Source organism: Anomaloglossus baeobatrachus, chromosome 2 (assembly GCF_048569485.1).
Source record: "Anomaloglossus baeobatrachus isolate aAnoBae1 chromosome 2, aAnoBae1.hap1, whole genome shotgun sequence".
Classification (NCBI taxonomy): Eukaryota; Metazoa; Chordata; class Amphibia; order Anura; family Aromobatidae; genus Anomaloglossus; species Anomaloglossus baeobatrachus.
The window spans coordinates 334,646,842-334,935,199 of NC_134354.1; the positions used below are offsets into that span (position 1 = coordinate 334,646,842).

The following is a 288,358-nucleotide window of genomic DNA, read 5'->3' on the forward strand; positions in this document are numbered from 1 at the left end:
CCGTATTTTTTGTCTGCTTTTCTGGTATGTGTGACATCCGTATGATTGTGTATGCAAGCTGTGTGTGTGTGGAATGTCCGTGTGTGCATGAGATACGTAAGTGTAATGTCCGTGTGTTGCCCGTGTGAAATGTTCCGTGTGTGATGCACAATGTCGTTGCTATATGCCCGCTGACAGCAGACAGCGTCGCGCAATGAGAATGAACTCGGGTGAACTTTACCCGACTTCATTGTCATCCCGTGGCTCTGTCTGTGTCGCATACTGATTAGCGGTCACCCGTGAAGGACTCACCGGTGACCGGTAATCTGAGTGACTGAAGTGAGCAGCGCGATTAGCGCTGCCATCACTCAGGTTACCTGCGGCTAGCTAGAGTCCTCCACCCGAGACCGCAACTCACCTGTGACTTCATCGCTGTCACTCGGGCGACTTGCTGTCACTGTTGGAGGATCTAGCGGTGGCCGCGAGTTACCTGAGTGACATCATCGCTGATCGCGCTCTACTCACCTCAGTTTCTGCGTGGAGCTGACAGGAGCGGCGGTGTTCTACTGCAGCTCCTGTCACCTTCATGTAACAGAGCTGAGAGCGTCGCGGGTCCTTCGTGGATTACGTCGGACATGGATGGGTTTTTGGGGGCTTAATAAAGTGGTGAACGAGGGTGTTTGTTATTGTTTATTATTTCAAATAAAGGATTTTTGAACTGTGTGAGTTTATTTACTTTAACTCACAGGTTATTCATTGGGGGTGTCTCATAGATGCCTGCAATGATTAACCTAGGACTTAGTGGCAGCTATGGGCTGCTGCCATTAACTCCTTATTACCTTGATTGCCACCGCACGAGGGCAAATCATGATGGCCGGGTACAGTCCCGGGACTGTCGCATCAAAAGGATGCGGCAATTCTGGGTGGCAGCTGGCTGATATTGTTAGGCTGGGGGGTTCCCCATAACGTGGGGCTCCCCATCCTGAGAATTCCAGCCTTCAGCCGTTTGGCTTTACCCTGGCTGGTATCAAAATTGGGGGGGACCGCAAGTCGTTTTTTTTTAATTATTTATTTTTTTCTGCTCGATATTGACACTCCCACCGGCGGCTGTGATTGGTTGAAGTGAAACAGCTGTCACTCAGCGTGGGGGCGTGTCTGACTGCAACCAATCATAGGTGCCGGTGGGCGGGGAAAGCAGAGAATACGAGATTGAATAATGAGCGTCCGGCTTTTTCAAAATAGTAAAAGCCGCCAGAGTTTTTTTAACAGCTGTGCAGCGCCGTGCCGGTGATCGGGGAACGCTGAGTATGAGAGAGGGGGGAGACTAACCGACAGACTGAGAGAGGGACAGACAAGAGAGAGACCGACCGACGGACTGAGGGAGATTGACTGACATACACAGAAATAAAAGAATGACCGACATCGCTTCAAAAAAGCACAAAACGTACAAGGACCATACGGAGATGCATCTGTGTCACGTACGTGTGCTCACGGACCAATAGACTTTCATTGGGTGCGTGTGTGCGTGTTCCGTGCAGAAAACAGACATGCATCCGTGTGTTACGGACAAAAAAAGTATCACGCACATGGACACACGCACCTTATGGAAAAACGCACGTGTAACTACAAACATTGAATTACATTGGAGTACGTGTGTCCATGTCTCCGGTACATACAGAAATGGACCAAACACGCACGTGTTTCACGGACGTGAGAAGGGGGCCTCAGACAGTTAAACACAGACCAAGGGACAAGTGAGGCATGGGGAGAAAATGGTCGTTGGGGAGAGAGCTGCGCCATAGCTCCCTCAGGACCGAGCTCAAAAAGCAGGGTGCAGAGCCCTAGGCTGGTGGATTTGTGGAGCCCCTCAGGTGCGGTGTAGCGGTGCATTACCTTCAGGGACTCCACGTGGTGGGACGGTTCTGGTCACAGGTAAGATGTCTTCTTTTAGGATTGTCGTGACACCACTCTCGGAATTGTGGTCAGTGGGGACCGCCACTGCAGATTAAGGGGGTGCCTGGGGCTGATGGTGGGTGCAGTTGGATGTAGTGGCCTCCCGAGAGTGAGGCAAGCCCCAGGGCCCTGTGTAGGAGTGTGGAACCACAAGGCGCAGAATAACTCAACACAAGCAGAATGTCTTTCAAGGGTTTTACTCACTGTTGAAGGCAGGGTGAGTAACCCGGGCGTAGCTGGGATGAACCAGGCCCAAACCAGGCGTCCTTCAGGCTGACTTGAGAGGGTGGCTACTGACTCGCCTTCCTTAGCCCTTTTGTTGTTTGTGATGACCCCGACTTGCAGTCCCTATGGGGATCACCCAGGAAGTTACTGCTCCCCTCGTTTCGGCCCATTTGCTTGTAACCTGGACCAGGTCACTCCGGCTGCTTGCCTCCTGTGAACTATGGGCCCTCACTTTGCTATGTGGCTGCGGACTCTGTGGTGTCGTCTTGGGGGTTTGAAGTGCCCCCTCAGGCAGGTTTGGCAGAAGAAAGCTGGATCTATCTCTGCACTGGGACCTGTTACCCGTTTGGGCCTGGTTACTCCCTGGCAGTCCCCTTACTTTGCCACCCTGTTGCTCTCTCTAGCCTTGGGTGGATTTCGGGCGGCACTACCAGGTGACCGATCTCCCCCGTCAGTAGTCACTGCGCGGATGCTGTTAGGCTGCAACAGCTCCAGGGTCTGCTTCTGCTCTCCCTGAGCTGCACACTAAACCGGCTCACTTGTGGGTCCTCCACTTCTGCTCTGTCCGAGCTCCACTTCCACACTCCTCTCTCTTCAACTCCCTGCTCCAGACTGCTACTCCCTCCTTCTTCCTCTTTCCCCTTTGTGCCTGCCTATGCCACCTAGCAACCAGGCTCTCTACCACACCCCTTGAGTGGACATGGAGGCCACACCCCCTCCTGGAAGTTCTCAGGAGTCCTCCCAAAGGTACATGTGTGAGACCTGATTACTATGCGCCTGTGTAGTCACACCTTGGTCAGCCTTCTAGATTACCTGTATTGTACTGCCCCCAGCATGGGTGCAGTACTCAGTGGTGCCTGACCAGGTCAGGGGCGCTACAGATACTTCAAGTCCCACCAGCAGAATCCGCCGGGCAGAGGATTTCAAGTCTTCTGGCCCACACAAAGTGCCCAGGGCACAGCAGCATACTAGAATCAGGAGCCATGACAAAAGAGCGGCACCAGTAAAGGACTCGTGCTGCCTGCCATTCGGGACAGGAATGGAGCCAATACAAGGACTCGGGTCCCAGTGTAGCTTCAAGCTGCGGGGACTCACACAACACAGCGAGGAAGGCCTTACAGAGAAAAGCACCGGCTCTGACCTCCGAACTATCCGGGATCGGCTGGAGCCCATGATGGTGGGACCTGGCACTCCACAGGCGGTGACATCTCAGTGAGTAAAGAACTTTAACTGCAAGCTCTGTGTCGTCCAATCCTTCCCGCGCCCTACCCTCGATATAGCTGCACAGCAATAGGAGACTACTACTCCCAACATACCTGGGGCTTGAGCTCTACCTGTGAAGAGCTGCACCAACCCAGCTGAGCTACCATCTGCCCCAAAAGACATCTCCCGTGACCCCTATGTTAGCTGCAAAGCATAAGTGGCGTCACGAATACAAACTCTATCCTCCCCTGTAAATAACCACTCTGTCTTTATTGACACCGCCGGGGTCACGGAACCGGGCCTGGCTGCTGTGACATCCCAAACCCCATACACCTGCCCAGTGAGAAGTCATCCCCCGTAGGCTGCGCTCACACGGCTGTGGAATCTCATATGCGGGTCAATTATGCTAATGAATTGGCTCAAACACTGATCAGAGTTTGAGCCAAGTGTCATTTACTGTGATCCAATTCACTTCCATGAGAGAATCGTATCACAGGTATGGAGAAGACAGAGAGATTAATCTCTCCATCTTCTCCATTGTCTTTGTCAGCATATATCACACTGCACTCCGAGTGCAGTCCAATATTTTGCATGCACCCATAGACTTGTATGGGTGCACGTGATCTGAGTTACCCCGCCATTCGCAGCATGCTGTGATTTTTTTCTCATGCCACATCAGCATGAAAAATAAAGCAGTGATTGGCACTGCTCCATAGTATAACATTTGTCAAAGAGCTATCTGATAAAATCTAGTCTAGTAGAATAAAGTCTGTTTTATACAGTACACTCATGTGAGCAAGCCCTTAAAGGGAATCTGCCAGATTCAATACACACTATATACTGCATACATTTTATAGAGCAGGAAGAGCTGAGAAGATTGATGTTTTTTCGAGATTCTTTAATACTTAGCATTTATTGATTGAAATCTCCGTTCATTATGGGCTTATACAGTAGGTAGTCCAATCAGTGAGTGTCAGCTATCCATGTATGAGCATGCAAGTGTCAGTAAAGGATAGGTCCACCCATTTGACTACTAAGCCCAGAATGAGCAGAGGTTTCAATTAATAACTTATAAGCTACATCATATTAGTTATACTATACCAATCTGCTCAGGTCTATACCAGCTGCTCTGTATCATACTTCCTACACATCAGACATGATGGACAATATTATTGGTTCCATTTAGTATGCATATTGACTCTTTAGAGAGAAATTGGACTTGAACTATTGTCCTCTTCCTCTCTGAAGAGGCAATTTGCATATTTAATTCCCAGAGGAGCAGCAAACAATGTATAAGTCTACTTACGCACTATGAGAGATGTGAACAAAACTTTTAAAGAAACATAGGTTAAGATTAGATACTCATTTATGAGCTTTAGGCATAAAAACATTAACATTTAAAGGAACCTGCTGCATTCTAAACATCTGTTTAAGGAAAAAGTCACACTGGTGTATGACTCGCATTGCACTCGGCCCCATGTAAGTGTCGCCGGCGGAGGGGACGCGCTCACCACGCTCGGGTCCGGGGCTTCTGCTGCTGCTCGGTGGCTCGAGCGGTGGGGCCTGGACCCAGGGACTCGAGCAGCACTCCTCGTCCACGAGTGAAAATGGGTGGTTTGCTTGGGGAGATAGTTCGTGACGCCACCCACAGGTCGTGGTGATTATGGGCACCACCGCTGCTGGTGACAGGGATCCCGGGAGGGATGGTAGGGAGCAGCTAGGATGTTGTCCCCTCTGTGGGTAGGGTTGGTGATCCCGGGGCCCGGTTGGCAATACGGGGAGGCTGGATGGCCGGGCTGCAGGGTTGCAGGGGCAGCGCGGCGAGGTGCCGGATGGCACTGGTGTACTCACTCAGGAAGTCAATGACAGAGTCTCTGGTAAACCAAACGGCCGGATGGACGGGTCTCGCAGCCGGCTGCAGTGTTTGTGCTCTCCCCGGACAGGGTGATGGTGGCTGTCTTTCCCTGCACCTTGTTAGAATGTTCTGACTCCTGTGGTTGCCCACCGGTAGTCCGCTCCCCGGCGTATAGGTACTGAAGGAGCCCGTTTTGCTTGCAGGTTCTGGCCCTTGGATCTCTAGCCTATGGCGGTGGTTGTGTATCCTCACGGTGTGGACTGTTGCCTTCTGTCGGGTCGTGGTTGTTAGGAAACCCCTGGGGTTCCGGTCACACTTGGATTTGACCTTTGTCGGTGGCTCCAAGCCTAGTCGGGGTCCGATGGCCCTGCCTGTGTGCTTAGGTTCACTCCGCTCCCCAGCTCGGTACCGGTGGGCCGCTGCTCGACCCCAGTCCTACGGTTCCACAGAGATCCACTAACTCCTGCAGTTGGCCACCACCGTCTGCCAACATTGCTGACAGTGCCTGGGCTCCTACCCAGACACTAACAGGTTCTGTCCTCTCACTTTCACCTACAAACTTAATCTGTCACTTTTCCCGCCTCCAGGCTTGTGAACTCCTCGGTGGGCGGGGCCAACCGCCTGGCTCCACCTCACCTGGTGTGGACATCAGACCCTGGAGGGAGGCAACAAGGGTTTTTGTTTGACTGGTGTGAACTGTCCAGGGAAGGGGTGTGTGTGGTGTTATGTCTGTGACTACCTGGCTAGTCCAGGGTGTCACATTCCCCCTTGCTGAAATGCAGACCGTCCGCGGGCTGCCCGTCCATCACCGGTTTTATTTTTCTGCAAAATATAATTTAACATTTAAAACATTTAACACAAGCATATTTTTAGTTTTTCCCTTACAGGAGGCATGGCACTTTAACGTTGCAAAACATATAAAAAACATTTTTAATAATAATGGACGGGTTCATGTTCATCCGCTTCCCCACCCAAGTAACCTAAACCTTGATGCTGCCCCTAAGAAACGGGCAGCACCCCTCTTCCCCAGTCCGGAAGCAGGAACTCGGTTCCAGGTCGCCCAAGCGGGAACGGGTACGGTATCTCGCACCCGGCTGTCACTTCAGGGGACCCCACGTCCAAGGGGGCCCCTGACCCCTGGAGGATGGCCACCGGTCCTGGTGGTGGCCGGACCCCAGCCTACTCTGCTGCGGGTCCTCCCTCCAATCTGCCTCTCCGGAGGCGGCAACGGAATACAGCCCACAAACTATTTACAAGGCCACAAGTTCGTGGTTGGCCTGCAAGTTCTCGGACGTGTTCATGAGCAGTTTCTCATGTGGGCTGAAACATACTGATGGTCCCAACGGGGACAACTTTCTCCTTCACGGACGGTAATCAGGTTACAAACTCAGATGATTAATATTCATTCATTCATTCAACTGAAACAAAGTGCTGGGGGTCCCAGCGGGGACAACTGTAGTGCAACGGAGGGCCGCTGCCATTATTTGAGGTCGCCGTCGTCGTATGTTTCCTCCGGATCCATCTTGGGACTGTACGGCAGAGGAGGTGACCGGGGCTGCTCGGGATCACTGCGGCTCACCCTTCTCTGAACATCCAGGGCGAACCATCCTCTCTCTCCGAGGTGGCAGGTGTAGGTAACCAACTCACCCGCACGTAGCTCACGCTCCGGATGTCCCAGGGGCAGCTGGCTGTGCACATCTCGCCGGGAGAAGAACGCCTCGACCCCCAGGCTTGGCACATAAATAAACCCCCATCCACCCCGGGGGCAGAACTGCCGGACTTGGACTTCGAAGGTCGGGCCCCGTGCTTCGGGAGGGGCTTTTCGGAGAGCGGCCTTTGCCTCGATAGTGCGTGCCAACGTAGCAGCCTTTTCCTTCTCCCGGGCCTCTATCTCACGGCCCATCGGGTTCAGCTGCCGCTCCCAACATGGCGGCTCCTTTAGCGCGGGGGTCGGGCCCAGCAGGCACCCCCCGATGCGGGCCATGACCGGCATCATCTGGGTTGGGGAGCATCACTGTGTCGCGGCCTGCATCGCTGCCCTGCAGCGGCAACCCTCCGCAGCCTCAGCCGAGGCCTGGAGCTTGGGGGCGGATAGTGTCACCTTTCGGGTCTGGGACGGGCCATCGTCCACTTCTGTGCTGGCCGGGTGGACTGCCGGGGTTTCTTCAGGTGTGGCCGCCTCTGAGTCGGATGGCTCCCTTCGGGGAGCGGGCACCTTCCAAGGAAGCAGAGTCGGTGCTGGCCGTGCAAGCTGTTGTTCGCGGGCAGCGCCTGCGGGTGGATCTTCGCGGGCGGGGATGATGTCATCTCTTGCCGGGTTCGGGAGCAACGGGCTGACCGGCGGGGTGGCGACGACCAATGCGGGCAGCGGGGGACGTAGCAGGCTGAGCGAGGGCAGACCGGGCCCCTCAGCCGCAGCGACCAGTCCCTCCGGGACACAGGGGCGTGGGTCACTCACCCGTTCCTCCAACTCTGCTTCCACCTCACGGGCCCGCACGGCCACCACCACTTCCACCATTCCAGCCTCCCATTCTTGTACGAGGAGCTGGAGCCGGGTCTGCAACCTGCGGCTTAACTGCGCCACCCGGGTTTCCACCCACGCCACTGTACCGGGCATGGGCCTGCTGTACGGGACGGACATCCTGCTTGCTCGGCCTCCAGGAACGGGAAGGTTTCAGGGTCCTGGCGTCCCCGCTTCTTATGCCCTCGGTTACATGAGGCAGGCTTTCACCCGACCCCTCTTGGTTCTTTCTAGCACTTCCTCCTTCTGGGGGTGGGGCTTCACTTTCACGCCCTCCCTGCTCGGGGAAGCCGCTCGAGCAGGAAATCTTCGCGCCCAAGATGGCGGAACTTCAAATTTTTCGGCCGAACGCCGCCGGCGGGGACTGTAAGGCGCACTTCTACCGGTAGGTAGATTGGTTTTAATCCTGTTCGCAGACGTCAAGTTGTCGCGGGCGGAAGGGACGTGCTCACCACGCTCAGGTCCGGGGCTTCTGCTGCTGCTCGGTGGCTTGAGCGGTGGGGCCGGACCCGGGGACTCGAGCAGCGCTCCTCATCCACGAGTGAAAAGGGGTGGTTTGTTTGGGGAGATAGTTCATGATGCCACCCACAGGTCGTGGTGATTATGGGCACCACCGCTGCTGGTGACGGGGATCCCGGGAGGGATGGTAGGGAGCAGCTAGGATGTTGTCCCCTCCGTGGGTAGGGTTGGTGATCCCGGGGCCCAGTTGGCAATACGGGGAGGCTGGATGGCCTGGGTGCAGGGTTGCAGGGGCAGCGTGGCGCGGTACCGGATGGCACTGGTGTACTCACTCAGGTAGTCAATGACATAGTCTCTGGTAAACCAAACGGCCGGATGGACGGGTCTCGCAGCCGGCTGCAGTGTTTGTGCTCTCCCCGGACAGGGTGATGGTGGCTGTCTTGCCCTGCACCTTGTTAGAATGTTCTGACTCCTGTGGTTGCCCACCGGTAGTCCGCTCCCCGGCGTATAGGTACCGAAGGAGCCCGTTTTGCCCGCAGTCTCTGGCCCTTGGATCTCTAGCCTATGGCGGTGGCTGTGTATCCTCACGGTGTGGACTGTTGCCTTCTGTCGGGTCTTGGTTGTTAGGAAACCCCTGGGGTTCCGGTCACACTCGGATTTGACCTTTGTCGGCGGCTCCAAGCCTAGTCGGGGTCCGATGGCCCTGCCTGTGTGCTTAGGTTCACTCCGCTCCCCAGCTCGGTACCGGTGGGCCGCTGCTCGACCCCAGTCCTACAGTTCCACAGAGATCCACTAACTCCTGCAGACGGCCACCACCGTCTGCCAACCTTACTGACAGTGCCTGGGCTCCTACCCAGACACAAACAGGTTCTGTCCTCTCACTTTCACCTACAAACTTAATCTGTCACTTTTCCCGCCTCCAGGCCTGTGAATTCCTCGGTGGGCGGGGCCAACCGCCTGGCTCCGCCCCACCTGGTGTGGACATCAGACCCTGGAGGGAGGCAACAAGGGTTTTTGTTTGACTGGTGTGAACTGTCCAGGGAAGGGGTGTGTGTGGTGTTATGTCTGTGATTACCTGGCTAGTCCAGGGTGTCACATAAGACAATGCTGCAGCTCACATCTGGGAGTTTTTCCTCAGCCCTAATTGGACTCAGGAAAAAAAATCACAGCATGCTGCAATTGTCAGCAAGAGATGTGTCACTTGCACCCATACAAGTCTACGGGAACAAGGGAAACATCAAAGTGCAGTGTGAAGCTGACTCGCCACCAGACTATGGGGTACTCAGTCTCGGGCCGTATATTTATAGGGACAGTTCACTGGGTGGCCATTGCCTGGTTCTATGACCCTGGGGGTCGCTTGAAAGGGGTTATATACAGGGGAATACTAATAAAGATTTTTTTGTCCATCTATGTAGATGGAGCTGCCGCTGCACAATCTCTCACCGCTGGGGCTGATGTTAATGGTAGCCTTGATGTTGGGCCCCCCTGCAAGTAGGGCCGGGCCCCAGGGGGTAGGTGATGGCGTTAGGAGCGGAAAGAAGGTAGGCCATACAAAAGATTGCAGTGTAACTGGTTTCTTTATTCACAGTGTTGTTATAGCTTTCAACCCAAAGAAGGCTGGTCCTCACCACTGGTCCCCTTAGTCCTAGTGCAGGTATGGTCACCTGGTGGCTTATTTCCCCTGCACCTGTCTCTAGTTGGTGGGTCCCCGTGGTTTGGAGCGTCTGGGGGTCCCCTCCTGGTAGTCTTTCAGTCTTTAGTCCGTACGGTGGGCAGTTTGAACCCTGTAGGGTCAGTGTTCTGTTTCAGTTCCTGGTTCTCCCGTCACTGCTGGTGCCCCCGGACTTTATGGTCAGTGAGGTTCTGGATGGTAATCTCACTGTACAGATTTTATCAGGTCTGCCTAGAGCGTTTGCCTGACCTAGGTGTTATGATCCAGTAACCGTGGAAGATTACAAAAAACTGCCATTGGTGAAAAAGCACCAAGAAACAGGAGAAGTTGTAACCTGGGCTGACTGCAATCCCCTAACTATCAGTCCACACTAGAAGTAGCCGTGGAGCGCTCCTAAAAACCTAGATACCTCGTCACAGCATGAGAAGCTAGCTACGCCTCACAGAAAGAAATGAGGAAATCTACCTTGCCTCAGAAAAGTCCCCAAAGGAGTAGATAGCCCCCGACATAAAAAGATTACGGTGATGTAGGAAAACACAATACTCAGATAGGAAAAATAGTTTTAGCAAAGGCGAGGCCCAACTAACTTGATACAAAGGAAAGGAAACTGATTGTGGTCAGTACAAAATCCCTGTAGAAAAATACCAATCTCCTGAAAAATGGCCCTGGAGGTCTGACAACCTCACCCCCACTATATCAAGTACTCCTGTAAATAAAGGGAGAACAAAATTACAAAAAAAACACAAAAATACAAAAGTGCAAATAATCAAGTTAGACAGGGAGAACCTCCCTTATCCTGCAGGATAACTAGCAAAGGGGGAACCCACATGCTCACGCACAAAAGAACCAAATTCCACCTGCAAGAAAACAAATACAAAATAAAGCAAAGCAAAACAAACACCCTAAGGTGTAAATCAGGAAGCAAGGAAAAAACTGACATCTTATCTGCAGAAGTCTTGCTCAGGGAAACAGGGAAGGTCAGAACTCCAAGCCAGGAACAGAGACTAAGGAAAATGCAATTATAACCGGCACCAGCAAGGCAAAAAGTGATCTCCTAGATAGACAAGATTTGTCTGCAATAGGACTTCCCTAATTCCCAATTAATGCTGACACCTGTCTGAGTCACAGGCCCAGACTCAGCTCCACCACCATTCCTGGCCACCAGAGGGAGCTCCAAAACAGCACACAGAAGACATTCACAACACCTAGGGTTCTGTACCCAGTCAGCGCTATGGTTGCAAGAGTACTTCACCGTACTCCTTTGGCAACCACACGCCTGCGCCTCACAGGTCACTGTTACACACTCCCGTCAGTACGGTTACGTCCGTCTCCTTTCACTTCCACTTACTGACTGTCTGACCCCCTCCTCCCTGGTTATCGTCTAGTGGACTGGATCGGCTCTACCCCTAGGTGGCCATCGATTGGGACCAACCCTAGTCTGTCACCAGTCCTTAGGGAAGGGAAAAACAGCGAATATATATGTGTTTTGGTGTTACCGGCACTGGTCTTCCAGGTCCCTGGGGGTAGGCCCTGCATCTTTGACAGGATGCAGTTCCTTGTAGCTCCTGATGGCTTAAAGGGTGCTACAATATACGCACAGGCTGACAATGGAGGAAATGGAATCCCTTCCTCTCCTCCGCAGCTGTGATCTGGTCGCAAGAACGGATCATAGTATATTGACATTTGGATCACACTTGCAGCAGAGCAGGAGCCAAGGGTCATTAGCATATTGTATCTGATGCTCTCGCATTGCATGCCATGTGCTAATGTGACTCCAGCCTTACTCTGAAATGCTGCAGTGTTTAAAAAAAAACAAAAAACAAAACATAGTTGAAAATACTGCAGGGGATTATGGGGACAGGTCCGAAGAGATGTCTCCGCCAGAATCGCCCTGTGTGCTTACCAAAACTAAAGATTCTCCCTATAACACCTAGGTGTGTGAGTCCGGAGAATGGTGGGGGCATGTCTTTTGGATAAATTTCCACCAAAATCTTCAATTATGAAAGGTTGCGTCATTTGTAGATATTTAGAATGAAAGAGGTCGCTGATTCCTACATGGTGGACACTGTGACAAGTATTACTTGCTCATTACTGCCTATACTATTATACTGCCATTGCAAATACATGGTTTGTACTGGTATTTTATAAATACTCTGACATGAGTGTCGTGGTTCTATCTTATGTCCATTGATATACTGTAGCTTGTACCAATACATGGGAATTCTATTTTGTGCGATATATACCAATATAATACATGCATTTTCTGCCCTGTATGGCAAATGTTTGTGAATGAGCAAGGCACAGAGGTTTAGTGATCCGTTCAGAGGAAATGTATAACTTGTACCTGATGTGACAATTATCAATTTGAATTGTAATTTGCATTGATTTATTTATTTCGTGATATTTTTTTCCATTGATCACATTTTAAGTTCTGATGTCATGAAATGTTTTGAAATGACGTGTCCAGTGTTTGTGAACTTCTATAGCACTAGTGCCCCATGTACATGTGGTTTGCTGTGTTTGGAAGTGTGTATCCCATGGAACCAGCTGTCACGGCTCACCCCCTCCGCCTGTGTCCGGCCCAAAGTCCTTGGTACTATTTTTAATGTGAGACACACCCCCTCATTGGCACTAGGAAAGACAAGCTTGTATACACTTAGCACAACTACATAGACACACAGAGACACACTCCACACAACACAAAGTGTATACAAAACTGATCAGATACGTGTTAATCACTATACAAAAACTTGTCAGTAGAAGCCAACCCCACGTCACCTGTGCATAGTATAACAAACACTGCCAGTGTGGCACACACCTAGGTTGGGGCTTCTTCTATACAAGACACATGGGGTCAGAAGAGGATCTACTGAAAATTGGCAGGAGGCTGGAGAAGCGGATCAGTGAGCAGAACAAAGTGAGTATTTTGGAGTCTATTACTAAGTTTCTTGATTGCAGATTTGAAATAATGTTATTGTCACTGAGTGCTAGCTCTTCAATTTAGTAACATACTGTGCATTAAAGCCCTACCCTTATTTTGAAGAACTGATGGAATCCATAAAAATGTAGCTTCACATTCCATCTAGATTCACCAAAAATGTGCCCTTGTAGTATGCTCACTGGAATCAATGTGGAAAAGAAGGCAAAACATAAACGTCAACTCAGGGAATACACAGCAAACTAGTCACTCATTACATGCCATGTGTGCCTAAGGTTGGGCTAACTTCTAGGAAATGGGCCAAGAGATAGTGCTCAGAAAGAAGCAAGCTACAAAGGGGGGGCTTCACACAAGTGTACTGGAACAATCCATGCATGACATGAGTAATTTGGAAATATTACAATATAAAGGGTTAGGAATAAATGTTTTCTAAGAGAGAAGTGAGTGGGCAAAGCCCTGAGAAAGAGGGAGTATAGCTTTCTCTGAAACATGAGAAGTAAAAGGGGGGTGGGGGGTGTAAGATATGAATAGAGCGCATAGAAAACAACTGAACAGGTGAATAAGATGCGTGATAGGGGGTGTGATAGGAGAAAACTGAGAATAAAGGGTATTATAAGCAGATTAATAGATTGGCACCGTACACAAACAAGCCATGCAATGTGCTTCACCGCTCGCTTCTAAATTGCTCCCATTGTTCAGATTTGTGGCAGAACAATGCAGAGAAATGTTTGGAATAAGTTGTTTCATAAATGAGAGCTCATAAAACAGAAAGAAACTGAATAGACTGAATGCAGAAGAACAACAGCAATGTGAGTAGTAGGTGTGTAGCTTGAACTAGTAGGCAAGGATGGAAATATGGAGCTGAGTATTGCTTTGTGACATTATTATCTAGAATATATGTTATTTTTCATTATTATAATTCCCTGCTTCTAGTATTCACCTTCTGCTGTGTGTTTAGTATGTTAGAAATGTTAATGGGCTGCTATTCATATACAATTGTTCCTCTATGTAAAGGGCCATTTACACGCTGCGACATCACTAACGATATATCGTCGGGGTCACGGTGTTTGTGACACACATCCGGCGTCGTTAGCGACATCTCAGCGTGTGGCACCTAGGAGCGACCTTAAACGATCGCAAAAGAATAAAACTTCGTTGGTGTGTGAGACGTTGTTCAAAAAACAAAAATCGTTGCCTGGTCAGTAGCGAGGTTGTTCGCCATTCCTGCTGCACCACACATCGCTATGTGTGACACCGCAGAAACGACGAAGATCTCCTTACCTGCGTCCACCGGCAATGAGGAAGGAAGGAGGTGGGCGGCATGTTCCTGCCGCTCATCTCAGCATCCTCTGCTATTGGTTGGCCGCTTAGTAGTGACGCCTCACTGACGTCGTTATGACGCCGAACGCACCTCCCCCTTGAAGGAGGGAATGTTCGGCGGTCACAGCGACGCCGCTGAAAAGGCATGTGCGTGTGACGCTGCCGTAGCGATAATGTTCGCTACGGCAGCGATCACCAAATGTCGCACTAACGACGGGGGCGGGTGCTATCGCGCACGACATTGCTAGCTATCGCTGGCAATGTCGCAGCGTGTAAAGCACCCTTAAGAAGTCAGAAAATGTACAGGTGCCATTATTTCTGAGCCAATCAGGATTGTAAATTCAAATATAAAATTAGACACTGAGCGGTCTGAAATAACCTAGATTTGTCCATACTAGTGATAAGCCACTGGCAGGGGTGTGGCAGAGGCTTATTTCCATCTGCCTAGTAAAATAAACATGCATGCTTGGTGGCGGCATAATTTTTCTTTTAACTTAGTGTAGATGTATGTATTTTGTACTAAAAATTAACTAGGTCTAATAAAACATTGTTTTACTTTTAAGGTTCTTAGCTTTCTTGCACTTTGCAGCAGATTTACATTAGGCCGGTTACAGACGTCCGTGTTTCAGGTACGTGTGACATCTGTTTTTAACACGGATGCCACACGTACCCATGTCATTCTATGGTGTTACTCACATGGCCATGTTTCCACATGGACCGTATGACCCCGTGTGGTCCCGCACACACACAGAGACAAGTCCATTTTTTCGCCGGTAGCACGGGTGTCACATGGATCGCACACTGATCGATATCGTGTGACATCAGTGTGACACGTACTGGAGAAAGCACAGGTGTTTTAAATAAAAAGATTTTCTATATTTACCTGTATCCAGCTCTGTTTTCTTCATCTCTGCTGCCTCCCACTTCTGACCGCCGCTCATTATACTCACTGAATATTCACTGCACTGTGGAGCTGGAACCCGGAGCATCGATGGGGACTTCAGTGCAGGGGACCGCATCGCTGGGGACAGGTGAGTATCCAGGTGTGTGTGTGTGTGTGTGTTTGTGTGTGTGAAGACATATGTGTGTGTATACTGTGTATATATATGTGTGTTCAGTGTATACTGTACATGCATGTGCGCTATGTGTGTTCATGTGATCGGTGTACCATGTATGTGTGTATACATATGTATGTATATGTGTAGCACCCCACGGGACCTGCAGGGCATAACTCGTCATCAGGGCAGTGGTTTTGTAGGGTTGCTGTGAATGGCCTGACCTGGCTCTGTGGCCCTGTCAGCTACAGGCAAAAAGAGAGTCAAAAAGAGGGGAATGGGGGTTTGCTTTGCAGCGCTACCCATGTTGCGCGGCCAGGGATTAGCCGCCGCTGTGAGATGTCGCTCTCCTCCGGGGCTGATGTCACCGCAGCTCAGATAGTCCAGCTCCCCACAGGTGGAGTGAGCCCCAGGGAGGACGGTGGTGATGGGGGAAGGGCCGTTAGCGCCGAAGTGCGGGACAGTGGCACCAGCAAATCAGAGTCTCACACAGGGGCTGCGGTTCAAGGTTTTTACTCACAGTTCATCTGCTGCGCCCGCAGAGTTACGGTCATCGCTGTGATGGGCCCCAGCTAATCTCAGATGAAACAGAGGTCACCGCCGGTGTTGTGAAGCGTGTGAGATCTTCTTCCTTGCGCCTTGTAGTGTGGATCCCCATGGCATGAAGCTACCTGGGGACCCCAGTGTCCTTGGCTTTAGTTGTTGTCCTGTACGCAGGCAGCGCAAAACTTGTTATGGACCCGACCTTGGCCGTGGCCTCTGTCTCTATCTGCTGCTGTGACTTTTGGTGGTGGGCAATAAGATGTGAAATCCCCTTTCCCTGCAGATGTGTTACAGGCCATGAAGGTTCCCCTAGCCGAGAGCTCTGCACCCTGACTAGCTCCTGTCCCGAAGGGGCTGTTGGGGGCTCACCCTCCAGCTACCGAGTTGCTCTTCTGTCTCACAGCTCCTCTTGCTCGTCTCCTGCTTCTCCTAATCCGTCCTGTCCAAACTCAGTGCTGTGTCATGGCCCCTGGTCCTGAGACTAATTCCTCCAGCCTCCCGTACCCAGGACCAGTCTGCTAAAAGCTACTCTCCTAAGGCTGTCTGCTCCCTTCTGTGTCCAAAACTGTTCTCAGGTTAAAACCCTTCTAAAGTTGAACTAAGTGTGATCGCTCACTTCCCAGGCAGCCCCCATCTTTTTGATGACTCATCCTACCCGGGAATTTCCCAGCCTGGCTTCCTGAGTAATGTAAATGCTGGCTCACTAACTGGGTGTTTATGTAAGTGAATTGTATAAGCTCCAAGCACCAGCGGTTAACCTCCTCTTATCCAGGATAAGCATTACACCTTAAGACAGATGCAATACTCTGTGGCGACTGAAGCCTCAGGGGCACCACATATGTGCTCAGTGTATACATGTGTGTGTGTGTGTGTGTGTGTGTGTACAGTGAGGACATGTAAGCTGTAGCATCGTGGGGACAGCATCGGCGACTCATCAGATTTCCCAATGCACTCTGATGAACCCGTGAAGTCACCGTGGTGACACCCGCTATAGCGCAGGTGTTTCGAGGGTGTCATTAGGATGTCTTCAGAGTTCATTGGGTGCAGTGACCTCCTGGACGTCACTTCACACACTGCTTGCTTTGCCTTGGCGGTGCTGTACCCAGTGCTGTCCCCTACGGCTTCAAGCTCCTCACTCCGGTGAATATTCTATGAGTATAATGAGCGGCGGTCAGGAGCAGGAGGCCGCAGAGCGGAAGAAAACAGTGCTGGATATAGGTAAATATAGAAAATCTGTTTATGTAAAAGGCCTGTGTTTTCTCCGCTACGTGTGACAAGTATACAAACACAAATGTCTCACGTGTGACACAAGCATGACACACGTGTGACACACGTATGACCATAACCATGCGTGTGAATTGTACCTGATTAAACACGGACGTCTGAAATCGGCCTTAAAGTGTGTTTTCAGGTTTCAGAAACCCCTGCTCCCCTGGCTGCAATTTGTTAAAAAAAAAAAATGCTTTACTCATCCTTTCCAGGTTGAAGGTTTCACTGACACTATTTCTAGTGTCTATTATTGTCTGTAGTGCTGAAGAAATACATACCTCCCAACTTTTAAAGAAGGGAAAGAGGGACAATTTTAGGCCACGCCCCTAACCACACCCATTATATAAACGGCCACACCCATATCCACTCCCCATCTACACCCATCCAGCAAACTGAAACTTCAGAAGCTGTCCGTGATCGCTCTGAGCCACCACAGATCAGCAATGTGCAGAACAGGCAGGGAGTTAACTACAGGGTGTGCAGGCGGCTAGGACCTAGGAGGAGAGCTGAACAGGGTGTGCAGGCAGCTAGGACCCAGGAGGAGAGCTGAACAGGGTGTGCAGGCGGCTAGGACCCAGTAGGAGAGCTGAACAGGGTGTGCAGGCAGCTAGGACCCAGGAGGAGAGCTGCACAGGGTGTGCAGGCAGCTAGGACCCAGGAGGAGAGCTGCACAGGGTGTGCAGGCAGCTAGGACCCAGGAGGAGAGCTGCACAGGGTGTGCAGGCAGCTAGGACCCAGGAGGAGAGCTGCACAGGGTGTGCAGGCAGCTAGGACCCAGGAGGAGGGCTGAGCAGGGTATGCAGGCAGCTAGGACCCAGGAGGAGAGCTGCACAGGGTGTGCAGGCAGCTAGGACCCAGGAGGAGAGCTGCACAGTGTGTGCAGGCAGCTAGGACCCAGGAGGAGGGCTGAACAGGGTGTGCAGGCAGCTAGGACCCAGGAGGAGGGCTGAACAGGGTGTGCAGGTAGCTAGGACCCAGGAAGAGGGCTGAACAGGGTGTGCAGGCAGCTAGGACCCAGGAGGAGGGCTGAGCAGGGTGTGCAGGCAGTTAGGATCCAGGAGGAGGGCTGAACAGGGTGTGCAGGCAGCTAGGACCTAGGAGGAGGGCTGAACAGGGTGTGCAGGCAGCTAGGACCTAGGAGGAGAGCTGAACAGGGTGTGCAGGTAAGGGTATGTTCACACATCAGGTTTTTGCTGTGTGGCACAATCCGGCGCCTTGCGGGAAAAACGCATCTGGGTTTTTTTTTGCCGCCGGGTGTGGTTTTTCCTCATAGACTTTTATTAGCGCCGGATTGTGCCGCATGTACTTGCGTTTGATCCGGTTTTTGCCTGATGCGGCAAAAATCGTCACTCCGGCGGTCGCACAGGACGCAGAGAGGAACGTTTTTTGCCAGCGGCAAAAAAATGCCTAGCGCCGGGTGCGGCATGGTGCATAATGAAAGTCTATGCGAGCCGGATACGGTGTCATGCTTCAAATGCCGGAAGCATGTACCGTATCCGGTTTTTACTTCTGAGCATGCCCAGAAGTGATATAAATTCATTGCTTGTCAGAAAATCAATCAATCACTCACTCTCTCTCAAACTCTCTCACTCACTGACTGACTCACTGACTCATTCACTCACTCTCACCCACTCACCGATCACCGGCGCAGGGCTGCACGGCTGTCACACTGCTCCGACGGCTTCTCCTGATTTGAAAATGCCGGCCGCTCATTATTCAATCTCGTATTCCCTGCTTTCCCCGCACACCTATGATTAGTTGCAGGCAGACACGCCCCCACGCTGAGTGACAGCTGTCTCACTGCAACCAATCACAGCCGCCGGTGGGCGGGTCTATATTGTGCAGTAAAATAAATAATTACAAGAAAAACGGCGTGCGGTTCCCCCCCAATATTGATACCAGCCAAGATAAAGCCACATGGCTGAAGGCTGGTATTCTCAGGATGGGGAGCTCTACGTTATGGGGAGCCCCCAGCCTAAAAATATCAGCCAGCAGCCGCCCGGAATTGCCGCATCCATTAGATGCGACAGTCCCGGGACTCTACCCGGCTCTTCCCGAATTGCCCTGGTGCGGTGGCAATCGGAGTAATAAGGGGTTAATCATGGAAGGTGTCTATGAGACACCCCCAATGATTAACCTGTAAGTGAAAGTAAATAAACACATACACCCAAAAAAATCCTTTATTTGGAATAAAAGACAAAAAAACACCCTCTTTCACCATTTTATTAAAATCAGCAAATACCCCTCCAGGTCCGACATAATCCACAGAGGTCCCGCGACGCTCTCAGCTCTACTACATGAAGCTGACAGGAACGGCAGTAGAACACCGCCTCTCTCTATCAGCTCCACGCAGCAACTGAAGGGAGTCGCGCTGTCAGCGGTGACGTCACTGAGGTAACGCTGGGTTGTGTGCGGTGAAGATGCGTGCAGGGTAGTGCCGGCGTGTGCGGTGATAATGCATGCGGTAGTGCAGGGGTGTGCGGTGATGATGCGTGCTGGGTAGTGCCTGCGTGTGCGGTGATGATGCGTGCAGGGTAGTGCTGGCGTGTGCGGTGATGATGCGTGCGGTAGTGCAGGGGTGTGCGGTGATGATGCGTGCTGGGTAGTGCCTGCGTGTGCGGTGATGATGCATGCTGGGTAGTGCCTGCGTGTGCGGTGATGATGTGTGCTGGGTAGTGCCGGCGTTTGCGGTGATGCATGCGGTAGTGCAGGGGTGTGCGGTGATGATGCGTGCTGGGTAGTGCCTGCGTGTGCGGTGATGATGTGTGCTGGGTAGTGCCTGCGTGTGCGGTGATGATGCGTGCTGGGTAGTGCCGGCGTGTGCGGTGATGATGCGTGCTCGGTAGTGTTGGCGTGTGCGGTGATGATGCATGCTGGGTAGTGCTCGCGTGTGCGGTGATGATGCGTGCGAGGTAGTGCCTGCGTGTGTGCGTGTGGGGTCTCTCTCAGCATAAAAAAAAAAAAAACCGATCCGTCACATCAGTTTTTTCACAATCTGAGATGGATCCGTTGCATCAGGCACAAAGCAGATTGTGCCTGATTGGGAAAAAACTGATGTGTGAACAGCAGCTCTGCCAGGCAGGGGATCAGTGGTCGGTAGCTGATAGAAGCATTGGCAATGCTTCTATCTTTGCATATTACCGGCCAGTGCTGTGCACCTGCAGGAGAGGACACAAGTCAGTGGTAAGTACACACTGTTTCCTCTCCCCAATGTCCTGATCTACCGTGGTGTGCCTGCAGCATTGAGAAGCAAACACTGTTTGATTATCAATGCTGCAGGGCAGGCACACACGATAGATAAGGACACAGTGAGTCATAGAAACAGCTTGAGGATCTCACGCTCCGGCCGGGGGGAGGGGGAGGGGAGGGGAATCAGCGCTGGGGAGATTCAGTTTTCATACCTTAGCAGCAGCAAAGAGCAGACAGAGACTAGTTTCGGGCAGAGCGCTCCGCTCTGTTATACTCACGTCACGTGTTAGGATGGTAGGAGGGAAAAGCAGCGAGGCGGGGAGAGAGTGGGTGGGTGGAGGCCGGGATACGGCCCTCCTGCCCGTGGCAACGGGACAAACAATGCAAAGCGTGATAGTCCCGCTGTATCCAGGACGGTTGGGAGGTATGGAAATATCAAGCGCTTCAGCCAGTAACTGACCTCAGTAATGGAGATAAGCAAACATTTCAAGGTTCGGATCACCGACTTTCCGACGAACATATCCGAACCCCATTAAATTCAATGGGAGGCAAAACCGAAGGCATAGACAACACCTTCGGGGGGGCCCAAAAGGTGCCAAAACAACTCAAAGCACAGTCATAAGCTTACTAGACAATTAACATAAGAAATATTGATGTGACAAGTGTAGGTCTGGTGGGCTGGGAGCCCTCATACCTCATGCTTTTCAACTCAGCCAGACTCAGGTGGCATCAATATTAGCTTCATAGAATGTTATTCATAGACAAATTTAAGGTTAGTAAGAGAGGTAGATGAGTGAAAGGTAGCTGCATGCCTGCCAGTCTGGGAAACCTACTGCTACAGGTAACACACAACAAGGAGACCCAATTAGGAGTCCCCATTACCATTTCCCAAAATTAGGGGCAGACACCAGGAAAGTGGCATCAATTGCCCCAGACTACAAATACCATAATGGTCAGGTATGGGCCATGCATGTGACAGGGTCTGGGCCAGCATTCACAGCATTCAAATTAAGAAAAAATTAAGAGTTGGGTGGATGAGTAAGCGGTGTAGGCCTGATGTGCTCTGAAATCCCTGCCACTACAAGCAACACACAATATGGAGACTCAAGTTGGAGTCTCCACATATCAAAAAATTAGGGGAAGACACCACTAAAGTGGCATGAATTGGCCCAGACTACCCGTAATATAATGACACAGCATACATGCATGGTACAGTACGTGGAACAAGGCCTGGCTCAGCATTTCTTGCTTAAGCAATGATCAGTAACAGGTGTATGAGTGACATGTGTAGGCCTGTTGCTCTGAGACCCCTGCCACTACAGGAAACACACAACATGGAGACCCAACTTGGAGTTTCCACATTTCAAAAAATTAGAGGCAGACACAACTAAAATGGCAACAATTGCCCCAGAGTACAAGTAGTATAATGGGGCAGCATGGGTACATGGGACTGGCCCTGGAAAAAAGCCTGGCCCAGCATCTCTAGTTTAAACACTGATCAGTAAGAGGCGAATGAGTGACAGGTGTAGGCCTGGTGGTCTGAGACCCCTGCCACTACAGGCAATAAACAAGGAAATCTACATTTAAAATAATTTGGCTTGGTGTGACTCAGGAGGAAGCAAAAGGAGGAGAAATACGAGGACTATTAGGTGATTCATACATACAAAAAGACAAATTGTAAAACCAACATTGGTGTACCTGTAGCACCCCAGGGGTTTGGGGGGAAATATTCATCAGCAGACAAGTGAGGGTCACGGGATGTCACGGGTGGCCCTGCCTGGTTTCATGACCCCAAGGTGTACACGGAGGTGGGTGGGTGGATAAGATTGATGGTGGATGTTGTTGTCGTGACGCCACCTGTGGTACGCGGTCAGGGATTAGCCGCCGCTCCTTTTACTGTCCTCCGGGGCGGATGGTAATAGCAGCAAAGATGGTTTTGCTACCCACAGGTGGAGTGGCCCCCGGGAAGGATGATAAGGGCTGTAGTGGTGGCGGGGGCTGTTGGCGCCGAGACACAGGGCGGCGGTGCCGGTAATAAGAGTCCGAGTCGGCTGCTGCGGTTCCAGGTTGTTTTACTCACTGTTATGCTGCGTGCCCGGGTAGTACCGGTTAGCCGCTGTGATGGGCCCTGTCGACCTCGGATAAGTTGGAAAAAGCCAGGTGCAGTACTCTGTGGCGACTGGAGCCACAGGGGCGCCACATACACAACATTAGATTTTTGTGCCACCAAGGAACTTGTTAGTAACATCAACAGCAGTAGCAACAGCAGCCACAGAAGCCATGACAAAAGTGTCACAGAATGCAATAATGCAAGATCAATGCAGCACACTGAGGACCAACGCCTAGTCTACACAGTCTGCAACTGGGGAGAAACGTCATTCGAGAGCTATGACTTGTTCACCTGTATAAAATTTAGGCAGTCTACCCTTTGAAGAGACAGCCGGATGCAATTATCCATCATGGCACCACCAGCAGCGCTGAAGACATGTTCTGAGAGAATGCTGCCAGGCATGACAAAACATCCAAGGCATGACTGTCGAGCTCAGGCCACTGTTCCATTTTTGAAGACCAAAATGCAAAATGGTCCAATACCCCCGATTTGATATTAAGCTCTAGATACTCCTGCACCATCCTCTCCAGTCGTTCAATATGTGGCAGACTTGTACTGTGTTCGGGATGGGCTAAAAAATGTGTGCCACAACTCACAGAAATTGCTTCTGCCACTTAAAACAACTGCCACTGCTGCTAATGTTTCCTCAATGACAGTAACACTCAAGCTTGCTTCCTCTGTCTCCTCCCACCAACCACAGACAACAGAGAGGGGTTTAATATTTTCTTCAGCTCCTGATTGTAGAGTACCCATCACCTCTTCCTCCTCGTCTTCCTCCATTTGTTCCTCAGCTGAGTCTCATCATGATTACCTTCTCCTCTGGGGGTTAACATTTGGTGACGAGGGTCTAGATTCTGCCCCAGATGCAACTTACATATATTTTGGCCAATGATGCAGATGCTTTCTTCCTCTTGTCTCTGTGAATCTTTGGAACAGACCTCTGATGCCCATGAAATAGAATGTGTCAACAGCTCTGCAGACTTGCCCATCTGTGGAAGAAGAGGAGGAGAATCCACTTGATGCAGCGCTTGCCATCCAATGTAGCACATGCTCTTTCTGGGCCTCATCTACTAGTCATACCGCTGTGCGGATGCCAATGAAAGGGAGTTGAGTAACTGGTCCAGTAGCAAAAGTTGTCAGTTGTCATTGGATACGACGAGGCAGTGTTTGCTCAGTAGAACTTTCAGTAACATTAGCAACTACCCCACATACACCTTGAACACCACACCTATTCCCTCTTCTACCACGACTTCAGTAATTCCCACTCATGTTTGATGTACCCATCCCCTCTTTTAACCAGACATTTTACAACTCTTAGGCCACACCTTTCAGTCACCTGTCACTAAATTAGCAATCAGTATTTACTGTGTATGCTGAAATGTCTATTTGTGGCAGGACCACAGAATTAGCATTTAGAATATATATGCTGAAATGTCTATTTGTGGCAGGACTACAGAGTTATCTATTAGTTATCTGCTGAAATGTCTATTTGTACCAGGAGCACAGAGTTATAGATTAGTATTTATCTCTAGTGATATATATGTGTTGGAGGCCCCCACACAAGTATCAAAATATTTTTATCTCTGCTGAAATAGTGTGGAAAAAACACATAATTATCAATCAGTAGTTATATGCTGAAATGTCTATTTGTAGCAGGAGCACAGAGTTATGATGTAGTATTTATCTCTAGTAATATATATGTGTTGGAGGCCCACACAAATATCAACATTTTTTTATCTCTATTGACATAGTGTCGCAGAATCACATATTTATCAACCAGTATGTATATGCTGAAATGTCTATCTGTGGCAGGCCGCAGGAGCACAGATTTAGCAATCAGAATTTATATGCTGAAAAGTCTATTTGTGGCAGGACCACAGAGGTATCTATTAATTATCTGCAGAAATGTCTATTTGTGGCAGGACCACAGAGGTATCTATTAATTATCTGCGGAAATATCTATTTGTGGCAGGACAACAGAGTTATCTATTAATTATCTGCTGAAATGTCTATTTGTGCCAGGAGCACAGAGCTATGAATCAGTATTTATCTCTACTGATACATATGTGTTGAAGACCCACACAAATATAAAAAAATCTTTTTATCTCTGCTGAGATAGTGTGGCAGGACCATATAATTATCAATCATTATCAATATGCTGAAATGTCTATTTGTGGCGGGCTGCAGGACCGGAGATTTAGCAATTAAAATTTATATGCCGTAATTTCAATTTCTGGCAGGACCACAGAATTAGTAGTCAGCATTTTGATGCTGAAATGGTTATTTGTGCCAGGAGCACAGAGGTATGAATTAGCATTTATCTGCAGGGATATATATATATATATATATATATATATATATATATATATATATATATATATATCAGCACCCTCCCCAATCTGTAGCAGTCTCAAAATGGTGTGGACACTGCATGTCCATTTGTTATATTCAGAGCGACATATCTCCCTCTCTCTCTCTCTCTTCTTTCTCTCTCTCTCTCTCTCTCTCTCTCCAATGATATACACAGTATATACAGCACAGGAGGGGCTGGGGGCTACAGTATATACAGCACAGGAGGGGCTGGGGGCTACAGTATATACAGCACAGGAGGGGCTGGGGGCCACAGTATATAGAGCACAGGAGGGGCTGGGGTTATAGTATATACATCACAGGAGGGTCTTGGGGCATAGACAGTACTTGAGGGGGCATACATATTAGGCTTATTTCAGATGTCAGTGATTCTGGTATGTATGTGCTAGTTTTTATACGTACCAGAATCACTGACCTATGCAGACCCATCATAATCAATGGATCTGCACACACATCAGTGATTTTTCACTGACAGTGTCTCCGTGCGGCGTACATGCGTATCCGTGATTGCCGCACAGAAACATGTCCGTTTTTTTTCTGGCATCACTGATATCCTACGGACCACACTACAGTGTGATCCGTGAAACATGTACCAGAAAAACACGGACATTTAAAATAAAAAGCTTTTTCAACTCACCTTCTCCGGCGATGCTGAGTTCGGCAGCTGCTCTCTGCTTTTTCCTGCCTGGTTCATTATGGCATGCATATTCATTTATGCAGCCATAGCCGACCCGGAAGTAGCTGCAGAGGTGAGAGAGTGGTGGCTGGATGCTGAATCGCGGGACTCTTCAGCACCACGGAGAGCAGGAGCAGGGGCAGGTGAGTATATGTCCATGTGCAATCACGGAGTACGGATCACGTATCATGGATTGCACATAGACAACCACTGTGTGCCGTGAATCATGGAGTATGAAGGGACATATGCATGTTTAAGACATCAGTGAAGAACGTCTGTGTTTTTCACTGAGGGGCATACACGTTACTAAGGGGTATACACATTACTGGGGCAAATACACTTTACTGTGGGGCATACAAATTACTGGTAGCATAGATATTACTAAGGGGCATATAGCTCTGGTGTTGGGGCTTATACAGCTCTGGGGAGCACATACAGCTCCGATGGGGGGGATAGGGGCATACGAATCTGGTGTGGGGGCTGGGGTCACACAGATCTGGTGAGGGGGGGTGGCTGGAGGCATATAGCTCTGGTGAGGAGAGAGCTGCTGGGGCATACAGCTCTGGTGAGGGGGGCTGGGATACATATCTGTTGGGGGGGGCTGGAGGCATACAGAGCTGGGGGGTGCTGGGGGGCATATAGATCTGGTGGGGGGCTGGGGGGCATACAAATCTGGTGTGGGGGCTAAGGGGCATACAAATCTGGTGTGGGGGCTGGGGGATATACAAATCTGGTGTGGGGGCTGGGGGGCATACAGATCTGGTGAGGGGGGTGGCTGGAGGCATATAGCTCTGGTGAGGAGAGGGCTGTTGGGGCATACAGATCTGGTGAGGGTGGACTGGGGGGATACATATTTGGTGGGAGGGGGCTGGAGGCATACAGAGCTGGGGGGTGCTGGGGAGCATATAGATCTGGTGGGGGGGCTGGGGGGCATACAAATCTGGTGTGGGGGCTGGGGGGCATACAAATTTGGTGAGGGGGCCATACAGATGTGGTGAGGGGGGTGACTGGAGGCATATAGCTCTGGTGAGGAGGGGGTTGGGGCATACAGCTCTGGGTAGGTGGGGGGGTCACATACATTGTTTCTTGGTGCTGCAGCTCCTTTCCCTCCAGTCTCTTCATCTGTGGACAGAGCTCAGCATGTTGCTTGGTAGCTCCACCCACAGATGCACATCCGTACACAAGCAGCCCAGCTGACAGCAGTTAGTGCACGCTGAGCTGCAGGTGCCGATTTAAAGTGCTGGCAGCCAAGAAAATGCTGCTGCCGCCCACCCATAACAGCGATAGCACAGAGCCAGAGCAGTGAAGGAGCGCTCGGCTCTGCTCATGTGCATTAGGAGGGGGAGAAAGTCAGACGGGGAGAGAGCGGGTGGGCGGAGCCACAGGATAAAAGCCTCACGATCGTGACATCGGGACACCTGCTCATATCCGGTACAGTCCCGCTGTATCCGGGACGATTGGGAGGTATGCTCTCAGTGTAGTTGAGACCCCGAAGCTTGAAACTTTGGGGGTCCCTCAGCTCTGTCACAGCGATCTGTCTGTTCGGCTGGCAGTGTGGACACTGCATCTGGGAACCGATACCGGGTCCCTGGCTGGCTTGGTGCAGGCTCTGAAGCTCATCCAGATGACGGGCTCTCACCCGCTGCTCCTGGGCCAGCTGCCGGATGGTGACTTGGCAGGCTCTCTCGCCTCCTCATCAACAACAGCCCTCTGTGCCTCATTAGCCATGTCACACTCCATCTCGAATCTCAGACTCCCCGAACCCGAACAGTCCACATCCGGATCACCATCAGCGGATCTCTGCTCGGTCTGGTCACCGCCGACTACTCTGTCAGTCGTCGGGTCTTCCAGCTCGGACTGGTCACCGTCGACTCCTCTGTTGGTCATTGGGTCTTCCAGGGCTGCTCCCTGCAGCCTAGCCTGGTCCGGTCCGGTCGTGGACTGAGGCGTTGCAGCCTGGTCTGGTCCTGCCGTGGATGGAGGCGTTGCGACCTGGTCTGGTCTGGCCATGGACGGCAGCTCCGTAGATACTGGCGGGTCAGCGGGCAGTGGTGGTACAGATTCCGCTGCCATGGGGACTAGTGGGGCTGAGGAGGTTGTCACACTTAACGGCTCCTGGTGCCGCTCCTCGTGCAGAGCCCATGCATCTTGGGCTCGCACAGCCACCACTACCCCCATCATTTCCGAGCATCAGTCCTCAATTTGTTGAATCATTTGCAGCTGCATCCGGAGGCACAGCCATCTCCCTGCGCCTCCCTCTTGCCAGTCCCCCTCAGTTATTTTCACCACTCTCGTGGGGACTGGGTACTCTGGAAGCTTCCGGGTCAGGTTACTGCCGGCTTCCGCCCGCGCTTACAGGACTAGTGGGCTGGACTTCTACTTGCGTGCTTTTGCAGTTTCGCGCCCTTTTTGTTACAGTGATGGCGCAGCCCGTTTTTCACAATAATCAAAGATGGCGACAGTTTTGCACAAACAGTCCATTAAATACAGTCTTTAACACTAGAAGTCCCAGAGAGGGGTCATTTGACATTTCTACCATTGGAACCCTATGGAGCTCGAAATTCCTGGGACTTCTAGTGTTAAGGCACATGTCACCTGAGTTAACGGGCCTTGTTCATTTCCTGTTGGTGAAACCAGAAAAAAGCAACTGTGTTGCCCAGAGAATGGGGTACTCGGTCCAGGGCAGTATATACAATTGGGAATGTCTGGTGGCCATTTCCCGGTCCCGTGCCCTGGTTGCTTTTTATAAAGAGAGTATTTACAGGGGAGATAAGAGTTAATGTTCATGTGACACTACCTGCGGGTTGCAGTTATGATTGTGGAACCGCCACTGCTGAAGTGGGTACTCCCAGGGCTGATGAAAATGGCAGCTGTGGTGGTAGGCCCTCCATAAGTAGGACTGAGCCTGGGAGATGTATAGGTTTGAAGATTATGCACTTTATAATGAAGGAGACCACACCGGGTTGTAATGAACAGTCCTTACTCACTTTTAACCCTTAAAAGGCTGGTTCAGGTCCCTTGTATTCCAGTGCCAGTTAAATACTCGGATTCAGATTCTTCGTACTGAATAACGAACATTATGCAAGTCAATGGGAAACTCAAATAATTTTCTAGAGGACCTTGGAAGTAGGTCTTGGAGACCTGTAAAAATGCTTAAACGTATGAAAGAGTGCTGAAACTGAATGGGGACAGTATGGGAAAGGTAACTGTTAAGGTAAAAGGTAACTATTTCTGACTCACAGTTGGTTCTAGGAACAATGTTGCCAGAGAATTCTACTTACTGAGTTTCACCTTGGCTGTCACACTGCTTCCTGGTCTGATCTTTAAAGTTCATGAATATGCACTGTTTTCCCCACCCACCCTGTGTGTCCATGTCTGTGATTGGTTGCTCTCACACAAGCTGTCTGGGTACCCAAACCGGACTGTAAAAATAAGCAGCTTATTGGAAAAAATGGCGCAGGGTCCTTTGTATTTTGATACTTAGCATAGATTAAGCAGATGGCTACAGGCTGTAGCCTCGAGCTGTGTGCATTATCTTGGCTGTGTGTTAAAATACAAGGGACCCCAGGCATTTTTAAAAAACTAAATAAATAAATAAATATTGAAATAATTTAAAAAAGGTGATGTGAGGTTCCCCACAGGTTTGATACCCACCCAAGATAAAGTGGACGGCTTTGGCCTGGTATTCTCAGCCTGGGGAGGCCCGGGGTTATTGGACCCTATACAGCCTAAAATTATCAGCCATTAGCAGCCTGCAGTCGCCCCAAAATTGGCTCATCTACTAGATGAGACAATTCCTGCGCTTTATCTGGCTCATCCTGATTGCCCTGGAGCAGTGCCAATTGGGGTAATATAAGGGGTTAACGGCAGCTGTGAATTGTCAAAAAATCACAGCTGTCACCAACTCAAGGTTTGTAATGGGGAGAAGTCTATGAGCCTGAGAATATAAGCCCCGAGCTGTCCGCTTTATCTTTGCTGGGTATCAATATTGTGGGAGACCGCACGTTGTTTTTTAATATTATTTATTTAAATAATTTTTTAAAAAAAGACACATGGGGTCCTTCTATTCTGATTCACAGTGAATATAACATGCACATTGGGGGCTGCAGCCTGTAGCTGTCTGCTTTGTCTGTCCTGGGTATCAATATACGGGTGACACTACTTAATTTTTTTCCCAATTATTTATTTATTTTTACATTCTACCAATCACAGATGCCAGTATTACATCAGTGTGACTGCAACCAATCACAGACGCTGTCACAGAGGATGGATGGAGAAAGAATATGCATGAGAGTTAATGAGCGGATTCGGAAGCAGTGTGACAGCCACAATGGAGACTCAGTAACTGTAATTCACCTGTTTTAATATTTATTTTGCATCCTTTTAACTTTCTTTTAATTTTTATCTGGGTGGCCGACCTATAACAGTAATACAGACTTCCCTGAGAAGTCCATTTTTGGGGTTTTGAATAGCCTCACAACCAAAGATGTGTTGTCTGTGTGAAATGCACCTAAAAATCTATCAGTGAGCTAGTTCTGATGAGTGTTTGTAACTAGTGATGAGTGAATATATTTGGCATTATTCATTACTCGCACATTGGGATAATATATGGAATTGATGTCAGGTGTGATTTATCAAAAATCACAGCTGTCATCAAGCCCTAGGTTGATAATGGAGAGGTTTCTATGAGACCAACCCTATAAAAAAAACATAAAATCCATTATTTGAAATAATAAAAAACCACACCCATTTGCACCAATTTATTAACTCCCAAAACACACTCGTAGGTCCAACATAATCTCTCATAACAATCCCGGCTCTGTTACATCCAGAAGCTACATAGATTAAAAATGCAACTGATCACTGCAGATCCTGGGACACACTAAAGGCAGCGGGGGATCCAGCTGTGAGACGTGATGACATTAGAGATTGCAGCCGGGTTACTATTTTACCAAGTGTGACTACTAGTGAACCCATTGCCGGACTGCCGGATTGTGGAACCGGGCGGCACAGCAGTCCAGCAATCCAACAGGCAGGTCACCAAAGTTAAGATTTTAAGCTTCCACACTGCTCTCAGTGAACTCATAAGACACCAAAAATAAAAAATAAAATTCTAACCCAAAATAATATAGATACTTTTACATTATCACTTTAGAACTACACAAAGAAATGATTAAATATGATAAAATATAATAAAAAAATACAATTTTAATTGTAAGAATATTAAAAAGTTATACTTAAAATAGTGGTAAATGCAGAAACAATAGGTTATAATTGACAAAAACAAATCTGGATAATGGCAAGATGGTGGTTTTTATTATATATTTATATATAAATAATTAATGGTGCCGTAATGTTTTAAGATAAAAAAATGTAATATATAATAATCAAAATAATTAAGTTCAGATAATAAGACGTGTAAACTTACCAATTGAAACAAAGACTTCCATCAACTGAACGCTGCAGACCCTGATACACGTTTCCCATAGAGCTTTTTCACAGGAGTTTCTCAGTGAACTCAGTTTAACCCGCTGCTGGAATATCAGACTCCTGTGCGGCTATGTCCTACAATCTGACATCCTGGCAACGGGTTCAACTGACTTCACAGAGAGAAGCGAGGGAGCCTTTAAGGTAGACTTTAAGGTTCCTGAAGTTTCTAACTGTTGGGGCATCTGGAGGCTGTGAACTCTCACTAGATGTCCCAGCAGCTGGGAACTCCGGGAACCTTAAAGGCACCAGTAAATGCTCCCTTAAAGTTACCTGGTTGCCACGAGACCTGATGGCTGTGAGCTCTGGTAAAAAGGTTACCGGAGCTCACAGCCACCAGGTCTCCCAGCAGCTGTGAGGCTTGGAAACCTTAAGGTTCCTCAAGTTCCCAGCTGCTGGGACATCTGGAGGTTGTGAACTCTAGTAAGAATTCACATCCTTCAGCTTTCCTAACAGCTGCAAACTCTAGGAACCTTAAAGTCTATCTTAAAGGATCCTTTAAGGTTTGCAGGCCTCACAGCTAACGGACTGTCAGACTGCGCTGCAGCTATGACACGCAGTCTTACAGTCCGGCACTGAGTTTATCTGAGGTCACTTCTGATGGTTCTCACAGTACACTCTGGGTGAGCCGCCAGCTGTGACCTCAGACCTGAGACCTGGGGGGGTGTTTTTGGTGCTGATAAATTCTTGAAAGAGGGTGTTTTTTTATTATTTCAAAGTAAAGATTTTTGTGTGTTTGTATTTGTTTCTTTTTACTGACAGGGCTGGTAATTGGGTAGGGGGGGGGGGTTGGTTATAGACACCTCTCCATTACCAACCCAGGGCTTGATGGCAGCTGTTATTTTTGACAAATCACAGCCAGCTGATGTCAACCCCATATATTACCATGATAGCTACATGATAGATACACTGCACTAGGGCAATCGGGATGAGCCGGGTAAAGTGCCATAATTGTGAGGCAGCTGCGGACTGCTATATATAGGCTGGGAAAGACCCAATTACCATGGACTTTCCCAGCTGGAGAATACCAATCCACAGCTAGCTGCTTTATCTGTGCTGGTTATCAAAAATGGGCAAAATCCCATGTCATTTTTGTAATAGTTTATTTAAATATTAAAAAAAAAAACCATTGTGGGGAGCTTCTATTTTTAATAATTAGCCAAGATAAAACACATAGTTGGCAGCTGCAGCGCCCAGCTGTCTAGTTTACTTGCACTGGTTATCACAAATAGGTGGGGGAACGCACGTCAAAGTGGTGTAATACTCTGACAATATTGTTTCCAGAAGCAACCTGTGTTTCGAAGATGCATCATGCATCTTCCCCATACTGTTTCCATTTAATTTCAGCACTTTCCCACTTTTCCATCCATTCAGCATTTTCACGGCCCCGCCAGAAATTCTGGGAGGGTCATCTCGAAAATTATTTGAGTTTCCCATTGAGTTGCATTAGATTTGTTATTCATGACGAGTTCACAAATAATACAAAATAGTATTATTACAGACTAATCCGAACCCGAATAGTTGACTGTTGTTCACCCATTACTATTTGTAACTCTTTTATCTGTCTTTTTCCTGCTATCCTCAGTTGATTTCTGACCACAAACCACATTAAGGGGTACTTTGCACGCTGCGACATCGCTACTGTGATATCATCGGGGTCAAATCAAAAGTGACGCACATCCGGCGCAACATGCACAGCCTAGATGCACCGATAAACGATCGCAAAAACGTCGAAAATCGGTGATCAGTGTAGCGTCGGTCATTTTCATAATGTCGCACCAATAGGAGCTACGATGTTGTTCCTCATTCCTGCGGCAGCACACATCGCTGTGTGTAAAGCCGCAGGAGCGAGGAACATCTCCTTACCTGCCTCCACCGGCTATGCGGAAGGAAGGAGGTGGGTGGGATGTTTACGTCCCGCTCATCTCCGCCCCACCGCTTCTATTGGCCGCCTGCCGTGTGACGTCGCTGTGACGCCGCACGACCCGCCCCCTTAAGAAGGAGGCGGGTCGCCGGCCAGAGCGACGGTCGCAGGGCAGGTAAGTGCGTGTGAAGCTGCCTTGGCGATAATGTTCGCTATGGCAGCTATCACAAGATATTGCATGTGCAACGGGGGCGGGTACTATCGCGCTCGGCATCATCGGTTAGCGATGTCGCAGCGTGCAAAGTAGCTCTTACTCATTGCTTCCGCAGCCCATTTTCATTTTTGCACTTTTGTTTTTTCATCCCATTCTTTCAAGATGCATGTTTTTTGTAGGATATGTTTTGAATGACAGTATCCATTTTACCATATAATCTATGTACAATAGAAAAAAAAATCCAACTGGGATGAAATGGGGAAAAATATGCAATTCCATCATGTTCTTTTTTTTCATTTTATCTTTTATGGTGTCCATTCATTGGTAGAAATTACCTAGCAATATGATTCTCCAGCTCACTACCATTGAGACTATATCAAACTTGTATAGATTAGAAGCTAGTAACAAAACAAGTAGAATTCTTTCACTATTTTGGAATCCTTTAAAGTTTTTATTTTCCATCATTATATGGCTTGTTTTTTGAATGGCAAGCTTACAGTTTTAGTGATATCAATTTGTGGTACATAAAATATTTTGATCACTTTTTATTCCTTTTTTTGGGAGTATGGTGACCAATAAATGCATATCTGGTGTTTTGCATTGCACTCGTCCATTTCATACGCTTGTGTAACCGTGGCCTTTGGGGATTAAAGGTGAGAGGACATGAATGTAGTCATAAATCAGCGCAGATCAATTCAGAAATAGACAAATAGGAGTTACAAACTCCCTGTCAGAGCCAGTTTTCTGATGGATTCGTTATGTAGCCAGCTGTGTGCAAGGAAACAAAGAGCCTATGAAAGCCAAACAAGGCAACATTTTTGCAAAAAAAAGGTCACAGAGTATAAATACTTTTTCAAGGCACTGTATCTATGTATGCACAATCATTAAGAGTCTGCCAATTACTGAGTAGGATAGCTCTCTTTAATCTTAAAGGGATGTTCCCCATCTGACTATCATCAGCCATTAGCCTTGCGGATGTTGACTATAACAAGAATAGCCATGCAATCCCTATCCTACTCATATAATGCCTTTTCGCTGCTGTTCCCACTGATTGTTTACAGGCTGCAGAAATGACACAATGACTACAGCCCACATGACGGCTGCAGCCAATTACTGGTGTTAGCGGCTATGATGATGTAGACAGCATGAGCTGTCACTGGCCAGAATTCTGATTAAACGAAGAAGATCCTTCAAATGACCCTTTGCATTTTTATATACTGTGTTATGTATAGGAAATGACTACCATATTTCTTGTTTCTTCAATTGTATTGTAATTGTATTGTTTCAACAGTAATTATTCTCTATATGAAATTATTATAGGATCGTATTCTGGATCTATTAAAGGAGCTGCAAAGATTTCAAATGACTGTGACACTCCTGAGGGTAAGAGTGGCATCTCCTCCTACTTCAGAAGCCTGCACAGACCATTAGAGAGTAAGGGGTTGTTAGAATTCAGAAGTGAGTGAGTAGCATGTAGCTTTTTAGGGGTAGTTTTCTAAGAAAAACAAAAATTTCAGTTTGTTGCCCTCCCTCTCCCAGAGCACTAGGATTGGAGTGAAGGTGAATAAGTTAAAAAAGCAAAGCAAAGATCGAGAGATTGGAGAGATTGCCAAAGTAATCATCAGGAACTGGAAAAAACTGCTGGGTAAGTAGGTTCCAAGTTCAGATGAATATAAAAATGTGCTCATCAATTGGTAAACAGTGAGAAGCATAAAAATACATTAATGTATGTTTCTGTGTGTTTCTTAGAGTCCTCGTACAAGGACAATGGAGCATCAGACGGGGGAGTTATGCCTTCTCCTACCAAGACAGAACCCGAAAAGTAAGAAAAAAATAAGGCAACAGAAATGTTGAACCACCTTTCTACCTTTCTTCACAACTACAAATATTACTTTTCTCTAAATTTTTCTTTTCCCCTTTTTTCTCTACTTGAATGAAAATTTTAGAAAGCAGAAAGAAGAAAAGAAGTTGCATTTGAAAAAGTAAGTATTATGAAGACAGGGCTCTGTTCTCAGTAGTGTCATGTCATCCAGTCGTAATCTAGCAGTGAGTCCTTTAACTTACAATGGTCAGGTTTCATCAAGGATAGTGCTGCAGACTACACTGTCCTTGGCATCAAAAGCACCTGACCATCAATGTGAGCACTGTCTTATTGTTCACCGCAAACTAGATCCTGTCCCTGTTTCTTTCCGATTGCTGTTCAGGCTATGTTCACACCTGCATTTCCCATTCCATTTGTCTGTTACATTTTTATGAACAAATGGATTGATCTGAAAAACATTGTACAACTGATTGCATAGGACCGAATTTATGATACAAAAAATTCTGTGTGATACACGTTATCTAAAATGGACATACATTATAACAGAAACCAAATAATAAGTAGTGCCGTCCCTATGCTTCGGTTCACATTAGCTAGCCAATTAATCTCTTTTTTTCTACATTAATTCTGTTTGTGTGTTCCTATAAATGGTCAAGGGTATGTCACTCTTGACAGACAGTGCTGTAGTTTCCGGCTGTAGAAGGTCGCAGTGTTTGGCTACACAAGCTGCTCTCTGACTTCCCCTTTTTCCTTGCTTTAAGTTTATCCTTTTCTCCATAGGACCCTACAGATTTCCTCATCTTTTCAGTTGTTAATCTTCAGCACTTGCCTTTGTGTCTTTATATAACCTCATTCCCTGTTACTTTGTGCTGGTGATAAGTCTAATTCATTTAACAAGTCTTCAGTGCAAGCAGTTAGCTTGTATTCATCTGGAGAAACTTTGTTGTTGTTGCAGTTCCTCTTCCTGAGTCATCTGGAGATAAGTTCTTAGTTTACTTCCCCCTGTGTGTATTCCCTGTATGTTCTATTAGAGCTTAGTGGAGTTGACTTACGGCTCATCCCATCCATTCCATAACTAGGGCCTATTTCAGAGTCAGCCAGGGTCAGATCCTAAATAGTGTAGTGAGGGAAGCCAGGGGCCAGTGGCAGGTTTGATCAGGGGTCACCATCACACCCTTCCCTTTTCGCTGTTTATTTCGTAATTTCCTGTACTTAGCGTGATACAAATGGAATGTTAAAACGCAACTGTGAATAGAGCCTTATTAGGTTCTCACAATCCTACATCACTCATATTTACCAAGGCATTGAAATGTAAAAATACAATGTAGATTAGGTCTATCCCGTGTTATTTCCTTAGTACAGGTAAAATGGTTCTTATGGCCTAGTGTACAAAAACTACACCAAGCACAGGATGGTTTGGTGGTTGGCATTTCATGTTATGGCAGGACTTGGTTGGTTTTGCCTGTTTCATCTAAACCCATATTATTTTCATACAATGTGATTCTTTTGAACAATTCTGTAAATTTAAAAGTACAATCGAAATATAAAAATGTGATGTTCTTAAAGGGGACATGATCTTCTGACTTACAGGATAATAGTAGGTCATCTGATTGGCGTATATTTCATGGAACACCAGATTGTTTTACTTTATTCAGTTTTGGGCTCACACTGGCAATGATTTTCTCATGTGAGAGTACTGGATGCGATATACTAATAACACTCAGCTCAAACTCTGCTGTGATCTGATCCTCTCACATGTGAGACTTGGTGCACAGATGAGGAGAAGATGGAGAGATTAATTTCTATATGTTTTCCATTGTCTGTCTCAGCATATATTGGACTGATGATAACCAAGTCCAGTCTAATGTTTTGCATGCACCCTTTGAATTAAATGGGTGCATGCCATGCGATATATGTTGGCAAATGCAGTATGCAATTAACTTTTTCTTATGCTGAATTAAAATAGTATAACACTGTGCTGAGTATTATACAATAAAGCATCATCTGTGTTATTTGCCCACGGGAGCGAACCCTTAAGGCCAATCGCACCCGCCCCCGTTGTTTGTGCGTCATGGGCAAATCACCGCCCGTGGCGCACAATATCGCTAGTACCCGTCACATGGACTTACCTTCCCAGCGACGTCGCTGTGGCCGACGAACAACCTCTTTTCTAAGGGGACGGTTCATGCGGCATCACAGTGACGTCACATGGCAGGCGTCCAATAGAAGCGGAGGGGCGGAGAGCAGTCCCATGAAAGACACGCCCACCTCGTTGCCAGAGGACGCAGGTATGGCGCTGTTCGTCGTTCCTGGGGTGTCACACGTAGCGATGTGTGCTGCCTCAGGAACGACGAACAACCTGCGTCTTGCGCCAGGAACGACATTTGGGAAATGGACGACGTGTCAACAATCAACGATTTGATGAGTATTTTACATAGTTACAGGTCACTTGTACGTGTCACACGCAATGACGTCGCTAAAGAGGCCGGATGTGTATCACGAATTCTGTGACCCTAACAACATCTCGTTAGCGATGTCGTTGCGTGTAAAGCAACGTGTGTTTATACACTTGAGAATTTTTTTTCTACTACTCAGATACTAAGATTATGCTCTCTGTCATTCACAGGCTTCCCTCTGCTTTTTGTAAGAACCCACACAATGAAAAAGGAAGGTATATGATTTTTCTTTAACCTTATAGTATTTATTTGTTTTATTTTAAAATTGAAGGTCTATCAATAAAGGCAAGTTAGGCTTTTTCATGGCATCCACCATGACAGTAGTGCTATTTTTGGTTCAAAGTTCAACTTTTCTAAATTATTGGTCATTGACTTCTCAACCTACATTGTCCAAAAAAATAATGTCATGAATAATGCAACTAATAGAACAAAAAATCTTTAAATTATGCTAGAGGAAAAAATTGATTTCAAGATGAATTATGCATATTAATTTCTGAGAAGTCATTACTTCTCACAATGGGATAGCAATGATATTGAATTAAAAGCAATTTATTCAAAACTTCATGTGATTATCTTCCTGCTAGAAAACCCACAAAGACATGTGGTATAATTACATCTGAAGTGTCCCGTTATTGATCCTCAGGACCACACTGCCAAATGGAAATTTCTTAGCAAGGCTTTTACTACCAGACGGAAATGAAACTTGAGCATCACCTAAACCACTAATTATATTGCATATATATGGATGGTACTTATGCAAAATGTGCATCCATTATAAACACAAAGTAAAGAGGCCTTTTTAATGTATAAAATATTATTTTTCTAATTGACAACCTTTGTAGCTAGGAAATCAATGCTAATCTACTGTAGTCAAATCACTGAATGTTAGCAATTAACAGGGAGACTGTACAATAGCACAGGCTTTGTAGTGAGCCATATAAAATGTACACTTACATGCATAGACGCTATTAGTTGGAAAGTGCTTGATTACTATGGTCATTTAAGTGCTGGAAAGTGCATAATTAACTTCAGTTGTAGCTTACGTATGAGGTCACTGTATGGATTACCAATGGAAAAAGTAGAATAGAATGCTAAATAGCCAATGATCTGAGCACTTGGCTAAAATTATAGATATTAATGACACCACAATATTGTCAAAATGGTAGCAAAAGTCCTTAACAGACCAACTGATCATCCGTGGGCCACTCTTCAGACCAAAATCAGTGTACACAGCAGCATGAAGGAATATAATACCAAGAACAAGCTGTGAAATAGCTGATACTAATGCAGGTCACACTGATAAAAGAATTTATTAATCAAAACAATCCTCATAGGTCTTATAAACTGCTGCATTACAGCAACTGTACTGACAAGTGATCAGGGTTGCCAACTGTCCAGAAAAAAAACTGGAAGCCGTCCGTAATTTTTTGAAAGCTAAATAAATTTATACGGAATTTTTATTTGCTAGAATTCTCATCATTTTACAGTTTACAGTGAATGCAGCTGATGTCTTCCTATGAGAATTATGGGCTGCAGATATGTATCACCTATAATCATGATTATTTATTATAGTTTTACAATATGTTCGCAAAAAATGTTGTCTGTAACTGATTGATTTTTTTTATAAGCAGTCCAGAAAAAAATAAAAAGTCATGTTGGCAACCCTGGAAGTGATGGCTGGCTGGTAAAATGGCTGGTATAGAGATTAGTAAATATAAATGATATCAGCAGCTTGTGGTTCTGTAACTAGAGCTTCTCTAAGCTCTGTGTGCTTTATGGAGCTATTTGTTTACTATGGTATTGATGCTCACTCAGCGTAAAGGCCCCATTACACGCAGCGACGTATCTAACGATATACTGCCGGGATCACGGATTCTGTGACGCACATCCGGCTTCGTTAGCGACACCGTTGCGTGTTACACCAACGAGCGTCCATTAACGATGGAAAATACTCACCATATCGTCCATCGTTGACACGTCGTTCATTTTCAAAAAATCGTTGAGTGTTGAGGACGCAGGTTGTTCATCGTTCCCGAGGCAGCACACATCGCTATGTGTGACACCTCGGGAATGACGAACTACAGGTTACCTTTGGCCGCCGGCAATGAGGAAGGAAGGAGGTGGGCGGGATGTTACGGCCGCTCATCTCCGCCCCTCCGCTTCTATTGGGCGGCCACTTAGTGACGCCGCTGTGACGCCGCACGAACCGCCCCCTTAGAAAGGAGGCGGTTCACCGGCCAGAACGACGTTGCTAGGCAGGTAAGTCCGTGTGACGGCTCCTAACAACATTGTGCGCCACAGGCAGCGATTTGCCAGTGACGCACCAGCAACGAGGGCGGGTGCTTTCACCAGCGACATCGCTAACGATGTCGCTGCGTGTAAAGCTCCCATTACTCAGCTTGATAGAGCAGGATTCAATCCACTAACACCAGTTTTACTCTGTTCCCATATAGGATACTTACTTCAGCTGTATTTTGGAAATATTGTAAAAGATATGTGACACAGTCATACTTAATGGGCTAACTTGAAGCACCATTAGCATCTAGAGCCTCTGCACCTTTGGTTACACTGACTGGGTTACAATTGCTTTAATGTAGACCTGTCTCCAATAGTATACACAGCTAACTTTGTTTGATGGTTTCATTTTCATGCCAACATAGACTCTTTTTTTTTTTATCATTTTTCATGCAGTCCATGTTCTGAGAGCTCCCAGTCTCTTGGCCAGCAACCTGCCACCAAGGAGCCAAAGGTCAAACGGTAAAGAAATAAAGTCCATTATCACTTCATGTAGACTCTAGTGCACATATACTAAGGCCTCATGCTCAGTAACCTGGAGAAATATCATCCGTACATGCTGCAGCATTCTACAAATATAGTATATTAATGAAGCCAGTCTGTACGGCAAAAGCTATGCACATTGTGTTCACCTAGGGTAACAAGAAAATGACATATCATACAACGGCTATTCTTTATGAAGTGCAGTGCATTAGTTTACAAGCTCTACCAGATAACTATTTGTGTTGTCCCTTCCACTAAATTTCTGTACTGAGAAAAATGCCATACATGCTAGGCACCACTTTTACTATATACAGTGCCTACAAGTAGTATTCAATCCCCTGCAGATTTAGCAGGTTTGATAAGATGCAAATAAGTTAGAGCCTGCAAACTTCAAACAAGAGCAGGATTTATTAACAGATGCATAAATCTTACAAACCAACAAGTTATGTTGCTCAGTTAAATTTTAATACATTTTCAACATAAAAGTGTGGGTCAATTATTATTCAACCCCTAGGTTTAATATTTTGTGGAATAACCCTTGTTTGCAATAACAGCTAATAATCGTCTTTTATAAGACCTGATCAGGCCGGCACAGGTCTCTGGAGTTATCTTGGCCCACTCCTCCATGCAGATCTTCTCCAAGTTATCTAGGTTCTTTGGGTGTCTCATGTGGACCTTAATCTTGAGCTCCTTCCACAAGTTTTCAATTGGGTTAAGGTCAGGAGACTGACTAGGCCACTGCAACACCTTGATTTTTTCCCTCTTGAACCAGGACTTGGTTTTCTTGGCTGTGTGCTTTGGGTCATTGTCTTGTTGGAAGATGAAATGACGACCCATCCTAAGATCCTTGATGGAGGAGCGGAGGTTCTTGGCCAAAATCTCCAGGTAGGCCGTGCTATCCATCTTCCCATGAATGCGGACCAGATGGCCAGGCCCCTTGGCTGAGAAACAGCCCCACAGCATGATGCTGCCACCACCATGCTTGACTGTAGGGATGGTATTCTTGGGGTCGTATGCAGTGCCATCCAGTCTCCAAACGTCACGTGTGTGGTTGGCACCAAAGATCTCGATCTTGGTCTCATCAGACCAGAGAACCTTGAACCAGTCTGTCTCAGAGTCCTCCAAGTGATCATGAGCAAACTGTAGACGAGCCTTGACATGACGCTTTGAAAGTAAAGGTACCTTACGGGCTCGTCTGGAACAGAGACCATTGCGGTGGAGTACGTTACTTATGGTATTGACTGAAACCAATGTCCCCACTGCCATGAGATCTTCCCGGAGCTCCTTCCTTGTTGTCCTTGGGTTAGCCTTGACTCTTTGGACAAGCCTGGCCTTGGCACGGGTGGAAACTTTCAAAGGCTGTCCAGGCCGTGGAAGGCTAACAGTAGTTCCATAAGCCTTCCACTTCCGGATGATGCTCCCAACAGTGGAGACAGGTAGGTCCAACTCCTTGGAAAGGGTTTTGTACCCCTTGCCAGCCTTGTGACCCTCCACGATCTTGTCTCTGATGGCCTTGGAATGCTCCTTTGTCTTTCCCATGTTGACCAAGTATGAGTGCTGTTCACAAGTTTGGGGAGGGTCTTAGGGTGGTGTCACACATAACGACGACGACAACGACGTCGCTGCTACGTCACCATTTTCTGTGACGTTGCAGCGACGTCCCGTCGCTGTCGCTGTGTGTGACATCCAGCAACGACCTGGCCCCTGCTGTGAGGTCGCCGGTCGTTGCTGAATGTCCAGCTTCATTTTTTGGTCGTCACTCTCCCGCTGTGACACACACATCGCTGTGTGTGACAGCGAGAGAGCGACGAAATGAAGCGATCAGGGAGCAGGAGCCGGCGTCTGGCAGCTGCGGTAAGCTGTAACCAGCGTAAACATCGGGTAACCAAGGGAAGACCTTTCCCTGGTTACCCGATGTTTACGCTGGTTACCAGCCTCCGCTCTTGCTGCCAGACGCCGGCTCCTGCTCTGTGCACATGTGGCTGCAGTATGCATCGGGTAATTAACCCGATGTATACTGTAGCAAGGAGAGCAAGGAGCCAGCGCTAAGCAGTGCGCGCGGCTCCTTGCTCTCTGCACTGTGACATGTAGCTGCAGCACACATCGGGTTAATTAACCCGATGTGTACTGCACCTAGGAGAGCAAGGAGCCAGCGCTAAGCGCGGCTCCCTGCTCTCTGCACATGTAGCACAGTGACGTTATGATCGCTGCTTCTGCTGTGTTTGACAGCTAAGCAGCGATCATAACAGCGACTTACAAGGTCGCTGTTACGTCACCGAAAATGGTGACGTAACAGCGACGTCGTTGTCGCTGTCGCTTAGTGTGACACCAGCTTTAATTAGTCAGAAAAGGCTGAAAAAAGAGATAATTAATCCAAACATGTGAAGCTCATTGTTCTTTGTGCCTGAAATACTTCTTAATACTTTAGGGGAACCAAACAGAATTCTGGTGGTTTGAGGGGTTGAATAATAAATGACCCTCTGAATAAACTTTTCACAATTTAAAAAAAAAAAAAAAAAAAAGAAATAACATTCTTTTTCACACTTCCAGGCTGATCTACAGTCCAAATGTAACAATGCCAAGTTAATTCCGAATGTGTAAACCTGCTAAATCTGCAGGGGGTTGAATACTACTTGTAGGCACTGTATTTTAGACACTGAAATGCAATACTGTATACATTGTGTACACATTTTTAGAAAAGTTTATCTGCAGACAGCACAGGAATTAACCCTTTCAATTGCATCCTTGGATTGTTTTTTCTTCTTATGGGTCTGCAGCAGCCTAAATCTAAGTGCTTTCAGGGTTGTGTTAAAATAACCTGGACAGGTAAGCATATCCCTGTATTATTGTCACTATTGATTTGTGACAATAGGTGATTGAGAGGCAAGGATGCCACTAGGAATTTCAGGGCCCCATACTGGCAAAATTTTGGGGCCCCCCTTGAGACTACGCCCAGGCGCCACCCCAGCTCTGCCTCCACCCCTCAAACCTTCCACAGTCCGCCACCACTCTTGGAAAAACATACACACATATTATATAGAGGAGTATACACAGTGCAGTCAAGCAATGACTGCTTCTCGGAAAGTCAAATGTTATGGGGAGGAGCTAACTTTTATGAGGCGGTAAAATTTGAGTCAGTCAGAAAAGGATGGTGATGTGAGACTCTGATAGGAGACAGGTCTCTACAGAGATCTGAGGAGCCCTGCCACAGGGAGATAGACGAGAAGGCATCTGTCATCTCTGGGGAAATATCTATGTATAGTCAGTCGGCTCATAGCATTTTTTTGAGTTTGTCACCCCCATTGAACTAACCTTTCTCTACTGTTTGATCTGATTTAAAGGAGAAAAATGCCCCAACAGTGTATCAATCATCCAAACAGATTCTGCTATGTGTGTGGTTCTTTTACACCAAAAAGCCAAGTACGTTGAATCACTCATGATATTAAAAAGTTGCACCAGATGTACTTTAAGTGTCTACTTGGTGATCAAGACAAAAGCTGAGCCCCTCATGTGATATGCTCAAGTTGTTGAAATGGTCTTCGTGACTGGTTGAATATGAGTTAAGTGGCTATGTTATTTGCTGTTCCCATGATTTGGAGAGAACCCAAAAATCATAGTGATGACTTCTACTTTTGGTTTGTCAAACTGAAGGGCTTTTCTACAAAGAACAAACATAGGATAATTACTCTGTACTTGAATCTGCGATTAGGCCAGTTCCACATGATGGTACATTGCCAGTTCCTGTACCAGCATTATCTGGATTGGATGAAAATGAAGTAGAATATGAAGACTATGGAGATGAAGCTACTGGTGAAGACATGGACACCTCAAGTCAAGATGAATATGTACCTGAAGGAGCACTCGAGCAGCCAGAACACTTTACTCAACATGAATTAAATGATCTCATCAGAGACCTTTCATTGTCAAAAGATAAAGCTGAACTTCGTGCAACTAGGTTAAAACAGAAGAATCTTCCTCATGAGGATGTCCAAGTGTGTTATTACCACAACAGAAGTAACACTTTAACACAATTTTTAACAGTTGATGGACCAATGGTGTACTGTAACAATGTGAATGGCCTCTTTGAAGAACTGAATCAAGAGTATTTTGTTGCAAATTAGTGATTGTTTATTGATTCATCCCAGAGAAGTTTGAAAGCAGTGTTGCTTCACAATGGAAATCTGAAACTATCAATTCTTATTGCTCACTCATGTTATCTAATGGAAAGTTATGGAAATCTGTCAGTTGTTTTGGATGCTATAAAATATAAGTCATCAATGGAATATCTGTCAAGATTTGAAAGTGTCTGCTAATGGGAATGCAAGGATATTTCACAAAATATTGTTGCTTCTTGTGTTTATTGGACAGTAGAAATATAATAGAGCAGGGGTCTCAAACTCGGCTGAGTATAAAGGGTGCACATAGAAAAAAAAATATTTGGGGGATCACATTCTTTGCTGGACCTAGTGACATTTTTAGTGATCGCATATTTTTTTTTATACAACTTTGGATCACATTTTATTTAAACTTTTTTCACTCGTTTATTATAACAAATGTCCACTTTTTTATTTCAGTTTATATATTAAAAGTATTTTTTAATGGGGAAAATAAAATGATTCTTTATTTTGAATTTTTTTTACATTTTATCCCCTTCTTCTAAGTAATATTGTTTTTCAATTACCACCATATAGTAATTTTGGCCAATATTTTAGAGTAATATTTCCATCCTGGTCCTCATCTTTTAGTAATGTTCCACATCCTGTAGTAATGTGCCCATATTGTCCCCTGTGGTAATAATGTGCCCATATTGTCCCCTGTGGTAATGTGGCCATATTGTTTCTTTATAGTAATGTCCCATATTGCCCCCTTGTAGTAATGTCCCATATTGTCCCCTTGTAGTAATGTGCCTATATTGTCCCCTGTTGTAATGTCCCATATTGTCCCATTGCAGTAATGTCCCATATTGCCCCCTTGTAGTAATGTTCCATATTGTCCCCTTATAGAAATGTGCCATCCTGTAGTAATATCCCGTTATGACATTGTTCACATACAAAAAAAAAATATTCTTCTCACCTCTCTTCTTGCAGTGCACAGGCACCTAGACCCCGTGAGGACCATGACAATCGCTGTCCGGTACACAGGGTCGCCGCCATGAGCGCTTTCCTTCTGGGGAATGATTTACAGCACTGCTGCTCTCCTCACATCATTACTAATGGCAGCCGCGCCGGCTAATTAGAATATGCCCACGTTAGCTGCTGGCCTCTGATTGGCCGGTGGCAGCTGCCATTAGTAAAGCTGTGTAGAGACGTGCTGCTCTGGGTGGTGCCGCAAGTTATATTCACTTGAAGGAAAGTGCTGACGGCGCCGTGTATGTATCGGGCGCAATGGTCATGGGGCCTAGGTGTCTTCGGGGCGCAAGAAACAGCCTTATGGGCCGCATGTGGCCCGCGGGCCAGTGTTTGTGAACTCTGCAATAGAGCATTATGTTTGTCGTGATTTGGGACAGAGAAACAACTATGCTCCAGGTAGAGACAATGTCCAGCATAATCCTTTAGTTACTCTAACAAAAATCTTTCATCCTCCACTACATATAAAGACAAATTCACAAGGGTTCCAGTAAATTTCACAGAAATTCTTCAGCATTTCACAGCAAAACTGAAGGAAGGGGTATTTGTTGGTCCTCAGATCAGAGAGCTTATGAGAGATGATGTGTTTGAAGGAACTCTAAATGATAAGGAATTGAGATCTTGGAAAAGCATTAAGTGGGTCTGTGAAAACATCTTAATAAAAAATAAATCTCCAGAATATGTTGAAGGTGTTGAGGAACTGCGAAATGCACACCAGTGTCTTGGATGTCGCATGTCTCTGAAATGCACTTTTTGCATTCACATTTAGATTTCTTCCCTCAAAATCTTGGGGATGTAAGCAATAAACAAGGTGAGCGGTTTCACCAGGACATTAAAGTAATGGAACACCGCCACCTGGGATTTTGGAAAGCATCAATGATGGCAGATTATTGTTGGATGTTATATAGGGACAACCCTGAAAAATCGTATCAGCGACAGTCTAATGTCAAGCACTTTTAATTTCTGCTCATATTTTGGTTTCTATTTTGCATGTGAAATTATTTTGGTTCAATTAAATCTGTTTTGTAAGGGGAAGCATTTTTTTCTGACGTGTAGATTACTGTTTGCTTAATGTCGCCAGTATATTTCCTATATTTTATAATAATGATGGTGCTCAACGGAAACTATACGTGATACAGAAAAACTATATACATTTTTACATACGTTTTTGAAATCAGGACAAAAAGATGATTCAGAAAAATACAAAGTCACGTGCGATCATTACAAAAAATATTTTTTTGTAGAAATGTGTAATAAAACGGGAAAATATGTAATTAAGGACGGTGCTTTACATAGTGAGTACATCAAATACTACTGGACGGTGCTATACATAATAAGGCTACATTCCTGCATCTGTGGGCAGTGTCAATGTGCTGCCTGACTTTTTTTTCTCGGACAGCGCAACAGACCCATGGAGTATGTCCTATTTCTTATCAGTTTTGTGACAGCATATACCCAATAATTGATAAAACTTACATTTTATAAATATATATTAAAAACTCAACTCAAACAAAACACACATAAAAATTTTTTTCACGTTGTTGCCACTATATTAATGAAACTCTTATAAACTCTATGGAGTCACCAACAAAATGAGGGAGGAGAGAGCTCATCCATTAAATATCTCATACAAGTACTACAATATAGGGAAAAGTTTTTTCCGTTGAAAATGATCCATATATTTAATCTCTAATGAGATCTGTTCCTACCTATCAATGGAATACATCCTTATTTTAGCAATGCCCCCATTCCTCGGCGGCTTTCCCTTCTCTCACCCTCTTTCCTTCCTCAGTTTAATTAGTATTGTGAGGTTAACAGGGTAAAGTGAAAAATACTCTTAATCCCATAACCGTATTAACAACCCTGACATACCTGTAGCCAGCGGTAATCAAGTGGAGCCCCTGTGGCCTCCCAGAAGGTGGAGTGACGTCCCTGAGGCGACCGCTACAGGTGGGCGACACACTACACTCTAGGTCGCTGGTCCCAAAAGATGAGTTACTCTGCACACTTGACCACCTTCTTTCTCTCAAGCATGGCCCCAGTCCTAACTTGGTACTGTACATTTTTACAGAACACGATGGCTCACAAACAGTCTTCTGCAACGGCCTAGTTGTCTCTCTTGCTCCCAGCTCTGACCCCCGTCGGATTGGGTCTTCTATTGAATCTGTAACAATAGTCCTGGGAGTGGGCCCACTGGACCGTGCACTGGACTCCCCTGTGGCGTCTTCCAAAACCAAATCAAAAAATCCTTTCAAAAATACAATAAGTGTCAATGTTAAAAAAGCCAAAAAGGGGGGGGGAGGGAATCTGACCCTCACAATGCCCTATATTCACCCCTTCCTTGCCGCGGAGGTCGACGCCCTAAGAGCCTGCACAGTTGGTGCCCCCGCTCTACGTCAACTCTCCCTCCTGGCCCTATACTGGCCCTAGGAGCTGTGAGGTGATGGTACTGTGAAGGATTCACACATTCAAATGAACCAATTTTTAAGATCAAATATAAATAATATCAATAACCTATGTCCAATGTAATTAATTGGAAACATATACGGGCACAATGACCCAGAGCCCACTCAATAAACTCCAGCGGTCCCTAAACGAAACCACCCGATGCGTTTCCCCTCATCAGTCTGAGGTTCTTCAGGAGTGGAAGGAAAAATAGTTCATAGAACAAAAAGGTTAATGAATGTAGGTGGTCCCAAAGAAGCAACGATAGAATCAAAGTAATGCTAGAGTCTGTATTAAGAACAAACGGTGGGGCTGTACTTTATAATTCAATAAGCCTCTAACCGTGTAATAAAGATCCCCTGACTGTTACCAGGTGGCAGGGATTAAGCACACATGCAAATGCATACACTTGTAAATACAGACTCCAACCACACAAGGCCTGGTTAGAACCAAGGCTTTAACCACTTATCTCATAGGCCTCGGTGTCCACCAGAAGAGGGACCTTCCTCAAGGGATTCCCCAAATATAACACGGACCCAGCGTCTCCAGAGAAGCGATAATCAACTCCCTCCGGTCCTCATCCTATAGCCCAGATATGGCCCGCAACAATGAGGATGTAGGTTCAAGGGGCAGAGAATATAAATAAATATGAATTATAAAGTACAGCCCCACCATTTGTTCTTAATACAGACTCTAGATTTTTTGATTTGGTTTTGGAAGATTCCCTTCCCTTTTAATCGGATTATATTTTAAAATTGAATCTTAGGAGTTTTTTCTTTTGTTTTTCCATAACTGCACTTCTAATTATTGATTTATGAATACTCCCCTGTGGCGCCGTCTCGAGCAAACCCCTATACAGGGACTGTGGGGCGTAGCCCTAGAGGGCCTAGTTGTACTGAAGCCGGGATCAGCAGGATTCACAGGATAGTCTTATAGAGTCTGTGGTAGATACAGGACCAGATTTGGGCCAGGTGCAGGTTAGCGGAATCAGGCTGAAGTCCAGAACCGAAGACTGGTGTAGGTTAACGGGATCAGGCTGAACTCCAGAACCAAAGACTGGTGCGGGTTAACGGGATCAGGCTGGGAAGCGTGCTCAGGTAGGTACTCAGGATCTGCAAGCAGAGAATAGTTACTCCAAGCACATGGCATGGAGGGACCTAAACAACTGGTACAAGAGACAAGCTACATGTTGAACAGCAGCAGCCATGGGGAATGGGAAGTCTTAAATACCGATAGCTAATTAGCAGTCATATCCCGAACAGCTGTACTGGCCCTTAAAGTCTAGGTGAGTGCATGCGCACGCCCTCTAGTGTGCATGTGTGACAACCGCAACCCGGAGGTCCGAGCTGAGACCACAGGAGGAGAGGCAGGGCACTGGAGCGCAGGTGGCTGCAGTGAGTGCAGCGTGGTGCCGGGACCGACGAGGGAAAAGTTATGGACGAGGTAGCAGGAGAGCGAGCTCGGTGGGGAGCGGGGAACCCACGGGGTAGAGCGACAGGTGGTAGGTGGTGCGGTCGGACCGGGAGAGTGACAGAATCTGGTCTCTGATCTTCTCTCGGATCTGGTGTGAGATTTTCTCTCGCATATGGTTTCCCACAGATCTGATGGTTGTAAGCCGACTCCACTGCTCACATGACCATCCTGCTGCAGGTCCAGGAAACAATTTAGTGTCTTCTCAGCCCTGTTGAACCTTTTAAAATTAGTACCTGCACTAGAGCTGTTACCTGACCTAGCGTCTTCTCCAATCTGTCCCTTGAGAAACATGCAATTCAGTCCTAAGTTCCTGATTGTCCTTTCTCCATAATTTTTGATCATCGTAGGGTGATGCTCGCTTGCGAACACTCTTTGAGACATTAACTGTGTACGTCTTTTTCTCTAGTCCACTTCTTTACCTTGCTTCCCTCGTTAAACTCGCCAGACCTCAGATGAGAAGAGTCACTTTGAACCTTGATGCTCTTCAGAGGCGACCCCAATGTTGCCAGTATTCAAGCACACGCTTGTGTTTCCTGCATAATAAACTGCCAGATGAAGTTATCTTCTGCAAACCTTGTTGGTGGGACACCAGCAATAATACATTGATTTCTCGAGTCCCCTCTTGGTTTGTCTCCTTAGCAACACTCAGGCCTTCTATTAATTTCTTTGGGAGTTCAGCCTCTGACCTAGTTTCTGAATCACCCTGAAGTGGAGTTGTTGCTTCTCTGGGTATTGCTGGTTCCAGCCACCATTTATCCTCATTATCCACAATTCTCCTTGACACAGCATATTCCGTTGTTCTTTTAGGGGTTCATCCACTCTCTCCCCTTCAGACACACAGGGACAGAGCATGTTGTGGTGTAGCACCCATCATGGTGCCTCTTTTTCCTTCTCAGATCGAACCTCATATGTTGCTGATGTATGTAACGCTCTATGGAATTAATGGCGCTATATAAGTGAATAAATATTATTATTGTTATTATTATTATTATTATTATAATATGATATGATACACCGGATACTCAAGGTGAATCCTCTTCATTACCCAAATTACCTCCCATCTGTAATCCAAGTTACTCTTAGAATATTTTGCTCGTATCAGCACTCAATTTCCTGGTTGTAGGGGTACATCCTGTTTCAGGGTCACATTGGGATGACTTATCTCTTGGAATCCAAGGTGGACATGTTAATTCTGGAGCAGTTTTCTTCTAGGTCAAGCCCCAGCTCAGAGAGATCACTGCTGTTACAGCCAAGCAGGAACATGTAGGGCATGTACCCAGTTGTGGAGTGAGCTCGGTTTTTATACCCCCACACTAGTTCCATAACAAATTCAGACCACTTCATCTTCCGATTATCTTCCAATGTTCTCAGCATCTGTAGCTATGTTCTATTAAAGTGTTCACAGGAAAAAAAAATTCCTGAGGGTGGTAGGGCATTGTCCTCTATGAGTCAATGTAGTTTTTCCATGACTCTCCCCTGAAAGCATGTCCCTTGATCAGAGTGGATTCTCTTCAAATACCCAGATGAAGTCTCGACAGGTGGCTTGGGACACTGACTTGGCCATCTGATCCTGGGTTGGTGGTTACGACTGCGAACTTTGTGAAATGGTCCATCATAACCAGACAATATTCACAACTGTTATGGAATGGGCCAATTACAAGTGGCTCAGGCATCCTTATGACCTGGGTGGGTGCCCTCTGTTTCAGAGGCTTGGTCAATTCACACTGTCGTCACTTCTGACGAACGTTTTTCACCATCTGTCATAGTTTGGGCCAATACACAAGCCACTGCAGCCATTGAAAGGTCCTTTATGTCCGAAATGTGCACCACTCTCATGGGCCTCCTTTACAGAAGCATTCCTATTATCCCAATGTCTAAAAGGCACCTATGGACAAGGAAGCTTTCTCTTCTCTGCTGGGTTTCTGGTCTAGTGTCACCCATATTCATAACTTTAATTCTTCTCCTGGTGTTTGCTGTTACATTCATGGGGCTGCTGCAGCTGTCATTTTGGTAATTTCAAGTTGGTTTATGACTCACACAACCTGCCAAGGTGAGCATTTTTAACATTTTTTAATCATCTTCCTCGGATAAAACCCCAGATCGCAATTTTCTCCTCCAGCTCACTGCATCTTCGTAACTTTGACAGTTTAGGTTCTGTCTGTTGTAGTTGTACCCATTCATCTCTTAGGTGGTCCAACACTCTACTTGGTCGGTATTCCCCTCCTGAAGAGACCACAAGGGCCATCGCAGAGCACCTGAAATATGGTGTCTCATCTCCCACCAACTGTTTGTCCACATCCTTGAACGGTTCTTCATGGGTCACTCTGGGCAGAGCATCTGCAAAGGTATTTTCAGCCTTTATCAGATAGGCTATCTTATACCAATACTTGGACATCCTCCATTTTTCCAGTGCCAGCAGTTTTGCATTCTCCAGATGTGCAAGTGGGTTATTGTCAGTCTGCACATTAACTTTGGACCCTGATGCGGGCATTACACGGTACGATCTATCGTGCGATCGCACAAGTGATCGTACCTGCCCCCGTCATTTGTGCGTCACAGGCAAATCGCTGCCTGTGTCGCACAAAGTCATTAAACCGCCGTCACACGCACTTACCTACTGAGCGACCTTACTGTGGGCGGTGAATATCCTCTTCCTGAAGGGGGAGGGACGTTCGCCGTCACAGCGACATCACACAGCCGCCGGCCAATAGAAGCGGAGGGGCGGAGATGAGCGGGACGTAAACATCCCGCCCACCTCCATCCTTCCGCATAGACGGCGGGTGCCGCGGGACACAGGTAAGCTGTATTCATTGTTCCCGGGGTGTCACACGGAGCGATGTGTGCTGCCCTGGGTACGATGAACAACTGGCGCCATGAAAAATAAACGAGTTTTTAAAATTAAGCAACATGTACACGACTCACGATTTGTGACCGATTCAGCGTCGCTCATAAGTGTCACACGAAACGACGTCACAAACGATGCCGGATGTGCGTCACAAAAACCGTGACCCCGACGATGCATTGCACGATAGATCGTCTCATGTGACGCCCGCATGACAGATGATATTCCGCAAATTTCTCAGTCATGGCCCACACCAAGGCTAGCAGTTCCAGTTTGAATGAGCTGTAGTGTTTGAGATTTCTATCCGTGTCCCGTAGAGATTGACTCTAGTCAATAACCCACTCTTGCCCTTCCTGGACCTTTGCCAGCACAGAATCTAAACCATAGAGATTCTAATTGACATGTAACAAGTATGATTGAGAGAATTATGCATAGGTAAAGATAGAATGTGTCAAAGTGAGCTTTAGTGCTTGGAAGGATTCTTCCTGCGCCAGCCCCAACTGGATCTTGGTACCCTCAGCTGTCCCCCTTAGGAGTTCATGCAGTGATGCAGCAGTCTTTGCAAAATCATTGATGAACCTTCCATACTACCCTGATAGGCCCAGAAATGCTCTTAGCTCTCTCAATGTCTTGGGTGTAGACCTCTTCTGCACATCTGCCACTTTCTCCTTCTTTAGGTACACCCTTTCACTAGAGACTGCATGCCCTAGGTATTCTATTTCCTTCTGTAACTGAGAGCATTTTCAAGGCTTTATCTTCAGTCCCTGCCTCTGAAGCTGCTGTATCACCTGCCCGCACTTAGCAAGATGCTGCTCCTCAAACATGGTGGAGTATATTGTAATGTCATCAAGGTATATCAGTGTTGCCTCAAAGTTCAAGTCTCCAACACACCTCTCAATCAATTGTTGGAACATCCCCAGGGCATTAATTAGTCCGAACATCATCCAGTTAAACTCAAACAATGCTATAGGGAGATTTCAAGCTGTTTTTGGTCGATCTTGCTCCGCCATGAGGACCTCTCAGTAACCACTGGCCAAATTGAAACAGGGAAAGTATCTAGCCTCCCCTAGTGCCATTAGGAATTCTTCTATCCTCAGTAGGGGATGCAAATCACAAACCATGCAGGCGTTCAATCTCTGGTAGTCCACACAGAACCTCAAAGTCCCATCATTCTTTCAGAACAACATGATGGTCACAGCCCAGGGGCTCTGGCTTTCTCTTATCAATCCATTTTGTAGCATGAGTGACAAAAGATCCTTTACTTCTTGATACATCTGAGAAGGAATCTGGTGATATCTTTCTAGTATGGGTGCCTTATTTCTCATAGGGATCTCATGTTGAATGGATTTTGTGCACCCAAAATTGTCATTGTGTATGGGGAAAACCTCCTGATACTGCCCCAACAGATTTTCCCCTTGTCCTTCTTGTCAGAGGGAAAAATCAGATAAATTTCCCTCCATTTGCTCCAAAATAACATGGCCATCCCTTGTCTTGTATTCTCTTTTCTTCCAATCTATAGACATCAACAGTATCCACAGGTCTCCATCTACAGGGGACAAGCTCACCACATCAGATCTTGTAGATTCTTCCCAATGGCTTCCTGGGATTAAAGCTCAGGCTTATTCTGCTGAAGTTAAGACATTTCACCAATACTCGTCCTTGGAGCACTGTCATCAGGGTGTGGGTGACTAGTAGTCCAGGCATCACTATTCCTGTCCCCAAAGGTATACATACATTGAGACCATAACGAATACCCACATAAATAGTAACCATATATTATGTTATAATTAATCCCATATCCAATGGGATACTATATAATGGATTATGTGGGTTATCTGAACCATCAGGGACAATCGCAATATCAAGAGAGAAGGCAAAAGGAAAAAAAGCGATCAAACAGTCCAATAAGTGTGCAAAATTTTATTGATCAAGTGAAAGTAAAAACACCATAAAAACATCATAAGTATCCGGACACATTCCTGATTATGGTAAGTCATAATTGTGGTATATAGATAAAGAGGAAAAACTGCCACATGCAGTGACCATATTGACAAGGTAACATATATCAAATATTTGCCATGTGATATAATAGGTAAAGGATGGAGTCACAAATCACAGATCAATAAATATAACCAGCAGGATTTATGGAAATATGCAATAATTCAATATGATAATATGCCATTTATATTCCACAAACCCAACCAGATGACCAAAAAGACCCAAATTAGGCACAATAGTGATTATGGGGCTCCAAACCCATAATTGTCACAACCTGCCGGTATGAATTAATAACATCAGGATCACCGCCGAGGAAACCAATCACCGTCAAATCAAAATTGGGCTGCAAGACCCAATTAGGTCATCATATAGATATAATACACTGAATATAATTTACCATAAATATACAGTCACCATTTGATTGGACAAGCAGCCGATAACGCAGCGGTATAGGATGTTATCATTAAAGGCAATCTGTTACAGAGGCGGTCTATTATAATAATAAATTATGGACATCATTCAATCAAATTGGCTGCATAGGTCTACTATTGGGACAAAATACATCCATACAGTACTCCAATAGCCCACAAAGTGTGAGTATTTATGAAAATACGTTGTTATATACAGAATGCTGGTATAGGGGCAAAATATATTATAGAAACAAGCCAGCAGTCAAGAGAATTAATGTAACATAATAGTAGAATATGCAGTCACCATTAGATTGAGCAAGTCAGATATGGTTATAAATACAGCATTTTATTAGCGCCAATGTAAAAGAGCACAAGAATATTGCAAGGGCAGGCCAGACAATATGGGATTTAATACAGCGTAATGATACACATTATATAGGAATAGCAGTTACCATTGGATCGACCGGATCACCAGCAATTTGTACTAACCATACTATAAATATGGCAATGTGATGCCTAGGATGTAGCTTATCACAAGGACATAAAGCAGGCTAGTGGGTCGCCAACCGGAGGCAGAATACCAACATTACCTGAGATGCTTTGTAAATCAACAATCCAGAGTGTGGCCGGATACACAGGACGCCCTACACGTGTTTCGGCACACGCCTTCGTCCAGGGGCGGTGTATAGGTGGTAACAGTCGGTATTTAATCAGACATGCAGCCAATCAGCGTGTAGTGACCTAGGTAATGACGCATGCGTAACCACAACAACCAACATCAACAATCGACCGCCGCGTCATGGAGGAGGAGAGCCGGCCACATCACATGATCGGTCAACACCTACACCATAAGGATACGGAGGCCGAGTGGAGACGGAGGGAGAGTGGTGCCCCTGGACGAAGGCGTGTGCCGAAACACGTGTAGGGCGTCCTGTGTATCCGGCCACACTCTGGATTGTTGATTTACAAAGCATCTCAGGTAATGTTGGTATTCTGCCTCCGGTTGGCGACCCACTAGCCTGCTTTATGTCCTTGTGATAAGCTACATCCTAGGCATCACATTGCCATATTTATAGTATGGTTAGTACAAATTGCTGGTGATCCGGTCGATCCAATGGTAACTGCTATTCCTATATAATGTGTATCATTACGCTGTATTAAATCCCATATTGTCTGGCCTGCCCTTGCAATATTCTTGTGCTCTTTTACATTGGCGCTAATAAAATGCTGTATTTATAACCATATCTGACTTGCTCAATCTAATGGTGACTGCATATTCTACTATTATGTTACATTAATTCTCTTGACTGCTGGCTTGTTTCTATAATATATTTTGCCCCTATACCAGCATTCTGTATATAACAACGTATTTTCATAAATACTCACACTTTGTGGGCTATTGGAGTACTGTATGGATGTATTTTGTCCCAATAGTAGACCTATGCAGCCAATTTGATTGAATGATGTCCATAATTTATTATTATAATAGACCGCCTCTGTAACAGATTGCCTTTAATGATAACATCCTATACCGCTGCGTTATCGGCTGCTTGTCCAATCAAATGGTGACTGTATATTTATGGTAAATTATATTCAGTGTATTATATCTATATGATGACCTAATTGGGTCTTGCAGCCCAATTTTGATTTGACGGTGATTGGTTTCCTCGGCGGTGATCCTGATGTTATTAATTCATACCGGCAGGTTGTGACAATTATGGGTTTGGAGCCCCATAATCACTATTGTGCCTAATTTGGGTCTTTTTGGTCATCTGGTTGGGTTTGTGGAATATAAATGGCATATTATCATATTGAATTATTGCATATTTCCATAAATCCTGCTGGTTATATTTATTGATCTGTGATTTGTGACTCCATCCTTTACCTATTATATCACATGGCAAATATTTGATATATGTTACCTTGTCAATATGGTCACTGCATGTGGCAGTTTTTCCTCTTTATCTATATACCACAATTATGACTTACCATAATCAGGAATGTGTCCGGATACTTATGATGTTTTTATGGTGTTTTTACTTTCACTTGATCAATAAAATTTTGCACACTTATTGGACTGTTTGATCGCTTTTTTTTCCTTTTGCCTTCTGTCCCCAAAGGTTCAGCCTGCACTTCCACTCATTCTAAGGGCATCCGGGCCAAGATCGGCATAGTGAGTGCTGATTGTCCATGTGCAAAGTCAGAGCTGTAATAGCAGGTACCACCACTTTTCCCAGGGCCCGGAATGTGAGTGACAACTTGTAAATTTGACTTGCCCATACTAGCTGTTGGAATGTTCTTCTATTAGGGTGGTGCCATGTCAAGAGCTTCCAGTCATTTCCTCAATGGCTGGTCACCAGAAACTGTCTTACTTCCTTCGAAACATCCATCAGCAATGTCAAGATGGGTCCACTCCCAATAGGGCCCTTCACTAGAACAACTCCCTTCTTTCCTAAGCTTCATCTGCAGACCCGTATCTCCATCCACACAACCCCCGCTACTGGGATGTGTAACTGATTGGCTACCATCTGCTAAATGGTTGGATCTCCTCTTGATTCTTGTGACTTTTGGGCAGTATTGATAGAAATAGACGTCTGGCTTAAGGTCACCTGAGGCTTAAGGCTGCTTTACATGGTACGACCGATTGTGCGATTTCACAATCGATCGTACCCGCCCCCGTCCTTTTTGCGTCACGGGCAAATCGCTGCCCGTGGCGCACAAAGTCGGTAACCCCCGTCAAACGTACTTACCTCTCATGCGATCATGCTGTGGGCGGCGAACGTCCACTTCCTGGAGTGGGAGGGACGTTCGGCGTCACAGCGACGTCACACGGCCGCCGGCCAATAGAAGCGGAGGGGCGGAGATGAGCAGGATGTAAACATCCCGCCCACCTCTTTCCTTCCACATAGAGCCGGCGGCTGACGCGGGAGGCAGGTACGCGATGTTCATCGCTCCCGTGGTGTCACACGGAGCGACGTGTGATGCAACGGGAACGATGAACAACCGGCGCCCGTTTTCAGAACCGATATTATGGAACCTAGCGACCAGTACACGACTCACGATTTGTGAGCGATACTACGTTGCTAGGAGGTGTCACACAGGCCGGCATCGCCAGTGATGCCGGATGTGCGTCACAAAAACCGTGACCCCCGACGATCTATCGCACGATAGATTGTCTGGTGTAAAGTAGCCTTTAGTTTCAGTTAGGCAGAGGATTTTATGTCCGTTCAACTCAGCCCACGTAGTTGGACTTTAGAAAGAGAGATCAAGCCTATTAAGGTATTTCTAGATAGTGATTCTGAGGCAAACATAATCGATGAACAGTTCTCTCACTTCTCCAGGTTAAGAGTGAACACGTTATCTAATCCAGTCCGGATTTTTGACATTGACGCGTCACCTCTTTCCCAAGGGTTCCTTATGGATTGTGTACAAGGATTGGAACTCTGCATAACGGTACTCCATTCGAAGTGCATTTTATGCTATGTGCTCAAAGATATCTCTGCACAAATTGTGTTAGGCTTCCCTTGGTTTACATTACATAACCCTGTTGTTGACTGTTAGACTCAGGACATAATTAAATGGAGCTCTTACTGTAACGAACACTGTTAAGAGACCTGTATCTCAGTCATAACCACAAGTATTCTGCATCTTTTCTCAGAGTTTGATGAAGTATTTTCTGAGAAGGGTTATCAGGAGCTGCCACCGAACAGACATTTTGGCCACACCTAAAGATTAAAGCTATGTTGCCCAAGTGGCCAAGCTGCCCAAGTGAAAACTGTATAATTTGTTTGGTCCTGAGAGACAAGATTTCAAGGAATGCATAATGGAGAGTTTGGCTAATGGTCACATTAGGCTACTTTCATCCCCTGTGGCTGTGGGTTTCTTCTTTATGAAAAAGGATAGTGGACTGCATCCGTGCCTGGATTTCTGTGAGTTTAACCAGATTACTGGAAAGATTAAGGCTCTTCAGCTTTGAAAATCTGTGAAGATCATCGAGAGTTCCTTCAATGGCAGGGTCTGGATTAAGTCTTAGTGCATTCTGCTGTAGGTTGAGATGTGTAAGATCTTGACTGTAGAAAAGGTTCTCGGGGAGGTGCTCCAGGTTACAACAGGACAGGTCTACAGAGCTGATCCGCTGAGATGCAATCTTGGACCCTTGTCGGAGCCACCTTAAGTAGTCTGTGAATGTATCAAAGCAAACGTAGTACGTCTGACTCTGGGGTCCCGATGAGCTGAACGCCAAGCAGTGCTGATGTTTTTTCACTTCTTCAACTTTTCCACCGATCAGAGGGAGAACGTGCATCTTTCCGGACTGGCTTTCCTTGACGGATGACACAATCAGACAGGTCCCACAAAGGATCACTTGCCGTCTGGTCCACCTGTTTACAGGTAACTGGATCTTCCCTTTCCGTACATTGTAGGTTCCAGATAGCTGAGTCCTATCAGACATGCCAGCTCAATTAGGCTTTCCTGCATAGAAGCGGATGAGGCAGCCGATCTCGGGCTCCATGCCCTCCTCCTGCACCCGACACAGGTCCCGGAAGCCCAGCTGGAAGAGGTAATCGTTCTGCAGCCGCAACGGCTTCTCGTGCGGCTCCAGCCTGCAACCGCTGTCCCCGTGCAGCTGCACATACAGGGAGCCGGGCTCGTACAGGGAGCCGTGCACATGGCCCAGTGGCCGGACGGTGACAGCGGGCGGCAGCTCCGCACTCAGCTCCTCCACCGAGGAGGAGGAAGAGGAAGAGGACGAGGCGGCTCCGCAGTGGAAGAGCTCCAGGCCCTGGCACACCGCGTCCTCCGGGGGTGCCCCAGTCCCGTCCTCGAGGTCCCAGCAGTCTGGGCGGCCCACCCAAGTCCCGGAGCCGTCTGCTGCATCAGGGGCCCGGCCCAGCACCCTCAGCACGGCGGACGAGTCTCCTCCTGGCCGGATTACGGTTCAGGATCCGAATCCTATCGTACTCATTCCAGACCTATTCAATCAGATTACTGCTGCCAAATGGTTCTCAATCTCAAGGGGGCCTAAAGTCTGATTTGGGTTCAACAGGGTGATGAGTGGAAAACGGCATTTAACACCAGCGGGTCACTTTGAAAATCTGATGACACCGTTTGGCCTGACCAATGCGGCTGAGCTTTTTCAACATGTTGTTAATGACTTATTTGCTCACCTGTTAGGGAAATTTTACTCTGATGACATTCATATTTATTCGGAGGATTTTCGATCACATTTGAAATGTTAAACCAGTTTTGCAAATTATCAAAGAGAACAAGTTATATGCTAAATTAGAAAAGAGTGTATTCCCTTTTCAAGAACTTCCATTTTTGGGTTATATAATTTTTACCACTGGTTTTAGGATTGATCCCTCTAAGTTGCGGGCTATATTAAAATGGCACTGTTCTGAAAATCTTAAAGCTTTGCAACGTTTTTTGGGATTCTCTAATTATTACAGGAACTTTATTAAAAAAAATGTTGCCATTGCAAGACCCCTAACTGACATGATGATAAAAGGTATGGACATTTCTTATTTGAGTGAGAGAGCCTTGTTTGCATTTAACTGTCTAAAAAAAATGCTTTGCGTCAGCACCCATATTAACACAACCTGATGTGTCTTTACCCTCACAGTGGAGGTTGATGTATCAGAGGTGAGGGTGGGAGCTGTTTTGTCTAAGATCCGTCTGTTAGTAAACTGCACCCATGTGTCTTCTTTTCCAGGAAGCTATTTCCATCCGGCCGCAATTATGACATTGGTAATATAAAACTAATCACTATCAAATTAGCTTTCAAGGAGTAGCAACACTTTTTTCCAGGGAGCTATTTATTGTGTTACTGTTATTACTGAACATGAAAATCTCCTGTAGCTCAAGTTGGCTAATTGTCTTGCACAAACTCAGTGGTCATTATTTTTCAACAGGTTTAACATTTTTGTAACTTATCATCCAGGGTCTAAGTAAAATATATCTTTGTACCGTGTTAGCCAGTAGAGATAAAAAAAATTGTTTAAAAGAACAGAGTCCTCAGTGGTTGATACCTTTTAATGGCTAACTGAAAAGATGGTAATAATTGCAAGCTTTCGAAACTACTCAGGTCTCTTCATCAGGCATGGTATAACACAAAATCTGAAGAGTCACATATTTATACACAACAGGACTTAGAATAGTGCAGTAAAAAAAAAAAACAAAAAAAAAAACAAGTTATATGAAACAGAACTATCACTATGGCAGGGGGGCAAACTGTTGTGGGGCCATAAATACTGCTGCAGTTCAGTGTGAAAGTTTTATTGTCTTCTGATTAGGATCTGGTCCAGGGCTGTGACACGCTCGGATGGTCAGAGGAGCACATCTTTTCACTGATGTAAAAAGACATGAATCCATGAGACACATTCATTCCTGCTCTGAATGTGTCAAAGGTCATCATAAGTTTGTACTCCCATAGTCTCCTATCTCTCTGGGACTTGAAGTTTCCTTTCAATACCAGCAATTTCATGTCCATGATGCTGTGGTCTGGGTTACAAAAATGTTTGGCCACAGGTAGATCCATCCTTTTTTCTCTAATTGTGTGGCGGTGAGAATTCATCCTTGTCCTGAGCTGTTGTCCTGTCTCCCCTACATACAGACCCCCAGTTGGACATTTGGTACATATAATTAAGTATACCACATTGGTTGTAGTGCAGCTGAAGGTACCTGGGATCTTGTAGTCCTGATGTGATCTGGGAATCTCTATCTTGTCCGTGTTGTCAATATTAATGGACAGGTCTTACATTTTTTCTGGTTGCAGGGAAATGTTCCTGTTGGTGTTGGAGAGGACAGGGAGCTTCTGACAATGATGCTTCTTAGATTTGGGGGCTGTCTAAAACACAGAAGTGGGGGGTCTGGAAAAATAGATTTTAACCGGGCATCTTTTTGCAGTAATGGTTGTAGTTTCCGTGCAGCTCCTCTAAACACCTCCAGATGTGGATTGTAGGTGACTACAAGAGGGACTCGGTTGTTCTCTTCTTTGGTTTTATAATGTAGAAGATGGTTTCTTGATATTCTGGTGGCTCTTATAATCTGGTTTTCAATTGTTCTTGGGTGGTAGCCTTGATTCAGAAAGGTTTTTCTGAAGGTCCAGTCACACATAACGAGATCGTGAACGAGATCGCTACTACGTCACACTTTCTGGATCGTTTATGAGTCGTTGTTGAAATCGCATGTTGGGTGTCACACATAACGAGTTTATGAACGAGCATGCGTCCCGTATAACGATCTTTGAAATCGCTGGGACCCTGTCACACAGCTACTATGTTAACGATTCCAATCCCATTAGGGGCGTAGTAAAATGCAGTGAGTCACGTAGGCGTGCATTTGTGTCGCCTTTTCCGCTTTCATTGGCGGCCAATACTGCGTTCTGATTGGGCGGCCGGGCGGGCGTCGCCTTTTCCACCCCCTCCGCTCTGATTGATAAGGACCCTGTCACATAGCTACTATGTTAACGATTCCAATCCCATTATGCAGTGAGTCACGTAGGCGTGCATTTGCGTCGCCTTTTCCATACCCTCCTCCGCTTTCTTTGGCGGCCAATACTGCGTTCTGATTGGGCGGCCGGGCGGGCGTCGCCTTTTCCACCCCCTCCGCTCTGATTGATAAGGACCCTGTCACACAGCTACTATGTTAACGATTCCAATCCCATTATGCAGTGAGTCACATTTGCGTCGCCTTTTCCATACCCCCCTCCGCTTTCATTGGCGGCCAATACTGCGTTCTGATTGGGCATGCAGGGGGCGTATCTAGCGGTTAAATTTTGGATCGCGTCCACCCTTTGTCACTTCTTTTGCGCTTTGCTTTGAGATAGAACCTGCGTCTCCACCCTGATTCCTTCGTCCATTGTACCCGGTCGCTTTGTTGGTGTGTTTTTCGGATCGAAGCCGCAGTTGCACCTGGAGTATCCTTGCAGTGCTGTCGAGTGTCGGTGAGATCGTATTTGCGATTCCGCTTTGATTCTACATTGATATACACTTCTTTGAAAAGGTAGGTCTTTTTTCTTGTTGGGGGGGTGGGCTTTTTTTTGAATAATGTTCTTGCTGTTAAGATATATGTTAATATTTATTATGTGAGTTGATTGCTGTTAGATATATGTTAATAGTTATTATGTGAGTTAATTAAAGTTGCTGGCTTTTATCTGTGCGTGTATAATGCCTTTTAAAGAGGGGTCTCTCCATAGTGCTGTTTGTAATGTGTCCTATCCTAGCATTGCTGGCTCTTTTGTCTCTCATTAAATAAAATATAGAAATGTGGCACTCCTTCTATAGTCGCTGGTGCTTGGATAGGGTCCCACCCCAGATCAAAAAATGAAAAAAATCCAGCACTCAAAGCATTTAACTGAAATTGTTTTATATTTTATTCATGGATCTCTGTAATTATTAAAGACGTTTCCGTCATCCGACCTTCATCAGTTTACGCATAAAAGGTTCTGTAGAAATATATGAAAAAGCTGGACCAGAGGAAAAAGCTGCCCGTCCCGGTCTGCAGTCAATGTCACATACTGTCTACAGAACCTTTTCTGTGTAAACTGATGAAGGTCGGATGACCGAAACGTCTTTAATAATTACACAGATCCATGAATAAAATATAAAACAATTTCAGTTGAATGCTTTGAGTGCTGGATTTTTTTCATCTTTTGTCTCTCAGCTACAGCCGCCATTTTGTGTTTCTGCCACACATAGGGGCGGCCATTTTAGTCTCTGCCACACCATAACCAAAAATTGTGATCGGTTTATTGCAACTTCTTTTATGTTTACATATAAATTTTTCATTCTTTATTTCAGATGGCTTATTATAACAAAGAAGACTTTGTGCGTGAGCTGTTGGATTTGTATCAATCACTGCCCTGCTTGTGGAGAATCAAATCCACAGAATATTCAGACAGAATAAAAAAACAAGCCGCCTATGCCCAACTGGTGGATCTTTTTAAAAAACACAGTGGAGGCGAGGCGGTGGATGTCAAAGTAGTAAAAAAGAAGATCCAAGGCTTGAGGACTGTATATAAGAAAGAAGCAAATAAGGTGGACAAATCAAAAAAGTCAGGGGCCGGCACTGACCAGGTATATGTTTCTCCCTTGTGGTATTTCAATCTCCTGGAATTCACAAGGGACCAGGAGCTACCACGAATGATGGAAAGCTCCTACCAAAGAAACGTAGACCTGGAAGCAGACATTGAAAACGATGACATCCCGATCGATGACAACACCTCCGCTGTTGTAGATGTAAGTACCTTATTTGCTTCACGTTACATAGTATTCAAACTTTTTATGTACATGCCATTGAGGAACACAAAATAGTAACTTATTGTTGCCATGATTTATTGTGCAGTTTGGAAATGTTATCCCTTCCAGTTCAGATAAGTACACTCCAATACAATTTTGTCACACTTTAATTAAATTTACTAACTATTAATGTATGACTTTTAATTAACATTTATTTTTCTGTTCCCGCAGAACCCTCAGACAGATATGGTGAGGCCCCAATTGAATGAGAACCCCACCACATCGAGCGAGCCTATTGTGGAGGATAATGAGGCACCTGCACCCTCTGGTGAAATGCGGCGAAGACAGTTACGCAAAAAGAAGGCCAACACCCCTGTGACATCGGCTGAATTTTATTCTTTGGCAACCCAACTGCTATCACAGCCAAAAAGCACCCCAGTCGATAGCTTTGCCGCATTTGCATCGGACAGACTCTGCAAATTGGATTCCACACAGAGGGAGCAAGCCGAAAGACTGATGTTGGAAGTCCTAAGAAAGGCAGGCCGAGGAGAACTGGATGACAATGACACGATATGCAAGAAGAACCAGTCCCATGATTCTAATACATGGATTCCTCGCCAGCCCCTGCAAAGTACACCGAACAGGATGCATCCACCACGCTTGCAGCTTGACCACCCCCCACAGTATCCCCCCCCACAGTATCCCCCCCCACAGTTTCCCCCCCCACATTATCCCAGGTATTCAAATGATTCATTTTTAAGCCAACTGTCATCTCCCACCCGGCCTGAATATGTCCACCAATATGAAGACGGCCACTAAATTTTGTTATTGTTGTTGTTTTGTTATTTGAAATTAATTTCAATTGATTGTTATATTTTCATTGTAATAATAAATTTATGTTGTTTCAATCTTGCTGCCTGCGTTACTTAATTCAGCATATGGTTGTGATGCCCTGGCAAAACACGGTAGTTACAGAGATTGTACCATACTCCACCCTCATTGGCATACCACCACACAACCCACACACTCATGTACAGCAAACAACCAGTAAAGCCTAGTCACCCCCCTCGTGGATAATGGGATTGGTGCATCTATACAGATGCCTACATGTAATATGATGTTTGTGAGTGGTGAGTTTGTGAGTGGTGATAGCTGTTAACTTGCTTTATGCAATGAGACATACCAAACAGCAGATATCAATTTCAAATTTTTTATAACACATGAATATGGATACAATAACAAAAAAAAAAAAACGTTAGTTGCTGCTGCCCTCCCCTTGTCCAGCCACATAACGGGCCAGCAGCGCCGCATGCCGCTCCACTCTGGCCATCAGCCTCCTGTGGGCCGACAAAATCCTTCTTTGGGAGGACATGATTTCGGCCAAAGTGGGTATGCCTATGGAGGGAATGGTAAAATTAATAAATCATAATTTTTATTTCTGCTTATTATTACAAAGTAGGAGATTCATGACTTACGGTTATCCCCCTCGTCCGATACAGACTCACTTATGGAGCCTGGACTAGCATCTATGATAACAAAAAACACTTTATAGTACTCAACAGCTTTTTGTTTTGTACTTTATATGGCGTTAATGTTATATTAAAAAATTACCGGGGGGCGATCCGGCCGGTGGCCCCTGTGGGTGGTACTCCTCCTCCTCCTCCTCCTCCTCCTCTGGTGGCTGTAGATCCACCGGGGGCTCGGGCACATGCTCTCCCTCCTCTGCGGCCCCTTGCTCCTCTGGGGGTTCTTAAGAAAATATAAAGTTTAATGTGGTTGCGTTATGATACATATAGGACTGTGGGGGGTACATTGAAATATATGGCGGACTACGTAGCCTACCTTATACAAGGACTATGGGGGTGAATTTGAACACATTGTGGAATATGTGGTGCAGTATAATATATGGAGAACTCTGGGGTGAATGAAACTTCATGGAGAACTCTAGGAAATTCATTACAGTTCATGGAGGACTATGGGATGCATTCTAATATCTGAAGGGTTATGTGGAACCCTTTATACTATATGGAAGGCTATGTGGGGGCCAATATTGTATTTGGAGAACTAGATATGAGGGGGTACAAAAATACAAGCAGGAGATGGAATTTTTTTGTGCTGAGGGAAAAAGACCCACTACCCACAGCACCCGGCTTTGCCATGCTCTCTCTGATATGGGAAAAGCTGGGTGGTGAGGGAATGATGTTTTGCCAAGCATGGCGAAGCTGGGTGCCAAGGACAAGAGGTATATCAGAACATATGAAAACTGTGTGCTGATAGAGGGTTGTCAGTTCATGGGAAATATATATATATATATATATATATATATATAATAAATATATATACATTAAAATATATATATTTATTATTTAAATATTATCTGTATATATTTATTTTTATAATTATATATATATATAATTAATATATTATATATTTTTATAATTATATATATATATAATTAATATATGATATATTTTTATAATTATATATAGATATATATTATGTATATTTTTTTTTATTATTATATATATCTAAATATATTTTTCGAATTGTATCTATATATCTATATATATATATATATATATATATATTTTATATGTTTTATATATATATATATATAATCTATCGATCTATAAAATAGATTATATATATATAATTTTAATTAAGTAAAAGGATATATATATCATAAATATATACATTTAAATCAATATATTTATTACTTATTATATATGTATATTTTCTTATATTTATATTTATATATAATTAATATGAATTATATATATATTTAATTTAAAAATATATGTATAGACTTATATATATATGATATATATATATATATTATTTATATATGTATTATATATTTATATATTTATTTTTAGAATAAATATATATATATACATATATATATATAGATAGATAGATAGATAGAGATATATATATATATATATATATATATATATATATATATATATATATAAAAATAAATAGATATATATTTAAGAACACCATTATACGTTGCCAAGGCACACTCATCTGCGCCTACCTTGGTTTTGTAACTCTGCTTGTATGGCAGAGATCCGGGCACTGGAGCGGTACCGCAGATCCGCTAATTTTTTTCGGATCTGGGCGCAGGTGCGCTCCAAATGAAATCTCCTCCTCAACCCACGTTGGATCCTGCGCAATACCGCTTTCTTATGGAGAAGTGGATGCTCTTGCGCCTCACGGCAATCATAATCGCGAGCATCCACTTCTCTAATTAGGTAACGGACCTCCGCCTCTCCCCAAGCTGTTGCCCTCCTGCGTGCCGCCATTGTTCGCTGGTGTGTCTACGTAGCAAACGCAGTTGCGTCACCCGCGGTAACGCCTCTTCACATCTGATTCGACCGATAGCGTCACGTGAACGCTAGCTCCAATCAGATTGGGGTGGACGTTGTTGATCCTGCTCCAGCCAATGGCCGCCGTCGGCCATGGCGGGATTGTTGATTTGTGAAATATTACAATGCTATGTTTGAAGGTGAAAGTGCGACGCACTTTTAACAAATCAGAATGATCTTTGCTGCAGAAATGAGATCGCGCCATGACGCAAATGCTGTGTCAAGGGGTCGTGGTATCACACACTGCGAGCGCACATACAATTATAAGAAATCGAAAAAGAGATGTCGTTTGAAGGTTTCGGGGACGCACAAACGTCCCCGTTTAAAAACCCCAAATGAAAATATATAAGGCTTCATATTCATAATTTGGGGCCTCCGGGGGTGATGTAACGGCAGCAATGGTGGTACTGCTCCCCACAGTAGCCCTTAATAGTGAATGAATGACAAACAAATCTTGTGGAAAGTTAAAACAACTGTTTATTAAAGTAATCATTTTGCAAAAATGACATTTTATTATAAATGTGATGAACATAACAATACAAGTAACCATATATTTTAAAATTAGTATAAATGTGATGAACATAATACAAGTAACCATATATTTTTTAAAATTAAGAAGGGAAGTTTCTAAAACCAATCAATACAAGAAAATAAAACTCAGCATAATAAATGTGCTCAATACAAGTTTATCTAATGCTGCCACGTAATTGCACCAGGACCATTAAAATATTGGCAGTACTTTTCTCGACAGGCCTTCGCATCATCGGTATTTCTGCCGGGCGCCAATGGTTGAAGTCCTGCGATTGCGGGATCTTCAGAATGCCATTCGCCAAGCACCACTTCGCCATTTAAGTCATCAGAGTCTACAAAGCCTGTTGGACAGTACGTAATAGCATCTCGCCGTCGAAGAAAGTTGTGAAGGGCGCAACAGGCCAAAACAACTGCGTCTATTGATGGTAGACTCAGGTTAATTGGTGTGTGGAAAACGCGGAAGCGATTTGCCATTATCCCAAAGGCATTTTCCACAACCCTGCGTGCCCTTGATAATCTATAATTGAACCTTTGTCTTTCCGCCGTTAGACTTTTCTGTGGGAATGGTTTCATGAGATTGGGATGAAGTGGGAAGGCTTCATCGCCCACAAATACAAAGTTAAGGTTTGCGGTAGTGTCAGAGTTGGGGGGCAAATGCAGTTCACCATTTTGCAAACGTTCACCAAAGCCTGTGTGTTCTAAAACCCCACCGTCAGAAACCCGGCCATTCATGCCAACATCAACAGCAATAAATTCGTAATTGGCATTCACAAGGGCCATTAGGATGATGCTGAAATAGCCCTTATAGTTATAAAAATAGGAGCCGCTGTTCAGTGGTTGAGTGATCCGCACATGTTTCCCGTCCAAAGCACCACCACAGTTTGGGAACTGCCAAAGGTGTTCAAAATCGGTGGCAATCTTCTGCCATTCCTCCACAGTTTTGGGGAACTCAATGTAGTTACGCAGACTGTGGAAAATTGCTCTACATGTCTCCGGAATAAGAATGCTGAGCAGGGACCTTGAAATTGCAGAAGAAAAATGTAAGTCTTGCAGGGAGCGTCCGGTGGCCAGGAAACGCAGCGTGACTGCCAATCTTTCATCTGCCGGGATGGCAGCACGCATCGCTGTATTCTTGCGCTGAATAATTGGCGTAACTCTTTCGAGTAAAAGGCTAAATGATTCTTCTGACATCCGCAGAAAATTGCGGAAATCCTGAGGATTATTTTCCTGGAGCTCTCTTAGCAGTTGCATGTGGGAGTATTTGTACCTCTTCTGCAGCCACTCTCTGGTCCACATGCGGCGCTTTCGTTTGGAACGCCTCTGTTCCACTTCACGTAGCCGACCGGCCTCAAACATCAATGCAGCACCCAGCACAACACGCTGCATGTCGTTCATGTTGTCCACACTGCAAAAAAACATGTAAAGATGAGAAAAGTTGCTATAAACCAATCACATTTTTTGGGGGGTGTAAAAGAGACACTAAAATGGCCGCCCCCATAGAAGTGCACCACTTCTAACTGTGTCAGAGAAACAAATGGCGGCTGTAACTGTGTCAGAGAAACAAAATGGCGGCTGTAACTGTGTCAGAGAAACAAAATGGCGGCTGTAACTGTGTCAGAGAAACAAAATGGCGGCTGTAACTGTGTCAGAGAAACAAAATGGCGGCTGTAACTGTGTCAGAGAAACAAAATGGCGGCTGTAACTGTGTCAGAGAAACAAAATGGCGGCTGTATCAGAGAGACAAAATAACCAGCAATACTACATAAGGACACATAAAAGGACGATGGACGCACAAAAGGACATATGTGTACAGATAACAACCAACCACTTTGATGATCCGCAAAAATAATTACTATCTATAAACACAAATACTTTCCATACTATAACAAAAACATGGAACAAGTAACATAGACTTTACGAAAATGACTTACCACGTCCAGAAAATGCAGCCGTCTATGCTATCTATTAATAATCGCAGTTTCGATCCTCCCAGCGACACGCTCGGGAACGAATGAGGGATATACAAGTGCAGATGCGGCTTTGATCCGAAAACCAAGCAAGCGGGAACAAAGCACGAATGAATCTGTAATACAGCGACACGCTCGGGAATGAATGAGGGAAGATGCAGCTTTGATCCGAAAACCAAGCAAGCGGGAACAAAGCACGAATGAATCTGGGTGTAGTCACCGGTTTGCTCCTAGAAGACTCAAAAGGGAACAAAGCATGAAGTGATACCCAATCAGAGCGCAATAGTGTTCTCATTGCTAACCAATCGTTGCAGAGAGGGGGCGCGGAAATGGCGACGTAACTAAACACTATTGTTCTCAGCGCCAACCAATGGGCGCAGAAGGGGCGTGGAAACGGGGACGCAACAACACGCCTTCGTGCATCTCATCTAGGTCGTCAACGAAATCGTAAATAGGGTGTCAAACATACAGATTCATGCAGCCCAGCAGGACTCCAACGAGCCAAAAATGGCCCAAGCTGTTCGGCATCGATCAGCGATTTCGCAGCAGGGGGTGAATCGTTGGTACGTGTCAAACATGACGAGATCGCAATTGAAGTCGTTCTTGCGTCACAGAAACTGTGACGTAGTAACGATCTCGTTGTACGATCTCGTTATGTGTGAAGTGGCCTTGAGGCTCTCAAGGTGATTGTCTCTATCTGTACTGTTGGAACATATCTGATTGTACCTGATAGCCTGGCTGTATACAATAGAGTTTTTTTATGTGTTTGGATGAAAACTTTCCCATTTCAGGTATACCTGAAATGGGACAGTTTTCATCCAAAACACATAAAAAACTCTATTGTACAATCAAGAAACCATCTTCTACATTATAAAACCAAAGAAGAGAACAACCGAGTCCCTCTTGTAGTCACCTACAATCCACATCTGGAGGTGTTTAGAGGAGCTGCACGGAAACTACAACCATTACTGCAAAAAGATGCCCGGTTAAAATCTATTTTTCCAGACCCCCCACTTCTGTGTTTTAGACAGCCCCCAAATCTAAGAAGCATCATTGTCAGAAGCTCCCTGTCCTCTCCAACACCAACAGGAACATTTCCCTGCAACCAGAAAAAATGTAAGACCTGTCCATTAATATTGACAACACGAACAAGATAAAGATTCCCAGATCACATCAGGACTACAAGATCCCAGGTACCTTCAGCTGCACTACAACCAATGTGGTGTACTTGATTATATGTACCAAATGTCCAACTGGGGGTCTGTATGTAGGGGAGACAGGACAACAGCTCAGGACAAGGATGAATTCTCACCGCCACACAATTAGAGAAAAAAGGATGGATCTACCTGTGGCCAAACATTTTTGTAACCCAGACCACAGCATCATGGACATGAAATTGCTGGTATTGAAAGGAAACTTCAAGTCCCAGAGAGATAGGAGACTATGGGAGTACAAACTTATGATGACCTTTGACACATTCAGAGCAGGAATGAATGTGTCTCATGGATTCATGTCTTTTTACATCAGTGAAAAGATGTGCTCCTCTGACCATCCGAGCGTGTCACAGCCCTGGACCAGACCCTTATCAAAGGACAATAAAACTTTCACACTGAACTGCAGCAGTATTTATGGCCCCACAACAGTTTGCCCCCCTGCCATAGTGATAGTTCTGTTTCATATAACTTGTTGTTTTTTTTTTGTTTTTTTTTTACTGCACTATTCTAAGTCCTGTTGTGTATAAATATGTGACTCTTCAGATTTTGTGTTATACCATGCCTGATGAAGAGACCTGAGTAGTCTCGAAAGCTTGCAATTATTACCATCTTTTCAGTTAGCCATTAAAAGGTATCAACCACTGAGGACTTTCTGTTCTTTTAAACAATTTTTTCATCCAGGGTCTAAAACATACCTCCCAACCGTCCCGGATACAGCGGGACAGCCCCGATTTTATAGTCCAATCCCGTTCTCACGCCCGTAGCTCCGTAATCCCGCAGTGTAGTGAGAGGCAGCTGCCACGCCCCCGCACTCTGCCGACCACGCCCCCTCCGGATGCAGGCCACAATCTCTGGATGCCTTCCATGGCATCTATGCTGGTGGGCACGCCCCTTTGCTGTCGTCCACGCCCTCTCTGAATGCTGGACACATACACTCCTCGGGATGTCTTCCTTGTCCCCTCCTGCTGCTCGCTCTATGCTGGCCACGCCCCCTTTGCCTGCCTCATCTGCCCAGGATCCTCACATCTGACCGGCTCTCCACAGCGGCTGCTTCGTTTGTTCTGCAACTGAGGTAAGAGCAGCAGCAGGGAGAGAGCAGAGTCAGTGCAGGAGGACAGAGCAGAGTCAGTGCAGGAGGACAGTGCAGAGTCAGTGCAGGAGGACAGAGCAGAGTCAGTGCAGGAGGACAGAGCAGAGTCAGTGCAGGAGGACAGTGCAGAGTCAGTGCAGGAGGACAGTGCAGAGTCAGTGTAGGAGGACAGAGCAGAGTCAGTGCAGGAGGACAGAGCAGAGTCAGTGCAGGAGGACAGAGCAGAGTCAGTGCAGGAGGACAGAGCAGAGTCAGTGCAGGAGGACAGAGCAGAGTCAGTGCAGGAGGACAGAGCAGAGTCAGTGCAGGAGGGGAGTGCAGAGTCAGTGCAGGAGGACAGAGCAGAGTGAGTGCAGGAGGACAGAGCAGAGTGAGTGCAGGAGGACAGTGCAGAGTCAGTGCAGGAGGACAGAGCAGAGTCAGTGCAGGAGGACAGTGCAGAGTCAGTGCAGGAGGACAGAGCAGAGTCAGTGCAGGAGGACAGTGCAGAGTCAGTGCAGGAGGACAGAGCAGAGTCAGTGCAGGAGGACAGTGCAGAGTGAGTGCAGGAGGACAGTGCAGAGTGAGTGCAGGAGGACAGTGCAGAGTGAGTGCAGGAGGACAGTGCAGAGTGAGTGCAGGAGGGGAGAGCAGAGTGAGTGCAGGAGGGGAGTGAAGAGTGAGTGCAGGAGGGGAGAGCAGAGTGAGTGCAGGAGGGGAGAGCAGAGTGAGTGCAGGAGGGGAGAGCAGAGTGAGTGCAGGAGGGGAGAGCAGAGTGAGTGCAGGAGGGGAGTGCAGAGTGAGTGCAGGAGGACAGTGCAGAGTGAGTGCAGGAGGACAGTGCAGAGTGAGTGCAGGAGGACAGTGCAGAGTGAGTGCAGGAGGACAGTGCAGAGTGAGTGCAGGAGGGGGAGCAGTGTGAGTGCAGGAGGACAGTGCAGAGTGAGTGCACAGTGTGCCTGCAGGAGGACAGTGCAGAGTGAGTGCAGGAGGAGGGAGCAGTGTGCCTGCAGGAGGACAGTGCAGAGTGAGTGCAGAAAGGGGGAGCAGTGTGCCTGCAGGAGGACAGTGTAGAGTGAGTGCAGGAGGGGGGAGCAGTGTGCCTGCAGGAGCACAGTGCAGATTGAGTGCAGGAGGGGGAGCAGTGTGAGTGCAGGAGGACAGTGCAGAGTGAGTGCAGGAGGGGGAGCAGTGTGCCTGCAGGAGGACAGTGCAGAGTGAGTGCAGCAGGAGGGAGCAGTGTGCCTGCAGGAGGACAGTGCAGAGTGAGTGCAGGAGGAGGGAGCAGTGTGCCTGCAGGAGGACAGTGCAGAGTGAGTGCAGAAGGGGGGGAGCAGGGGAGAGTACAGCACTTGTCTTCTCAGGTCCCCCTGTACCTGCAATAGAAAAAAGCAGAAACAGAGGGGACTCAGAGAAAGCAGCTTCAGTGCCCCCCCAGTGCTGCCATCCTGTGCCTTCAGTGCTGCCATCCTGTGCCCTCAGTTCCCCCCAGTATTGCCAGCCTGTGCCCTCAGCGCCCCGCCGCAGTGCTGCCAGCCTGTGCCCTCAGCGCCCCCGCCGCAGTGCTGCCAGCCTGTGCCCTCAGCGCCCCCCCCGCAGTGCTGCCAGCTTGGGCCCTGAGCGTCTTCCACCGCTGCCAGCCTGTGCTCCAAGCATCCCTAGGGCCAGTATGTATGCCCCACAGGCCACCACTGTCAGTATGTAGGCTCCACAGGCCCTAGTAATGTGTATGCCCCCCCCCACGGACCCCAGTAATGTGTATGCCCCCTCCACTGACCCCAGTAATGTTTATTCCCCTAGTAATGTGTATGGCCCCTCCCACAGACCCCAGTAATGTGTATGCCCCCCCCCACTGACCCCAGTAATGTGTATGCCACCCGAGTAACATGGATGCCCCCAGTGATGTCTATGCACCCCCAGTAATATGTATACCCCCTGGTGACCCCAGTAACATATATGCCCCACCCAATGCTGTCTATGCCCCCTGTGCTGTATTTGCCCCCAGCCATCACGCAGTGCGGCCTGAACAGCCACATACCCTGGAGGAGCTGAACAAAGACAAGCGGGGGAGGTGAGTGAGGCTGCTGCCGACTTCCCCATATTAATACCTCTAATGTGTCTGTGTGTATGACTGTGTGTAGATTTACGTCTGTTTATGTGAATTTTGTGAATTTTTCTTCAAATATATGTGTGTACTAGCTGTACTATCGTCGGTCGGTCTCCCCCCCTCTCTCATACTCACAGCTCACTGGCATCTCGCTGCACAGCGTTCACACTGCTCCGGCGGCTTTTCCTCTTTTGAGGCATATTCCCTGCTTTCCCCGCCCACCAGCACCTATGATTGGTTACAGTCAGACACGCCCCCACGCTGAGTGACAGCTGTCTCACTGCAACACGGCTCAAGGCTGGAATTCTCAGGATGGGGAGCTCCACGTTATGGGGAGCCCCCCAGCCTAACTATCAGCCAGCAGCCGCGCGGAATTGCCAAATCCATTAGATGTGCCAGTCCTGGGACTCTACCCGGCTCATCCCGAATTGACCTGGTGCGATGGTAATCGGGGTAATAAGGAGTTAATGGCAGCCCATAGCTGCCACCAAGTCCTAGGTTAATCATGGCAGGCGTCTCCCTGAGATACCTTCCATGATTAACCTGTAAATTAAAGAAAATAAACACACACATCCAAAAAATCCTTTTATTTGGAATAAAAGACAAAAAAAACCCACCCTCACCACTTTATTAATCCCCAAATACCCCTCCAGGTCCGACGTAATCCACATGAGGTTCCGCGACGCATCCAGCTCTGCTGCATGAAGCTGACAGGAGCGGTCACAGACCAGACCGCTCTCTATCAGCTCCACGCAGCAACTGAAGTGAACCGCACGATCAGCGATGACGTCACTCAGGTTACCCGCGGCCACCGCTGGATCCTCCAACTGTTACAGCAAGTTGCCTGAGTGACTGAAGTGAGCAGCGCGATCAGCGATGACATCACGGGTGAGTTGCGGTCTCAGATGGAGGACTCCAGCTGGCCGCGGGTAACTTGAGTGATGGCACCGCTGATCGCGCTGCTCACTTCAGTCACTCAAGGGATTTGCGGTCACCGGTGAGTCCTTCACCGGTTGACCGCTAACCAGGAGGCGACAGACAGAGCCGCGGGGTGACAATGAAGTCGGGTGAAGTTCATCCGAGTTCATTCTCATCGCGCGACTCTGTCTATCTCTGCTGTCAGCGGGCATGTAGCAGAGTTGAATTGACGGGGGAACGCACTGCCAAAAATGCATGCAAAACACATAGAAAATACATCCAAAATGCATGCGTTTTGGATGCATTTTTTTTTTTTACAAACACAGTGTTTACATTTGTCCAGTCTGCTAGAGGGTGCGTTCTTTTCCGCACTGCACAGAACGCAACATGCGCACATACCAAGCTGAGGTCACACTGGCATATCACATGTGATGCAATATGCTAATGCCCCTCGGCTCCTGCTGTGCTATGAGCGTGAGCCATTACACTGTGATCTGATCCTGCGATCGGATCACAGCTGAGGAGGAGAGGGAGGGATTAAGGATGTCAGGCGTTCAGTTGGGATGAGCCCTGGGCCACGCTGTCTTTTTAAAGGCGACTGAATCAGCGGATGAGAGCACCCACTAACCCCTGTGTCTCTACAATTGGAACAATCAGAATAGCAAGTCGCCCATATTCACTAATTCCTCCCATTAACCAAAAGCACAGTATTACAGATATTTTATCTAATAGAGCGGATCTGTCATGAAGTCTGCAGTTTTGTACATGGGGCAGATTTAGGAGAAAGATCTGCTTTAAAACAGAATTTTGTGGTCTAAAATATTCTAGTTTACATTTAACACGGCCAAGTTTGCATTTATATTTTAATTTACTACTTAGAAATAAATCTCTGTATATTTTTTTAATTATTGTTTCTAAAACAATGATTGTCATTGCTGACTGGGTGTGGTTATAGGCGTGGGCATGGGCGTGGCCCAAAAATTTGCTCCGCTCCGCGCGCCGCATACTTCGTCCCTCGTTCCATTCTTTCAAAGCTGGGAGGTATGGTCTAAAACCCTAAGGTTTATGTATTGTCCAGTATTTTTCTAAGAGGGGAACCTTGTGAGGAACTTGCGCCCATCCTCCCATCCTGCAGAAGGGAGTGATAGTGTCGGCACTCAGTACTGAGTTTGAAACTGTGATTGCAGAGGCCCAGGGTGAGATACCTTCAGGGGGGCCCCAGCTAACAAGTCATTTGTTGCCCTTAAGGTTTTGGGGGAACATCATGATTCTGTACTGACTGGAGATCCTGGGGTAAAAGGTACTCTGGATCTCTTATTGTGTTGTTTCTGGTGGCCCAAAATCCAGAGGGTTGTGGTGTCTTATGTGCCACCTGTACATGCCATGCTCTAAGCCATCACACTTTCATCTGTTAGGTTGTCTGCAGCCATTTAGGGTCCCCAGCAAGCCTTGCATAGACATTTCCATGGACTTTATTATGGATCTTCCTCCTTCTGCTGGTAGTACAGTCATTTTTGTAGTGGTTTATTGGTTTTCCAAAATGACACATTTTATTGCATTACCACCATTACCCAATGCTAAAATCTTAGCTCAGGTATTTATATGTGAAATCGCCAGACTCCATGGAGTCCTATTTGATATTGTTTCTGATAGAGGTACTCAATTTATTGTAAATTTTTGGAGCTCTTTCTGCTGTTGCTTAGGGATTAACTGTCTCACTCGATGACGTTCTATCTGCAGTTCCGAATGCACATGAATTAGAACTTGGAGCGATATTTGCGCTGTTTTGTCTTGGATAATCAGGAGGAATGGTCCTTGTTCCTTCCTCTTGCAGAGGTTGCTATCAATACTTGGCCCCATGAGTCCTCTGTAATATCCCCATTCTTTTATGTCTAGGGTTATCATCCCACGATCTGTACTTTTCCCAAGGGGCACGTTTCTGTGGTACCTGAGGAGGATCAATTTGGCTCAGCATTATTGTCTTCACGGGAAATGCTTCAGCAGTTGCTTAACATGGACTCTAATTATATGCGTGTGACTGACAGTAGACGTGAACCTGGTCCGGACCTGCATGCGGGTGATCTGATGTAGTTGTCCACTAAAAGCATCAAGCTTATAGTACCATCTGTTAAGTTAGGACCTCAGTTCATTGGTCCATTCAAAATTACTGCTGTCATCAATCCGTTGTTTTTTTGTCTGGCCTTGTTAGTTTCCTATAAACTCCATAATGTGTTCCACAAATCTCTATTAAAGACATTTGTGGGTTTGGGAGCTCCTCTTCCAGCCTCTCCACCTCCAGTCTTAGGGTACTTTCACACTTGCATTCAGCGGAGTCCGTCACTATGGAGAATAGCGCAGACAGTTAACACACTGCGCTATTCTCCATAGACTTGTATGGACAACGCACTGTAACGCAAGTGTCAGTGTGGCGCCCCAGGACCTGGTCGCCACAACAGCATTGCCCTCCCAAAAGGGTTAATGCTGAGCCTGGAGGTAATTGGGAGATCTATTGGCCAGTAAGTTAACACTCAACACAGTTCTCCCTCCGGCCAGCAGGGGGAGCTCTGAACCTGGAACTTCAGGGAGCATTCCTTAAGTCTGGCTGGAAGGAGGAAGTGGTGGTTAGTCTGGAGACAGGAGTGAAAGAGTGCAGACGCAGAGTAGTGCTGCCTTGTAAACTGGGGCCTAGAGCTGGGATAGCTTGGCCCAGTGAAGCAAGGGGAGCAGAGAGGCACAGCAGGGACTCGGACATCGGAGCCTGTAGTTGCCAGGGCATAAAATCCATCCCTGGTAGCTGAATCCGGAGGGCAGGAGAGCTGTAAGCCCCCTGTCCCAGAAGCAATCTGAAGGTACAGCTGCATCCCAAGGGCCCGGTGTAGACTCCAGCAGAGAAGCACCAGAGAGGGCCTGCGCAGTCTACCACACAGAAAAGGGGACGAACAACAAGTCCCAGCAGCAAGAGGGCAATTGCAAACCCAAAGTGCAGTGTCCTAACACAGCAGAGAAAGATTAAGGAGTAGGCCTCATACTCAACTGGCCAAAGATCACCCCAGGCACTTCCAGGCCGGCCGGATCATCTTTACCATCTGTGACGGTCTCCCTGGACTAAGTTTCTGCCGAGTAAAAGAGGAAAAGGTAAAGAGACTACTGTTTGTGCCTGTTTCTTTCATTGCTGGTCGGCCCTGCACCGTGTTAGTCACGCAGCACCATAGACTTCCACAAACACCAACCGTGCCCCGGGCATTGCTCCACCTGTGGGGAGCAGTACTACCATTGCTGCCATAACATCATCCCGGAGGCCTCACACAGCAGCGGCGGCTTAGTAGCCGCATACCACAGGTGGCGTCACGAACACAAACTTTAACTCAAGCCACATATTCAACTGACACCCACCAGGGCCACGGAGCCGGGCCCAGCCACCACTGACTACCACCGGACTAGTCCGGTCCGGCACCGGGTGTCCCATAGCCCTGGGGTGGGCGAGTCAACTTTGGCGTCACGAACAGGATTTCGTGCCCGGTCACACCGGGTACTGTGCGCCTGAAGAACTGTGTAAAAGACTGTGTACTGGTTGTAAATTGCCGCCGCCATTAGCCGCGCCGAGCGCAGGAAGAAGGGGGGCGTGCCTGACAAAGAGCGCGAAGGGAGCGCGCCATCAGAGCAGAGCGCTGTTAACCCCACGCGACCCGGAAGAAAATTTGAAAAGTGAACGGAGCCTGGTAAGGTTCACTAAGGGGGAGGAAGATGTCCGACTCCGAGGGAGAGCAGGTGGCTGCCATCGCCCAGGGCGCCGCAGCACCGGCCGAAGTAGTCCCAGTCGCCGTCGCCCCAGCCCCCACTGTAGCGCCGGTAATGCCGATCACCATGCCGTACATACCAGGAGCAGAATGGCTGCCGCAGTACTCCGGGGAGTCCCATACCTTGAGTGACTTCAGAGAAAGCCTGCACAGCTTGTTCCGGGTGTATCCTCTGACTGAGAGCCAGAAGGTGGGCATAGTAATGGGACAGCTAGCCGGCGCAGCCCAGCGTGAAGCGAAGTCCTGGCCTGATACAGATAAAGGGACAGCAGCCCAGATACTGGCCAAGCTAAAGAGTACTTTTGACACCCGCACCGCAGCAGAGATAAAGATGAGATTCTTTGGGTGCAAGCAACGGGCCACGGACAGCATAAGGGACTATGCCTTAAACTTGCAGGAGGCCCTGAAAGCAGTTAAACAGGTGGACCCAGAGAGTGTACGTGAAGAAGACAAACTCCTAACTGAGCAGTTCATAGAGGGGCTCCTGTCAGATGCCCACAGGACCCAGCTGCGTATCCTGGTCCTGCAGAACCCTGCTCTGGACTTTGCCAAGTTTAAGGACCAGGCCATCAGGGTACTGAGAGAATCTACACCGAATGACCCAGTACCCCTCCGGCCTCTTGCTATCACGTACCCCGGGGTGGTGCCTGCAACGCGAGCCACTGCAGGGGCTGAGGCGCAGTCCCTGGATAAGGATCCCACTGCAGAGCTCAGACAGCAGTTCCAGGAGCTGACCAAGACTGTGGCTGCCCTTGCCAAGACCGTGCAGTCTCTACAAATGACCCCCTCGCCTGCAAAAATCGAGTTGGCCTCCAGCCCAGAAGACGTCCCATGGATGCGACAGAGGAGGATTCCGCCGACCCGAGGCAGAGACACAGACCGGTATGATTTAACAGGACAACCGATCTGCCGCCACTGCAACCAGGCGGGCCACATTGCACGACGCTGTCCTTTAAACGGGCCGAGCCTGGGGCCAGGAGCCAACCCCCAGGTGTGAGGAAGCCCGGCTCAAACCCCAGCCGCAGCAAGTATGTGGGAGGACGCCCGGTCCTTCCCATTGTGCTGGATGGGATCCCTTTGAATGCCCTCCTGGATACGGGGTCCCAGGTAACAACCATCCCCCACAAACTGTACAAAAGATATTGGGCTGATTCAGACATTGACCATGGCCCAGATGATGATTTAACGATTGTGGCCAGTAATGGTCAGCCCTTACCTCAATTTGGGTACAAAGAAGTAACCATTAAAGTGGGGCGGGTGGAATTGCCATGTCAGGGGATGATAATTGTAGATATAGATCACAAAGAATCTGACCCACTGCTAACCCTTGGTACAAATGTGATAGAAAATTGTATTGCCGAAGTGATAATTTTGTTGCAACAGGCGTCTGAAACTGCCAGCTCCGGGCAGCAGCGTGTCCTACAGAGGGAGATCAGAGCCCTGATGAGGAGGCAGCAAGTAGAGCTAGCCGGAGGAGAAATTGGCAGTGTGAGGGTAAGTGACCCCCTCCCCATTGTAATATCCCCAAGAAGTGAAATGTTGATATGGTGTCGGGCAGCAATAGGCCTCAAGGGTCAGGATTACCATGCCTTGGTAGAACCAGTGTATTCAGACAGTAGGCCTGGAGTCCTGATAGCCAGAGGGGTAGCGGACGTCCGCAAGGGGAGAGTGCCCGTCCGTGTCCTGAATTGTGGGGAGGAGGAGGCCAAATTGCCCCGGTACGCCACTGTAGCAAAACTGTACACTGTCAGTAACAATACCATTAAAGCAGTGGAACCCTTGATCCCGTCCGACCAGGCGGAAGACAATGGCTCCAAGGGGCAGCCGGAAGACTGGTGCCAAAAATTACATGTAGGCACCGACTCCACCCCCTCGCACCAAAAGCATGGGGTTTACCGGGTGGTACAGGAGTACGAGCGGGTCTTCAGCAAACACCCCCTAGATTTTGGGCAGGTGAAAGGGGTTAAACATCAAATCCCCACGGGTGATCATCATCCCATTAAAGAGAGATACCGCCCTGTACCCCCCGCACAGTATCAGTGTGCCAAGGAAATGTTACGGGAAATGAAGGAGGCTGGGGTTGTCAGAGATAGTTGTAGCCCCTGGGCAGCTCCACTAGTGCTCGTAAAGAAAAAAGATGGTACAATGAGAATGTGTGTAGATTACAGGCAAATTAACCGCATTACACATAAAGATGCTTATCCACTGCCCAGAATAGAGGAGTCACTAACAGCCTTAAAGTCAGCTAACTATTTCTCCACCTTGGATCTCACCAGTGGGTATTGGCAGGTTCCCGTGGCAGAGGCAGACAAGGAGAAGACTGCATTCACGACACCAATGGGCCTCTGTGAGTTCAATTGTATGCCATTCGGGCTCTGCAACGCCCCAGGGACATTCCAAAGGTTGATGGAGTGCTGCTTGGGCCACCACAACTTTGAAACCGTGCTGTTGTACCTGGATGACGTAATAGTCTACTCCAAGACTTATGAGGACCACCTGAAGCACTTAGCAGAAGTGTTTGAATCCTTGTCAAAATATGGCCTGAAGATCAAGCCGTCCAAATGTCACCTCTTGAAGCCAAAGGTACAGTACCTGGGTCATGTGGTCAGCGCAGAAGGTGTGGCACCTGATCCGGAGAAAGTCACTGTAATCAAGGACTGGCCAAGACCCACCACAGTGAAGGAGGTGCGGCAGTTCCTTGGACTGGTGGGCTACTACCGAAGGTTCATTGATGGTTTCACCAAGATAGCAGCGCCCCTTCAAGATCTCCTGGTGGGCCAGCCAAAGCAGGCTAAGAAGCAGAGCCCTCCATTTGAATGGAGCAGCCAACTGGAAACATCCTTTGTCCGGCTGAAAGGGGCTCTCACGGGAGAAGAAATTCTGGCCTACCCTGACTACAGCCAACCGTTTGTACTGTATACAGATGCCAGCAACGTGGGACTGGGAGCAGTTCTGTCCCAGGTACAGGGAGGCAGAGAGAGGGTGATAGCGTACGCCAGTAGGAAGCTTCGGCCCACAGAAAGGAATCCAGAAAACTACAGTTCCTTCAAGCTGGAGTTCCTCGCTATTGTTTGGGCAGTGACTGAACGCTTCAAGCACTATCTGGCATCGGCCAAGTTCACCATCTTCACGGACAACAATCCGTTGACACACCTGGCAACAGCCAAGTTAGGTGCGATGGAACAGCGATGGATGGCCCGGCTGTCTAACTTTGACTTTACCATCAAGTATCGGGCTGGCAAGAAGAATAACAATGCTGATGCGCTGTCCAGAATGCCTCACTTGCCCGAGTCTGGAGAAGACATGGATGAACTCGAAGAGATAGAGTTACCGGCTTTCCATCACCAAGGTGTGTCCCAGTGTGAGCATGCTGTGGGAGTGAAGCGCTCAAGCCAGCACGGGGTCTCGGTCAACCCCTTACTCCACCATAATTGGGAAGAAACACAGAACGGTGACCCGGCCGTGCGATTGGTCAAAGAGAAGCTAGCGCAAGCTGAGACCCATCTTGGCCCAGACGCTCCAGAGGAAGCCCAGCAGCTGTGGAAGGAGAGGGGACGACTGTTCACCTACCAAGGCAAGCTCTGCAAGAGATATGTCAACTATCGAACAAATGAACTTGTCTGGCAGATAGTGGTTCCGCAGAGAGATGCTCCAATGGTCCTAGCAGCGTATCATGATAACGCAGGACACTTCGGGTGGAAGAAGTTGGAGGCCCTACTCCGTGATCGGTTCTATTGGGTGCACATGAGAAAGATGATCGAGAAGTGGTGCCGAGACTGTGGCCCGTGTAACCTGAGGCGGAAAGACGATGCCAGCCAAAGGTCTCCCTTGCAGCCAATTGTCACAAAGCAGCCCCTGGAGTTGGTGGCCCTGGACCACGTGAAGTTAACACCAAGCCGGTCAGGCTATGTGTACGCCCTCACCATTGTGGACCATTACTCTCGTTTCCTGGTAGTAGTGCCTGTGAAGGACCAGACAGCCAGGACAGCAGCTAGAGCGTTCCAGGCATCCTTTTGCCGACCTCACGGCTATCCGGAAAGGGTACTGACTGATCAGGGTCCTGCATTCGAGGCTGAAGTGTTCCAAGAGTTCTGTAACATGTACGGTTGTAAGAAAATCCGAACCACACCGTACCACCCCCAAACCAATGGACTGTGCGAGAAAATGAACCATGTGGTTATTGATATGCTGAAGACCCTACCGCTGGAGGAAAGGAACCAATGGCCAGAAAAGTTGCCAGATCTGGTAGACCTGTACAACCACATCCCAGTGAATTCGACCAACTGCAGCCCCGCTTACCTGATGCGAGCCAGACCAGGCAAGTTGCCTGTAGACTTTGAGATGGGGACTGTGTCGCCTGAGGCGGTTCAAGAAATAGAGGATTGGGATACAGAACGGCAGCAGCGGTACCGTAAGGTCCAGGAGTGCGTAGAGAGGAGCCTGTCTCAAGCAAGAACGAGACAAGAACAGCATTACAATCAAACAGCCCCAGCAACTCCCTTAGCACCTGGAGAACAAGTCCTCAAGAAGAAGCGGAAGGCGCATAAATTGGATGATCAGTGGGAAAGCGAGCCCTACACCATTATCCCCTCCAACTTTGACAATAGTAAGGTATGCCTCATAAGCAAAGATGAAGGCAAGACCTATCAAGCAATTTCCCGAGACCGCCTGAAAGCGTGCCCTGAACGGTGCAGAATCCAAAGAGAAATGGAAGGAGTACAAGGAAGTCCCCAAAGTCAAGAGAAAGAAGGGGAGATGATTCAAACCATCCTTGGAAAGTTCCCCAAAACTTGGACCCGAATAAACAATGCCATAGTGGTACCAGTTTTGACGTTTCCGCAGTTGGTCGAGCCAGAAACGGAAAAGGTTCCGGATCCACCTAAAGAATCGTCCGCTCCAGCACGAGATGACACGCCAGCAGTGGAACAGGAGGATCAACCCCCTGTCAGTGGTGAACCTGTCATACCCTTGGCGACTCTTAGATCACAAAGGCAACCATCACGCTTACCTATGGGGGTTAGGCCCACCTGTAGTGCTGAGATAGAAGACGCACCACGTAGTCAGGGGCAAACACCAGAGCTACGTAGGTCCCAGCGCAGCACTCGGGGATAACCCCCTCTAAGGTATAGGGAGTCAACTGTATAAGGGAAAGAGTACTTATTAGAATGTAAATAGTTATGCAAAATGTCTGTCATGTTGTGTACAAAATGTTTTCTTTTTCTTTGATTGCGAAAATGGACAATTGGGCCACTGGACTATGGGTGGCCAACACCTAAATTGTTCATAGTTAGCACCAGTGTGCTCAACACCCCTGAAGAAAAACCCGTCCGGCGTGCATAGAGTGGGGTCATCAATGCTCTGACGCACGCCCAGAGCCTACGTTGGGGGTTTGAACGCGGCGGGTCCCCCATGGAGCAGTGTAATGGACACCCGGCAGGGAGCCACACTGGACTCTTATAGTAATGTTTAAGGTTGTAACGTTAAAGTATCTGCGCCTCCCATAATGGGATGAAATGTTCTAACATGTCATGTTTGTTTCTACAGTCCGGGAGTACTGAATTTAACTAAGGGGGAGTGTGGCGCCCCAGGACCTGGTCGCCACAACAGCATTGCCCTCCCAAAAGGGTTAATGCTGAGCCTGGAGGTAATTGGGAGATCTATTGGCCAGTAAGTTAACACTCAACACAGTTCTCCCTCCGGCCAGCAGGGGGAGCTCTGAACCTGGAACTTCAGGGAGCATTCCTTAAGTCTGGCTGGAAGGAGGAAGTGGTGGTTAGTCTGGAGACAGGAGTGAAAGAGTGCAGACGCAGAGTAGTGCTGCCTTGTAAACTGGGGCCTAGAGCTGGGATAGCTTGGCCCAGTGAAGCAAGGGGAGCAGAGAGGCACAACAGGGACTCGGACATCGGAGTCTGTAGTTGCCAGGGCATAAAATCCATCCCTGGTAGCTGAATCCGGAGGGCAGGAGAGCTGTAAGCCCCCTGTCCCAGAAGCAATCTGAAGGTACAGCTGCATCCCAAGGGCCCGGTGTAGACTCCAGCAGAGAAGCACCAGAGAGGGCCTGCGCAGTCTACCACACAGAAAAGGGGACGAACAACAAGTCCCAGCAGCAAGAGGGCAATTGCAAACCCAAAGTGCAGTGTCCTAACACAGCAGAGAAAGATTAAGGAGTAGGCCTCATACTCAACTGGCCAAAGATCACCCCAGGCACTTCCAGGCCGGCCGGATCATCTTTACCATCTGTGACGGTCTCCCTGGACTAAGTTTCTGCCGAGTAAAAGAGGAAAAGGTAAAGAGACTACTGTTTGTGCCTGTTTCTTTCATTGCTGGTCGGCCCTGCACCGTGTTAGTCACGCAGCACCATAGACTTCCACAAACACCAACCGTGCCCCGGGCATTGCTCCACCTGTGGGGAGCAGTACTACCATTGCTGCCATAACATCATCCCGGAGGCCTCACACAGCAGCGGCGGCTTAGTAGCCGCATACCACAGGTGGCGTCACGAACACAAACTTTAACTCAAGCCACATATTCAACTGACACCCACCAGGGCCACGGAGCCGGGCCCAGCCACCACTGACTACCACCGGACTAGTCCGGTCCGGCACCGGGTGTCCCATAGCCCTGGGGTGGGCGAGTCATCAGCGTTGCATCCGCTGGACGACGCAGCGTCGTTATTTTGACACTGCGCTGGGTGGAAGGAACGCTGCATGTAACATTTTTTTGAGCAGCGCAATCCATAGGATTTCACTGCGCATGCTCTTTTCTTTTTTTTTTTTTTTTTTTAAATCACAAACTTTATTTTGTCTCTCGGTGGCCGAACGTTCAGCTGAGCGCTTGCCCGCCGGCATGTGAGAGCACTCAGCTGAGCGCCTGGCCGCCGGCATGTGAGAGCGCTCAGCTGAGCGCCCGGCCGCCGGCTATTGGGAGCGATCAGCTGATCATTCACAATAGTCTGCTGCTGGTAAAACTGTAAAGAAGAAAAAAAAGAAAAGCTTTCCGTTCTTTTGTACGATCCGTAGCATCTGTTGTGCCACTATATGCAACGCATCCGTTGCATCCGTCACACATCGCAATGCTACGGAAGCCGTCCAACGCAAGTGTGAAAATAGCCTTAGTTGATCGCTGGAGTAACAGGTATTGAGAATTAGGTCGTTCATCGTTTTTTTACAGTACCTGGTTCACTGGCAGGGATATAGTCCTGAGAGGAGGACTTGGGTACCAGCCTTTAATATCCATGCAATGTGGTTATGGCATTTCATTGCCGGAATCCTGAGAGACCTGGTCCTGAGGGTCCAGAGCACCCCCATAGAAGGAGGGGTACTGTCACATTGTGTTTTGGTCTAAACTCACCGAGTGTCATGGCGGCATCAGATGCTTTTCAGACCACAGACTCTGACACTCCTCACTATACTTTAGTTGTACATGCAGGCTCAGGTGTCGACTTTTTGCGTGCGCATTAGTGATTGGACTAGCAGGAGTTAATTTCTGCTAGCCTGCTGGTTACCTTTAAGATCACATGTTATGGTAGACCTATCACAGGTACTCCCAGCCTTTTTAAGATTGAGGAATTTGTCTTTCTGCACCAACTATAGCTTTCTGCTAAATTGATCTTTATGCTGTTGTTTTTTAGTCTGATGATTTACGTTCATTTATGTTGTTTCATGTGCAATGCAATCCCTCCTGTCATCTGGTTATTTCACCATGCTTAGTTTTCCTCCTCCTTATCTCTTGTCTGATTTCTTTGTGCAAGTAGATTTTTTGTTTCCCCTGTTTGTCTATCACTGTTTGTGTTTACACTTTTCTGTGTACCCCCCAAACCCACCCCTCCCCGGGTAGTGATGGAGCGGCTACTAGATCAGGGCTGGGCGGAAGAAGGGCTAATAAGGTGGCCCAGATATTGTCACATTCAGATGCATCTCTCAGATCAGGGACAGATAGGTTGGGCCAGTTTAAGAGCTCCAGTCCCCTGTTATCCCCTTCCACCCTGTGACAAATATGCTCTTTAGACGTTCAACCAGTTTCACACAGATAGATTGTCATCTGTAAACTTCAGTTTGAGCATAGCTCCAAGGGGAAGACTGCTCTCTGTGGACTCATTTACCCACTGATCCTCTACTTCTGTGCTTGAATGTTGCATTCTGCTAATTACGCCAAGTGTTAAGAGGTGTGAGGATGTAGTGAGTGGCCAGGGGCGCCTCTGGCTGTGTAGTCGTGACCTCAGTTGATTCAAGGCTCACCCCTGGCTCCATCACTACTTCAATGTCGGGGACTGACTTGGTGGGGCAGAGTGTGGTCGTGTTGTCGTCGATAGTGGCACAAACAGTCTTCAGGCCAGATGTGATGCAAATAAAAGACATATTTATTGACACACTTGACACACGCAGTCTCAATCCGGCTGTTGCAGACAAGAAAAACTTCCTGGGCTGGGGGACAACCTGCCCTAACAAATCCTCCCGTGGGGCTGTGCCCTGATTACTCCGCTTCACCGGGCTCCCACTGTCGGTTACACACACACCGGACCCACACCGGTTGCTTCACTCTCGAGGATCCGTCCACACTCCCGTTCTCTCCGGCGTCCCCGCTTAATTCAGCCCCCACACTCTGCCCCTTGATCTTCGCTCTCTCACGTCCCGGATCCAACAACCTTACACACACTCACACCTTCCCCCATACTACAGCCGGCTCCTCCTCCCCGGTGGCAACAGCCGTCCCACCCGGCCACTAGGGGTGCCCTAACACAAACTACATGCATATATAGATAACACATTTTTATTAGTTACAATTCCGGGTTAACTATGCTGGTACTGGTAGGGGGTAGGCCCACCCACTACATGCCCCCCCTCTTAAAATCCGAGCCTCCCGGCAAGGCTCCAACTATAACCATACACTAAAACAATGAACATGGCATAAAAAAATACCCATCAGCCCAGTCCACAACAGGCGACTTAACAGCGCTCCCGGTCCTTTGGGGCGCCCGGAGGCTCAACAGCGCTCCCTGTCTTGTGATGGCGCCCGGAGGCTCAACAGCGCTCCCGGTCTTGTGGTGGCGCCCGGAGGCTCAACAGCGCTCCCGGTCTTTTGGTGGCGAGCAACAGGCATATCAACTCGTATCAACTGTAAACTCTTCGTAGAACTTGAACTTTTGCCGGTCGACCAACAATACCGGTCTTTTTTAACAAGACAGCTCGAGCGACCTACTCCGGAGGCCAGGACCGCTTCCATTCGGCAGCTTGGGCCTGGATGTAGGCGCCCAGGGACTGTCCAGGTTGGCGGCGGACTCTCCGGAATGAAACAGGAGCGAACGGCGGCTCCGACGGCGTGGCCTCTTCAGGTTCCGGTGGAGGCGATGGAGTCGCCACTCGGGGCGGTTGAGGTACAGGTTGTGGCACGTCCAGAACTATTACCGGTCTGTTGGTGACACTTTGGTTAACCGCCACGACCGGGGTACCCTTTTCCGGGTCAGACTTCCCCTCCGGTGGGACCGCCAGAGTACGCCGGGAATGGGAGGCATCTAACGGCGTCGGTTTCTGCTGGCTCCGGCGTCGTTCCTGGTGCTCCTCCCACTCCAGCTCCTGTTGCCACTGAGCCGCTTCACGGGCGGTCGGCGTCCGGGTCACGCCAACTGCGAACAGGCCGCGACTTCCCGCATCAGGTAAGAATTGTACCTTCTCGCCCGGGTAAAGAGTGTGGAGCCTCTTGGGTAGGCCCTCCACGTCCAGGTGGACCCGATTGTAAAAGTAACCGTCCCCGGTGCTTGCTTCGCGGATAAATCCGTAGCCCTCCTGCTGGTTGAACTTCACCACTATACCAGTGGTGAATTGCAGGGCCAGCTCCTCACCGCCGGGACCGGACATCATTTCCCGGGCGATGGTCTCTGCAAGCAACCGCTCCTGGACGGGGTCTGGCACCGGAGACGGAGCCCTTGGATAGGGAGTAGAGGCCGGGACTACAGGGTCCCAAAAGAAGCCCCGGTGATCTTGCTCCAGCCGCTCGGCATACACTTCGGCCGGTTCCCGCTCGAGGGCAGATGGTGCTGCGGCTGCGGATGCTGTGGCTGTGGCGACGTGCTGGGGTGTCTCCACAGGGGAATAGGTAATCCCCAGGGGGCGGTTCCCCACCGGTAGCTGGGCGGCATACGTTGCCCGGACCTCAGTGGTCGTGCCCCCGGTTGTCGCGTCCCAGGTGGTCAGCCAAGTCACCTTCTCCGGACGTGCTGGGTCTCCTGACCCGGTCGGGATCTCTGGCAAGAACACTCCTGCTACGGCAGCTTGTTTAGGGCGCTCCCGGCTTAGACTGGTCAGGGCCATGGCGGTGGCGAGATCCTGTTGTCGGCCGGAAGTCTCCATCTTTTTCTCCTGCTGTGTAGTATGCAATGGCGGCGAGGTCAATGCTGAGACTGGAAGAAGAAGAGGCGGGCCTATGTTTCCCGCTCTTAAACAGGCTCCACCCCCAGCCTCACACATCATCTTGACTCCTCCGCGGCGGTTCTTCTTTTTCTTTACAATACCGCCCACTTCATATTTCTTTCTTCGTGTCCGAGGACTGGCGCCTCCCCTCTTTAGGCGGAGTACTCTGTACCTCTTTCTCGGCACCGGCCAGCCCCAGGCTCTTCTTTTGGCGCCAATTCTTCGCACCTTTTTTTCCTCAGCTTCACAGACGGCGGCCATCTTGCCGCCATCTTGTGCCCGGTCCAACGCCTTGGGCACTTCTTCCTCCCACCATGGGACTGGAAATCTTCTCTCATAGCCCGGATACGGTGCACTCGGCACCACTTGATCTCCGGCTTCTTGGGTTCCTGGCAGGAGCATCGGATCCTGCCGACTACGCCACATGTAGTGAGTGGCCAGGGGCGCCTCTGGCTGTGTAGTCGTGACCTCAGTTGATTCAAGGCTCACCCCTGGCTCCATCACTACTTCAATGTCGGGGACTGACTTGGTGGGGCAGAGTGTGGTCGTGTTGTCGTCGATAGTGGCACAAACAGTCTTCAGGCCAGATGTGATGCAAATAAAAGACATATTTATTGACACACTTGACACACGCAGTCTCAATCCGGCTGTTGCAGACAAGAAAAACTTCCTGGGCTGGGGGACAACCTGCCCTAACAAATCCTCCCGTGGGGCTGTGCCCTGATTACTCCGCTTCACCGGGCTCCCACTGTCGGTTACACACACACCGGACCCACACCGGTTGCTTCACTCTCGAGGATCCGTCCACACTCCCGTTCTCTCCGGCGTCCCCGCTTAATTCAGCCCCCACACTCTGCCCCTTGATCTTCGCTTTCTCACGTCCCGGATCCAACAACCTTACACACACTCACACCTTCCCCCATACTACAGCCGGCTCCTCCTCCCCGGTGGCAACAGCCGTCCCACCCGGCCACTAGGGGTGCCCTAACACAAACTACATGCATATATAGATAACACATTTTTATTAGTTACAATTCCGGGTTAACTATGCTGGTACTGGTAGGGGGTAGGCCCACCCACTACAAGGATACAACAGTGCAGACAATGAGGAGACAGTGGTAGCTGAACCAACAGCAATTCATTTGCTTTACTCAAACAAAGAAAAGATGCTTCCAGCACAAGATAAAGGAGTAGTAAAAATGATGACAATGAAACAAATTATTTTGCTAGAAAAATACAGGAATTTAGACAAATAGGATATAAATACAATGTAATTTACACACTATTGTTCTATGTGTAAAATTAACTAACGGCTATCATTGCTGATGTCTTTTGTCCTAACACCGAAACCCATGAAACCTCAGTATCACTACTGTACTTTTCGCATTGCCACTATATAGGCTACAAAAACTGTCTCAAAGTCCCTAACAGAGGTCTACGATACTACCCACTAAGCAGCAAGTCCCAATTGGTGAGTAACTCTGTATACTTGCCATTGTGACTGCCTTCAATCCCTCAAGCGTGGCCCCAGTCTCCACACTTGGTACAGTACATTCTCATAGTTAGTGATGCTCTTCTACCACAGGCTAGTCGACTCTTGCTCTTGGCTCTGGCCCCATCGGATCAGGTATTCTCTCAAATCTAGTGTAGCATGAGCAACACGAATCTGTTACATAAGGCAGGCTCATGTGGTGGCGGTGGATCCTTTAAACCTGCTGGTCAGGATCGACGCGTGGACGATGGTGCAGCAGCCAGGTGGAATATACAGAACACAGACACAAAAATGCAAACAATAACAGTTTAATAAAGTCTAGGGACTAACAGATCGATAAGAAAAGGTAGGGTTCAGAACATAATGGATCAACATAATCTGAACGGTATGAGCAGGTGGCAACTTAACCAAATACCTGTGACAGATTACTGTAAACAGGTAACAGGATTGCCGGAGGCCACTGGCAGACAGGTAACAGAGTTACTGACGAATCGAGATAGGTAACAGGATGACTGAAGACTGCAGACGAAAAGATAGCAGAGATAATAAAAAGTCAAGCCAAATAACAGGATGAATGGAAGCAACTGGCAAGCAGATACCGGTATAACTGTCCGCAGTGTATCAGAGGGCAGATGACTCCCAGGAGTAACAATGAAGTCTGACAGCCTCAGAAGCAGGGCTGTATTTTGCCTTCATGCTGCCCTAGGCACTTTAAGTGGTCGCGCCCCTTAGTGACAACGTAAAACTTAGTTTTCGCACACGACATCTGTTTAAGGCAGATCTACTCTGTAAAACACTTTAAAAAGTATCAATGAGAAACAAAGGGCACTAACCCCCCCCCCTAATGGGGATGACCACAGGCACATCAAAACATAGCATGAGTATAAAATATTCCCACCACACTGTCCCCACTTATATACTGTGACTGTCACACTGCCCCTAATAAACTAAAACATCACACTGTCCTCCCTTATAAATTATACCCACCACACCTTCCTCGATTATGAATTATGATATGTACATTGTGAGGAGGGAGCAGCATGATGTGAGGACAATGTCCCATGCATACTGCCCCCTCCTCACAATGTCCCATGCCTGCTGCCCCCTCCTCACAATGTCCCATTTATGCTGCCCCCTCCTCACAGTGTCCCATGCATGCTACCCCCTCCTCACAATGTCCCATGCATGCTGCCCCCTCCTCACAATATACCATGCATGCTGCCCCCTCCTCACAATGTCCCATGCATGCTGCCCCCCTTCTCACAATGTCCCATGCATGCTGCTCCCTCCTCACAATGTCCCATGCATGCTGCCCCTTCCTCACAATGTCCCATGCATACTGCCCTTTCCTCACAATGTCCCATGCATGCTGCACCCTCCTCACAATGTCCCATGCATGCTGCCCCCTTCTCACAATGTCCCATTCATGCTGCCCCCTCCTCACAATGTCCCATGCATGCTGCCCCCTCCTCACAATGTCCCATGCATGCTGCCCCCTCCTCACAATGTCCCATGCATGCTGCCCCCTCCTCACAATGTCCCATGCATGCTGCCCCCTCCTCACAATGTCCCATGCCTGCTGCCTCCTCCTCACAATGTCCATTCATGCTGCCCCCTCCTCACAATGTCCCATGCATGCTGCCCCCTCCTCACAATGTCCCATGCATGCTGCCCCCTCCTCACAATGTCCCATGCATGCTGCCCCCTCCTCAAAATGTCCCATGCATGCTGCCCCCTCCTCACAATGTCCCATGCATGCTGCCCCTCCTCACAGTGTCCCATGCATGTTACCCCCTCCTCACAGTGTCCCATGCATGCTGTCCCCTCCACACAGTGTCCCATGCATGCTGCCCCCTCCTCACAGTGTCCCATGCATGCTGCCCCCTCATCACAGTGTTCCATGCATGCTGCCCCCTCCTCAGTGTCTTATGCATGCTGCCCCCTCCTCACAGTGTCCCATGCATGCTGCCCCATCTTCACAGTGTCTCATGCATGCTGCCCCCTCTTCACAGTGTCCCATGCATGCTGCCCCCTCTTCACAGTGTCCCATGCATGCTGCCCCCTCCTCACAATGTCCCATGCATGCTGTCCCCGCCTCACAATGTCCCATGCATTCTGCCCCCTCCTCACAATGTCCCATTCATGCTGCCCACTCCTCAAATTGTCCCATGCATGCTTCCCCCTCCTCACAGTGTCCCATGCAAGCTACCCCCTCCTCACAGTGTCTCATGCATGCTGTCCCCTCCACACAGTGTCCCATGCATGCTTCCCCCTCCTCACAGTGTCCCATGCATGCTGCCCCCTCATCACAGTGTTCCATGCATGCTGCCCCCTCCTCAGTGTCTTATGCATGCTGCCCCCTCCTCACAGTGTCCCATGCATGCTGCCCCCTCTTCACAGTGTCCCATGAATGCTGCCCCCTCTTCACAGTGTTCCATGCATGCTGCCCCCTCTTCACAGTGTCCCATGCATGCTTCCCCCTCCTCACAGTGTCCCATGCATGCTGCCCCCTCCTCATAATGTCCCATGCATGCTGTCCCCTCCTCACAATGTCCCATGCATGCTGCCCCCTCCTCACAATGTCCCATGCATGCTGCCCACTCCTCACAATGTCCCATGCATGCTGCCCCCTCCTCACAATGTCCCATGCATGCTGCCCCCTCCTCACAATGTCCCATGCATGCTGCCGCCTCCTCACAGTTTTCCCATGCATGCTGCCCCCTCTTCACAGTGTCCCATGCATGCTGCCCCCTCCTCACAGTGTCCCATGCATGCTCCCCCCTCCTCACAGTGTCCCATTCATGCTTTCTCCTCCTCACAATGTCCCATGCATGCTGCCCCCTCCTCACAATGTCCCATGCATGCTGCCTCCTCCTCACAGTGTCCCATGCATGCTGCCCCCTCCTCACAATGTCCCATGAATGCTGCCCCCTCCTCACAGTGTCCCATGCATGCTGCCCCCTCCTCACAATGTTCCATGCATGCTGCCCCCCTTCTCACAATGTCCCATGCATGCTGCCCCTCTCCATGAGCTCCTAATGCTGCCTTCCTCTTTTCCATAATGACACCTCCATGTTGCCCCACTCATGCTAAGACCACCACACTAACCGTTTATGTTGAGACACCCCCCCACACACACTACTCCACTCTTGATATTGACTCCCCTACATTGCTCCACTCCATACCGATCCCACACATGCTGCCCCTTCTCCATAATGAGCTCCCAATGCTGCCCCCCTCTTATTCTGAGTCCTTACACTCCCCCCACCCAATCGATTTTGTCATTGCACTATGCCTCAATCCTTGTACTCTGTCTCTAGCATTAGCCCCTCACTCCCCCAGCATCAGGCTCTCTCCCCCAGCATCAGCCTCTCTCTTCCCTCAGCATCAGCCTCTCTTTTCCCTCAGCATCAGCCTCTCTCTTCCCTCAGCATCACCCTCTCTTCCCTCAGCATCAGCCTCTCTCTTCCCTCAGCTTCACCTTCTCTCCCCAGCCTCCCCAAGCATCAGCCTCTATCATCCCTCAGCATCAGCCTCTCCCCCAGTCTCAGCCTCTGCCTCCCCCCAGCCTCAGCCTGCCCCAGTCTCTGCCTCAGCCTCCCTCTAGCCTCCCCCCAGTCTCCGCCTCAGTCTCCCTCCAGCCTCCCCCCAGTCTCAGCCTCCCTCCAGTCTCCCCCCAGTCTCAGCCTCCCTCCAGCCTCCCCCCCAGTCTCAGCCTCCCCCCCAAGTCTCAGCCTCCCCCCAGTCTCAGCCTCCCCCCATTCTCAGCCTCCCTCCACCCTCCCCCCAGTTTCAGCCCCAGCCTTCCTCCAGCCTCACCCCAGTCTCAGCCTCCCTCCAGCCTCCCCCCAGTCTCAGCCTCAGCCTCCCTCCAGCCTCCCCCCAGTCTCAGCCTCAGCCTCCCCCCAGTCTCAGTCTCAGCCTCCTTCCAGCCTCCCCCCAGTCTCAGCCCCCCTCCAGCCTCCCCCCAGTCTCAGCCTCCCCCCCAGCCTCAGCCTGCCCCCAGTCTCAGCCTCCCTCCAGCCTCCACCCAGTCTCAGCCTCAGCCTCCCTCCAGCCTCCCACCAGTCTCTGCCTCCCTCCAGCCTCCCCCCAGTCTCAGCCTCCCTCCAGCCTCCCCCCAGTCTCAGCCTCTGCCTCCCTCCAGCCTGCCCCTCAGTATCAGCCTCTGCCTCCCTCCAGCCTCCCCCCAGTATCAGCCTCTGCCTCCCTCCAGCCTCCCTCCAGTATCAGCCTCTGCCTCCCTCCAGCCTCCCCCCCAGTATCAGCCTCTGCCTCCCTCCAGCCTCCCCCCAGTATCAGTCTCTGCCTCCTTCCAGCCTCCCCCCAGTATCAGCTTCTGCCTCCCTCCAACCTCTGCCTCCCTCCAGCCTCCCCCCAGTATCAGCCTCTGCCTCCCTCCAGCCTCCCCCCAGTATCAGCCTCTGCCTCCCTCCAGCCTCCCCCCAGTATCAGCCTCTGCCTCCCTACAGCCTCCCCCCAGTATCAGCCTCTGCCTCCCTCCAGCCTTCCCCCCAGTATCAGCCTCTGCCTCCCTCCAGCCTCCCCCCAGTATCAGCCTCTGCCTCCTTCCAGCCTCCCCCCAGTATCAGCTTCTGCCTCCCTCCAACCTCTGCCTCCCTCCAGCCTCCCCCCAGTATCAGCCTCTGCCTCCCTCCAGCCTCCCCCCAGTATCAGCCTCTGCCTCCCTCCAGCCTCCCCCCAGTATCAGCCTCTGCCTCCCTCCAGCCTCCCCCCAGTATCAGCCTCTGCCTCCGTCCAACCTCTGCCTCCCTCCAGCCTCCCCCCAGTACCAGCCTCTGCCTCCCTCCAGCCTCCCCCCAGTATCAGCCTCTGCTTCCCTCCAGCCTCCCCCCAGTATAAGCCTCTGCCTCCCCCCCCCCCCCCGCATGCGCAGATCTCCGGTCTGCATTAGAGACACCCCCACGCTCCTTATGAATCTTCAGCTCTGCGAGCACTTACCTGATCCAGTGCCCGCCGCCATCTTCCTGGCTCACGTGAGTATCCTCTTCTGACACCGGCTTCCATCGCGGCGTCCTGCTGTAAGCTCTGCACGTGATGTCCACACAGCAGTGGACGCAGAACAGAGGAAGGAGCTGATTGGCGCCCTCATGTGACCCCGGAAGTGCAGGCGCCGGCAGTGCCGGGGTCAATCAGCTCCCTGTGCTCGGAGGCTGCAGTTTGTTTGCATTCGCGTCTTAATTGACACGGACACAAATAAATGGAAATGCGCCTCTTCCCTCCTCCCCCCTCCGAAAACACAGCGGATTTAATCGACTGTCTAACGGAGGGGGAGAGGATCTGTAAAAAAAAGTAAAACAAAAAAATATTTTTTTTTTTGCTGCCAGAAGGTGCCGACCCCCGCAACCTGCCGCTCCAGGCACCGGACCACGGGTGCCTAATGGTAAATACGGCCCTGCTCAGAAGTCACACCAAACCGAAGAAGGACTTGAGACAGAAGGTCCAAAGACTCAGGGCAGGTTGTAGACAGGACTCCGGAGTTCAACAAAAATCAAGTTGTGGCAAAACAAACCGACTTCAGCTCAGTGCTTCAGAACTCGCGTAAACAAAGTCAGTCGCCATCAAAAACAGATGTGAATCCAATAAGCTGTTAAATAGGCCAAGGCAGTTCATCATGTTAAAACACACCAGGTGACTTGCAAAGTCTAACATGGAGCAGAGCCAAAACTAAGGACAGGAGCATAAAAGAATCAAGTGACAGGTTACCTTTAAATGTTGACAACTGTGAATCTTATGGAAATGGACAGAATCTTCCAATCACTAAGCATATAACACATTCGCATGATTTCCTCTTTCATAACAGGATTTCTCTGTCTTGCAGTGACTGTCCTGAAATTCATTCTCCATCTCAGAACCAGCCCAAAGCTTCTAAGGACTCCAAGCTAAAACGGTAAAACTTTGTATAAATTGCAATATTTGTATCAACAAAACCATATAAGGCTATTTAATGATGACTGGTGTTGTGATGCCAGTCTTAGTGAAGGAAGTGCTGGAGTAAGATGCTCCTAAATCATTAATACAGGAATGCCTCTTAATAAATTAGGCAAATTTTACAACTGCTTTGTACCCCCAGTAGAAATGTTACTCCAGTCAGGAGATGGTGTACGTTTACGGTCATAAATGTATAGTTGATGAAGATATGACACATGGATCCCCCACCTATCAGCTATACCCGATGATGCCGGTGTTTGGAACTGTTCATTTGCGGAGCTGCACAGCCCAGCTCAGTCAACAGTATAGTGACTAAGACCCTAGAGGTCGAAACATCAAAATTTTTTTGCAATATTTTTTTTTTTTTTTTTTCACTATATTAAAAATAATTTGCATTCTTCATTTAGTGTGCTACAATTGTTACTGAACTGTATGGCCATGTTCACACGCGGCATCTTTTTTTTGTCAGTGCATCTTGAGTGTATCTTAAAATGCACCATAAACACACCGTGTCAAAAATACAACAAAAAAATTCAATTTTTTTACTGCATTTTTTACGCGTGTTTTTGCAGCATTTTTACCGCATTTTGCCAAATGCGTTTTTAAGTCAAATATATTGACTGGAAGGCTCAAAAACGTGGCAAAAACAATAATTGACATGCTGCATCTTGAAAAACGCAGTCAAGATGCAGCCAACAAAAGATGGCCAGTGTGGACAGCAAAATAGAAATCTCATAGACTTTTGTGGGAGAAGGAAATGCATGAATTCAGGTGCATCTTTGTGACCTCAAAAACACACCAAAAACGCAGTAAAAAATGCCCTGTGTGAACTTAGCCTACAGTGGCCACAGGTGAGTATTGCGTATGCGCCATCTATTTGAATCAATAGGGGGCAAATATGCAGTACCCAGTCGTGGCCACTATTCTGTTAACGAAGCTATGTTATGCAACTCCGCAATTGAGCATTTCCACCACCGCCAGTATCGGAAGCAGCTGATAAGTGGGGGTGCTGGGGGTTGCACCCCCACCGATCACACATTGATGGCCTATCCCAAACTTTGACAATAAAATGTCCGAGACAACCCCTTTAATATGTGGGTAACTCTTACGTTCATAATATGCAGGAAAGAAAAAGATATGGTTTTGATACTGATGACTGACTGCACAGCAGTTCATTAATTGCTGCTGACCGAAGCAGAAAGTAATGTCTAGAGGCGGGTGAGCACTACACTCATGAATGCAGTGGACTACTGTATTGTATTGTTTCTTGCTACTATTGGGAAATTGGACCAATATTCTTTCTTTATTGTAGAGCAGGATAGTCTTGGTGACAGATCAGTTTTACAAATTTATTATCCATACAATGTCCTCATAAAATGAAAGTATTGTAATATATCATACTAGCTGCAACATAACATGGTAAGCATGTGCAAAAAATAGTGTATTCAGTACATGTAGAGTGAACAACAACTAAATACACTGCCCCAATTATTGATTTTTAATGAGACTGGAGAATCGCTGTAATAAGTGCATGAGATTAATCACAATATTAAAGAAATGGGTATTGAGTGTGTAGCGCCCCTGAGCCACTCAGGGCACTACAAGGAACTGCATCCTCTTGGGGTTGCAGGACCTACCCCCTGGGACCTGGAATACCAGTGCCGATACCTCCAAAGCATAACCAAAATCCTAGTTCTCCACTCTACACCAGGCATATAGGGTTAACCATGAAAGGAGATGGTCACCTAGAGGTAGGAATGAGTCCTGGGATTAGTCAGCCTAGTGGGAGGGGACAGAGAGGACAGTGGCACACAGTGAGGTGTGCAGACGTGTCTGAGCTGGGTCTGTGCAACAGTGACCCGGCAGCACCACAGAGAGGTCGCCGGGGCAGATACGGATAGATACCGCTAGGACCGGAGCACGCACGGGCACAGGGCCCTAGATCAATCACCAGTTCTACACAGCTTAATAATCACATGCATAGTGAGGACACCTTCATGGACTTCACCAAACCAAATAATCCGGGGGCATGAGCAGTAAACTAGGATCGGGGTTCAGACACTTACCTCCCCACATGTTCCGCACTGTCCGCCATACAGAGAAGGAGACTGTAACCCCCAAAAGGGACAGTCGGGCCCCAAACGCTCCACGCTACAGGGACCCAACCAACAGAGAGTGCCGGAGACAGAGCAACATGGGTCACTACATTGGCACTGATACTCCAAGGGACCTGAACCAGTAATACAAGGGTCTGAGCGAGTAGAGACTGTTGAAGACAACCTGGTGTGGTCTCCATCATTGCCCCTCACAACTCCCAGGCACAGCCCTACCTGCGGGGGGCCTAACATCATTGCTGCTACCACCACCAGCTCTGAGAGTACCCACATTCAGCAGCGGCGGTTCTACACCTCTAACCGCAGGTGGCGTCATGGACACTAACTTTCACCCCTACTGTAAATACCCCCTTTTTACAAAAGAAGCCCCAGGGCACGGAACCAGGCAACGGCCTCCAGAGTAATATTCCCATTTGCAACCGCCCGGGACCCCCTTCCCTGGGTGTGACAAGTGCATATACATTGTGTAAATATATAAATATATGTTGGCATCCTTGAAATTGTTCCAGAATCTGAAGCATTTCTCCCAGAAAATTATTTTGTTTTTCACATGTTTATTTCCTTTGTGTATATTGGAACAAAAAAATAAAAATAAAAAAAGTAGACATAATTTCACACAACTCCAAAAATGGTCCGAAGAAAATTGTTGGCACCCTCAACTTAATATTTGGTTGCACACTCTTTGGAATAACCAGCTGCAATCAATCACTTCCTATAACCATCAACAAGCTTCTTACACCTCTCAACTGGAATTTTGGCCCACTGTTCTTTTGCAAACTGCTCCAAGTGTCTCATACTTGAAGGGTGCCCTCTCCCAAGAGAGATTTTTAGATCTCTCTACAGGTGTTGAATGGGAGTTAGATCCGGAGTCATTGCTGTCTTTTCAGAACTCTCCAGAGCTTTATTTCTATCCATTTCTCGTGCTTCTTGAGTATGTTTGAGGTCATTGTCCTGCTTAACACTAGAAGTCCCAGAGAGGGGTCATTTAATATTTCTATCTTTGGAACCCAGAGACCGGTCGAATGACCTGAAGGATTTTAGCTAACATCCTATAATCACCGTCTTTTGTTCTGCAATTAAGGCCATTACTGTCGCACCACAGGAGGTTGTTGTTTTCCATAGAGTTTAGCCATTTAGTTTCTAGTTAGTTCTATTCAGTTTATTGTATTTGATAATATAATTGACTAAGGGTCATTTGACCTCTTTCGGGACTTCAGGGGGGGGAGCTCAAAATTTCTGGGACTGAGTGTTAAAAACCCATTTCCTAGGACGCCAATCTATCTTTCTGACACTAGGCACTACATTGCGATCGAAAATCCTTTGGTAATCTTCAGATTACATGATGATTTTCACACAGGCAAGGCAGCAAACAACCCCAAAACATCTTTGAACCTCCATCATATTTGACTGTAGGTACTATGTTCTTTTCTTTGTAGGCCTCATTCCGTTTTCAGTAAACAGTAGAATGATGTGCTTTACCAAAATGGTCTAACTTGGTCTTACAAGACGCTTTCCCAGAATAATTTTGGCTAGGTCACATGCATGTTGGCAAATTGCAGTCTAGCATTTTTTTATGTCTCTGTGTCAGCAGTGTGGTCCTCTTTGGTCTCCTGCCATAGTGTTTCATTTCATTCAAATGTTGACAGATAGTTTGCACTGACACTGATGCACCCTCAGCCTGTAGGACAGCTTGAATTTCTTTCACACTTGATTGGGCAGCATATCCACCACGTCAAGGGAGATTATATACAGTGCCATGGGTTGTAAACCTTTTGGTTATGTTACACATTGTGCAGAAAGGAACATCACAATATCTGAAGATAGACTTCTAACCTTGAGATTGATGATATATTTCAACAATGTTGTTTCCTAAGTCCTCAGACAGTTCTCTTATCCTCTTTCTGTTCTCCATGCTTAGTATGGCATACACAGACACACAATGCAAAGAATGTGGCAACTTCTCTCCTTTTTATCTGGTTTCATGTGTGATTTTCATATTGCCCACTCATGTTACTTGCCACAAGTGAGTTTGAATGAGCATCACACGCTTAAAACAAAGTTGTTTACCCACAATTTTGTAAAATGGCCAAAAGTTTTTTTTGTGTTGTTCCAATAGACACATAGGAAGTAGCATGTTTATAGCAAAGCATATGCACTATATCTTGATCTAACCAGTAAGATCATTCTGGTTGCCTATAGCAACCAGAGTGCAGCTTTCAGCATTGACGCTGCTGAGGTAAAGTGAAAGCCAAGCTCTGATTGGTTGGTATGGACAACTATATCCTTATCAAGAGTAACCAATAATTTATTCATCACTATATAACTCTGAATGCAACCTTCTGTCCGAAGCCGAGCCGGCGAGTGCGCAGTGCTATGTTCATGTCAACATTCTAATGTGCATGCGCTAGGCATCAACTCTGAACGCTCACACTGGCATCATGGTGAGGAAGGGGAGAAGTAAGGAACTGCCCTCCCACATCACACGTGTCATGGGGAGAGAGGTCAGGAGAGTGCGAGCATCAAATGACCTGAAGATAGCCGCACCTGTATGTAGCCTGATGACCAACAGGGCACGAGCTGTGAGGGCTGGGGTTGCAGGATGCAGGGGATTGGCTTCTGCACCAGAGAGCACGTAGATGTTGCATGGGGCTGTGTGTTTAAAGAGGCCAGCAGTGGTGTCTTAGAGCAAGACTCCCGTGCAGCAGGACACTGCTGACGTCACTGCACTGACCACAAGGGTGCATGGTGCGTCTCTCTGTTATCTACCAATACATATATTAATTCATTCATTTATTCATTCAATATATAATGCTAAATGTGTCCTTCTGTTCCAAGCCAGGATCGAACCGTTTGGCTGGCACGTTTTGGAGTCAGCGCGTACGTATACTGCCAACTTTGCACCATTTTATTGAAGACACTGTCTCTGTGAATATCACCAGTCACCAGTTTGTTTCAGATGATGTTTGCAGACACAGTGTCTTCAATAAAATGGTGCCGGAGTTGGCGGTATATGCACACGCTGACTCCAGACCCATTTTAGTGAAGAATTCCGCTATAACGGGAGTATATCACTGGACACATGTCAGCCATAGGGATGTTGAAGGAGCCTGCGGTGCCAAATTTAAGTAAAGGCGAGGAAAGCAGCCAACGGAGGGATAGATAAAAAAAGATTGCACCCACAGAGTCCTGCCGTACGCTAAATCATCGACACCCAGATGTAGAACAGGTTCAATAGCTAGTATATATATATATATATATATATATATATATGGTACAGACCAAAAGTTTGGGCACACCTTCTCATTCAAAGAGTTTTCTTTATTTTCATGACTGTGAAAATTGTAGATTCACATTGAAAGCATCAAAACTATGAATTAACACATGTTGAATGAAATACTTAGCAAAAAAGTGTGAAACTACTGATAATATGTCTTATATTCTAGGTTCTTCTTTTTTTTTTAAACCATAACTTTTTATTAATAATTAATGTCAGATGTGGTTACATCATACATCATATTGTCATCACATTATCAACAATAATCACAATAATATGGCTGTTATAAAGGGAAATAAACAAGAGAAAGGGGGGGGAGATGGGGAGAAGGGGATGGGGTGAATGGTGATATCACATCAATTTCCGGGTCACATTCTCCATATATACATCTGTAGATTTATTTGATAACAGTATTTAATCGGAAAGATAACCAGTAGTTCCATTTCTTATAGAATAGCGCTGTGTTATTGTTGGATGAAGCGAGTATCTTCTCGGATAGGCAGTTCTCATTGATCAGTGAGATGATTTCGGTTAGTGCGGGGCATTGGGGGGTTTTTCCAGTTACTTGCGATTTTGAGTCTTGCTGCCACAATGATATGTACAATCACTGTGCGGATCTCGTAGGGGAGTGAGTCCAGATCGATGGCGAGCAGCGCCTGCTGTGCGGAGAGCGTTATTCCTACACCACAAATCTGAAATATTAAATGATATATTGCTTCCCACAGACGTCTGACATTACTACATTTCCACCATATGTGTAATATGTCTGCGCTGGGGACTCCACATCTCCAGCACGTGTTCGGGGAATTGCGGGACATCTTAGATTGTCTATGGGGGGTGAGATACCACCTATATAATAGTTTCCTTGCATTTTCTATGTGGTTAGTGCATTTAGATTGGCTTCCAATAATTAAGAAGGATGCTCACCATTGATCCGGTGTTAAGGTACAGTGTAAAGGGGGCTTTACATGCTATGACATCGCTAATGCGAACTCGTTGGGGTCACGGAATTGGTGACGCACATCCGGCCGCATTAGCGATGCCGTTGCGTGTGACACCGATGAGCGATTTTGCATCGTTGCAAAAACGTGCAAAATCGCTCATCGGTGACATGGGGGTCCATTCTCAAATATCGTTACTGCAGCAGTAACGAGGTTATTCCTCGTTCCTGCGGCAGCACACATCGCTCCGTGTGACACTGCAGGAACGAGGAAGCTCTCCTTACCTGCCTCCCGGCCGCTATGCAGAAGAAAGGAGGTGGGCGGGATGTTACGTCCGCTCAGCTCCGCCCCTCCGCTGCTATTGGACGGCCGCTCAGTGACGTCGCTGTGACACCGCACGGACCGCCCCCTTAGAAAGGAAGCGGTTCGCCGGTCACAGCGACGTCGCTGGGCAGGTAAGTATGTGTGATGGGTCTGGGCGATGTTGTGCTGCATGGGCAGTGATTTGCCCGTGTCGCACAACAGATGGGGGCGGGTACCCACACTAGCGATATCGGGACCGATATCGCATTGTGTAAAGCCCGCTTAAGTCTCTTTCCAATTTTTGTAGGTATGTGGTTAGCGAGGGCAGGGTGTTCTCTAGCATACAATCATAGCTTCTAGACAATGCTTTCATCTGGGAGGTGGGGTTCAGTAACATAGAGTACAGCTTAGATGGCAGTGCAGTCATCTGCTCCTTCCTTCCATATAGGAAATGTCGGATCTGCAGATATTTGTAGAAGTCCCTTTGTGGTATATTGTATCTATCTCGCAATGATGAGAAGGTGATTAATTCCTCCCCATCATACAGATTCCCAATAGATGGGATTTGGCATAGTTTCCAGTTTTTAAGCTTTAGGTCAGGGATACAATGCTCCAGTGTCTCTATGGGGGCCTTAAGGAGTGCGATTTGTATAAGGCCTAATTTATTACTTAACATCTTCCATAGCTCCAGGATCGCGTCTATGGTTGGGGATATGTTACAATTCCTACCAGGGATTAAAGTGTGGTGTGCATGGAAAAAGGCGGAGACGCTGCTGGCTCCAATCAGATATTTCTCAATGGCTATCCAGTGCCGGTCATTATTATTGTTCCACATGAATCATAGCTGCTCGAATAATGCGGCTCTGTAGTAGCGGACCACTGAGGGGTATCCCAGGCCCCCCTTACTCATAGGGGTGTAGAGTGTGTCCGCCTGGACTCTGGGCTGTTTTCCCTGCCATATATGTTTGGAGAGGATGGCTTGTATCTCTTTTAGTATTTTCATTGGGAATATGATGGGGAGATTACGGAACAGATACAATATCTGCGGGAGAATGAATATCTTCACTGATGCTATCCTGCCCATCCACGATAGCTCGTGTTTCTTCATTCTTAATATGTCAGCTTGGATTTTTCTCCTCAGGGACTCATAATTCAGAGATAACATTTTATCTGCCGAGAGTGTTAGCCGGATACCTAGATACTCAATACTATCGTTATTCCAATTGAAGGGGTACTTGTTCTGGAATTTTTTGGGGTACGTTGTGGATGGGGTTAGGTTTAATACCTGACATTTAGACGTGTTTAGTTAATAATATGAGATTCTAGAGAACAGATCAATGATTTGCATTGCTGCCGGTAATGACTCTGTGGGGTTTGTTATCGCTAGAATGATGTCGTCCGCAAACAGACCTATTTTGTTTTCTGTCCTGTCCACCTGGATTCCTGATATTACTGGGTGAGATCTGATTTTTTCCGCTAAAGGTTCAATCGCCAAGGCGAATATGAGGGGCGATAGCGGACACCCTTGTCTTGTCCCATTTGTGACAGGGAACTTGTCCGACATCATTCCAGAGACAAAACTGACGCTGATGGATGAGAGTATAATAAAGTAATTGCATTAAAAATGCTGCCAGTAAATCCGAATCTGGATAGAACCTCAAATAGATAGCCCCAATGCACCCGATCGAACGCCTTCTCCGCGTCCAGTGCTAGGAGCAGAGAAGGCGTCCGGCCTCTCCCCGCCACACTGATGAGATCAATCATCCGTCTGGTGCCATCCAGCGTCTGTCTGGATTTGATAAACCCAACCTGGTCTCTGTGCACCAGGGAGGGGATTACATCGGAGATCCGACCTGCCAGGATTTTGGAGTATAGCTTGAGGTCGGTATTCAGTAGGGATATCGGCCTGAAGCTATTGGTTTGGTCGGGGGTTTTACCTGGTTTGGGGAGAGGGACTATGGTCGCCTGTAGCATCTCATCTCGTATTTGGCCTGTTTCAAATATATTCTGGAAGACTAGTAATAGGTGTGGGGACAATATTTGATGAAATGTCTTGAAGTATTCGTTAGTTATCCCGTCCGGTCCTGGGGATTTGTTATTCTTAGATGATTGGATGGCTTGTTGGATTTCTATTTGGCTTATGGGTTGGTTTATTGCCGTCAGTTTGTCCTCTGGGATTTTGGGTAGTGATATACTATTTAGGAAGTTATTAATGAGTTCAGCGCTGGGTTGTGGGGTGAGGTTGTCGTCTTTGAGATTGTAGAGTGAGGAGTAGTATTTGGCGAAGGTGTTGGCGATGTCTTTAGGGTTGTATATTTTGTTCTTTTGGGCGTCTTTTATATGACCTATCCTTTGCTTTGTTAGTCTGGCTTTGATTTTATTGGCTAGTATTTTGCTCGCCTTGTTTCCCTGCCAGTAATATTTGGCTTTGCTCCTCCTCATGTTGTGCTCGTGTTTATATTGGAGTATTTGGTATAGGTCGTATCTTGCCTTTTGTAGGTCTTTGTATATAGCGGGTGAGGGGCTGTTTTTATGGGCATCCTCTAATGATGCTAAACTTTTGTGAAGTTCCTCTATCTGTCGCATTCTTAGCTTTTTGTGTTGTGCTGCTATCTGTATTAGCCGTCCTCTTATGTACGCCTTGTGGGCGCACCACACTGTGGTCGGGGGCATGTCTGGGGTGCTATTAATATCAAAATATTCCTGTAACAGGTCTTTGATTTGGGATTTGATACTATCTGAGGATATTAAGTGGTTATTAATTCTCCATGGGGAATATGTTGGGTTATTATATGTCTCTCTTATTTGGCATGACATAGGAGCATGGTCTGACCAGGTTATGTTCCCTATTTGGGCCGATTGTATATTTTGCAGGAGCCATTTATCCACCACTATTAGGTCAATTCTGGAGTATATTTTATGTGGGTGTGAGTAAAATGTGTAGTCCCGTTCGGAGGCGTGAAGGACCCTCCATGTGTCATTCTTCTGACAGGAGGCATTGGGACAGCGCATGTTTTCTTGGAGCACCAGGATTTGTCTGTATTGGGGATCGGGACGATATTGTTGTCTCCGCAGATTAGTAGCAATCCTTGTTTTATTTTGGATAACTTGGTCATGAGTTCTCTAATAAAGGTGATTTGTCCTGAATTGGGTGCGTATATAGATGTGATTGTGTACGTCTTATTATTGATATTGCATAAAAGTATCACATATCTGCCCTCGTCATCTAGGATTTTATCAATCAGCTGGAACGCTATAGTGTTCTCTATCGCAATCGTTATGCCTCTTTTCTTTTTCACTGCATGTGAGGCATAGATGTGGGGGTAATGTTGGGGTTTTAGTCTATGTGCGTCCTCGCTGTTTAGGTGAGTCTCTTGGACACATAATACAGTTAGGTCCAGAAATATTTGGACAGTGACTCAATTTTTGCCAGTTGGGCTCTGCATGCCACCACATTGAATTTGAAATGAAACCTCTACAACAGAATTCAAGTGCAGATTGTAACGTTTAATTTGAAGGTTTGAACAAAAATATCTGATAGAAATTGTAGGAATTGTACACATTTCTTTACCAATACTCCACATTTTAGGAGGTCAAAAGTAATTGGACAAATAAACCAAACCCAAACAAAATATTTTTATTTTCAATATTTTGTTGCGAATCCTTTGGAAGCAATCACTGCCTTAAGTCTGGAACCCATGGACATCACCAAACGCTGGGTTTCCTCCTTCTTAATGCTTTGCCAGGCCTTTACAGCCGCAGCCTTCAGGTCTTGCTTGTTTGTGGGTCTTTCAGTCTTAAGTCTGGATTTGAGCAAGTGAAATGCATGCTCAATTGGGTTAAGATCTGGTGATTGACTTGGCCATTGCAGAATGTTCCACTTTTTTGCACTCATGAACTCCTGGGTAGCTTTGGCTGTATGCTTGGGGTCATTGTCCATCTGTACTATGAAGCGCCGTCCGATCAACTTTGCGGCATTTGGCTGAATCTGGGCTGAACGTATATCCCGGTACACTTCAGAATTCATCCGGCTACTCTTGTCTGCTGTTATGTCATCAATAAACACAAGTGACCCAGTGCCATTGAAAGCCATGCATGCCCATGCCATCACGTTGCCTCCACCATGTTTTACAGAGGATGTGGTGTGCCTTGGATCATGTGCCGTTCCCTTTCTTCTCCAAACTTTTTTCTTCCCATCATTCTGGTACAGGTTGATCTTTGTCTCATCTGTCCATAGAATACTATTCCAGAACTGAGCTGGCTTCATGAGGTGTTTTTCAGCAAATTTAACTCTGGCCTGTCTATTTTTGGAATTGATGAATGGTTTGCATCTAGATGTGAACCCTTTGCATTTACTTTCATGGAGTCTTCTCTTTACTGTTGACTTAGAGACAAATACACCTACTTCACTGAGAGTGTTCTGGACTTCAGTTGATGTTGTGAACGGGTTCTTCTTCACCAAAGAAAGTATGTGGCGATCATCCACCACTGTTGTCATCCGTGGATGCCCAGGCCTTTTTGAGTTCCCAAGCTCACCAGTCAATTCCTTTTTTCTCAGAATGTACCCGACTGTTGATTTTGCTACTCCAAGCATGTCTGCTATCTCTCTGATGGATTTTTTCTTTTTTTTCAGCCTCAGGATGTTCTGCTTCACCTCAATTAAGAGTTCCTTAGACCGCATGTTGTCTGGTCACAGCAACAGCTTCCAAATGCAAAACCACACACCTGTAATCAACCCCAGACCTTTTAACTACTTAATTGATTACAGGTTAACGAGGGAGACACCTTCAGAGTTAATTGCAGCCCTTAGAGTCCCTTGTCCAATTACTTTTGGTCCCTTTAAAAAGAGGAGGCTATGCATTACAGAGCTATGATTCCTAAACCCTTTCTCCGATTTGGATGTGAAAACTCTCATATTGCAGCTGGGAGTGTGCACTTTCAGCCCATATTATATATATAATTGTATTTCTGAACATGTTTTTGTAAACAGCTAAAATAACAAAACTTGTGTCACTGTCCAAATATTTCTGGACCTAACTGTATGTCCGCTTTAAGCGTCTGGGCCTCTTTCCACAATAATGATCTCTTAAAGGGGCTGTTCAAACCTTTCACATTAATAGTTGAAATTTTAAATTCCATCAGATATAGTAATAAAAGAAGAAAAACAGAAATCAATATGTCACCAAGTACAAGGTAATGGTAAGGGAAGCAAAGGGTTAGGGTGCAAATAGTAATTACAACAGGTTACAATTCAGAGTCCGGTTCTACGTGAACCAACTGGATATTTGTCCCTATCCAGTATCAGTGGGGAATGAGAATAAAATGAGAGAAAAACTAAACGTTATTCTCGTGCACCTCCAACCTGCCAATCAAAGCAAAGAATGGCATCAAAAAGGAAAGTGGCATCAAAATAGAGAATGCATGAAGGTGTCCCTGTTCAGGACCATTCCTTGTTCAGCATCGGGGGTCTCTTCTTTAGCAGGGAGCTGGTATCTTCGTCCACAGATGTCAGGGACCAGTCTTGGAGCAGGGTCATAGCCTCTCTGGGGGACACGAGGACGTGTGTGACTCCATTTTTCATCACGATGAGCTTTACCGGGTATCCCCATTTGTAGGTGATGTTATTGTCCCGCAGGATCTTGGTTGCGGATGAGAATTCCCGCCTTCTATTCAGAGTGTCCGCAGACAGGTCGGTGAACACCAGGATATTCTGGAATCTTTCTGGATGTTCTTGCTTGTTTGCTGCCGCCGCCTTGGTTACTGCCTCTTTAAAATGATAGAAGTGCAGTCTGGCGATCACGTCCCGTGGTGCGGAGCTGGGAGCGGATTTGGGTTTGGGGATCCGGTGCACCCTATCAATCAGTAGATCCCTCTGCTCTGCTGACGGCACTAGTGCTGTAAAAAAGTCCGTTAAGAACTCTGTCAGTGCATCCGCGGGCACGTTCTTAGGAATCCCTCTGAAACGTAAGTTATTTCGTCTGGATCGGTCTTCAAGATCCGCGATTTTCAGTTTTAGGGCTGTAATCTCATCGTCCGCCTCATTATGCACATCTACTAGCTGGTTGTGCGCTGTGGTGTACTCCTCCAGTTTCCCCTCTATATGTGAGGTTCTGTCACCAATCTGCGTGATTTCTTTATTAAGCATAGTAACGACTGAGGTTATTTCTGCGTGGATGGCTTGCTTCAGCTCTGACATTACAGATCTCAGTATATCCTCAGTGACAGGGGCTGAGTTGTAGCTTTTATTAGGGGAGCATGAAGGGTTAACCAGGGCTGTGCTTGGTGGCTGGTATTCTGCAGGCCCAGGGCTGCTAACACCTCCAGCAGGAGAGAAGGTCAGAGACTGCAGGGCTGACTGATAACACTGTGTGTTTAATGATAAAGGGGCTCCATTAACAGTGTGAGACTCACGCTGTGACCCGCTCCTCAGTCCTGGTGATGTGCACCATCACTATTATCAGTGCTGCTATGTCCTCCATGAGGCAAACAACGGTGGCCATCTTGGATTGTATTACCGGCAGCTTCAAAAACAGAAACTTTGCCTGGCTTCTGCCCCTTCTTCCTCCCCCGCACCATGTCTATAACGATCTGTTCCCCTGCACTTCAGCTGCACTTATCTGTGATTTACAGCCTCCTCCGGTCTGATTGCCTTGCTTTGAGCCGCTTTTAAGGTTGGTGGTCAGGGAGCACAAGTCTCAGACGTCCATTCAGTTCAGCATCCGGTCACGCCCCCCATATTCTAGGTTCTTCAAAGGAGCTACCTTTTGCTTTCATTACTGCTTTGCACACTCTTGGCATTCTCTTGATGAGCTTCAAAAGGTAGTCACCGGAAATAGTTGTCACTTCACATGTGTGCCCTGTCAGGTTTAATAAGTGGGATTTCTTGCCGTATAAATGTGGTTGGGACCATCAGTTGTGTCTGAAGTCAGAAGTCTGGTGGATACACAGCTGATAGTCCTACTGAATAGACTGTTAGAATTTGTATTATGGCAAGAAAAAAGCAGCTAAGTAAAGAAAAACGAGTGGCCATCATTACTTTAAGAAAGTCAGACCGAAAAATTGGGAAAACTTTGAAAGTGTCCCCAAGTGCAGTGGCAAAAACCAACAAACGCTTCAAAGAAACTGGCTCACATGAGGACCGACCCAGGAAATGAAGACCAAGAGTCACCTCTGCTGCGGAGGATATGTTTATCTGAGTCACCAGCCTCAGAAATCGCAGGTTAACAGCAGCTCAGATTAGAGACCAGGTCAATGCCACACAGAGTTCTAGCAGCAGACACATCTCTAGAACAACAGTTAAGAGGAGACTTTGTGCAGCAGACCTTCATGGTAAAATAGCTGCAAGGAAACCACTGCTAAGGACAGGCAACAAGCAGAAGAGACTTGTTTGGGCTAAAGAACACAAGGAATGGACATTAGACCAGTGGAAGTCTGTGCTTTGGTCTGATGAGTCCAAATTTGAGATCTATGGATCCAACCACCATGCAGTGCAATGCAGAAAAGGTGACCAGATGGACTCTACATGCCTGGTTCCCACCGTGAAGCATGGAGGAGGAGGTGTGATGGTGTGGGGGTGCTTTGCTGGTGACACTGTTGGGGATTTATTCAAAATTGAAGGCATACTGAACCAACATGGCTACCACAGCATCTTGCAGCGGCATGATATTCCATCCGGTTTGCATTTAGTTGGACCATCATTTATTTTTCAACAGGACAATGACCTCAAACACACCTCCAGGCTGTGTAAGAGCTATTTGACTAAAAAGTAGAGTGATGGGGTGCTACGCCAGATGACCTGGCCTCCACAGTCACCAGACCTGAACCCAATCGAGATGGTTTGTTGTGAGCTGGACCGCAGAGTGTAGGCAAAAAGGCCAACAAGTGCTAAGCATCTCTGGGAACTCCTTCAAGACCTTTGACCTTTGGAATGCCAAGAGTGTGCAAAGCAATAATCAAAGCAAAAGGTGGCTACTTTGAAGAACCTAGAATATAAGACATATTTTCAGTTGTTTCACACTTTTTTGCTAAGTATTTCATTCCACATGTGTAATTCATAGTTTTGATGCGTTGAATGTGAATCTGCAATTTTAAGAGTCATGAAAATAAAGAAAACTCTTTGAATAAGAAGGTGTGTCCAAACTTTTTATCCGTACTGTGTGTATATATATATATATAATATATATATAAATATATAAAAATCATATAAGGACCAGAGATAGATATTAATCTAGGATCTAAAGAGCATCATTTATTACAATACATGTCGCAATGGTTTATTTTCAATATGTATTTATTAGTAATAAGTAGGGTTGAGCAAATCCAAACTGCAAGGTTTGCTGTCCGTACCAAGGTGTTCGGTGCTGAGCACCGAACACAGACTTTTGAATATATGTTCGCTTCCTGTTTGGGTTTGTCACTCGAATAACGCTTGTTGAAATGCTGCAGAGCAGCTAGTTAGCAGGCTTTTAGGCTGTGGACTCTTCTGGAGCCATCACAGCCATACCAAGTATTGCCAAGGCTGTGATTGGCCAATTAAATCACTATTAGAAAAAAAATGAAGCAAAATGATTAATACAGCATATACTGTACTTACCAGTCTCTGCAGCGAGGCTATAACACTACTTCCGGGACCGCTCATTAAACCTGATGCATATTCACTGCTCCCCCTGACTGTCTGTCACAACATCTGTGATTGGCAGACTACTGGCATCTCTGATTGGTTGCCCCCACAGAGGCTGTTTGTCTGCTAAGTAAAGTGTAAAAATATATAAATTAATTAAAAAATTATGTAGCGTGCTCCATATATAGATACCCAACACAGATAAAGCAAACAGTTACAGACTGCAGCCCCCAGCTGTGCGTGATACCTTGGGTATGAATCAAAATATGAGGGACCTCATGCGGCTTTTTTAAATAATTTTAAAAAATAATTTAAAAAAAATGGCATGCGGTCTCCCCCCAATTTTAATATCCAGCCAAGATAAAATAGACAGCTGGGAGCTAGTATTCTTAGGCTGGAGAGGTCCATGGTTATTGTGCTCTCCCCAGCCTAAAAATAGCAGCCTGCAGCAGCCCAGAGTTTTTGCATTTATTAGACGCAACATTGCCAGTGCTCATCCCGATTGCCCTGGTGTGGGGGTTAATTACAGCTGTAATTTGTCAGCTGCCATCAAGCCCTGGATCAGTAATGGGAACGGGTCTATGAGACCCCCACATTACTGATCCTGTAAGAGAAAAGAAATAAAACACAAACACTGGATAAATCCTTTATTTAAAATAAATGACACACACCCTCTTTCACCCCTTTATTAATCCCAAAAACACCCTTGCAGATCCGACGTAATCCATACCAAGTCCCATGACAATCCCAGCTTTACTACATACTGAAGTCGCAGCAAGCGGACACATTAGAGAATGTGACAACCCGCTGTGGCTTCAGGTAGACAGTGCATTTCCTGGCAGAAAACCATGTTTTTTTTGCCAAGAGATGCTGATTTGGTGCTGAAATTTACACACCAAATTCCTCCACCAAATCTGTATCTTCTGGCAGAAAATCGCACAAAAAATGTGGTTTTGATGCTTTTTTGATGCAGTTGCACCAGATATAAACCTCCTGGCAGAAAACTGCACCGAATCGGTATCAAAACCAATTTTTTGTGCGATTTTCTGCTAGGAGATGTAGAGTTGGTGCTGGAATTTAAACACCAACTTTCTGCACAAAATCTGCATCTCCTGGCAAAAAAAATGCATCAATGTCACATCAAAACCGTATTGAGTTTAGATGTTGCTGTTTTTGCCACAAGATGCAGATTAGGTGCAGGAATTTGGTATATAAATTCCAGCACCAAATCTGTGTCTCTTGGGAAAAAACCTTGCGTTTTTTTGCCAGGAGATGCAGGTCTCATTGAACTCAATGAGTTCACCTGAGGGAAGGTGTTACCTTGGGAACCTCCAGCTGTGACCAAAGGTAAACTGAGTAACATCATCACTCACAGATTCGACTCAGTCAGTGTCTCCCTGAAGCTGCAGCAGGTGGTCACGTTTTCTAATGTGCCCATGCGCTGCAACTTCAGTATGTAGCAGACCCAGGATCATCATAGGACTTTGTATAGATTAAGTATGATCTGCAAGGGTATTTTGGGGTTTGATTATGGGTGAAAGAAGGTGTGTGTGCATTTGATTTTAAATAAAGGATTTGTTTTCTGTGTGTGTTTTATTTCTTTTTACTTACAGGATTAGTAATGGAGGGGGTTTCATAGACCTCTTCCCATTACTGATCCAGGGCTTGATGGCAGCTGACAAATCACAGCTGGCATTAACCCCTTATATTACCTCGATGGCCACTGCACCAGGGCAATCTGGATGAGCTCTGTGAAGCACCGACATTGTTGCAAATTTTTCAGCTGCGGACTGGTATTTTTAGACTGGGGGTGGGCCAATAGCCATGGCTTCTCCCATCCCGATATTAATAGCCTCAACTTGACTGCTTTACTGTGGCTAGATATCAAAAATAGGGGAAACCCTATGTCTTTTTTCCCCCTCTATTTTGATATCCATCCACAGTAAAGCTCACAGGTGGGGGCTGCAAGCTGAAGCTGTTGTTTTACCCGCCCTAGCTGTCAAAATATGGCGAGAGCCTACATAATTTTTTAAAAATTATTTATTTCTTTTTACACCACTATATAGCAGACTGACTGCAACCAATCACAAACTTGGACATAGGGTGGTGGGCGTGTATAGCAATCTAGTAGGTAGGGGAAGCAGTGAATATTGATGAGGAGAACGAAGAGAGTCTGACTGCAGCGTGATCCTCTGGGAAATACCAGGAAACACAGTATGTATAACTATTCTGCTCTTACTACCATTTAACTTCCATTTGCAGCCCCCAAGCACTTATTAAAGCCATTTTACAGCCACAAACATCTCATCCCCATTGACTTGTATGGGGTTTGTTATTCGGCGTCAAGTTCGCTTTTTTTTTCCCATACTGGTTCAGCGAACCCGAATATCCATAGGTTCGCTTATCACTAGTAGTAAGTTATTTAAGATGACAAACTGATTGTAATGCTGATATGCAGCATTTCATTAATGAAATTTTGGACTGCTACCTAATCTAATTGGCATATTGATATCTTTGCAGAAGTCATTCAACTGATGTTCAATCTTCATCCCATATCTCTAAGAAGCTAGAAAGGTAAGAGTCTGTGTAAGGCCACAAAGGAGTAATACAGTTCTGTAGAAACTCAGACTTCTGGGACTCTATAATTTTGCTGTATCAACATATGCCATAATTTCATACGCACATTCTGCATTGGGTGACATGGCAGCACACGTTGCACCAATGGTATATCCACCCCTTGATGGCACACAACCATTAGAAGGTTGTATATAGTTGCACACTGTTACGGTACAGAGCCAAGGCGTTCATATTACTCAGTACCATTTAAAATGATCTATTGCTACTACTGATTTCTATATTTCCACTAGGCGACTCTCTTTAAACAACTCACTGCCTTTATCGTCTGGTTCAAAAAATTCAAGTAACAACAAAGAGGAAAGGTAAAACTATTATGTTAACTAGTGAGAGTGTAAGGGTGGCTTTACACGCTGCGATCTCGCTAGCGAGATCACTAGCGTGCGTTCTCGCCCCCATCGTTTTTGCAACACAGGCAAATCGTTGCCCGTGGTGCACAAAATCGTGCGGACCCGTCACATTACTTACCTGCCTAGCGACATCGCTGTGACCGGCGAACCACCTCCTTTCTAAGGGCGCGGTTCGTTCGGCGTCACAGTGACATCACTAAGTGGCCGCCCAATCAAAGCGCAGGGGCGGAGATGAGCGGGACGCAACATCCCGCCCACCTCCTTCCTTCCTTATTGGCGGCGGCCGCAGGTAAGGTGAGGTTCCTCGTTCCTGCGGTGTCACACGTAGCGATGTGTGCTGTCGCAGGAACGACGAACTACATCGTCCAAGCAGCAGCAACTATAATTGGGAAGAGGGGGTGATGTCACCGATGAGCAATTTTGAACGTTTTTGCGACGATTCAAAATCGCTCATAGGTGTCACACACAACGACATCGCTAAAGCGGCCGGAATGTGCGTCACAAATTCCGTGACCCCAACGAGATCGCTTTAGCAATATCATAGCGTGTAAAGCCACCTTTAAAGAAGACTTGTAACCAGGTCAAAAGTGGCCAGTTTTGCTGTTTTTTATTTCTGCTGCCCTCCTAATTGTTATGGTTTTTGTTTGTTCTAACATCTGCCTTTTAATTTAGTTCTAATTTTATGATTTAAAGATACAGCCCAAGGACATCCCCCCAGAGAATCCTCTGAGCCATGACCCCTAAGTAAAAACTAGAGATAGACGGATCTGGCAAAATATGATTTTGCCAAATTGCACAAATTTTCCTGGGAAATGCAATTTACAGCAAAGTTATTCTTTGTGAAATGAATGTTTCTTATTATGCTATGGGTTTTTTTCTAGATCCCAGAACATAATAAACAATGATATAGAAAATTAAAAAAAATACTTATACTCACCTTACCTCCGACCCCTCCACTCTTCACTGTCTCCTATTTGGTCCTTAGTGCATCTTCTTATTACTACGATCGAGCGCTGAATGCATGGGCCTCTTCACGCTAGGCAGAGACTCATGGTATCTCTGGAATTGTATTGTGGATTTTTTTTAAAACATTATACTCGGGCAATAAAACTAGCAAAAACATGCCACTTTTGACCTGGTGACAGGTACTGTTTAAGGATCATCTTTATTATTAATCTTGGCATATCTTACATTCTCATCTTTGCAGAAGACACTCTATGTCTTCACCAACTTCATCAAGTCGCAATGAATCCAACAAACCTTCTACAAACACTAAAGAAGAGAGGTGATAAGAACTTTAAAGAAACAAATGTTTATTCACCTTTGTATGTATTCTCATTGCAGTAAAACTTTTGTATTTTTCTATACCCAGTGCTCCATTGGCATGCTCTCCCACTTGTAGTAGTCCTACTTCATCTGCTCTTCTATCACCCTGTTATCTGACAGGTGATTCTGTGAGAGACAAGTGTGTAGACATGATAGCATCTGCTCTAAAGACTGATGGTAAGGTTCAAGAATTTGGCTTTTTACATTTGTCTTATTGACTAGTACACTGCTTGTAGTTTTGAAAAGTCAACCATTACAAGTATGCACAAAGCATAAGATAAGAAGAAATGCAAAACCAAGCCAATCTCTTCGGGTGTCCCAATACAAGGATAATGCTCTGGTCAGCTTAAGTGCAATGTTCCGACAAAACTTTGTTTATTGAGGTAATAAATTAATACATTCAACAACCAACTAAACAATATTGGAAAGCAACCCTTATATTTAGTAGATAGTATCGTGTTTCCCCGAAAATAAGCCTCCTCCTGAAAATAAGCCCTAGTAGGAATTTTCAGCATTTTCAGCATAAGGCTTAAATAAAAGCTCTACCCTGAAAATAAGCCCTGGTCGCGGTTCAATAATGAAGTGTCCATGTAGCTAAAAAAATTATAGAATACTGCAAGATACTTCATTATAGAAAGCTAACACCCCCAAAAGAGAGAAAAAAGACAGATCTTGCAATCATGCTCAGCAGACGCCGAACTAAAGGACCTGCAGTGGTATGCATCAAGAACATGCGGTGAAAAGCACACCCACATGTAACACCCTGGGATCGAGGGGGTTAACCCAACTCATCGCCGGGTCAGGGATACAAATCCTCTGCGCCGTCACAAAGTGGCCTGGCCCGATTTCGTGACCCCGAGGCGTACAGGAGGGAGGATGATGGGGATAGTAGTAAGATGGATGTCGTGATGCCACCTGTGGTTTGTGTCCAGGGAGTAGCCGCCACTAAAGAATTCCTCACCGGGGCAGAGCAGGCCCTGGGTGGATGACGAGGGCAGTAGTCCATGGGAGCACCAACGTGCAGGGCGCCGGCAAAGACCGAGATGACACAGGGGGCTGCGGTTCAAAGTTCTCTTTATTCACAGTTCTTAAGATACCCTGGAGGTGCTGCTCTCTGTTGCGATGGGCCTCAGCCGGTCCCGGGTAAATCAGAAGCAATCACCGGTGTCTGTGGAGTGTGAGACCTCCTTTCCTTGCACTTGGTTGTGGATCCCCATGGCTTGAAGTGGCTTGGGGACCCCAGTGTCTCTGCTAAGTGTCCCGTCCCGTATGCAGGTGGCGTTGATCCTCACCGTGGGGCCTGGCTGCAATCCCGACCCCGGATCCTATGTGTCACTGTGTTCCGGAAAAATGGGTGGTGGGCGATGGGACTTGAAATCCCCTTCCCCTGCAGATTCGGGCAAACAACATAGAGTATAATCTGCTCTAGGGCTTCTGCGCCCTGTCAGCGCTGGCACTGTAGGAACGGTTAGACTCGACCTCCAGCTACCATGTTCTCTCCTCTGTCTCACTATCTCCATCGGCTGCCTCTCACCCTCTTCCAGTCTGGCCGGTTCTAGCAGAAGAAGGTCTCAAGCAGCACTTTCTCCTGCGACCGTGTTGTTCAGTGTCTGAGACTTTTCTGACTAGGAGCTGGTTGTGTGTTTCAGTCCCTCACTCAGTGCCCCTACCCTTGGGATGACTCATAGTGGCTGTTGCCCAGGTAACCTGAAATTCCCCAGACTGTCTAGCTGCCCTGTGTAAGTAGTGACTCATAGCTAGATGTTTTGTGTAGTGAAACAAATAATACCAGTAATTAACTCCTTCATCACCCGAGTCCAAACATTGCACTTTAGATGAAATGCAATGCTCTGTGGCAACTGAGCCTCAGGGGCGCCACACACACACATCAGATTGCACATCCACACTGATCGCACATGCGATGTCGGTGGGGTCAAATCGAAAGTGACGCACATCCGGCGTCACTTTCGGCTATGCGGAAGGACGGAGGTGAGCGGGATGTTTACATCCCGCTCATCTCCGCCCCTCCGCCGATATTGGCCGCCTGCCGTGTGACGTCACTATGACGCCGCACGACCCGCCCCCTTAGGAAGGAGGTGGGTCGCCGGCCAGAGCGACGGTCGCAGGGCAGGTGAGTGCATGTGAAGCTGGCGTAGCGATAATTTTCGCTACGCCAGCTATCACACGATATCGTACCTGCGACGGGGGCGGGGACTATCGCGTGCGACATCGCAGCATTGACTTGCGATGTCGCAACGTGCAAAGCCCGCCATCAGATCGCACACACAATCACATATCATATCGCACATACACACCATATCCGGTGATACCGATTGCTTCCAGGCAGCGAGGGAACCTTGGGCACAGTGCAGTGGAGCGCGAGGACCTACGGTGAAACGCATAGAGGAGCTGCAGTGGAACTCATCGATGCGTTCCACTGTAGGTCCTCGCGCTCCACTGCACTGTGTTCGAGGTTCCCTTGCCATCCAGAATCAATCGGTATCGCCAGATGTGGTGCATGTGTGTGCAATCTGATATGTGATTGTGTATGCGATCTGATGTGAGTGTGTATGTGCCATCTGATGTATGTGGGTATCAGTCAGAAACAGGGAAGAACTGCCTGGAGTATACCTGCTGGGAGAGCCCGCCAAAGATCACAGGAGGACCTGGGAGCAACGCAGACATCCAGGGTCTGGTAAATATGATTCTCCTGGGAAAGGGTTGTAAACTTATCCCCAACAGTGTTTCCCCGAGAATAAGCCCGATCCCAAAAATAGGACTAGCGCATTTTTGGGGGCAAAAATAATATAAGACAGTATCTTATATTCTGGGAAACATGATAGATAGGTTGCAGATGTGCCACCCATGTTAGACCTCTCATGTCATGGTGGTGGGTCCAAGTGGCGATGTGGCTGTACTGGCTGCATGCAACAGGATTTTGAAATGGGGGTTAAAAATGATATTAAAAAGGGGAAGAGAAAAATAAAATAAATAAACAAAGAATTTGTGACTCCAGTTACGATGTTCGGCTTTGATATGGCAGGGAACTGCTGAAGGTCCCCAGGAGTTAGGTAGTGATAAGCTGGGTTTACACACTGCAACATCGCAAAGGACATCGCTGTAACGTCACCGGTTTTGTGACGTAACAGCAACCTCCCTAAGTCTCTGCTAAGTCGCTGGTGAGCTGTCAAACAGGCAAACCTGGCCAACAACTCAACAGCGATCCGGACCTGCAGAGCGACCTAGCTGGTTGTTGGGGACGTTGATAAGCAGCCTTTTGAAAGGGAAGTTGCTAACAAAGTCTATGCAAAGTCTTCACACACTGAAACTTCATGCTGCACAGCGGGAAACAAAGGACCTAGGAATGGTCCTGAACGATTTGTAACGATTACAACTTCACAGCAGGGGCCGGGTCGCTGATAAGTTTCACACACTGCAACATTGCAAACAACATCGCTATTGCGTCACAAAACCGGTGACGTTACAGCGATGTCGTTTGAGATGTTGCAGTGTGTAAACCCAGCTATACACAGTGCTGGATGCTTGTCCCCTCGCCCCCCCACCCTCCCAACTAGGGATAGTTCCTGGGGATGTTGAGGTAAGGATGGTGCAGCAGAGAATAATTCAGCCATAGACAGGGCAGGGAGCTTTTACCTTTTATTGGCGATCTGCAGAACATTCCAAAACATTTCTCACAGCATTCACAATGATGGTGGTTCTTCCTGCCCTAATGAGAGTTTCGCTTCTCTGCTGTGTAGTGGTAGTGTATTCCTCCTGCTGCTACTTCACTACCTGAGAATAGGTGTCTTAAAATCTTGGGATTTTCAAGACAAGAAAATTCTGGATCTTTAATCCCTTCCAGAGAGCAGGCAACTTGAATCCTGAGGGAAAACTCACTGTTTCTTCTAGAACTTTCCAGACTCAATCACGTCGCTGAGCTTGCTGCCAATTTCACTGCTCCTTGTGAAAAGGCTAATAGCAATATCTCAGTTTGCCACTGACCTTGAAAGTCCAGGTGGCCTAGGGACTGATACCGTGCCAATTTGTAGCTGGCCCCTCCAGAGGCTTCAACAGGTACTTCAGGACACCACCCTCTCCATGTTTCACTCCTCTCACATGCTGACACCAACTTCTGCTCTCTGAATTTACCTCACACCTAAGCTCCTCCCCTTTCTCCATCTAAGGCACACACAAGCTTTGTTATCAGCTCAAGTGAACAGCCCCAGTAAGGGAGTGTAGGCAATTGTTTGTATGTGGTGAATACACATGTACAGTACCTTGAAAAAGTATTTGGCTCCCTTGAATTTTTCAACCTTTTCCCATATTTCAGGCTTCAAACATAAAGATAAAAATTTTAATGTTATGGTGAAGAATCAACAACAAGTGGGACACAATTGTGAAGTAGAACGAAATGTATTGCTTATTTTAAACTTTTGGAAAAAATAAATAACTGAAAAGTGGGGCGTGCAATATTATTCATCCCCTTTAAGTTAATACTTTGTAGTGCCACCTTTTGCTGTGATTACAGCTGCAAGTCGCTTGGGGTATGTGTCTATCAGTTTTGCACATCGAGAAACTGAAATTCTAGCCCATTCTTCCTTTGCAAAAATCTCGAGCTGAGTGAGGTTGGATGGAGAGTATTTGTGAACAGCAGTTTTTAGCTTCTTTCCACAGATTCTCGATTGGATTCAGGTCTGGACTTTGACTTGGCCATTCTAACACCTGGATACATTTATTCGTGAACCAATCCATTGTAGATTTTGCTTTATGTTTGGGATCATTGTCCTGTTGGAAGACAAATCTCCGTCCCAGTCTCAGGTCTTTTGCAGACTCCAACAGGTTTTCTTCAAGAATGGTCCTGTATTTGGCTCCATCGATCTTTCCATCAATTTTAACCATCTTCCCTGTCCCTGCTGAAGAATAGCAGGCCCAAACCATGATGCTGCCACCACCATGTTGACAGTGGGGATGGTGTGTTCAGGGTGATGAGCTGTGTTGCTTTTACGCCAAACATATAATTTGGCATTGTGCCCAAAAAGTTCTATTTTGGTTTCATCTGACCAAAGCACCTTCTTCAACATATTTTGTGTGTCTCCCAGGTGGCTTGTGGAAAACTTTAAATGACACTTTTTATGGATATCTTTAAGAGATGGCATTCTCCTTCCATAAGGGCCAGCTTTCTGCAGTGTACGACTGATTGTTTTCCTACGGACAGACTCTCCCACCTCAGCTGTAGATTTCTGCAGCTAATCCAGAGTGATCATGGGCCTCTTGGCTGCATCTCTGATCAGTCCTCTGATCAGGAGAAGTCCTTGTTTGAGATGAAAGTTTGGATGGATGGCCAGGTCTTGGTAGATTTGCAGTGGTATGATACTCTTTCCATTTCAATGTGATCGCTTGCACAGTGCTCCTTGGGATATTTAAAGTTTTGGAAATCTTTTTGTAACCAAATCCAGCTTTAAACTTCTCCACAACAGTATCACAGACCTGCCTGTTGTGTTCCTTGGTCTTCATGATGCTCTCTGTGCTTTAATCAGAACACTGACACTATCACAGAGCAGGTGCATTTATACAGAGACTTGATTACACACAGGTGGCTTATATCTATCATCATCAATCATTTAGGACAACATTGGATCATTCAGAGATCCTCAATGAACTTCTGGAGTGAGTTTGCTGCACTGAAAGTAAAGGGGATGAATAATATTGCACGCCCAACTTTTCAGCTATTTATTTTTTATTTATTTTTTTTTAAATTAGCAATAAATTTCGTTCAACTCACAATTGTGTCCCACTTGTTGATTCTTCACCATAACATTAAAATTGTTATCTTTATGTTTGAAGTCTGAAATATGGGAAAAGGTTGAAAAATTCAAGGGAGACAAATACTTTCGAAAGGCACTGTAGCTATTTTTTGTGGCGACTCAGGCACATTTCTGGACTAAGAATGTAACATTCACAGCTTTATAAATTTATAATTACCTGAAAGGAAGATTTGCAGTGTGAACAACATAGAAGAAGCCTTCCGTTCTCTGAGCAAATGTAACCTATAGTGCATTACTTAATATGTCTATATCATCATCATCATTATCATCATCATCATTATCGTGGTGTTTTCATCATTTGTAGGCAATATTTCAGCTATTTCTTATTGAGCATACAATAGGAAAAGGTGCCGTGTATTATTATGTTGCTAACCTTCTGTCACATTTCTGTTTTCAGATGACTTTAAAACTTTTGGTGTTAACTGTGAGAAAATTGCATGGGAAATAGAAGAATATATCCTTTCAAGATCTAGGTGTTGTAGATAGTTATGCAAGTTAATCAATTATATCACAATTAGAGATGAGCGAACTGGTCGTGGTTCGTCTCGTGTTCGGTTCGTCGAACGGAGGTCCCGTTCAAGTTTGTTTCGTCGAACGTTCGATGAACCAAACTCGAACCTATAGGATATAATGGGAGGCAATCACAAACACATAAAAATGCATGATAAATGTACACAAACAGTTAATAAACATTGCCATAACACTTACCGGTCCCCGCGATCCCTCCTGCACTCTGTCTCCTGCCGCTATTCCATCCGATGATCGCTGAATCCTCCCGGTGACCAGCACTGCCAGCAGTGATGCAGGACCTATCGTGACGTCAAAATAGCCATGTGACCAGTCCCGTGGCTATTATCTCATTGGCTACAGACTGGTCACATGACTATGACGCGTCATGTAGGACCTGCGAGTGCATCTCTCCGGTACACGGTGCACATTTGTGTATCGCCGTGTACCGGCGACATGCTCTAGCACACGGTCAACTCCCCGTTCCGTTAGGGACCGGCTGACACAGCCGGTCATTAACGGAGATCACCGTTGCCATAGCAACGCAGTTAGCGGTGACGTCACCGCTAACCGCGGCTCCGGGAGCACCGTTGCTATGGTAACGTGTTTGTCAGCGTTACCGCTGACAGCCAGCAGCACTGATCACTCACGGAGTGAAGGCTGCACGCTGCTTCCCGTGAAGCTGCACGGGGAGCAACAGCGTCTTCCCCCATGCAGCAGTGATAGAGCAGAGCTGCATTTGTTGAACGAGAAAGACAGAAGACCATGGATCGTGGAGGGCTGACAGGGGGTAATAAAGATGGAGTCTCTAATGTGTCTGTGTATTTATTTCTATTAAAGTATTTTTTCTCTGTGTGGTGTTTATTTTTAACCCTTTATTGGAGATTCTTAATGGCCGGGTCAAACGGGCCTGACATTAAGAATCTCTGGCTTAATACTGGCTAGTAAAACAAAGCCAGTATTAACTCATGATTACCCAACAAGCTCCAGGGCTGTTGGAAGAGTTGGATACAGCGCCAGATGATGGCGCTTCTATGAGAGCGCCATTTTCTGGGGCGGCTGCGGACTGCAATTCGTAGCAGAGGCGCCCAGAAACCTCGGGCTAACCTGTGCTGCGGATTCCAATCCCCAGCTGCCTAGTTGTACCTGGCTGGACACAAAAATGGGGCGAAGCCCACGTCATTTGTTTTTTAATTATTTCATGAAATAAGTGAAATAATTAAAAAAAAACGGGCTTCCCTATATTTTTGGTTCCCAGCCGGGTACAAATAGGCAACTGGGGGTTGGAGGCAGCCCGTGGCTGCCTGCTGTACCTGGCTAGCATACAAAAATATGGCAAAGCCCACGTCATTTTTTTGGTGGGCAAAAAACTTCTGCATACAGTCCTGGATGAATATACCAAGTAGTCTACAGACAATTGTTAGCGCTTGACCCCAATAAAAATTAAATCCGCAGCTAGGTTTGTAGGCAAAAAAAAACCTTTAATTTGCCTGGAATCAGAAATTAATTTTAATTGAGATTTTTTAAAATAAAAAATCCCCAATAAACCAGCGCTGATAAGAGGTTTTTTTTATTAATATTTTATACTTTTTATTGCTATCCTTGTTTTAGACACAAATTTATTCAAAACAATTCACACAATAGAGCAAGGAAAAAGAAAGAAGAATAAACCACATATGGTAGAAATAAAAATAAAAGTAAAAATAAAGAATAAGTAATTGATAGTGCAGCAAACAGATACCAGGTGTCTGGTTGCGGTACCCCGGCCGGTAGTAGAGCAATTATTAAATCTAGTATAGTATATTAAGTGATGCTTCAAGGCACATGATATTTAATGCCAATTGAAACTATCACTGCAATATGATTTTTCAGATACCTGGAGAGTTTTTTTCAATCCATAAGCAAAAAGGTTTTTAATAGAGGCTTAAATTATAAGCAGCAATTTCAGCATTCCAAGTGCCTTTAAATGAATTTGAAGAAACTGCACTTCAGGATTGTAGTGAAGATGAGGTGCCCCAGCTCATCAAGTGTTCCAATAGGAGTTTACCTCATCCTCACTACAATCCTGAAGTGCAGTTTCTTCAAATTCATTTAAAGGCACTTGGAACGCTGAAATTGCTGCCTGAACGTGACTGCAGGTAAACTCCTATTGGAACACTTGATGAGCTGGGGCACCTCATCCTCACTACAACCCTGAAGTGCAGTTTCTTCAAATTCATTTAAAGGCACTTGGAACGCTGAAATTTCTGCCTGAACTTGACTGCAGGTAAACTCCTATTGGAACACTTGATGAGCTGGGGCACCTCATCTTCACTACAATCCTGAAGTGCAGTTTCTTCAAATTCATTTAAAGGCACTTGGAACGCTGAAATTGCTGCTTATAATTTAAGCCTCTATTAAAAACCTTTTTGCTTATGGATTGAAAAAACTCTCCAGGTATCTGAAAAATCATATTGCAGTGATACTTTCAATTGGCATTAAATATCATATGCCTTGAAGCATCATTTAATATTCTGTACTAGATTTAATAATTGCTCTACTACCGGCCGGGGTACTGCAACCAGACACCTGGTATCTGTTTGCTGCACTATCAATTACTTATTCTTTATTTTTACTTTTATTTTTATTTCTACCATATGTGGTTTATTCTTCTTTCTTTTTCCTTGTTCTATTGTGTGAATTGTTTTGAATAAATTTGTGTCTAAAACGAGGATAGCAATAAAAAGTATAAAATATTAATAAAAAAACCTCTTAACAGCGCTGGTTTATTGGGGATTTTTTATTTTAAAAAATCTCAATTAAAATGCAGTCCTGGATGGAGTATGCTGAGCCTTGTAGTTCTGCAGCTGCTGTCTGCTCTTCTCCATACAGACAGACAGCAGCTGCAGAACTACAAAGCTCAGCATACTCCATCCAGGACTAGAAAGAGGTTTTTTGCCCAGCTCACCTGTGTGATGGAAGCCAGTGATCCTGGGCTGTGCACGGAGAAGAGGTTTGGAGAGCCAGTCCATGTGCATTGAAATTGGTTAAAGGATTTCACCAGCACAAAACTCCAGGCATTTTGTTCTTTGGACGCGTTTCGAACATCCAGTTCTTATTCAGTCTCTAAACCATCTAGTCACAGAACTGTTTAAAAAGGGCTGAACCCAAACATGTGATCAAATGCAAGGAGAGAGCAAGACAATTACAAAAACATTAACCCCTTGAGTTATATCACTCCATATAATGCTTATAACACTTATATATATACAAAGTATTTTTTTAGCCAGATTAATATGCAAACATCAATTCATTTCTTTTATTTAAACCTTTCGGAAATCTTGTGCCCATTAAAAACATCCATTTTATTTCTCTCTGAAAGAGGATATCTTTCAAATTTCCACCCCTTCTAGGTAGTTGAATTTTTTCAATGGCATTGACTTTCATGCCTGTTAAATTACCTGCATGTGCGTCGCGAAAATGTTGAGACGCTCCTGATAATTTTCTGGTGGTGGCATTATTAACATCATAAATGTGTTCAGATATCCTCTTTCTGAGAGAACGACAAGTGCTGCCTATATATTGTAACTGGCAAATAGTACACGATATTAAATAAACCACATGGTCTGAACTGCAGTTTATGAGTGACATTATTTTATACGTTTTTTTATCTGTAAATGAAGAAAATTCCTTCACATTTGACATATAACCGCATAGTCCACACGATCTGTGGCCACATTTGAAAGAGCCTGTGCTGGGTAACCAATTTCCAGTGTTTTTTTCTTTTTTAGTGGAACCGCACCTATTCATATGATCACTAGGTGATAACATGGATCCCAATGTAATGTTCCTTTTTGAAACAAATTTAACTCCATTTTTTAAGATTTTGTGTAATGTGTCATCTGTAGATAAAATGGGTAAATATTTTTTAATAATTTTGATTACATCATAATAATTTTTACTGTATGTTGTTGAAAAAACAACTGACAATTCTTTCTGGGGATTATCTCTGGTTTTATTCATGTCCAAATATTGTGACCTACTCACTTTGATTGCCTTGGTTTTGGCTTTCTGGAGATTTGTCATTTTATAACCTCTTGCCAAAAACCTTTTTTCAATAGTGCTGCATTCTACCTCAAAACCATTTTGGGTGTTGCAACATCTCCTAGCACGGACATATTCACCTGTAGGGATGTTATTTATAACATGCTTTGGATGGCAACTTCCCGCATGTAATAGTGAGTTGCCTGATATGGGTTTTCTATAAAGACTACAATTAATTTCTCCATTGTCACCCTTCCCATGGAATTGTATATCCAAAAAATTAATTTTTGATACATCATGAAAAAAAGTGAAAAAAAGATTATGGGCATTATTATTAATGTATGATATGAAATCCTCAATTTTTTTGTTTGGATTTTGCCATACAATAAGTACATCATCTATAAATCTCAGATATAATGCTATATCCGAGAAAAAAGGATTGCACTGATTAAAAATATATTGTTCTTCCCACCAAAACATAAATATGCATGCTAGAGAGGGGGAAAACCGTGCACCCATTGAACATCCCTGTAACCAGAGATAATCCCCAGAAAGAATTGTCAGTTGTTTTTTCAACAACATACAGTAAAAATTATTATGATGTAATCAAAATTATTAAAAAATATTTACCCATTTTATCTACAGATGACACATTACACAAAATCTTAAAAAATGGAGTTAAATTTGTTTCAAAAAGGAACATTACATTGGGATCCATGTTATCACCTAGTGATCATATGAATAGGTGCGGTTCCACTAAAAAAGAAAAAAACACTGGCAATTGGTTACCCAGCACAGGCTCTTTCAAATGTGGCCACAGATCGTGTGGACTATGCGGTTATATGTCAAATGTGAAGGAATTTTCTTCATTTACAGATAAAAAAACGTATAAAATAATGTCACTCATAAACTGCGGTTCAGACCATGTGGTTTATTTAATATCGTGTACTATTTGCCAGTTACAATATATAGGCAGCACTTGTCGTTCTCTCAGAAAGAGGATATCTGAACACATTTATGATGTTAATAATGCCACCACCAGAAAATTATCAGGAGCGTCTCAACATTTTCGCGACGCACATGCAGGTAATTTAACAGGCATGAAAGTCAATGCCATTGAAAAAATTCAACTACCTAGAAGGGGTGGAAATTTGAAAGATATCCTCTTTCAGAGAGAAATAAAATGGATGTTTTTAATGGGCACAAGATTTCCGAAAGGTTTAAATAAAAGAAATGAATTGATGTTTGCATATTAATCTGGCTAAAAAAATACTTTGTATATATATATAAGTGTTATAAGCATTATATGGAGTGATATAACTCAAGGGGTTAATGTTTTTGTAATTGTCTTGCTCTCTCCTTGCATTTGATCACATGTTTGGGTTCAGCCCTTTTTAAACAGTTCTGTGACTAGATGGTTTAGAGACTGAATAAGAACTGGATGTTCGAAACGCGTCCTCTCTGACATGGGCTTGACCACCATAGCATGGACTTTTTAATGATAAGAAAATAAAGGAAGTTTTATTTTAAAGAACAAAATGCCTGGAGTTTTGTGCTGGTGAAATCCTTTAACCAATTTCCATCCAGGACTGTATGCAGAAGTTTTTTGCCCCCTGAAAAAATTATGTGGGCTTCGCCATATTTTTGTATGCTAGCCAGGTACAGCAGGCAGGTACGGCTGCCCCCAACCCCCAGTTGCCTATTTGTACCCGGCTGGGAACCAAAAATAAAGGGAAGCCCTTTTTTTATTGTTTCATGAATTTCATGAAATAATTAGAAAACAAATGACGTAGGCTTCGCCCCATTTTTGTGTCCAGCCAGGTACAACTAGGCAGCTGGGGATTGGAATCCGCAGCACAGGTTGGCCTGAGCTTTCTGGGCCCCACTGCTGCGAATTGCAGTCTGCAGCTGCCTCAGAAAATGGCACTTTCATAGAAGCGCCATCTTCTGGCGCTGTATCCAACTCTTCCAGCACCTGCCTGCTATACCTGGCTAGCATACAAAAATATGGCGAAGCTCACGTCCTTTTTTTGTAGTTTTTTGGCAAAAAAAATAAAAAATGCTTCCCTGGATTTTCCATTGCCAGTGAAGGTAACACCAAGCAGTGGGGGTTAGCAGCCAGTAGCTGCTTGGATTACCCTTAGCTAGCAATACAAAAAATGCAGCGGGAGCCCATATATATTTTTTTTAATTATTTATTTAAATAACTAAAAACAAAATGGGCTTCCTTGTATTTTGATTGCTGGACATCACAATGCTGTAAAAATAAATCTTTAAAAAAAATTACGTAGCGCTCCGCGGTATTTTTGATTCTCAGCGCAGATAAAGCAGAGAGCTATGGGCTGCCACCCCCATCTGCCTGCCGTTACCTTGGTTGGCAATCAAAATACAGGGAAGCCCATTAATTTTTTCTATTTAAAAAATAGTTAAAAAAAAAATGACGTTGGGTCCCCCCATTTTTGATAGCCAGCTAGGGTAAAGCAGACAGCTGTAGCCTGAAAACCACAGCTGGCAGCTTTACCGTGGTTGGGGATCCAATGTGGAGGTCCCCCCAGGCTCTTTTTTTATAATTATTTTATAAATATTAATAATTACACAAAAAAAGTAGGGTCCCCCCCAAATTGGATCACCAGCCAAGGTAAAGCGGACAGATGTGGTCTGGTATTCTCAGGGTGGGAAGGTCCATAGTTATTGGGCCTTCACAGCCTAAAAATAGCAGGCCGCAGGCACCCCAGACATGGCGCATCCACTAGATGCGCCAATCCTGGCGCTTCACCCCAGCTCATCCCGTGCCCTGGTGCAGTGGCAAACGGGGTAATAAATCGGGTTGATACTAGCTGTAAGGTCACCTGACATCAAGCCCAGCAGTTTGTGATGTCATGGCGTCTATTAGATACCCAACATCATAAACTGTCAGTACTAACAAAAAAAAAAATCGACAAAAGAAATTTATTTGAAAAAACAGTCCCCAAAACATTTCCTCTTTCACCAATTTCTTGTAAGAAAAAAAATAATTGGGTCCCACGACGACTCTGGACCGTCTAGAATATGGGGGGGGAGACACTCAGGGAACGTATCCCCAATTTTCTAAGAGTGCAGACCCTTCATGTGAGGAGTGTGTGTGCAATGAATCTGCACTCACTCTCCCCGGGTCCACAGCAGCAGAGTCCATGTCGTAATGGTTGCTACCAAAGCTGCAATGTCCTGCTCATGAGGTAAGGGCATGCCTAATCAGGAGAACTATTCTACATTTCCAAATATTGGTATTTGCTGATATTATTGCTATTCCACCTACTATATATTGGGGATAGGATCTTGGAGATGGAATACCCCTTTAAGTTTAGTTATCCAGCTGAATGAATACTTAACAACAGAGCTCGCTATTTAGATGTGTTTTCTTGTGGCGTATAACAGACTCTCATGTTTGGTAGTCGTTCAGCAGGGAAACTATAAAAGCAAAACCCTCCATTTGGAAATGTAGTAAATTGCTCTCCTGATCAATTATGTTCCTTACCTTATGAGCAGGGCATTGCAGTAATAATAATAATTTATTCATTTATATAGCGTTATTAATTCCATAGCGCTGTATGTCTTTGGAGTGTGGGAGGAAACCGGAGTACCCGGAGGAAACCTACGCAAACACAGGGAGAACATACAAACTCCTTGGAGATGGTGTCCTTGGTGAGAATTGAACCCAGGACCTCAGCGCTGCAAGACTGCAGTGCTAACCACTGAGCCACCATGCCGCCCATTTAGCTTACAGATGCATAACCACCACTCACTGTGTCTGAACACAGGAAGCTGAGCTGACAGCCACTCTGTGCATGCGGCAGCGTCTATTGTGAAGGAGAGGGCCGTGGGGGGATCAACGCTGCACAGGTACCGTGGGACACCGGGGAACACCGGTGGGGTTATAGGGGGTGACCTGGCAGGGCCTGGGGAGGAGTTTTCTGTCGCATGTGTCATGGCACATGCGACAGAAATCAGAGGAGTAGGGTGAATGCGGCCGGTGCGCTGCTGTGCGCGCGGCCATCTTGGATTTCTGGGAGGGCATTTGGCGACACCGGGGGACCGGGGAGGAGATTTATCATGTTTGTTCATGCCAGATGGGAGATAAATAATTTTTTACCGGCGCTGTCATTTACTGTAACGTGATCATCGGTGTACGGTGTATACCTGTGATCACGTGAGCGGGGATCGGAAAAACCGTCCTGAATCATGATCTCCAGGGTCTCAGCTAGCCCTGAAACCCCGGAGATTTTCTGACGCTGGGGGGCGTTATTCATTTATTTCTGCCTGCTGTTTATAAACGGCAGATCAGAATAAGGCTACATTAACACGACCGATCCATTTTTGCGGTCTGCAAAAAACAGTCAGTTTTTTTTCACGGGTGCATCCATGTGGCATCCGTTTCTGTTCCGTAGACGGTCCGTATGTCATCTGTTTGTCATCCGTGTGCCTTCCGTTTTTTTTGTGTACTGCAAAAAAACTGAAGGAGGGTAAATGCATAAATTTACCCAGGATCCATAGCTTCATCCTACATGAGGCGGTCACATGTTCACTCCAGTGCCATTTTCTACTGCTTTTCACAGCGTAGAGCACTCTGGTGATTTTCTTGTGCTTGTGCACTTCATATCAGTCTTTTCTGTCATTATAATGGCAGAAAGACACATAATGTCCCACTCTCCTGCATTTTGTAATTTTGCACCCTTTGGTGCCTTTCATGTGGCACTAAGGGGTGCTTAGCTTTGTATTTAGCCAAAAAAATGAAAAAAAAAAATGACGTAGGGTTCCCCCTATTTATGTAGCCAGCTAGGGTAAAGCAGACGGCTGCAGCCTGCAGACCACAGCTGGCAACCTCACCTTGGCTGGTAATCCAAAACTGAGGGCACCCCACGCTGTTATTTTAAATTAAATAAATAATTAAAAAAAAAAAAAACACGTAGGGGTCCCCCCAAAATTGGATCACCAGCCAAGGTAAAGCAGACAGCTGGGGTCTGATATTCTCAGACTAGGAAGGTCCATGGTTATTGGACTCTCCCCTGCCTAAAAATAGCAGGCCGCAGCCGCCCCAGAAGTGGCGCATCCATTAGATGTGCCAATCCTGGTGCTTCGCCCCAGCTCATCCCGCGCCCTGGTGCGGTGGCAAATGGGGTAATATATCGGGTTAATACCAGATGTGTAATGTCACCTGGCATCAAGCCCTGGGGTTGGTGAGGTCAGGTGTCTATCAGATACCCGACATCACCAACCCAGTCAGTAATAAAAAAAATAGACGACAAACACATTTTTATTTGAAAAAATACTCCCCAATACATTCCCTCTTTAACCAATTTATTAGAAAGAAAAACAAATCCAGGTCTGGTGTAATCCAAGGGGTTGCCATGACGATCCACACTGTCCCAGTCAATGAAGATCAGGATGTTCCCCATTGGCTGGGAGAGCAGTGCAGTGACCTGAGCTAACATCAATGGGTCAGCCCAGGTCACTGCAGGGCATGACAAGTGCTGCTGTCAGCGAGGTACATTACCTGCGCTGATCTCCTGCACTGCTGACAGCACCTGTCACTGAGTTCAATGACCGCCGCCTTCACAGCCAAGTATCGCGAGAGGCCCGTGACGTCACCGCTAGTCAGTCTCGGGTCGGAAGCGAGAGAAGGTGATGTGACAAGCGGCGGCCATGGAGGACAGTGACAGCGCTGAGGTCGGGACTTCATCACCGCAGGTAAGCTGAGCGGGACCATGTGTGCAGAGTGCCAGGAGGACGTCAGTGCCGTGGACTGCATGGCTAGGGACGTGTGTGTGTGTGTGTGTGTATGTATGTGTACATGCCGCATGCAGGAGGGGGCGGAGTGAGCTGAGCGGGGAAGTGTGGGCTTCCTGCACGTAACTAGGATAAACATCGGGTTACTAACCAAAGCGCTTTGCTTGGATACCCGATGTTTATCTTGGTTACCAGCTTCTGGCAGGCTGCCAGCGATGGCTCCTGCACACTTTAGCTGTAAAAAGCCCTGCTTTTTGCTGCTAGAACCGTTCTCGAACATATCTAGAACTATCGAGCTTTAGCAAAAAGCTCGAGTTCTAGTTCTATCTAGAACAGCCCCCAAAATCACTCGAGCCGCGAACTGGAGAACCTCGAACCGCGAACCGCGCTCAACTCTAATCACAATGTCTTTTTGTTTTATTTACTTTAGTTTATTATTTATTCTTATAAAAAGCTAGGTTCTGTCTTATAGAGCCAGAGAAGAGCGAAGATAGAGGTGCACTTAAATGTTTGACCATACCAAGGGTGCATTGAGTGCATCTACTTAGTTTGAACTGTCATTCTGTGCTGACACACTCCCTTTAAATAGATATGTTTATTTTAACCCTAACGATGTCTCAGAATGGGTTGTTCTTATAACCATACATAATACACTGACAAGCAAAAGGGTAACAATGTTTTAAACTTTTAACTTTCAGGCTCCATATCTCATCATCCACTACAGCTTTGAATGTGAGACGACTGCCTTCAATTTCTAGACAATCATCTTGGCTATCTTATACATAAATTTAGCTTCCAACTATTTAGCATATGATTAGGTATGCAGAGTCTTATAATGTCATTTCCTTGTTACTGTTTTGCTCCTAAAAATCTAAATTTAAACTATTTTTATAATTTTGTTAGTATTTTGTAAATCCACCTTTGGCTTTCAATCCTTCTGTGCATGCTCTTGATTAGATTCAAGCATGTCTCAACTGAAATCTGATCCCAGGTCTCTTCTACACATCCCAATGTTGATGCATACTGGTGAACTCACTTGTGTATGTATACAGCTTTTTTCTCAACTCTACCCACAAAAGTTCAGTTGGGTTGAGGTCTGGGGGACTGTGGGACTCAATCCAACACATCTACTTCATTGCCATTGAATTATTTCTTTGCCCAATATGCTTTGTCCTGCTGGAACACTATGTTATCCTTTTCATACAAAGAGTACTCGAGCGTACAAAGTAATTTGTCTTGTAGGATACTTACTTATAGATCAGCAACGAGTCCACCATTTATCCTGGTCAAGTATCCAACGTCTTTGGCTGTGAAACAACCCCATTTCATCAGGCTCCCTCCACCAAACTTGACAGTTCCTTCAATTTCTTGATCAATTAGCCCCTTTATACCTTGTTTCTTACAGATCCAATTACATCCTTCAGAGCCTAGTCTATTGACTTTCATCTCATCACTCACAATCATCACTTTCTAATTTTCTACTGTCCACTTTTTGTGATTTCTTTGCAAACTCAAGCCTCCTTTTCTTATGTTGATATTGAAGTAGAGAGTTTGTCACTTTTTTTGGACCACCATTTTAGTCTTGTGTAATGTGCATCACACAGTGCTTCAATGGACATCTGTGATCTCACTATTATGAAGCATATGAGCTGCCTCCACTGCTGTCCCAGAATTGTTAAATCTTGTGATGAACCGGCTTATTGACTCCTATATTTTGCCTGGGCGGGCACCTCTTGGATTTTGAATGGATGGACAAATTTAAATTTATATTCTTCCAGCTGTCTTGGCACTCACATGATGCAGTTTGACAATTTTGGGGGCCGAGAGAAATTTCTTCATGGCTGATACTCGATTCGAGCCAGTGACCTTTCACTTGGGAATCAACCTAATAAAACACTGAGCTATTAGGAAATGGGTTGTATGTATTTTTTAGTATACAGGAAAAATTATTTTTTCAACAGCAGGAGCAAGACTGTAGCAATGGAGTGACATGACAAGAATTTGCATAACTAATCATATGCAAAATAGTTGCAAGCCAAATTTATATATGAAATAGCCAAGATGATTGGCTATAAAATGAAGGTAGTCTCATGCTCAAAGATGTAATGGATAGTGAGATATGAATCATGAAAGTCAAAAGTTCAAAACATTATTACCCTTTTGCTCTTCACTTTATCAATATGACTATAAACTGTACACTTAACCTCCCAAAGAGAATACTAGGGGAGCAAAATGTCACAGGACACTAGAAAGTAAGTGTGGAATTCCAGTAATGGTCAAATACAAAGACAATATCCACCTGTCAATAACACAATGCCAAAATCGTCATGAGGGGCAGCAGTATCTGTAGATTGCTAAGCTTCAGGCCTGCTTCAGTGAAGTGACTGTTAGAGGCAAGGTGTTATTAGAAAATGCTCTATTGTACATGTCAGGATTGATATGATTTATTAGTTATTTCATATTTCTATTTAAACCCCCCCCCCTGAAATCTTGCCATTTTCATACTGGTTTTTACGTCTAAAAGTAGTTTAATACTAGAGTTGAGCGATGTTCGAGTCGAACGGTTTGCCAATTTCAAGTTCGAGTGATTTTGGGGGGTGTTCAAGTTGTTCGACGAACTCGAACAATTTGCTTAAAGTTCGGCAGTTCGAGTTACGTTCGAGAACGGTTTGATCACCAAAAGCGTGGCTTTTCACAATAAGTATGTGCGCACGTTGCATATCTGCATGCGTCCTGCGTCCCCAGCACAATCCCTCTCTCTTTCCTACTCACAGATCACGGGCGCCTCGCTGCACGGCTGTCACAAATTTTCCTCTTTTGAAAATGGCTGCCGCTTCATTATTCAGTCAGGTATTCTGTGCCTTCCCCGCCCACCGGCACCAATGATTGGTTGCAGTCATACATGCCCCCACGATGCGTGACAGCTGTCTCACTGCAACCAATCACAGCCACTGGTGGGCGGGTCTATATCGTGCAGTAAAATAAATAAATAAATAATTAAAAAAAAAATATGCGGTTCCCCACATTTTTGATACCAACCAGGATAAAGCCACACGGCTGGAGGCTGGTATTCTCAGGATGGGGAGTGCCACGTTATGGGGAGCCCACCACCCTAACAATATCACCCAGCAGCCGCCCGGAATTGCCGCATCCATTAGATGCGACAGTCCCGGGACTCTACCCAGCTCATCCTGAATTGCCCTGGTGCGGTGGAAATCGAGATAATAACGGGCTTAATCATGACAAGCGTCTCCCCAAGACACCTTCCATGATTATGTAAAATAGGAGAACAAGAGTCAAAAAGTGCCAAAAAGTGAATAACATTTTATTATTACAGACATATTTGTGCAACCAGCAAAAAAGGGGTTAGAAACACAAAGGGATGTAAAGAGGCATAAGCACGACCACCAAATGGAATGGTATAGAAAGATGACCGATATCATAAGTAAAGCGTAAGGGGGAATATCAAAGCAAGAGTTGGAAGGACAATACATATAAAGTGCATGTGCATAGTTACATATAAGATAGTCCGCTGAGACACCCCCAAGACATACATAAATTCTGGTCCAATCATTTAAATAAGGCAGCATAAACAGAGTAAAGTGGCCAGTGCATCTTAAAGTGGCCAATGCATGATCCTGAGTATGCAGAAAAGAGGCTCCCCCATACCCCACCAACGTACGTTTCGCCTATTTGAGCTCCGTGCTCAAGTTCGGCTTCCTCAGGGAGGGAGAAGGCCTTCATGCACTGGCCACTTTAAGATGCACTGGCCACTTTACTCTGTTTATGCTGCCTTATTTAAATGATTGGACCAGAATTTATGTATGTCTTGGGGGTGTCTCAGTGGACTATCTTATATGTAACTATGCACATGCACTTTATATGTATTGTCCTTCCAACTCTTGCTTTGACATTCCCCCTTACGCTTTACTTATGATATCGGTCATCTTTCTATACCATTCCATTTGGTGGTCGTGCTTATGCCTCTTTACATCCCTTTGTGTTTCTAACCCCTTTTTTGCTGGTTGCACAAATATGTCTGTAATAATAAAATGTTATTCACTTTTTGGCATTTTTTGACTCTTGTTCTCCTATTTTACATGCCAATTTGAGTTTGTGCAATGGTCTCATTGACCAATCTGGGCTAGTTTTTGCCCAGCATGACTTTGCATACTGCTGTATGGGGGTCCCTATGTTTAATATACCTTCCATGATTAACCTGTAAGTGAAAGTAAGTAAACACACACCGCGAAAAATCCTTTATTTGGAATTAAAGACAAAAGAACACCTCATTTACCGCTTTATTAATCCCCAAACAACAATCCAAGGTCCGAAGTAATCCACTCGACGCTTTCAGCTCTGCTACATGAAGATGACAGGGAGCGCTCTGTGTCCTCTCCTCGCAGCACCTGAAGTGAGCCGCGCTGTCACCGGAGACTTCACTCTGCAATGCAGAGGTCAGGGAAGGAGTCTTGCGAGGATAATTTGCATATTCCCAGTGCCTTCTGGGATAAGTGAAGAGTCACCGCGAGCTCAAGGAGAACCGGGTTTTGGCCGTTACAGCCGGAAGGAAGACTTCTGAAAGCCGCGCGCCTGTCTTCTTCATTGTGAGCGTGAGTGAGCAAAGTGTGAGCAAAAGTAAGTGTGAATAGAATTGTTTGTATTTAGTTGTTTAATTACTTAACATTTGTTTAGTGCTATCCCCATTAGAAAATGTGCTCCACTATTGCTAATGCGATCCAGTGTACATCTTGTCTCATGTATGCAGTCCTTGAAAAGCCGTTCGAGGGTGCATACTGTTGTTCGAGATGTGCGCAAGTTGCACGTTTGGAAGCCCAGATACTGGATCTAAATGAGCAGCTGGCAACTCTGAGATGCATTAGCAATATGGAAAGGAGTGTGCTGCTCACTGAGCAGCAGCTTGCTGGGTCAGATGTGGGGGAGGATCGTAGTAGGGAGCGGCAGGACGGTGAGGTAGGTAGCTGGGTGACAGTTAGAAAGGGGGGTAAAGGGAAAAGTGCTAGGGAGGCTAGTCCTGAACTGACACACCCCAATAGGTTTGCAAACTTGGCAGATGATGGGGATGTCATTACAGGGGTAGCATTGCTGCAGCAAGGCATGACCTCTGAACGCCAGAGGAGTGTCTGCTCCAGTAAGGGGGGGAATAGGAGTGCAGGGCAGGCAAGACAGGTACTGGTAGTGGGGGACTCAATTATTAGGGGGACAGATAGGGCAATCTGTCACAAAGACAGGGATCGCCGAACAGTGTGTTGTCTTCCTGGCGCTCGAGTTCGGCACATCGCTGATCGGGTTGACAGATTACTGGGAGGGGCTGGGGAGGACCCAGCGGTCATTGTACATATTGGCACAAATGACAAAGTTAGAGGTAGGTGGAAGGTCCTTAAAGATGATTTCAGGGAATTAGGTTGTAAGCTTAAAGCATGGACCTCAAAGGTGGTATTTTCGGAAATACTACCTGTGCCACGAGCCACACCAGAGAGGCAAAGAGAGATCAGGGAGGTTAACAGGTGGCTCAAGAATTGGTGTAGGAAAGAGGGTTTTGGGTTCCTGGAGAATTGGGCCGACTTTTCAGTTGGCTACAGATTCTATGCTAGGGATGGGCTGCATCTTAATGGGGAGGGTGCAGCTCTGCTGGGGCAGAAAATGGCTAGAAGGTTGGAGGAGTGTTTAAACTAGGAATGGGGGGCGAGGGTATTCACTTTATAGAAGGGGAATGTAGTGCAGATAGTGACCAGGGCACAAGTAATGAAATTGGGGGTGGTACGGGGGGAAGGGTTAGGACAGTCAATACAGTAAGCAGGAATATAGGTACAGAGTCATACGTAACGTGCATGTACACTAATGCCCGAAGCCTCACAAATAAGGTGGAGGAATTAGAATTAATATTGTTGGAAGAAAATTATGATATAGTGGGGATATCAGAGACATGGCTGGATGAGAGCTATGACTGGGCTGTTAATTTACAGGGTTATAGCCTATTCAGGAATGACCGTACAAATAAGCGAGGGGGAGGTGTGTGTCTATATGTAAAATCATCCTTAAAACCCATCCTGCGTGACAACATATGTGAGGGTACTGAGAATGTAGAGTCCCTATGGGTGGAGATAAGGGGGGGGGAATGAATAATAAAATACTGATAGGGGTGTGTTATAAGACGCCGAATATTATGGAAGAGGTAGAGAATCTCCTCATAAAGCAAATTGATAAAGCAGCGAGTCTCGGAGAGGTAATTATTATGGGGGACTTTAACTATCCTGATATAAATTGGGGAACAGAAACTTGCAGTTCCAGCAAAGGAAATAGATTTTTGATAACAATGAAAGATAATTACCTTTCACAAATGGTACAGGACCCCACAAGAGGGGGAGCACTACTAGACCTTGTACTAACCAATAGGCCAGACCGCATATCAAATATACAAGTTGGGGGTTACTTGGGGAATAGTGATCACAAAATAATAAGTTTTCATGTATTCTTTAGTAAGATGTATAGTAGAGGGGCTACAAGGACACTAAACTTCAGGAAAGCAAATTTTAAACGGTTGAGAGATGATCTTAGTGCAATAAACTGGGATGATGTACTAAGTAATAAAAGTACACAAAGCAAATGGGAGACTTTTATGAGCATCCTGAATAGGGCTTGTGCAGAAAATATACCCTATGGGAACAAACATGCTAGAAATAGGAGGAAACCCCTATGGCTAAATAGAGCTGTAAGGGAAGCAATAAAAGAAAAACAGAAAGCCTTAAAAGAATTAAAGAGGGTAGGTAGTGATGAGGCATTATATAATTATAGAAAATTAAATAAAATATGTAAAAAGCAAATTAAGTTAGCTAAGTTTGAGACAGAGAGACTCATTGCGAGAGAAAGTAAAAATAATCCTAAAATATTCTTTAACTACATAAACAGTAAAAAACTGAAAAGCGATAGTGTTGGCCCCCTTAAAAATAGTCTTGGTGAAATGGTGGAAGGGGATGAGGGTAAAGCCAACCTGCTGAATGACTTTTTTTCTACGGTTTTTATACAAGAAAATGCCATGGCAGATGACATGACCAGTGATGCCATAAATTCACCCTTGAATATTACCTGCTTAACCCAGCAGGAAGTATGCCGCCGCCTCGAAATCACTAAGGTTGACAAATCTCCGGGCCCGGATGGCATACACCCCAGAGTACTACAGGAATTGAGTTCTGTGATAGATAGACCATTATTTTTAATCTTCTCAGATTCCTTAATAACAGGGTCGGTACCGCAGGACTGGCGCATAGCAAATGTGGTGCCAATATTCAAAAAGGGGACAAAAACTGAGTCGGGAAATTATAGGCCGGTAAGTTTAACCTCTATGGTTGGTAAAATCCTTGAGGGTTTCTTGAGAGATGCTATACTGGAGTATCTCAAGAAAAATAACCTTATGACAGAGTATCAACATGGGTTTATGAGGGATCGATCCTGTCAAACTAATTTGATCAGCTTCTATGAAGAGGTAAGTTCAAGCCTGGACCAGGGAAATGCAGTGGATGTTGTGTATATGGACTTTTCAAAAGCTTTTGATACGGTGCCACACAAAAGGTTGGTACATAAAATGAGAATAATGGGGATAGGGGAAAATATGTGTAACTGGGTTAAAAACTGGCTCAGTGATAGGAAACAAAGGGTGGTTATTAATGGTACGTACTCGGACTGGGTCTCAGTTCATAGTGGGGTACCACAGGGGTCAGTATTGGGCCCGCTTCTTTTCAACATATTTATAAATGACCTTGTTGGGGGCATGCGGAGTAGAATTTCAATATTTGCAGATGATACTAAACTCTGCAGGGTAATCAATACAGAGGAGGATAATTTTATATTACAGGGAGATTTATGTAAATTGGAGGATTGGGCTGAGAAGTGGCAATTGAAGTTTAATGTAGATAAATGTAAGGTCATGCACTTGGGTAGAGGAAATAACATTTATGATTATGTACTTAATTGTAGAACACTGAGTAAAACAGACACAGAAAAAGACTTGGGTGTATGGGTGGATGGTAAACTTCACTTTAGTGGACAGTGTCAGGCAGCTGCTGCCAGGGCTAATAAAATAATGGGATGTATTAAAAGAGGTATAAGTGTTCATGAAAAAAATATAGTTCTACCTCTGTACAAGTCACTAGTGCGACCGCACGTAGAATACTGTGTACAATTCTGGTCACCGATATATAAGAAGGACATAGCTGAACTGGAGAGGGTGCAAAGAAGAGCGACCAAGATTATTAGAGGAATGGGGGGGCTGCAATACGAAGACAGGTTATTAAACTTGGGGTTATTTAGTCTGGAAAAACGAAGGCTTAGGGGAGATCTAATCACAATGTATAAATATATAAGGGGACAGTACAGAGACCTTTCCAAAGATCTTTTTACACCTAGGCCTGTGACTGGAACACGGGGGCATCCGCTACGTCTTGAGGAAAGAAGGTTTAATCATAATCACAGACGAGGATTCTTTACTGTACGAGCAGTGAGACTATGGAATTCTCTGCCGCATGATGTTGTAATGAGTGATTCACTACTAACATTTAAGCAGAGCCTGGATGCCTTTCTTGAATAATTTAATATAACCAGTTATGTATATTAGATTTTATGACAGGGTATTGATCCAGGGAACTAGTCTGATTGCCGGATGTGGAGTCAGGAAGGAAATTTTTTCCCCATTGGAACTTGTTTGCCACATTGGGGTTTTTTGCCTTCCTCTGGATCAACATGTTAGGCTACGGGTTGAACTAGATGGACTTAGAGTCTCCCTTCAACCTTAAAACTATGATACTATGATGATGATAACCAAATCATCCTATGTTTCTCATTAGAGGCAGTGGCACAATGGTTAGAGCTACTGTCTAGGGAGCATTAGTTCAAGAGTTCAAGTCCCGGCCGCCCGGTAAAGTATTTGATTTATTTTAAATTATAATTATTATTTATTCATAATTATAATTTAATTTAATTATGCACTGAGGGGAGGAGCCAGACATAAGCTATGAGCCGCGGGCCACACCTCTAAAATCGGAGCAGTTCACAGAATGAGGCTGCATTGCTCTCTCCTCTCTCTTCTCTTTCTTCTTTCTCTTTCTCTCTCTTGTTCTCTCTCTCTTGTTCTCTCTCTCATGTTCTCTCTCTCTTTTGTTTCTCTCTTTTTCTCTCTCTTTCTCCTTCTCCCTCTCTCTCCTCTCTCTCTCCTCTCTCTCTTCTCTCTCTCTCTTCTCCCTCTCTCTTATCTCCTCTTCTCTCCTCTTTTCTCTCTCTCTCTTCTCTCTCTCTCCTCTCTCCTCTTCTCTCCTCTTCTCTCTCTCTTCTCTCTCTTCTCTCTCTCTTCTCTCTGCTCTCTCTTCTCTCTCTCTTCTCTCCTCTCCTCTCTCTTCTCTGTCCTCTCTCTTCTCTCTCTCTCTCCTCTCTCTCTTCTCTCTCTCTCTTCTCTCCTCTTCTCTCTCTTCTTTCTCTCCTCTCTCTCTTCTCTCTTCTCTCTCTCTTCTCTCTCCTCTCTCTTCTCTCTCTCCCCTCTCTCTTCTCTCTCTTCTCTCTCCTCTCTCTCGTCTCTCTCCTCTCTCTCTTCTCTCTACTCTCTCTTCTCTCTCTCTTTTCTCTCTCTTCTCTCTCTCTCTCTCTCCTCTGTCTCTTCTCTATCCCTCTCTCTTTTCTTTTCTCTCTTTTCTCTCTGCCTCTCTCTCTTCTCTTTTCTCTCTCTTTTCTCTCTCTTTTCTCTCTTTCAGACCTAGTGATGATCAGCTGATGCAGTCACCTGACGGAATCAGCTGACACTAAAAGCCGAGCAGTGAGGCTGGATTTTTACTGCCCGGCCGGCTAAACTATCAGCTGCTGCTGTCAGACAGGAGTCTGCACAGAAGTGTGTAGGTTTTGGGGTTTTTTTTGCACTGATGCATCAGCTGATTGTATAAAAGCCGTTTATACAATCAGCTGCTGTGTCATGTGATTCAGGCCTTTGAACCTGACACATCATCTGATCGCTTTGCCTTCCAACAAACCGATCAGATGATATTGGATCCGGATTGGACAGCACGGGACCCTTGACCCAGGATTACTGCGGAGGAGGTTCTTTATTTCAATAAAGATGGAGTCACTAAATGTGTTGTGTTTTTTTTCTTGTAAAAATATTTTTCTGTGTTTTATGTTTTTTTGTATCTGTACAAGAAATTCATGGTGGCCATGTCTAATATTGGCGTGACACCATTAATTTCGGGCTTAGGGCCAGTTGAAAATATACAGCTAGCCCTAACCCCATTAATACCCAGTGAGCCACCTGTCACCAGGGCAGCTGAAGAGTTGGATACAGCGCCATCGCTTCTATGAAAGCGCTATTTTCTGGGGCGGCTGCGGACTGCAATTCGCAGCAGGAGTGCCCAGAAAGCTTGGGCACCCTGCGCTGCGGATTCCAATCGCCAGCTGCCTAGTTGTACCTGGCTGAACACAAAAATTGGGCTAAGCCCACGTCATTTTTTTTTTTTTATATTTCATGAAATTCATGAAATAATTAAAAAAAAAAGGGATTCCCTATATTTTTTGTTCCCAGCCGGGTACAAATAGGCAGGTGGGGGTTGGGGGCAGCCCGTAGCTGCCTGCTGTACCTGGCTAGCATACAAAAACATGGCAAAGCCCACGTAGTTTTTGGGGGGGGCAAAAAATTCCTGCATACAGTCCTGTATGGAATATGCTGAGCCTTGTAGTTCTGCAGCTGCTGTCTGCTGTCTATCTGTATAGAGGAGAGCAGACAGCAGCTGCAGAACTACAAGGCTCAGCATGCTCAATTCACTAGTGTATGCAGGAGAGCAGACAGCAGCTGCAGAACTACAAGGCTCAGCATGCTCCATTCGCTAGTGTATGCAGGAGAGCAGACAGCAGCTGCAGAACTACAAAACTCAGCATACTCCATCCAGGACTGTATGCAGGAGTTTTTTGCCCCAAAAAAGGACGTGGGCTTCACCATATTTGTGTATGCTAGCCAGGTACAGCAGGCAGGTATAGCTGCCCCCAACCCCCAGCTGCCTATTTGTACCCGGCTGGGAACTAAAAAAATAGGGAAGCCCTTTTTTAATTATTTCATGAATTTCATGAAATAATTAAAAAAAAAACGACATGGGCTTCGCCCCATTTTTGTGTCCGGCCAGGTACAACTAAGCAGCTGGGGATTGGAATCCGCAGCACAGGTTGTCCCGTGCTTTCTCTTTCAGCCCCTCTGATGCGAATTTCAGTCCGCAGCCGCCCCAGAAAATGGCGCTTTCATAGAAGCGCCATCATCTGGCGCTGTATCCAACTCTTCCAGCAGCCCTGAAGCCAGGTCGCTTGCTGGGTAATATTGGTTTAATACTAGCTTTGTTTTACTAGCTAGTATTAAGCCAGAGATTCTTAATGTCAGGCAAGTTTGACCCGGCCATTAAGAATCTCCAATAAAGGGTTAAAAAAAAGACACCAAACAGAGAAAAAATACTTTAATAGAAATAAATACACAGACACATTAGAGACTTCATGTTTATTACTCCCTCTCATCCCTCCACGATCCTGGTCTTCTGTCTTTTTTCTCCTTCAACCCATGCAGCTCTGCTACATCAGACAGCACTGCATGGGAGGAAGACGCTGCTGCTCCCCGTGCAGTCTAATCACTCAGTGAGAGTGAGCAGAGGCTGCGGGCTGCAAGCGGTGACGTCACCGCTGCCACCATTGCTAAAGTAATCTGACAGGCGGTTACTATAGCAACGGTGCTCCGATCACGTGATTCCCGGTGCCACAATTCACCGGCTGTGCAGCCAGTCCTTGCATGTGGCTGACTCTGTAAAGAGCGCCCACATGCAGGAACGGGGAAGCCGATCTTGTGCCAGAGCATCTCGCCGTTACACGGAGATGCACAAACAAGCACCGCGTACCAGAGAGATGCACTGACAGGACCTAGCATGATGTCTAGCAATGTGACCAGTCTGTAGCCAATGAGATAATACACACGTGACTGGTCACATGCTATTTTTACGTCACGGAAGGTCCTATCATCAGTGCTGGTTACCGGGAGGACGCAGCGATTATCGGAAGGAAAAGCGGCGGGAGACAGAGTACAGGACGCGTCTCGGGGACCTGTAAGTGTAATGGCAATATTTACTAACTGTATGTTTACATATATAATGTGTTTTTGTGTTTGTGTTTGCCTGGCATTGTTTTCAATGGGGTTCGAAGGGGTTCGTCGAACGTTCGACGAACGTTCGCCAAACGGCGCCTCCGTTTGACGAACCAAACTTGAACTCTAGGGGTGTGGCTCATCTCTATTTAATACTTCTTGAGTTTTTTGAGCAGCCACAAGGACATAGGCAGCAATAGAAATTACTCTCACTTGCATATGTTTATTTTCTGGCCATACTCATCATCTGGGCAAACTTCATTATGAAGTGAATGTGAGGAGATAATTTGTGACCATCAACTACTGCAAACTATATAATTGAGTTGTTATCGAGTTTAATATTAAATGTAGTGGCCAATGTGATAGTTGCAAGTGATATGCAAAACGTAAAACATCTATATATAAAAATATTTTTAAAGCAATATATAGAACACAAAATATATTCTAAATAGTATTTTTTTCTGATGACACATGCCTTTTAAGAAAGATAAAGTAAGATTATCATGGCTAAACCTAAGTTCTAGTAAGATGTTCCACCAGATGTGATGAGCATAACCAGGACTTCCTTTTATTACGACTTAAAAGCACAAATAGTTTAATGATGGTGCAGCTGGTGTATGGGGCCTCTTAACTACCATAGGAATCACATTTGAATGAACCATGGCAAATTCCATGACAGCTCACAAATCACAAAGAGGATGCCTCTGCTATGATAATCACCAGAGTGGTCACCCATTATTTCATACAATACATTAAAAAAAGGAAAATAAAACACATTCCACTCTTGATATCTCTTGAGTGACCTCTTACAATGAGGGCATATATGTGCAGTTTAAAGGACATCCCTCTGTAAGCCCTACTCCTCGAAGACACCATTAACAGAAATAGGAAGACAAACATTAAAAATAACAGCAAATTTGAGACTTGAGGAGGGAACAAACCGGACACATACTCACATTCAGAATCGATACTAGACAGACACAAAATCAATTACCAAGGTAACATAAAGAATTTGTTCTTGTTCTGAAGTGCAAAATAAGGTAATCCTATGATATACATAAATGAAATTCGAATAACGTAGACTGCAATAGCATTCATACAAAGTTCAGCTATCTACCACAAAGTTGTTCATAAGGGAATTGTGGGAAATATTTTCCTTCCAGTTGGCAGTATTGTCCCTAATCAAATTAATAACATGCACTTGGCTACTAATTTTACTAAACCTCCATAAGTCGGAAAAAGAGAATGTGAAGAACCTTGAGGTCCTTAAGATCACTTTAGTTTCTGAAGAGGTCATGTTAAAGGAAAGAGAGCATAAGAGTAATTACCGTAACTTAGGTGGACACTTTTCTGATATTGAAAAATTGTCTTCTTGATTAATAGGAAATATGAAAGTGCTAGTACTGTGGAGTATGTTCTCAGGGTGATGTAAGTATGAGTATAATTGCATAAAAGCTTGTTCGTACACTTCTGTTAAAAGTTATTATTATTATTACGATTGTGTTAACTGAAATTTGCTAAGTACACCAGAAGTCTATCCTTCCCAGGATAAGCAAAATCAGATGAAAGGTCTCCCTAAAACTTCTTAAAATGGAAACATTTAAAAATGCGTTCAATAGTTTTAGTCTGTGTTCCTCTTTAATATATATTGGTCAGAATATATTTTAAAAGATGATCATTGTAATAATTTACTTTACGGTACTTATTTATCAAGACTGCCATAGTGCATAGTCACACTGCATTAATCTTGTTTGATGAAGAAAAACAAAACACCAGCACTAAATGTTCAAATTGTCTCTCCAGTAAAGGAGACAAACTCTAGCACAGCGCCACCTATTGTAAGTAGCGATCCTAAAAGTCACAAGTGGATTTTTAACAATCCTTTGCAATATGACTCAGGATATATAAGCCAGATCAGAATCCCAATTTGCAGACACGGTGTTTCGGGGTGCTTGCCCCTCGTCAGTGCAAAGTATGGGGGGTGTCTGATCTGGCTCATGAGAAAGCTATGTGGGGACCACGGGGGAACACTATTCTCCTTAAGGAGACTTTGCAAGCCAGTCTGGCTGCCAAGTAAGGGGACTTATAGCTGCCACACCCCTCTAAGAAATATTCAAATTGTCTCTCCAGTAAAGGAGACAAACTCTAGCACAGCACCACCTATTGGAAGTAGCGATCCTAAAAGTCACAAGTGGATTTTTAACAATCCTTTGCAATATGACTCAGGATATATAAGCCTGATCAGAATCCCAATTTGCAGACATGGTGTTTCGGGGTGCTTGCCCCTCGTCAGTGCAAAGTATGGGGGGTGTCTGATCTGGCTCATGAGAAAGCTATGTGGGGACCACGGGGGAACACTATTCTCCTTAAGGAGACTTTGCAAGCCAGTCTGGCTGCCAAGTAAGGGGACTTATAGCTGCCACGCCCCTCTAAGAAATATTCAAATTGTCTCTCCAGTAAAGGAAACAAACTCTAGCACAGTGCCACCTATTCGAAGTAGCGATCCTAAAAGTCACAAGTGGATTTTTAACAATCCTTTGCAATATGACTCAGGATATATAAGCCTGATCAGAATCCCAATTTGCAGACACGGTGTTTCGGGGTGCTTGCCTCTCATAAGTGCAAAGTATGGGGGGTGTCTGATCTGGCTCATGAGAAAGCTATGTGGGGACCACGGTGGAACACTATTCTCCTTAAGGAGACTTTGAAAGCCAGTCTGGCTGCCAAGTAAGGGGACTTATAGCTGCCACGCCCCTCTAAGAAATATTCAAATTGTCTCTCCAGTAAAGGAGACAAACTCTAGTGCACTTCAGCACTAAAAATTCCAAACTGTACTTATTATAAAAATTTTGAGATTTTTGGCAAAAAATTGCAATTTCTTGAGCTACCCCGCCACGTCACGGCAAATCTCATTTGGGGCAGTCCTACACTAAAATATTTTTAGAAAATGTGCCATACGACCTCAAATATGAATAGAATTTTTAGTGCTGAAGTGCACATTTAGTGCTGGCTTTTTGTTTTTTCTTCATTGAATTGGTCGGTGGCTGACCCCCACCTTGCTATGCACCCCAATTTGGGATGTATTCCACCTGTCTAGATTTTGGCGGTTGGTGACTGTTCACATTCAGTCATCAGGCCCTGTGCACAGGCTATTTACTTCATGCAGCATTTGCTTGGACCTGTCCCGCCCACAGCCAAGACTCAGTCATGGGTACGGGATTGAAATAGACCAGGTGAGTGCTGCTAAGAGCAGTTCTACTATTCATATGTGAGGCCGTATGGCACATTTTATAAAAATATTTTAGTGTAGGACTGCCCCAAATGAGATCTGCCGTGACGTGGCGAGGTAGCTCAAGAAATTGCAATTTTTTGCCAAAAATCTCAAAATTTTTATAATAAGTACAGTTTGGAACTTTTAGTGCTGAAGTGCACATTTAGTGCTGGCTTTGTTTTTTTTTTTATTAATCTTGTTTGAGTTCAAGAGGCACCGAGCTCATTAGGGGTGCATGTGTAGCGCCCCTGAATACATCAGGGTGGTACAGGGAACTGCATCCTTTTTCCTAGGGTGCAGGACCTACCCCCCCCCATGGTTCCAAGTTCCAAGAAACCGGTGTTACCTCCATCAGCACCACAAACCCCAACCAACACCTCACATCATGACCTGTCAGACACACCAGTGGGTTGGTCTAGCTGGATCAGGGCCACCCACCTAGGGGTCAGGCAGACTGGTAGGAGGGACGAAGTGAGTCTAGAGAGAGCCATCAAAGTGAGAGGAGGTAGAATGTTAGCTCCCGGGGAGCTAGAATGACCGAGGTTGGGTCACAGACAGTGGTCCGGGACCAGAGGAGTCGGGGACCAGTAGCAGTGACATTGGACAAGGGTGTGACGGACATAGTCTTGGAGGACTTTTGGCACCAGAAAGCCCAAAAGAACTGACTGGTACCAAGCATGACGGGATACAGAACCCTAGGTCAGGAGCCGATTCAACGTACTGACAATTAACCTGCAGAGGAAGGGGACCTTCAGGGACCTTCTCAGAGCTCAGAGACTGAGGGCATCAGCACACCGTGGGGGACAGGGTTTTCCAGAATAAGCAACCCACTGAAGTCCCAAGTGCCAGCCCTTAGGAGCAAGACTTCACTTAAAAACTGAAGAACGGGACCTTACAGCTTCAAACTATAGGGACCCACATGGACACGAAACTGTGCATGGAGGCAGGCTCCGGATTACTATGTGACACCGGTGGGACGAGTACTTGGACGGGCTCCCCGCAGCGTCAGCGGCACTCAGAGACTTTGGTTTACCTACAGCATCTGTGTCTCCTTTATAAACCTTATCCAGAACCGCGACTAGCCACAGTGAGTACACTGGTCCCCTGCACCTTGCTCTCCCGGGGCTTTCCCTACCTGAGGAGGGACTGACATCTGGCTGCTTAACCCCATCTGCCCCGGTACTCCTTACAGCAGCGGCGGTACTCCCCTTACCACAACCCGCAGGTGGCATCACGAACTTATCCCCTATAAATGCCCCCTTTATACGGATCAAAGGGTCCAGACCCCCCTCGAGCCACGATCCCGGATCCGAGCAGCCCGACTAACACCGGGGCGGTACACATGCCACTTAATGAATTTGTCACTTAGTCTGACTTGCAAGCGCCTCCTTGTGCCACACCAGAATTGCTACTCCAGCAGTTTTGATAAATTGGACAGGTGGCCATGACCACTTCCTGTCCCAACCCATCTCTACCCATTTTAACGGAGCTTATTCAAACTGGCATGAAAATGACAGAAGTTGTAAATGTCTGGTGCAAGTCTACTATGCAACTCCACGTTGCACAAAAAAATTGCAACTTTTCAAAGCTTTTACACCACATTTCCGACACTTTTGTGGCATAAAAGCTGTGATGAGTCAGCCACTATGTACAGGATAATTGCAGCAATACATGTCTAAAAGACATCAATGTTCAGTAAGATATCTGAACTTATAATTGTACTCATAAAACTTGCTTGTAAACCAGTAGTAGTGGCCACAATCCTCTCCACTCCATGGTCATGCTGAGTCTACATTAATATGAAGTAAAGCAATTGAAAGTACCCAATGTCAGGCCAACATACTGTAGTTTGTTTTTATTTAGTCTGATCAGCATAAAGCTTGTATTATATACGTTAGTAACATAGGGGCCACTAATCATAACATCTGATGTTCGCTTCACTGGTTTTTTATTTTAAAAAACACAACTGGAGTTTTTGATGCAGTTTTTTCTTTAGCCGATGCTAAATTAATCCAACAAGCTTGAGAAGTATAAGTTACTTCTTTGTTTTCCATTCCTTCTGAAAGTTATTTCAAAAACTGAACATTTATAGTGAAACATAGATCTCATTTTTGTGGGCTTTATTATGAACCAGACCTCTATAGAGAAATTCATTATTCCCTGTATTTGCAGAAAACTAAGTTATGAAAGACAGCAAATTTAGCATATTGTGTAGTTAAAAATGTACAACTCTTGGTGTTTATACAATTGTGACAGAAAGTGTTGGCACCCTTGAAATTGTTCTAGAAAATGCAGTATTTCTCCCAGAAAATTATTGCAATTACACATTTTGTTACACACGTTTATTTCCTTTTTGTGTATTGCAACAACACAAAAAAACGAGCAAAATGGACATAATTTTAAGTACAACTCCAAAATTGGCCCGGAGAAACTTGTTTGCACCCTCGACTTAATATTTAGTTGCACGCCCTTTGGAATAAATAACTGCAATCATTTGCTTCGTATAACCAACAAGCTTCTTACACCTCTCAGCTGGAATTTTGGACCAGTCTTCTTTTGCAAACTGCTCCAGGCCTCCCATATATGAAGTGTGCCAGTGGCGTAACTAGAGTTTGATGGGCCCCGATGCAAAGTTCGGACCTGGGCCCCCCTCTATGTACACCGACACTTGGGGTATGGCACAACAACACTCGGGGTACAGGATAATGCGACACTTGGCTTTTTCCCTCAGCACCCAGCTTTCCTATGTTCTGATATCCATCTTGTCCTCGGAACCCAGCTTCCCCATGCTCTGCTATACATCTTTCCCTCAGCACCTACCTTTCCCATATCAGAGCATGGGAAAGCTGGGTGCTGAGAGATGTATAGCAGAGCATGGGAAAGCTGGGTGCTGAGGGAAAGAGCCCTTTTCCATCAGCACAATACGTTCCCATCCCCTGCTTTTATCTTTGTCCTCCCTTGTATATAGTTCTCCAAATACTATAATGGCCCCCACATAGTCTTCTATGTTGTATAAAGGGTCCCACATAACCCTTCATACTAGAATGCATTTCCCATAGTTTTCCATATATTATAATTCACCCCATAGTACTCCATATATTATACTGTGCCCCATAGTCCTCCATATATTATAATTCACCCCATGCTCCATGAATAATGCAGCCAGCCCCCCAGGCCTTCATGTATAATGCAAGCAGCCCCCCCCCATGTTCCATGTATAATGCAGCCAGCCCCTCATATTCCATGTATTACGGGTCCCTCACCTTTGGTGTTGCCAAGAACAGGCTAATCAAAATCCTAGAAACACTCTGCACCACACCCACCAAACACACCAGTGGACGGCCTGAGTGAAATAGGGTCTCCCACTTGGGGGCTTGGTTGAAGGGGGGTCAGGAGTGTTAGGGGAAAGCGCATTTGAGCGGTGACTCTCAAGAGGAGAGGTCAGGAGCTGGGCTCCATGAACTACTAGGTGGAAGACGTTGGTCTGGGCCTGGTAGGAGCTGGACCCCGGTCGCAGGGGATCATGACAAGGGGCATGGACTGTCGAGGAGGACAGCCGGCGGCCTTGTGCCATCACTGCTCAGGGGCCTGGGCATGACGGGGTACGTGGACCCTAGGTCAGGGAGTAGCTTTAGGTGTCCTGACAATTTACCCGACGAGAATGGAGCCTTCAAGATCCGTTCTCCACCTACTCCAAAATAGGGGTACTAGTGCAATGAAAAGGATAAAACTTTCCCACTACACGGTCCAGAAAATCCCAAGCATGAACCCTGAGAGCAAGCTCACCCAGTTAGCCATACTGGGGAGCAGGACCCGATTAGTTTCAGGCTAAAGGGACCAATTAGAAGACAAGGTGCCACGGGAAAAGGTCACAGACTAACAGGCAACACCAACGTGCACGGTTCCCAGGCGTGCTCCCTCTCAGCGGCAGCGGTTTTCAGAACTTTGGTTTACTACAGTTGTCTGTGTCAGCGTTATTGGACTGAGTACGCAAGTGACCCTTACCGTCCCAATAGCACCTCCCCGTCACCTTCATCGGGTCCCGGGGCATTTCCCTACCCATGGAGGGGTTAAACACCTAGATGTCCACACTATCGCCACTGGGTACTCCCAATTGCATTGGTGGTACTCCACCTTACCACGCACCACTGGTGGCATCATGAACTTTCCATCCCCTGTACATAACCCCCCTTGGTTTGAGGAGCCGTACAACCCCTGGGTCCGGAGCCCTCTCGAGTAATTGCGGATCCGGATCCGAGCAGCCCGGCTGCTCACGCGGGGGCGACACACCCTCAAACTAAACTTGGATTCACGAACAGGATCCGAGCAGCACCCACTCACCTGGGTGACGTGCGCCTTGGAAACCGAAAACTGCGAGTCAAAATTCCTTTTTCTGCCAATTTCGCCATGTTCCGCCATCTTTTTGCGCCAAAACGCCATGTTCCCCGCGAAAGCGTGTGAAGCAGAAGCCCCGCCCTTCGTCCTGAGTGTGAGGCCGGAACCGGAAGTTCCCAGAGGGCCACAGCGTGCAAAGGAGTGCTGAGTGAAAACCGAGGGGGCGTGCCGGAATGTAACTACAGTGGAAGAGAAGCAGGGACGCCAGGACTCTGCCATAACATTCTTGGACAACGCAAATGAAAGATGGCGGAGCAGAGGTGGTCGCCAGAAAGCGCTGTTCCCGGGACCGCGACATGGATCAAGGAGGAGACAGAGAAGCTGTGTAGGAGGATGCGGATGTAGTTCCTGTTGATCTTGAATCTTTTGAGGGAAGAGATGAGGAGCCTGGCGATGGCGTTGCGAGCTCGTGAGATCAAGATCCCACGTGAAGAGAGGGTAAGCGGTTACCCAGTCCCTACTGATTGCCCAAATCCGACCACAGCAGCTGAGGGGTCCAGACCGTCCACGCTTGCGGTGACCACTCCACCGTCACCTACCCCGTCCTCGGCGGACACCGAGCTGCCCACTACTAACGCGGCAACGGAACCTACAGTGTCTTCATATGACGCCCCAGCTGGAGAAACCCCGGTTTTGTCCCTTGTCCCAGTCACGCCAGCGGTCATCTGGACATCGGCCAGACCAGACCCGGCCGCATCACTGGGCCTGTCCTCAGAGGCGGAGTGCCCGGACCCTGCAACCCCAGCTGTGGAGCAGTCGGTTCTTCCATCTGCCAAGGCGGAAGTGGAGCCCAAAGATCCACCGGTTCACTGTCGCGCGGCATCCCAACGGCTGTTGGGGCTGCAAGAGTTCACTTAAAGCCAGAGCCAGTTAGGGAGCCGAGGCCGGACGCTGACGCCCCTTACTGGGAACCACCAGTGATTGCAAGCCGCAATAACCACATGAAACCGGCAACGACGGAAGCTTGCTACCTCTGTGATACCAATGTGATATGACTGAAAGAATGAGTGTAATTAGATAGGAATCCTAATCAAAAGATAGTGATCACAGGTATTATTTGATCCATCCAAAACTCAGTATCAGAGAGATGTCCTCTGGTTGACCCGATTTCACCATGCTGAAGAGTATACGTGTTAGTAAGTCTTGAACAAACCACTATGAGGAAGGAACGCTTACAGTTTAAAATATGCAGGAAACTCGTGGTTAGTTAAAGACGTTTAGGAAACTGGCATGTAAAATTCACGGCTCATTGCAAAATATGCAGGAAACTAGTGGCCAGTCAGTGGTCAGCTGCCAAATGTGCAGGAAGCTACCTTGGAAACGCGCCTTGGAAACCGAAAACTGCGAGTCAAAATTCCTTTTTCTGCCAATTTCGCCATGTTCCGCCATCTTTTTGCGCCAAAACGCCATGTTCCCCGCGAAAGCGTGTGAAGCAGAAGCCCCGCCCTTAGTCCTGAGTGTGAGGCCGGAACCGGAAGTTCCCAGAGGGCCACAGCGTGCAAAGGAGTGCTGAGTGAAAACCGAGGGGGCGTGCCGGAATGTAACTACAGTGGAAGAGAAGCAGGGACGCCAGGACTCTGCCATAACATTCTTGGACAACGCAAATGAAAGATGGCGGAGCAGAGGTGGTCGCCAGAAAGCGCTGTTCCCGGGACCGCGACATGGATCGAGGAGGAGACAGAGAAGCTGTGTAGGAGGATGCGGATGTAGTTCCTGTTGATCTTGAATCTTTTGAGGGAAGAGATGAGGAGCCTGGCGATGGCGTTGCGAGCTCGTGAGATCAAGATCCCACGTGAAGAGAGGGTAAGCGGTTACCCAGTCCCTACTGATTGCCCAAATCCGACCACAGCAGCTGAGGGGTCCAGACCGTCCACGCTTGCGGTGACCACTCCACCGTCACCTACCCCGTCCTCGGCGGACACCGAGCTGCCCACTACTAACGCGGCAACGGAACCTACAGTGTCTTCATATGACGCCCCAGCTGGAGAAACCCCGGTTTTGTCCCTTGTCCCAGTCACGCCAGCGGTCATCTGGACATCGGCCAGACCAGACCCGGCCGCATCACTGGGCCTGTCCTCAGAGGCGGAGTGCCCGGACCCTGCAACCCCAGCTGTGGAGCAGTCGGTTCTTCCATCTGCCAAGGCGGAAGTGGAGCCCAAAGATCCACCGGTTCACTGTCGCGCGGCATCCCAACGGCTGTTGGGGCTGCAAGAGTTCACTTAAAGCCAGAGCCAGTTAGGGAGCCGAGGCCGGATGCTGACGCCCCTTACTGGGAACCACCAGTGATTGCAAGCCGCAATAACCACATGAAACCGGCAACGACGGAAGCTTGCTACCTCTGTGATACCAATGTGATATGACTGAAAGAATGAGTGTAATTAGATAGGAATCCTAATCAAAAGATAGTGATCACAGGTATTATTTGATCCATCCAAAACTCAGTATCAGAGAGATGTCCTCTGGTTGACCCGATTTCACCATGCTGAAGAGTATACGTGTTAGTAAGTCTTGAACAAACCACTATGAGGAAGGAACGCTTACAGTTTAAAATATGCAGGAAACTCGTGGTTAGTTAAAGACGTTTAGGAAACTGGCATGTAAAATTCACGGCTCATTGCAAAATATGCAGGAAACTAGTGGCCAGTCAGTGGTCAGCTGCCAAATGTGCAGGAAGCTACCGGTGCCCACAGCAGTGTATGGTCAGGTTACATGACTATGACTCAGCAATCACATGCTGGTCACAATTGCAATACTCGGCGCACACAGCGAACACAATGTATAAAAATACAGGGCTCGCTTAGTGAGATTAGGGACATTTTTCCAGGACGCTCAAAGTGGACGCACTGTTCCTGTGATGCAGAGGCCGGGTTGTTTTCCTTCTCATTAATCGAGCCCCTCTGATGAGAAAGGCGTGCTGCAACATACGGTAATGTTGATGCATATTTCTGTTATTGTATATACTATAAAGTAGTTCTAATGCCTATGTACCATTGATTATTCATGTGCTATTAAAATAAACAATATCTTGCTATAAAGAATCTTAGTATCCATGCCTGATTAGGATATCAGTTAGCGCTTCATAAGTATGGGCTTTCAGCCCCTTTTTTAGGAGAATTTAGCAAGACATAAATTGGCGTAGTCGGCAGGATTACTTCTAGAAGAAGTAATTAACGAATTTTTGTAATTTGGAAATTAAAAATATATATTTCGCAAAATTCCAGATTTTTTTCAATCTTTTTGCATAGTGTCAAAATGTTCAGAAAACGTAAGGATAATATTAAGGAGGTTGTTGTGGAGATCCCCGGCTGGACTGAGGCTCCCTACAATCTTATAGCACATGAATTGGTCAATTGTGGATTGGCAGAACAATGGCAGGATAAGCTCAAGGGTAGTGAACCTACTGATGTTGTGAATGCACTCAGTAGTGTCCCTATGAAAGCAGGTGATGTGTCTTTAGGACGGCGCATCTGGATTTTGGCAAGTGCATATCGCGCGATGCATGAGCATAATCTAAAGATGCAGAAATAAGGTTCCCAGATGGAACAAAAGATGATAGAATTAGGTGGCCAGAAAACAGTTCTGGAATGTAATACCCAACTGTTGAAAGATAAATTTGGACATTATCAGAATGTGGCAGAAAAAGCTGCTGTAAAATTTGCTTTGATTGACACGGGGGCGGAGGCTACTTTAATTCATGGAAACACAGAAAAAATAAAGGGACCTCGAGGGGTCAAGTGATCACCGGGGTTCAGACACAGGTAGCTTTGAAGATACCTATCAAGAAGTATACGGTGCTGGTAGTTCCTTTACCAGAATATATTTTGGGAATTGATGTCCTAAAAGTGATGACTCTTAATCTAACAGAAGGAAAATTCTCCTTTGGGGTTAAGTCTTTTCATAAGGAAATGCGACCGGTGGTGGTGGGCAAAGTCAAAATGCCCGCTGTACATGTGCCTCCAGCTACAAAGATGGTAGCTATGAAACAATATCGAATACCAGGAGGTCACAGAGAGATATGAGAAACCATTAAAGAATTGGTAGAAACTGGGGTAATGCGCCCTACTACTACCGTTTGGAATAATCCTGTCTGGCCAGTTAAAAAGAGTGATGGCATGACAGTTGATTATAGGGGGTTAAACAAGAATACTCCTCCTTTGACAGCTGCAGTTCCGGATACAATAACGATTGTGGAAAATATTCAGACTCACTCCAGAACTTGGTATGCAGTAATTGATTTGGCAAATGCTTTCTTTACTATACCTATAGAAGAGAAGGCTCAAGGTCAATTTGCATTCACTTGGTTAGGGAGACAATATACCTTTACCAGGTTACCCCAAGGATGGCTACATAGCCCCACAATCTGTCACCGGGTGGTGGCAGAGCATTTGGATGGATTGAGCAAAGTGTGAAAGATCAATTGACAAAACTGGTTGTTCAAATGAGGAGTAAAGGATGGGAAATCAATGATGCCAACGTTCAAGGACCGTCTCAGGTGGTAAAATATCTAGGGATTCAGTGGAACAAGGGTCACAGAGAGATCTTGCCCAATGCAGACAGAAAATTATTAATTTTCCAGCCCCTAAAGCCAAACAGGAGACTCAGTCTAATATTGGATTGTTTGGTTTTTGGAGACAACATATCCCTCATTTGGGACAAATGTTGGCTCCTTAGTAGAGTTGAGCGCGGTTCGTGGTTCGTGGTTCTCCAGTTCGCGGCTCGAGTGATTTTGGGGCATGTTCTAGATCGAACTAGAACTCGAGCTTTTTGCAAAAGCTCGGTAGTTCTATAAACGTTCGAGAACGGTTCTAGCAGCCAAAAAACAGCTAAATCATAGCTTGGTTTCTGCTGTAATAGTGTAAGTCACTCTGTGAATCAAACTATTATCACATTTCAGTGTATAGTGTGCGTGAACAGCGCCTTCAGATCACTGCTGTTTCTATAATGGCGATCGCCATTTTTTTTTTTTTTTTTTCTTGTCTTCCTTCCCTAAGTGCGCGCGTCTTGTGGGGCGGGCCAGCATGTCAGCCAATCCCAGACACACACACAGCTAAGTGGACTTTGAGCCAGAGAAGCAACGGCATGTGTGATAGGATCTGCATGTCACATGTCCCTGCATTATAAAACCGGACATTTTCTTCACGGACGCCATTATCTGCCTTCTGCGTCTTTGGTGTCAGACATCACTGTCGCAGCTCCGTCTTCCTGAGTCCTATAGCCGATACAGCTGTATGCGCTGCATACACAGCGTTAGACAGCTTAGGGAGAGCACTTTATAGCAGTCCTTTTAAGGGCTCCAACCGGCAGGGTCAGAGAGCCATAGGTGACAGGTCCTGCAAACAGCAACAGCGTCTGTGTAGCCCAGGTCAGGGATTTCCTACCTGCATTTCACCATTAGGAGGGAATAGAAAGGCAGTCTTCCATTCCTCTACCCAGAGCACCACAATCCTGCCACTGTACCCTCTTGTCCTCTGCACACTCCAACTGATAACTAAGCCATTATACTAGCAAACACTCAGTGTACCTAGTGGCATCCTATACGTGGCTATTGGACTTTGCTATAGTCCCACTAGTGCAAAGACATTTGCAGAGCGCGTCTGCCTGCATTGCACACTACAACTCATTCTAACCAAGCCATTATACTAGCAAACACTCAGTGTACCTAGTGGCATCCTATACGTGGCTATTGGACTTTGCTATAGTCCCACTAGTGCAAAGACATTTGCAGAGCGCGTCTGCCTGCGTTGCACACTACAACTCATTCTAACCAAGCCATTATACTAGCAAACACTCAGTGTACCTAGTGGCATCCTATACGTGGCTATTGGACTTTGCTATAGTCCCACTAGTGCAAAGACATTTGCAGAGCGCGTCTGCCTGCGTTGCACACTACAACTCATTCTAACCAAGCCATTATACTAGCAAACACTCAGTGTACCTAGTGGCATCCTATACGTGGCTATTGGACTTTGCTATAGTCCCACTAGTGCAAAGACATTTGCAGAGCGCGTCTGCCTGCGTTGCACACTACAACTCATTCTAACCAAGCCATTATACTAGCAAACACTCAGTGTACCTAGTGGCATCCTATACGTGGCTATTGGACTTTGCTATAGTCCCACTAGTGCAAAGACATTTGCAGAGCGCGTCTGCCTGCGTTGCACACTACAACTCATTCTAACCAAGCCATTATACTAGCAAACACTCAGTGTACCTAGTGGCATCCTATACGTGGCTATTGGACTTTGCTATAGTCCCACTAGTGCAAAGACATTTGCAGAGCGCGTCTGCCTGCGTTGCACACTACAACTCATTCTAACCAAGCCATTATACTAGCAAACACTCAGTGTACCTAGTGGCATCCTATACGTGGCTATTGGACTTTGCTATAGTCCCACTAGTGCAAAGACATTTGCAGAGCGCGTCTGCCTGCGTTGCACACTACAACTCATTCTAACCAAGCCATTATACTAGCAAACACTCAGTGTACCTAGTGGCATCCTATACGTGGCTATTGGACTTTGCTATAGTCCCACTAGTGCAAAGACATTTGCAGAGCGCGTCTGCCTGCGTTGCACACTACAACTCATTCTAACCAAGCCATTATACTAGCAAACACTCAGTGTACCTAGTGGCATCCTATACGTGGCTATTGGACTTTGCTATAGTCCCACTAGTGCAAAGACATTTGCAGAGCGCGTCTGCCTGCGTTGCACACTACAACTCATTCTAACCAAGCCATTATACTAGCAAACACTCAGTGTACCTAGTGGCATCCTATACGTGGCTATTGGACTTTGCTATAGTCCCACTAGTGCAAAGACATTTGCAGAGCGCGTCTGCCTGCGTTGCACACTACAACTCATTCTAACCAAGCCATTATACTAGCAAACACTCAGTGTACCTAGTGGCATCCTATACGTGGCTATTGGACTTTGCTATAGTCCCACTAGTGCAAAGACATTTGCAGAGCGCGTCTGCCTGCGTTGCACACTACAACTCATTCTAACCAAGCCATTATACTAGCAAACACTCAGTGTACCTAGTGGCATCCTATACGTGGCTATTGGACTTTGCTATAGTCCCACTAGTGCAAAGACATTTGCAGAGCGCGTCTGCCTGCGTTGCACACTACAACTCATTCTAACCAAGCCATTATACTAGCAAACACTCAGTGTACCTAGTGGCATCCTATACGTGGCTATTGGACTTTGCTATAGTCCCACTAGTGCAAAGACATTTGCAGAGCGCGTCTGCCTGCGTTGCACACTACAACTCATTCTAACCAAGCCATTATACTAGCAAACACTCAGTGTACCTAGTGGCATCCTATACGTGGCTATTGGACTTTGCTATAGTCCCACTAGTGCAAAGACATTTGCAGAGCGCGTCTGCCTGCGTTGCACACTACAACTCATTCTAACCAAGCCATTATACTAGCAAACACTCAGTGTACCTAGTGGCATCCTATACGTGGCTATTGGACTTTGCTATAGTCCCACTAGTGCAAAGACATTTGCAGAGCGCGTCTGCCTGCGTTGCACACTACAACTCATTCTAACCAAGCCATTATACTAGCAAACACTCAGTGTACCTAGTGGCATCCTATACGTGGCTATTGGACTTTGCTATAGTCCCACTAGTGCAAAGACATTTGCAGAGCGCGTCTGCCTGCGTTGCACACTACAACTCATTCTAACCAAGCCATTATACTAGCAAACACTCAGTGTACCTAGTGGCATCCTATACGTGGCTATTGGACTTTGCTATAGTCCCACTAGTGCAAAGACATTTGCAGAGCGCGTCTGCCTGCGTTGCACACTACAACTCATTCTAACCAAGCCATTATACTAGCAAACACTCAGTGTACCTAGTGGCATCCTATACGTGGCTATTGGACTTTGCTATAGTCCCACTAGTGCAAAGACATTTGCAGAGCGCGTCTGCCTGCGTTGCACACTACAACTCATTCTAACCAAGCCATTATACTAGCAAACACTCAGTGTACCTAGTGGCATCCTATACGTGGCTATTGGACTTTGCTATAGTCCCACTAGTGCAAAGACATTTGCAGAGCGCGTCTGCCTGCGTTGCACACTACAACTCATTCTAACCAAGCCATTATACTAGCAAACACTCAGTGTACCTAGTGGCATCCTATACGTGGCTATTGGACTTTGCTATAGTCCCACTAGTGCAAAGACATTTGCAGAGCGCGTCTGCCTGCGTTGCACACTACAACTCATTCTAACCAAGCCATTATACTAGCAAACACTCAGTGTACCTAGTGGCATCCTATACGTGGCTATTGGACTTTGCTATAGTCCCACTAGTGCAAAGACATTTGCAGAGCGCGTCTGCCTGCGTTGCACACTACAACTCATTCTAACCAAGCCATTATACTAGCAAACACTCAGTGTACCTAGTGGCATCCTATACGTGGCTATTGGACTTTGCTATAGTCCCACTAGTGCAAAGACATTTGCAGCACGTCTGCCTGCGTTGCACACTCCAACTAATTATAACTAAGTTGCATTGTCAGGGATATTTATTCTTTATTATTCTGCTGTTAATAAAGCTAGACCACCACTGCAATCTTCACCACCTCTCAATTTTTACTACCACATTTTCAGTCCACAATCTTGTCGCAATCAACATGAGTGGCAAAATGACAGATGCTGGTGGAAAGGGGAAGAGGCGTGGTGGAAAAGGCAAAAAAGGTTTTGTCCGTGGGGAAGGTGGCAAAGCTCCATTATCATCTGCTGAAGATAGACCATCTACCAGCAAAAGTAAGATGTCTACTACTTACCGTGGACAATCCGATGTGCTCCCTTTGTTACGGACACGAACAACAGGAACAAAGGTAGATGATGGGCAAAAAAGGAAAATGCTTGAATGGATCTCAAGTGGTCCAACAAGTGCCCTCTCTGCCACTTCAAGTACCGCATCCAAAAAACACCAGTCCTCTGAGTTGTCATCCCAATCAAACTTGCTTTCTCCCAGCTCTGAAGTCTCCATCAGCCCTGCACAGTATGGTGGAACTGAGATGGCTGAGTCTGCAGAGCTGTTCAGTCACACTATAGCCTGGGAATCAGAGGTCTGCTCCCAAGCTACAGTGAGTACAGAACAGGAAATGGTCTGCAGTGATGCCCAGAACCTTTGTGACTCAGATTCAGGCCGTGAGGACCAAGTTTCTGAGCATAATGTTGACCCTTTGTCACAAACTGTAACACCTGTGGTTATAGACAATGAGGAACATACTGATGAAGATGAGACGCAGATACCCGATTGGGATGACAACTTAAATATTCGGTCAGGGCAAGAAGAGGCTCGGTCTGAGGGGGAGGGGAGTGCAAACACAACAATTGATGATGACGTTCTAGATCCCACCTACTGTCAACCCCCAGTCAGGCACTCGAGGAGGTCAACAGAGGCGGTGGAGGAGGATGCAACCGACGACGAAGTTACCTTGCGCCTTCCTGGACAGAGTCGGAGCACTGGTAGCACGTCTACAACTGCATCCTCAGCCACCACTCTGCCTATGAGCATTATTCGGGGTGGATCAACAGGTCGCATGGCCTCTAAGCCTTGCCTAGCCTGGTCCTTTTTTCACATCGAAAAAGATCGCCCAACTCATGTGATATGTAACATTTGTCATGATTCTGTTAGTAGAGGTCAAAACCTCAGCAGTTTGACAACTTCTTCCATGAATCGTCACATGACTAAATATCATAAGTCCCGGTGGGAAGCTCACCGTGCTGCAATGCGGCCTAGTGGAGCGAACCATCCACCGCCCGCCCCTTCCACTGCATCCGCGCGCTCTTCATCTTCTAGGACTGTGGGGACAGCTGCCACACCTGTTTTTCCACGCAAAACTTCCACCACTGTAACCGCAACAGGCAGTTTGCTTGTAAGGTCGTCAGTTGGTTTGGAAGGGGAAACAAGTGAGTGTGTACAGCTCTCTCAGACATCGATAGCACCAACGTTGGATGAAGGCAACATCATGTCTCCGCCTGCACTTTCCTCACAAACCTGCATTTTTCAAGGGACACCCTACTCAACACCGTCTACACACAGCAGCCAGATCTCTGTCCCTCAGATGTGGTCAAATAAAAGGCCACTTCCTCCGACCCATGACAAAGCTAAGAGGTTGACTCTATCCCTCTGTAAGCTGTTGGCTACCGAAATGCTGCCTTTCCGCCTAGTGGACACACAGGATTTTAGAGACCTTATGTCTGTCGCTGTGCCCCAGTACCAGATGCCTAGTCGCCACTACTTCTCTAAGAAAGGTGTGCCCGCGCTACACCAGCATGTCGCACACAACATCACCGCTTCCTTGAGAAACTCTGTGTGTGAACGGGTGCATTTCACCACCGATACTTGGACCAGTAAGCATGGACAGGGACGTTACATGTCGCTGACTGGGCACTGGGTAACTATGGTGATAGATGGTGAAGGGTCTGCTGCACAAGTCTTGCCGTCCCCACGACTTGTGTGTCAATCCTCTGTCTGTCCAAGTTCCGCCACTGCTTCTGCATCCTCCACCTCATCTGGGTCCTCCACCTCCGCCCCAAGCCTGCCTGGTCAGGCCACCAGCGTTCTCACTGCGCAGAAGGAATCACGCACCCCTCATTACTATGCTGGCAGCAGAGCGCAACGGCATCAGGCGGTCTTTAGCTTGACATGTCTTGGTAATAAGAGTCACACAGCTGAGGAGTTGTGGTCAGCTTTGCGGTCCGAGTTTAATAAATGGTTGTCTCCACTCAAACTGCAGCCTGGTAAGGCCGTGTGCGACAATGCTGCAAACCTGGGTGCGGCACTTCGCCTGGGCAAGGTGACACACGTACCTTGTATGGCTCACGTGTTGAACCTTGTCGTGCAGCAATTTTTAACACACTATCCCGGCCTAGATGGCCTTCTGAACAGGGCACGAAAACTGTCAGCTCACTTCCGCCGTTCAAGCGCCGCAGCAGAGCGACTTGCATCGCTCCAGAAGTCTTTCGGCCTGCCGGTTCATCGCCTGAAATGCGATGTGGCGACACGCTGGAATTCAACTCTCCACATGTTACAGCGACTGTGGCAGCACCGCAGAGCCCTGGTGCAATACGTCATGACGTATAGCCTGGGCCAACGAGATGCAGAGGTGGGGCAGATCACCCTGATGGAGTGGTCTCAGATCAAGGACCTATGCACCCTTCTGCACAGTTTCGACATGGCGACGAATATGTTTAGCTCTGACAATGCCATTATCAGCATGACGATTCCAGTCATTTACATGCTGGAGCACACGCTAAACACTATTCGGAGTCAGGGGGTGGGACAACATGAAGGGGAGGAACTACAGGAGGATTCATATGCGCAAGGGACAACAACATCACGAAGGTCCAGACGTTCATCATCACCAACGCAGCAGGCATGGGACCATGGGGGACAGGGATCGACAAGGGCGCATAGTAGCAGGCGAAATGTTGAGCAAGGTGCAGGAGAACATGAAGAAATGGAGGACGAACTGTCCATGGACATGGAAGACTCAGCGGATGAGGGAGACCTTGGTCAAATTTCAGTTGAAAGAGGTTGGGGTCAGATGTCAGAGGAAGAAAGAACGGGTAGCACCTCTATGCCACAAACACAGCATGGACTTGGTCCGCATGGCTGCGCAAGACACATGAGTGCCTTTTTGTTGCACTACCTCCAACATGACAGTCGTATTGTCAAAATTAGAAGTGATGATGACTACTGGATTGCCACACTATTAGATCCCCGGTACAAGTCCAAATTTTGTGACATAATTCCAGCCATAGAAAGGGACGCACGTATGCAGGAGTATCAGCAGAAGCTGTTACTAGATCTTAGCTCGGCTTTTCCACCAAACAACCGTGCAGGTGCAGGGAGTGAATCTCCCAGTTGTAACTTGACAAACATGGGACGGTCTCGTCATCTTCAACAGTCTACCCGTACCAGTAGGACCTTTTCTGGTGCCGGTAACAGCAATTTTATGGAATCTTTTCATAATTTTTTTAGACCCTCTTTTGCAAGGCCACCAGAGACAACAAGTCTGACACATAGTCAACGGCTGGAGAGGATGATACAGGAGTATCTCCAAATGAACATCGATGCCATGACTGTGCAACTGGAGCCTTGCTCCTTTTGGGCTTCAAACCTACAAAAATGGCCAGAGCTCGCAACTTACGCCTTGGAGATTTTGTCGTGTCCAGCTGCCAGCGTTGTCTCTGAACGTGTATTCAGTGCTGCTGGGTGTGTGCTGACAGATAAGCGCACGCGTCTGTCCAGTGACAATGTGGACAGACTGACGTTCATCAAAATGAACAAGTCATGGATCCAGAAGGAATTTACTACCCCTGTGTCATCCTGGGGAGAGTAAATGCTTGTGGATTTGGAATGTGCTTGATGCAAATCAAAACATCCTGTTTGCAACTAGGGCCCAAGTGCTGCCACTGATGGGGTGGGTGTCTGTGTGGCCCAATTTTTGGAAAAAAGGGAGACTCCGCTTGGAGTAACCCTTGCTTGCTGTGTTTTTAAAAGAAGCCAAGATGAACAGAGCTGGGATCAGGAAAGACTTTGCTACCTACCCCGGTGTCATCCTGGGGACGGCTAAGAATAGCGTATTTTTGAATGTGCTTGATGCAAATCAAAACATCCTGTTTGCAACTAGGGCCCAAGTGCTGCCACTGATGGGGTGGGTGTCTGTGTGGCCCAATTTTTGGAAAAAAGGGAGACTCCGCTTGGAGTAACCCTTGCTTGCTGTGTTTTTAAAAGAAGCCAAGATGAACAGAGCTGGGATCAGGAAAGACTTTGCTACCTACCCCGGTGTCATCCTGGGGACGGCTAAGAATAGCGTATTTTTGAATGTGCTTGATGCAAATCAAAACATCCTGTTTGCAACTAGGGCCCAAGTGCTGCCACTGATGTGGTGGGTGTCTGTGTGGCCCAATTTTTGGAAAAAAGGGAGACTCCGCTTGGAGTAACCCTTGCTTGCTGTGTTTTTAAAAGAAGCCAAGATGAACAGAGCTGGGATCAGGAAAGACTTTGCTACCTACCCCGGTGTCATCCTGGGGACGGATAAGAATGGCGTATTTTTGAATGTGCTTGATGCAAATCTAGCTGTGAAGTGTACAACTGGGGCACAACTGCTGCCACTGAATGGGTGGGTGTGTGTGGGGCCCAATTTTTGGAAAAAAGGGGAGACTCCGCTTGGAGTAACCCTTGCTTACATTGTTTTTAAAAGAAGCCAAGATGAACAAGTCATGGGTCAGCAAAGACTTTGCTACCTACCCCAGTGTCATCCTGGGGACGGCTAAGAATAGCGTATTTTTGAATGTGCTTGATGCAAATCAAAACATCCTGTTTGCAACTAGGGCCCAAGTGCTGCCACTGATGGGGTGGGTGTCTGTGTGGCCCAATTTTTGGAAAAAAGGGAGACTCCGCTTGGAGTAACCCTTGCTTGCTGTGTTTTTAAAAGAAGCCAAGATGAACAGAGCTGGGATCAGGAAAGACTTTGCTACCTACCCCGGTGTCATCCTGGGGACGGATAAGAATGGCGTATTTTTGAATGTGCTTGATGCAAATCTAGCTGTGAAGTGTACAACTGGGGCACAACTGCTGCCACTGAATGGGTGGGTGTGTGTGGGGCCCAATTTTTGGAAAAAAGGGGAGACTCCGCTTGGAGTAACCCTTGCTTACATTGTTTTTAAAAGAAGCCAAGATGAACAAGTCATGGGTCAGCAAAGACTTTGCTACCTACCCCAGTGTCATCCTGGGGACGGCTAAGAATAGCGTATTTTTGAATGTGCTTGATGCAAATCAAAACATCCTGTTTGCAACTAGGGCCCAAGTGCTGCCACTGATGGGGTGGGTGTCTGTGTGGCCCAATTTTTGGAAAAAAGGGAGACTCCGCTTGGAGTAACCCTTGCTTGCTGTGTTTTTAAAAGAAGCCAAGATGAACAGAGCTGGGATCAGGAAAGACTTTGCTACCTACCCCGGTGTCATCCTGGGGACGGATAAGAATGGCGTATTTTTGAATGTGCTTGATGCAAATCTAGCTGTGAAGTGTACAACTGGGGCACAACTGCTGCCACTGAATGGGTGGGTGTGTGTGGGGCCCAATTTTTGGAAAAAAGGGGAGACTCCGCTTGGAGTAACCCTTGCTTACATTGTTTTTAAAAGAAGCCAAGATGAACAAGTCATGGGTCAGCAAAGACTTTGCTACCTACCCCAGTGTCATCCTGGGGACGGCTAAGAATAGCGTATTTTTGAATGTGCTTGATGCAAATCAAAACATCCTGTTTGCAACTAGGGCCCAAGTGCTGCCACTGATGGGGTGGGTGTCTGTGTGGCCCAATTTTTGGAAAAAAGGGAGACTCCGCTTGGAGTAACCCTTGCTTGCTGTGTTTTTAAAAGAAGCCAAGATGAACAGAGCTGGGATCAGGAAAGACTTTGCTACCTACCCCGGTGTCATCCTGGGGACGGATAAGAATGGCGTATTTTTGAATGTGCTTGATGCAAATCTAGCTGTGAAGTGTACAACTGGGGCACAACTGCTGCCACTGAATGGGTGGGTGTGTGTGGGGCCCAATTTTTGGAAAAAAGGGGAGACTCCGCTTGGAGTAACCCTTGCTTACATTGTTTTTAAAAGAAGCCAAGATGAACAAGTCATGGGTCAGCAAAGACTTTGCTACCTACCCCAGTGTCATCCTGGGGACGGCTAAGAATAGCGTATTTTTGAATGTGCTTGATGCAAATCAAAACATCCTGTTTGCAACTAGGGCCCAAGTGCTGCCACTGATGGGGTGGGTGTCTGTGTGGCCCAATTTTTGGAAAAAAGGGAGACTCCGCTTGGAGTAACCCTTGCTTGCTGTGTTTTTAAAAGAAGCCAAGATGAACAGAGCTGGGATCAGGAAAGACTTTGCTACCTACCCCGGTGTCATCCTGGGGACGGATAAGAATGGCGTATTTTTGAATGTGCTTGATGCAAATCTAGCTGTGAAGTGTACAACTGGGGCACAACTGCTGCCACTGAATGGGTGGGTGTGTGTGGGGCCCAATTTTTGGAAAAAAGGGGAGACTCCGCTTGGAGTAACCCTTGCTTACATTGTTTTTAAAAGAAGCCAAGATGAACAAGTCATGGGTCAGCAAAGACTTTGCTACCTACCCCAGTGTCATCCTGGGGACGGCTAAGAATAGCGTATTTTTGAATGTGCTTGATGCAAATCAAAACATCCTGTTTGCAACTAGGGCCCAAGTGCTGCCACTGATGGGGTGGGTGTCTGTGTGGCCCAATTTTTGGAAAAAAGGGAGACTCCGCTTGGAGTAACCCTTGCTTGCTGTGTTTTTAAAAGAAGCCAAGATGAACAGAGCTGGGATCAGGAAAGACTTTGCTACCTACCCCGGTGTCATCCTGGGGACGGATAAGAATGGCGTATTTTTGAATGTGCTTGATGCAAATCTAGCTGTGAAGTGTACAACTGGGGCACAACTGCTGCCACTGAAGGGGTGGGTGTGTGGGGCCCAATTTTTGGAAAAAAGGGAGACTCCGCTTGGAGTCACCTTGCGGTGTTTTACATGACTTTAGAAGGGCGTGCCATGCCTATATCTGTGTGTCCTCCTCTTTTTCCTTGTCCAGCTGTTTTGTTTTCGCATGAGTACATGTCCTTGTCACTTTCCCATGTGTTTGTGTTGTGTTGTGAGTTGTTTGTCACCTTTTGGACACCTTTGAGGGTGTTTTCTAGGTGTTTTACTGTGTTTGTGATTGCCTGCCATTGTTTCCTATGGGCTCGAGTTCGGTTCGTCGAACGTTCGACGAGCCGAACTCGAGCCAGACCCCCCGTTCGGCGAACCGCCTCGAGCCGAACCGGGACCGGTTCGCTCATCTCTACTCCTTAGTACAAAGTAACGAGGAAAAAATATGAGTTCCACTGAGGAGAGGAACAGCAAAATGCATTTGAGATGGTCAAGGAAGCGATACAACAAGCTGTGGATCTATGGCCAATGTTGTCAGGACCCATGGAGCTGTACGTGTCAGTTCAACATATGTATGCCAATTGGTCACTTTGGCAAAAACAAGGGGGAAAAAAAAGAGTTCCTCTTGGATTTTGGAATAGAAAATTACCAGATGCTGGGGAAAAATACACTCCTTTTTAACAGCAATTGTTAGCTTGTTATTGGGCTCTGGTGGAGACGGAACAATTAACCATTGAACATGAGGTATTGCTGAGACCAGCAATACCCATAATGCAGTGGGTGTTGTCCAGTCCCAAAACCAAGAGGGTGGGGCACGCCCAGGCACAAAGTATCATTAAATGGAAATGGTACATTTCGGAAAGGGCCAAGAAGGGAGAAGGCGGTATCGCCACTCTACATGAGAAAGTGGCAGAGGTAGCTGGGGAAACATCTTTTCCCAGCAAAGCTGCCATGCTAGAAGAATCCCCGGTGAAGTGGGGGAAAACATATGAAGATTTAACCGAACAACAACAAACACATGCATGGTTCACAGATGGATCGGCTCGTTATGTGAGTGGGAAAAGGTTGTGCAAAAGGGTTGCATTAATCCCAGATTGGAAAAATTTCTGTCAGTAGAAGGGGAAGGCAAAAGTAGCCAATATGCAGAACTCTATGCCATATTCTTGGCATTATCTTTTGAACAGGGAAAAGAGTGTCATCTTTATATCGATTCTTGGTCAGTAGCAAATGGATTAGCCACATGGATAATGGGAGGGACAAAACACAAATGGTTAATTCATGGAAAAGATATTTGGAACAAGGAAGCGTGGCAAGACATTGAAGAGATTATTCAATTTACCAAGACCACTGTATTTCATGTCGATGCTCATGTCCCTACTAACTCACTTGAACTTTTGTTTAATTCAGAAGCAGATAAAGCAGCAGCCATCAGACAAGTCAGTCCAACAGTTGACAAGGAAAAAGAGGCATAGTTGCAAGGTACAGCTGTTTGGGCACACCAGAAAAGTGGACATTTGGGAGAAAAAGCCACTTACAGGTGGGCTCAGGAAAGGGGTGTTCCTCTTACTCTTGATATCATTAAAGAAACCATTCTACACTGTCCAGTGTGCCAACATTCACAAAAAAGGAGGTCCCACTTACAGTAATGGGACACATACAGTCATGGCCAAAAGTTTTGAGAATGACACCAAAATTATATTTTCACATGATCTGTTGGTTGCCCTCTGGTTTTTAATTGTGTTTGTCTGATGTTTACAGCACATACAGAAATATAATTGCAAACATATTATGAGTACCAAAAGGTTATATTGACAGTTGGAATGAGTTAATGCAGCAAGTCAATATTTGCAGTGTTGACCCTTCTTCTTCAGGACCTCTGCAATTCTCCCTGGCATGCTCTCAATCAACTTCTGGACCAAATCCTGACTGATAGCTGTCCATTCTTGCATAAGCAATGCTTGCATTTTGCCAGAATTTGTTGGTTTTTGTTTGTCCACCCGTCTCTTGATGATTGCCCTCAAGTTCTCAATGGGATTAAGATCTGGGGAGTTTCCAGGCCATGGACCCAAAATCTCTATGTTTTGTTCCATGAGCCATTTAGTGATCACCTTTACTTTATGGCAAGGTGCTCCATCATGCTGGAAAAGGCATTGTTGGGCGCCAAACTGCTCTTGGACAGTTGGGAGAAGTTGCTCTTGGAGGACATTCTGGTACCATTCTTTATTCATGGCTGTGTTTTAGGCAAGACTGTGAGTGAGCTGATTCCCTTGGCTGAGAAGCAACCCCACACATGAATTGTTTCAGGATGCTTAACAGTTGGCATGAGACAAGACTGGTGGTAGCGCTCACCTCTTCATCTCCCAATAAGCTGTTTTCCAGATGTCCCAAACAATTGAAAAGGGGATTCATCTGAGAAAATGACTTTACCCCAGTCCTCAGCAGTCCACTCCCTGTACCTTTTGCAGAATATCAGTCGGTCCCTGATGTTTTTTCTAGAGAGAAGTGGCTTCTTTGCTGCCCTCCTTGAAACCAGGCCTTGCTCAAGCAGTCTCCGCCTCACAGTGTGTGCAGAAGCACTCACACCAGCCTGATGCCATTGCTGAGCTAATTCGGCACTGCTGGTAGTCCGATCCCGCAGCTGAAGCAGTTTTAAGATACGGTCCTGGCGTTTGCTGGTCCTTCTTGGGCGCCCTGGAGCCTTTTTGGCAACAATGGAAGCTCTCTCCTTGAAGTTCTTGATGATGCGATAGATTGTTGACTGAGGTGCAATCTTTGTAGCTGCGATACTCTTCCCTGTTAGGCCATTTTTGTGCAGAGCAATGATGGCTGCACGTGTTTCTTTAGAGATAACCATGGTTAACTGAAGAGAAACAATGAGACCAAGCACCAGCCTCTTTTTAAAGTGTCCAGTGGTGTCATTCTTACTTAATCATGACTGATTGATCGCCAGCCCTGTCCTCATCAACACCCACACCTGTGTTAATGGAACAATCACTAAAACAATGTTAGCTGCTCCTTTTAAGGCAGGAATGCAATGATGTTGAAATGTGTTTTGGGGGTTCAAATTCATTTTCTTAGCCAATATTGACTTTGCAAGTAATTGCTGTAAAGCTGATCACTCTTTATGACATTCTTGAGTATATGCAAATAGCCATTAGAAAAACTTAAGCAGTAGATTTTGTAAAAATTAATATTTGTAGCATTCTCAAAACGTTTGGCCATGACTGTAGGTCGAGGACAATTACCTGCACAAATTTGACAGATGGATTTCATTGGTCCATTGCCAGAAAGTAGAGGGTCTAAATACGTCTGCACTGCAGTAGACACATACTCAGGTTTGATGGTGGGTTTTCCCTGTAAGGCAGCAACCCAGTGGAGTACTGAGAGAACTTTAGAAATCAAGGTACTGATGCTAAATTTGGGAAATGAACCTTTGATCTTGGTGATATACCAGAAGGTGGCTCAGATGTTGATAATTCCAATAAACTTGTCTGAGATAAGAGAAGGAACTGCCCCAGCAGAATTAACAATATGGGATACTAAAGGTTTTGGATCCTCTAATATTACAAATGTAGGAGCAAAAATATGGATTCAAAACCTCCAAGGCCAGTCCTCAGAGACAGAGGTAATAGCGGTCGGAAAATATTGTACTCTCTTGATAATGAGACCAGGAGTGGAGAAGTGGGAATATGTTCCACAAAAAAAATGTTATTTACGAGAATAATAGTGTATCTCTATTTGCAGATGGTGTTGTAAATAAGTGGAATCCATGGTATCAGTTACTGGGAAGAGCTCGATAGTGATGAGATAGAGAAATTCCTGTGTATGATGTTTGCCTCTTTGGTCGTTGGATTGACAAGTCTACATCAGGAGGAACCTATGGAAAATAAATTTCTGATGCACCATCACATTTTAACTGATGCGCTGAGCAGTAGCCAACACATTCTCCGGTTACAGCCACCAGTATCTCTTATCTGGCTATCCCGGTATCGATGGAGGAAATCTTAAAGTGGAAAAGTTGTTCTGATCATCTTGCTGATAAAGACACTCGAAATGTTCGTCTATGAAATACTACAGTACCATTCTCGTAGTGGGATGGATCCATGGTGGCAAGGCAATTTGAGTGGAACAGTCACCAATTTACAATATCTGGCTTTTAAGGGAGGAATTTGGGTACCAAGAAATAAGACTGGACTGACTAACCTGGGATTCCTCCCTATGGAGAATATAAAATTAGGTTTTGGGACAACTGTAAATACTGTAGATGTTTTTAAACCCAGCTTAGTGGAAAGGACAATTCATGATATGTTATGGCCTTATGCCAATATGTTCATAAATGGGACTTGTGAAACGTGTAGTAACATATCGGGAAATCTAATGTGTAATGATTCCTCTGAATATCGAACAAATGCCAAAACAACTTACTTTTCGTTTTAATATACCTAGTAGTGAAAGTGATTTTATTTGTGATTCAACGTTTATCCAAACAAACCAAGAAATCAAAATTTGTGGCAAATTCAATGATAGTGTCCTATTAAAAGCGATGCCTCTTGGTCATGGTATGGTGTTTTTCGATTGATCTTCCTCTAGTGGAATACTGATGATGGAAAATAATCCCTGGGATCAAGGAGAGATTGTGATACCAATGTGATATGACTGAAAGAATGAGTGTAATTAGATAGGAATCCTAATCAAAAGATAGTGATCACAGGTATTATTTGATCCGTCCAAAACTCAGTATCAGAGAGATGTCCTCTGGTTGACTCGATTTCATCATGATGAAGAGTATATGTGTTAGTAAGTCTTGCACAAACCACTATGAGGAAGGAACACTTACAGTTTAAAATATGCAGGAAACTCCTGGTTAGTTAAAGACATGTGTAGAAGACTGGCATGTAAAATTCACGGCTCATTGCAAAATATGCAGGAAACTAGTGGTCAGCCAGTGGTCAGCTGGCAAAATGTGCAGGAAGCTACTAATGCCCACAGCAGTGTGTGGTCAGGTTACATGACCATGACTCAGCAATCACATTCTGGTCACAATTGCAATACTCGGTGCACAGGACGAACACAATGTATAAAAATACAGGGCTCGCTTAGTGAAATTAGGGACATTTTTCCAGGATGCTCAAAGTGGATGCACTGTTCCTGTGATGCAGAGGCCGGGTTGTTTTCCTTCTCACTAATCGAGTCCCTCCGATGAGAAAGGCGTGCTACAACATACAACATTTTTTTTTTTTCTTCCTTCATCTGGATCAACATGTTAGGCTACGGGTGAACTAGATGGACTTAGGCGGGCTTTGCAAGTTGCAACATCGCAAGTTGATGCTGCGATGTCGCACGCAATAGTCCCCGCCCCCGTCGCAGGTACGGTATCTTGTGATAGCTGGCATAGCGAAAATTATTGCTATGCTAGCTTCACATGCACTCAACTGCCCTGCGACCGTCGCTCTGGCTGGCTGGCTGGCGACCCGCTTCCTTCCCAAGGGGGCGGGTCGTGCGGCGTCATAGCGACGTCACACGGCAGGCGGAGGAGCGGAGATGAGCAGGATGTAAACATCCCGCCTACCTCCTTCCTTCCGTAGCCGCCGGCGGCAGGTAAGGTGATGTTCCTCGCTCCTGCGGCTTCACACACAGCGATGTGTGCTGCCGCAGGAACGAGGAACAACATTGTACCTGTCTCTGCACCGGCATTATGGAAATGTCGGAGAATACACCGATAATACGATAATGACGCTTTTGCACTCATTCATCGTATCATCTAGGATTTACATACTACGATGTCGAAAGTGACGCCGGATGTGCGTCACTTTCGATTTGACCCCACCGACATCGCACGTGCAATGTTGCAACGTGCAAAGCCGCCCTTAGAGTCTCCCTTCAACCTTAAAAAAACTATGAAAACTATAAAACTATGAAACATACAGTAATGTTGATGCATATTTCTGTTATTGTATAAGATTCTATGACTATAAAGTAGTGCTAATGCCGATGTACCATTGATTGTTTATGTGCTATTAAAATAAATAATATCTTGCTATAAAGAATCTTAGTATTCGTGCCTGATTAGGATATCAGTGAGCCTTCGTAAGTACGGGCTTTCAGCCTCTTTTTTAGGAGAATTTAGCAAGACACCCGCAACAGAGAGGAGAAAGAGCAAGTGAGGAGCACTGCTTCACGAGTTAGAGGCCCACGGTGCCGTGGCCTCGTGGATCGGTTTGACCCCGAGCAAGGGTGGGACTTCATCCGGGAAGCAGGCCTCACAGCTGGGGTGTTCGTGTCCCGGCAGGACGTGGTGCAGCACTTCCCCCGGGGGCACCCCGAGCGCAATCTCCAACCTGAAGATATGGTTACCTACACCTGGCATTGCGGAGAGCGGGGCTGGTACGCCCTGGAGGTGACCTAGCATGTGATGCCTGAAGAGAAGTTTGTGCCGGCGTCGGTAGCACGTAGTCACAAGGAGGTGTGGCTACTGGACCCGGTAGTTTGAAACATGCTAAAATGCCAGTAGTTTCATGATGCCATAGAACTGTTAGGTATCGGTGTTTTCGTTTATTGTTTTCCATAGTTTATTATTTTCCATATAGAAACTGTTATCAAATAAGTACCTAATCAACTGGTTTCAATGAAAAGAGTGAAAGTCACCTGATTACCAAGAAAATTGTTAAAATGTGTACACCCGGTACATGGACTTTGTTGAGTATATATATATAGTAAAAATGGACCACGGTCACAGGACTGGTGTGACCAACATGAACTTGTGTTATTGTACATTGTTGCACCTCCTGTTCCCACCAGAGTAATCTAAGGCGGGCTTTACACGCTACGACATCGCTAGCATTTGCTAGCGATACAGAGAGCGATTGCACCCGCCCCGTCGCATGGCCGATATGTGGTGATCGCTGCCGTTGCGAACATTATCGCTACGGCTGCGTCATACGCACATACCTGCTCTGCGACGTCGCTGTGACCGGCGAACCGCCTCCTTTCTAAGGGGGCGGTTCTTTCGGCGTCACAGCAATGTCACAGCAGCGTCACTGAACCGCCGCCCAATAGAAAAGGAGGGGCAGAGATGAGCGGCCAGAACATGCCGCCCACCTCCTTCCTTCCTTCTTTTCTGGTGGACGCAGGTAAGGAGATGTTTGTCGTTCCAGCGGCGTCACACAAAGCGATGTGTGCTGCCGCAGGAACGACAAACAACATCATACCTGCAGCACCAACGATATTATGGAAATGAACGATGAGCAATGATTTTGCACATTTTTGCGCTCATTGATCGTCACTCATAGGTTTTACACTCTGCGATGTCACTACCAGCGATGTCGCAGCATTTAAAGTACCCCTAACACAACGCCCGGGACCTTAACCTGGTCACGGACCCATCATAGGTATGCAGCGGGTCAGGTTGTTTGGGTGGTGGGTTAACGGGATCCGGGACATTGGGACTGGACTATCGGGTAGAGGCTGCAACAGAGCAGGTTGAGTCTCCGCTACCACTGAAACCGGTAGCATCCCACCGCTGAGGAGATGAACTCCCTGATGAGGGATGTATGTGTGAATAAAAATGTTCATTTTCTTACCTTTTTCTACAGTTTGAAAAAAAAAACCCCTCTGATGTTCTGTAGCTCAGGGACGAGCTACGTTTAACCAAGGGGGAATGTGACGCCCTGGCCTATCAAGTCGTCACAGGGTATTGTGCAATCTGCCCTTTGTGCAATATCCATCTCCTCCTTGGTTTCGGGTCCCTTACCTTTGGTGTTGCCAAGAACAGGCTAATCAAAATCCTAGAAACATTCTCCACCACACCCACCAGACACACCAGTGGATGACCTGAGAGGAATAGGGTCGCCCACTTTGGGGCTTGGTTGAAGGGGGGTCAGGAGTGTTAGGGGACAGCACAGTTGAGCGGTGACTCTCAAGAGGAGAGGTCAGGAGCTGGGCTCCATGAACTACTAGGTGGAAGACGTTGGTCTGGGCCTGGTAGGAGCTGGACCCCGGTCGCAGGGGATCGTGATAAGGGGCACGGACTGTCGAGGAGGACAGCCGGTGGCCTTGTGCCATCACTGGGCAGGGGCCAGGGCACGGCAGGGTAGGTGGACCCTAGGTCAGGGAGCAGCTTCAGGCGTCCTGACAATTTACCCGACGAGGACGGAGCCTTCAAGATCTGTTCTCCACCTGCTCCAAAATCGGGGTACTAGCACAACGAGGGGGATAGGCCTTTTCCACTACATGGTCCAGAAAATCCCAAGCGTGAACCCTGAGAGCAAGCTCACCCAGTTAGCCATACTGGGGAGTGGGACCCGATTAGTTTCAGGCTAAAGGGACCAACTAGGAGACAAAGTGCTACAGGAAAAGGTTACAGACTAACAGGCAACACCAACGTGCACGGGACCCAGGCGTGCTCCCTCTCAGTGGCAGTGATGTCCAGAACTTTGGTTTACTACAGTTGTCGGTGTCAGCGTTATTGGACTGAGTGAGTACGCAAGTTACCCTTACCGTCCCAATGGCACCTCCCCGTCACCTTCACCGAGTCTCAGGGCATTCCCCTACCCGTGGAGAGGTTAGACACCTAGCTGCCCGCACCATCGCCACCGGGTACTCCCAATTGCAGCGGTGGTACTCCACCTTACCACGCACCACGGGTGGCATCACAAACTTTCCACACCATCCCTTGTACATAACCCCCCTTGGTTTGAGGAGCCGTACGACCTCCGGGTCCGGAGCCCTCTCGAGGCACCACGTATTTGAATCCGAGCAGCCCGGCTGCTCTCGTGGGGGCGACACACAGCCCCCCATGCTCCATGTATAATGGAAGCCCCCCTCATGCTCCATGTATAATGCTGGCAGCCCGCCCATCTGTGGGCCGCTCCACGCTTCTTCATTGTTGCTGTGCGTGAAGACAGAGGAGAGGGCCCAGTGCCGCCACCACTGACAATGGGCAGGGGGGCCCGGTGTCAGCGGTGGCGGCATCGGGTCATATAGTGGCCACGTGGTCTGCGCCAGAACAGCGCAGCTCCTCTCACAGAAAGGAGCTGCTTGCTGATCTGCAGAGTGGACCCCTAAGCTGCCGGGCCCAGTCGCAGTCACGACCTCTGCGACGGCGGTAGTTACGCCCTTGAAGGGTGCCTTTTACCAACAGCGATTTTATGATCTCTCCACAGGTGTTCAATGGGATAAAGATCCAAACTTGCTGGTCACTTCAGAACTCTCCAGAGCTTTGTTTCCTTCCATTACTGGGTGCTAGTTGAAATATGTTTGGGGTCATTGTCCTGCTGGAAGACCTATGACCTAGGACGCAAACTCAGCTTTCTGACACTGGGCGCTACATTTCAACCCAAAATCCTTTGGTAATCTTCAAATTTTATGATGCCTTGTAGACAGCCAAGGCACCCAGTACCAGGGGCGGCAAAACAGCCCCAAAACAGTGTAGGTACTGTGTTCGTTTCTTTGTAGGTCTGTTTCCATTTTTGGTAAACAGTAGAATGATGTGCTTTACCAAAACAGGTCTATCTTGGTCTCATCTGTCCACAACACTATTTACTCACATGTATTTTGGAAAACTGCCTCGCTTTTTCTTGTCTCTGTATCAGCAATGGGTTTCTCCCGGTTTTCCTGCCATAGCATTTAGCTTTATTCAACTGTCGATGGATAGTTTGCACTGACACTGATGCACACTAAAGGTACGATATCGTTAATGTTTTATCATCGGGGTCCCGTTGTTAGTGACGCACATCCGGCGTCATTAACGATATCGCAGCGTGTGACACTTACCAGCGACCTTAAGCGACCTCAAAAATGGTGAAAATCGTTCACCATGGAGAGGTCGTCCCAAACTCAAAAATCGGTAAGGGTTGTTTAGCCATGTTGTTGATCGCTCATGCGGCAGCACGCATCACTATGTATGACACGGGAGGAGCGAGGAACGTCTCCTTACCTGCCACCGGCCGCAATGCGAAAGGAAGGAGGTGGGCGGGATGTTACGTCCTGCTCATCTCCGCCCCTCCGCTTTGATTGGCCAGCCGCTTAGTGACGTCGCAGTGACGTCACGGTGACGCTGAATGTCCCTCCCCCTTGAGGGAGGGATTGTTCGGCAGTCACAGCGACGCCGCCGACCAGGTAAGTGCGGGTGACGCTGCCGTAAGCGATAACACGATATCACATGGGCGACAGGGGCGGGTGTTTACACGCTCGATATCGCTAGAAATTGCTAGCAATATCATAGCGTTTAAAGACACCTTAAGCCTGCAGGACAGCATGAATTTCTTTGGAACTTGATTGCGGCTGCTTATCAACCATCCAGACTATCCTGCGTTGCAATCTTTTATCAAATTTTCACTGTAATCAAACCATAGATGTCCATAAATATGTAGTAATAAGTAATGATTTAACTTAAGGTCACTCCTCAACCTACTTTGAAGTATCAAAATACCACTTATATAATATTTATACACAGAGACAACCGTGGTATAATTTTGAATAAAACATAATCTTTATTATATCATATTAAAATTAATACAGCAAAAGAGTCCTCAAGGGTTAACTAGGCTGCTGGAGTGGGTCAACAGTGATAGTGGATAATTTACAGTTTGATCACAGTTACAGACTGGAAATATAGTGCAATAATTTATACAAAAAAGCACATATCATACTTTTCTATCAATACTGTTTGGTGATCATGTATCCCACAAACAGTTAGTTAGTTGTAAGGCTATGTGCGCACGTTGCGTAAAAACATGCAGTTACGCTGCGCTTTGTAGCGCAGCGTAACTGCATGCGTCCTGCGTCCCCTGCACAATCTATGGAGATTGTGCAGGGGCCGTGCGCACGTGGCGTCTAAGAGCGCAGCGCTTCGGCTACTGCCGAAGCGCTGCGCAAAAAGAAGTGACATGTCACTTCTTTCCTGCGCTTTGCCGGCAGCTCCTGCTCTGTCTATGGCAGGAGCTGCAGGCAGAGCGCATGGAATCGGCGCTCACTACGGACATTTCTGCAGCGATCTAAAGCGCACATGTGCTCTTCAGATCGCTGCAGAAATATCTGCAGGGCTAGTACGCAACGTGCGCACATAGCCTAACCACTATTTTCAAGTCATATAATTTTGGTAATTGTGATATAGCCAGAGCTTCGCCCATGCGGCAAGGGGCACCTAGTAATCAGCCGGCATTGCCATAGTATGAAAATTTGTCCCCGACCGCAGCGACACTACTAGTACATCACAATAAATTCATCTAACCATTAATCCCGTGTTTGTTTGTTACTGTTGGAATCGGGTTAGCAGTGGTAACCCGTAAACCGTCTGCACCATATATCCCATATAGTTGGATCAATTCCACGGTAACTAACAGGGATACAACACAGTAAATTTGTACAGAAAATCCAATACATGATTTCCTATTGATGTTATTTTAAGGTGATGTGCTCAATCGCACGATCACCAATTCCAACCATGATATCAAGTGTCAGGACCATGTAATAGTTACAAAGTAGTCCAAGTTTCGCCCGAGTGGCTAATGACAAGAAAATAGTCATGACACCATAACCACGGCTTGTTTTCTTATCCACAACTATAGTAAATAAAGCGTTACTGACCAAATCACAGCAAGTCCAGGCAACCACCAGTCCCTACGCGCGTTTCACCTCTTCTTCAGGGGACGTGTGATGGACTGTGTGCAGGTTAGATATATATATAGTATAGTGTATTGATCTTAATTGGGAAAAGAGGAACTCCCTGCAATTGGATCGGCTACAACCGGGCCTGTTATTGGAGGAGCCAGGTGTCAATCAGCAGCCCCATTGCATTCTGGCCCATATACAGCTGTAGGTACTCCATATGATTCCCATTCAGACTATCCGCCAATGATTGCATGCCGTGCCACCCCCACCGGGACATGTATCCTAGCAACGCATTGCGTCACATCCGGTCGCGTTAATACGGGCCTAGTCAATCATTCTCTGCTAAGCCTACGTCACTAGAATACGTTCCTTGGTAACAGAGAACACGCCCCTCCCGATGACGCTGTAAGGGCATGACCACCTATAGCTCACCACACTAATTTACCCCAAAAGTGGTAGGATTTATAGCTGAAATCTGCTCCAGCTCGAAGCTGGAGTAGATTTGTCATTCTAGTACATAGACAATGCAAGGCTGGATTCAGACGAGTGAATGAAATATTGCCTGATTTTTATCTAGAAAATACCGACTATTTTCATCTGTGTCTTTTGTGTGTCAACTGTGTGCACATATTTCCATATCCATATGACATCCATATGGCATCAATTTTATTACATATTAGCAGTTAAAGGGAACCTGTGGGGTGCAATATGCACCCAGGACCACGAGCAGTTCTTGGTGCATATTGCTAATCCCTGCCTAACCGTCCCTGTATACACTAGCATAGATAAAGAGATCTTTAGAAAAAGGATTTTTAAAGATCCTTTATAATATGCTAATGAGCACAGGGACTAGTCGCAAGGGCATTAATTCCTGCGTTCATTCTGTCCTCTTAGCATGTTAGCACGTTCACAAGGGCGTGCTAAGTTGCTATTCAATCCCCATTGCCCAGCGTCATCATCAGCATTCCTGTGTCCGTTGTCACCACTTCAGACGCTGAGTCTAGAGTCAGTGTACATGAGCAAAAGTCCCGGCATTTCTGGTCATTCGCACTAGACCTCTCAGAAGCCTACACCCGGCTTCATAGTGCGCATAACTAGAAATATGGGGCATTCTGGTAATGCGTATTGACCCTAAACCCGGCGTTCTGAAGGATGACAATGGACACAGGTATGCACATCACCTCTGATGACGCTGGGCAATGGGTATTGAATAGCATGTTAGTGTAATAGGGTGACCAGTGCCCTACTGCCCTCACTTTTCGATGGTGACTACTGGAACAGCAAGATATAAACTGTAAATTGTATTGTATTTTTGTGAACTGTCTGGCATTAATGTACCTTTCGCTGTTTAATACAGCCGGCTGCCACCAGAGTTCATGTTTCCTGGGTCCCTCAGAGAGAAGGGATGGACTGGGAGATAACAGGACAGCGAGGGTTAAGAGAGAGGGTGGCTCACCAGCACAGGAGGTGATATAAGACAGGAGTTGCACAGACAGAGGCAGAAAGGGAAATGCTGGTATAGAGTGCAGATCAAGAGAGAGAAGTCCAGGAGGGACAGAAAAGCAGAGTAGATTGAAGAGGGTGGAAGGATTGAAGGAGTAAAGAAAGCCCATACCTTTGGAATCCCTTGGTCCCTGCTACAGAAACAGGAAAAGAAGCAAAGTTGTCAGAAGGAGCTGTATTGCAGCAGAACATAAATCCAGAGTGTTATGGAGACATAAGGAGCAATTGAGGAGTCCCTACCTAAGGCATACCTCCATTTAAAGATGAGAAAAAGGGACAAAGTCTGCGGCGTGCGTAGCGTACCCCGGCAATTTTAGGACACGCCCCTAACCACACCTATTTTGCAATCTGTCACGCCCACATTCAATCCTTTTCAGCACTGCTGATCACATTGTTTAAGGCTGCGTGCCCACGATCAGTGTTTGCAGCATTTTGGATGTAACGTGTTTTTTCTGTGTCCAAAATGCTGCGCTGTACAGTACAAGCACAGTGGAGGGATTTCCACTATGCTTGTTTTTTCTGCAGCAAACACTGACCTGCGGAGCGTCTTTCCAGACTGCAGCATATCAATTGTTTGTAGTTGCATGCGTCCTCCATAGGGAGAACACAGCAGGAGATCCCAGCACATTGAACCCTGATCGTGGGCACAGGCAGCTGCGTTCTCCTGCAGATGAGACGTGCAGCCCCGCAGGTCAGGACCCGCTGCCTCCAGGACACAGTGAGTCCTGATCATGGGCACAGGCAGCTGCGGGCTCCTGCGTTCTCCTGCGGAGGAGACGTGCAGCCCCGCAGGTCAGGACCCGCTGCCTCCAGGACACAGTGATTCCTGATTCTGGGCACAGGCAGCTGTGGTCTCCTGCGGGGAAGATGTGCAGCCCCGCAGGTCAGGACCCGCTGCCTCCAGGACACAGCGAGTCCTGATCATGGGCACAGGCAGCTGCGGTCTCCTGCGTTCTCCTGCGGAGGAGACGTGCAGCCCCGCAGGTCAGGACCCACTGCCTCCATGACACAGTGAGTCCTGATCGTGGGTACAGGCATACGCACATATACGGTACATATTTGAAGACAAATTCCCTAAAATACATATAAACGGACAAATCTATACACAGTCATCTACACCGACATAAATAGATATATACATCATACATATACAGACATTGGAGGTAATAATATGGGGAAGCCGGCAGCAGCCGCACTCACCTACCCCACTTGTCTCTGTCCAGCTCCTCCTCGGCATGTGATCACTTGGCATCACTTTAACAGACCTAGCCACGCACAGTGCACACTGACACCGCTGTATATGTATCACAAGGGAGGATGGGGGTTTTATATACTATATATATATATATATATATATATAGATATATATATATATATATCTATATATATATATATATAGATATATAGATATATATATATATATATATATATTTACAGTGTATATATACAGTATATATCACAGGAGGGGCTGGGGGCTACATCACAGGAGGGGCTGGGGGCTACAGTTTATTCATCACAGGAGGGGCTGAGGTTATATTATATACCTCACAGGAGGGGCTGGGGCTATAGTATATACAGCACATGAGGGGCTGGGGGCTATAGTATATACAGCACATGAGGGGCTGGGGGCTACAGTATATACATCCCAGGAGGGGCTGGGGTTATAGTATATACATCACAGGAGGGTCTTGGGGCATAGACAGTACTTGAGGGGGCATACATATTAGGCCCGTTTCAGATGTCAGTGATTCGGGTATGTATGTGCTAGTTTTTATACGTACCAGAATCACTGACCTATGCAGACCTATTATAATCAAAGGGTCTGCACACACATCAGTGATTTTGCACTGACCATGGCGCCGTGCGGCGTACATGCGTATCTGTGATTGCCACACAGAAACATGTCAGTTTTTTTATGGCATCACTGATGTCCCACGGACCACACTATGATGTGATCTGTGAAACACGTACCAGAAAAACACGGACATTGAAAATAAAAAGCTTTTTCAACTCACCTTCTCCAGCGATGCTGACTTCGGCAGCTGCTCTCTGCTTCTTCCTGCCCGGTTCATTATGGTATGCATATTCATTTATGCAGCCAGAGCAGACCCGGAAGTAGCTACAGAGGTGAGAGAGAGCGGTGGCTGGATGCTGAATTGCGGGACTCTTCAGCACCACAGACAGCAGGTGCGGAGACAGGTGAGTATATGTCCATGTGCAATCACGAAGTACGGATCACGTATCACGGATTGTACATGGACAAGGGACAACCACTGTGTGCCGTGAATCATGGAGTATGAAGGGACATATGCGTGTTTAACATGTCAGTGAAGAATGTCTGTGTTTTTCACTGAGGGGCATACACGTTACTAAGGGGTATACACATTACTGGGGAAAATACACTTTACTGTGGGGCATACAAATTACTGGTAGCATAGATATTACTAAGGGGCCTGGGGGTATACAGATCTGGTGGGAGGGGGCTGGGGGCATACAGATCTGGTGGGAGGGGGCTGGGGGCATACAGATCTGGTGGGAGGGGGCTGGGGGCATACAGATCTGGTGGGGGGGCTAGGGGCATACAGATCTGGTGGGTGGGCTGGGGGCATACAGATCTGGTGGGGGGCTGGGGGCATACAGATCTGGTGAGGGGGGCTGGGGGCATACAGATCTGGTGGGGGGGCTAGGGGCATACAGATCTGGTGGGGGGGCTGGGGGCATACAGATCTGGTGAGGGGGCTAGAGGACTGTTCCTCCAGTCTCTTCATCTGTGGACAGAGCTCAGCATGTTGCGTGGTAGCTCCACTCACAGATGCACTTCCGTACACAAGCAGCCCAGCAGTGAGCAGTGCACTGGGCTGCAGGTGCCAGATTTAAAGCGCCGGCAGCCAGGAATGTGCTGCTGCCGCCGACGACCCATAACAGCGGCAGCACACAGAGCCAGAGCAGTGAAGTAGCGCTCGGCTCTGCTCTGCTCATGTGGATAGGAGGGGGAGAAAGTCAGACGGGGAGAGAGCGGGTGGGCGGAACCAAGGGACACATGGCTCACGGCCGTGATACCGGGACATCCGCTTAAATCCGGTACAGTCCAGCTGTATCTGGGATGGTTGGGAGGTATGCCTAAGGTTTTATCTGCCAGTACCTGTGGGAAAGCAGTTGCGGCGGGAAGGCAAGTGGGTCCATCCATCCGTTAGCCGAGCTGAACATCCCACCACCATGCTGGGGGAGTGCGTATGAAGCGGGAGGTTAAGTCGCCCCATTATGTCACTGCAAAGCCAAGCCAGATGATGGAGTTAAAGTACCTAAAAGATGATGATGATGACAAGTCTGCTGTAAAGACTTTGAAACTGTCTGCCGGCAAGTTACTCAGTAAAGTGATGCAAGTGTTACCAGGTGTCTGTCTCCTTCCTGATCAAGCAGGGAACAGGACCCATAGAAGTGAACAGGAACCAGACGAACGTCAGCTGAAAGGTATCACCTTCACACCACTTTCCACCTACTCCACTCTGTCCACCCGTGACTTTACTGTGCCGGGGTGGGTTGAGGTCCGCCACGACCCTCGCCAACGACTGCCCCTCTCCAGCACTTTACATTAGCATGCCCCTGTGGGCGTGCTAACATCCTAAGAGGGTTGAATGAGCTCAGGAACTAACGTCCTTGTGACTAGTCCCTCTGCTCATTAGCAGATCAGAAAGGATCTTTAGAAATACTTTTTCTAAGGATCTCTTTATCTATGTTACCAGATACAGGGACAGTTAGGCAGGGATTAGAAATGTGCACACAAAACTGCTCATGTTCTGGGTGCATATTGCACCTGACAGGTTCCCTTTAATAAAATTTGCAAGACAACATACAGTTTCCTATGTTAACAATTGCAATGTATCCATTAAAATTGGATGCTATATGAATGATCAGTGTGGGATCAGATTTTTATTGTGCACCCATAGACTTCAATATCTGAGTGTCTTCTAAAATGTGGAAGAGATTAGAGCAATCTTCCATTTTTTTAGACTTGGTCCATGTGAAAGCACTGTTAAGTGAACTGCATTGTTGAGTAACAGTCAGTGGTCTGTCTGTTTGCTGTCCATGTTAAAGCATCACTCCAGCGTTTGTTCTTTTTATTTTACCACTGGAGCGGTGCTGTTAATCTAAGTTGACTTCACATTCTGTTATCACTGCTGCCATCTTCAGCAGTTTGTCACCTTCCAGATCCCTCTAGCAAACACTGGTGGACGCTTCAATGTACAGTTAGGTCCATATATATTTGGATAGAGACAATAATATTCACATTTTTCTTCTGTACATTACCACAATGGATTTTGAACAAAACAATTCAGATGCAGTTGAAGTTCAGACTTTCAGCATTAATTCAGTGGGTTGAGCAAACTGCATAAAAATGTGAGGACATAAAGCATTTTTTAAACTCAATCCCTTCATTTCAGGGGCTCAAAAGTAATTGTACAAATTAAATATTTGGAAATAAAATGTTAATTTCTAATACTTGGCTGACAACCCTTTGTTGGCAATGACTGCCTGAAGTCTTGAACTAATGGACATCACCAGACGCTGTAATTCCTCCATGTTAATGCTCTGCCAGCCTTTACTGCAGCGTTTTTCAGTTGCTGGTTGTTTGTGGGCCTTTCTGTTTGAAGTTTAGTCTTTAACAAGTGAAATGCGGCTCTGTTGGTTTGGGATCAGGGGACTTTAATAAACTCCTGGATTGCTTTGGCTTTCTGTTTTGGGTCATGTGTAGAAAGGTGTATAGAGATATGCGTGTTGGTGTTGACTATGAGTAAAAGGCACTCCTGTAACTATGACATCTGACTACTAGAAGTCAGCGACACTCACTATTGTTCTAAATTTTATTAAGCGTTAAAACAATACTTGAATAATTTTGTGAATACTGTGATGTAAATAATAGCCGAACTGTGCAGTGAAAATGCGTTTTTGCTGTGTGCTTTAAAAAATACTTTTATTGCATCATTGCTCTGTCACTCAAATTGAGAATGAATAAAGTTTTGCTGTGAATAGAAGTTAGTTGGTTGCCACGGAGACAAAACTGGGATGAGCAGTGTTTGTTTGTGCTCCTGTGACTGGTGACGTCTGGGACAATAATCCTCAATTTCTGTTCGGTGAAGAGTGTGAAAAAGAATGAAAACCAACAACAGGAGATCATTGATAAGAGCCGGTATCATGGTTCCACCTCCCTGTCCACATGGCTAGGGGGTGGAGCCTTCTCTCGGGCCTCAATTCCGGAGCTTGGATGCTTTAAATTCTGTCATCTCTGGTGAACCAGTACAGGCTATAAGCTTAGCACTGCTTTGCCTGTGATTGCTGGTCCCTGTAAGTGTTTCCTGATCCGTCCTTCCCCTGTGCTCTGTCTGTGCTCTGTCCCACATCCTTCCTTCCCAGGGCCGTATTTACCATTAGGCACCCGTGGTCCGGTGCCTGGGGTGGCAGGTTGTGGGGGGCAGCACCTTCTGGCAGCAAAACATTTTTTTTTTTGCGGCCGCCGAGCACAGGGAGCTGATTGACCCCGGAACTGCCGGCGCCTGCACTTCCAGGGTCACAGGCGCGCGCCAATCAGCTCCTTCCTCTGTGCTGCATCCACTGCTGTGTGGACGTCACATGCAGAGCTCACCGCAGGACGCCACGGAGGACGCCGTGATGGAAGCCGGTGTCAGAAGAGGATACTCATGTGAGCCAGGAAGATGGCGGCGGGCACTGGAGCAGGTAAGTGGATTCATAAGGAGCGTGGGGGATGTCTCTAATGCAGACCGGAGATCTGCGCATGCGGGAGGGGGGAGGGGGGGAGGCAAAGGCTGATACTGGAGGGAGGCAGAGGCTGAGACTGGGGGGAGGCTGGAGGGAGGCAGAGGCTGAGACTGGGGGGAGGCTGGAGGGAGGCAGAGGCTGAGACTGGGGGGAGGCTGGAGGAAGGGAGAGGCTGAGACTGAGGAGGCAGAGGCTGAGACTGGGGGGAGGCTGGAGGGAGGCAGAGGCTGAGACTGGGGGGAGGCTGGAGGTAGGCAGAGGCTGAGACTGGGGGGAGGCTGGAGGGAGGCAGAGGCAGAGACTGGGGGGAGGCTGGAGGAAGGCAGAGGCAGAGACTGGGGGGAGGCTGGAGGGAGGCAGAGGCTGAGACTGGGAGGAGGCAGAGGCTGAGACTGGGGGGAGGCTGGAGGGAGGCAGAGGCTGAGACTGGGGGGAGGCTGGAGGGAGGCAAAGGCAGAGACTGGGGGGGTGGAGGGAAGCTGGAAGGAGGCAGAGGCAGAGACTGGGGGGAGGTTGGAGGGAGGCTGAGGCTGAGACTGGGGGGAGGCTGGAGGGAGGCTGAGACTGAGACTGGGGCAGGCTGAGCCTGGGGGGAGGCAAAGGCTGAGACTGGGGGAGAGAGGCTGATGCTGAGGGAAGATAGAGGCTGATGCTGGGGGAGAGAGGCTGATGCTGGGGGAGTGGGAGAGAGGGGCTAATGCTAGAGACAGAGGACAAGGGATGAGGGATAGTGCAATGACAAAATCGATTGGGTGGGGGGAGTGTAAGGACTCAGAATAAGAGGGGGCAGCATTAGGAGCTCATTATGGAGAAGGGGCAGCATGTGTGGGATCAGTATGGAGTGGAGCAATGTAGGGGAGTCAATATCAAGAGAGGGGTAGTGTGTGGGGGGGGTCTCAGCATAAGCGTTAGTGTGGTGGTCTTAGCATGAGTGGGGCAACATGAAGGTCTCATTATGGAAAAGATGAAGGCAGCATTAGGAGCTCATAGAGAGGGGCAGCATGCATGGGACATTGTGAGAAGGGGGAAGCATGCATGGGACACTGTGAGGAGGGGGCAGCATGCATGGGACACTGTGAGGAGGGGGTAGCATGCATGGGACACTGTGAGGAGGGGGCAGCATGCATGGGACACTGTGAGGAGGGGGCAGCATGCATGGGACACTGTGAGGAGGGGGCAGCATGGATGGGACACTGTGAGGAGGGGTCAGCATGCATGGGACATTGTGAGGAGGGGGCAGCATGCATGGGACATTGTGAGGAGGGGGCAGCATTCATGGGACATTGTGAGGAGGGGGCAGCAAGCATGGGACATTGTGAGGAGGGAGCAGCATGCATGGGACATTGTGAGGAGGGAGCAGCATGCATGGGACATTGTGAGAAGGGAGCAGCATGCATGGGACATTGTGAGGAGGGGGCAGCAAGCATGAGACATTGTGAGGAGAAGGCAGCATGCATGGGACATTGTGAGGAAGGAGCAGCATGCATGGGACATTGTGAGGCGGGAGCAGCATGCATGGGACACTGTGAGGAGGGGGCAGCATGCATGAGACATTGTGAGGAGCGAGCAGCATGCATGGGACATTGTGAGGAGGGAGCAGCATGCATGGGACATTGTGAGGAGGGGGCAGCATGCATGGGACATTGTGAGGAGGGAGCAGCATGCATGGGACATTGTGAGGAGGGAGCAGCATGCATGGGACATTGTGAGGAGGGGGCAGCATGCATGGGACATTGTGAGGAGGGAGCAGCATGCATGGAACATTGTGAGGAGGGGGCAGCATGCATGGGACATTGTGAGGAGGGGGCAGCATGCATGGGACATTGTGAGGAGGGGGCAGCATGCATTGGACATTGTGAGGAGGGGGCAGCATGCATGGGACATTGGGAGGAGGGGGCAGCATGCATGGGACATTGTGAGGAGGGGGCAGCATGCATGGGACATTGTCCTCACATCATGCTGCTCTCTCCTCACAATGTACAGATCATATTTCATAATCGAGGAAGGTGTGGTGGATATACAGTAGTTTATAAGTGAGGGCAGTGTGGTGTTTTAGTTTATTAGGGGCAGTGTTACAGTCACAGTATATAAGTGGGGATGGTGTCGTGGGAATATTTTATACTCATGCTATGTTTTGATGTGCCTGTGGTGATTCCCATGGGGGAGGGGGGGTTAGTGCCCTTCGTTTCTTATTGATACTTTTTAAAGTGTGCTACAGAGTAGATCTGCCTTAAACAGATGTCGTGTGCGAAAACTCAGTTTTACGTTGTCACTAAGGGTCGCGACCACTTAAAGTGCCTAGGGCAGCATGAAGGCAAAATACAGCCCTGTTCCTTCCCACAATAGCCCTAGTCGTTCCCCCTTCTCCTACCTTACCACTCGGTTGCTTCCTCTGGTACTAACCTCGGCCTGACCTCGACCCCGCTTTTGCTCGTTCCTCCAGTCTTCTTTCTTACCATACTGTGTATGACCTGGCCTGCCTGACCATCCCCCGCACGCCCCGTGGCCTCTGTATTCTGGCTGACTCTGCAGGGCAGCGCTCTAGCACACATTGTGTGTTCACCTCCATGCTGATTCAGCTCTGTGTAATGTCTTTTCCTGCAGGGCTCCAACTCCACCTGGCGGTAGCATGACAGCCGGCCAGTTTGTGAAGTGTGACATGGCGCACGTGGAAGGGTAAAGCACTCTAGACCCAAAACAATGATGAGGTACCTCAAGTTATTCGTTCTATTTTAAAATTCTCCTTGACCGGTCCAACGAGTTTAGCTATGGTTAGCTAGGTGTTTAGCCCAACCTAAATAACTGATCTCTATGGGACAGTGTCAGTGAGACGACTGTTGATACCGCGGTGCGAAGTTCAGAAAGGCCACAGTCTATGGTGAAGTTCCCCAAGACACCCTCCTGCTCGGATTGGATTTTACCGCAGAGCATGTTAATCAAATGAGATTGTTAATATTTGTATTTCATCTAAATGGGAATTGAATATGGTCATTTATTTTATATGTTATTCTTGTTGGTAAATTTGGGTTGAATTCTGCTTAGCTGTACAGCTGAGTTTGGTCATATTGGGATCCCGGGGAGTTTATTGATCGGGAATAGGGATAAGATTGTGAACCAGGAGAAAAGACATATATTGCAGCTTCCCTTTTAGAACTAACCCTGAGTAAAATCCAGACCTATTTAGGGAAGGGGGTGGCATTATTGGCCCCAGGAAAGACATCCCTTTTCAGAGACCAAGAATATGTGGCTGTTCTCCTGGTAAGGAAATTAGAAACATAGTTCTCTTGTGTGAGTTGTTTGATATTCAATGCTTATGTTATTAGTTCCTTTTCCTTCCCCATACAAAGAGGGGCGAGTTTGATAATAAATCTTTTTATTTTTTTATCATTGTTTCCGGAAAACTCATCTGTCCTGTCAGTGGCATCATTGTATCATAACGGAACCTCTTACAGGTCATTGTACATCTGTATGATGAAACGCTGACCAATCAGTTTGGCTTGATTTGAGTATGTCTCTGTAAACCCTATAATTCATCTGGCTGCTTCTGTCCTATGTCACATCATCAATAAACACTAGAGACCCAGTACCACTGACAGCCATGCATGCCCGGCCACCACACTGCCTTGTTCTACAGATGATGGGGTACACTTTGGATCATGAGCTGTACCATGCCTTCATCATACTTTTTTCTTTCCATCATTCTGGCAAAAGAGAAAAAACTGAGTTTTATAAGGCCTTGCATAGTCAAAGACAGACACGCACCCAATCGTTATATAAATATTTATTAGAAAAAATAAATAGATAAGGGCATTGTCATGTAAAGTAACGACATAAAATACTGACAATGGTTGGGATTACAGAAGAGTCAGAGATGTCCCATACTGGGACCTCAACAGCATCATATTGTGTATGAAAGTTAATTTCAACATTTAAAGGTAACAATGAATGGCCCAAACAGTCAATGAAAAAGGCCCAGCAGGGCACATATAATAGAAGGGACATATACCATAATTTAAAGTTGGAGTAAGTGCTTACCCATATATGGTGCCAATATGAACGCCGTATCAAAGGTCCAGGTAGTGGAGGGGGAAGCCCCATCATTCTGGTAGAGGTTGATTTGGTTTCATCTGTCCAAAGAATGTTCCACCAGAATTGTGCTGGTTGTCTAAGATTTTTTTAGCAAAGTGCAATCTAGCCTTCTTATTCTTGAGGCTGATGAGTGGTTTGCACCGTGCAGTGAACCCTCTGTATTTTCTTTCATGGAGTTTTCTCTTTATGATAGATTTTTATATTGATACGCCTACATTCTGGAGAGTGTTGTCCACTTGGTTGGATGTTGTGAAGGGATTTCTTTTCACCATGGTAATTGTACTGCGATCATACACCACTGTTGTCTTCCGTGGGCGTCCTGGTCTTTTTGCATTGTTGAGGGTACCAGTGCTTTCTTTCTCAGGATGTACCAAACTGTAGATTTCACCACTCCTGATATGGTAGCAATTTCTTGGATTCTTATTTATTTTTTTCACAGATAAAGGATGGCTTATTTCACCTGCTTGGAGAGCTCCTTTGACTGTATGTTTACTTCTCAGCAAACACTTCAAAATACAAGCACCACATCTCAAATCAACTTCAGGCCTTTTATGTCCTTAATTGATAATTAAATAACAAAGGAATTGCCCACACCTGCACATAAAACAGCCTTTGAGGCAATTATCCAATTACTTTTGGGCCCTTTAAAGCCAGGGTGGCACATGTAAAGGAGATGAACCTACTAAACCCTTAATGAAATTTTAATGTGGATACCCTCAAATGAAAGCGAAAAGTCAGGACTTTATGTCCATTATATAACTATAACTTGAATATAATTCAGTAAACAGGTAAAAAAAAACCACAAAATTTGTGTCAGTGTCCAAATATATATGCACCTCATTGTGAGTTTATGAGAGCCTTATTCTATCTCCCCCAGAACTTATGATCATTACCTTTGACTTTCGGCAGTCAAAAGTTGCAGTAACAAGATAGCGCTGCTTGATCAGAGCAGCACTGATAACAGGTAAAGATGCCAGTGGGTGATTAGAAGACTCAGTGCAGGGATATTAGATGAGAAGCACAAATCCAGCGATGAAAAAACCTGCTAGAGTGGTGCTTAAAAATTGTACAAAAAAAAAAATACGCTGGTCTGAACGAGTCCTAAAGAAGTGTCACATTCACTAAAAGGTGAGTGCTTCTAAATGGATTTGGCTGTAGTATTAAGGAATTCTGCCTTATATGTGAAATTAGAGGCCTATAAATGTACTTTAATTGTGGTCACGTGGATTTGTGCAATTCTGACAATAGCCATGCTAAGGTAGTAAGCTAACTACTAAACTATTTATACTATTTCCACTAATACTTCATACTAACATATTTGCATCGTTATTTCTCAGTTTACCTTTTATGGGTTTAATCAAGTATTTTTTTTTTTTTAAATGAACATAAATAGGATGATGTAGGACTAGACTAGCCAGTTCTGTCTTCATATAATATATCCTAGTGAATTAATTCCTTTATTTGTTGTTATCTGTTTCTGCAATATGGTTATACAATGCATTTGGTTATGTTACTTAACATTCCCACGTATATACAAAGAAATGAAAGCCACGGATATGAAGTACAGAAACAGGATCAGGAGTCGAATTAGTAACCTGAAGGATCCAAAGAATCCCAATCTGAGACGTAACGTGCTCTGTGGAGTGGTATCACCACAAAACATAGCAATAATGTCAGCTGAGGTAAGCATATTCTATAAATCAAGTAATAAGAAGTGACATATCAATACACATAGCTGTAAGGCCTGTTTCACATGTCAGTGAAAAACAAAGATGTTTTTCACTGACGTAAAAAAACGCATATGTCTCTCCGTGTGCTGTGATTCACGACACACATGGGTTGTCCATGTGCAATCCGTGATAAGTGTTCTGTTATCTGTGATTGCACATGGACGTATCTCACTTGTCCCCGCTCCTGCTGTCCGTGGTGCTGAACTCTTTGGCTCTGCTGTGCTTCCGCCACTGCGGAAGCTACTTCCAGGTTGGCTGTGCCTGCAGACATGAATATGCATGAGAATAAGCAGCCGGGTCTGAAGCAGCAGACAGCAGCGGCCGGAGACAAGCAGTGCTGGAGAAGGTGAGTTAAAAATGTTTTTTTATTTTCAATGTCCGAGTTTTCTGGTACGTGTTTCACGGATCACACCAAAGTGTGTTGGACATCAGTGATGCCAGAAAAAAATGGACTTGTCTCCGTGCGGCAATCATGAACACACGTGTACGCTGCACGAAGACACGGTCAGTGAAAAATCACTGATATGTGTGCAGACTCATTGATTTTAGTGAAGAAAAAAGAGAAAAATTCAGCTCACCGAGTTGCTGCAATCCGCTGTCTGTCAGGACCCGCGCACGGAGGGCTAGGCTGCCAGATAAAGATCAGGAAAGAGGAAAGTCCAGCGCAGTCCAATGTATCCAGTTAAAATTTACATTTATTTAGTAAATCCATGAAAATAGAAAAATACAAAGCGGTCAGCAGGATATTACAGGGATATTGTACAGACCCCACAGAACTACGCGTTTCGACGTTCAGTCTTAATCATGGACTGCGCTGGACTTTCCTCTTTCCTGATTGATTTTAGTGGGTCTGCGTATGTCCATGAGTTTGGTACATATAAAAACTGCACATAAGTACCAGAATCACTGACATGTGAAACAGGCCTAACACACAGAAGTGCCCTACTCTTTGGCCTCAAATATCTCAAGATGAGTGATGCAATGTGACTAGCATTGAAAAAAACCCTTTGCTTTACTTGAAAATCCATACAAAATAATGTTCCACATTCTGTCTGAAGAAACAATCTCTCTTCTGACTTGGATGGCTGATGTAGTTCCTGATTGTTCCCTGCCAGAATAAAAATCTCGGTAACATAGTCCAGAATACGGAGGAGGAGCTTTGCTCTGGTGGGTGAGTATCATTTTTTTGGTTTTGTTTTTCCATAACCCTTCACCCATCTAGAAGGTGTATTAATGTAGTGGAAAACCCTTATACGTCTTACTTCTGTCAGTAGGCATGCCTGTTTTTGCCCACCTATTTTACTAGTCCAAGGGTAGAATATATGGGGTCGCAAGATTGTAAAAAATGAATGCAATGTTGTACAAAATGTTTGGTAAAAGAAAGTGACAATGGCATAGGACAGGGTAGTGCAAAAAATCCTCATACCATTGCTAGAAATGTAGGATTTATTGGCAGCATCACAACCACCGTCACTACCACTGGCACCAGCTATCATGGGGCAGTACAACAAAATCACAATTCGATCCATTGTGAGTCTTAATACTGCAAAGCTTCCAATTGCTCTGACACTCTCTCCTAGGCTGTATCCAAACCCTTTGAAGTTCATTGACACTACTAAGGCAGAGTTTGTGTTAAAGTGACCTCATAATAGGAACGGATGGTAGTAATGGCCCGTTTGAATGGAATCTGTCATAAGATCAAGCTTCTTAAGTAGTCTATTTGGGAATGTAAGTCATAGGAAGCTGACTAAAGTGATAAATTGATATTTGTGATCTGATGTCTTTTTCTTGAGAAATCCAGGTCTTTCTAATGTGTTAATGAGCTTTTAAGAACTATGGGCAGTACACGGATCTGCATGGGAATCTGCCTCCAGAGCTTATTATTAATGAAAGGGGCATTACCAGTGTGAGACATATAACTAGCAAAGAACAGGATAACTGAACTTTGTCTTATAAATAGTCATGAGTGAATATATTTGGCACTATTCGTTATTCTCACAAATATAAAGGTATTCAAGATATTTGTTATTCGTTGAGTATTTTGGTATTCATCTTGTAAGTTTCGAGTCCCCTCCCCACGTGTTTGGCATCTGATTTTCAGCCACTAAACATGTGTACCAACCACAGTAATGCTGTAGCCAAATTTGCTACTCGCATTACTGTGATTGGCAGGTACAGTGAAAAAAAAATGACTTGAAGTCATTAAAGCACAAGCATTATACTTACCGAGTTTCCTCTGGCTGTCACACTGTTTCCAGGTCTGATCATTAAACTTGCTTCCCACGCCCTCTGTCTCTGCCATGTCTGTGATTGATTGCACTTACAGTAGGATTTTTCTCTGTGTTTTGTGCTTATTTCTTTTTACTTACATGATTAGTAATGGGGGTCTCATAGACAAATCACAGCTGTCATTAACCCCTTATATTACCCCAATTGCAACTGCACCAGGGCAATCGCAATGAGCCAGGTAAGCACCAGGATTAATCTAATGGATGTGCCAATTCTGGGATGGGTGCAGACTATTATTTTGAGTCTAGTTAGGGCCCAATAACCATAGACCTCCTCAGTCTGAAAATACCAGCCCCCAGCTGTCTGCTTTATCTTGGCTAGGTATCAAAATTGGGGGGGCACACATCGTTTTTTAAAATGATGTATTTAAATAATTAAAAAAATACGCTCTGGGGTCCCTCATATTTTGGTACACAGTAAATATAACACACACAGCAGGAGGCTGCAGCCTACAGCTGTCTGCTTTATCTGCACAGGACATTAAAATACAGGGGACCCTATGCCATTTTCTCCAATTATTTTTTTATTTTTACACTCCAATTCTAGAACCCAGACAACTAGTGTGAAGGCAACCAATTAGCACAGAGGGTAGGTGGGGGAAGCAGGACTGCAACCAGTCATCGGCACTGTTACACAGGGTGAGTTGGGAAAGCAATGAATAGTCATACGGGTTTATGATTGGACTTGGAAGCAGTGCGACAGCCATGGGGAAACATGGTAAGTACAATTTTCCTGCCTTAATCCCCATAGTACATAGACAACATTATGACCAAAAAGCAGCTGGTTTGAGTCGGAAATGCCTCCTGCATCTTCCTCATGCTAAAAAACACAAAAAAACTGAGCTGTAACAAAAGTTCAATAAACATGCAACATTACAAGCATGTGAATTGCAGCCTCAAGACTAGAAAAAAACCAAGGAGAAAAATTGTAGGAAAAATACCCTGACTATAAATAAATAAATTGCAAGTGCTTAATAACAGGGTACTTAGTATATACATTTTTGCAAAAAGGTAAGAAGCTGTCTCACCTCGTCACGGTGTAGGGTATTTTTCCTACAATTTTTCTCCTTGGTTTTTTTCTAGTCTTGAGGCTGCAATTCACATGCTTGTAATGTTGCATGTTTATTGAACTTTTGTTACAGCTCAGTTTTTTTGTGTTTTTTGTCTGTTATCTTGCGTTAATGCAAGTTGGGGGTGCAGCCCTCCTGATACTGAGGCTGAACAATTACCTGCGTCTCACTTTTTGCTGTGTATTTAATCTGGGACCCAGCTGATCACTTTACCATTCATATTGAAGTTTTGGACATGACACAAGTCAGGTACAGAATATGTTTTTAACTTTAGTAGGTTAGGGACTGTCTCAGATGGGTACACCGTGACGAGGTGAGACAGCTTCTTACCTTTTTGCAAAAATGTATATACTAAGTACCCTGTTATTAAGCACTTGCAATTTATTTATTTATAGTCAGGGTATTTTTCCTACAATTTTTCTCCTTGGTTTTTTTCTAGTCTTGAGGCTGCAATTCACATGCTTGTAATGTTGCATGTTTATTGAACTTTTGTTACAGCTCAGTTTTTTTTTTTGTTTTTTTGTGTTTTTTGTCTGTTATCTTGCGTTAATGCAAGTTGGGGGTGCAGCCCTCCTGATACTGAGGCTGAACAATTACCTGCGTCTCACTTTTTGCTGTGTATTTAATCTGGGACCCAGCTGACCACTTTACCATTCATATTGAAGTTTTGGACATGACACAAGTCAGGTACAGAATATGTTTTTAACTTTAGTAGGTTAGGGACTGTCTCAGATGGGTACACCGTGACGAGGTGAGACAGCTTCTTACCTTTTTGCAAAAATGTATATACTAAGTACCCTGTTATTAAGCACTTGCAATTTATTTATTTATAGTCAGGGTATTTTTCCTACAATTTTTCTCCTTGGTTTTTTTTTATCTTCCTCATGCTGTTGCAGTTTCCATCCATTGCAGCATTTTTACTGCCCTCCCAGATCTACTTCTAAGGTTATCCAAAAAATTATTTGAGTTTCCCATTGACTTGCATTAGGTTCGTGATGCATGACGAATGCATGAATAGTACAAATTTCTTAGCACACATAATAATACGAACCCGAATATTTACAATTCACTACTTATTAACACATTTGTTGCAACTCTCACTGCTCTTCTGTATTGCACCTATATTGCAACACTGTCTGCCTGTAAGTTGTAAGCTGAAATTACTCAGAAGAATCTCTGCAGATGTATCAGTTATAATCACACACAGTTCTACAATGAGATCAGGAGAGCAGAAAGCAGCCATTACATATAACACTTGTAACACCCCCTTTTATTTATAATAAGCTCTGAAGCCAGATTCTCATTCAGAGCAGTGTCTGGCCCATTGCCTAGAACATCTGATTGACATATAAAATGTGAATTTCTCTCGAATATGACATCAGATCACAGATATCAAGGTATAATTTTATTCAGCTTCCTATGACCTACAAGCCCATATAGATGGCTTAAGCTGGTTTGACGTCAGCAGTATTTTGCCAGATAACCGGATCCATCACAAATGCAGTACAGTTCAATACAGTTAAATAGAATCACGGCAAGATAAGGTCACAAGCGCATGTGACCGCATGTGACCTTATCTTGCCACGATTCCATTTAACTGTATTGAACTGTACTGCATTTGTGACGGATCCGGTTTTGTGGCAAAATACCGCTGATGTGAAACCAGCCTTAGGAGGGCTCATCCTTACTGACAGATTTCCTTCAAATGGTCTGTTTGTTACTACTATCTGTTTCTATGGTGAGGTTATTTTAAGACTGCCTTAATAGTGTCAATGACCTTGAAAGGGTTTGAATACAGTCCTAGGAGATCTCAAGTGTCTCAGTGCAATTGGAGGCTTTGTAGTATTGAGATTCATCATGGATCAAATCACTGCTACTTAAATTAATTGAAAAAATTGCAAAATGAGATACATTTCAAAACATTCCATCATCTTTTATAAGGAGACTTAATTCTTATAATAGACTGTATGTTTAATATTATCTTCACACTAGTGTTATGGTCCAGGCTATCCAGTTTAAAAAAAAAAATATAAAGTAAATCTCAGAGACCCATAATGGGTCAGTGGGATTTATTCTGACTAGTGATGGGTGGCCCCACAGATACCCAGGATCGTTGGGTCTAACGTCTAACCGGCTAAAAAGCAAAAGCAAAAAAAAAAACAAAAAATGGGTCCAGCCCAGAATTGATTGTGGATATCTGGCTGGATGCTGGTCCCCATGTAAGTCTATGGGGATCAAAATCTAGTCCTTTAAAATTGTGCTAGAAGGGATAAGGGGATTTGAACAGGTGCATTATACTTACCTAGTCTCCCGCATGGCTGTAATGCTACCTCCGGGGATGCTCATTAACCTCATGCATATGCCCCGCTTTCTCCACCCACCATCAGTCCCGGCGTGTCTGTATGGTTGCAGTCAGATGTGCCCCCATCTGAGTGGCAGCTTGTCTGACTGCTTTCAATCAGAGGCCCTGTGTCTGCATCTATATTGGTGTAAAGATAAATTAAAACATTTCTGTAAACACCCCATATATATTAATACCCAGCACAGATAAAGCATATTGCTACAGGCTGCAGCCCGAAGCCCTCAGCTTATCTAGGCTGTGTATCAAAACAAGAGGGACCGCATGCGGATTTTTTTAAATTATTTAAATAAATAATTTAGAAAAAAAGGCATGTGATCTCCCCAATGTTGATACCCAGCCAAGATAAAGTTGACAGCTAGGGTCTGGTGTTCTTAGGCTGGGGAGACTCATGGTTATTGGGCACCCCTAGCCTAAAAATAGCTGCCTGCAATCGCCCAGGATTGTTACATAGATTAGATTTGAGAATCCCAGAGCATTACCCGGTTTATCACGATTTCCCTGGTGCAGTGGCAATCGGGCTAATAACAGGTTAATGACAGCTCACAGCTGCCATTAAGCCCCAGATTATTAATGGGAAGGGTCTATGAGACCCCTATTACTAATCTGTAAGTGAAAAGAAATAAACACAAACACAAGAAAATCCTTTATTTGAAATAAAATACAATAAAAACACCCTCTTTCACCCTTTTATTAACCCCCAAAACACCCAAGTCTGACGTAAAACTGACATAATCCATATGATCCCATGACGATTCCAGCTCTGCTACATTATTGAAGTCACAGCGAGCAGGCATAGAACATGACCTCCTGCTGTGAGCTTCAGGCAGAGATTGAGCAGCAGTGATGAGCAGTGATGTAATTCAGTTTATTTGGGGTCACAGCTGGAGCTTCACACAGTCCTAGTTGACCTACAAGTGTAGGGCGCTTGAGACACCATTTCTGAGGCTGTCTCATATACCACTACTTACATGCGGAGAATTTGTCAGATAGTATGAAGATTCCAGAAGAAGGGTTTTATTTTTCAGTTGAATTCTTGTATTTTGCACAGTACAGTAAGTAAAAAAGACAATCCTGAGCCAGCGATTCATACATATGATGTTAGCAAGATGGCTGACAAACATAACATGGTGAAGAGGGGAGAGGTTACTGACATCAGAGCAACTACATGGAAAAATGGAAGACAACCTTCTAAAAAAGGAAAACCTTATTGCATAGCAACAATATAATAACAGCAATATAATGACAATACAATACTGTATGATTCCCAAGTCATGGGAAAAATTGAGCCATGACAGTAGTGTGAACAGAGTTTATGTCAAGTTGTAATTAGCATCATGTGGTTTTGGAAACTAATAAATTATGCCAAATGTTTTGGTTGTCTGGTTGTTCTTTTATGATAGGAAATGGCAAGTGATGAGTTGAAAGAACTTAGGAACACACTGACTCAAGAAGCTATCAGAGAACATCAGATGGCAAAGACAGGAGGCACTCAGACAGACTTACTACAATGTGACAAGTGTAAGAAGAAGAACTGTACTTATAACCAGGCAAGTGAATTGTTTAATAAAGAAATATATATTGGTCATTGCAGGAGAGTTCTCTGTAGATGCCATTTCCTTTCATTGATCTTAAACACAAGATTGAAACAAGTGGTATAGGGTTCAAAGGCTCAGTTTAGATTCTTTCAACAGCTAAGCCAGCCCCCTTCTCTGTCACATCAGATACATAGTAAAAAAAGGGGCTAGCTGAGTTATTGAATTTAACCAGACACCTAGAACCTTCACACACACGTAGCACTGATGATGCGCTAACACCAATGGAATAACGGGGACCCAGGACTGTGCTAAAATCTGAAGATTAGGGACAGTTGTGAAAACAAATTATTACGTTCTATATATTTAGATCAGTAATGCATCTAAAGATGCTTTAAAAAAATGTAATTTAAAGCAAGGAACACATATCAATGCAGACATCTTTATGCTTTATTCTCAAAGGCTCTGATTTTTCAGAGAAAACATAGTTTATAAAAGAGGCAGTTCCAATGGATGAGTGGGTGGATGGATTCTTATTCCATAGCTTCCAATCATCCCAGATTCAGCAGTACTGTCCAACTATTCACATATCTTGTCCCAACTTCTCTTCTCATTGCAGTGCATACATTAAATTCTCCTCTGCTCTGGTTTCCCCAGGACAAGAACTATGAACTCTTTGTTCACAGGCAGTAGCTCTACCATCAAACCACTGTCTGTACTATGAGGTGTAGGAGGATTTGGTAATCTTGACCTCTAGTGCAGACAGAGAACCGAGAAGCAAATTATTCAGCTACATACAACTGCATCTCAATAAATTAGAATATCATCAAAAAGTTAATTTATTTCAGTAATTCAATACACAAAGGGAAATGCATATATTATATAGAGTCATTACAAACAGAATGATCTATTTCAATTGTTTATTTCTGTTAATGTTGTTGATTATGGCTTAGAGCTAATGAAAACCCTAAAGTCATTATCTCAGAAAATTAGAATAATTACCACAAAACACCTGCAAAGGCTTCCTAAGCGTTTCAAATGGTCCCTAAAGGCCACATCACACTAAGCAACATCGCTTGCAACATCGCTGCTGAGGCACGACTTGCTAGCGATGTTGCTGTGTGTGACATCCAGCAACAACCTGGCCCCTGCTGTGAGGTCGCTGGTTGTTGCTGAATGTACTGGACCATTTTTTAGTTGTTGCTCTCCCGCTGTGAAGCACAGATCGCTGTGTGTGACAGCGAGAGAGCAACAACTGAATGTGCAGTGAGCAGGGAGCCGGCTTCTGTGGACGCTGGTAACCAATGTAAATATCAGGTAACCAAGAAGCCCTTTCCTTGGTTACCCGATATTTACCTTCGTTACCAGCGTCCGCTGCTCTCACGCTGTCAGTGCCGGCTCCCTGCTCCCTGCACACATAGCCATACTACACATCGGGTAATTAACCCGATGTGTACTCTGGCTAGGAGTGCAGGGAGCCAGCGCTAAGCGGTGTGGGCTGGTAACCAAGGTAAATATCGGGTTGGTTACCCGATATTTACCTTAGTTACCAAGCGCAGCATCGCTTCCACTCGTCGCTGCTGGCTGGGGGCTGGTCACTGGTTGCTGGTGAGATCTACCTGTGTGACAGCTCACCAGCAACCCGTGTAGCGACGCTCCAGTGATCCCTGCCAGGTCAGGTTGCTGGTGGGATCGCTGGAGCGTCGCTTAGTGTGACGGTACCTTTAGACTAGTTCAGTAGGCTACACAATCATGAGGAAGACTGTTGACTTGACAATGTCCAGAAGGCAGTCATTGACACACTCCACAAGGAGCTTAAGCCACAAAAGGTCATTGCTAAAGAAGCTGGCTGTTCACAGAGTGCCGTGTTCAACCAAATGAATGGAAAGTTGAGTGGAAGGAAAAAGTGTGGTAGAAAAAGTTGCACAACAAACCAGGATAACCACAGCCTTGATAAGATTAAGAAAAGCCCATTCAAAAAATTGGGGAGATTCACAAGGAGTGGACTGCTGCTGGAGTTAGTGCTTCAGCAGCCAACACACACAGACATATCCAGGTCATGGGCTACAAGTGTCGCATTCGTTGTGTCAAGCCACTCGTGACCGATAGACAACACCAGAAGCGTCTTACCTGAGCCAAGGAGAAAAAGAACTGGACTGTTGCTCAGTGGTCCAAGGTGTTGTTTTCAGATGAATGTAAATTTTGCATTTCATTTGGAAATCAAGGTCCCAGAGTCTGGAGGAAAAGTGGAGAGGCCGCAATCCAAGCTTCTGGAGGTCTAGTGTGAAGTCTCCATAAGCAGTGATGGTTTGGGGAGCCATGTCATCTGCTGGTGTAGATCCACTGTGTTTTATCAAGACGAAAGTCAGCGCAGCTATCTACCAGGAAATTTTAGAGCACTTCATGGTTCCCTTTGCTGACAAGCTTTTTGAGGATGGAAATTTTAATTTTCCAGCAGGACCTGGCACCTGTCCACACGACCAAAAGTACCAATACCTGGTTTAATAACCACACTATCAATGTACTTGATTGGCCAGCGAACCCGCCTGACCGAAACCCCATTAAGAATCTATGGGGTATTGTCAAGAAGAAGATGAGAGACATTAGACCCAACAATGAAGACGAGCTGAAGGCTGCTATCAAAGCAACCTGGGCTTCCATAACACCTCAGTAGTCCCACAGGCTGATCACCTTTATGCTATGCCACATTGGTGCAGTAATTCATGCTTGTATTGATTAACTGAAATAAATTTTAACTTTTTGATGTCATTATAATTTATTAAGATGTACTTGTACATCTCTGTTCCTAGAGGTGAAGAAATGGTCAGATATTTTGTTCCTATAAAACTACTATAAAATAATGAGAAATAATTCCAAAAACATCATTTTTTAGTCCCTTTCTGAGACTCAAACCAAGCACATTCAAACAGAAATTGAGAAAAGAGAGAGGGGTAGATAGGGAGAAGAATCCACAGGGGCCACCGAAAACCGAACAGGTCCATAAAAGGAAAGCGAAGAGCCACTGAAGGTAGCTCACGAAAAGGGCCTCCTTCAGAGGTGGGGGTCATACCACCGTGAATAAAGTCATATTTGATGTCCCTGTAATCATAACAAATCGCAAAACACAGCAATCAGATTATATATGGGGATTGGTATATGTCATAAAAACATGGCATTATTGATTATTTTTCTCAATTAAACCCATAAAAAACGTAATAAAAATGTATTACTGAGGCCGTGATCACACATAGCGTAAATGCTGCAATTTTTCTCAAGGTTTCTGCGCCATGCAAAGCAATAGAAATCTTCTGTGATTATGTGGCGCCCTGGACTAGCCAGGTCGTCACAGGTACTGCAACAACACACCCCACACCCTGAGATAGGCACATCAGCCAGACACCAAATCCTTGTTGCCTCCCTCCAGGGGCTGATGTCCACACCAGGTGGGGTGGAGCCAGGCGGTTGGCCCTACCCACTGAGGAGTTCACAGTCCTGGAGGCGGGAAAGGAAGGCAGTTGAGTAAGGGAGGTCAAAGAGTGAGGAGTAAAGTGGTAGTAGAGGAGCAGACTGACCGTGTCCGGGTACGTGGCACGGGCACCAAGAGCAAGGTTGGCAGACGGTGGTGGCCGTCTGCAGGAGAGGCAGATCAACGCGGAACCGTAGGACCGGGGACGGGCGGTGGCCCGCCGGTACCGAACCGGGGAGCAAAGTGAAGCCAGCACAAACCGGCAGGGCTTGCGGACCCCAACCAGGCTTGAAGTCACCGTTAAACAGGTCAAATCCGTTAGTGACTGGAACCCCAGGGGTTTCCAAACAGCCAAGACCCGATTGAAGGCAATCGTCCAAACAGTGAAAGGGAAATACAGCTACCGCCACAGCTAGAGTTCCCAGGGCCAGAGCCTGCGGGCAAAAGGGCTACTCCGGCATATATCCACGCTGGGGAGCGGGTTACCGGTGGGAAGCCATTGGGACCGAAGTTACACAAAAGGTGCAGGGAAAGGCAGCCACCACAAACCGTCCGGGAGAAACCACAGCAGCCGGCTGCAGGATCCGTCCATCCAGCCATTTTTTTTACCAGAGACTCTGCATCCGTTTTTGGCTGAGTGAGTACCACCATGCCATCCGGCACCGCACTGCCCCCGCGACCCTGCACCTCACCAACTGCACCCTCCCCGCCTCACCTCACCGGGCCCCGGGACAACCAACCCCTACCCACGGGAAACAACATCCCAGCTGCTCCCTGCCATCGCTCCCGGGATCCCCGTCACCAGCAGCGGTGGTGCCCCAACCTCACCACAAACCATGGGTGGCGTCACGGACCAAATCCCCAAACCAAACCACCCTTTCACTCGCCGGCGAGGAGCGCCACTTGAGCCACCGAGCAGCAGCAGCGCCGGACCCGAGCGTGGTGAGCGCAGCGCCCTTCCCGCCCACGACAATTATTACATGTTTTCTGTGTTTTCCCCAATATGTGATACATGTTTGTTCCACACGTGAATCCTGGTTTTTAATGGTTTGAGTCTGTGATTAAAAATGCAATGGCATGGTTTTTTTTGCGTTTTTTTTCAGGCTTTACAAAGAAGCCAACACAGAAAAATAAAGGGCTAAAATAACACAGTTCAGCAGCATCTTTAGAAGTTCAGGGTAGAGATTTCATGCAATCACATCCACTTTGCTGCGACATTTAGTCAATGCTCAGATGTAGTGTAAACGTTCCATTTTTTTCTGCTGTTTTTTTGCACATACAGTATATTTTGCTGTGTTTAACCGTCCTATCAAAGTGGATGTGATTTCATGAAAAGACATTGCTGAATACTGCGGTTTTGGTGTTTTTTTCTCTAGAGACTTCTATGTGGAGCCTAAAAAAATGCATGGAAAAAACTGCAGATACTTTATTAAGTGCAGAGTCAAAGCTTTTGTGTACAATAAAAACACTTTAAACACAGCGTCACATCTGCACCAAAACCACTTGAAATTATGGGGAAAAGGTATAAAAGATGCAGAAAAAATGCAATAACAATAGAAGATTGTTATTGTTTAGTTTGGTGCAGACACATATTTTGTGCAACGTGTGAACACAGCCTTTCAGATGCAAAAAATCAAATAGTGAAGCTCCATAAAGATGAGACAGTTCTGGCTGCTATGACTATTAGCAAATGAACAGCATCTGCTGAATGTACAGTACCTCACTGCCAAATGGGTGTGGCTTTGGGTCTGGCTAAGGACATGGTCAAAATGCGCCGCGGCATGCTGTGCACCACAAAATTTGTCCCTTTTTCTGTTCCTCAAAATTTGGGAGGTATGCCCTCAAATTCTTCGATTAAGCCCCAGTCACACACAACGACTTACCAGCGATCCCGAAAACGATGCGACCTGATAGGTAAGTCGCTGGGAGGTCGCTGTTGAGATGTCACACGGTAAGACCTTACCAACGATGCAGGAACGATACAGGTCGCAGTAGCGACCTGTATAACGATCTCAGCAGTCACTGTGACCCTGTCACACAGTGTCAAACACAGCGATGTGTCCTGCCCAGCAGGACATTGCCTTTGAAGAAAATGGCCTGGACCATTCTGCAACGACTAGCGATCTCACAGCAGGGGCCTGATCGCTGGTAGGTGTCACACATAACAAGATCGCTAACGGGATCGCTACTGCGTCACAGAACCCGTGACTCAGCTGCGATCTCGCTAGCGATCTCGTTATGTGTGATGGTACCTTTAGATTGATAAGTCTTTTGTTTTACACAAACTGGCAGAGAATTGTCAGATAAGCACAAAGTACAAAGTTCATCAGTTCATGTAGATTCACTGTGAAAACCCTTGGCCAGAAAATAAAATCCCCTCCTTGGCTTTAGATGCAGACAAAGCAGATGAAGGGATTCAGCCATTTGGATATAAAGCTTTACAAATTTATTAGTACCACTTAAGATATTGCATGGTATCAATACCATGACTAAGCACAGTTTTATGTCCGAAATGCATCCGTTTTTGCCTTAATGCTATATTTTTAATGTACCTGGACCCCATGCGGCTTTTTAAAAAAAATATTTAAATAATTTTTAAAAAAGACGTTCAGTCCTTCCCAGGTTCAATACTCAAGTAAAGATGAGGTGGACAGCTGTGGCCTGGTATTCTCAAGTTGGGGAGGCCCATGGTTATTGTCCTCTTCCCAGCCTTCGAACTGAACCCGCAGCCACCCTGGAATTGTTGAATCCATTAGATGCAGAATACTGGCGCTTTACCCAACTCATCTTGATTGCCCTGGTGCGGTGGCAATAAGGGTAATATAATGGGTTAATGACAGATGTGATTTGTCAAGAAAATCACAGCTGCCATCAAGTCCAAGGTTAGTAACAGGGAGGGATCTATGAGACCACCTCATTACTAACTGTGTAAGTCAAAAGAAATAAATACAAAGCACACGGAAAAATCCTTTATTAAAAAAAACAAACAAACACTCTCTTTCTCCGATTTATTAACCCACAAAACACCCCTGCAGGTCCGACATAATCCACACAAGGTCCCACAACGATCCCATATCTGCTACATCTGATATCGCAGTGCATGGTCACATTAGAATACATGACCACCCACTGCGGCATCAGGGATACACTGACAGAGCCGCAGCTGTGAGTGGTTACATCACTGAGTTCACCTTAGTCGCTCGTAGATTGACAGGTCTCTGATAAAGCAAATATAGGTATCCACCCATTTGGATATAAAACTTCACCAATTTTCTGCATTTTTTTAAATGATTTAATAAATAATTTTAAAAACTGGCATGTGGTTCCCCCTCCCCAGTTTGATACCCAGCCAAGATAAAGCAGACGGCTGGAGCTGGGATTCTCAGGCTGGGGAAACCCATGGTTATTTGGCAACCCCATCCTAAAAATAGCAGCCCACAGCCACCCCAGAATTGTTGCATCCATTAGATGCACCAATTCCGGCTCTTTGCCCAGTTCATCCTGGTGCGCATTCTTAGTGCGGTGGCAATCAGGGTAATACAAGAGGTTAATGACAGGTGTGAATTGTCAAAAAATCACAACTGCCATCAAGCCCGAGGTTAGTAATGGGGAGGGGTCTATGGGACCCCCATTACTGACTCTGGAAGTAAAAAGAAATTAACAGAAAACACAAAAAAGCCATTTTTTCATTTAAAAAAACACCCTCTTTCTCCAATGTATTAACCCCCTTAAACCACCCCTGCACATTCAATGTAATTCACACACAGTTCCATGCTCTGCAAAATCTAAGGTCACAGTGGACGTTCACATTAGAAAACTGCTTACTGCAAACTGCAGAAAACGCAAATGGAGCCACAACTGTGAGCGGTGACATCACTGAGTTTACCTGACGGCAGGTGAACTGACCTCTGGAGAACTCATTAAACTCAATGACCTCAGCCCGGGTAAAGCATTGAACTCAATGTCGAATTACTGGATTAGGCAATTTGTGCACATTGAGTATTTGCTTGCAGACATTTCCGAACCAAATCTACATCTCCTGGCAAAGTAATACATCGAAACAACATCAAAATGTATGTGGTATTGGTCGCTGAATTCAATGAGGTGAAGTCACTGAATTCAATGAGTTCACCTCTGGTCAGCTCACTTCAGGTCCTATTGTGGGAACCCCAGCTGTGACCTCAGGTGAAGTCATTGAACTTACCAGATTAAGCAATGTGTGTACATTGAGTATTTGGGTGCACGCATGCGATTTTTGGTGCAGTTTTTTGCCAAATGTCTGTAACAAATTTCTGTACCAAATCTGTATCTCCTGCCAAAATATTGCACCAAAATTGCATCAATTGAGCCCAAATACTCAATGTGCACACATTGCCTTTTCCAGTATTCCGGCATTGAGTTCCCTGAGTTCACCTAAGGTGAGTTCATTGAGTTTGCCTGAGGTCACAGCTGTTGGTTCCAACAGTGCCCCAGCTGTGACCTCAGGCAAACTCAAAGTGTGCACATTGAGTATTTGGGCTCAGACATTTCTGAACCAAAACTGCATATCCTGTCGAAAAAATGACTTCACCTGGGCTGAGATCACTGAGTTCAAGAAGTTCACCAGAGGTCAGTTCACCTGAGATCACAGCTGGTGTAACGTGGAGGCCTCCAGCTGTGACCTCAGATGAACTCAGTGATATCACTGCTCACAGCTGCGGCTCCATTAGAGTTTTCTACAGTTGGCAGTAAGCGGTTTTCTAATGTGACCGTCCACTGCGACCTCGGATTTAGCAGAGCATGTGACTTTGTGTGAATTACATTGGATGTGCAGGGGTGCTTGAGGTGTTAATAAATTGGAGAAAGAGGGTTTTTTAAAAAAAAACAAAGGCTTTTTTTTTGAGTTTTGTGTTAATTTCTTTTTACTTCTAAGGTTAGATAGACCCTTCCCCATCACTAACTTTGGGCTTGATGACAGCTGTGATTATTTTGACAATTCACAGCTGTCTTTAACCTCTTTTATTGCTCTGATTGCCACCGCACCAGGGAAATCAGGATGAGCTGGGTAAAGAAACGGAATTGGCGCATCTACTGGATGCAACAATTTTGGGCTGTGGACTGCTATTTTTAGGCTGGGGGGTGCCAAAAAAAACATGGGTCTCCCTAGCCTGGGAATACCAGCTCCAGCTGTCTTTTTTATCTTGGGTGTGTATCAAAATTGGGTGGGTGGGACTGCATGCCGTTTTTTAAAATTATTTATTTAAATTATTTAAAAAATAAATTGGTGAAGTTTTATATCCAAATGACAGGATACCTATATTTGCTTTATCAGAGACCTGTCAATCTACCAGCGTCTAAGTGAAAAGATGGCAGAAATATCATATCTTTAAAAGGTTCTCAACTTTGATCAATTCCATCTGTCCTCTTAATCCCCAACAATCAGCTGTAGTCTGTGAAGAAACATAGTGGGAAATGTTTAGTTTCTGTGCAGTGCCACCACAGGAGGGCACTAAATGCTACACAATACCTATTTTAATGAATATGTTGTCCAGGTAATGCAGGTGCTAAAGAGTGAGAGACTCTCTGTGTTATGGATCTTGAACACAGGACTTTACATTTTTTATGTTATTGTGACGCCCTGGCAAAACCAGGTTGTCACAGAGACTGCACAAATCTACCAGGTGCAGGACTCCATTCTCCTTGGCACATCAACACAGTCCCCAAACAGGCATACACCAGCCAATCAGGCCCACCCCCCCTCTCTCAGGAGAATGAGAGGGATCGAGAAGAGCTTAGGAAGTGACAGAGAAGAGTTTAGTTTCAGTGTGAGCTGTAGTCAGTGGAGAGCTGACGAGAGGGAGTTAGAGCTCCCTGGAGAGGGTGGTAGTTGGGGTTGGAGCCTCAGACCACCGGACGACTGGACTAGCTACACCGTCTAGGTGGCAGTGAGGGCCACAGGCGACGGAGATCTGGTCGTGGGGAACCTGAGGTAGACTGGGGCAGGGTTGTAGCCCGCCGGTGCTGAGAGAATCGATCCAGTCCGGAGGCCGTTTCAAGCGGACTAGTCCAGACAAGAGAGAGACAGACAGAGAGTGTGGAAGAGAGGGTCCCTGGCTGTATATCTGTGTGTGGGACCCGAATACAACCGCTGGAGGTTACCGGTCACTGGCAATTTGTTTTACTACTGGACTTTGTGTGGATTTCCTTGGAACTGTGAGTACACCATTCCAGCCCTGCATGACACCTTCCAGCAGCCATTACTCCCGTGTACCTGGGCCTCGGGGCTACACCTTCTCTACCCGTGGAGGGGATTTCCTCCTGCTGCCCCGCTCCATCAGCTCCGGGTGCCCCATCACTAGGCAGCAGCGGTGCTACCAATTCTCACCGCAACCCATGGGTGGTGTCACCGACAAATCAATCCCCTGTAAATACTTCCTTCCTACAGTTGTGAGGACGGACGGCCGTACGAGCCCGGGTCCGGTCACCACTCGAGCCTCAGTAACGAACCCGGATCTGAGCAGCTCCTGCAGAGGCCCCGGCCCCCGTCCGCAACAACCCGAACTTGGCGTCACGAACAGGATACTTACCCCATCTACTAACCTGGGTGAAGTGCACCTTTCCTGGACTGTTAATCCGTGAAACGCTGAAATTTTTTGACTGCCGCCATCTTGCCTGCCATTTTGGCGCCAAAAACAACAACCTTGCCGTCTTCTTCCCCGAAAAGAGAGCAAAATCTGAAGCCCCACCCCCTAAGAACGCGGGCGGAACCCAATGATCCCCAGATCAGGAAGTTGTAAAGGACAGTGGGTCTCGAGAGATTGCAGTCGAAAACCAAGGGGGAGCAGGAAGATGGAGGCGCAAGGAGAGTGGATGGGGATTAACAAACTTGCAAACGGCAAAATGTCTGTGCCAGTGGAGCAGGAATCCAGTCATCCTGTGCCAGGGACCGCTGCCTGGCTGGAGCGAGAACTAGCCCGGTTCTGTGTCCGGGTGCGAGTACAGTCCCTTCAACAAGTTGTGGACTGGAAAGCAGAGGTATGGAGAATGGTGTCAGCAGTGTGGGCCCATGAGAACCCCGCCGTGCACGCAGAGCAGCATCGGGAGATGGGAATGCAGACCCACTCAACCATACTAACCTTCCCGGAGCCGGACCCGTCTCCAATCTGGTTGTAGAGCACCAGCCAGCCCGGTTTCCTGAAGCTACACCACTGCCGACCACACCGCGTCCATTCCAGCTTGTGGGTCCGACTCCCGGGATGTGTTGTGGCTGTCCCTGGAATGCTAGTCTCAGAGATGTGAGTGAACCTAATGGCCCCATGCAACCATGGTAGCATAACAACAGTAAGCTACCCGAATGTTCTATTGTTTACAAGTTAAAAGTTACCCGGCTGGGAGCCGAAGAGAAGAAAGCAGCTGCACATGAGGCTGGTTTGGTTTACTATTTGGCTTACTACTGGACTTAGTGTGGATTTCCTTGAAACTGTGAGTACACCATTCTTTCCTGGTCCAGCACTGCATGACACTCTCCGCAGCATAACTCCCCGTTTACCTGGGCCCTAGGACAACACCTCCTCTACCTGTGGAGGGGATACCATCCTGCTGCCCCACTCCATCAGCCCCGGGCGTCCCATATCCAGGCAGCGGCGGTGCTACCAACTCTCACCACAACCCACGGGTGGCGTCACTGACAAACTTTCCCCCAGTAAATACACCCTTTCTACGGTTGTGAAGATGGACGGCTGCACGAGCCCGGGTCCGGCTGCCACTCGAGCCACAGTAACGAACCCGGATCCGTGCACCCCCTTGCAGTGGTCTAGCCCCCGTCCGCAACATTATTTCTTTTTTTTTTTTTCTTTTTAGGCATTTTGTGCATTTTAGTGTCTCATAAGCTTTTTTGCAAGTCCACAAGAGAAGCCTCTACTACAACTATACTATTCTGCATTTTGTATAAATGTAACTAATTTAATGAATGTCGAGGACAGGTACAGCTCTTGCTGTCTGCAGGGTATGGACTTTTTATCCATAATATTTCCAGAGTGTGCAGCTTAAAGGGAATATTTTCTTGTAATTTGTTCATTGGTCAAAGCCCACAACGACCATGTCTAACAGCGAAACTTTGAAGTTGCGGGTCAAGTCACACTAATGCCGCCTTTCTAACCTTATAGAAAAGTCTCTATTGATCATGCCGGGTTTAGATAGCTTATTTCATTCAATGTCTGAACCAACCGTGGGTCTATTGACCCCAACACAACGGTTAGTAGCCAATTACAGTATGAGGCTGTTGAGTTATCAGACCTGGAGTCAGTTTGTGCAGTCCATATACAGACTGTGAAATATGGCCTCGTACAATAAAAATCATTCAGACATCCATTTAGAACTTGTTTTTCACATTCATAACACACACCTATTGTAGTCCATGGGGCTGTTTACATGTTCCATCAGTTCTTTTCCTGCACTGTGCATGTCTGTAAAAATAAAACATAAAGAATTGTCCATTTTTTGATCCAAGTCATTAATCAAAACATTTTATACAAGTCTATGGGTCATTGAAAGTCACAGACAGCACAAAGAAGCAATCCATGTTCATTTAGTTTTTAACATTGTATAGCTACGCTCACACAGTCCTCTTAATTTATTGGACCCATTGGGTCCCCAGTTGTGGTTGGCTGACTGTGTAGCTACGCTTACCCATATAGATAGCAGACGGGTGCAAGAGATGTCTGCCATTTCTATACTCTAGTATAGCCGAAGGTTCATGTGGAAAATAGCCCACGTGAACTAGCATATAAGCTTACATTGGTCCGTGTGTGCTGTCTATTTCTCACATGTCCACACATACATGTTCCATCGGAATGTACCCAAAATGGGTGGGAGAAGCTTTGCATTTTTTTCTTTTTGCATACAAGAATATAACTGATGGTAAAAACCAACACATGGACCAAATACTAATGAAAATCCAATTTTTTTTTCATGTACATCAAAAACACAGATGGCTGAATGAGGCCTAAGAAAGTCCCCCTCCCCACACGTTGCATTAAGGTTGCCTTAATGTCAATATTTTGATGTACGGTAATTTTCTCAAACCATGGAAAAATATTTAAATTTTGCAAAAAAAAAAAAGATTTTGTCAAATATCATTCTACACATTGGAAAAAAAATATCTGTGTATAAATTGACTTGGATTGTGGATTGGAAATCCATTGCATGACAATTAATGCTGAGAATGGATGGGGTTTATTGCAGATTTTCCCTATTGAGTTAAGGCGGGCTTTGCACACTACGACATCACAGGTGCGATGTCGGTGGGGTCAAATTGAAAATGACGTACTTCCGGCATCGCATGCGACATCGTAGTGTGTAAAGGCTCGATGATACGATTAACGAGCGCAAAAGCGTCGTAATCGTATCATCGGTGCAGCGTCGGCGTAATCCATGATTACGCTGACGCGACGGTCCAATGTAGTTCCTCGCTCCTGCGGCAGCACACATCGCTGTGTGTGAAGCCGCAGGAGCGAGGAACATCTCCTACCGGTGTCACCGCGGCTTCCGTAGGATATGCGGAAGAAAGGAGGTGGGTGGGATGTTTACATCCCGCTCATCTCCGCCCCTCGGCTCCTATTGGCCGCCTGCCGTGTGACGTCGCAGTGACGCCATACGACTCGCCCCCTTAATAAGGAGGCGGGTTGCCGGCCAGAGCGACAGTCGCAGGACAGGTGAGTCCATGTGAAGCTGCCGTAGCGATAATGTTCGCTACGGCAGTTATCACAAGGATATCGCAGCTGCGACGGGGACGGGGACTATCGCGCTCGGTATCGCAGCATCGGCTTGCGATGTCGTAGTGTGCAAAGTGCCCCTACGAATCTGAAACAAACTTCAATTGCTGAACGAATTACAAAACTTCACAAGGCCTGAAAAACAAAATAAGGAAACACTTTTTACACCTTTTTTAGGCCCTTTAGCCTTGACTGATACTGTTGACTTTACATGCTGGCCTACAGAGATGATATCATAGAAAGAGTCATCCCTCATGGGAGGTCACGTTGTACAGACCAGGCTATAGAGCTACGAAACAATGGGGGAAGTCAGAATAAAGTGAAATTTTTTGTGTGTTTTTTTATATTTTACATATCTTTGTTTTCCACTGTGAAATCAACAATAGAATCTGCACTAAAATCACACCATTTCGAGTAATATATTGCTGTGGATTTCCTGGTGGATTAATTGCAGAAAATTACACAGCCATTCCTTTCATTTAAATGCTCCCTTGCAGGGCCCCTTTCCCACAAAATGTATTTATGATAGTTCCCGTATCCACATACATGCAATTTGCAGCATTGTCCCTTCCCTAGAATTATAAGTATAAAGCAATGCGGTGCCGTTTTGATGCAATTTTGAGTGGCATGTGGTTGGCATGGTTTTGATTGTATTTTTTGACAGTTTTTAGGTTAATTACAGTACTTTAGTCTATTAAATGTGGATCATGCAATAAAAAAACGCATCATCTACACAACTGCATTTAAACTGGCCCTATTTTAAAGGATCAATAGTCCCTGATATAACATTTACTGTAAATACTCTCGACTTAAATCTATAAAACACGCCCTCTCCCCCACATATATTTGACAATGCCCCCCACCCATATAAGATATATTAATCCATGCCCCCACTATGGTATATATTCTGTGGTCTGATGACACCAAAATAAACTTATTTTGTTTACATGGTGTCAAGCATTTGTGGCAGCAACCAGGTGAGGAGTATAAAGACAAGTGTATCTTGCCTACAGTCAAGCATGGTGGTGGGAGAGTCATGGTTTGAGGCTGCATGAATACTGCCGGCTGTGGAGAGCTAAAGTTCATTGAGGTACCCATGAATGCCAACATGTTCTGTGACATACTGAAGCAGAGCATGATCCTCTTCCTTTGGAAACTGGACCACAGGGCAGTATTCCAACATCATAACTACCTTAAACATGCCTCCAAGATGACCACTGTCTTGCTAAAGAAACTGAGGGTAAAGGTGCTGGATTGGCCAAGTATGTCTCGAGTCATAAACCCTGATTAGCATCTCTGGTACATTCTCAAATGAAGGCGGAGGAGAGCAAGGTCTCTAACATCCACCAGCTCTATGATTTCGTCATGGAGGAATGGAAGAGGATTCCAGTGGCTCCTGTGAAGCTCTAGTGAATTCCATGCCAAAGAGAGCTAAAGCAGTGCTGGAAAATAATGTTGGCCACACAAAATATTGATAATTTGTGCACAATTTGGCTATTTTCACTTAGGGGTTTACTCACTTTTGTTGCCAGTGGTTTAGACATTAATGGCTATGTGTTGAGTTAGAGTGCACACCAAATTTACACTGACTACTTTATATAGTGTCAAAGTGCAATATCTTCAATGTTGAATCATGAACAGACATGATAATACAATTTCCAAAAATATGAAGGGTGTACTCACTTTTGTGATACACTGTATATAGAGACAAGTCTTTAAAGACTACCTGTCATCCGGATTTTATATCTCAAAGTTAGGGCACGTATGTGAATGCACTTTAATATACTGAGTAAATATTTAGGTTTCTTGTGAAAATGCTTTTTGCTAGTTTAGAGAAATCCATAGTTGACATAGTATGTTAAGTTGCAAGTGCAGTGTGTGGACACTGTACCTATAGCTTTCGCGCTTCTACCCCTATTCTCCGACTCAGGGCCTGCAGGACATAGGCATTACTGGGGGGTATACACATTACTGGGGGGACATACAAGTTACTGAGGGGACATACACATTACTGTGGGATATACACATTACTGGGGAGACATACAAGTTACTCGGGGGCACACACATCACTGAGGGGCATACACATTAGTGTGTGGAATACACAGTAGTGGGGGACATACATTTTACTAAGGGGCATACACATTACTGAGGGGCATACACATTACTGGGGCACATGCACAAACTGAGGAAGCTAGGAGCAGCTGTAATATGGGGGGACATTGGGGGCATAAACATACTTGATACGCTGGGGTTAGCAGCTGCTCCTTTTCATCTGTGGGACTAGAGTGCATCATGCCCTAACTCTGCCCACAGGGGAACCCTTGTTCAGCAGTGCAATGCAAGTGCACCCAGCGTTCAGGAGTGGAAGCTGCATGCTCTGCTGGTTTAAAGGGCATACTGCGGTGCCTGGTAATCTGCCCAAGGACCAAAGAAATGGGGTCGACCTTCTTCTGCCGATATCCAGTGGGACCCCCACCTGTCCAGGACCCCAGCACTTGCTCTGGTGCGCCCGGTGTGGATGCCGTCACTGCTCCGACCAATGGCTGCTTCCTGTCTATGACTGTCAGGTCACTGAAACATGAGTGACCCGTCAGTGACAGGAGGCTGGAATAGAAAAGGCAGAGATGCAGCAGAGCTGTAGGTTCTGTGTCCATACGCTGCACTTGCAACTCCTTACCATACAATTTAAACTATGGATTTTTCTAAGACAGCAAAATAGATTTCTGCAAGAAAGGTGAGGATTTCATCAGCATTAAAGCGCCTTCACATACATGCCATTAGATTGAGCAGGTTCCATTTAAAGAGGTTGTCCAATTAGTACTACTTGGACAGCCTATTCTTCACCACTATATTTTCCCCCAATGAAACAGCACCACCTATACTCAGCTCTGGTGCCGGTGTTGGCACTGGCTCTCCCGCGGCTCATGTGACATTATGTCATGCTATCCTTGCGACCAAACAGCAGCTACGGCTGCTCTATCAATTCCAGCGGATGTCTTCATTTGTCGGAATAAGAGGAGAGCAAAGCCAGTGCTGATTGGTCGCCTGTATCGCATGACATAAAAACGACATGCGATCCACGGGATAAGCAGTGCTGACACCACAGGAATGGAAGTACTGGAGGTGAGTATAGGTGGTGTTTTTTTTGTTGGGGGAAACATAGGGATGGAGAAGAGGTTGCCTGAGTAGTGGACAGCCGCTTTAAGCTCTAGAGAATCGATTTAATGGATTTTAACTAGAGATGAATGAATCAGTTCACAGGACCCTGGTCCAACTATCATGAAGTGAAATATGAAAATAAACTGTTAAAAAAATCCATATATTAGGACAACTTTTTTTGTTTAAGAGGAGAAGGATATTTAATGGGATTTTTTTTTAACTTTTTTGTAAATTATTCTAGAGTTCTGTACAGCATCACCTTTTAACAGTTTTATTTATAGCTGTATTTAATGTCGGTATTTTCTTTCTAGTAATGCTTAAAGTATTCAAGTTTGCATCAATAGTGCAAAAACCAGTGCTAAAAATCATTTCCCTAGACGAATAATCATATGTCTCTTAAATCTGGTTATTACTGACCTATTTAGACGGGCCAATAGTCAGGAAGATTTGTTACGAACACTCGTTTCACAATTATTGGCTCATGAAAATTGACCATAATTCATTGGTTGTTAGCTATACTGGTCTGCCGCACACATCTTTTTCATTGTATGCTGCTCAACTTTAGTTCCACTATCTAGAGAGCATAGGTTACAGATGTTCAAAGAAGTGGACCTGGGCTATTTAAATTGTCAGGACTGAATTTCAGTCCCAGTCTGGGCCTGTCTGTAAACCATCTATTTGGCAGAATCCCTACTTATGTGGATACTGGACAAGGGTCCTGTGAATCTCTTTGCTCACCTCTAGTTTTAACGCATATTTGAAGCATTGAAAACAGAAGAATAAAATGCCTCAACTCACACCTATAAAGAAAACCGTTAATAATATAAGAAAACAAGGTTAAAAGAAGCTTTGGGCAAAAAACCAAATGTAATGCATGATTTCCAGAACTCCAGAGTACCATAAAGGGAAAAAAAGGTTTGCACAAAAGAACAATTTTTTAGTAATCATTAGAGTTGAGCGCGGTTCGTGGTTCGAGGTTCTCCAGTTCGCGGCTCGAGTGATTTTGGGGCCTGTTCTAGATCGAACTAGAACTCGAGCTTTTTGCAAAAGCTCGATAGTTCTAGAAACGTTCGAGAACGGTTCTAGCAGCAAAAAAACAGCTAATTCCTAGCTTGGTTTCCGCTGTAATAGTGTAAGTCACTCTGTGAATCACACTATTATGACATTTCAGTGTATAGTGTGCGGGAACAGCGCCTTCAGATCACTGCTGTTTCTATAATGGCCATTTTTTTTTTCCCTTGTCTTCCTTCCCTAAGCGCGCGTGTAGTGGGGCGGGCCAGCATGTCAGCCAATCCCAGACACACACACAGCTAAGTGGACTTTTAGCCAGAGAAGCAACGGCATGTGTGATAGGATGTCCATGTCACATGTCCCTGCATTATAAAACCGGACATTTTCCTCCAGGACGCCATTATCTCTTCTGCGTCTTTGGTGTCAGACATCACTGTCGCAGCTCCGTCCTCCTGAGTCCTATCGCCGATACAGCTGTATGCGCTCCATACACAGCGTTAGACAGCATAGGGAGAGCACTTTCTATCAGTCCTTTTAAGGGCTGAAACCGGTAGGGTCAGAGCCATAGGTGACAGGTCCTGAAAACAGAGACAGCGTCTGTGTAGCCAAGGTCAGGGATTTCGTCGCTGCATTTCCCCATTAGGAGGGAATAGAAAGGCAGGCTTTCATTCCTCTACCCAGAGCCCCACAATCCTGGCACTGTACCCTCCTGTCCTCTGCACACTCCAACTTTTTTTAACTAAGCCATTATACTAGCAAACAGTCAGTGTACCTAGTGGCATCCTAAACGTGGCTATTGGACTTTTGTGTAGTCACAGAAGTGCAAAGATATTTGCAGCACGTCTGCCTGCATTGCACACTCCAACTCTTTTTAACTAAGCCATTATACTAGCAAACAGTCAGTGTACCTAGTGGCATCCTAAACGTGGCTATTGTACTTTTGTCTAGTCACACTATTGCAAAGATATTTGCAGCACGTCTGCCTGCATTGCACACTCAAACTCTTTTTAACTAAGCCATTATACTAGCAAACACTCAGTGTACCTAGTGGCATCCTAAACGTGGCTATTGTACTTTTGTCTAGTCACACTATTGCAAAGATATTTGCAGCACGTCTGCCTGCATTGCACACTCCAACTCTTTTTAACTAAGCCATTATGCTAGCAAACAGTCAGTGTACCTAGTGGCATCCTAAACGTGGCTATTGGACTTTTGTGTAGTCACAGTAGTGCAAAGATATTTGCAGCACGTCTGCCTGCATTGCACACTCCAACTATTTTTAACTAAGCCATTATACTAGCAAACAGTCAGTGTACCTAGTGGCATCCTAAACGTGGCTATTGTACTTTTGTCTAGTCACACTATTGCAAAGATATTTGCATCACGTCTGCCTGCATTGCACACTCCAACTCTTTTTAACTAAGCCATTATACTAGCAAACAGTCAGTGTACCTAGTGGCATCCTAAACGTGGCTATTGTACTTTTGTCTAGTCACAGTAGTGCAAAGATATTTGCATCACGTCTGCCTGCATTGCACACTCCAACTCTTTTTAACTAAGCCATTATACTAGCAAACAGTCAGTGTACCTAGTGGCATCCTAAACGTGGCTATTGTACTTTTGTCTAGTCACACTATTGCAAAGATATTTGCATCACGTCTGCCTGCATTGCACACTCCAACTCTTTTTAACTAAGCCATTATGCTAGCAAACAGTCAGTGTACCTAGTGGCATCCTAAACGTGGCTATTGGACTTTTGTGGAGTCACAGTAGTGCAAAGATATTTGCAGCACGTCTGCCTGCATTGCACACTCCAACTCTTTTTAACTAAGTCATTATACTAGCAAACAGTCAGTGTACCTAGTGGCATCCTAAACGTGGCTATTGTACTTTTGTCTAGTCACACTATTGCAAAGATATTTGCATCACGTCTGCCTGCATTGCACACTCCAACTCTTTTTAACTAAGCCATTATACTAGCAAACAGTCAGTGTACCTAGTGGCATCCTAAACGTGGCTATTGTACTTTTGTCTATTCACACTATTGTAAAGATATTTGCAGCACGTCTGCCTGCATTGCACACTCCAACTTTTTTTAACTAAGCCATTATACTAGCAAACAGTCAGTGTACCTAGTGGCATCCTAAACGTGGCTATTGTACTTTTGTCTATTCACACTATTGTAAAGATATTTGCAGCACGTCTGCCTGCATTACACACTCAAACTTTTTTTAACTAAGCCATTATACTAGCAAACAGTCAGTGTACCTAGTGGCATCCTAAACGTGGCTATTGTACTTTTGTTTAGTCACAGTAGTGCAAAGATATTTGCAGCACGTCTGCCTGCATTGCACACTCCAACTTTTTTTAACTAAGCCATTATACTAGCAAACAGTCAGTGTACCTAGTGGCATCCTAAACGTGGCTATTGTACTTTTGTCTATTCACACTATTGTAAAGATATTTGCAGCACGTCTGCCTGCATTACACACTCAAACTTTTTTTAACTAAGCCATTATACTAGCAAACAGTCAGTGTACCTAGTGGCATCCTAAACGTGGCTATTGTACTTTTGTTTAGTCACAGTAGTGCAAAGATATTTGCAGCACGTCTGCCTGCATTGCACACTCCAACTTTTTTTTAACTAAGCCATTATACTAGCAAACAGTCAGTGTACCTAGTGGCATCCTAAACGTAGCTATTGTACTTTTGTCTATTCAAACTATTGTAAAGATATTTGCAGCACGTCTGCCTGCATTGCACACTCAAACTTTTTTTAACTAAGCCATTATACTAGCAAACAGTCAGTGTACCTAGTGGCATCCTAAACGTGGCTATTGTACCTTTGTCTAGTCACACTATTGCAAAGATATTTGCATCACGTCTGCCTGCATTGCACACTCCAACTCTTTTTAACTAAGCCATTATGCTAGCAAACAGTCAGTGTACCTAGTGGCATCCTAAACGTGGCTATTGGACTTTTGTGGAGTCACAGTAGTGCAAAGATATTTGCAGCACGTCTGCCTGCATTGCACACTCCAACTCTTTTTAACTAAGCCATTATACTAGCAAACAGTCAGTGTACCTAGTGGCATCCTAAACGTGGCTATTGTACTTTTGTCTAGTCACACTATTGCAAAGATATTTGCATCACGTCTGCCTGCATTGCACACTCCAACTCTTTTTAACTAAGCCATTATACTAGCAAACAGTCAGTGTACCTAGTGGCATCCTAAACGTGGCTATTGTACTTTTGTCTAGTCACAGTAGTGCAAAGATATTTGCAGCACGTCTGCCTGCATTGCACACTCCAACTTTTTTTAACTAAGCCATTATACTAGCAAACAGTCAGTGTACCTAGTGGCATCCTAAATGTGGCTATTGTACTTTTGTCTATTCACACTATTGTAAAGATATTTGCAGCACGTCTGCCTGCATTGCACACTCAAACTTTTTTTAACTAAGCCATTATACTAGCAAACAGTCAGTGTACCTAGTGGCATCCTAAACGTGGCTATTGTACTTTTGTCTAGTCACACTAGTGCAAATCTATGTGCAGCACCTCTGCATGACACCCTCCTGCTCTGTTTTTAATAAGCTATAATGATAGCAAAAAATACTGCCATTTAGTGGCATCATAGAACTGGCTGTTGTATTCCATTAGTACCCCACTGGTGGCAAGCTATTTCTAGCACCTCTGCATGACACCCTCCTGCTCTGTTTTTAATAAGCTATAATGATAGCAAAAAATACTGCCATTTAGTGGCATCATAGAACTGGCTGTTGTATTCCATTAGTGCCCCACTGGTGCCAAGCTATTTCTAGCACCTCTGCATGACACCCTCCTGCTCTGTTTTTAATAAGCTATAATGATAGCAAAAAATACTGCCATTTAGTGGCATCATAGAACTGGCTGTTGTATTCCATTAGTGCCCCACTGGTGCCAAGCTATTTCTAGCACCTATGCATGACACCCTCCTGCTCTGTTTTTAATAAGCTATAATGATAGCAAAAAATACTGCCCTTTAGTGGCATCATAGAACTGGCTGTTGTATTCCATTAGTGCCCCACTGGTGCCAAGCTATTTCTAGCACCTCTGCATGACATCCTCCTGCTCTGTTTTTAATAAGCTATAATGATAGCAAAAAATACTGCCATTTAGTGGCATCATAGAACTGGCTGTTGTATTCCATTAGTGCCCCACTGGTGCCAAGCTATTTCTAGCACCTCTGCATGACACCCTCCTGCTCTGTTTTTAATAAGCTATAATGATAGCAAAAAATACTGCCATTTAGTGGCATTATAGAACTGGCTGTTGTATTCCATTAGTGCCCCACTGGTGCCAAGCTATTTCTAGCACCTCTGCATGACACCCTCCTGCTCTGTTTTTATTAAGCTATAATGATAGCAAAAAATACTGCCATTTAGTGGCATCATAGAAATGGCTGTTGTATTCCATTAGTGCCCCACTGGTGCCAAGCTATTTCTAGCACCTCTGCATGACATCCTCCTGCTCTGTTTTTAATAAGCTATAATGATAGCAAAAAATACTGCCATTTAGTGGCATTATAGAACTGGCTGTTGTATTCCATTAGTGCCCCACTGGTGCCAAGCTATTTCTAGCACCTCTGCATGACACCCTCCTGTTCTGTATTTAATAGGCTATAATGATAGCAAAAAATACTGCCATTTAGTGGCATCATAGAACTGGCTGTTGTATTCCATTAGTGCCCCACTGGTGCCAAGCTATTTCTAGCACCTCTACATGACACCCTCATGCACATTTTGCTACGCTAATGTTATAGCAAACTCATGGAATTCATTGCTGCATTTGATAATTCGGAGGGATAGAAAGTCATGCTTCCTTTAGCTTTTCCTTCTGTTCATAGACAGCATCTCCAAGAGCAATTTCCCCTCCACGTCTAAGTGTGGAGAGGCAGCTAGTGCGCATGCGTGTGCCGATTTACCCCAGCTGCAGCCTAATTACAGTGTTTCGCCTAGTGAGTATGCTCAGCCTGACTGTGCTATTCCTGACGCTAAGTCTTCATTTCGGGATACAGCGCATGCTCCCACACTAAGTGTGAAAACCCTCTTTGCACAGGTGCTTGCATTACGTGCCGGGTCTAAGTCCTGTTTTGTGCCTAGACACCATGCTAAAGCTGATAGTCTTTTTTCAGATACTGTATTTCATGCTACTGAGAATGCTCAGGCACTTACTGCATCAGGGACTAGGTCCGGTAATGAACTCTTTGGCCCTGCCCCTGATGTGGGGGGGCACATATAGACCACAGGGCATCAGGTGTCCTCCCAAATGGCTTGCAGAGGGCCACCCCTATGACTTGTCACCGCATTATTGATGGTCAGACGATGACTGGTGAGGTGTTTGGGTCATGGCAGCCATGAGGTCATCATTGAAGTTGTGGTTCCAAATAGGACGCTAGTTATGCCACTCATGACGTGTCACTCTACTTTTGTCTCCAGGAGGTGCATTGTGGTTCACCCTGGTTTGGGGCGGACCCAGGTTATAAAAGGGGCTGGAGCCAACAAGGAGGTGCGCAGTCTTCTATTATGCTCCGAAAGAGCACACCTCCATGTGTTGAACCCATTGCGGCTTTAGGCCAGAGGTAGGCAAGGATAGGGTGTCGATGCAGGCCACCACCACAGTTGGTAACGCAGAATGGTTAAGACCAGCTCCTGTCCTACCAGTCCTGCTTGTGCAGCCCAGTGGCATTAACAGGCCTGCTGCTGCTGATGCGCCTGCTGTCCACAGGTGTGCCCATACGCACACGGTCAGCGTACTCAATGGCCCCTGTGTTGTTAACAGGGAGTTCCTGGGCTGGGTGGGCATGTGGACCCTGTGACGCTAACAGGGCTCACAGTCTCCAGATCCGAATGGCGTCTAACTCGGTTCAGGCTACTATTAGTTTCATAGCCACACAGCTCTGTATCCTCCACCAAACCTTCCAGTTGCCAACCTCTCCTTTTCCAACTGGGAGCACGGTGGACACTGACTGCTGATGGGGATATATACCTTTCTCTTTCTTTTCTTATTAATTTTCGTTATATAGCGGTAACATAGTATATACCACTTTATCCAAATCTGCCAGTCCCACTGTAACAGATGGTGTTTCTTCAGCAAATGTTACTGTTGCTTAACCACCAAATCCACGGACCAAAACTTTTTTCCCCTTTCCAACACACCTGTTCCCCTTTCCACCAGCATCTGTCCTTTTTCAACTCATTTTGGTATATGACCAAAAGTGCAACTGTGCAGGGACACCGTACTCAACGCCATCTCAGCACAGCAGCCATCCCTCGGTCCCTCAGATGTGGACAAGTAAAAGACCATTTCCTCCTATCCATGACAAAGCGTTGAGATTCACTCTGTGCAGCACTGGTGTTTATTGGAAAGCAGATCTAAGATTGCGTACCACCTTCTGCAGATACTCCTGTATACGTGCGTCCATTTCTATGGCAGGAATTATTTTGCCAAATTTTGTCTTGTACCGGGGATGTAACAGTGTGGCAACCCAGTATTCTGGATTACTTTGAATTCGTACAATCCGAGGGTCATGTTGTAGGTAGTGCAGCAAGAAGCCGCTCATGTGTCTTGTGCATCCAGGAGGACCAAGTCCTTGGTGTGTTGGTGGCAGAGAGGTGAGAATCGTGCCTCCTTCCTCTGCCCTCTCCCCACAACCTTGCACAACCGAAATGTGAGCAAGCTCTCACTCATCTGCTGAGTCTTCCATGCCCATCGCCAGTTCGTCCTCCATTTCTTCATGGGCTCCTGCACCTTCCTCAACACTTTTTGCTGATACTATGCGCCCTTGTTAATCCCTCTCCCTCACCATGACTGCCGCATAGGTGCCGCTGACCATCTGGACCTCGTAGATCTTGTTATCCCTTCCCATATGACTCCTCCTGTACTTCCTCCCCTTCCTCTTGTCCCAACACCTTACTCCGAATAATAATTACAGTGTGCTCCATCATGTAGATGACCAGAATTGCCACGCTGAGAATGACATTGCCAGTGCAAAACATCTTCGTCGACATTTCAAAACTGTGTAGCAGGGTGCATAGGTCCTTGATCTGACACCACTCCAGCAGCGTGATCTGCACCACCTCTGGATCAAGTTATCCCAGGCTATATGTCATAACGTATTGCAGCAGGGTTGGCGGTGCTGCCACAAACGCTGCAACATGTGCAGATTCAAATTCCTGCTTGTGGGCACATCGCATTTCAGGCGTTTAACCACCAGACCTAAAGACTTCTGTAGCGACGAAAGTTGTTGAGCTGCTGTGTGCGCACGATGGAAGTGAGCACATAGCGAGCGTGCACGCTGCACAAGGCCATGTAGGCCGTGATGGTGTTTTAAAAATTGCTGGAGAATTAGGTTCAACACGTGAGCCATACAAGGCACGTGTGTCACATTGCCCTGACGATGGCCCGCAGCCAGGTTTGCATCATTGCCGCACACGGCTATTAAGTCAGCAACGGAGTCCGCTCCGTCAATTTGTACTCCGGTCGCCAGGTGACAACGTGTTCCTTTCATGAATAGTGCTGATGATGGGAGAGGAGTCGATGCCAGCGGCGCAGGTGGACGCAGGTTATGCTCACCCACTGGGCTGCATTACCTTGACAGATGCAGAATCTCTGGCTGAATGTAGCTGGTGGGTATCTCACAGATGAAATACCATCATTCAGCTACAACCAATGGGAAGACACCACACCCTTTTTTATGCACATCCTGTCTGCAGACCACTGCCAGACATAGCTATGAACCTCTGGTTAATTTTACCCCCAGTTCAGTTTTATGATTTTGTGTGCTTGTTACCTGACTACTTTTCCTGCTTGCTGTTTATGTACCTTGTTGGCCGATCCGCATTTCACCTCTGCTTGTTTTCTGATTAAGTCCTGGCCGTCCCATTCTGTTCCTGTTCCTCAATTAATGTTTTGACCCTGCCTGACTACTATTCTCTGGAACTGCAGCCTTCCACAGGTATTAATCACCTTGGGCCCTGTGCAATTCCTTATCCCTGTATAGGGGTTAAAGGGTTTCAGGGTTCTAGGGGTCCTGCTTGGTGAGTGGCTTCCCTCTAGCCTATCATTAACAGCCCATCTGAGTGTGTGGATCAAGGAAGGCGTTACACCGTGCTCTCTGCAGAAGGCCATGTGGGCCAGGATAGTGCTTTAAAAATTGCTGGACAACCAGGTTCAACACGTGAACCACACAAGGCATGTGTGTCACATTGTCACAGCGAAGGGCCGCACCCATGTTTGCATCATTGTCGCACCCGGCCTTCCCTGGCTGCTGGTTGAGTGGAGACAACCATTGATGAAACTCTGTATCCAGAGCTAACCGTCCACAACTTCTCAGCGGTGTGACTCACATTTCCCATACATTTCAAAGTAAAACTTTGACCGCCTGATGGCATTGAGCTCTGCTGCCAGCATAGTAAGGAGGTGTGTGGTAGTCCTTGTGCGCAGTTACAAGGAAGGGTGGCCTGACCACACAGGGTTTGCGCCAAGGTGGAGGACCCACACGAGGTTGAAGAGGCAGAAGCAGTGTATTAACTTCTACATACAGAAGAAGGATTGAAACAACTCGTGGGGACGGCAAGACTTGTACAGCAGACCCTTCTCCATCTCTCACCATAGTTTGCCAGTGCCCAGTCAGTGACATGTAATGACCCTGTCTATGCTTACTGGTCCAAGTATCTGTGTTGAAATGCACCCTGTCGCACACAGAGTTTCTCAAGGAAGTGGTGATGTTGTGTGCGACATGCTGGTGTAGCGCGGGCATGCTTTTCTTGGAGAAGCAGTGGTGATTGGGCATCTGGTACTGGGGCACAGCGACAGACATAAGGTCTCTAAAATCCTGTGTGTCCACTAGGCGGAAAGGCAGCATTTCGGTAGCCAACAGCTTACAGAGGGATAGAGTCAACCTCTTAGCTTTGTCATGGGTCGCAGGAAGTGGCCTTTTATTTGACCACATCTGAGGGACAGAGATCTGGCTGCTGTGTGTAGACGGTGTTGAGTAGGGTGTCCCTGGAAAAATGCAGGTTTGTGAGGAAAGTGCAGGCGGAGACATGATGTTGCCTTCATCCAACGTTGGTGCTATCGATGTTTGAGAGAGCTGTACACACTCACTTGTTTCCCCTTCCAAACCAACTGACGACCTACCGAGCAAACTGCCTGTTGCGGTTACAGTGGTGGAAGTTGTGGGTGGAAAAACAGGTGTGACAGCTGTCCCCACAGTCCTAGAAGATGACGAGCGCGCGGATGCACTGGAAGGGGCAGGCGGTGGATGGTTCGCTCCGCTAGGCCGCATTGCAGCACGGTGAGCTTCCCACCAGGCCATATGATATTTATTCATGTGACGATTTATGGAAGAAGTAGTCAAACTGCTGAGGTTTTGACCTCTACTAAGAGAACCATGACAAATTTTACAGATCACATAATTTGGGCGATCTTTTTCTATGTCAAAAAAGGACCAGGCTAGGCAAGGCTTAGAGGCCATGCGACCTGTTGATCCACCCCGAATAATGCTCAGAGGCAGAGTGGTGGCTGAGGATGCAGTTGTAGACGTGCTACCAGTGCTCCGACTGTGTCCAGGAAGGCGCAAGGTAACTTCGTCGTCGGTTGCATCCTCCTCCACCGCCTCTGTTGACCTCCTCGAGTGTCTGACTGTGGGTTGACAGTAGGTGGGATCTAGAACTTCATCATCAATTGTTGTGTTTGCACTCCCCTCCCCCTCAGACCGAGCCTCTTCTTGCCCTGACCGAATATTTAAGTTGTCATCCCAATCGGGTATCTGCGTCTCATCTTCATCAGTATGTTCCTCATTGTCTATAACCACAGGTGTTGGAAAGGCAGCATTTTGGTAGCCAACAGTTTGCAGATGCTGAAAGTCAACCTCCAAGCCATGTCATGCCCTTCTAAAAGCATGTAAAACACAGCGAGGGGACTCCAACCACAGTCTCCCTCGTTTCCACTAACTGGGCCACACACACCCCACTTGCCTGGGATCGGTTGAGCCCCCTTTTGAAAAAGAAAAAGATGCTTTGCATGAAGCACTCTCAAAATTGCGCGTGCCTTTCCCGTCCCCTGGCTGACCCAGGGGAAGAAAAGTCCTCTGAGAGCCATGACTTGTTCATCTTGGTTCTTTTAGAAACACAGCGAGGGGACTCCAACCACAGTCTCACTCGTTTCCACTAATTGGGCCACACACACCCCACTTGACTGACATCGGTTGAGCCCCCTTTTGAAAAAGAAAAAGATGCTTTGCATGAAGCACTCTCAAAAATACGCGTGCCTTTCCCGTCCCCTGGCTGACCCAGGGGAAGAAAAGTCCTCTGAGAGCCATGACTTGTTCATCTTGGTTCTTTTAGAAACACAGCGAGGTGACTCCAACCACAGTCTCCCTCGTTTCCACTAAATGGGCCACACACACCCCACTTGACTGACATCAGTTGATGCCCCTTTTCAAAATGAAAAAGATGCTTTGCATGAAGCACTCTCAAAAATACGCGTGCCTTTCCCGTCCCCTGGCTGACCCAGGGGAAGAAAAGTCCTCTGAGAGCCATGACTTGTTCTTCTTGGTTCTTTTAGCAACACAGCGAGGGGACTCCAACCACAGTCTCACTCGTTTCCACTAATTGGGCCACACACACCCCACTTGACTGACATCAGTTGATGCCCCTTTTCAAAATGAAAAAGATGCTTTGCATGAAGCACTCTCAAAAATACGCGTGCCTTTCCCGTCCCCTGGCTGACCCAGGGGAAGAAAAGTCCTCTGAGAGCCATGACTTGTTCTTCTTGGTTCTTTTAGCAACACAGCGAGGGGACTCCAACCACAGTCTCACTCGTTTCCACTAATTGGGCCACACACACCCCACTTGACTGACATCAGTTGATGCCCCTTTTCAAAATGAAAAAGATGCTTTGCATGAAGCACTCTCAAAAATACGCGTGCCTTTCCCGTCCCCTGGCTGACCCAGGGGAAGAAAAGTCCTCTGAGAGCCATGACTTGTTCTTCTTGGTTCTTTTAGCAACACAGCGAGGGGACTCCAACCACAGTCTCACTCGTTTCCACTAATTGGGCCACACACACCCCACTTGACTGACATCGGTTGAGCCCCCTTTTGAAAAAGAAAAAGATGCTTTGCATGAAGCACTCTCAAAAATACGCGTGCCTTTCCCGTCCCCTGGCTGACCCAGGGGAAGAAAAGTCCTCTGAGAGCCATGACTTGTTCATCTTGGTTCTTTTAGAAACACAGCGAGGGGACTCCAACCACAGTCTCCCTCGTTTCCACTAAATGGGCCACACACACCCCACTTGACTGACATCAGTTGATGCCCCTTTTCAAAATGAAAAAGATGCTTTGCATGAAGCACTCTCAAAAATACGCGTGCCTTTCCCGTCCCCTGGCTGACCCAGGGGAAGAAAAGTCCTCTGAGAGCCATGTCCACATTGTCAGTGGACAGACACGTGTGCTTATTTGCCAGCAGACCCCCAGCAGCACTGAAGACAGGTTCCGAGAGAACGCTGGCTGCAGGACACGACAAGATCCCCAAGGCGTACGTGGCGAGCTCAGGCAATTTATCCAGATTGGAAGCCTAAAATGAGCAGGGCTCAAGTTGCACATTAATGCAATCGATGTTTCCTTGCATATACTCATATATCTGTGTGTCCTCCTCTTTTTCCTTGTCCAGCTCTTTTGTTTTCGCATGAGTATATGTCCTTGTCACTTTCCCATGTGTTGTGAGTTGTTTGTCACCTTTTGGACACCTTTGAGGGTGTTTTCTAGGTGTTTTTCTGTGTTTGTGATTGCCTGCCATTGTTTCCTATGCAGTTCGAGTTCGGTTCATCGAACGTTCGACGAGCCGAACTCGAACGGGACCTCCGTTCGGCGAACCGACCTCGAGCCGAACCGGGACCGGTTCGCTCATCTCTAGTAATCATTTGCACATTTTTGGGGTATTTCAACCATACAGTAATTCTAGTTCAACTACAACTTCATACTAAGTGATTCCTAAAAACATTTGTTATGCAGGTGATCATTACTGCCTGATTTGCAAACGTAAACATACAAAATAGTATTAAAGGGTTAGATGGTAAATTTCGTACATTCTTGACGCATTTAATATCAGCTTTTTTTTTACTTAAAGGGAATCTGTCAGCAGGTTTTTCCTATGTATTCTAAAGAGAGCATGCTGCAAGGATTAAAACAGATTTCAGTGACATGTCTGTTATCACACTTTGTGATGTTATTTACCTGCGAAAGTTTGTTTTAGCTTCAGGAGATTATTATTGACTAGGTCAACTACAGGTCATTTAGTCTGACACACCTCCTGCTTTGATTAGCAGCTCACTGTCTACAAACATTGTATACAGAGAGCCTGGTGTGAGAGGGGGCAGCCTTCTCATCATGCTGCATTGCTATATCTGAAAACCCTGTTTGTGTCAGAACTGCTGAACCAGTAAACTAAGAGATTAATCATTAGATTCGGGGTCTCATTACCCACATCATGCTGTGCTCAGATCAGGAAGCAAAAACCTAGTGACAGATTCCCTTTAAGACTGTTTTTTTGAGGCATAACATTTGGCCCACCTAATCTTTTCAGGAGAGTTTTTAAAACTTTAAAAATGTTGCTTATGGTGAGTGCATCCAAAAGTCTCGCTCAGTTTGAATTGTAAATTTCCCTCAATATTCTCAGGATTTTTTTCTTCAATTCCTACAGGTGCAGACACGGAGTGCAGATGAGCCAATGACAACTTTTGTGTTATGCAATGAGTGTGGACATCGTTGGAAGGCAAGTCATTTGCTTTGTTCAGGGCTTGTTTACAGATTTGTTGCAGAATGTTAACAGCTTAACATTAAAGAGGTGATAAATACTTGAAAAGCAGAAATAAAAATTTTCTCAACTATAATAAATAATAAACAGTATAGTATAGCCATCCTAGCTAAATATGCCCAGAATGTTCCCCGGAAAAAGGACAGTCCTCAGGGACTGATAGAAAGAGTATGACCAATGTCCCAGGTGCTCCAGTCTTGTCTTTCCAATTTTTCAGCTTTTATCATTATCATGTTTATCGATCCTGTGATTTCCATAATTCCATGACTTCTTCTCCATTTCAATGTTGGAGTGTATATTCAGTAATTATACAAAAGCATAAAGCCACAGATCCTATTTTATTTAAGAGAATAGGGGCGATACATGTATAAAATGAATTGATATAAATACCCTTAGCCGATAAAAAAAGACATTTAGCCTCAGAAGTGTGTATTATGCTGCTTGTTTAGAAGCTTGGACACAAAACTATGTAATATATCACAGCTGCTGAAGAAACTGTCTTTCAATGAAAACAATAGCACTGTACGTCTGTCAGTCAGTGGTTGGCACTGTAGTAGGAATTGCCTGCCAATGTGATCTGTGACAGATGGACTCTGCGAGAAGGTATGAGCTAGCCAATGTAGCTCCGCTCCTCTCTACAATCATCAGGTTCTCACATCAGAATGTTATGGTTAGGCAAATATTCCTTAGTTAAAATTGAATTATACTCAAATTAGGTTTTAAATTAATAATATTAACAACTTTGACTTTATCTTACAGTTTTGCTGATCTGTGGCGCCTGATGACAGCAATGAATGAACTTCCCTGCTCTGTAAATATCCCAGGATCAACATTGTGTTCCACCAAGTCTGTCCTACTATCACGTTAATTCTTATTCTTTCCCTTGTAATCAGCAAATAATTTGTCCACATTTTCTAGCGTTTTCATAGAGAAGAGTCATATAACATTTGTAGAGTATTATGACTGGTTATATTAAACACTCCGACACTCATTTTATTAAATTGGTGACATACGGTGGTATAACGTTTGTCACTGGTATCGAATGCTACATTTTTTTGTACCTCTGTATGTGCTATCAGAGGTATCAAATACGTCATTTTTTGTACCTCTGTATGTGCTGTCACAGGTATCAAATTCTTCATTTTTTGTACCTCTGTATGTGCTGTCACAGGTATCAAATACGTCATGTTTTGTACCTCTGTATGTGCTATCACAGGTATCAAATACGTCATGTTTTGTACCTCTGTATGTGCTGTCACAGGTATCAAATTCTTAATTTTTTGTACCTCTGCATGTGCTATCACAGGTATCAAATACGTCATGTTTTGTACCTCTGTATGTGCTATCACAGGTATCAAATACGTCATGTTTTGTACCTCTGTATGTGCTATCACAGGTATCAAATACGTCATGTTTTGTACCTCTGTATGTGCTATCACAGGTATCAAATACGTCATGTTTTGTACCTCTGTATGTGCTATCACAGGTATCAAATACGTCATGTTTTGTACCTCTGTATGTGCTATCACAGGTGTCAAATTCTTCATTTTTTGTACCTTTGTATGTGCTATCACAGGTATCAAATCCGTCATGTTTTGTACCTCTGTATGTGCTATCACAGGTATCAAATACTTCATGTTTTGTACCTCTGCATGTGCTATCACAGGTATCAAATACGTCATGTTTTGTACCTCTGTATGTGCCATCACAGGTATCAAATACATCATGTTTTGTACCTCTGTATGTGCTATCACAGGTATCAAATACGTCATGTTTTGTACCTCTGTATGTGCTATCACAGGTGTCAAATTCTTCATTTTTTGTACCTCTGTATGTGCTGTCACAGGTATCAAATTCTTCATTTTTTGTACCTCTGTATGTGCTATCACAGGTATCAAATACGTCATGTTTTGTACCTCTGTATGTGTTCGAAAGATGTCCATACACTCCTCCAAAATATGTAAGAATACAATTTTTAGGTGAAAAAAAGGTTTTTTTTTAACCTGAAAAACAGCATTATATCTACATCTGCATCTACAGTCATGGTAATCAATACAAACCATTAATTCCTTCACATCTTTGGTAATAAAGTTCAAACTGTGAATGACTTTTAAATTACTTTTTTTTCCTTTTGCTACCAGCCAGCTGAGCACTGAACAGATAAAAACAAAGCCCAAATCAGTGTCTATAATTACATAGTATTGGTAGTGCAAAGGTACATCTCAGTACATTACATCCAATATTATGACAAATTAACTAAACGTGATGGAATACATTGTAATTCAGTGTTATATTATCTCTTCAACAAATAATAATTATAAATGAATGGAAACTGTATCCAACTACAAAGTAAAGGAATTGAGCAAAATAGTTTTTAATTTAAAAAAAAAAGAAAATGAAAAAAAACCTCCACACAATCACGGTGCAGCTATTATTTTTAAAGAGCACAATAGGAAATGAGAACTGAACTGCAATCAGCACTATGGTTGTCAAGAATGTCATTTTTATACCCAAAACTGTGTGTATAACTTTGCTTTGTCTGTTGTTGCCTGGCAATTCTTAATAGGGCTTCCATAGGCATACTTTGCACTGCTTACTCCAACTATCTGGTCCCAGTGGTGCTTGCCTTTCACCCTTTAACCTCTGTATAAAGGTGTGATCTTATACAGTGTTGCTGGGTTCAGTACGCGGAATAGTCACTGGCCAATGGAGTGGGCTGACAGGAACGGTCAGGTTTTCAAGTGAGAACCAGGAGGGCTTACAAGTCACAAAATCGAAAGACAGAAGTGTGCTGCCCCCGTGGAAGCAGCCGAGCTGCTCGGATCCGGGTTCGCTGTGGCTCCAGGGTCACCGGACCCGGGGGTCATGCGGCCACTCAAATGAAAGGGGGTATTTACAGGGGAGTTGATGTATAGTTTGTGACGCCACCCGTGGTGTACGGTAATTTGGGGAGTACCACTGCTGCCGTTGGGAGTACCCGGAGTGATGGAGTGGGGCAGCAAGGTGTCGTAGCCCTCCATGGGTAGGGGGAATGCCCCGGGACTCGGTGCAGGGGTGTCGTGGGGTCACTCTTGTACTCAGTTCATAAGCAGACACTGACACCAGGTAAACCAAGTATATGGTTACCGCTGCCGCTGAGGAGAGCTCGTCCAGGTCCCGTCCCCAATAGTGTTGCCTGGTGATCCGTGACCTGCCTCCTAGCACTTAGTTTGATTTCAACTTAGTGGCCTGGTAGTATGGAATTAGCCAGGCCCCAGTCCCTACAATGGCTAAGTATGGGAGCTTGCTCTCAGGGCTCACACTTGGGATTTTCTGGACCGTTTTGGATTGGAAAGTCCTATCCCCCTCGTTGCGCTAATGCCCCGATTCTGAAGCGGATATGAACAGATCATAAAAGCTCCTTTCTCCTCAGGTGAATTGTCGGGTTGCCTGAAGCTACTCCTCGACCTAGGGTCCGTGTAACCCGTCGTGCCTTTGGTCCCGGACCGGTGATGGTCCTAGGCTGCCGGCTTTCCAGGCACCTTGCCATGATCCCCTGAGACCGGGGGTCTGACTCCTCTAGGCCCAGACCACCGTCTGCAACCTAGACAGTTCCTTCAGGAGTCACCGCTCCCGACTTCCTCTGCGCTCCTCACAGCTCGATGGCTACTTCCCAACCACTCTTCTTCAACTCTCTGACCGACTCACTACACTCCTCACTTCCCCTCCCTTACCACCCAGATGGGCGACTCTATTCCACTCAAGCTGTCCACTGGTGTGTCTGTTGGGTGAGGGGCAGGGTGTATCTAGGAATTGATTTGTTGTTGGAGGCAACACCATTTAGATAGGGAGGCGGAATACTGCACAGAAGGGCAACTTGTGCAGTACCCTGTGATGACCTGATAGTCCAGAGGTGTCACGGAAGATTCAAGATTTGCTGATAGACAGGGCAAGTTAGAATGGGACTAACACATGCTAAACAGAAACTAGACTGGAGACATGATCCAGAGCTAGTAAAACTATATCTGGCAGCTCCCAGCAGTAAGTTGGAAGTTTAGTAGACTATCATGCTATCTCATTGGCCAATTCAGGGAGCTGATTACTCTAGGTTGACTCCATACACACTATACTGCCTGAATGCATGGTACTATAGGTCCCAGCCACACCAGTCTCATTGACTGGACTTGGATTGTGTTGCCCACAGCGTTTTGTTTTGATGTTTTCTCCGTCATCAGTGCTGCCTGCAGAATTAATGCAGCAGTACCTGGTAACATAGGAGCATGTCTAGGAGATGTGAAAGTATCCTCCTTCCTACTTTTTAAAATAGGCCACCAGATCCTTAAGCTGGGTTCACACACAACGACATAGCTGTTACGTCACCATTTCCTGTGACGTAACAGCGACCATAGATGATCGCTAGTAAGCTGTCAAACATGTCATTTTAAGCAACGACGGAGCAGCGATCATAGCGACCTCGATGGTCGTTGTGCGGTGTCACACGCGTCGTTATGCGATGACTCAGACCTTCATAGAGGCATGGTGTTTACCCCTAGACATGTTTTGCGTTGCCTCTTTTCACGCTCCTCTGTTCTGATTGGTGATCGCTACAGCGCCTTTGTGTTGCCATTTTTCACGCCCCTCTATTCCGATTGGTGATCACTACAGCGGCGCCTGATTGGGTGACCGTGCCAACAGAGGAAGACGCAGTAGTGCTTTCATTCATTCTATTTCATTTCATTCAGATCCACAAAGAACGACACACTAGCGACACCAGACAGAGAATCTACTACGTGGAACAAAGAATGAAACTTAAAGAATGAAATCACTGTAACGACTTCGGCAAGGTACCCAATCGGAACGCTGTTGTAACCACCAATCGGAGTCATAGGGGCGTTGCAAAATACACCGCAAAAACACACCCTTGTCCTGCCTTCAGTCCTACGTCACTGCCTTCAGCGTTGTCGCGACCGTCGCTGCTGCGGTGTCAAACACAAGGATGCTAAGCTTATCATCATGGCGCAGCGGGATAGCAGCAATCAAAAAATGACCTGGAACATTCAGGAGCGAGCAGCGATTTCGCAGCAGGGGTCTGATCGTTGTTATGGGTCACACACCGCGGCGTCGCTGTTGAGGTCATTGCTACGTCACAGAAAATGGCGACTTAGCAGCGATGTCGTTGTCATTGTCGCTGTGTGTGACACCACCACCTTGACACCCAGGATAAGGTTTATCTTAATCAGGTTGCAATTCCTGTCCAGAATTCAGTTATCTCCAATTCTCCAAGGACCCCCTCCACACACAAGGTTCTAAATGTCTCTTCACCTCATACCACAAGTTGCAATTGATCACAACAGGGGAGGGGGGAGCTCGGGGGTAGGAGAGGGGGAAGTATCTGATAAGGTTTATGTCGCGGGCGGAGGAGGGGACGCCGCGCTCTCCCACTGCTCGGGTCCGGCTGCCGCGGCAGCTGCTGCGGCCTGCTGCTGCTGCTCGGTGGCTCGAGCGATGGGCCGGATCCCGGGGACTCGAGCGGCGCTCCTCGCCCATGAGTGACGTCCGATAGTGTCGGGGGTCGACTCCTTTACACAGAATAGCAGCATCTATGTGGACAGGGTATTGAGGAATTTTGTCACAGCGCTACCTTCATACTTGCGGGACACTTCAGACCTGCTCCTTAAGTTGGAGGATGTGGTCACAGAGGATAATGTGTGCTTCGCCTCAATTGATGTGGAGACCCTCTATAGCTGCATTCCACATGATCTGGGTATTACTGCAGTGGAGCACTTCCTCAGTACAAGAGGTACACAATTTGCAGCACACAATAAGTTTATCATTGCCATCCTAGACTTTACCCTAAAGCACAACATCTTCAAGTTCGATGGGAGGTTCTTCCACCAGCTCAGAGGTACAGCAAGGGGGAGCCCATGTGCCCCCACTTATGCTAACCTTTACCTGGGCTGGTGGGAGGATACCATCGTCTTTGGCGAGGAGATGGCTTGGTGGAGCCCCCATATAACATTCTGGGGGCGTTATATAGATGACGTGCTGGTATTGTGGTCAGGTGGGGAAGGGGCATTTCAGAGATTTGTGGGTGATCTGAATAAGAACAGTTTGGGTCTGAGGTTTACCTCGGACTTCAAGAAGGATAAGATGGATTTCTTAGATATATCAATTCTAAGGGATGCCCAGGGGAAACTCCAGATCAGGACCTTCCGCAAACCTACCTCAACCAATAGCTTCCTCCATTGGCAAAGCCATCACCCCCAGAGCTTGAGGAGGGGGATACCCAGAGGTCAATACCTCCGTATGAGAAGGAATTGTTCCTCCAACACGGATTTTTACCATCAAGCAAGGGACCTGAAAAGAAGATTCCTCTGTAGGGGCTATCCGGAACAGGTCCTAAATGCAGCTTACAAAAATGCAATCACAACACCGAGAAGTGCTACACTGCAGACAAGGGTCAGGGACGCTACCCAAGTAATGAGGATCATCGGGGATTTCGATGACCGGTCAGAGGATGTACGTAGAATTATTGGAAAGTACTGGGGTATTCTGAAAGCTGACCCGGATATTGTGAATTCTATATCATCTTCTCCCTCTATCACATTTAGACGAGGTAGGACCATTCGGGACAGGTTGGTCCATAGCAATTACTGCTCCCCATCTGGATCAACCTGGCTTGACACCAGAAAAGTTAGCACTTTCAGATGCGGGAGATGTACCTTCTGTAAGTATGTTAAACGGGGAGATCGTTTCCTCAGTGGAGTAACAGGGAAAACATACTTCAATAGACAATTTGCAAACTGTACCACGGCCGGTGTGATCTACCTCTTCAGGTGTGATAGACTAAAAGCGAATTCAAAAAACGGATAGGAGACCACATTGGGGATATTAGAAATGCCAGGGATACCCTCATTTCAAGACATATTATGATGGAGCATGGGGGTGGCCTGGTTTGCTTTACCTTTAATGCCATTGAGGTGGTCCCACCACCAGATAGGGGTGGTAATTGGGACAGACTTATTTTACAGAGGGAGTCCCGATGGATTCACAGGCTTTGTACCGAGGTTTAAAAGGTATCAACCACTGAGGACTCTCTGTTCTTTTAAACAATTTTTTTAGGCTTTGTACCGTGAATCCGTCGGGACTTAATGAGCAGTTACATTTTGGATGCTTTTTGTAGACTCCTCGAAATTAATACCCTCGGTACCACCAGTCTGATTGATTTATTAGTGTCCCTTGCTGTCTATGCCCATAGTTTCTGCCTGATTCCATTAGCCTGCCGTCCTGCCATGCCCATTGTTCCGTAAAGGATTTGGCTTTGTTCATTTACCTAACCTGGGTCTTGTTGTATTTTTTTCTCTTTATATATAATGATCCTTCATTTTGGTCATCCATTATGGGATTTATGGACTCTACTTATGCCTACCCACCCCCCCCCTTAAAGTAATATTGTACTTAAATTCATTAACCCCTTGTATCGCTGGATAGTAATCTACTTATGTATCTTTTGAACACCGTTCCCTGGTAGCACTATTGTTCCCATATCTCTGTGCCCTAGCGGTTACGTTTATTCCCTTTCCCCCTTTGTGCTTTGTTGGTAGGGGGGCACTGCTGGCTGTATAAGCTGGTTCTCTGCCTCCGTTAACGCCTCCATGTTTGCGTCTCAGTCTGGGATGCACATAATACACATGCGCGGGAACGCATCATCGGGGAGTCCCGCTCACGTGACCGCAGCCGGCCAGGGAACTTTGCATGTACTGATGCGTTACTATCGGCCCTTGAGAATGGGCGAAACCTTCTGCGCATGCGCGGTTTCGTGTCATCGGGTAATTCCCGATCACGTGACCGCTGCATATCAAGATGCGGAAGTGGTGCATCTGTATATGCGCTTCCTGATGGAAGATGTGTTCCTCTGCCCTGAGGGGTTAACTCCATTTAATCAACAGGTGAGGATACTTAGGATATGTTTTATAAGCTGGTGAGCTGCATGTGGGCATTTCCTTTGTCCCCTAAGCCTGCACTTCATTATTGTGATCGCATCTGAACTGGAGGGTGATGAATTGAGGAGCCTGCTGACTGCTCTGATGGGGATGGTGGTTTTGCTCCTTATCCATGGAGTCCTTTGAGGAATGTCGTTATCCTGTGCACACTGAGATTTAAGATAAGTGGCTAAATACCTTGCCTTAGGAAATATTGGCTGTTTTTTGTCCCTTTGAATATTTTCCCACTATTTCATGTGTAGATACCCTGGCTTACACCTGATTATCTGGATGGGTGCCAGAGACCTGGTATGATTTCACTTTGAGGCCGTCTAACTGTTGGAGTTTGCCTCAAATTGTTGGGATTTGATAGATTCAGGGACTATTGGATTCTCAGTGGCATATGGGATTATTAGCATTTATCACTGTCTATTGTTGTTTTTTGAACTAACTTTTGTCCACTCCTGAGGAACCTCAGATAGATGAGGGGAAATGCGTCGGGTGGTTTCCGGTAGGAGCCACTATAACTGAGTGGTTTATCTGGGTCATTGTACCCTACTGTGTTTCCAATTCAATTATATTGGCCATAGTGCATTGATATCATCTATAATAGATTTGAGTGTTGGTTCATTTGAATTTTTCCTTGCTAGTTCTGTCACCTTCATACCTGCTAGGGTCTTTTTAGGGCCTGGAGGGACAGTCTCCGTTGAGCGGGGGCGCCAAAGGCGTAGGCTTTTAGGGTGCCAACCTCCGCGGCAAGGAAGGTGTGAGTTCAGGGTGATATTAGGGATAGGCCCCTCTCCTGTACTCCTTGGATATTTATTCCTTTGCAAATTTGATAGATGTTGGGATTCCTTTCCCGTTTTAACTGATTAAATAAATTGTGTATTTTTAGGAGTTTTTTCTTTAGTTTTTCAGAAGCAGACACCCTAACCCAACATGCCTGTCTCTACATCTACTCCATATGTGGCGCCCTGGCCTAGCCAGGTCATCACAAATAACATACAAACACCCCCCACCCCCATCAGACAGGGACATCAGCTAAACAAAAACCCTTGTTGCCTCCCTCCAGTGTCTGATGTCCACACTAGGTGGGGCGGAGCTAAGCGGTTGGCTCCACCTACCAAGGAGTTCACAGGCCTGGAGGCGGGAAAAGTGACAGTTCAGTGTAGGAGTGTGAAGTGAGAGGAGTAAACACTTGGGTGTCTGGGTTTGTGGCCCAGGCACTAACAGCAAGGTTGGCAGACGGTGGTGGCTGTCTGCGGGAGTGGTGGAGCAACGCAGAACTGTAGGACCGGGGACGGGCGACGGCCCGCTAGTACCGACCGGGGAGCGAAGTGAAGCCAGCACACACAGGCAGGGCCATCGGACCCCGACCAGGCTTGGAGCCGCCGACAATAGTCAGATCCGAATGTGACTGGAACCCCAAGGGTTTCACAACAGCAAAAGTCCCGATTGAAGGCAACAGCCCACACCATGAGGGTATACAGCTACCGCCTAAGGCTAGAGACCCAAGGGCCAGCGTCTGCGGGCAAACAGGCTCCTCCGGTACCCATACACCGGGGAGCGGACTACCGTTGGGAATCCATAGTAGTCAGAAAGAGAGAACATCAAGGTGCAGGGAAAGACATCCGCCATCACCTGTCCGGGGAGAAGCACTGCAGCCGGCTGCGGGACCTGTCCATCCAGCCGTTTGGTTTACCGAGGACTTTGTACCTTTCTTGCTGAGTGAGTACACCCGTGCCATCCGGCACCACGCCACGCTGTCCCTGCAACCCTGCACCTCACCGACCCTGCCTCCCCGTCACTTCATCGGGCCCCGGGACCACCAACCCCTACCCACGGAGGGGAAAACAACATCCCAGCTGCTCCTTACCATCGTTCCCGGGATCCCCGGCACCAGCAGCGGTGGTGCCTATCTTCACCACGACCCGTGGGTGGCGTCACGGACTAAATCCCCCAAACCAACCACCCCTTTCATTCACAGGTGAGGAGTGCCGCTCGAGTCCCCGGATCCGGCCCACCGCTCGAGCCACCGAGCAGTGCCGGACCCGAGCATTAGCGAGTGCAGCGCAGTGGCGTCCTCCCCACCCGTTACACATACACTAAGGCCCGTTTCACACATCTGGCATTTCCCCAGAGTGCCGGATCTGGCATACTCCAGTACTGTGCAATGGCATCACGGCAAGCTCCGGTCACATGACAGCATGTGACCGGAGCTTGCCGCGATGCCATTGCACTGTACTGAAGTGTGCCAGATGTGTGAAACGAGCCTTACTGACTTAAGATATCTGCTGCTTGCAGCCCTCTGCTCGTGTTACACCCACATTAACTATTTGTCATCCTATAAATAATAATAATAATTTTATTCATTTATATAGCGCTATTAATTCCACAGCGCTTTACATACATTGGCAACACTGTTCCCATTGAGGCTCACAATCTAGAGTCCCTACCAGTATGTCTTTCAAGTGTGAGAGGAAACCGGAGTACCCGGAGGAAACCCACACAAACACAGGGAGAAAATACAACCTCCTTGCAGATGTTGTCCTTGGTGGGATTTGAACCCAGGACCACAGCGCTGCAAGACTGCAGTGCTAACCACTGAGCCACCGTGCCGCCCTATAAAAAAAAAACATAATAAAAAAACTGACCACTGGAGGGTGACATTACCTTTTAAAACAATCTAAAGCCTTATCTTACGCTATGGCCTTCATAACATACTCCCTTATGTTTCTATGCAAGTGATTGTCACTTATTGGGCTGCTTACTATAGATAACATCACTGGTTAATCAGCAGGAGATTATCATTACAGGGCTACTTGTCATGCTGCAGGTAGTCCAGCATATTCATGAGCTCTGTATAATTGCTAAATCTGCAGCAGAGAAAATATTGATTTTATCACAATGAACGCAAACAGCCCTGTAAGTGGCACATCGCTGGAATCAGGGTCTCTGTCTCTACATTATGCTGCTCTCAGATGGGGGAGCAAAACCCTGCTGACAGATTCACTTTAAGGCTCTTTCAGCAGATAGATAGAATCATAGATAGATAGATGGATATGTGGCGCCCCTGAGGCTTCAGTCACAACAGGATACTCCACCTCATTTAAGGTGCAGTACTCATCCTGGATCCAGAGGAGGTCGGTACCAGTTCCACAACACAAAGTCATATACAAAACGAGGTTGCCTTCCCCACTGGGGACCAGGCTAGGGTCGGGTCTTAAGGTAGTCACCAAACATGGGGGGCAGCCACCCACTAGTGACAGGGAACCGGGGGAGGAGCAGCCACCAGGGGGAGTTAGGAGATTACACAACAATTAGAGTGTTCTCCAGCAGGAGAGAACAGGAGCGGGACCGCTGCGGTTCAGGGTGCAGAGCCTTAGGGTAGAACAGACTTCACGTTGTAGCACCAGAATCTGCAGGACAGGGGGATTGCATGTCCCTCTGACCACCACGAGATGCCGGAGCACAGTGCCACATAGGGTCCGGAGTCGTAATTACAGTCAAACCCCACAGCGGCCCCGCATCACCTACACACGAGACAGGAGCTAACACTACACAAACCGGGGTCCCCAAGCAGCATCAGGACACGGGGATCCATCTTTAAAGGCGCAAGAAGTAAGAGCCCATCGACCACCGTACCGGTTCTAAGCTCCAACGGATCGGAATTGGGATCGGCTGGGGCCCATCACGGCTGGAACCACAGCAGCTGATTCAGTCTTTTGATTGCCGCCGCCCCGCGCTTCGGCACCAGCGCCCACTACTCTCCTCATCATCCTCCCCGGGGCCCCGCTCCACCTGTGGGGAACAGAACCATGCTTGCTGCAACACCATCCGCCCCGGAGGACAGCGACAGCAGCGGCGGCTAATCCCTGGCTACATACCACAGGTGGCGTTACAAGACTATCATCCTCATCATTCCCCCACCATCATCCAAATACCCTTTTATTGTACACCTCGAGGCCATGAAGCCGGGCAAGAGAAGTCGAGTTCAAGGGCAGACCTGTGACCAGGCCTGCCAATAGTGTACTCAGGTGGCTGGGTTGGAGCGCAGTCACCTCTGGCAAGGAGGCAGACGGTGGTGGCTGCCTGCAGGAGCTGGGATTACAGCCGGTGGAACCATAGGGACTGGGGTCAGGCGGTGGCCCGCCGATACCAAACCGGGGAACCGATTGGAAACCGGAGCACCAGGAGGGGTACTCAGACCCAGTACGAAGCCCAGAAACCACTAGGCTAAGTCGAATCAACTGATTGAGGACTGGACTTTAGGACCTTTCCCACACAAGACCCGACTGAAGACAACAGCCCAACTTTTTAGGGTAAAGCCACCGCCAAGGCATAGAGACCCAAAGGGCCAGCGTCTGCGGGCAAACAGGGCTCTCCCGACACCCAGCAAGCCGGGGAGCGGACTACCGTTGCTTAGGCATAGGAGTCAGAACATTCACATTAAGGAGGTACAGGAAAAAGGCGGAAACCACCAACCTGTTAAGGGAGAATCTGCAGCCGGCTGCGGGCCCCGTTCATCATCCCATTTGGTTTACCAGAGACTCCAGTGCCTTTGGGCCGCGCACCGCGCTGACACCCCAGCACGCACCCGCTCCCCCACCTCAGCGCCTCCCTCGGGCCCCCGGGACCATCACCCCCCTACCCACGGAGGGGTCAACACCAACCTGCGCAACACCGTCCCCGGGAGGCCTAGTCAACAGCAGCGGTGGTGCCATCCATTCACCATAACCCGTGGGAGGCGTCACAAACTTAAAAATCCCTTACAAACCACCGCGGCCCCGGCCGTGGAGCGCCCCACCGCAGCCCCCGCGTGTAGCGCCAACCCCCCCTTATGGAGCGACGTGACCCCCGAGTCCGTGAATAGCTCGAGCCACCCACCGAACGAGCACGGATCTGAGCGGCTCGGTGGCCGGCCGAGCCCGCGGGGCGATACAGACACATGGACAGATAGATAGATAAATAGAGGGATAGGTAGAGAGATAGTGGGGGATCACAGCAGGTGGGGGGATCACAACAGGTGGGGGGGTCACAGCAGGTGGGGGGTCACAGCAGGTGGGGAGATCACAGCAGGGTGGGGAGATCACAGCATGGTGGGGGGTTCACAGAGGGGGGGATCACAGCAGATGGGGGGGTCACAGCAGATGGGGGGATTCCAGCAGATGGGGGAAATCACAGCAGATGGTGGGGGGATCACAGCAGGTGGGGGGATCACAGCGGGTAGTGGGGGGATCACAGCGGGTGGTGGGGGATCACAGCAGGTGGTTAGGGGATCACAGCAGGTGGGGGGGGATCACAGCAGGTGGGGAGGGGGTCCACAGCAGGTGGGGGGGGGGGGTCACAGCAGGTGTGGGGGGGTCACACCTGCCCACTTTCTTCACTAAACCCTTTGCTCTCATACCGGTAAGGACTGACCGGTGGGTTCGTGCACTTCGGAGGATTGCCAGGACTCGGAGGACAGTTGAGCTGGATAACTGCTTGTTTCCTAAAAATAGCAGCCTGCAGCCGCTCAGGATTGTCACATCTATTAGATGTGACAATCCCAGCACTTTACCTTGCTCTTCCTGATTGTTCTGGGACAGTGGCAATCGGGCTAATAAGGGGTTTATCACAGCCCACAGCTGCCACTAAGCCAGATATTAGTAATGGGCAGGGTCTATGAGACCCCCCATTACTAATCTGTAAGTGAAAGTAAATAAAAACATACATCAAGAAAAATCCTTTATTTGAAATTAAATACAGCACCCTCATTCGCTTCTTTATTAACCCCAAAGTTACACCATAATCCACACAACATGCCACGACGGTCCTGGCTCTGCTACATCCGAGCCTGAAGAGACTGGAAACATGTCCAATCTCTCTAGGCTCCAGGAAACACTGACAAGAAGGACCCAGCTGGAAGCAGTGACATCACTCAGTTCACCGGAGGTCATACCCGGGTTCCCATGGTATGACCTCTGGTGACCCAACTACCATACTCTGGTTTAAAGTACGGGTCCATGCCCCACACCCTGCCAGCCCTATAACACTGACAGTGCTGGCCGGGGGTGTGGGGCTACTCCAAACCCCCAGATCGGCACTGTCAGTGTTAAAGGGCTGGCGTGGTGCGGGACATCGTCCCTTGTCCCCTGTGCCCTCTCTCCCCCCCACATGCTCTCTCCCCCTGTGCTCCTGTGTTGCCCAGGGCTATGGGGTACTCGGTCCCGGACTGTATATGTACGGGGATACTGTGTCATGGTTGCATAATGGCCGATCCCCGGTTCCGTGACCCTGGGGATGCTTTTTAAAACGGGTGTATATACAGGGGAGTGAAAGAGTTTGTATTGTGATGCCACTTGCTGGTTGCGGTTATGGTGATGGAACCGCCGCTGCACAGTCTATTACCTCTGGGGCTGATGGTGGTGGCAGCGTGGATGGTAGGCCCTCTGCAAGTAGGGCTGGGCCCCAGGGAGTGAGTCTGGGGGTCCGTCGCAGAAAGAAGGGAGACCACACAATGGGGATGCAGTGCAACTTCTGTTTACTCACTGTAAGGTGGAGCTGTGGCCTCAGGGACGGCTGGTTCAGACCCCTGGTGCCTTTTGTTCCAGTGCCGGTGTGCTGACCTGGGAGTATCTTTCCCCGGCACCTCTCATGTGTCGTTGGGACCCTGTAGCCTGGAGCATTTGTGGGTCCCTTACTGTCTTTTGGCAGTCTCTCGTCCGTACGGCGGGCAGTGCGAATCCTGTAGGGTCGGTGTTCTATTCCAGTCCCTGGTTCAATATTTACTGCTGGTGCCCCTGGATTCTTGGGTCAGTGAGGTCCGTGAAGGTCCCTTCACTGTGCAGGTATTTGTCAGGTTGCGTGAAGCTGTCGCCTGACCTAGGGCCCTGTGCCCCGTCGGTGCTCTGGTTCCAGAGGTACATGGCTGTACCGTCCCTGGCAACCACTTTCCTTGCCATCTGGGTTACCGTTACACGACCTCATCTGGAGACACGTCCGTCCCCTTCAACTGTCACTACAGAGCTCTCCTGTCTGAGTGTCTGCCTGTGTGTTTGTCCCCTCCCACCAAGCTGCTTTCTAGTGGACTGGACTGGCTCCGCCTCTAGGTGGCCATCCATTGGGTCCCGGACTAGTCAGTCATCCCTAATGGGGAGTGGAAAACTGGGGATGTTATGTGTGTTGTAGGTACTGGCACCGGGTTTCCAGGTCCCTGGGGATAGGCCCTGCATTTTGGTCAGGATGCAGTACCTAGTAGTGCCCTGAGTGGTTCAGGGACACTACACTCCCTCTTACCTCCGTGCTCTTTCTTCCCCCCTCCAGTGCTCTCTCTTCCCTCCTCCCATGCTCTGAAGACCCTGCCCTTGGAAGGAAAAAACCTGTGGCCGGAAAAGTTGCCCAACCTGGTGGACATGTACAACCACATACCGGTACAGTCCACCAACTGTACCCCGGCTTATCTGATGCAGGTGAGACCTGGCAAGCTACCCATAGACCTGGAAATGGGCATCTTGGTGCCTGAAGCACCTCCACCGGATACTGACTGTGACACTGTCCGACAACAGCAGTACTGCAAGGTCAAAGCATGTGTGGAAGAGAGTTTATCCCAGGCCAGGCTGAGACAGGAGAAGCACTACAATCAAGCGGCCCCAGCCACACCCCTAGCACCCTGAGGGCAAATCCTAAAGAGGAAACAAAGGGTGCATAAATCGGATGACCAGTGGGAAGCTGAGCCGTATACCATCCTGCCCGCGGACTTTGTCAATCCCAAGGTGTGCCTCATCAGTAAGGATGTAGGAAGAACGTCAGCGGCGGTGTCAAGGGATCACCTGAAGGTATGCCCCAGCCAGCTGAAGATTGGCAAATATGGCCCCGAAGTCTCTCAGTCTATAGCACAAGAAGAAACCTTCCAAACTGTACTTGGAGCATTTCCAAAAACCTGGATGCAGTGGAACCAAACTGTTGTAGTACCAGTCTTAACTTTCCATCAAGCTGTCCCACCTGAAGTGGTAGTGACTCCAGATCGATCTGAAGACCCGCCGGCTGAAGTGACAGTAACTCCAGTCCAGCCTGAAGACCTACCAGCCAGTTAAGCCTCTTGCTTGCGGTGAATCTGTCGTGCCCACGATGAGTCTAGGGGGTAATGGGAGTCAACCTGTCCTGCCTGTAAGCACAGTTCCTCCTTCCAACATAACCATAGGCAGCTGGGTCAGGTCAGGAGAACTATCAAAGAGGGAGGGGTTGCGACCAATTCTGCGGAGGTCGCAGCGGAGCAACCTGGCTCAAAAACCAGCCTGCTATCGAGAAACGGACGTATAAGCTAGGAATGTACAACCAACAAATGTAAATATTTTGTATATGTAAATTGTATTTTTTGTAGTGGCGTTGTTCTCCTCACCGGGCTGGGGAGGGGTTAGACAGGAGAACAGGAAGAGAGACCTCAGAACTCGAGTAGCAGGGAAAGAAAATGGTCGCTGTTAGAGAGCTGTCTGCAAGCTTTCCAGGACAGAGCTGAATCAGGATACCGTGGTCCTCGACTGTCAGGTGCTAATGGCCCAGCACACATCTCCTGGCCCATGACTGACTCCCAAGGTGAAGTAGCATAATAGAGCCCGGGGCTGCAGAAATACAAGCGGGCCCTATATCTGGCTTGCACTGCCCGCCACAAGGGGCAAGACATACAGCATCTAAGAAGAAGAGGATGCTGTGCTGCTTCAGGCCACAGCGACTCACATACAGAGCGCATTAAGGAAGGCCTCCATCCCCCCCAGCAAGGAGAGATTCCCCACTGCTACCAGGCTAACCAGACCACTGTAACTGCGGGACCATAACAACTGACCAGTAAAAGGTAAAAATGACTACCGACCTGTGTTGTCCAGTTACTGTCGGCGTCCTCAGTCCTGCACCTCAACGTACACCACCATAGACTGCTACCCCCATCATCCTCCCTGGGGCCTATCTCAACCTATGGGGAGCTGAACCATCCCGGCTGCGACACCATCCGCCCCAGAGGACAACACCTGCAGCGGTGGCTAATCCCTGGCCGCACACCACAGGTGGCATCACGAGACAACTGCTACTCCCAATATCCTCAACCCCTTCCACCTTCTCCACTTTCCCTTTCGTGGACACCTCGGGGTCACGAAGCTGGGCAGGGTCACCCGTGACATCCCCAGACCCTCACTAGCCCAGTGACGAGTATTCCCCAGACCCCGTGGGGTGCTACACCTCCACCTTGTGAAAGTCATTGCTCTGGTTACCCATTCATTACAGAATACAATACAAACGTATCTATCACACGCTCTAAGGTCTCCACAGTTCTGCTCCACCTTATAGCTCCATCCTCATCTATGTCTGTCACCCTATATGTGCCCTCCATTCCCTCTAAGACTTTGACAGTTTCTGGAATGCACTACAATCCAACTAATATTTAGGCCCCATGTTTTTAAGCATGCTTTAAAAACACGTGTCTTTAGAAAAGCCTATCACCTCAATTCACTAACCTAACTCTCCCTATTCCCTTTTTCTATGTATTAATCATAATTTGCTCCCTCCACATCCTCCATGCACCCAATAGCATGTGGTAACTGCAGATAGAAATATTGGCTGATGAATGGATCTTGCAGATTTATATGAAAACCCCTATTTAATTCAATGGCTGAACCAAAAAGAACAAGCACTTTTTAGCTATTGAGGCTCCATATTTCCCTGTAGATTGTAAGCTTGTGAGCAGGACTCCTCCTGTGACTGCTAAACTATATCTTACTTTGTATTGATATTTATTGTCTGTATATGTCCTTGCTAGTGATGGGCGAACCCCCCGATGTTCATGTTGAAGAGACTCGCTCGAACGTTTTATAACTTTCAAGTTCGGGGTCGGAGATAACGTGAACTTGCATCCAAACCCCAAACTTGGACTTTACAATTATGGGATGGGGCGGAGGGGGTCTGTAAAATAAAGAATATAGTTAATAATAATCATTGTCATTATACTTACCGCTTCCACGACGCGTCCTGTAGACCTGCTCAGCCGCTGTTTCCCGGCCGCCTCTGCTTCCCGGTCCGATCATTATATTCTGGTGGTATTCACTGCACTGCTTGTCACTCAGCAGTCTTCAACTGTTTTCGGCCATGTTTGCGGTGACACCAGGGTTCACCCGAGTCCATGGCTTGCTTCTCGCCCTGCATAGACGTTTGTCTGTACAGAGAGATGAGGCAGAGCTGACATTGCTCTACCTGTGGACTACGTTGAACTAAGGATTTTATTTATTATAAAGATGGTGTATCTAAATGTTTTTTTTTCTTTATTTCTAATAAAAAAAATTCTGGGTTGTGTTTTTCATTTTCCTGTTTACTGTACTAATTTTAACTTTAATTTTAAGTTTAACTGTATTAATGGTGGCCATGTCTAATCTCGTGTAAAACCATGAATTTTGGGCTTGATACCAGCTGAGAATACAAAGCTGGCATTATCCCCTTTATTACCCAGCATGCCATCGCCATCAGGGCTGCTGGACGAGCTGGATAAAGCACCTGGAAATGGTGCTAAGAAACAATGCGCCATTTCCAGGGGCGGCCAGGGGCTGCAGAGAAGTCCCTCCCCCAGCTGCCTGGTTTTACCTGACTGGCAATCAAAATACGACGGGAGCCCATGCATTTTGTTTTTAATTATTTTTTAAAATAATTTTTAAAACAATTAATGGGGTTCCCTGTACTTTGATTGCCAGCCAAGGTAAAGCCAGGCAGGTGGGGGTGGTAGCCTGTAGCCGTCCACTTTATCTGCGCTGAGAATCCAAAGTACCGCGAAGTGCTACATCATTTTTTTTAAATTATTGATTTATTTTTTACATTACTATATGTGTGAGGGACCCAACAGCCAATCTCAGACACTGTGACGCAGAACGGGCATCTGTGATTTGCTGTTGGAGTAACCTGGAATCTGCCCATACATTATAGATGCTAGAATGTATGGGCTGGTTTCATGTTACTCCAACATCCAATCACAGACGCCCAGTCTGTGACAGCGTCTGTGATTGTCTGTTATTTTAACAGTAAAATAAAACAACAACACAGAGATTTTTTTTTTTTATTACAAATAAAACAGAAGACATTTAAGACTGCATCTTTATTACCCCAAAAAAAAACCTCCGACGTAGTTCAAAAGCGAGCGAGGATCTTCAGCTCTGCTATATCTGTGTGAGGAGACAAACACATGTCTGCTCACACAGACTCAGCTGAGAGCTGTCAGAGCCTTCACCCGAGTGCACAGCTGAGGCTTGTCAGCTGGGCCCCCCGGGTAACCTTGACTGATGTCACTGCAACATTGCTGTAAAGTGAGCGCTAGTTGGCAGTGAGAGCTCTGACGTCAGAGTCGGGGTTAGCCAAGGACACAGCTAATGTCACCACTTTCACTGCCAACAAGCGCTCACTTTTGGCAGTGTTGCAGTGACGTCACAACAATATTCACACCAGACTGGTCACATGGTTATTGTCGCGGGTGGGGAAGGACGCCGCTGCTCTGCGCTCGCTAACACTCGGGTCCGGCGCTGATGCGATGGCTGCTCGGTGGCTCGAGCGGTGGCCCGGATCCGGGGACTCGAGCGGCGCTCCTCGTCCGTGAGTGAAAGGGGGGTAGTTTGGTTTGGGGATTTGGTCCGTGACGCCACCCACGGGTTGTGGTGAGGTTGGACACCACCGCTGCTGGTGACGGGGATCCCAGGAACAATGGCAGGGAGCAGCTGGGATGTTGTTTCCCCCTCCGTGGGTAGGGGTTGGTGGTCCCGGGGCCTGGTGAGGTGACAGGGAGGCAGGGTTGGCAAGGTGCAGGGTCGCCTGGACTGCGCAGTGCGGTGCCGGACGGCACGGTTGTACTCACTCAGCCACAAATGTTCGCAAAGTCTCTGGTAAACCAAACGGCTGGATGGATGTGTCCCGCAGCCGGCTGCTGTGCCTTCTCCCGGACGGTTGGTGGTGGCTGCCTTTCCCTGCACCTTTGTGTATGTTCGGTCCCGATGGATTCCCACCGGTAACCCGCTCCCCAGCGTGTATATGTGCCGGAGAAGCCCTTTTGCCCGCAGGCTCTGGCCCTTGGAACTCTAGCTGTGGCGGTAGCTGTATTTCCTTTTGCTGGTCGGACGGTTGCCTTCAATCGGGTCTTGACTGTTAGGAAACCCCTGGGGTTCCGGTCACTGACGGATTTGACCTCTAATGGCGACTCCACGCCTGGTCGGGGTCCGCAGGCCCTTTTTTGTGTGTGCTGGCTTCACTTCGCTCCCCGGTTCGGTACCGGCGGGCCACCGCCCGTCCCCGGTCCTACGGTTCCGCGTTGATCTGCCTCTCCTGCAGATGGCCACCACCGTCTGCCAACCTTGCTCTTAGTGCCCGGGCCACACACCCAGACACGGTCAGTTTACTCCTCACTTCTCCACTTCCCTCACTCAACTCCCTTCCTTCTCCCGCCTCCAGGACTGTGAACTCCTCAGTGGGTGGGGCCAACCACCTGGCTCCACCCTACCTGGTGTGGACATCAGCCCCTGGAGGGAGGCAACAAGGATTTTGTGTCTGGCTGATGTGCCTGTCTCAGGGTGGGGGTGTGTGTTGTAGTACCTGTGACGACCTGGCTAGTCCAGGGCACCACATTATGACATCATGGAAGGTCCTGTAACCCATTAGGTAGCAACATTCACACCAGACTGGTCACATGGCTATCACATCATGGAAGGTCCTGTAGTCAGTGGAGGTTACCCGGGGGCACAGCTTACTGTGCCTGCTCGTCTGTGTGAGCAGACCTGTGTCTGTCTCCTCGTACAGATGTAGCAGAGCTGAAGAGATGCTCGCCTTTGGACTACATTGGGGGAGATTTTTTTTACAGCCCTTGGACCCGAACTGCACCCTAATGTACCCGAACGGTAACATAAAGCCCCTGTTCGGGACCTTGTGCACGAACACTATGTGTTCGGTACGAACCCCGAACTTTACAGTTCGGGTTCGCCCATCCCTAGTCCTTGCTTAATTGTAAAGTGCTGTTAAATATGTTGGTGCTCTATAAATACAATTATTATTATTATTATTATTATTATCTACAGGGCCGGCTCCAGGTTCTTGTGGGTGTGGCGCCCCTGAGGATTCCGCTGCCACAGAGGTACTGCACCTCAGCCAGAGGTGTGGTATCCCATCCTGAGTAAGAAGGGGGTCATCTACCGGTTCACAGACAAAACCTGCACACACCAATTGGTAGGTCACACACCGGGTCAAGGTTTAAGGCAGACACTCCATTAATGCTGAGAGTAGCGACCAGTATACCTGGTTATGGGGCCTTAAGTCCCATTCACTGGCCTATGAGGGGGTGGAGCCTAGCAAGGGGGAGTGTGGGAGGAGTCAGGGGAGTGGTGAGAGGAACCAGTCAGTTCAAGTTGAAAGGCAGTCAGAGAGAGACGAGGGAGAAAGAGAGAGTCGAGGAGTGTGTGAGGTGGGCTGTCAGAAAAATGACAGCGGACAGAAAGGCCAAGACAGAAGGAGGTTCCTGTTGAAGATCCTGGGGTCTTGCTAGGCCCAGGTGACACCAATAAAAGGGATTTCAGGGTGTCACGGAAGTACGAACGTCCCGTGGACCTGTTCCACTAGAAATACCGGGTGGAGGCATCCGGCTGCAACACAGGGACGGTCCCTAGGCTGAAAGAAGGAAGACATTACTTTTAGCGAAACCGAAGGCCCGGGAGATCGCTTCAGGCGCCCGAGACCACAACCTGCCACAGATCACCTGCAAGGGGGAGCAATAAAAGACCTAGGTCAGCCACCCTTAGGACAGGCTCGGTGGCGGAGGCGCAGGACAGCCTAGTGCAGTTCGTCGCTAGCGAGACAGCCAGAAAGGACACATTTAGGGGTGCACCGGTACTGACCATTGAACTATTCGGGATCGGCAGAGGCCCATTACGGCAGATCCTGGCATACTGCAGGTAACCGATCAGCTGCAATGTTGAAGCTAACAGTGAGTAAACATCTTGACTGCAAGTCCTGTGTCGTCTGCTTTGTCTCGCACCTCATCAATAAACACCATAGACTTTTCCAAAGGTTGCCCCGGGGTACCCACTCCACCTGTGAAAAGCAAGAAACACCTCAGCTGCCACAACATCAGCTCCGGAGGTTCCTTCCAGCAGCTGCGGCTCCATAGCTGCAAATTCCCACAGGTGGCATCACGAATTTCAATAAACTACAACTCCCATCATCACCTCCCCCATCAGCCACATTAATTGACTCCGCCAGGGTCATGGAGTCGGGCCCCGCCACCGCTGACCACCCCGGACTAGTCCGGCCCGACACCGAGTCACCTAAGGCCCTGGGGCGGGCAAGTCATCTTTAGTTGAAATGCCCACGACGGGGCCTGCAGGGCTCGCATGGTCACCGGGCCGGTGGTATTTGGGGTTAGGATGTGAGTGGCCCGACCCGGCTTCCGTGACCCCGGCGGGTTTCAATAAAAGGAAAGTCCAACAGTCAGTCCGGTGTGACAAGGGGGATTGAAGGAGGGTAACGGGGTTTCTGGGGAGATTGCCATCGCTCACAGCGGCCAGTGAGGTCTCCCCCAGGAAACGGTAAGGGACGGGGGATGCTAGCAGCGCCACCCGTGGTATGCGGTCAGGTGTTCAGCCGCCGCTGCACAGTCTCTCTCTGGGGCAGATGTTTTAAGCAGCCAGATGGAATCGCTCCCCACGGGTGGAGGCAGGGAGCCCTGGGAGGTTAATGAGACCCAGGGCAACAGTCCTCAGGGACACCGGGGGCACAGGGCGGCGGCATTACTCACACCAGTCACGGAGTGCGGTTCCAGTTGCTCTTTATTAAAAGTCCGTTCCACATTGCACCCAGGTGCTGGTCCTCGCCGCCTGTAGCCTCTGGTCGGTCCCTGGCAGGTAGGAGGAAAGGGGGTCCGATGAGGTGATCTAGGGGTCTCTCTCTTTCGGTGCGTTAATGCTATCCCCGTGGCATGGAGCATCTTGTGGACCCGCCGTCATTTTGTCTCTCTCTTTCCCGGTAGCATAGTCACTACCACCACCGGGTCCAACAATCTCCAAGGATCCCCAGTCCTCAGCTCCATTCCCTTCCTCAGATGTTATCAGCCCTTGTCTCGTGGCATCTGCTCAGCAGGAGTTGCACTCTCTAGCAGCCTCTGATGTTCTACTTAAAACTTCAGTCTGCTCTGCTCTAAACTCCTCATTTCAGGCCCCCCTCCCATCAGGTTGTCATGGGGACCTGAATACCTGCTCATTAGGAGACAGGATGAGTCATGCAGACTCAAGCTATGTGCTAAAAAGCTTTTTAACTCTTTCCTGCCAGTGTGTGTGTGGGGACTCTTCTCCTCCTGCCCGGAAAAAATGGGGTAATATTTAATACCCTGTAACGACCCAGCTGCAGGAGCATTACATGGGCACCAGGAAAAAGAGTCTCAATGGGCCTAATGCAAACGCACACATGCACATATACAGTTACTTACACATACAGGCATATGTACATATACATATTTAACCCCTTAAGGATGAAGCCAGTTTTGTACTTAATGACTAGACATGAGCGAACCGGTCGCGGTTCGGCTCGAGGTCGGTTCGCCGAACGGAGGTCCCGTTCGAGTTCGGTTCGTCGAACGTTCGACGAACCGAACTCGAACTGCATAGGAAACAATGGCAGGCAATCACAAACACATAAAAACACCTAGAAAACACCCTCAACGGTGTCCAAAAGGTGATAAACAACTCACAACACAACACAAACACATGGGAAAGTGACAAGGACATATACTCATGCGAAAACAAAAGAGCTGGACAAGGAAAAAGAGGAGGAGACACAGATATATGAGTATATGCAAGGAAACATCGATGCCATTACTGTGCAACTTGAGCCCTGCTCATTTTAGGCTTCCAATCTGGATAAATTGCCTGAGCTTGCCACGTACGCCTTGGGGATCTTGTCGTGTCCTGCAGCCAGCGTTCTCTTGGAACCTGTCTTCAGTGCTGCTGGGGGTCTGCTGGCAGATAAGCACACGTGTCTGTCCACTGACAATGTGGACATGGCTCTCAGAGGACTTTTCTTCCCCTGGGTCAGCCAGGGGAGGCGAAAGGCACGCGTATTTTTGAGAGTGCTTTATGCAAAGCATCTTTTTCTTTTTCAAAAGGGGGGTCAACTGATGCCAATCAAGTGGGGTGTGTGTGGCCCAATTAGTGGAAACGAGGGAGACTGTGGTTGGAGTCCCCTCGCTGTGTTTCTAAAAGAACCAAGATGAACAAGTCATGGCTCTCAGAGGACTTTTCTTCCCCTGGGTCATCCAGGGGACGGGAAAGGCACGCGTATTTTTGAGAGTGCTTCATGCAAAGCATCTTTTTCTTTTTCAAAAGGGGGGTCAACTGATGCCAGTCAAGTGGGGTGTGTGTGGCCCAATTAGTGGCAACGAGGGAGACTGTGGTTGGAGTCCCCTCGCTGTGTTTCTAAAAGAACCAAGATGAACAAGTCATGGCTCTCAGAGGACTTTTCTTCCCCTGGGTCATCCAGGGGACGGGAAAGGCACGCGCACTTTTGAGAGTGCTTCATGAAAAGCATCTTTTTCTTTTTCAAAAGGGGGGTCAAGTGATGCCAGTCAAGTGGGGTGTGTGTGGCCAAAAAAGTGGCAACGAGGGAGACTGTGGTTGGAGTCCCCTCGCCGTGTTTCTAAAAGAACCAAGATGAACAAGTCATGGCTCTCAGAGGACTTTTCTTCCCCTGGGTCATCCAGGGGACGGGAAAGGCACGCGTATTTTTGAGAGTGCTTCATGCAAAGCATCTTTTTCTTTTTCAAAAGGGGGGTCAACTGATGCCAGTCAAGTGGGGTGTGTGTGGCCCAATTAGTGGCAACGAGGGAGACTGTGGTTGGAGTCCCCTCACTGTGTTTCTAAAAGAACCAAGATGAACAAGTCATGGCTCTCAGAGGACTTTTCTTCCCCTGGGTCATCCAGGGGACGGGAAAGGCACGCGTATTTTTGAGAGTGCTTCATGCAAAGCATCTTTTTCTTTTTCAAAAGGGGGGTCAAGTGATGCCAGTCAAGTGGGGTGTGTGTGGTCCAATTAGTGGCAACGAGGGAGACTGTGGTCCCCTCGCTGTGTTTTACATGATTTTCGAAGGGCATGACATGCCTAAGAGGTTGAGTTTCATCATCTGCAACTTGTTGGCAACAGAAAGGCTGCCTTTACACCCTTTTGAGACCGAGGATTTTCGAGACCTTATACCCTTTCAGTGCCCCATGAGCCGATGGCCAGTCGTCACTCCTTCTCCAAGAAAGGTGTGCCCGCGCTACCACAGCAGGTCGCACACAACCTCACCTATTCCTTGAGAAACTCTGTGTGTAACAGGGTGCATTTCACCACAGATACTTGGACCAGTAAGCATGGACAGGAGAGTTACATGTTGCTGACTGGGCACTGGGTAACTATGGTGAGAGATGGAGAAGGGTTTGCTGTACAAGTCTTGCCGTCCACACGACTTGTGTGTCAATCCTTCATCTGTATGTACAAGTTCCTCCACTGCTTCTGCCTCCTCAACCTCGTGTGGGTCCTCCACCTGTGTGGTCAGGCCACCCGCGTTGTAACTGCGCCCAAAGAATCCCACACACCTCCTTACTATGCTGGCAGCAGAGCTCAAGGCCATCAGGCGGTCAAATGTTTACTTTGAAATGAAGGGGAAATGTGAGACACCGCTGAGGAATTGTGGACAATTAGCTCTGGAGAGTGAGACTGAGTTTCATCAATGGTTGTCTCCACTCAACCAGCAGCCAGGGAAGGTCGGGTGCGACAATGATGCAAACCAGTCTGCGACCCTTCTTCAGGGCAATGTGGCACACGTGCCTTGTATGGCTCACGTGTTGAACCTGGTTGTCCAGCAATTTTTAAAACACTCTCCCAGCCTACATGGCCTTCTGCAGAAGGCACGGTGTAACGCCTGCCTGGATCAACACACTCAGATGGGCTGTAAAGGATAGGCTAGAGGCAAGCCACTCACCAAGCTGGACACCCAGAACCCTGAAACCCTTTAACCCCTATACAGTGATTTGGAATTACACAGGGCCCAAGTTGATCAATACTTGTGGAAGGCTGCAGTTCCAGAGAATACTAGTCATGCAGGGTCAAAAACATTAATTGAGGAAGAGGAACAGAATGGGATGGCCAGGACTTAATCAGAAAATAAGCAGAGGTGAAATGCGGATCGGCCAACGAGGTACATAAACAGCAAGCAGGAAAAGTAGTCAGGTAACAAGCACACAAACTCATAAAACTGAACTGGGGGAAAAAGTAACAAGAGGTTCATAGCTTTGTCTGGCAGTGGTCTGCAGACAGGAGGGGCCTAGAAAAGGGTGTGGTGTCTTCCCATTGGTTGTAGCTGAATGATGGTACTTCATCTGTGAGATACCCACCACCTACATTCAGCCTGTGGTTCTGTATCTGTCAAGGTAACGGAACCCAGTGGGTGACCATAACCTGCGTCCACCTGCGCCGCAGGTGTGACGCCCTGGGCAAGCCAGGGGTCACAGGTCATCACACCACACCCTACATCCCAGTTAGGAACACCAAAGCTACTGAAATCCTTGTTGCCTTCCTCCAGGGGCTGATGTTCACACCAGGGGGTGGGCCAGGTGGTTGGCTCCGCCCACCAAGGAGTACACAGCCCTGGAGGCGGGAAGAACCAGGCAGATTGAAGTGGAAGTGCAAAGTAGAAGGAAGTGGTAGAGGAGCTAAGTGAAAGTGAAGTAGTAGTGGAGAAAAGAAGAAAAGAGTAAAAGTGAGCTTAGAAAGCCCTGAAGTTGGTCCGGCTAAGTGCAGGACAGTGTCAGCAAGGTCAGCAACAGCGGTGATTGTCTGGAGGGGGGACTGCTCGGAGGTTGCTGGAAGGACCGCGGACGGGTAGTGGCCCGGCGGTCTGGAGCAGTATACGAAGGACAGTCAGCACCAGGACAGGGGCCTCTCGGACCCCGGCAAGGCTAGGAGTCGCCATAATTTGCCAAATCCGTCAGTGAAGGGGACGTCGATCCCCCAACAACAAAGTCCCGACTGAAGGCAAAAGTCCAACCATTAAGGAGGAACACCGCCACCGCCAGGGCACCAGTTCCTCGGGGCCAGCGTCTGCGGGCAAAGCAGGGCTCCTCCGGCCCATATCCAAGCCGGGGAGCGGGTTACCGGTGAGAACCCATCGCTACCAACACAGAAACACTAGGTGCAGGTCAAAGGGACATCACCGTTACCTACTGGGAGAGCAAGTGCAGCCGTCCGTGGGAACCGTCTTTCCAGCCGTGTGGTTTACCGTAAAACTGTGTCAACGTCTCAGGCTGAGTGAGTACCACAGTGCCGCAAGGCACCGCGCTGCCCCCGCCCCGCGTCCCTGCGCCCACCAAGCCCTGCATCTCCCAACTCATCACTGGGCCCCGGGATCACCAACTCCTACCCACGGAGGGGCAACACAACAACTGGCTGCTCCATACCATCCTTCCCGGGATCCCCATACAGAGCAGCGGTGGTGCCAACAAATCACCACAACCGTGGGTGGCGTCACGGACAATAAACCATCCCCACACCCAACAACCCCCTTTCACTCACGGGCGAAGAGCGCCGCTAGAGTCCCCGGGATCCGGCTCATCGCTCGAGCCACCGAGCAGTAGCAGGCCGCAGCGGCCGCGGCGGCCGGACCCGAGCAGCAGAGGGACAGCGCGGCGTCCCCTCCTCCGCCTGCGACACAGGCATCGACTCCTTTCCCATCATCAGCACTATGCACGAAAGGAACACGTTGTCACCTGGCGACCGGAGTACAAATTGATTGAGTGGACTACATTGGTGACTTAACAGCCGTGTGCGGCAATGATGCAAACCTGTCTGCGGCCCTTCGTCAGGGCAATGTGACACACGTGCCTTGTATGGCTCACGTGTTGAATCTGATTCTCCAGCAATTTTTAAAATACCATCCCGGCCTACATGGCCTTGTGCAGCGGGCACGCTGCTATGTGCTCACTTTCATCCTTCGCTCCCAGCAGCTCAACAACTTTCATCGCTCCTGAAGTCTTAGGGTCTGGCGGTTAAACGCCTGAAATGCGATGTTCCGACACGCAGGAATTGGAATCTGCACATGTTGCAGCATCTGTGGCAGCACCGCAGAGCCCTGCTGAAATACGGTATGACGTATACCCTGGGCTAACTTGATCCAGAGGTGGTGCAGATCACGCTGCTGGAGTGGTGTCAGATCAAGGACCTATGCACCCTTTGTTAGAGAAGCCATTTTGTCCTGTTCACCACTTTGTCTGCTTATAAGTTTTGTCTGAACAGTTACCGTATTTTTTGGACCATAAGACGCACTTTTTTCCCCCCAAATGTTGGGGGAAAGTTGGGGGTGCGTCTTATGGTCTGAATATAGGGCTGCGGCTGGGAATGAGGGTGCTGCAGGTCATCGGGGGCACGAGCAGGCAGCAGCAGCGCCTGCCGTGACCACGTGGGCCCGCTCAATACATATGCACGCCCATCCTCCCGCCCATCTCTCAGCGCTGAAGCCGGCACTGACAGGTGGGCGGGAGGACGATCAGGGACGCGCGCATAGCAAAGAGCCGGCCGCATGATCACCCCTGGCAATTACAGCCTGGAGTGATCATGTGCGGCTGTATTCACTGCCCCCCGCGCGTCATTACCAGCGCGGGGTGCAGTGAATCAGTACACTCACCCGTCCCCGTGTGTGGAGCCGGCCCCCTGCTGCACGCGATGTCTTCCTGTCTGTGCCGGTCAGCTGATCTGTGCTGAGCTGGTCAGCTGATCGGCACAGACAGGAAGACATCGCGATGCAGCAGGGGAACGGCTCCACACACACAGGTCAGCGGCGCAGAGAGGAAGATGATCAGTGCTGCAGGGAGTGAGGAAAAGGTGAGTATAAACGTTTATTTTTTTCTCTGTGCTATAGGATACAGGCCATATACCAGGATGGTATATGAGCACGATGGGGGCATATAGCAGGATGGGGGCATATAGCAGGATGGGAGTATGTGAACAGGCTGGATGGGGGGGGTATGTGAACAGGCTGGATGGGGGGGGTATGTGAACAGGCTGGATGGGGGGGGTATGTGAACAGGCTGGATGGGGGGGGGTATGTGAACAGGCTGGATGGGGGGGGGTATGTGAACAGGCTGGATGGGGGGGGGGTATGTGAACAGGCTGGATGGGGGGGGTATGTGAACAGGCTGGATGGGGGGGGTATGTGAACAGGCTGGATGGGGGGGGGTATGTGAACAGGCTGGATGGGGGGGGTATGTGAACAGGCTGGATGGGGGGAGGTATGTGAACAGGCTGGATGGGGGGGGGTATGTGAACAGGCTGGATGGGGGGGGTATGTGAACAGGCTGGATGGGGGGGGTATGTGAACAGGCTGGATGGGGGGGGGTATGTGAACAGGCTGGATGGGGGGGGTATGTGAACAGGCTGGACGGGGGGGGTATGTGAACAGGCTGGACGGGGGGGGGTATGTGAACAGGCTGGATGGGGGGGTATGTGAACAGGCTGGATGGGGGGGGTATGTGAACAGGCTGGATGGGGGGGGTATGTGAACAGGCTGGATGGGGGGGTATGTGAACAGGCTGGATGGGGGGGGTATGTGAACAGGCTGGATGGGGGGGGTATGTGAACAGGCTGGATGGGGGGGGGGTATGTGAACAGGCTGGATGGGGGGGGTATGTGGACAGGCTGGATGGGGGGGGGTATGTGAACAGGCTGGATGGGGGGGGTATGTGAACAGGCTGGATGGGGGGGGGGTATGTGAACAGGCTGGATGGGGGGGGTATGTGAACAGGCTGGATGGGGGGGAGTATGTGAACAGGCTGGATGGGGGGGAGTATGTGAACAGGCTGGATGGGGGGGTATGTGAACAGGCTGGATGGGGGGGGGTATGTGAACAGGCTGGATGGGGGGGGGTATGTGAACAGGCTGGATGGGTGAGGTATGTGAACAGGCTGGATGGGGGGGTATGTTGTGAACAGGCTGGATGGGGGGGTATGTTGTGAACAGGCTGGATGGGGGGGTATGTTGTGAACAGGCTGGATGGGGGGGGTATGTGAACAGGCTGGATGGGGGGGGTATGTGAACAGGCTGGATGGGGGGGGTATGTGAACAGGCTGGATGGGGGGGGTATGTGAACAGGCTGGATGGGGGGGGTATGTGAACAGGCTGGATGGGGGGGTATGTGAACAGGCTGGATGGGGGGGTATGTGAACAGGCTGGATGGGGGGGTATGTGAACAGGCTGGATGGGGGGGTATGTGAACAGGCTGGATGGGGGGGTATGTGAACAGGCTGGATGGGGGGGTATGTGAACAGGCTGGATGGGGGGGTATGTGAACAGGCTGGATGGGGGGGTATGTGAACAGGCTGGATGGGGGGTATGTGAACAGGCTGGATGGGGGGGGTATGTGAACAGGCTGGATGGGGGGGGTAAGTAAACAGGCTGGATGGGGGGGTATGTGAACAGGCTGGATGGGGGGGTATGTGAACAGGCTGGATGGGGGGGGTATGTGAACAGGCTGGATGGGGGGGGGTATGTGAACAGGCTGGATGGGGGTTTATAGCAGGATCATATACAAGGCAGGAGGATCATTACCAGGATGGGGTACCTTAGTAGAGAATTTGGGGACATTACCCCCATAACAGTGTCAGCAGCAGATCCTCACCCCATAACAGTGTGTCATGACCACATTTTTTGCTTAAAGTTTTATTTTCCCATTTTCCTCCTCTAAAACCAGGGTGCGTCTTATAGTCCGGTGCGTCTTATAGTCCGAAAAATACGGTATATAACCAAGTATATGAGTAATTGATGTTCTATTCCACATCTACTATTTGCTATGGTGATAACTTGGTTTCTTAGAATAGTTATCCCCTTATAAGTATGTACCTTTCTTAGAATATGCTGTTTGTATTCCAAAGTCTGATTAATTGTGTCTCTAATCCCAAAATATGTCTTATTGTTTATTGAGACTTGGAATCATACTTATCACATCCCTTAAAACCTTTGTATCCTTCCAGCTTTTGCTATGATAAATATATCCATTATAGCCTTGAGACACTGTACTCCCTTATGTGGTTATGTGTTCAAGTATTTCCTTGGAGCCCAAGGAAATACTGTCCTTTGTTAGTATAACAAAGATTGGCCTTGGACTATTGACTATATTTGGAATCCACCTAAGATTGTGCAACTATATCACATGTCTTGTAATCAGCTTGGAAGGTATAAAACCTTCCCATTTTTGCTATTAAACAGTGTTTTTTAATACACTACGGACTTGTCTTGTCTTGGTGTGTTGAAGCGTCACACTCAGAATCGGCCGATCCACCACATCTACCTGAGAGAGAATGAGAGCACGACTCTAACACCTTCTACACAGTTTACAAATGTTGACGAAGATGTTTAGCACTGGTGATGCCATTCTCAGCGTGACAATTCTGGTCATCTACAAGATGGAGCACACTGTAAGCATTATTCGGAGTCAGGTGTTGGTCCAAGAGGAAGGGGAGGAAGTACAGGAGGAGTCATATGCAGAAGGGATAATAAGATGTACAAGGTCCATACGGTGAGCGGCACCTAGGCGGCAGTCATGGTGGGGGATAGGGATTAACAAGGGCGCATAGTATTGTCGCGGGCGGAGGAGGGGACGCTGTGCTCTCCCACTGCTCGGGTCCGGCTGCTGCTGCTGCTGCGGCCTGCTGCTGCTCGGTGGCTCGAGCGATGGGCCGGATCCCGGGGACTTGAGCGGCGCTCCTCGCCCGTGAGTGAAAAGGGATTGTTTTTGGGGTTGTTTATTGTCCGTGACGCCACCCACGGTTGTGGTGATTGAGTGGACACCACCGCTGCTCTGTATGGGAATCCCGGGAGCGGTGACAGGGAGCAGCAAAGTTGTTGGTTCTCCCCTCCGTGGGTAGGGGGTAGTTGTCCCGGGGCCCAGTGATGAGGTGGGTGATGAGGGATGGCGGGGCCGGTGCAGGGCTTGGTGGGGTGCAGGGACGCGGGGGCAGCGCTGTGCCTCACAGCACTGTGGTACTCACTCAGCCTGAGACAGGGACACAGTTCTCGGGAAAACACACGGCTGGAAAGACGGTTCCCACGGACGGCTGCAGTTGCTTTTCCCCAGTAGTTGACGGTGACGGTCCCTTTTCCTGCACCTAAGATGATGATGGTAGCGATGGGTTCCCACCGGTAACCCGCTCCCCGGCTTGGATATGTGCCGGAGGAGCCCCTCTTTGCCCGCAGGCACTGGCCCTGAGAAACTGGTGCCTTGGCGGTGGCGGTGTCTCTCTCTAACGGTTGGACTGTTGCCTTCAATCGGGACTTGGTTGTTGGGAGACCCAGAGGTCCCCTTCACTGACGGATTTGGCAAATTCACGGCGACTCCTAGCCTTGCCGGGATCCGAAAGGCCCCTGCCAATGGTGCTGGCTGCTCTTCGTATACCGCTCCGGTACCGCCGGGCCACCACCCGTCCACGGTCCTTTCGGCAACCTCCGAGTAGCCTCTCCTGCAGACAGTCACCGCCGTCTGCTGACCTTGCTGTCTCAGTCCGGGGCACACACCCGGACCGACTTCAGGCTCTCTAACTGTCACTTTTCTGTCACTCTTACTCTTCTCACTAGCTCCTCTACCACTTCCTTCTCCTTCACTCCCCTAGCTTGAACTCTATCTGCTTCAACTGCAAACCTAATCTGCCTGGTTTTCCCGCCTCCAGGGCTGTGAACTCCTCGGTGGGCGGAGCCAACCGCCTGGCCCACCCCCTGGTGTGGACATCAGCCCCTGGAGGAAGGCAACAAGGATTTTTGTGTAGCTTTGGTGTACCTATCTGGGGTGTAGGGTGTGGTGGTGTTATGACCTGTGACCCCTGGCTTACCCAGGGCGTCACATTCCCCCTTAGCAAAATGCAGACCGTCCGCGGGCTGCACGTCGAACACCGGTTTTATTTTTCCTTAAAGATATAAAAGGTAAACACAATACAAATAAAATAACTTCATCCCACATCGGGAGGTGCTTTGCTTAAACGCTACGGAACATCAAAACGGTTGCGGCTGCCGCTCTCTCCCACCCAAGTAACCTGGCCCTGATGCTGCCCCTAAAACCCAGGCAGCACCCCTTGACCCCAGTCCTGAACCAGTTACCCGAGCGGGATCTGTCCTTCCCCTCCAGAGGGTAGCCACCGGTTCCTGTGGTGGCTGGGCCCCAGCCTGCTCCACTGTGGGCCCTCCCTCCAACCTGCCTCCCCGGAGGCGGTAACGGTAGCTGCAACAACAGATTTTTATTTACAAGCCACTAATGTTTGTGGTTGCCCTGCAAGTTCACGGGCTTGTCCATAGAAGTTTCTATGCAGCTAGATGGTCCCCACGGGGACAACGGTGCCGGCAACGGCCGGTTCCAAATCACGGTAATCAGGTAAATCTTCGGTTATTACTCTCATTTTCACAACTTTTCAAACTTTTAAACACACATACTTTCTTTCCCCCCCCCCCTCTTTTTAAAGAACGGTTTCCCTGTACCTAAGCGGGGGCCTACCTAGGTTGGGACGGGTGGACCTCCGGGGTCCGGTGTCAGTGGGGCTAGGCAGTGGGGCAGAGGGAACAATCAGTTCCTCCTCCCTGCTATCGTGTGAGGCAGGCAGAGGCATAGGGGAGCTGGGTGCAGGTTCATCCCTGGGCACTGGCACTGGTTCTGGCTCACGGTTGACTGCCCCCATCACTTCCTCATCCACAGGTTGTGGGAACAGTATCACTGGAAGAATCACCGCGCCGTTCTGTGTAGGCCAGTCTGCTGGGAAGTCACCCATCACAGTGTGGATCACCTCTTTTGCCTTCTCTGCTGGTGGAGGAACCGGTACTTCAGGCGTTACCCTCAATGCCGGTGGGCACCTTTTCAGATGGTCCCGAGAAACCGTGGTCAAAGTGCCCCCTTGGTCACGACTGATCTGGTAGGCCTTCCCATCTTCACATCCTGTGGGCTGTATGATGTATGGGGTTTGTTCCCATTGATCATCCAGCTTGTTGTCTTCCTCTTCCGCTTTAACACCACATCTCCAGGCTGGAAAGGGCCTGCAGACGCCTTCTGATTGAAGCGCCGCTCCTGTTGTTCTCGACTCCGACTTAAATTCTTCTCCACATACTCCTGAATCTGTCGGTACTGCACCCTCTGCCAGGTGTCCCATTCAGCTGTCGAGAGGAGTGTCTCTGGGGCTTCCAGTCCCATTTCCAGGTCCACCGGCAGTCGGCCGGGCCGAGCCCTCATCAGATATGCTGGGGTGCACTTCGTTGAGCTAGACGGGATATTGTTGTACATATCGACCAAGTCAGGCAGCTTCTCCGGCCACAGGTTCCGCTCTTCCAGCGGCAACGTCTTGAGGAGGCCAAGGACCAAATGGTTCATCTTCTCACACATACCGTTGGTCTGGGCATGGTAAGGCGTAGTCCGGATCTTCTTGCAGCCGTACAGCTAACAGAACTCATGGAACACCTCTGCTTCAAAGGTTGGGCCTTGGTCAGTAAGCACCTTCTCAGGGTATCCATGGGGTCGACAGAAGTAAGCTTGGAACGCTCTAGCGGCGGTACGGCCGGTTAGGTCTTTGACCGGGACAACCACCATGAACCGGGAGCAATGATCTACTATGGTCAGAGCGTAAGTGTACCCACTTTGGCTGGGGGTGAGCGTTACATGGTCCAAGGCGACCAGCTCCAGTGGTTGATGTGTAATGATCGGGCGTAGGGGCGCCTTCTGGCTAGCTTCGTCCTTCCTCCTCAGCATACAAGGACCGCACTCTCGACACCAGGCCTCCACAGACTCCCGCATCCCACTCCAATAGAACCGCTCCCTCAACAGCATCTCCAGCTTCTTCCATCTGAAGTGTCCGGCACCATCATGGTATGCCTGCAGAACAGTGGGTACATCAGCTTGAGGAATAACCAACTGGCGGATTTTCTCATGAGTCTTCGGGTTGATCAGCTCACGGTACAACTTCCCTTGATGTAGATACAGCTGGGTCCGTTCCTTCCACAAGCGTTGGGCTTCAGCTGGGGCGGCAGGGTCCATCCCAGCAGCGCCTTGCTCCACCAGGGTCTTGACTAGGCGGACAGCGGGCGCCTGGTTTTGAGCTTCCTGCCACTCCTGGCTGGGCAGCGGATCCAGGTTCACCCGTTGTTGGTGTACATGTCTCTTCTCAGTTGGTGGCTGGTGAAATGCAGGCAACTCGATCTCTTCGAGGTCGTCATCCTCGCACCCTCCTTCTGACAAGTGGGGCATCCGAGAGAGTGCATCAGCATTAATGTTGACCCGACCGGCCCTGTATTTGATTGTGAAGTCATAGTTGGCTAGCCTGGCCACCCACCGCTGCTCCAACGCGCCCAACTTGGCCGTGTCCAGGTGAGTCAACGGATTGTTATCCGTGAAAGCGGTGAATTTTGCTGCGGCCAAGTAGTGGCGGAACCGCTCGGTGATAGCCCATACCAGTGCCAGGAGCTCGAGCTTGAAGGAGCTGTAGTTCTCAGGGTTCCTTTCAGTCGGCCGGAGTTTTCGGCTAGCATAGGCAATCACTTTCTCCTTTCCGTCCTGGACCTGGGACAGGACTGCCCCCAAACCCACATTGCTGGCGTCTGTGTAGAGGAGGAATGGGCAGCCGTAGTCAGGGTACGCTAGGACCTCTTCTCCAGTCAAGGCCGCTTTCAGCTGGCGGAAGGATTCCTCATGCCTGTCTTCCCACACCAGTGGGGCTCCGATGGGTCTACCACCTTTGGTCTGTCCCACGAGGAGGTCTTGCATGGGGGCAGCCATCTTCGTGTACCCCTTGATGAAGCGTCAGTAGTACCCCACCAGACCCAAAAACTGCCTTACTTCCCTCACGGTGGTTGGTCTTGGCCAGTCCTGGATGGCAGTGATCTTCTCAGGGTCGGGGGCGACACCTTCCGCACTCACCACATGCCCCAGGTACTGCACTCTGGGTTTCAGCAGGTGACACTTAGAGGGCTTCAACTTCATCCCGTATTTGGCAAGGGACGCGAACACCTCGGCTAGGTGCTCCAGATGGGCTTCATACGTCTGAGAGTACACGATCACATCATCCAGGTATAACAGGACGGTCTCAAAGTTTAGATGTCCCAGACAGCACTCCATCAGCCGTTGGAAGGTTCCAGGGGCATTGCACAGCCCAAACGGCATACTATTGAATTCACAGAGCCCCATTGGGGTGGTGAAGGCGGTTTTCTCCCGGTCCTCCGGGGCCACTGCCACTTGCCAGTACCCACTGGTGAGGTCAAGGGTAGAGAAGTAATTTGCGGTTCTCAGTGCGGCCAAAGACTCTTCAATACGGGGCAGTGGGTAGGCATCTTTATGCGTTATCTGATTAATCTTCCGGTAGTCCAGACACATCCGCATGGTGCCATCCTTCTTCTTGACCAGTACCAACGGAGCGGCCCAGGGACTACAACTGTCCCGAATAACCCCTGCCTCTTTCATGTTCCTCAACATATCTTTGGCACACTGGTAATGCGCAGGGGGAATAGGCCTGTACCTTTCTTTGATAGGGGGGTTGCTCACCGGTGGGGATGTGGTGTTGGACCCCTTTGATCTGCCCAAAGTCTAGTGGATGTTTGCTGAAAACTTGCTCATACTCCCGCACCACCCTGTATACCCCTGCTTTGTGATGCGTAGGGGTATCGTCAGTGCCCACGTGTAGCTGTTGGTGCCACTCATTTAACACCCCTTGGGGCGGGGGAGTGCTGGTAGTAGGTGGGGAAACTGGGGGAGTTGCCTCGTGGATGGTGTGGGGATCCAGGGTGAGCAGCTTGGCAAGGGTGGCATACCGGGGAAGCCTGACTTCTTCCTCCCCACAGTTCAGTACCCTCACGGGCACTCTCCCCTTCTTTACGTCTACCACCCCTCGGGCGGCCATTACAGTGGGCCAGTGCTCGGAGGGCATGGGCTCCATCATGGCAGGGTAGTCACGCCCCTGAGGCCCTACTGCTGCTCTACACCAAATCATCATCTCACTCCTAGGGGGCACAATCAACGGAGCAACATCCATCACTCTCACTCCACCAATCTCTCCTCCTGTTGAGTTTACATGCTGGCGGTACATCAAGGCTCGGATCTCACGCTGCACAGCTCTCTGTCGGCTCCCCGCCGCCGTGGCGGCCAGCTGTTGCAGTAGGGCCAACACATCACTCATACAGTGCTCCATCACATTGGTTCCTAGCACTATCTTCGGGTTATGATCACTGGGTTCATTCATGATTACAATAATACCCTGGTGTTGCAGTTCAGCTCGCCCCACTGTCATAGCCACCTGTTTATACCCCACTTGGGTCAATGGGAGTCCATTAGCAGCAATCAGTGTTATACTAGTATCTAAGGGTGCCAGCTCGTCGGTCCCCCAATACCGCTGGTACAATGTGTATGGTATGGTGGTTACCTGTGATCCAGTGTCCAAGAAAGCCATCACCGGTATGCCGTCTACAGCCACGGGGATGATGGGCCGGGCCCCGATATATCGGTCCCGCCAGTCTGGGGGGCCACGGGGTTCTACTCCTGAGTATTGGCCCGTGGCCCCAGGGGTTGCTCGTTTAACGGGCACTGTCGGAAGTAATGACCAGGCTTACTGCACTTGTAACAGGTTGGAGGTCTGCTCCGCGAGTTGTTAGCACTTCTCCGCTGCATCCAGGGAACATCCTCAGGGCTGTCGGCAAGCTGTATCTTTGCTGGAGGCTGGGATCTGGTCAGAGGTTGGAGTGCAGCGAGGATCTTGGCGAGGTCTCCGTCCATACGGCGGACCTGGGCGGCCAGTTCTTCCATCGTGCTGCTTGGGGCTGTAGGTATTGTAGAGGTTGGTAGGGCAGGGGCCACCACGACGGGGGCCGTCTCAATGGGCCACGGGGCGGGCTCCAAGATTTCTGAAGCTGGGGGTTGCAGTGCTTTAATGGCCCGTTTCTTTAACACAGCAAAGTCCACATCAGGGTGTTCCAGGGCCCACAGTCGGAGTTGTTTGCGATCCTCAGGGGACCTCATCCCCTGCACAAATTGCTCTACTAACATCTTGTTGCTGTCCGCCTCATTGATAGTGTCCACCCGCTTTAGTGTGCGGAGGGCGGTTTGCAGACGTAAAGCATAGTCCCGAATGCTATCCACAGACCGTTGCCGGCACTGGTAAAACTGCATCCTCAGCTCAGCTTCGGTACGGGTCTCAAAGGCAGTCTGTAGCTTCTCAAAGATGGTGGCTACAGAGAACCGGTCCCCCTCGGCCCAGGTCTCCGCCTCCTGCTCAGCCGCGCCGGTTGGCTGGCCCAGCACTACTGCTGCACGTTGCTTATCAGTCAGGGGGTACAGTTCTAGCAGCGGATTAAGCTTTTTCCGGAAGACCTGTAAAGCATCAGGTTTCCCGTCATACTGCGGTAGCCAGGTAGCTCTGGGCACATAGGTCAAGGAGAACGGCATCACCTGAGCGAGAGTGGGGGCCGCGGCACCTCCTGCCAGCACGGCCGGGACCTGGGCAGGCCCATTCCCATCCACGGGTGCCACTGCGGCTGCGACCACCGCTCCTCCAGTGGCTCCGTCGGGCGCAGCCATCTTGTTTCCGTCCCCCTTAGCCTCTTTCCGGCCCCTCCTCTATCGGGGCGGGGTTTTGGCCTACTCGAGAAGACGCTCGAGCGGGAACTCTTCGCGACAAAGATGGCGACTTCTGAAAGGCGCACCTCTACCCAACGGCAGAGCGGTAAGATCCTGTTCGTGACGCCAAGTTGTCGCGGGCGGAGGAGGGGTCGCTGCGCTCTCCCACTGCTCGGGTCCGGCTGCCGCTGCTGCTGCGGCCTGCTGCTGCTCGGTGGCTCGAGCGATGGGCCGGATCCCGGGGACTCGAGCGGCGCTCCTCGCCCGTGAGTGAAAAGGGATTGGTTTTTGGGGTTGTTTATTGTCCGTGACGCCACCCACGGTTGTGGTGATTGAGTGGACACCACCGCTGCTCTGTATGGGAATCCCGGGAGCGGTGACAGGGAGCAGCAAAGTTGTTGGTTCTCCCCTCCGTAGGTAGGGGGTAGTTGTCCCGGGGCCCAGTGATGAGGTGGGTGATGAGGGATGACGGGGCCGGTGCAGGGCTTGGTGGGGTGCAGGAACGCGGGGGCAGCGCTGTGCCTCACGGCACTGTGGTACTCACTCAGCCTGAGACAGGGATACAGTTCTCGTTAAAACACACGGCTGGAAAGACGGTTCCCACGGACGGCTGCAGTTGCTTTTCCCCAGTAGTTGACGGTGATGGTCCCTTTTCCTGCACCTAAGATGCTGATGGTAGCGATGGGTTCCCACCGGTAACCCGCTCCCCGGCTTGGATATGTGCCGGAGGAGCCCCTCTTTGCCCGCAGGTGCTGGCCCTGAGAAACTGGTGCCTTGGCGGTGGCGGTGTCTCTCTCTAACGGTTGGACTGTTGCCTTCAATCGGGACTTGGTTGTTGGGAGACCCAGAGGTCCCCTTCACTGACGGATTTGGCAAATTCACGGCGACTCCTAGCCTTGCCGGGATCCGAAAGGCCCCTGCCAATGGTGCTGGCTGCTCTTTGTATACCGCTCCGGTACCGCCGGGCCACCACCCGTCCACGGTCCTTTCGGCAACCTCCGAGTAGCCTTTCCTGCAGACAGTCACCGCCGTCTGCTGACCTTGCTGTCTCAGTCTGGGGCACACACCCGGACCGACTTCAGGCTCTCTAACTGTCACTTTTCTGTCACTCTTACTCTTCTCACTAGCTCCTCTACCACTTCCTTCTCCTTCACTCCCCTAGCTTGAACTCTATCTGCTTCAACTGCAAACCTAATCTGCCTGGTTTTCCCGCCTCCAGGGCTGTGAACTCCTCGGTGGGCGGAGCCAACCGTCTGGCCCACCCCCTGGTGTGGACATCAGCCCCTGGAGGAAGGCAACAAGGATTTTTGTGTAGCTTTGGTGTACCTATCTGGGGTGTAGGGTGTGGTGGTGTTATGACCTGTGACCCCTGGCTTGCCCAGGGCGTCACAGTATCATCAAAAATTGTTTAGGAAGGTGCAGGAGCCCATGAAGAAATGGAGGACGAACTTGCGATGGGCATGGAAGACTCAGCAGATGAGTGAGAGCTTGCTCACATTTCGGTTGTGCGAGGTTGGGGGGAGAGGGCAGAGGAAGGAGGCACAATTCTCACCTCTCTGCCACCAACACACCAAGGACTTGGTCCTCCTGGATGCACAAGACACATGAGTGCCTTCTTGCTGCACTACCTACAACATGACCCTCGGATTGTACGAATTCGAAGTAATGCTAACTACTGGGTTGCCACACTATTAGATCCTCGGTACAAGACCAAATTTGGCTAAATAATTCCTGCCATAGAAAGAGACGCACGTGTACAGGAGTATCTTCAGAAGGTGTTACGCAATCTTCGATCTGCTTTTCCACTAAACACCAGTGCTGCACAGAGTGAATCTCAACGCTTTGTCATGGATAGGAGGAAATGGTCTTTTACTTGTCCATATCTGAGGGACAGAAGGCTGGCTGCTGTGCTGAGATGGCATTGAGTACGGTGTCCCTGCAGAGTTGCACTTTTGGTCATATACCAAATGAGTTGAAAAAGGACAGATGCTGGTGGAAAGGGGAACAGGTGTGTTGGAAAGGGGAAAAAAGTTTTTGTCCGTGGGTTTGTTGGTTAAGCAAAAGTAACATTTGATGAAGAAACACCATCTGTTACGGTGGGACTGGCAGATTTGGTTAAGGTGGTATATACTATGTTACCGCTATATAACGAAAATTAATAAGAAAAGAAAGAGAAAGGTATATATCCCCATCAGCAGTCAGTGTCCACCGTGCTCCCAGATGGAAAAGGAGAGGTTGGCAACTGGAAGGTTAGGTGGAGGATACAGAGCTGTGTGGCTATGAAACTAATAGTAGCCTGAACAGAGTTAGACGCCACTCGGATCTGGAGACTGGGAGCCCTGTTAGCGTCACAGGGTCCACACGCCCACCCAGCCCAGGAACTCCCTGTTAACATCACAGGGGCCATTCAGTACGCTGACCGTGTGCATTGGGGCAACACCTCTGGACAGCAGGCGCATCAGCAGCAGCAGGCCTGTTAATGCCACTGGGCTGCACAAGCAGGACTTGTAGGACAGGAGCTGGTCTTAACCGTTCTGCGTTACCAACTGTGGTGGCGGCCTGCATCGACGCCCTATCCCTGCCTACCTCTGGCCTAAAGCCGCAATGGGTTCAACACATGGAGGTGTGCTCTTTCGGAGCATAATAGAAGACTGCGCACCTCCTTGTTGGCTCCAGCCCGTTTTATAACCTGGGTCCTCCCCAAACCAGGGTGGACCACAATGCACCTCCTGGAGACAAAAGCAGAGTGACACGTCATGAGTGGCATAACTAGCGTCCTATTTGGAACCGCAACTTCAATAATGACCTCATGGCTGCCATGACACAAACACCTCACCAGTCAACGTCTGACCATCAATAATGAGGTGACAAGTCATAGGGGCAGGCCTCTGCAAGCCATTTGGGAGTGGCCTGGCCACATTGTCAGGACACCTGATGCCCTGTGGTCTATATGGGCCCCCCACATCAGGGGCAGGGCCAAAGAGTTCATTACCGGACCTAGTCTCTGATGCAGTAAGTGCCTGAGCATGCTCAGTAGCATGAAATACAGTCTCTGAAAAAAGACTATCAGCTTTAGCATGGTGTCTAGGCACAAAACAGGACTTAGACCCGGCACGGAATGCAAGTACCTGTGCAAAGAGGCTTTTCGCACTAAGTGTGGGAGCATGCGCTGTATCCCGAAATGAAGACTTAGCCTCAGGAATGGCACAGTCAGGCTGAGCATACTCACTAGGCGAAACACTGTAGTATGGCTGCAGCTGGGGTAAATCGGCACACGCATGCGCACTAGCTGCCTCTCCACACTTACACGTGGAGGAGAAATTGCTCTTCGGGTGTGGACTTGGAGATGTTGTCTATGAACAGAAGGAAAAGCTAAAGGAAGCCTCACTTTCTATCCCTCCGAATTATCAAATGCAGCAATGAATTCCCTGAGTTTGCTATAACATTAGCGTAGCAAAATGTGCATGAGGGTGTCATGCAGAGGTGCTAGAAATAGCTTGGCACCAGTGGGACAATAATGAAATACAACAGCCAGTTCTATGATGCCACTAAATGGCAGTATTTTTTGCTATCATTATAGCTTATTAAAAACAGAGCAGGAGGGTGTCATGCAGAGGTGCTGCACATAGATTTGCACCAGTGGGGCACTAATGGAGTCCAACAGCCACTTCTTGTATGCCACTAAATGGCAGCATTTTTTGCTATCATTATAGCTTATTAAAAACAGAGCAGGAGGGTGTCATGCAGAGGTGCTGCACATAGATTTGCACCAGTGGGGCACTAATGGAGTACAACAGCCACTTCTTGTATGCCACTAAGTTTACTCAATTTTTGGTATTATAATGTCTTAGTAAGTAACAATGAGTTTGAGTGTGCAATGCAGGCAGACGTGCTGCAAATATCTTTGCACTTGTGGGACGATACAGATGTCCAACAGCCACGTTTAGGATGCCACTAAGTTCACTCAGTGTTTGCTAGTATAATGGCTTAGTTATAATGAGTTTGAGTTTGCAATGCAGGCAGACGTGCTGCAAATATCTTTGCACTTGTGGGACGATACAGAAGTCCAACAGCCACGTTTAGGATGCCACTAAGTTCACTCAGTGTTTGCTAGTATAATGGCTTAGTAACAATGAGTTGGAGTGTGCAAAGGGCAGGAGGGTACAGTGGCAGGGTTGTGGGTCTCTGGGTAGAGGAAAGGAAGCCTGCCTTTCTATCCCTCCTAATGGGGAAATGCAGCGAGGAAATCCCTGACCTTAGCTACACAGACGCTGTCATCTTGTGTAGCTGTTAAACTCTGTTTTCACGGAGCCTGTGCTGATACATTGCCTGTGGTGATAATCCGTGCAGAGCTGCCACTAGGAATTTCCGGGCCCCATACTGGCAAAAGTTCGGAGCCCCCTTTAGTCTTTACCCCAGATCCGCCTCCACCCCAGCTCCGCCTCCAACCCGCGAATCTTCCACAGTCCCACCGCCACTCTTGGAAAAAACTTCACTTCTGCACTACAACTTCACCAAGCACACATTAACCTTTCACATTGAACACTATATCACACACGCAGCCATCAGATTTTGTTTTGGCCAAAAGATTTTTCTAAGCCGGCCTCCACGACAAGGTGGACTTTTTTGGCAGGCCCTACTCTAACTTTTTTTTTCTTTTTAAATCTAACTTCTTTGGTATATATTTATTTTTGGTATATCTATTTTTTTTTCTTTAAGGGAATGTGTCCACATGTGTGACAATCAAATTGTGATAATGCAGACTTGTGGATTTAGACCTGACAACCCCTTCAAAGGGAATCTGTCACCAGGTTTTTAACACCTAATCTGAGCGCAGCATAACATAGCGGAAGAGATCCTGATTCCAGCGATTGTCACTCATTGGGCTGCTTAGTAACTGGTTAATCAGCAGGAGATTATCATTACAGGGCTACTTGTCATGCTGCAGGTAGTCCAGCATATTCATGAGCTCTGTATAATTGCTAAATCTGCAGCAGAGAAAATATTGAGTTTATCACAATGAAAGCAAAAAGCCCTGTAAGTGGCACATCCCTGGAATCAGGGTCTCTGTCTCTACATTATGCTGCTCTCAGATGGGGGAGCAAAAACCTGCTGACAGATTCACTTTAAGGCTCTTTCAGCAGATAGATAGAATCATAGATAGATAGATGGATATGTGGCGCCACTGAGGCTTCAGTCACCACAGGGTACTGCACCTCATTTAAGGTGCAGTACTCATCCTGAATCCAGAGGAGGTCTGTACCAGTTCCACCACACAAACTCATATACACAACGAGGTTGCCCTCCCCACTGGGGACCAGGCTAGGGTCGGGTCTTAAGGTAGTCACCAAACATGGGGGGCAGCCACCCACTAGTGACAGGGAACCGGGGGAGGAGTAGCCACCAGGGGGAGTTAGGAGTTTACACAACAGTTAGAGTGTTCTCCAGCAGGAGAGAACAGGAGCGGGACCGGTGCAGTTCAGGGTTCAGAGCCTTAGGGTAGAACATACTTCACGTTGTAGCACCAGAATGTGCAGGACAGGGGGATTGCATGTCCCTCTGACCACCATGAGATCCCGGAGCATAGTGCCACATAAGGTCCGGAGTCGTGATTACAGTCAAACCCCACAGCGGCCCCACGTCACCTACACATGAGACAGGAGCTAAAACTACACAAACTGGAGTCCCCAAGCAGTATCAGGACACGGGGATCCATCTTTAAAGGCGCAAGAAGTAAGAGCCCATCGACCACCGTACCGGTTCTAACCTCCAACGGATCTGGGATTGGCTGGGGCCCATCACAGCTGGAACCACAGCAGCTGATTCAGTCTTTTGACTGCCGTCGCTCCGCGCTTCGGCACCAACGGCCACTACTCTCCTCATCATCCTCCCCGGGGCCCCGCTCCACCTGTGGGGAGCAGAAGCATCCTTGCTTCAACACCATCCGCCCTGGAACACAGCGACTTCAGCGGCGGCTAATCCCTGGCCACATACCACAGGTGGCGTCACAAGACTATCATCCTCATCATTCCCCCACCATCATCCAAATACCCTTTTATTGTACACCTCGAGGCCATAAAGCCGAGCAGGGCCACCTGTGACATCCCCCTGACCCGATATCACCGGCCCGGCGACAAGTAACATTTAACCCCTGCCCCGTGGGTGCTACATATAGATGAGAGACGGATAGCCAGAGAGACGGATAGCCAGAGGGACATGTGCCGCACCCGTGCCGGCAGCCTGTGGGTGGCTCAAGGCTCTCCAGACCTGGGGGATCCCGCGGACATTCAAAATGAAAAGGGTTGGGGGGTGGTGGATGTAGGACGTATATGTACAGGCTGGGCCGTATGAGGTTCGTGACGCCACCCACGGTATGTGGTGAGTTTGGACACCACCGCTGCAGTTACGGGGCAACCGGGGGAAATGTTGTGCAGCAAGTTGTTAACCCCTCCGTGGGCAGGGATGGTGGCCCCGGGACCCGTTGGGGGATGTTGGTGCAGGGGGATGGGCGACCGCAGGGTACTGTTATACTCGCTATTAAGGAAACACACGAGTCTCTGGTAAACCAAGGTGATGATGGTCGGTACCCACAGCCGGCTGCGTTCTGGTTGCCCCACCCGGCTGGTTGTCTCTGTCTTTCTCCTGCACCTTTGTGTAATGGTGGACTGCCTGTGCTGGCAACTTCAGGAGTCCGCTCCTGGCTGGATGTGGCCTAAGGAGCCCTTGCCTGCAGACACTGGCCCGTGGGATCTCTGAGCCCTGGCGGTGGCCGTTTATTCCCCTCGGTGGGCTGTTGCCTTCTATCGGGACTTTAGGTGGGACAGGACCTCTATTCCTGGCTTCAATCGGTTAATTACCTGGTTCCAGTCGCTTCTAGTCCTGGCTTCAGGGTCTGAGTACCCCCCCTGTGTGCTCCGGTTTCCGAGTCGGTTTTTCGGGTCGGTACTGGCGGGCCACTACCCTTTCCCGGTCCGCCTTGGTTCCACCGAGCCGTCTTCCCAGCTCCTGCAGACGAAGACTGCCGTCTGCCTCCTAGCCAGTGGCACCAGGGCTCCTACCCTGGTGCCGTTCAATTTGTGAGTATTCGCCTCTGCTGGAGCTGCACACAGCTCCAGCCCACACTCCTCTCCAACTTGAACTCTAACCACTTACTGACTACTTTCCCGCCCCCAGGCTGTCTGGACTCCTTGGTGGGCGTCTTCCCACTGCCTGGATACGCCCCCTGGTGTGTCTATCTAGCCCTGAGGGGGGTGACTAGGGTTTTAAGGTTGGCTGATGTCACCTCTGAGGGAAAGATGTTGTTTAGGGGCCTATCTGTCACTACCTGGCCCAGCCAGGGTGTCACAGACACATGGACAGATAGATAGATAAATAGAGGGATAGGTAGATGTGAAGCCCCGCAGGTGTTGTGTCGGTGCATACCTTCAGGGACTCCACGTAGCTGGTGCTGGTCACAGGTAGGGAATCTTCGGTTTTGATCGTGACGCCACTCTCAGATTTGCGGTCAGAGGGGACCGCCACTGCAGATTAGGAGGCACCTGGGGCTGATGGTGGGTGCAGTCGGGTGTAGTAGCCTCCTGAGAGTGAGGCAAGCCCCAGGGCCCTTTGTAAAGCTGTAGTACCACAAGTCGCAGAATGACCACACGCAGGCAGAGTGTCTTTCAGGGTTTTTACTCACTTCAGGTGGCAGGGTGAGTAACCCGGGCGTAGCTGGGATGAACCAGGTGGGAACCAGGTATCCTTCCGGCTGACTGTATGAGGGTGACTACAAACTCGCCTTCCTTAGCCCTTGGTGGTTTGGGGTGACCCCGACTTTGAGTCCCTATGGGGGTCACCCAGGGAAGATGCTCCAAGCCTCTCTCCCCTTCTTGTTTTGCCGTGTGCTTGTTCCCCGGGCCAGGCCACTCCAGCCTCTTGCCTCCTGTGACCTATGGGCCCTACTTGCGGTTACGTGGCTGCGGCTTTTGGTTGTTGTGGTGTGGGCTGTAAGAGCCCCACACCGGCAGGTTTAGCAGGGAAAGGTGAATCTATCCTCGCTTCGGGATCTGCCGCCCGGTTGGGCCTGGTGCTCTCTAGAAGTCTCCTTACTTCCCACTCCGTTGCACTCGCTAGCTGAAGCTGGCTTTCAGGCAGCACTTCTAGTTGACCGTTCTCCCCCGTCTGTAGCCACTGCGCGGGCGCTGTTAGACAGCATCAGCCCCACAGGTCTGCTCCTCACTGAGCCCTCTGGAGTTCTGCTCTAACCGACTCACTGGTGGGTTTTTCCATCTCTGCTCTTTCTGCTGACATCTCCTCAGTCCGAGCTCCCAGCTCTAACTAACTCCTCCTATCTCTCTTTCCTTCCCCACTTGTGTCTGCCTACGCCACCTAGCAACCAGACTCTCCACCACACCCCTTGAGAGGAGATGGAGGCTCTCGCCCCCTCCACTATTCCAGTGAAGGCGTAGGCTCTGCCCCCTCCTGGGATCCCCAGGGGTCCTCTCTTAGGTACATGCGTGAGACCTGATCACTATGCGCCTGTGTTCCACACCCCTGTCAGCCATCCGGATTACCTGTATTGTACTGTCCCCAGCATGGGTGCAGTACTCAGTGGTGCCTGACCAAGTCAGGGGCGCCACATTCCCCCTTAGTTATCACCAGCACGTCCTCGGGCTGCAAGACAACATTTTAAAATGCATAAAACATTAAAACATGGTAAAACATTTAAAAGCACCAGGTATCAGACATCACCACCCTCCACCCACAAGTCCGTTAACCCACCCAAAACCCTCTCAGGAGGCAGGTCACCGGTCCTGTTGGTAACCAGATCTGGGCCATCTACTTCCCCAGACCTTTCCTCCAATCTTCCTCTCCCGTTGGCCGCGACTTCAGCCACTTCTGGCAGGATGTAGAGGCGGCTTTCATGGGCTGGTGGTTTCAGGGTATACCTGGCCTGGTGGATCCGCGCCGTCAGCCTCTTCTGGCAGGATGCAGAGGCGGCCTCCACAGTTGGTGCTGACCAGGTACCCTCTTTGTGGTGGTGAGCCAAGGCCCCATAAACAGGCGTGCTCTCTGGTCGCAGGTGAGCCAAGGCCCTTTTCTACGGACGGGCCCCCCCTGGTTGCAGACGAGCCAAGCCCCTAAACAGGCTGGCCCTGGTGGTGGTGCCACTGGTGTAACTATTTACACTGCGAGAGTTTGTGGCTATAGCAAGTTCATAGCCTTAAGTTTATTTCTCACAATAGTTCTTGTGGGCGCATTTCTTTAACGTTGCAAACAAAACTTGGCAAACTTTAACTGGTCAAAACTTCTTACTTTACTTTACTTTTCTTTACTCCTCTTTTTCACTAGGGCGAGGGCACGTTGGGCACTGGCACCTGTGACTTTCCTGCTCTTTGTCTCTTTCTTCATCTGTGGTTGCCTCATCTATAGGTTCTGTGTCTTTCCTTTCTTGGTCTGCATCTGATTCCTTTTCTGTATCTGTTTCTTTATCTCTGTCTTGTCTTTCTTGTCTTTCTTGTCTTTCTTGTCTTTCTTGTCTTTCTTGTCTTTCTTGTCTTTCTTGTCTTTCTTGTTGCATGGGATGGCTGTAGGGTTTGTTGGGACATAGCGTTACGTCAAGTGCGTACAATCCCCTTTCACCTTGGTGCATGGTAAACTGTACCGAATCTCCCATTTTCAGATTTCTGCAAGGGTGTCCTCTTGGCAGATGAGCGTTCACATCTCTGCGGTTTACAAATATCCCTTCTTTTATTCCTGGTGCTACAATGAAGCCATAACCACTTCTCAGATTAAAGTCTTCCACTATGCCATAACACAGGGGTCCTCTAGCCTGGGCTTTGGACTCTCTCAACAAACGCTTCTCCTTTAGGTCTCTGGCGGTGACTGCTCTCTGTTCAGGAGACTGTGGTGCTGGAGCAAACTGTGTTCTTCTGCGCCGTGTCTTGCGGGCTGGGTCCATGCCTGTGGGCTCCCAGGTGAAGCTCTTAGGCAGCTCTTCTTCTGCAGAGGGGGTCAGGTCCTCCTCGTCCCAGCGGGAGTATGGCAGCATTTCCGGCTCTGAATACACATCTGCTGCTGGTGACACTGGAGTCGGAGTCAACCCTTCTGCTTCCTGGCCTCCTCTCCCCCTTAGTTCTTCCTGGCACTCCTCTGATGGCAGGACTGGGGATAGACTTTCTCCTGCTGGCCCAGGCGGGGGACTCTCTGGTGTAGCTGCAGGGGTTACCTGAATCTCCTCAGGGGTGCATGGGGGGCGCAGGTACAGATCCACCAACCACTGGGGAAACTTGGCCTCCATGTCAGCCTTCATCTGCCAATATGCAGGGTCTTCACCCACCGTGGGCTGCCTATCAGGGACCTCTGTGGACCGGGGAGCGGTGTCTGCTCTGGCCTTGCAGGCCGGGGTAAATGCTGAGGTAGTCTTTCCTTGGCGGGCCGCGCCTGGCATGGCGGCGGCCTGGTCTTGGCGGGCCGCGCCCTGTATGGCGGCGGCCTGGTCTTGGCGGGCCGCGCCTATCATGGCGGCGGCCTGGTCTGTGCGGGCCGGGCAGGGCATCGCTGCGGCGGCCGGGGCTTGGCGGGCCGAGCAGGGCATCGCTGCGGCGGCCTGGTCTTGGCGGGCCGCGCCTATCATGGCGGCGGCCTGGTCTGTGCGGGCCGGGCAGGGCATCGCTGCGGCGGCCTGGTCTTGGCGGGCCGCGCCTATCATGGCGGCGGCCTGGTCTGTGCGGGCCGGGCAGGGCATCGCTGCGGCGGCCGGGGCTTGGCGGGCCGAGCAGGGCATCGCTGCGGCGGCCTGGTCTTGGCGGGCCGCGCCTATCATGGCGGCGGCCTGGTCTGTGCGGGCCGGGCAGGGCATCGCTGCGGCGGCCGGGGCTTGGCGGGCCGCACCTGGCGTGGCTGCGGCCTGCTTCAGCGTCGCCGCACCGGACGCCTCTTCAGGGACCGCGGACGTGGCAGCAGGGGTCGGGGCACTTGCGCGGGCCGGGGCATCATTCGACTCACCCGTTGTTGGTAGCACTGGGGTCTGCGTCGTCGCCGTCCCGCCTGGCACCCGGCATGCAGCTCTCCCTTCATAGGCCCGAACCGCCGCGGTCAGCTCCTGCAGTTCCATCCGTTCCTCCCGAATCTGCTCCACGACCCGGGTCTCCAGCCGGTTGCAAAACTGGGCCAGCTCTCGGTACCACCAGGCAGCGGAGCCTGGTTCTGGGTTCCTGCGGTCAGACGCCATTTCTTCTGCGCCGTCTTCTGCACGGTCTCCCAGCAGTGGACTCTTCGCTGCCTCCTGTAACAAGCTGTCCAGTTTCTGCTCTGCCTCTTTCAGCAGCTCCTCTCCCAGCAGCAGGCTTGTGGCTTCCTTTCCTTCCCGCCGTCTCTCGACGCTTCCACCCTCATAGCTGGCAAGGTCAGAACTCTGCCGGGGATCTCTGGGTAGCCACACCTCTTCGTGGGCGGTAACTTCTCCCAGCGCGGGCTGCTGTTGTTTTTCAGCGCGCTTTTCATGGTGGCAATATGGCGGCGCTTCCAATTTTTCAAGCGGACCGCCTAGGCACATGGTCACCTGTCTGAACAGGTCTAGTCCTTATCCTGTTCGTGACGCCAGATGTGAAGCCCCGCAGGTGTTGTGTCGGTGCATACCTTCAGGGACTCCACGTAGCTGGTGCTGGTCACAGGTAGGGAATCTTCGGTTTTGATCGTGACGCCACTCTCAGATTTGCGGTCAGAGGGGACCGCCACTGCAGATTAGGAGGCACCTGGGGCTGATGGTGGGTGCAGTCGGGTGTAGTAGCCTCCTGAGAGTGAGGCAAGCCCCAGGGCCCTTTGTAAAGCTGTAGTACCACAAGTCGCAGAATGACCACACGCAGGCAGAGTGTCTTTCAGGGTTTTTACTCACTTCAGGTGGCAGGGTGAGTAACCCGGGCGTAGCTGGGATGAACCAGGTGGGAACCAGGTATCCTTCCGGCTGACTGTATGAGGGTGACTACAAACTCGCCTTCCTTAGCCCTTGGTGGTTTGGGGTGACCCCGACTTTGAGTCCCTATGGGGGTCACCCAGGGAAGATGCTCCAAGCCTCTCTCCCCTTCTTGTTTTGCCGTGTGCTTGTTCCCCGGGCCAGGCCACTCCAGCCTCTTGCCTCCTGTGACCTATGGGCCCTACTTGCGGTTACGTGGCTGCGGCTTTTGGTTGTTGTGGTGTGGGCTGTAAGAGCCCCACACCGGCAGGTTTAGCAGGGAAAGGTGAATCTATCCTCGCTTCGGGATCTGCCGCCCGGTTGGGCCTGGTGCTCTCTAGAAGTCTCCTTACTTCCCACTCCGTTGCACTCGCTAGCTGAAGCTGGCTTTCAGGCAGCACTTCTAGTTGACCGTTCTCCCCCGTCTGTAGCCACTGCGCGGGCGCTGTTAGACAGCATCAGCCCCACAGGTCTGCTCCTCACTGAGCCCTCTGGAGTTCTGCTCTAACCGACTCACTGGTGGGTTTTTCCATCTCTGCTCTTTCTGCTGACATCTCCTCAGTCCGAGCTCCCAGCTCTAACTAACTCCTCCTATCTCTCTTTCCTTCCCCACTTGTGTCTGCCTACGCCACCTAGCAACCAGACTCTCCACCACACCCCTTGAGAGGAGATGGAGGCTCTCGCCCCCTCCACTATTCCAGTGAAGGCGTAGGCTCTGCCCCCTCCTGGGATCCCCAGGGGTCCTCTCTTAGGTACATGCGTGAGACCTGATCACTATGCGCCTGTGTTCCACACCCCTGTCAGCCATCCGGATTACCTGTATTGTACTGTCCCCAGCATGGGTGCAGTACTCAGTGGTGCCTGACCAAGTCAGGGGCGCCACAGATGGATAGAGGGATAGATAGATAGAGGGATTAGAGATGAGCGAACCGGCCGTGATTCGGCTCGAGTTCGGTTCATCGAAAGGGTGTCCCGCTCGAGTTCGGTTCGGCGAACGTTCGACGAACCAAACTCGAACCGCATAGGAAACAATGGCAGGCAATCACAAACACATAAAAACACCTAGAAAACACCCTCAAAGGTGTCCAAAAGGTGACAAACAACTCACAACGCAACACAAACACATGGGAAAGTGACAAGGACATATACTCATGCGAAAACAAAAGAGCTGGAGAAGGAAAAAGAGGAGGAGACACAGATATAGGCATGGCACGCCCTTCCAAAATCATGTAAAACACCACAAGGTGACTCCAAGTGGAGTTCTCCCTTTTTTCCAAAAATTGGGCCACACACACACCCACCCCTTCAGTGGCAGCACTTGTGCCCCAGTTGTACACTTCACAGCTAGATTTGCATCAAGCACATTCAAAAATATGCCATACTTTTCCGTCCTCAGGATTGCACCGGGGTAGGTAGCAAAGTATTTGCTGAACCATGACTTGCTCATCTTGGCTCCTTTTAAAAAACACAGCAAGCAAGGATTACTCCAAGCGGAGTCTCCCTTTTTTTTACAAAAATTGGGCCACACAGACACTCACCCCTTCAGTGGCAGCACTTGTGCCCCAGTTGTACACTTCACAGCTAGATTTGCATCAAGCACATTCAAAAATACGCCATACTTAACCGTCCCCAGGAGGACACCGGGGTAGGTAGCTAAGTCTTTGCTGAACCATGACTTGTTCATCTTGGCTCCTTTTAAAAAACACAGCAAGCAAGGATTACTCCAAGCGGAGTCTCCCTTTTTTCCAAACATTGGGCCACACAGACACTCACCCCTTCAGTGGCAGCACTTGTGCCCCAGTTGTACACTTCACAGCTAGATTTGCATCAAGCACAATCAAAAATATGCCATACTTAACCGTTTCCAGGATGACCCCGGGGTAGGTAGCAAAGTCTTTCCTGATCCCAGATCTGTTCATCTTGGATCATTTTTAAAAACAATGTAAGCAAGGGTTATTCCAAGCGGAGTCTCCCTTTTTTCCAAAAATTGGGCCACACAGACACACCCACCCCTTCAGTGGCAGCACTTGTGCCCTAGTTGTACACTTCACAGGTAGATTTGATTCAAGCACAATCAAAAATACGCCATACTTAACCGTCCCCAGGAGGACACCGGAGTAGGTAGCTAAGTTTTTGCTGAACCATGACTTGTTCATCTTGGCTCCTTTTAAAAAACACAGCAAGCAAGGGTTACTCCAAGCGGAGTCTCCCTTTTTTCCAAAAATTGGGCCACACAGACACCCACCCCTTCAGTGGCAGCACTTGTGCCCTAGTTGTACACTTCACAGGTAGATTTGATTCAAGCACAATCAAAAATACGCCATACTTAACCGTCCCCAGGAGGACACCGGGGTAGGTAGCTAAGTTTTTGCTGAACCATGACTTGTTCATCTTGGCTCCTTTTAAAAAACACAGCAAGCAAGGGTTACTCCAAGCGGAGTCTCCCTTTTTTCCAAAAATTGGGCCACACAGACACTCACCCCTTCAGTGGCAGCACTTGTGCCCCAGTTGTACACTTCACAGGTAGATTTGCATCAAGCACATTCAAAAATACGAAATACTTAACCGTCCCCAGGAGGACACCGGGGTAGGTAGCAAAGTCTTATCTGATCCCAGATCTGTTCATCTTGGATCATTTTTAAAAACAATGTAAGCAAGGGTTACTCCAAGCGGAGTCTACCTTTTTTCCAAAAATTGGGCCACACAGACACCCACCCCTTCAGTGGCAGCACTTGTGCCCTATTTGTACACTTCACAGCTAGATTTGCATCAAGCACATTCAAAATCCACAAGCATTTACTCTCCCCAGGATGACACAGGGGTAGTAAATTCCTTGTGGATCTGTTATGGGGGGCTGTCTGATAATAAAACCTAAAGGAATGTCAGACAGTCAGGGTCCACTGTGCAAAGACTCTGCTGCAGACTATGGCAGAGGATAAGGGGTATATAAGTGTGCCACTGTAAAAAATAATAGCACAAGTGCAGAGTGCAATACCTCTGTTAAACTCACAGAGGAATATAAGTAGAAAATAAAGCAATTCCTCCCTTACTTGGAGGGTGTGTGGAATGGTCTCTGTTAAAGATCACAGAGACAAAAGCAGTGAGTGTGAAATGGTACCTACCTAGGTCCGTTCCTCTAGTGGTGCCAGGAGACGGACAGCAGCGTAAGCCGCACAAAGCTCCTACCTGCGTTCGCTCCACTAGTGTGCGGGGACACGAACCACTAGATATGGCACCTGCCTAGGTCCGCTCTTCTAGTGGTGCAAAAGAGACGGACAGCAGCATAAGCCGCACAAAGCTCCTACCTCTGTTCGCTCCCCTAGTGTGCGAGGATACGAACAACTGCCAGACGCAGTATAAGGAACGTTACCCTAGCGGCAACGTCCACCTATGAGTAGAATCACAAGGCCCAGCCGGACCATGTGCCTCCGGCACCTGCCTATGTCCGCTCCACTAAGAGGTAAGAATACGGACTGCAGCCGAAGCTGTAAGGTATAAGAACGCTACCCTGCCGGTAGCGCTCACCTAAAATAGACAGAGAGATGCCTAGAGGGACGTGCACAGGGCGTTACCCTCATGCATGAACCAAGAGGACTGAGCGCCGGGCGGCGTGCATTAGGCTCTTATATAGACTCTGTGCCATATCCAAGATGGAGGACACCAGAGCCAATCCGCTACCAGAATGACAGCAATGACGTCACGCTGGCCTATCACCGAGCAAAACGTCACAAGCACATGACCAGCGACCAATCGGCATAGAAGGTGTCAGAGACATGTGACCACGTGTCACAAGCACATGACCAGTGGCCAATCAGCTTAGAAGGTGTCAGAGACATGTGACCTCGTGTCAGCGATGATGTCACCCGCACATGTGCAATGGCTCCAAGATAGGACTTAGTCTCCAGCGCTTGCACATGTGCAGTAGCAAGAAATCCGGACATAGTCTCCAGAGCCACAGCAACTGTAACAGTACCTCCCCCTCAAGGGCCCCCCTCCCGGCGACGCAGGTAATCGGCAACTAAGTCGGGAGCATGAACAGCCTCCTCAGGCTCCCAAGAGTGATGTTCCAGGCCATAGCCCTCCCAATCTATCAAGAAGAACCTGTGCCCTCTAACCATCTTCGAACCAACTATGGCTCGTACCTCATAGCTAGAGCGAGAGGAATCAGAGGCAGGAGAGTGCACTTCACGAGCGTGAGGTAAAATAGCCGGCTTTAGCAGTGAAACATGGAATTTGTCATGGATCCTAAGATGGACGGGTAACTTCAATTGGTAGACTACAGGATTTACCTGTCGAAGAACCTCATAAGTTTCACGTGTTTTGCAGAGAGCCACACAAAATCCCCTGGAGAAAAGACAGGAGCCGGGCGACGAAACCGATCGGACACTGTCTTCATACGGTCCTTAGCTACTTGGATCGACTCTTGAGTCTGATCCCAAACCTCTCTGACATTAGTTGCCCAGTCGGCCACAAGAGGAGAAGGTGCAGCAGCGGGAAACGGTACCGGTACCCTAGGGTGTTGCCCATTATTGAGTACGAATGGTGTCTGCCCAGTGGCCTCACCCAGCGAATTGTTAAGGGCAAATTCTGCCCAGGGTAGGAGGGAGGACCAGTTATCGTGGTTCTCAGCAACAAAGTGTCGAAGGTATATAATCATGGATTGATTGGTACGCTCAACCAAACCATTGGTCTCCGGATGGTATGCCGAAGAGAGATTCAACTCAATTTGCAGAAGGCTACAAAGATCTCGCCAGAAACGGGAAGCAAATTGCGGGCCTCTATCACAAATGATACGATCTGGCATCCCGTGAAGCCTAAAGACATGCTTGAGGAATAGTTTGGCTAGTACCCTGGAAGACGGGAGTCTCGATAACGGTACGAGATGAACCATCCGGGAGAAATGGTCCGTAATGACCCACACAAATCTATGTCCCTGTGAACACGGAAGATCACCCACAAAGTCCATGCCTACCACCTCCCATGGTCTATCTGGCACTGGTAAAGGATGCAAGAGCCCAGCCGGTCTCTGCAGTAATGGATGGTTGCGAGCACACGAGTAGCAGGAACCGACATATCTCTTGACGTGGCTGGCTAAGTGTGGCCACCAACACCATCTCTCCAGTAACTCTCGTGTCCGCCTAATACCAAAATGCCCACCCACCTTTGAGGTGTGGGCCCACGACAGTATATCATTCTGTCGATCAGGCGGCACAAAGGTCTTGCCCGGTGGGATTTGGTCTAATGTCACAGGGGACAGCGTATGAAAAACCCTGGAGGGAAGGATAAGACGAGGTTCGTCAATCTCTTCCTGGGTAGAAACCATAGAGCGAGACAGAGCGTCTGCCTTGTTATTCTTACTCCCAGACAGATAGTTGATGGAGAAGTGAAAGCGGGAGAAAAACAAGGACCAGCGGGCTTGGCGAGGATTCAGACGCTGAGCGGTTTGTAAGTACGTCAGATTCTTATGGTCTGTATAGACCTGGAAAGGATGTTTCGCTCCTTCCAGCAAGTGACACCACTCCTCCAAGGCTAATCTCAGGGCGAGCAGTTCCCTATCCCCAATGGTATAGTTTCTCTCTGCCGGTGAAAAGGTTTTAGCAAAGAAGAAACACGTCCTTTTTCTACCTGCACCGTTCTTTTGATACAAGACCGCACCAGCACCCACTGAAGAGGCATCAACCTCCAAGAGGAAGGGCTTATTCTCATCGGGTCTTTGAAGAACGGGAGCAGTTGAAAAGTGTCTTTTTACTGCCTCAAAAGTCTGGGATGTCTCAGTAGACCAGACTTTTGGATTAGCACCTTTCTTAGTCAAGGCCACCAAAGGGGCCACCAAAGTAGAGAAATGGGGTATGAACTGCCTGTAATAATTTATGAATCCTAAGAAGCGTTGGACCGCCTTCAAGGAATGAGGTTCGGACCATTCCAGGACAGTAGAGAGCTTCACAGGATCCATAGCCAGACCCTCTTGTGAGATAATGTAGCCCAAAAAAGGCAAGGATGACTGCTCGAATACACATTTTTCGAGTGTAGCAAACAAAGAGTGCTCCCTTAAACGGGAAAGGACACGAACAACATCCTGACGATGAGTCTCCAAATCAGGAGAAAAAATCAGGATGTCGTCCAGATAAACCATGACAGAGGATAACAGTAAATCCCTGAACACATCGTTTACGAAGTCCTGAAATACTGCGGGTGCATTACTTAAACCAAAAGGCATGACGAGGTATTCATAGTGACCGTCTCGGGTGTTAAAAGCGGTCTTCCATTCGTCACCCTCTCAAATTCGTACCAAGTTATACGCACCCCGCAGATCCAACTTCGTAAAAACCTGAGCTCCCCTCAGTCTGTCAAAGAGCTCCGAAATTAAAGGTAACGGGTATTTGTTCTTTATTGTGATTGCGTTGAGACCCCTGTAATCTATGCAGGGATGCAAATCACCCTCTTTCTTCCGAACAAAGAAAAACCCAGCTCCCGCGGGAGAGACAGACTTACGAATGAACCCCTTCTCTAAACTCTCTCTTATATAGGTCGACATGGCCTCCGACTCAGGTATCGACAGGGGGTAAACCCTGCCCTTAGGTGGAACCGAACCTGGGATAAGGTCTATGGCACAGTCATACGGCCTATGGGGTGGAAGAACCTCAGCACCCTGTTTGGAGAACACGTCAGCGAAATCCAAATAGGGTGTAGGTATGGGAGAGAGATCAGTTGATGCAACCGCAACGACCTTAGGTGGTAAGGGAAGACATCGGGACTGACATTTCGAACGCCAACTACTAATGCTGTCGGATTCCCAGTCAATGTGAGGAGCATGAGTCCGAAGCCATGGGAGACCCAGAAGGACGTCGTCTATACCCTCAGGCAAAACAAAAAAAGAAATCTCCTCTATGTGACCCTGAGGCAGGGAAAGGCGCAAGGGAACTGTCCTCAATGTAATGGAGTCAGACAACATAGTCCCATTAACAACACGGACAGGAATAGGCGCCTCTAACATGATAGAGGGAATATTGTGTCCCTTTACAAATCCTGAGGACACAAAAGTCCCGTCAGCTCCGGAATCCACAAAAGCCATAATAGGCCATGTATTCTCAGAGAATGAGAGCTGACCTGGGATACTACACTTAGAGGGCGCAGAAGACGTCTCTAGTAACCACCCTCTAATGGTTACTAGGCCTGGGAGTTTCCCTGACGACTAGAACACTTGTTGGCATAGTGCCCAGCCTGACGACACACGTAACATATAGGAGGACCAGACTTGCATAGTCTGGAGGACGTATGACCTAACTCCATAGGAGTGGGAGATGTTTCAGATGCTGAGGAAGATGGTAGTGGACCCTCAACAACTGGAATAGCCCGATGCTTAGGGCGTGAGGAAGAGACCTCGAGTCTACGTTCCCTATGGCGTACGTCGATCCTCGTTGCTACTGTGATCAAGTCCTCCAGAGAAGCAGGGACCTCACGAGTAGCAAGGGCATCCTTGACATAGCCTGCCAACCCTCTCCAGAAGATAGGAATCAACACCTTCTCTGGCCAATCTAGTTCTGCCACCAGAGTTCTAAAAGCAATAGCATAAGAACTAGTGGATAACGAACCCTGAGATAGATCTAAGAGTCTCAGGGCCGCATCATGGGTAACCTGTGGACCCATGAATACCGCTTTAAGAGCATCAAGAAAGTCTTGATGTCTCAGAGTAACCACATCAGAGCGCTCCCATAAGGGAGTCGCCCATTCTAAGGCTTTGTCCTGAAGTAAGGAGATGATAAAGCCTACTCTGGACCTCTCCGTAGAGAAGCGAGAAGAGTTGACCTCTAGGTGTATCTGACACTGACTAATGAAACCACGACATGATCTGGCATTGCCAGAATATCTGTTTGGCAGAGCAAGTCGAGGATCATGTGCAGATGTCACCATGGTCTGAGGTTTATTCTCTATCCTCTTGAGCCGCGACTCAAGTACTTGTATGTAACGGTGTAACTGCTGATATTCTGCCATAACTGCCAGACCCTTGGCTCAGTCCTAATGTTACGGGGGGCTGTCTGATAATAAAACATAAAGGAATGTCAGACAGTCAGGTCCACCGTGCAAAGACTCTGCTGCAGACTATGGCAGAGGATAAGGGGTATATAAGTGTGCCACTGTAAAAAATAATAGCACAAGTGCAGAGTGCAATACCTCTGTTAAACTCACAGAGGAATATAATTAGAAAATAAAGCAATTCCTCCCTTACTTGGAGGGTGTGTGGAATGGTCTCTGTTAAAGATCACAGAGACAAAAGCAGTGAGTGTGAAATGGCACCTACCTAGGTCCATTCCTCTAGTGGTGCCAGGAGACGG

General features: G+C 47.4%; 2 protein-coding genes across 3 annotated transcripts; both read left to right on the plus strand.

Annotated features, from left to right (window-relative positions):
* The first annotated feature begins 12,506 nt into the window (after window positions 1–12,506).
* On the plus strand, window positions 12,507–231,619 carry LOC142291424 (transcription elongation factor A protein 3-like). Of its 2 annotated transcripts, none has more exons than XM_075335934.1 (17): window positions 12,507–12,784; window positions 34,223–34,285; window positions 34,442–34,547; window positions 34,652–34,724; window positions 34,849–34,884; window positions 37,351–37,395; window positions 39,872–39,937; window positions 96,203–96,271; window positions 114,085–114,138; window positions 114,432–114,503; window positions 115,756–115,833; window positions 115,921–116,051; window positions 122,097–122,153; window positions 191,803–191,957; window positions 199,126–199,272; window positions 229,391–229,462; window positions 230,264–231,619. In XM_075335934.1, the coding sequence occupies exons 1-17, from the start codon at window positions 12,716–12,718 to the stop codon at window positions 230,270–230,272; spliced, it is 1,302 nt and encodes a 433-aa protein (XP_075192049.1). In that variant the 5' UTR covers window positions 12,507–12,715; the 3' UTR covers window positions 230,273–231,619. The 2 variants fall into 2 exon arrangements, with proteins under 2 accessions (XP_075192049.1, XP_075192050.1); XM_075335935.1 differs by lacking the exon at window positions 12,507–12,784 and adding an exon at window positions 13,522–13,614.
* Window positions 62,234–64,409, plus strand: LOC142291426 (uncharacterized). The gene is made up of 3 exons (XM_075335936.1): window positions 62,234–62,253; window positions 63,051–63,488; window positions 63,720–64,409. The coding sequence occupies exons 2-3, from the start codon at window positions 63,051–63,053 to the stop codon at window positions 64,305–64,307; spliced, it is 1,026 nt and encodes a 341-aa protein (XP_075192051.1). The 5' UTR covers window positions 62,234–62,253; the 3' UTR covers window positions 64,308–64,409.
* Window positions 231,620–288,358: the final 56,739 nt, after the last annotated feature.

Excerpts from the sequence above, each read along its gene's own strand:
- LOC142291424 (XM_075335934.1), top strand. The coding sequence starts at position 12,716 with ATGGGGTCAGAAGAGGATCTACTGAAAATTGGCAGGAGGCTGGAGAAG. Across the intron at positions 114,139-114,431 it reads ATCTCTAAGAAGCTAGAAAG|GCGACTCTCTTTAAACAACT; the intron begins GTAAGAGTCTGT and ends TATTTCCACTAG. Across the intron at positions 114,504-115,755 it reads AGTAACAACAAAGAGGAAAG|AAGACACTCTATGTCTTCAC; the intron begins GTAAAACTATTA and ends TCATCTTTGCAG.
- LOC142291426 (XM_075335936.1), top strand. The coding sequence starts at position 63,051 with ATGGCTTATTATAACAAAGAAGACTTTGTGCGTGAGCTGTTGGATTTG. Across the intron at positions 63,489-63,719 it reads ACACCTCCGCTGTTGTAGAT|AACCCTCAGACAGATATGGT; the intron begins GTAAGTACCTTA and ends CTGTTCCCGCAG.